Below are 288,358 nucleotides of genomic sequence, written 5' to 3' on the forward strand. Positions count from 1 at the left end.
AGACTTATCCAATCTCTTACTGATATGATTCATACTATAACGTAATTCTTTCACCCATTCAGGCTCGTGGTGCGACGGCAGCGCCACCACATTACAACTCTGTGTCCCTAAAATGGCTCCCTCAGGGGAAGAGCTCCCTGCCTCAGACATGTCACACACGTGCACAATCACACCACAGACACTCCGGGGCTTATAGGGGACAGACCCACAATAAATCTGTCAGAAGGACACAGAAGGGACTTGCCAGTTCACAACTCTGCGCCAATGTAAAAAATCACTGTGTATCTACAGAGACCTTTAGCGCTTGTATATGCCAATTTAAGGGGTGGTCTTCTGTATGCCAATTTAAGCACCACTTTTCACTCTGTCCCCCCTAATATACACCCTGATACTTGATTCAGACGTGGAGGAGGGCCAGCGTGTCCTCTCCCTGCAGCTTGCCTAGAGAAAATGGCGCTGAGCAGTGCTGGCTGACTGAGGAGAAAAGCCCCGCTCCATGCAATGGCGCGTTTCCCCTCAGCAAACATGAGGTAATATTTATACTGGCGGGGGTGTAGGATTGTGCCACGGCCCAACATCCTACCTTTTTGCCAGTCAGAGTAGGTTTTCATGCTGCCCAGGGCGCCCCCCCCCCCCCCCCGCGCGCCCTGCACCCTGCTGTGCGCTGTGTATGGATAGCATGCCCGCGCAGCATTCCCGCTCGCTGCGCGGTACCTTGAGCCGTCAGGATGACCGTAGGTCCCTCTTGCAGATCCCTGGTAATAATACTCACGAGTCTTCTGACTTCTGGCTCTGTTAGGGGGGTGACGGCGTGCTGTGGGAGTGAGCGCACAGCCGCAGCTAGTGTTCAGTACCCTTCAGGAGCTAATGGTGTCCTGTCAGCAAGAAGTAGAGCCATGAAACTCTTTAGGAAGTTGGTTCCTACTTCTTCCCCCTAACTACCATGAAGCAGGGAGACTGTTGCCAGCAGTCTCCCTGAAAATAAAAAACCTAACATAAAGTCTTTTATTGAAACTCAGTAGAGCACCACTAGAGTGCGACCAGTCGGCACATTTTCTAAACTGAGGTCTGGAGGAGGGGCATAGAGGGAGGAGCCAGTTCACACTCTGAAAAAGTCTTAAAGTGCCCATGGCTCCTGCAGAACCGTCTATACTCCATGGTACTGAAGTGGACCCCAGCATCCTCTAGGACGTATGAGAAAATGGCGCTGGAACGCTGCTGGGTCTGCGCTGAGAAGCTCCGCCCCCTTAATGGTGCTGTCTTCCCGCTCTTCATAGATTATACTGGCCTAAGGTAAAACTTGCTGGCTGAGATCCGCGGACCCAGACAGACTTGTGGACCAGTGTGGGGGTAAGCGCTGGCTCAAGGCGCCCCTCACAGCGCCGCACCATGTGCCTCTGAACCTTCACAGGAGCGCAGTTAATACTGCTCTCCCTCCCTGTTGCCGCCATCATCACACCGGCCCCCACTTGCTAGTGGGGGCCGGTGTCTCACTCACCACTTCTTCAGCTCTGTAAGGGGTTGGAGGCATGCTGCTGGGGCGAGCAGTCCCCTGTGGCGGAGAACGATCCGACCCCTCTGGAGCTCAGTGTCCAGTCAGCGGAGACAGTGGCTCAGACCCCGCAGGGCGGACACTGCTCCCCCCCTTAGTCCCTCATTGCAGGCAGGCTGTTGCCAACAGCATCCTGTAAAAAAATAAACTCTAAAAATAACTTTAACCAGAAAAGTTCTGTAGAGCTCGCCTAGCTGTGACCGGCTCTTCCGGGCACATTTTCTAAACTGAGTCTGGTGGGAGGGGCATAGAGGTAGACAGTGGCGTAAGTTCGTCCCAGTTGCCTGGAGGCAAGATAAATATTGGTGCCCCCCTATTTCCTATATTAAGATAAATACATGTATGTGAGCGTGTGTTCTGAAAAAAATGTATATACTGTATTTATACATTTAATTGTCTTTTATTTTAAATCACACATTTCTTAGCAGTCATACCCAGGATTAGAACCCATGACCTGTTACACTAACAGCAGACCCTTTACTGATGGAGTTAAGAGAATTCTAACTATATGAAGTAGAAGTTACATGTAATTGTCAGAGAAGTATCTTCATATTGTTAAAATTCTCATATTTCCTATACAGGAGCAAACAGCTTCATCAGTAAGGTGTCTGCTTCCAGTGTAATAGGTTGTGGTTTCTAATCCTGGGTGTGATACTTGTAAAATGTGTATATTCAGTATAATAAAAAGGGTGTGATTTGTAAGGTGCAGGGAACAGTGAGGAAGTTGGCCATTGAAGAGATAGCGGCAGCTATCAATTAACTTAATTCAATGGTGTCACAGAATGGGCGGAGAGGTGCCCCCCTTCAGAGCAGGAGCCCGGCGGCAGATGACTCCGTTGCCTCCCAGAGTTCTGCCTCTGGAGGGAGAAGCCAGCCCACACTCTCAAACTCTTAAAGTGCCAATGGCTCCTGGTGGACCCGTCTATACCCCATGGTACTAATGTGGACCCCAGCATCCTCTAGGACGTAAGAGAAATATAATTTTGGTTGGCAGGCTGGGCCACCTAGAGGTGATGATGGCAAACATCTATGCTCCCAACACGGGCCAACAATGATTCTTTATAACCTTCTTCAATGGCTTACATAAACATAGAGCGTGTTATGTATTTCTGGGAGGTGACTTTAACACAGTACTAGATCCTTCTCTTTACAAATCCGCTCCCCAAAAAGGCTCCCGCCCTTGCCCTATCTCCCTTGCTTTTTCTAAACAGATCAAAGAGGCCTCTTTGTTTGATACATGGCGCGCCCTTAACACGTCCTCCAAGGACTACACTTTTTTTTTCTGCACCACATCGCTTGTATTCCAGAATTGACTATCTGTTCTGCAGTCTTCTGGCCTCCAAACACATCCAATCCTCATCCATCATTCCTAGTGTTTGGTCAGATCACTCCTCAGTAACTGTCGCTTTTGACCTTTTAGACGTACCAAACTCCCGCCCCTCCTGGCGTCTAAATGAAAACCTTCTCAAGATCCCATCTTTTAAATCTAAGATTGAGGATGTAATAACCGACTACTTTTGCCTAAATAACCCTCACACGGGCTGTTCTCCTCTAGTCTGGGAAGCCCGCAAAGCTGTCCTTCGAGGTCACATTATCAGTTTTGCTTCACACACACACAAATTATTTCTCAAATCTCTCACTGGCCAAGTCCACACCTTAGACTCTCTTCATAAAAAAGACCCCACGGATGCGAATTATAAACAGCTTTTCACCGCTAAAGCAGCTCTCGATGCTCTCCTAACAGAAAAAATGGAGAAATCCCTACGTTGGCTTAATCAGCGCTTCTACGAAAAGAGTAATAAGGCTGATTCACTCCTTGCCGACAGATTGAAAGCTCGTAAAGCTCTCTCCTCTATAGCATCGATTAAAGACTCCAATGGCACTACTCACTATAATCCTTCGGACATTAACTCTATCTTTAAAGAATACTACGCACGCCTATACAATTCCCCAGACATTGCATCCGCTACTTCTGACGCACGCATACCCACACCAGAATATTTAGCTTCATGCTCTGCCAAAACTTGACTGCCCCACTTCCGAGGCATTATGCCTGCCTATCTCAGAGGAGGAGGTATCCGCAGCCCTTAAGTTACAAAAACCATCCAAAGCCCCGGGTCCAGATGGCTTACCTTTCGCATATTACAAAACATTTGGAAGCTCTCTTATTCCCCACTTAACTTCACTTTTCAATAAAGTTCTTACTGGCGATTATTCCGTAGCAAAACCACTAAAGCACTGATTACTGTCATCGCCTTGCCAGGCAAAGATTGACATCTACACTCTGGCCGTACCTTTTTCATTAATCATACATTAACATGCAGCTCACGGTTTGTTGTCTACCAGATTTTGTGTCCCTGTGGGCTGTCATACGTTGGTAAGACAGAGCGGATGTTTAAGGAGCGTATGGCAGCTCACAGGTCAGCGATCAAGTTGGCCCTTGCTAAGGGAACTAGTGAGCAACCTGTTGCAAGACACTTCTTGAATGCCCGTCACTCATTATTATCTGTCAGATAACACATGATCGACCATGTACCCCCACCTATTAGAGGGCTAAATTGCTCCAACTTGAAACAAGATGGATCCACAGGTTAGGTACGCTACAACCTAGGGGTCTTAATGACCACTAAGGACTTAGTAATTTGTTATAAATAGGTTTACTACCACTACTTCCCATTAGTAAACCCATGGTGGGAATTATAATATGGCCACTATAATATGCACCAGATATGTGGTGCATTGTACGTGTATACACCTCATACAATTATATTTCTTTTCTCTGTAATTGTGGCTATATTAGAATCAGTGTAGTCATGTCCAGCCTAGGTTTCATATTGATTTGTTTTGGCTATGTATGTTATTGTAACTCTATTGCTGTAATTGTAACCACTGCTAAGGGTATGGGTCCACCATGAGAGATACAATGTATTTGTATATTCTGCAGCCGTTTATGTGATCTAGTTGCTATGGTGACAGGTCCTGCACTGATGACGCATGCTGGGTGTGCGACGCCAGAGCTGAGCGGGAGCACTGATTTCCGGACGCCGTGATGCACTAGGTGATGGTTATTTAAGGTAGGACACTGTGATTTACTATTGTTCACTGACGAAAAAATAAGATTTTACTCACCGGTAAATCTATTTCTCGTAGTCCGTAGTGGATGCTGGGACTCCGTAAGGACCATGGGGGGAATAGCGGCTCCGCAGGAGACTGGGCACAACTAAAGAAAGCTTTAGGACTACCTGGTGTGCACTGGCTCCTCCCACTATGACCCTCCTCCAGACCTCAGTTAGGATACTGTGCCCGGAAGAGCTGACACAATAAGGAAAGGATTTGGAATCCCGGGTAAGACTCATACCAGCCACACCAATCACACCGTATAACTCGTGATACTATACCCAGTTAACAGTATGAAATATAACTGAGCCTCTCAACAGATGGCTCAACAATAACCCTTTAGTTAGGCAATAACTATAAACAAGTATTGCAGACAATCCGCACTTGGGATGGGCGCCCAGCATCCACTACGGACTACGAGAAATAGATTTACCGGTGAGTAAAATCTTATTTTCTCTGACGTCCTAAGTGGATGCTGGGACTCCGTAAGGACCATGGCAGTGGCGTAACTACTGCCCCCGCAGTCCTCGCGGTGGCTTGGGGGCGAGGGGCTGCGGGGGCGCCACTGATTTACAGCAGACTGACATGCGGACGAGCGTCCGCATGTCAGTCTGCTTTCTACTTCCCTCCGCCACTTGTTGGAGGGACACAGAGGGCACAGCGTGTGCGTCTCCTGTGTCCCTCCTGCATCATCTCCGGCGGCCGCGGGTCTAATAGGGGGAAGTGCCGTCCGTGAGCTCTAATTGGCTCACGAACCGGCACTTCCCCCTATTAGACCCGCGGCCGCCGGAGATGATGCAGGAGGGACACAGGAGACGCTGTGCCCTCCGTGTCCCTCCAACAAGCGGCAGCAGCGGCGGCGGGCATTATCTGGCACTGGGGGGGAATATCTGGCACTGGGGGGGGGAGAATATCTGGCACTGGGGGGGGGGGAATCTGGCACTGGGGGCATATATGGCACTGGGGGGGGGATATCTGGCACTGGGGGAATATCTGGCACGGGGGGGGGAATATCTGGCACTGGGGCATATATGGCAGGGGGGGGATATCTGGCACTGGGGGGGAATATCTGGCACTGGGGGGGGGATATCTGGCACTGGGGGCATATATGGCACTGGGGGGGAATATCTGGCACTGGGGGGGAATATCTGGCACTGGGGGAATATCTGGCACTGGGGGAATATCTGGCACTGGGGGCATATATGGCACTGGGGGCATATATGGCACTGGGGGGGAATATCTGGCACTGGGGGGGAATATCTGGCACTGGGGGGGGATATCTGGCACTGGGGGCATATATGGCACTGGGGGGGATATCTGGCACTGGGGGCATATCTGGCACTGGGGGGGAATATATGGCACTGGGGGCATATATGGCACGGGGGGGAATATCTGGCACTGGGGGGGAATATCTGGCACTGGGGGCATATGTGGCACTGGGGGGGAATATCCGGCACTGGGGGCATATGTGGCACTGGGGGGGAATATATGGCACTGGGGGCATATGTGGCACTGGGGACATATGTGGCACTGGGAGCACAGCCCTAGCAACAAGGACTACCTCGTAGCAACGAGCATGACACCCAGTGCATGAAACACCTGACAACGAGCATGACACCCAGTGCATGAAACACCTGGCAACAAGCATGACACCCAGTGCATGAAACCCCTGGCAACGAGCATGACACCCAGTGCATGAAACCCCTGGCAACGAGCATGACACCCTGAGCATGAAAACCCCTGGCACCGTGCATGGAACCAAGAGCATGAAACCCCTGGCAACGAGCATGACACCCAGTGCATGAAACCCCTGACAACGAGCAGGTAATTGAAAAGTAATTAGAAGCCTTACTGTAGGACTTAATGTGTAATGGGCATTACGGTGTGTGGCATAATGTATCACGGACATTGCGGTGTGTGTCATAATGTGTCACAGGCATTACGGTGTATGGTATACTATATCGCGGGCATTGTGATATGTGGTATAATGTCTCAGGGTCATTGCAGTGTGGCATAATACATAACGGGCATTGCGGTGTGTGGCATAGGGTATAACGGGCAGGGCATTGCGGTATGTGTCACAGGCATTACGGTGTATGGTATACTATATCACGGGCATTGTGGTATAATGTCTCAAGGTCATTGCAGTGTGTGGCATAATGTGTCACAGGCATTGTATGTGCTATAATGTATCGGGCATTGCAGTGTGTGGCATAATGTATCACGGACATTGCGGTGTGTGTCATAATGTGTCACAGGCATTGTATGTGCTATAATGTATCAGGGGCATTGCAGTGTGTAGCATAATGTATAACGGGCATTGCGATTCCTGTCATAATGTGTCACAGGCATTACAGTGTGTGGCATATGTCTGGGGCATTACGGTGTGTGCATATTGTGTCATGTGCATTATTGTGTGTGGCATAATGTCTAAGGGCCATTGCAGTATGTGGAATAATGTATACTGGGCATTACTATAAGGAGGAAAAATGACAAATAATGTAAGGGGCATGAATCAGGATTATTTTTCTTTCCTGTGGTGGCTAATGTCTGGGCGTGCAGGTTGCAAAACTGGGGTATAAGGTAGTCTTTTCCTGCAATGCCACGCCCCTTTATGAGAAACCACGCCCATTCCAACGAAACCACGCCTCTTTTTTTGCGACGCGCGCCTTCGGCGCGCGCATATTTAGCCCTTTCTTGCTCCCAATTATGGGGCATGGGGGGGGGGGGGGGCGCTGGAGAATTTTTTGGCTTGGGGGAGAAAAATTTCTAGTTACGCCACTGGACCATGGGGATTATGCCAAAGTTCCCAAACGGGCGGGAGAGTGCGGATGACTCTGCAGCACCGAATGAGCAAACTCTAGGTCCTCCTCAGCCAGGGTATCAAACTTGTAGACTCTTGCAAAAATGTTTGAACCCGACCAAGTAACAGCTCGGCAAAGTTGTAAAGCCGAGACCCCTCGGGCAGCCGCCCAAGAAGAGCCCACTTTCCTTGTGGAATGGGCTTTTACAGATTTAGGGTGCGGCAGTCCAGCCGCAGAATGTGCAAGTTGAATCGTGCTACAGATCTAGCGAGCAATAGTCTGCTTAGAAGCAGGAGCACCCAGCTTGTTGGGTGCATACAGGATAGATAGCGAGTCAGTTTTCCTGACTCCAGCCGTCCTGAAAACATATACATTTCAGGGCCCTGACTACGTCCAGTAACTTGGAATCCTCCAAGTCCCAAGTAGCCGCAGGCACCACAATAGGTTGGTTCACATGAAAAACTGATACCACCTTAGGAAGGAATTGGGAACGAGTCCTCAATTCCGCCTTATCCATATAAAATACAGATAAGGGCTTTTGTATGACAAAGCCGCCAATTCTGATACACGCCTGGCCGACGCCAAGGCCCACAGCATGACCACTTTCCACGTGAGGTATTGTAGCTCCACGGATTTAAGTGGCTCAACCCAATGCGACTTCAGGAAATCCAACACCACGTTGAGATCCCACGGTGCCACTGGAGGCACAAACGGGGGCTGACTATGCAGCACTCCCTTAACAAAAGTCTGAACTTCAGGCAGTGAAGCCAGTTCTATTTTGGAAGAAAATCGATAGAGCCGAAATGTGGACCTTAATGGAACCCAATTTTAGGCCCATAGTCACCTCTGACTGTAGGAAGTGCAGAAATCGACCTAGCTGAAATTCCTCCTTTGGGGCCTTACTGGCCTCACAGCACGCAACATATTTCCGCCATATGCGGTGATAATGGTTTGCGTTCACTTCTTTCCTAGCTTTAAATAGCGTAGGGATAACTTCCTCCGGAATGCCCTTTTCCTTCATGATCCGGCGTTCAAACGCCATGCCGTCAAACGCAGCCGCGGTACGTCTTGGAACAGACAGGCCCCTGCTGCAGCAGGTCCTGTCTGAGCGGCAGAGGCCATGGGTCCTCTGAGATCATATCTTGGAGTTCTGGGTACCAAGCTCTTCTTGGCCAACCCGGAACAATGAGTATAGTTCTTACTCCTCTCTTTCTTATTATTCTCATTACCCTGGGTAAGAGAGGCAGAGAAGGGAACACATACACAGACTGGTACACCCACGGTGTTACCAGAGCGTCCACAGCTATCGCCTGAGGGTCCCTTGACCTGGCGCAATATCTTTGTAGCTTTTTGTTAAGGGCGGGACGCCATCATGTCCACCTGTGGCCTTTCCCAACGGTGTACAATCATTTGGAAGACTTCTGGATGAAGTCCCCACTCTCCCGGGTGGAGGTCGTGTCTTCTGAGAAAGTCTGCTTCTCAGTTGTCCACTCCGGGAATGAACACTGCTGACAGTGCTAACACATGATTTTCCGCCCATCGGAGAATCCTTGTGGCTTCTGCCATCGCCATCCTGCTTCTTGTGCCGCCCTGTCGGTTTACATGAGCGACCGCCGTGATGTTGTCTGACTGGATCAGCACCGGCCGGTGTTGGAGCAGGGGTCTAGCCTGACTTAGGGCATTGTAAATGGCCCCTAGTTCCAGAATATTTATGTGTAGGGAAGTCTCCTGACTTTTCCATAGCCTTGGAAGTTTCTTCCCTGTGTGACTGCCCCCCAGCCTCGAAGGCTGGCATCCGTGGTCACCAGGACCCAGTCCTGTATGCCGAATCTGCAGCCCCCTAGAAGATGAGCACTCTGCAGCCACCACAACAGCGACACCCTGGCCCTTGGAGACAGGGTTATCCGCCGATGCATCTGAAGATGCGACCCGGACCACTTGTCCAACAGATCCCACTGGAAGATCCTTGCATGGGACCTGGCGAATGGAATTTCTTCGTAAGAAGCTACCATCTTTCCCAGGGCTCACGTGCATTGATGCACCGACACCTGGATTTGTATTAGGAGGTCTCTGTCTAGAGACGACAACTCCTTGGACTTCTCCTCCGGGAGAAACACTTTTCATCCTGTTCTGTGTCCAGAACCATACCCAGGAACAGTAGACGCGTCGTAGGAACCAGCTGCGACTTTGGAATATTCAGAATCCAGCCGTGCTGTTGTAGCACTTCCCGAGATAGTGCTACTCCGACGAACAACTGCTCCCTGGACCTTGCCTTTATAAGGAGATCGTTCAAGTACGGGATAATTATTTCGGCCATTACCTTGGTAAATACCTCGGTGCCGGGGACAGACCAACGGCAACGTCTGGAATTGGTAATGACAATCCTGTACCACAAATTTGAGGTACTCCTGGTGAAGAGGGTAAATAGGGACATGCAGGTAAGCATCCTTGATGTCCAGTGATACCATGAAATTCTCCAGGCTTGTAATAATCGCCCTGAGCGATTCCATTTTGAACTTGAACCTTCGTATATAAGTGTTCAAGGATTTCAATTTTAGAATGAGTCTCACCGAACCGTCTGGTTTCGGTACCACAACATTTTGGAATAGTAACCCCGGCCTTGTTGAAGGAGGGGTACCTTGATTTCACCTGCTGGAAGTACAGCTTATGAATTGCCGCCAGTACTACCTTTCTCCGAGGGCAGCAGGCAAGGCTGATGTGAGGTAACGGCGAGGGGGAGTCGCCTCGAACTCCAGCCTGTATCCCTGCGATACTACTTGCAGAACCTAGGGATCCACCTGTGGGCAAGCCCACTGGTCCCTGAAGTTCCCGAGACGCGCCCCCACCGCACCTGTCTCCACCTGCGGAGCCCCAGCGTCCCTTGTCTCTGTGCAGAAAGGAAGCGCCTTTGACCCGCTTGCTTTTCTGAAGCCGAAAGGACTGTACCTGAAAATACGGTGCTTTCTTAGGCTGTGAGGAAACCTGAGGTAAAAAATTTTCTTCCCAGCTGTTGCTGTGGATACGAGGTCCCAGAGACCATCCCCAAACAATTCCTCACCCTTATAAGGCAGAATCTCCATGTGCCTTTTAAAGGCAGCATCACCTGTCCACTGCCGGGTTTCTAATACCCTCCTGGCAGAATGGACATTGCATTAATTCTGGATGCCAGCCGGCAAATATCCCTCTGTGCATCCTTCATATATAAGACGACGTCTTTAATATGCTCTATGTTAGCAAAATATTATCCCTGTCTAGGGTATTAATATTATCTGACAGGGTATCAGACCACGCTGCAGCAGCACTATTTATGCTGAGGCAATTGCAGGTCTCAGTATAGAACCTGAGTGTGTATTTACAGACTTCAGGATAGCCTCCTGCTTTTTATCAGCAGGCTCCTTCAAGGTGGCCGTATCCTAAGACGGCAGTGCCACCTTTTTTGACAAACGTGTGAGCGCCTTATCCACCCTAGGGGATATCTCCCAACGTGACCTATCCTCTGGCGGGAAAGGGTACGCCATCAGTAACTTTTTAGAAATTATCAGTTTCTTATAGGGGGAACCCACGCTTCTTTACACACTTCATTCACTCATCTGATGGGGGAACAAAACACTGGCTGCTTTTTCTCCCCAAAAATAAAACCCCTTTTATGTGGTACTTGGGTTCATGTCAGAAATGTGTAACACATTTTTCATTGCCGGGATCATGTAACGGATGTTCCTAGTGGATTGTGTATATATCTCAACCTCGTCGACACTGGAGTCAGACTCCGTGTCGACATCTGTGTCTGCCATCTGAGGTAACGGACGTTTTTTGAGCCCCTGATGGCCTTTGAGACGCCTGGGCAGGCGCGGGCTGAGAAGCCGGCTGTCCCACAGCTGTTACGTCATCCAGCCTTTTATGTAAGGAGTTGACATTGTCGGTTAATACCTTCCACCTATCCATCCACTCTGGTGTCGGCCCCACAGGGGGCGACATCCCATTTATCGGCCTCTGCTCCGCCTCCACGTAACCTTCCTCATCCAACATGTCGACACAGCCGTACCGACACACCGCACACACACAGGGAATGCTCTGACTGAGGACAGGACCCCACAAAGTCCTTTGGGGAGACAGAGAGAGAGTATGCCAGCACACACCAGAGCGCTATATAATGCAGGGATTAACACTATAACTGAGTGATTTTTCCCCCCAATAGCTGCTTGTATACATATATTGCGCCTAAATTTAGTGCCCCCCTCTCTTTTTAACCCTTTGAGCCTGAAAACTACAGGGGAGAGCCTGGGGAGCTGTCTTCCAGCTGCACCGTGAAGAAAAAATGGCGCCAGTGTGCTGAGGGAGATAGCCCCGCCCCTTTTTCGGCGGACTTTTCTCACGCTTTTTTATGGATTCTGGCAGGGGTAATTTATCACATATATAGCCCTGGGACTATATATTGTGATGATTTGCCAGCCAAGGTGTCTTATATTGCCCTCAGGGCGCCCCCCACCAGCGCCCTGCACCCATCAGTGACCGGAGTGTGAGGTGTGCATGAGGAGCAATGGCTACCTTGTTGAAGACAGAAGTCTTCTGACGCCGATTTTCCGGAACACTTCTTGCTTCTGGCTCTGTAAGGGGGCCGGTGGCGCGGCTCCGGGAACGAACACCAAGGTCGGGTCCTGCGGTCGATCCCTCTGGAGCTAATGGTGTCCAGTAGCCTAAGAAGCCCAAACTACCACCTGTTAGGTAGGTTCGCTTCTTCTCCCTTTAGTCCCTCGCTGCAGTGAGTCTGTTGCCAGCAGATCTCACTGTAAAATAAAAAACCTAAATATACTTTCTAGGAGCTCAGGAGAGCCCCTAGTGTGCATCCAGCTCAGCCGGGCACAAGATTCTAACTGAGGTCTGGAGGAGAGTCATAGTGGGAGGAGCCAGTGCACACCAGGTAGTCCTAAAGCTTTCTTTAGTTGTGCCCAGTCTCCTGCGGAGCCGCTATTCCCCCCATGGTCCTTACGGAGTCCCAGCATCCACTTAAGACATCAGAGAAAATGCTGTGATTAAAGCATTGAAACGTTGTGATCTGACATGGTGCTGTAACGTCTCTTTGCGCAGAGCCGCCAGGAGTGCCGCATCTCTCCCAGGTTGTATATGCTCACGCTGCTGTGAAGGCACCTGGCGCAGTAAGGACCCTGCAAGTTGGTTTTATATAATTATTATCCTTTATTTATATGGCGACACAAGGAATCCGCAGCACCCAATTACAGAGTACATATGCACATAATCAAAACAGGAAAACAGTGACTTACAGTTGAAGACAAGTACAGGGTAGCTAAGCATAACTACATCAGTAGACAACACTGATATGAGTATCAAGGTGGCCGAAAACGGCAGGATTTGGTCAGTTGAGGATTATTAAAGTAAGAAAAGGATAAGCACATGAGGGAAGAGGGCCCTACTCGTGAGAGCTTACATTCTAAAGGGGAGGGGCGACAGACAGGGGTGACACAGATGGGGTAGACCGAGCGTGGAACAGAGGGTTAGGATGAGATTTGATTGAGTTTGGTAAAGAAGTGGGTCTTGAGAGCCAGTTTGATATTCTGTAGAGAGGTGGAGAGTCTGAGGGTGAGAGGTAGAGAATTCCAGAGTAATGGAGCAGCACGTTAAAAATCTTGGAGGTAGGAGTGGGAGAAAGTAATCAGTAGGCAGGAGAGGCGGCGTGCATTAGCAGAGCGAAGAGGATGGGTGGGAGAGTAAAGGGAGATAAGGTCAGAGATGTAGATGGGAGAGGAGTGGGTGAGGGCTTTGTAAGTGAGTGTGAGAAGTTTGAATTGGATCTGAAAGGGAAGGGGAGCCAGTGAAGGGCTTGTAGGAGAGGGGAGGTGGACGTAGTGCGTTTGGTGAGGAAGATGAGCCGGGCTGCAGCTAGGGATGCCACCTCATGCATCATCGATTCCTGGAGATCCAACCCCCAATCCAAACACCGAGCAAGGATCATGTAAATAAAATGATGTACCATATTTATAAAATAGTAAATATGTATTTTATTAGAAATACACCAAATTTGCCTAAGCATCACATTTATAAGCAACATGGCTAGGATGGGGACAAAGTTTAGGGTGCAGCCGAGCAAGCGACAATTGTCAAGGGAAAAAAATAATTTTTGAAGCAGGTCACTGACAGGGCAGCAGATGTCATTGCTGATTGTCCACCAGCAATTACATCCGGACTGCTGCCAACTGTCCTGTCACTGTGTCCCCTGTCCTGCGGCTGTCACTGTGCCCCCGTTCTGTCCTGTCCCTGTACCCCGTCCTGTCACTGCATCCCTGCACCCCTGTCCTGTCCCTGTACCCCCTGTCCTGTCACTGTGCCCCCCTCTTCTGTCCAGTCCCTGTATCCCCTGTCCTGTCACTGTATCCCCCTCCTGCCTTGTCACTGTGTCCCTGCACCCCTGTCCTGTCCCTGTACCCCTGTCCTGTCACTGTGTCCCTGTTCTGTCCTGTCCCTGTACCCCCTTTGCTGTCACTGTGTCCCTCTCCTGCCTTGTCACTGTGTCCCTGCACCCCTGTCCTGTCACTGTGTCCCTGCACCCCTGTCCTGTCCCTGCACCCCTGTCCTGTCACTGTGTCCCTGCACCCCTGTCCTGTCCCTGTACCCCCTGTCCTGTCACTGTGTCCCTGCACCCCTGTCCTGTCCCTGTACCCCCTGTCCTGTCACTGTGCCCCTGTTCTGTCCTGTCCCTGTACCCCCTGTGCTGTCACTGTGTCCCTCTCCTGCCTTGTCACTGTGTCCCTGCACCCCTGTCCTGTCACTGTGTCCCTGCACCCCTGTCCTGTCCCTGCACCCCTGTCCTGTCACTGTGTCCCTGCACCCCTGTCCTGTCCCTGTACCCCCTGTCCTGTCACTGTGTCCCTGAACCCCTGTCCTGTCCCTGTACCCCCTGTCCTGTCACTGTGCCCCTGTTCTGTCCTGTCCCTGTACCCCCTGTGCTGTCACTGTGTCCCTCTCCTGCCTTGTCACTGTGTCCCTGCACCCCTGTCCTGTCACTGTGCCCCTGTTCTGTCCTGTCCCTGTACCCCCTGTGCTGTCACTGTGTCCCTGCACCCCTGTCCTGTTCCTGTACCCCCTGTCCTGTCACTGTGCCCCCCTCTTCTGTCCTGTCCCTGTACCCCCTGTGCTGTCACTGTGTCCCTCTCCTGCCTTGTCACTGTGTCCCTGCACCCCTGTCCTGTCACTGTGCCCCTGTTCTGTCCTGTCCCTGTACCCCCTGCGCTGTCACTGTGTCCCTGCACCCCTGTCCTGTCCCTGTACCCCCTGTCCTGTCACTGTGCCCCTGTTCTGTCCAGTCCCTGTACCCCCTGTGCTGTCACTGTGTCCCTCTCCTGCCTTGTCACTGTGTCCCTCCGCCCCTGTCCTGTCCCTGTACCCCCTGTCCTGTCACTGTGCCCCCCTCTTCTGTCCTGTCACTGTGCCCCCCTCTTCTGTCCTGTAACTGTGCCCCCCTGTATTGTGCCCACCGTTGCTGTGTAACCCTTCTTATTATAGGTAACAACACAATGTAGTATGTAGCCCTGGAAGAGACGGGTTCACTACGGCTGGCCGGCGGTCGGGCTCCCGGCGACCAGCATCCCGGCGCCGGGAGCCCGACCGCCGGCTTACCGACAGCTTTGCGAGCGCAAATGAGCCCCTTGCGGGCTCGCTGTGCTCGCCACGCTACGGGCACGGTGGCGCGCTACTCGCGCCACACTATTTTATTCTCCCTCTATGGGGGTCGTGGACCCCCACGAGGGAAAATAATTGTCGGTATGCCGGCTGTCGGGCTCCCGGCGCCGGTATACTGAGCGCCGGGAGCCCGACCGCCGGCAAACAGAAGACCACCCGGAAGAGACACAGGGAATTATACCACATTCCCGGTGCACACACCCTCCTCCTAGAGCAGCACTGTATAGGAAGTTTCCCTCTGCCCCTTATAGTGATGTGCCAGTAGTACTGCAGCCAGCAGATAGGCATGGTACAGATGCACAATCATTAGGTGGGCGTTCACCTGTCACAGCCGGCGGGCAGACACCCCGCTCCCCAGTGCTGAGTCTGTGCTGCAGCCAGGGAGTGTGCTTACTGTAGGCTTCATGTTCCCTGCCCGACCCCTTCTGCCACCAGTCTCAGCGATCTCCACCCCTCTCCTCCTCCCGCCGCCAGGCTGCTGTATCCCCGGTTGCTCACTCACAAGTCTCACCAACCCACTCCATTCCTAGGCCTGACTCACTGCCTCCTCTCCAGCCGCCCCCGCCCAGCAGCTATAAGCAGCGGCTATAAGCAGCGGCTATCAGCAGCGGATGTGAGCAGGGACTCCGAGAGAGGAAGGTGCAGGGAGGAGTCAGTGTTTTTGAGATGAAAATGACAGGTTTGTGAGAGGTGCTGGATGTGTGGTTTGAAGGAGAGGGAGGAGTCAAGGATTACGCCAAGACAGCGCACTTGGGGGCTAGGGGAGACAGTCGTGCCGTCAATGGATAATGAGATTGTGGGAGGTGAGATTGTGCAGGAGGGTGGGAAGTTGATCAGCTCAGTTTGTTATACAGGTGGATGTGGGGCCCCAGGGTCAGGCCTAGCTTACCCCCCTTGCGTGCAAACACACAGGAACCAGACGGCACTCTCTGGATTTTTCAAAAAAGTTTTTAGTGTAATCTAAATTTACATATTAAAGTGCAAGGTGCATGTCCGGTACCAATGTTTCAACGCCGCGCTGGTTGTTTTTGTCAAGGTACAAATGATACAGATAACAAAACATTCAAAGTGTCAAGCTTACCTTTAAATAAGCATACAGTGGTTACGATCTACAAGCCGTCCTCCCGCTGCCACGAGCGAAAAACCCGGAGGTCGCGGTCCGGCTGGTCACATGAGCAGGCCTGATGACGTCACTCCGTTACCAGGCAACATCAGCACAATCACCGGTCCTCGTTCGGGGTCAGGGGGGAAGGATGCAGAAAATAAGAATTTACTTACCGATAATTCTATTTCTCGTAGTCCGTAGTGGATGCTGGGAACTCCGTAAGGACCATGGGGAATAGCGGCTCCGCAGGAGACTGGGCACAAAAAGAAAAGCTTTAGGACTACCTGGTGTGCACTGGCTCCTCCCCCTATGACCCTCCTCCAAGCCTCAGTTAGGATACTGTGCCCGGACGAGCGTACACAATAAGGAAGGATTTTGAATCCCGGGTAAGACTCATACCAGCCACACCAATCACACCGTACAACTTGTGATATGAACCCAGTTAACAGCATGATAACAGAGGAGCCTCTGGATAGATGGCTCACAACAATAACCCGATTTGTTAACAATAACTATGTACAAGTATTGCAGATAATCCGCACTTGGGATCGGCGCCCAGCATCCACTACGGACTACGAGAAATAGAATTATCGGTAAGTAAATTCTTATTTTCTCTGACGTCCTAGTGGATGCTGGGAACTCCGTAAGGACCATGGGGATTATACCAAAGCTCCCAAACGGGCGGGAGAGTGCGGATGACTCTGCAGCACCGAGTGAGAAAACTCCAGGTCCTCCTCAGCCAGAGTGTCAAATTTGTAAAATTTTACAAAAGTATTTGACCCTGACCAAGTAGCAGCTCGGCAGAGTTGTAAAGCCGAGACCCCTCGGGCAGCCGCCCAAGATGAGCCCACCTTCCTTGTGGAGTGGGCTTTTACATGAAAAATCAAGTAAGGGCTTTTACAGGATAAAGCCGCCAATTCGGACACACGCCTGGCTGAAGCCAGGGCCAACAACATGACCACTTTCCATGTGAGATATTTTAATTCCACAGTGTTGAGTGGTTCAAACTAATGTGATTTTAGGAAATCCAAAACAACATTCAGATCCCAGGGTGCCACTGGAGGCACAAAAGGAGGCTGTATATGTAGCACTCCCTTAACAAACGTCTGGACTTCAGGCACTGAAGCCAGTTCTCTCTGAAAGAAAATCGACAGGGCCGAAATCTGGACCTTAATGGATCCTAATTTTAGGCCCATAGACACTCCTGCTTGCAGGAAATGCAGGAATCGACCCAATTGAAATTCCTCCGTCGGGGCCTTTTTGGCCTCGCACCACGCAACATATTTCCGCCAGATGCGGTGATAATGCTTTGCGGTTACATCCTTTCTGGCTTTTATCAAAGTAGGGATGACTTCGTCTGGAATGCCTTTTTCCTTTAGGATCCGGCGTTCAACCGCCATGCCGTCAAACGCAGTCGCGGTAAGTCTTGGAACAGACAGGGTCCCTGCTGGAGCAGGTCCCTTCTCAGAGGTAGAGGCCACGGGTCCTCTGTGAGCATCTCTTGAAGTTCCGGGTACCAAGTCCTTCTTGGCCAATCCGGAGCCACGAGAATAGATCTTACTCCTCCCCGCCGTATAATTCTCAGCACCTTGGGTATGAGAGGCAGAGGAGGGAACACATACACTGACTGGTACACCCACGGTGTTACCAGAGCGTCCACAGCTATTGCTTGAGGGTCCCTTGACCTGGCGCAATACCTGTCCACTTTTTTGTTGAGGCGGGACGCCATCATGTCCACCTTTGGTTTTTCCCAACGGTTTATCATCATGTGGAAGACTTCTGGGTGAAGTCCCCACTCTCCCGGGTGGAGGTCGTGCCTGCTGAGGAAGTCTGCTTCCCAGTTGTCCACTCCCGGAATGAACACTGCCGACAGTGCTATCACATGATTTTCCGCCCAGCGAAGAATCCTTGCAGCTTCTGCCATTGCCCTCCTGCTTCTTGTGCCGCCCTGCCTGTTTACGTGGGCGACTGCCGTGATGTTGTCCGACTGGATCAGCACCGGCTGACCTTGAAGCAGAGGTCTTGCTTGGCTTAGAGCATTGTAAATGGCTCTTAACTCCAGGATATTTATGTGAAGTGATGTCTCCAGGCTTGACCACAAGCCCTGGAAGTTTCTTCCCTGTGTGACTGCTCCCCAGCCTCGCAGGCTGGCATCCGTGGTCACCAGAACCCAGTCCTGAATGCCAAATCTGCGGCCCTCTAGAAGATGAGCACTCTGCAACCACCACAGGAGAGACACCCTTGTCCTTGGGGACAGGGTTATTCGCTGATGCATCTGAAGATGCGATCCGGACCATTTGTCCAGCAGGTACCACTGGAATGTTCTTGCGTGGAATCTGCCGAATGGGATTGCTTCGTAGGAAGCTACCATTTTTCCCAGGACCCTCGTGCATTGGTGCACTGATACTTGGCCTGGTTTTAGGAGGTTTCTGACTAGCTCGGATAACTCTCTGGCTTTCTCTTCCGGGGGAGAAACACCTTTTTCTGGACTGTGTCCAGGATCATCCCTAGGAACAGAAGACGTGTCGTCGGGATCAGCTGCGATTTTGGGATATTGAGAATCCACCCGTGCTGCCGCAGCACTACTTGAGATAGTGCCACTCCGACTACCAACTGTTCCTTGGATCTTGCCCTTATCAGGAGATCGTCCAAGTAAGGGATAATTAAAACTCCCTTCCTTCGAAGGAGTATCATAATTTCGGCCATTACTTTGGTAAAGACCCGGGGCGCCGTGGACAATCCAAACGGCAGCGTCTGAAACTGATATCCTCTGGCGGGAAGGGGTATGATGCCAATAACTTTTTAGGAATTATCAGTTTTTTATCGGGAGAAACCCACGCTTCATCACACACTTCATTTAATTCCTCAGATGCAGGAAAAACTACAGGTAGTTTTTTCTCACCAAACATAATACCATTTTTAGTGGTACTTGTACTATCAGAAATGTGTAAAACATTTTTCATTGCCTCAATCATGTAACGTGTGGCCCTACTGGAAGTCACATTCGTCTCTTCATCGTCGACACTGGAGTCAGTATCCGTGTCGGCGTCTGTATCTGCCATCTGAGGTAGCGGGCGTTTTAGAGCCCCTGATGGTCTTTGAGACGCCTGGACAGGCACTAGCTGAGTAGCCGGTTGTCTCATGTCATCAACCGTCTTTTAAATACCTGGGGGTATGTGTTACCAACCGGTCCTCGCAATTTATTGATCTGAATATACGTCCACAAATAGACTATCTACGGTCTCGTGTCAGGGTGTGGAGTAAACTGCCACTTACTGTTACGGGTAGGATAAATCTAATTAAAATGGTTGTATTACCTAAAATGCTGTATGTCCTCCAACATTCCCCTGTCTATCTCCCCCAGAGATTATTTGGTATCCTAGATGGTCTCTTGTCCTCACTGGTTTGGTCCAACCGTAGAGCTCGGATTAAACTAGATACTCTAACTAGACCTCGGGACTCGGGTGGTCTGGCCCTCCCTAAACTTAGATTCTATTACTTAGCGGCTCAGTTATTCCATCTAATTCCTTGGGTCTCCGACTCGTCTGGGGATTTATTAAACTCTACTGCAGGCTTGTCCAACCCGCGGCCCGCGGGCCGCATGCGGCCCAAGTCAGCTAGTAATGCGGCCCAGGAGCAGCGCTGCAGCAGAGGTTTTTTTTTTTTTTTTTTTCCGAGTACGGACACCACATGTGAGGCTGAGCCAGCCCCAGCAGGCTGTCAGCACATCCTGATTGGATTGCTGCTGCTGGGACCAGCACCAGCTCACGCCCTCTCCGCTGTCAGTCACAGTGTAGCCCTCCTCCGCTGCATAGCGGCACACGTGATTGAGCAGCGCGAGAGTAGAGGAGCCCAGCGGAGAAGTTGGTTGTACAAGAACACGTAAGTGAGCCGGGGGTGGGTGTCTGTCCGTGGCCGCGCCGCTGTACAGTGTCCCGGGGGGGGGGGGGATCAAGATCTGAAGTCCTGCGCCGCTGTACAGTGGTGTCCGGGGAAGGGGGGGGGGGGGGGGGGGGAGAAATCAAGATCTGAAGTCCGTGGTCCGTGGCCGCGGCCTGCGCCGCTGTACAGTGTCCTGTACAGACGTCCCTCCCGTAGTACAGCAGAGAGGAGCGGCGGACGGAGACGGTAAGTATGTGTCTGTGTGTGTGTTTTTTTTTACAGCTACAAGGGGCACAGTACAAGGGCGCAGCTACAAGGGGCACAGTACAAGGCGGCAGCTACAGGGCCACAACTACAAGGGGCACAGTACCAGGGGGCAGCTACAAGGGGCACAGTACAAGGGGGCAGCTACAGGGCCACAACTACAAGGGGCACAGTACAAGGGGGCAACTACAGGGCCACAACTACAAGGGGCACAGTACAAGGGGGCAGCTACAAGGGGCACAATACAAGGGGGCAGCTACAGGGACACAACTACAAGGGGCACAGTACAAGGGGGCAGCTACAAGGGACACAGTACAAGGGGGCAGCTACAGGGCCACAACTACAAGGGGCACAGTACAAGGGGGCAGCTACAGGGCCACAACTACAAGGGGCACAGTACAAGGGGGCAGCTACAAGGGGCACAGTACAAGGGGGCAGCTACAGGACCACAACTACAAGGGGCACAGTACAAGGGGGCAGCTACAAGGGGCACAGTACAAGGGGGCAGCTACAGGGCCACAACTACAAGGGGCACAGTACAAGGGGCACAGTACAAGGGGGCAGCTACAGGGCCACAACTACAAGGGGCACAGTACAAGGGGCACAGTACAAGGGGGCAGCTACAGGGCCACAACTACAAGGGGCACAGTACAAGGGGGCAGCTACAGGGCCACAACTACAAGGGGCACAGTACAAGGGGGCAGCTACAGGGCCACAACTACAAGGGGCACAGTACAAGGGGGCAGCTAGTGCTACAGGGCCACAACTACAAGGGGCACAGTACAAGGGGGCAGCTACAGGGGCACAACTACAAGGGGCACAGTACAAGGGGCGCAGCTACAGGGGCACAACCACAAGGGGCGCAGCTACAGGGGCACAACTACAAGGGGCACAGTACAAGGGGCGCAGCTACAGGGGCACAACTACAAGGGGCGCAGCTACAGGGGCACAACTACAAGGGGCACAACTACAAGGGGTGCAGTACAAGGGGGCAGCTAGTGCTACAGGGCCACAACTACAAGGGGCACAGTACAAGGGGGCAGCTACAGGGGCACAACTACAAGGGGCACAGTACAAGGGGCGCAGCTACAGGGGCACAACCACAAGGGGCGCAGCTACAGGGGCACAGCTACAAGGGGCGCAGCTACAAGGGGCGCAGCTACAGGGGCACAACTACAAGGGGCACAACTGCAAGGGGCACAACTACAAGGGGCACAGTACAAGGGGCGCAGCTACAGGGGCACAACTACAAGGGGCGAACGTCTTCCCGCGTCAATGAGGGCATAATATTCATTCATTCGTTTGTAAGTATAATTTTCATTTTTATAGGTACCGACCCTTTTGGATTCTACTGGACAAGTGGACGTGACCGGCGTGGGATGTAGGTAAGTAATCTGTCTCTCATTCAGGTATCGTTACTGTTATTTTATTTTATGTGCGGCCCAAACCAAATTTTCATCTTCTAATGTGGCCCAGGGAAGGTGAAAGGTTGGACACCCCTGCTCTACTGTATTACTAGCATCTAAAATCAATTTGTCACCCCTCCAGCTCCTACTTAGTGATAATGTTGCACTCCTTAAGATGCCGTTGGTTAAACAAGCGATTATAGTTTGGAGGCAGACACATTCTATGTTGGGGGGGGGGGGGGAGGGATGGGATCCTGACACCCCATTGATGCACACTCGTGCTCTCACTCATTTCACGTCCCTACAAATGGGATCGGTGTGGGGACGCTGGGGTGTTTGTTCCCTCAATCAATTGTACTCCTCGGGCACGTTTATTTCTTTTGAACAAATGCAGACTGAGTTTAATATACCCGCATCCTATAATTATAGATATATTCAGCTTCGCCACGCATGCGCGTCTCAGTTTAGTGCTGCTCCACCTCTCCTTCGGAAGTCACCGGTTCACCTGCTCCTGACTGATACTCTAGGCTCCGGGACTGTCTCTGCTCTCTACTCCGCTCTGCTCGGTGCCCATCATTCTGACAGTCTCTCACACCTTAAATCTAAATGGGAGGCTGATTTGGGACCGGTTTCCCTAGATGTATGGGAGGAGGCCTTGGGGACTTCACGTACCGCTACCACCTCGGCTCGTTTTCAACAGATACACTTGTTTATATTACACCGAGTCTACATCACTCCCATCCGTCTTGTCAACATAGGGGGACGGAGTGACTCTAGGTGCCCGAAGTGTGCCTCTCTGGACGGTACCTTCTGGCATCTATTGTGGGCCTGTCCGGTGGTGCAGGACTTTTGGCAGGCGGGGATACGGATAATAGCCTCTACGGGAATCCCCTTTGACGTGTTTACCCCCCTTGTGTGTATCCTTGGGGTCATAGATGAGGAGATATTAGATGCTCACTCTAGAAGATATATTCTTAATTTATGCGCTTTGGCCAAAGTTCTGATAGCATGCTCATGGATGGCGACTGCGGGCCCTGATATTAATAAATGGATCCCGTTAGTGAACTCGGTTGTGTCCCATGAAAAGTTTGTTTATATTTCTAGGAAAGCCCCGGATAAATTTTACAAGATATGGGATAGGTGGTTATCGTCTCCACTATACCAGTGTACCCGTGCTTATGCCTCGCATTGATATCTGGTCACTTCATGTACCACCATTGTATGAACAAATGAAAATAAATCACAACACTCGTTATGTATAACTTGTAGCTGTTTGCAACTTTATTTATGTTGTTCTGTTGATGCATACAACATTCGTTGGTTTTTCTATGTGTACACATAGGCCCTCATTCCGAGTTGCACACGCTAAGCCGCCGCCTACTGGGAGTGAATCTTAGCATAGTAAAATTGCGAACGAAAGATTAGCAAAATTGCGAATAGACACTTCTTAGCAGTTTCTGAGTAGCTCCACACTTACTCGGCAACTGCGATCAGTTCAGTCAGTTTCGTTCCTGGTTTGACGTCACAAACACACCCAGCGTTCGCCCAGACACTCCCCCGTTTCTTCAGCCACTCCCGCGTTTTTCCCAGAAACGGCAGCGTTTTTTCACACACACCCATAAAACGGCCAGTTTCCGCCCAGAAACACCCACTTCCTGTCAATCACATTACGATCACCAGAACAAAGAAAAAACCTCGTAATGCCGTGAGTAAAATTCCTAACTGCATAGCAAATTTACTTGGCGCAGTCGCATTGCGGACATTGCGCATGCGCATTAGCGACTAATCGCTCCGTTGCGAAAAAAAAATAACGAGCGAACAACTCGGAATGACCCCCATAGTGCATACTTTTTTATTCAATGTTATGGTTTGTCTGTTTGTCTGGAAAAATCAATAAAAACATATTGAATTAAAAAAAAAAAAAAAAGAATGTCTCCTTTGAAGGGGAGTACCTCCAGGGTTTTCTTAGAGTCCATGTCCACAGACCAGGACCTTAACCAGAGAATTTGGCGAGTCAAAATGGACGTAGTAGAAGCCTTGGCCACCAGAATACCAGCATCAGAAGCCGCCTCTTTAATGTAATGAGAAGCTGTAACAATATATGATAGGCACTGTCTAGCATGGTCAGAAGCATTGGAAGGCAACTCCGCCTTTAGCTCCTGAGCCCACGCTTCCACAGCCCATGTTGCTGCAATAGTGGGCCTATGCACCGCACCGTTTAGGGTGTAGATTGCCTTCAAACAACCCTCCACACACTTGTCCGTGGCTCTCTCAAAGACGTGACAGTAGTTACAGGTAGAGCAGAGGAAACTACCAGCCGCGCCACTTGCGAATCCACTGGCAGTGGAGTTTCCCAATTTTTACTAAGCTTCGCAGCGGGGGGGTAGCGAGCCAGCATCTTCTTGTGAGGTGTAAATTTCTTTCCTGGATTTTCCCAGGACTCCTGACGTATGTCAACTAAATGGTCAGAGTGAGGTAAAACTTGTTTAACCACTTTCTGACGTTTAATCCTGCCCAGTTTCTTAGGGGCAGTGACAGGCTCCTGTTCATCATCAACCTGAAGAATGAGCCTGATAGCCTCTAGCAAGTCAGGAACATCCATCTGCGAAACAACTTCCCCATCAAAAGCATCAGGATCAGAATCTGTGGGGTCCGTATAAGCGCCATCCTCATCAGACGAGGTGTCTGGGATATAGGTGGATTGTGAGGAAGTAATTGCCCGCTTAGAGGACCCCTTGGTCTTAGGCGGGCCAGGGTTAGACTTTTGAGTAGTCAGTGATTGGTTCAATTGCTGTAACTGATTGGACAGTTGATCTGCCCATGGCGGATTAACCGCGGGGACCATAAGCGATTGTACAGGCACAGGGGGTCCCATAGGGGGGGCGTTAGTCTAGTTACCAGCGTATTCAATAGCGTGGAGAAGGTAGCCCAAGGTGGGTCATTATGCACCCCCGTTGCTACAGTTCCATTGGGGGGCAAGGAACCCCCAGAACCTGAACCCTCAGCTGCTATGTTATCCTCAAATGTGTCTGCAGCGTCAACACCACGCAGTGTGGGATCAGCCCCAGCTCCGTTGCCCTTTGTAGCTGACATAATCAAAAGCTCAATGCAAGGGAACACAGTACAATGGTGGTCATTCCGAGTTGTTCGCTCGTTGACGTTTTTTCGCAACGCAGCGATTAGGTGGAAAATGCGCATGCGCATGGTATGCAGCGCGCATGTGCTAAGTTATTTAACACAAAACTTAGTAGATTTGCTGGTGTTCGTGCGGCGCTTTTCAGTCGCACTGCTGATCGGTGAGTGATTGACAGGAAAGGGGCGTTTCTGGGAGGTAACTGGCCGTTTTCAGGGAGTGTGCTAAAAAACGCAGGCGTGCCAGGGAAAAACGCAGGAGTGGCTGGAGAAACAGGGGAGTGGCTGGCCAAACGCAGGGCGTGTTTGTGACGTCAAACCAGGAACTAAACTGACTGAGGTGATCGCAATCTAAGAGTAGGTCTGGAGCTACTCAGAAACTGCATGAAAATTTTTAGTAGCAGTTCTGCTAATCTTTCGTTCGCTATTCTGCTAAGCTAAGATACACTCCCAGAGGGCGGCGGCCTAGCATTTGCAATGCTGCTAAAAGCAGCTAGCGAGCGAACAACTCGGAATGAGGGCCAATATCAGCAGCAAAACACCTGACAAGAACCCCCTTTGTAGTGTATCAGCACAAACAGGGGATTCAAGAGGTATATTGTGACTAAAAATCACAGAGAAAAATACACACTGAGCATATCCTGTGAACTGCCTAAATTATGGTAAACCTGACACACTTAGCCCCCTCAGGTTATAGAATATAGGGATAGCAATCTGAGTGAGAGACACGAAATGGAGTTCACACAGCAGCTATATGCACACACACACAGAGTCACAGATTGTACAATGCAGAAATTATGACATGCAATAAAACTGCACTGGACTAGCAATACAGAGTAGTACTATATATAGCTATACACTGAATTAGATATAACAATGCACAGTAAAGACTGGATGTATATCACAGGGAACTTGTACTAAATAACCCTGATTAAATGCACTTTTTCTTAACTAACACTGTCAGCAGACATATAGAATACTTAAGTGTCCTGTAAAATGCACAGCGCTGACAGGCAGGCGGCTTTACAGCGGAGGATTTGCCCAAACAGTCCCAGGAACAGTGTTGCTCTGTGTAATGGCGCCCAAACACTGACTGGGAGTGAGGAGAGATATGCAGCTTCAGGGCGGGAACATTTACTCTAAATGGCGCCCAGTGGCTGGGGGAGGGGCTACAGGTCAAAGCCTTATCTCCCTGCTGGACTTAAGCACCGGGTACTGGGGGCTTAAGAAAACGTGTTTTGAGAGAAAACCGACCTGTGCCCATGGCCTGGTGGTCTAGTGGGGTCCCTGTACTGCCACAGTGTCCATGCCAGCGCGCGTGGCCCGCCTCCCACTGGCCGCGTGGGATCGCGATTTACAGCGGGTCCCGTTGTGGGGACCCACTTACCTCCTCCCTGTAGTGCGGCCACGCGATCCGAGAGAACAGCAGCCGTGTGACTAACTTCAGAAGAAAACCGGAGCCTTCGCTGTAGGTACCTGGCAACCAGGGCGCGGGAGTGTACAGCGCCGCTGGGAGAGGTGATGGAGCTGCAGCAGGAGATGTCTCATTGACATCTAACACTGTCAGTGTCTCTGCTGCAGCTCTTGAAGTCTTCAATTTTCTTAAAAAGCTTCTTTTAGGGCTGCTGGAGCAGCCCCCCTGTTAAGTCCCTGCTTACTGCAAGGCACCAACTACAAAACTGAGCTCCTGTGCACGGAGGCGGGGTTATAGAGGAGGCGGCGCTATGCATCTTGGGAAGAAGGTCAAAGCTTTGAGCCTGTTGGTACGGTAGATGCTAGAATCAAGTGGGCTAAGGGACCTCTTCCGTCAGGATGAGGAGCCACGACACAAGGGGGAGGAGCTATGCCAGCGGGATAGTTCCTCTACTATCCACGCCACAAACTATTACCTTTAGTAATCAGGAGGTGAGCGAAGCGAGCCACCGAGCCCGAAGTGTGGCGAGCGAAGCAAGCCCGCGAGGGTACTTTTCGGGTACCCTGTTCGCCCGTAGCTCCTCCCTCTGGTGACGTGTTTCCTCCCCTAGGTACGTCAGAAGGTCCCTTCTCCCACTCCGATATAGAATCAACCCTGTTGGTGCCTCGGATCAAGATCCTACTCTACACCCCAGTGTCATTCCCTGTGGAGCCCAGTTTACCCCGCAGCAGAAACTGTGTTGCTATAATAAGCAAACTGCGAATACACATATATAGTCTGTATCACTGATTCTGCATGTAGGAAATAGATAAATAGTATCATGTTATCAAAGCTGGACATATTGGCCCTCATTCCGAGTTGATCGCTCGTTATTTTTCATCGCATCGCAGTGAAATTTTGCTTAGTGCGCATGCGCAATAGTCGCACTGCGACTGCGCCAAGTAACTTTGCTATGAAGATAGGATTTTTACTCACGGCTTTTTCTTCGCTCCGGCGATCGTAGTGTGATTGACAGGAAATGGGTGTTACTGGGCGGAAACACGGCGTTTTAGGGGCGTGTGGATGAAAACGCTACCGTTTCCGGAAAAAACGCAGGAGTGGCCGGAGAAACGGGGGAGTGTCTGAGCGAACGCTGGGTGTGTTTCTGACGTCAATCCAGGAACGACAAGCACTGAACTGATCGCACAGGCAGAGTAAGTGTGGAGCTACTCTAAAACTGCTAAGTAGTTTGTGATCGCAATAATGCGAATACATCGGTCGCAATTTTAGGATGCTAAGATACACTCCCAGTAGGCGTAGGCTTAGCGTGTGTAACTCTGCTAAATTCGCCTTGCGACCGATCAACTCGGAATGAGGGCCATATTATCTTAATTCCTATATGGATACTAGACCAACATCAAAGAAATATATTCATCAGTAGTTGTGTATTTAAACCATATGGAGCCACTGGGCGGGATTCAATTCTTTTCACCCCTTTCCACACTCGTTCTGTTTCTGCCCTCAGGGATGTTGTATCATTATTTCAGCTCGCTACCCCCGGAGTAGCGAGGCACCCAACCCTTTACACTGTAAACCTGATTACTATGGGTGCAGTATGTGCGATAACGGAGATCATTTTAGAAAGGAAATTGGGCGTGATATATCATTTGAATTTCACCCAGTGAATTTAAAATAAGAATTTACTTACCGATAATTCTATTTCTCGGAGTCCGTAGTGGATGCTGGGGTTCCTGAAAGGACCATGGGGAATAGCGGCTCCGCAGGAGACAGGGCACAAAAGTAAAGCTTTTACAGGTCAGGTGGTGTGTACTGGCTCCTCCCCCCATGACCCTCCTCCAGACTCCAGTTAGGTACTGTGCCCGGACGAGCGTACACAATAAGGGAGGATTTTGAATCCCGGGTAAGACTCATACCAGCCACACCAATCACACCGTACAACTTGTGATCTAAACCCAGTTAACAGTATGATAACAGAGGAGCCTCTGAAAGATGGCTTCCTAAACAATAACCCGAATTAGTTAACAATAACTATGTACAAGTATTGCAGATAATCCGCACTTGGGATGGGCGCCCAGCATCCACTACGGACTCCGAGAAATAGAATTATCGGTAAGTAAATTCTTATTTTCTCTATCGTCCTAAGTGGATGCTGGGGTTCCTGAAAGGACCATGGGGATTATACCAAAGCTCCCAAACGGGCGGGAGAGTGCGGATGACTCTGCAGCACCGAATGAGAGAACTCCAGGTCCTCCTTTGCCAGGGTATCAATTTTGTAAAAATTTACAAACGTGTTCTCCCCTGACCACGTAGCTGCTCGGCAGAGTTGTAATGCCGAGACCCCTCGGGCAGCCGCCCAAGATGAGCCCACCTTCCTTGCGGAATGGGCCTTAACAGATTTAGGCTGTGGCAGGCCTGCCACAGAATGTGCAAGTTGAATTTTGTTACAAATCCAACGAGCAATCGACTGCTTAGAAGCAGGTGCACCCAACTTGTTGGGTGCATACAGTATAAACAGCGAGTCAGATTTTCTGACTCCAGCCGTCCTTTAAATGTATATTTTTAAGGCTCTGACAACGTCCAACAACTTGGAGTCCTTCAAGTCGTCTGTAGCCGCAGGCACTACAATAGGCTGGTTCAGGTGAAACGCTGATACCACCTTAGGGAGAAAATGCGGACGCGTCCGCAGCTCTGCCCTATGTCGAATGGAAAATTAAATAAGGGCTTTTATAAAACAAAGCCGCCAGTTCAGATACTCTCCCGGCCGAAGCCAGGGCCAGTAACATAGTCACTTTCCATGTGAGATATTTCAAATCCACATTCTTTAGTGGTTCAAACCAATTGGATTTGAGGAAATCTAAAACTACATTTAGATCCCACGGTGCCACCTTAGGCACCACAGGAGGCTGTATATGCAGTACTCCTTTGATAAAATCTGGACCTCAGGGACTGAGGCCAATTCTTTTTGGAAGAATATTGATAGGGCCGAAATTTGAACCTTAATAGATCCCAATTTGAGACCCATAGACAATCCTGATTGCAGGAAATGTAGGAAAACGACCCAGTTGAAATTCCTCCATCGGAGCACTCCGCTGCTCGCACCACGCAACATATTTTCGCCAAATACGGCGATAATGCTTCGCGGTGACTTCCTTCCTTGCCTTTATCAAGGTAGGAATGACTTCTTCTGGAATGCCTTTTCCTTTTAGGATCTGGCATTCAAACGCCATGCCGTCAAACGCAGCCGCGGTAAGTCTTAAAAAAAAAGACAAGGACCCTGCTGAAGCAGGTCCCTTCTCAGAAGTAGAGGCCACGGATCGTCCGTGACCATCTCTTGAAGTTCCGGGTACCAAGTCCTTCTTGGCCAATCCGGAGCCACTAGTCTTACTCCTCTTTGCCGTATAATCCTCAATACCTTTGGTATGAGAGGCAGAGGAGGAAACACATATACCGACTGGTACACCCAAGGTGTTACCAGCGCGTCCACAGCTATTGCCTGCGGATCTCTTGACCTGGCGCAATACCTGTCCAGTGTTTTGTTGAGGCGAGACGCCATCATGTCCACCATTGGTTTTACCCAACGGTTTAATAGCATGTGGAAAACTTCTGGATGAAGTCCCCACTCTCCCGGGTGAAAGTCGTGTCTGCTGAGGAAGTCTGCTTCCCAGTTGTCCACGTCCGGGATGAATACTGCTGACAGTGCTATCACGTGATTCTCCGCCCAGCGAAGGATCCTGGCAGCTTCTGCCATTGCCCTCCTGCTTCTTGTGCCGCCCTGTCTGTTTACATGGGCGACTGCCGTGATGTTGTCCGACTGGATCAACACCGGTCTTCCTTGAAGCAGAGGTTCCGCCTGGCTTAGAGCATTGTAGATTGCTCTTAGTTCCAGAATGCTTATGTGAAGAGACTTTTTCAGGCTCGACCACACTCCCTGGAAATTTCTTCCCTGTGTGACTGCTCCCCAGCCTCTCAGGCTGGCATCCGTGGTCACCAGGATCCAATCCTGCATGCCGAATCTGCGGCCCTCCAATAGATGAGCCTCCTGCAACCACCACAGAAGGGATACCCTTGTCCTCGGCGACAGGGTTATCCGCAGGTGCATCTGAAGATGCGACCCTGACCATTTGTCCAACAGATCCCTTTGCATGGAATCTGCCGAAAGGGATTGCTTCGTAAGAAGCTACCATTTTTTCCCAGGACTCTTGTGCATTGATGTACAGACACCTTTCCTGGTTTTAGGAGGTTCCTGACCAGGTCAGATAACTCCTTGGCTTTTTCTTCGGAAAGAAAAACCTTTTTCTGAACTGTGTCCAGAATCATCCCCAGGAACAGCAGACGAGTTGTCGGCATTAATTGGGATTTTGGAATATTCAGAATCCATCCGTGCTGCTTTAGCACCTCTTGAGATAGTGCTAAACCCATCTCTAGCTGTTCTCTGGACCTTGCCCTTATTAGGAGATCGTCCAAGTATGGGATAATTAATACGCCTTTTCTTCGAAGAAGAAATATTATCTCGGCCATTACCTTTGTAAAGACCCGAGGTGCCGTGGACAAACCAAACGGCAGCGTCTGAAACTGATAGTGACAGTTTTGTACAACGAACCTGAGGTACCCCTGTGTGAGGGGTAATTGGAACGTGGAGATACGCATCCTTGATGTCCAAGGATACCATAAAGTCCCCTTCTTCCAGGTTCGCTATCACTGCTCTGAGTGACTCCATCTTGAACTTGAACTTCTTTATGTACAAGTTCAAGGACTTCAGATTTAGAATAGGCCTTACCGAGCCATCCGGCTTCGGTACCACAAAAAGAGTGGAATAATACCCCTTCCCTTGTTGTAGAAGAGGTACCTTGACTATCACCTGCTGAGAATACAGCTTGTGAATGGCTTCCAAAACCGTCTCCCTTCCTGAGGGGGACGTTGGTAAAGCAGACTTCAGGAAACGGCGAGGTGGCTCTGTCTCTAATTTCAACCTGTACCCCTGAGATATTATCTGCAGGATCCAGGGATTTACCTGCGAGTGAGCCCACTGCGCGCTGTAATTCTTGAGACGACCGCCTACCGCCCCCGAGTCCGCTTGCGAAGCCCCAGCGTCATGCTGAGGCTTTTGTAGAAGCCGGGGAGGGCTTCTGTTCCTGGGAAGGAGCTGCCTGTTGCTGTCTCTTCCCTCGTCCTCTGCCTCGTGGCAGATATGAATAGCCCTTTGCTCTCTTATTTTTAAAGGAACGAAAGGGCTGCGGTTGAAAAGTCGGTGCCTTTTTCTGTTGGGGAGTGACTTGAGGTAGAAAAGTGGATTTCCCGGCCGTAGCCGTGGCCACCAAATCCGATAGACCGACCCCAAATAACTCCTCTACGCATCGCCTGTCCACTGTCGTGTCCATAAAGCTCTTCTAGCCGAAATGGACATAGCACTTACCCGTGATGCCAGTGTGCAGATATCTCTCTGTGCATCACGCATATAAAGAAATGCATCCTTTATTTGTTCTAACGACAGTAAAATATTGTCCCTGTCCAGGGTATCAATATTTTCGATCAGGGACTCTGACCAAACTACCCCAGCACTGCACATCCAGGCAGTCGCAATAGCTGGTCGTAGTATAACACCTGCATGTGTGTATATACCTTTTTGGATATTTTCCATCCTCCTATCTGATGGATCTTTAAGTGCGGCCGTCTCAGGAGAGGGTAACGCCACTTGTTTTGATAAGCGTGTTAGCGCTTTGTCCACCCTAGGAGGTGTTTCCCAGCGCTCCCTAACCTCTGGCGGGAAAGGGTATAAAGCCAATAACTTCTTTGAAATTAGCAGTTTTTTATCGGGGCACCCCACGCTTCATCACACACGTCATTTAATTCTTCTGATTCGGTAAAAACTACTGGTAGTTTTTTCACACCCCACATAATACCCTGTTTAGTGGTACCTGTAGTATCAGCTAAATGTAACATCTCCTTTATTGCCAAAATCATATAACGTGTGGCCCTACTGGAAAATACGGTTGATTCGTCACCTTCACCACCGGAATCAGTGCCTGTGTCTGGGTCTGTGTCGACCGACTGAGGCAAGGGGCGTTTTACAGCCCCTGACGGTGTTTGAGGCGCCTGGACAGGCACTAATTGAGTGTCCGGCCGCCTCATGTCGGCAAACGACTGCTTAAGCGAGTTGACGCTATCCCGTAATTCCACAAATAAAGGCATCCATTCTGGTGTCGACCCCCTAGGAGGTGACATCCTCATATTTGGCAATTGCTCCGCCTCCACACCAATAACGTCCTCATACATGTCGACACACACGTACCGACACACAGCAGACACACAGGGAATGCTCTATACGAAGACAGGACCCACTAGCCCTTTGGGGAGACAGAGGGAGAGTCTGCCAGCACACACCAAAAAGCGCTATATATGACAGGGATAGCCTTATGATTAAGTGCTCCCTTATAGCTGCTTTTATATTAATATATTGCCATTTATTTTGCCCCCCCCTCTCTGTTATACCCTGTTTCTGTAGTGCAGTGCAGGGGAGAGACCTGGGAGCCTTCCTGACCAGCGGAGCTGTGACAGAAAATGGCGCCGTGTGCTGAGGAGATAGGCCCCGCCCCTTTTTCGGCGGGCTCGTCTCCCGCTATTTAGTACATTTAGGCAGGGGTAAATATCTCCATATAGCCTCTGGGGCTATATGTGAGGTATTTTTAGCCTTTTTAAAGGTTTTCATTTGCCTCCCAGGGCGCCCCCCCCCAGCGCCCTGCACCCTCAGTGACTGCCGTGTGAAGTGTGCTGAGAGGAAAATGGCGCACAGCTGCAGTGCTGTGCGCTACCTTAAGAAGACTGCAGGAGTCTTCAGCCGCCGATTCTGGACCTCTTCTTGCTTCAGCATCTGTGAGGGGGCCGGCGGCGTGGCTCCGGTGACCATCCAGGCTGTACCTGTGATCGTCCCTCTGGAGCTTCATGTCCAGTAGCCAAGAAGCCAATCCATCCTGCACGCAGGTGAGTTCACTTCTTCTCCCCTCTGTCCCTCGTTGCAGTGATCCTGTTGCCAGCAGGAATCACTGTAAAATAAAAAACCTAAGCTAAACTCTCTAAGCAGCTCTTTATGAGAGCCACCTAGAATTGCACCCTTCTCGGCCGGGCACAAAAATCTAACTGGAGTCTGGAGGAGGGTCATGGGGGGAGGAGCCAGTACACACCACCTGACCTGTAAAAGCTTTACTTTTGTGCCCTGTCTCCTGCGGAGCCGCTATTCCCCATGGTCCTTTCAGGAACCCCAGCATCCACTTAGGACGATAGAGAAATTAGAAATCCCCTGACCTCCCTTTGGGCTAAAACCCTCGCACAGTCACCTCCACAAACCATCAGGGGAATGTGATCCACAATCATGTATTTAAGATCTGACAGAGAACGTTTGTCATTTTTAAAATGCCGGGCAACCGGCTGATCATTTTGTCTGTCCATCAAAGCTGCCCGGATAGCCGAGTGATCAGCTCGCGGAAGGTGCGGATCGTTTGTCCCACATAAAGTAAATTGCATGGGCACCAAATCACATAAACCACAAATTGTGTGGTACACGATAGATAATGTTGGATCTTATTCTTTTTTGTGACTGGGTGTAGAAAAAAAAGTTCCAGATGTTAAATAGTTACAAGTTTCGCAGGATTGGCATTTAAAACAGCCATTCTTCTGAATAATAGACGGTCCCCCGTGACATCTGTCTTTACCAATATATCTCACAAATTTCGTCCCCACTTGTAGAGCATTATAGATTTCCCTTTGAAACGTGGCAATTTACTATCACTTGTCACTATCGGCCACAAAGCTTTAGTGGCCCTTGAAATAACCATGCTTGCTGTAGTAAACTGTGTTACAAGGGGGATTTTTCCTTTGCTGTCCGACTTGGCTTGTGATGATAGCAAATCTGTGCTGGGTATCAAATGAACCTCTTCCTTTAATTGTATTAATTTCCGTTTATTATAGCCCCGTTGCATAAATCTATCTACAACCGAGTCAAGAGCTGGTTCTAACTAAGCCGATTTACTGGTAATTTGCACCACCCTCAATAATTGGGATTTTGGTAGCCCCTGCTTAAGGTAGGGTTACCTAAATCTACCAAAATCCCAATTTTGATACTAATAGTATTTAGATACTACTTAATGTAGATACTACTAGTATTATTATCCGCCAGAGTGTGCTATGCTCCCTCTGCTGCTCGGATCCCGCTACTACATGTCACACACGCACTGCAGCGGTGCTGCCGCCTCACAGGACACCGGAAGTTGCCGTTAGGATCCATGTTGCAGTGAGCCGAAAGTGCTGTGGAGCGGAGGGTGTGTGACAGAATACATTGCAGAGCGGCGGCCGGTGACTCGGTAAGTGTATACATGTCACATACTACGGTAGAGATTACCGATGTCGCAGAAAGTAAGTGATGTCGTGAACGTGACACATCGCCCCTTCATATCACTGGCAGCGGCAGCCTGGTCTGGGTGGTGTGACAGCTCAAGTCAAGTACCAGAGCGAAGTTATAAATAAATGTCAAGGATTCTAAAATGTCTGCTGGCAGATGTTTGATGGAGGCGGCCATTTTCCCGTAGACCGCGATTGCGGCCTACGCAGCGAACAGACCCTGGTTTTTGTTTGTTTGTTTTTTAAAGTTGGTAAGCATAATTATAATGCTGTGTCCTTGGGAGTTTTGTAATATCGGATTGATATGTGAATTATGGGGGTAATTCCAAGTTGATCGCAGCAGGATTTTTGATAGCAATTGGGCAAAACCATGTGCACTGCAGATGGGGCAGATATAACATGTGCAGAGAGAGATATATTTGGGTGTGGTTTGTTCAATCTGCAATCTAATTTGCAGTGTAAAAATGAAGCAGCCAGTATTTACCCTGCACAGAAATAATATAACCCACCCAAATCTAACTCTCTCTGCTCATGTTATATCTGCCCCCCCCTGCAGTGCACATGGTTTTGCCCAACTGCTAAAAAAATTCCTGCTGCGATCAACTTGGAATTACCCCCTATATACAATTGTTTGCACACACACGTTTCATTCATTTATAGTAGTAGAGGATTCTGAGTGTACATTTAAGCAAATACGGTATAGCATACCTCCCAACATGACCCTCTCCAGGAGGGACAGAATGCTCTGCTCCTGGACTTCCCTTGTAATTTATGATTGCCATCACCTGTGCTGAAACACCTTTCTTATTCATTAACCTGTGCAAAACAGGTGCTGTCAATTAAAATTAAGAAAAAAGTCCAGAAGCAGAGCATTTTGTCCCTCCTGGAGAGGGTCATGTTGGGAGGTATGGGTATAGGCTAATCATATGGCAACGTAATCCTTAATATTACAGGGATAATGCAGAGTTGTGTTGAACGCAAGTAGACTGTGTATTTCCATGCTGTGTGTGTTCTGGAATGGAGTGCATGCAGCTATGGAGTTGAGTCACACGCAACTCCAGTGCATTTCCACTGGCAGGTGAAGAGGTGTAACTGGGTGATTACGACTTGTTTGCAAGCCAGCTAAGTTGTTGACAGAATTGTTGGCTCAGTCAGGGATGTGCGTATGTGTAGACATATGTCTCCAGGGATTGGGCACAATTGGTCGACAGTTATACTAAAATGGTTGAACTGTCGAGAAGCAGCATGTCTATTGAATGACCATGTCTACGTGGTTGATATGTCAGCATGATGAACTGTCGACAAACAGTCCCTGGTAGTTTAGCGGTGTCTAACCTTCATCCGGCGGCTGCAGCAGTTCCAGTGGTCACGTGAGGATCAGTTCCAGTGGCGATGTCTCGGCCGCAGCGTTCTGATGAGTTTTGTACCGCTTATCCCTTCTACTAACCCTCCGCCCAGTGTTTAATCTCAACCCCTCCCCGGGAGGTTAACCCTCCCATTTGTGCCCAATCAAAACCGTCTGTATCTTCAGGCTGTTCAGTTTTTACGTGGCGACATTGTGAACATGTCAGCATTCAGAAGATGTCGACATGGTGCCTTTTGACAGTTTGAACCATGCTGACAAGGTTACTACTGACTTTGTGACCTGATACAGTGGCAGATTTATTAAGCCTGGTGACGTGATAAAGTGGAAGGTGGTAAAGAACCAGCCAATCAGCTCCTAGCTTCCATGTTGCAGGCTGGGTTTGAAAAATGACAGTTAGGAGCTGACTGGCTGGTGCTTTATCACCTTCCACTTTTATCACTTCACAGAGCTTAATAAATCTGTCCCACAGTTTCAGATGGATCGTGTACACCATGGAATAAGGTGCAAGTCACACTGATACTATGAATCCATTCATATGATTACCTAGGGCTTTGGCTGCAGAGAGCCATACAACTCTGCATGTAGGCCAATATCTGCATTTAGGGGGTAATTCCAAGTTGATTGCAGAAGGAATTTTTTTAGCAGTTGGGCAAAACCATGTGCACTGCAGGGGGGGGCAGATATAACATTTGCAGAGAGCGTTAGATTTGGGTGGGTTATTTTGTTTCTGTGCAGGGTAAATACTGGCTGCTTTATTTTTACACTGCAATTTAGATTGCAGATTGAACTCACCACACTTAAATCTATCTCTCTCTGCACATGTTATATCTGCCTCCCCTGCAGTGCACATGGTTTTGCCCAACTGCAAACAAAGTTCCTGCTGCGATCAACTCAGAATTATCCCATACTTGCCTACCCTCCCGGAATTGCCGGGAGGCTCCCGAAAATCGGGTGACCCTCCCGGCCCCCCGGAAAGGTGGGCAAGCCTCCCGCTTTCCCCCTCAGCCGCCCGCAGCAGAGAACAAGCGGGCGGCCCGAGGGGGTCCGATGACGCGATTCGCGCTGAATCGCGTCATCGTAGCTCCGCCCCCCGCTATGCAGCGGCTTGTTTCTCAGCACAGCGGGGGGCGGAGTCACGATGACGCGACCCTGATGTAACGCCCCCGTACCGCCCATCCTGCTGCCGGCCACGCCCCCGGGCCGCCTATCCTGTGCCGGCCACGCCCCCCATACACCTACAACGCTGCCTCCTCCCGGAGGAGGAGGCAGCAAAGTAGGTAACTATGAATTACCCCCTTAGTTCTGTCTTCACAATGCTGCAGCAATTATATCTTACTTGTGTTCAACTGTGCATCTGCCCCAATTGGTTATAATGTAGTAGTTATTGGCGGCTGACCTTCTGAGTTAGACGGCACAGCCTCGTTTTTCAAGCACTGTCCTGCCATCTCATCCCCAGGCCACAGTGCCTTGTGGTTGGGAAAGTTTGTGAGGACTCCTTTAACCAGCAGTGAATGGATGCCACGCACATGAGGCTGTGGTCTGCCCAGCAGCCCGAACTCCCCCCCCCCCCCCTCCCCCCCGTGCAGTGAGAAATGGAGGCGTGAATCGTGGCCACGCCCCCAAAATGTGACATCAACACCCTTTTCATGCGTGCACCTTCAGTGCACACATGAAAATATAAAATACCGTCTGGGATGTATGGTATGAAGGTATGGTTGGTTCTAAATCGGAGTGGGAGAAGGGACCTTCTGACGTCACTAGGAGAGGAGACACGTCACCAGGGGGAGGAGCTATAGCCGAACAGGGTACTCGAAAAATACCCTTGCGTGCTCGCTTTGCTCGCCACGCTTTGGGCTCGCTCCGCTTCACTCGCCACCTGATTACTAAAGGTAATAGTTGGTGGCGTGGATAGTAGAGGAACTATCCCGCTGGCCTAGCTCCTCCCCCTTGTGTCGTGTCTTCTCCCCTTGGCGTAAAAGGTTCCTTAGGCCACTTGAATCTAGCATCTACCAAGAAGATATGTCACCCTGGTCCATGTGAAAGCTTCTTTTTACAGCCAGCGAAGTGCATGAACAAATGTTTTCTCTAACGTCCTAGAGGATGCTGGGGACTCCGTAAGGACCATGGGGATAGACGGGCTCCGCGGCAAACATGGGCACTTTAAGAAAGACTTTGACTCTGGGTGTGCACTGGCTCCTCCCTCTATGCCCCTCCTCCAGACCTCAGTTTGATACTGTGCCCAGTGGAGACTGGGTGCATTTCAGGAGCTCTCCTGAGTTTCCTGTAAAGAAAGCATTTTAGTTAGGTTTTTTATGTTCAGGGAGCCTGCTGGCAACAGACTCCCTGCATCGAGGGACTGAGGAGAGAGAAACAGACCCACTTCTCTGAATTTCAGGGCTCTGTTTTTTAGGCTACTGGACACCATTAGCTCCAGAGGGATCGGTACGCAGGTCTCACCCTAGCCGTCCGTCCCAGAGCCGCGCCGCCGTCCTCCTCGCAGAGCCGGAAGATTGAAGCCGGGTGAGTATTGAGGAAAAGAACATCAGAGGCGGCAGAAGACACGATCTTCATAGAGGTAACGCACAGCACTGCAGCTGTGCGCCATTGCTCCCATTCACCTCGGTCATTGTAAGGGTGCAGGGGGGGGGGGGGGGCGCCCTGGGTAGCAATATAAACCTCTCCTGTGGCATATATATATATATATATATATATACACACACACACATGTACAGCTGGGCACTGTACATGTATATAAAGAGTCCCCGCCATGTTATTGAGAAATTTGAGCGGGACAGAAGCCTGCCGCCGAGGGGGCGGGGCTTCTCCCTCAGCACTCACCAGCACCATTTTTCTCCACAGCACCGCTGAGAGAAAGCTCCCCGGACTCTCCCCTGCTTAACACACGGTGAAAGAAGGGTTTTAAAGTAGAGGGGGGGGGGGCACATAATTGGCGCATATACATTACAAAAGCGCTACTGGGTAAACATACTGTGTTTTTTCCTGGGTCATATAGCGCTGGGGTGTGTGCTGGCATACTCTCTCTGTCTCTCCAAAGGGCCTGGTGGGGAACCTATCTTCAGAAAAGAGCTTCCCTGTGTGTGTGTGTGTGTGGTGTGTTGGTACGCGTGTGTCGACATGTCTGAGGTTGAAGGCTCACCTAAGGAGGAGGGGGAGTGTATGAATGTTAGGTCTCCGTCGACAGTGCCGACACCTGACTGGATGGATATGTGGAATGTTTTAAGTGCTAATGTTAATTTCTCTGACGTCCTAGTGGGTGCTGGGTACTCCGTAAGGACCATGGGGAATAGACGGGCTCCGCAGGAGACTGGGCACTCTTTAAAGAAAGATTAGGTACTACATCTGGTGTGCACTGGCTCCTCCCTCTATGCCCCTCCTCCAGACCTCAGTTAGAATCTGTGCCCGGCCAGAGCTGGATGCACTTAGTGGGCTCTCCTGAGTTCACTAAAAAGAAAGTATTTGTTAGGTTTTTTATTGTCACAACTGAGGGTTTAAGCTGACAGGAGGAAGCCTCAGTTGTAGGGGCTGGAATGAAGTTAAACTTAGATGGTTTAATCAGACCCCTGGACATGTAAGTGTGGAAGAAAACCCGAAGGTGTGACCATGACAAGCAAGTTAAAAGTCAAATGAAAGTTTATTAAACAGACTCCGTATAATCACAACAGTGTTCACAGTCAGTATTAGCAGTGGCAGATAATACAGTTCCTGGATCACTAAACCATAGAAGGTATAACAGAGCACTGGTAGGTTGCAGAACAGATGTTATAGTCCTTGGGTAGAATAACCTTACCAGGCCAGGCTGTAGTAGTGGAGACAACCGAGGAACACGCCAGTAGGTGTATGAGATGATGCTGGTAACTGGAATGCACTGAAGGAGTCACTGGACGGAACCAGCCAGATGGTGGAGATACGGAGTTAAAACTGAAAGATGCTAGGGTGCGTGGAAACAGATGAAATGAAGAGTGGTTACCGGTGGTAGTGGATACTGCTGGTAAGTAGAAATCCGCTGGGAGAACACCGGCTCTTTAAGGAGGTTGAATTCTGTTGGAAGCAGGTTGCTGGAAACAGATGGGTTAATAGCTGAAAGCTTGGAAGCTGGAGGAAGTAATAGCTGAAAGCTGGAGCAGTCACAGAGGATTGCAGAGTCAGGCTGCACCGCAGGATGGAAAGCAGGTGCGGGTCTCTTTGTGGATGCTGGAGACAGGAGCTGGAACCTGGAGAAACAAACCACAGGAGAGAGAGAGACTGGAACAAGGTATGACATTCAAATCACTGACATCTATCTGGCCTAGACACAGGATACTTATACCTGCTGCTATGCAGGCATTGGCTAGGCAATTATGCAGATTCCAGAGATGGTGGATTGGAGGAATTGGAGCATGTGATCAAATCCAACATGGCTGCGCCCATGCTGGAACCTGGAGGGAAAACTGGTTTGTAATGAAATGTGCAAACATAGTGATAATGGCGGCGGAGGACAGGAGACGCCAGACGACAGCTACATGCTGAGACACCTGGAGGGCAGCAGAGGCCGCGGCAGGCATGATACATGATTCTGAGAACCTGCAGCAATAACACAGTAACGGCGGCAGAGGACGGGAGACGCCATGTTGGATTCAAACATGGCGCCGCTGTGGTAGTGTCTCAGAATGACAGGAGGGATGTGCAGAGTGTTGACACAGATGAGGTCCGGATTTGGAACGCTGGGCCAGTCTCGGAAGACACCTAAACGGCAGGTAATGGCGTCCAGATACCCGGATCGTGACATTTATTTTCAGTGAGATCTGCTGGCAACAGACTCACTGCTACGTGGGACTGAGGGGAGAGATGCAAACCTACCTGCTTGCAGCTAGCTTGTGCTTCTAAGGCTACTGGACACCATTAGCTCCAGAGGGATCGAACACAGGGCCCGACCTCGATCGTCCGGACCCGCGCCGCCGTCCCCCTTGCAGAGCCAGAAGACGGAAGATTACGGAGAAAATCGGCGGCTGAAGACTACGGTCTTCAATAAGGTAGCGCACAGCACTGCAGCTGTGCGCCATTGCTCCCACAGCACACCACACGCTCCGGTTACTGGTGGGTGCAGGGCGCTGGGGGGGGGGCGCCCTGGGCTGCAATTAGTATACCTTAAGTGGCAAAATGCACATAATACAGTTCTAAACTGTATATGTGCCTAATCCCCCGCCATAATTATTATTAAAGCGGGAGAAGCCCGCCGCTGAAGGGGCGGGGCTATCTTCCTCAGCACAGCCAGCGCCATTTTCTCTTCACAGCTCCGCTGGAAGGACGCTCCCCAGGCTCTCCCCTGCAGTATACACTACGGAAAGGGTAAAAAAGAGAGGGGGGGCACATAAATTTAGGCGCAAATTGTGATATAAGCAGCTATTGGGGGAAAAATTCACTTTGTACTAGTGTAAATCCCTCTGTTATATAGCGCTCTGGTGTGTGCTGGCATACTCTCTCTCTGTCTCCCCAAAGGACTTTGTGGGGTCCTGTCCTCAGTCAGAGCATTCCCTGTGTGTGTGTGCGGTGTGTCGGTACGGCTGTGTCGACATGTTTGATGAGGACGCTTACGTGGAGGCGGAGCAGGTGCCGATAAGTGTGATGTCGCCCCCTGCGGGGCCGACACCAGAGTGGATGGATATGTGGAAGGTATTAACCGACAGTGTCAACTCCTTGCATAAAAGGTTTGATGACGCAGCTTTGGGACAGCCGGCATCTCAGCCCGCGCCTGCCCAGGCATCTCAGAGGCCATCAGGGGCTCAAAAACGCCCGCTACCTCAGATGGCAGACACAGATGTCGACACGGAGTCTGACTCCAGTGTCGACGAGGATGAGACAAATGTACAATCCACAAGGGCCATCCGATGCATGATTACGGCAATGAAAAATGTGTTGCACATTTCTGACATTAACCCGGTTACCACAAAAAAGGGTATTATGTTTGGGGAGAAAAAGCACCCAGTGACTTTTCCCCCATCTGATGAGTTAAATGAATTGTGTGAAGAAGCGTGGTGTTCCCCAGATAAGAAACTAGTGATTTCTAAGCGGTTACTAATGGCGTACCCTTTTCCGCCAACGGATAGGTTACGCTGGGAGACATCCCCTAGGGTGGACAAGGCGCTCACACGCTTATCAAAAAAGGTGGCACTGCCGTCTCAGGATATGGCCGCCTTAAAGGAGCCTGCAGATAGGAAGCAGGAGGCTATCCTGAAGTCTGTGTATACACACTCAGGTACTATACTGCGACCTGCTATTGCTTCAGCATGGATGTGTAGTGCTGCAGCAGCATGGTCTGATTCCCTGTCAGATAACATTGATTCCCTCGACAGGGATACTATTTTGCTAACCATAGAGCATATTAAAGACGTAGTCTTATATATGAGGGATGCACAGAGGGACATTTGCCGGCTGGCATCTAGAATTAATGCAATGTCCATTTCTGCCAGGAGAGTATTATGGATTCGGCAGTGGACAGGTGATGCTGATTCTAAAAGGCACATGGAGGTTTTGCCTTATAAGGGTGAGGAATTGTTTGGGGACGGTCTCTCGGACCTCGTGTCCTCAGCAACAGCTGGGAAGTCGACCTTTTTACCTCAGGTTCCCTCACTGCCTAAGAAAGCACCGTATTATCAAGTACAGTCCTTTCGGCCCCAGAAAGGGAAGCGGGTCAGAGGTGCGTCCTTTCTGCCCAGAGGCAGGGGTAGAGGGAAAAAGCTGCACCAGACAGCCAGTTCCCAGGAACAAAAATCCTCCCCTGCTTCTACTAAGTCCACCGCATGACGCTGGGGCTCCATAGGTGGAGCCAGGTGCGGTGGGGGCCCGTCTCCGGAATTTCAGCGACCAGTGGGTTCGCTCACAGGTGGATCTCTGGGTTCTACAAGTGGTATCTCAGGGATACAAACTGGAGTTCGAGGCGTCTCCCCCTCGCCGTTACCTCAAATCAGCCTTGCCAGCTGCTCCCAAGGAAAGGGAGGTAGTACTGGCGGCAATTCACAAGCTGTACCTTCAGCAGGTGATAATAAAAGTTCCCCTCCTTCAACAGGGTCGGGGTTACTATTCCACAATGTTTGTGGTACCGAAACCAGACGGTTCGGTGAGACCCATTCTAAATTTGAAATCCTTGAACACTTATATAAGGAAGTTCAAGTTCAAAATGGAATCGCTCAGGGCGGTTATTGCAAGCCTGGAAGAGGGGGATTATATGGTATCACTGGACATCAAGGATGCTTACCTACATGTCCCCATTTACCCACCTCACCAGGAGTACCTCCGATTTGTGGTACAGGACTGCCATTACCAATTCCAGACGTTGCCGTTTGGTCTGTCCACGGCACCGAGGGTATTTACCAAGGTAATGGCCGAAATGATGATACTCCTTCGAAAGAAGGGAGTTATAATTATCCCGTACTTGGACAATCTCCTTATAAAGGCGAGGTCCATGGAGCAGTTGTTGGTCGGAGTAGCACTATCTCAGGAAGTGCTACAACAGCACGGCTGGATTCTGAATATCCCAAAGTCGCAGCTGGTTCCTACAACGCGTCTGCTGTTCTTGGGTATGATTCTGGACACAGAACAGAAGAAGGTGTTTCTCCCGGAGGAGAAGGCCAAGGAGTTGTCATCTCTGGTCAGAGACCTCCTGAGACCAAAACAGGTGTCGGTGCATCACTGCATGCGAGTCCTGGGAAAGATGGTAGCTTCTTACGAAGCAATTCCCTTCGGCAGGTTCCATGCAAGGATCTTTCAGTGGGATCTGTTAGACAAGTGGTCCGGATCGCATCTTCAGATGCATTGGTTGATCACCCTGTCCCCGAGGGCCAGGGTGTCTCTGCTGTGGTGGCTGCAGAGTGCTCATCTTCTCGAGGGCCGCAGATTCGGCATTCAGGACTGGGTCATGGTGACCACGGATGCAAGCCTCCGAGGTTGGGGGGCAGTCACTCAGGGAAGAAACTTCCAAGGACAATGGTCGAGTCAGGAGACTTCCCTACACATAAATATTCTGGAACTAAGGGCCATTTACAATGCCCTAAGTCAAGCAAAACCTCTGCTTCAAAACCAGCCGGTGCTGATTCAGTCAGACAACATCACGGCGGTCGCCCATGTAAACAGACAGGGCGGCACAAGAAGCAGGATGGCTATGGCAGAAGCCACAAAGATTCTCCGATGGGCAGAGAATCACGTGATAGCACTGTCAGCAGTGTTCATTCCGGGGGTGGACAACTGGGAAGCAGACTTCCTCAGCAGGCACGACCTCCACCCAGGAGAGTAGGAACTTCATCCAGAAATCTTCCAGCTGATTGTCAATCGTTGGGAAAGGCCACAGGTGGACATGATGGCGTCCCGCCTCAACAAAAAGATATTTCGCCAGGTCAAGGGACCCTCAGGCGATAGCTGTGGACGCTCTAGTGACACCGTGGGTGTACCAGTCGGTTTATGTGTTCCCTCCTCTTCCTCTAATACCAAAGGTACTGAGGATAATAAGAAAGAGAGGAGTAAGAACTATACTCGTCGTTCCGGATTGGCCAAGAAGAACTTGGTACCCGGAACTACAAGAAATGATCTCAGAGGACCCTTGGCCTCTGCTGCTCCGACAGGACCTGCTACAGCAGGGGCCCTGTCTGTTCCAAGACTTACCGCGGCTGCGTTTGACGGCATGGCGGTTGAACGCTGGATCCTGATGGAAAAGGGCATTCCGGTGGAAGTCATTCCTACGCTGATAAAAGCTAGGAAGGACGTGACGGCAAAACATTATCACCGCATATGGCGAAAATATGTTGCTTGGTGTGAGGCTATGAAGGCCTCAACAGATGAATTTCAGCTGGGTCGATTTCTGCACTTCCTACAGTCAGGAGTGACTATGGGCCTAAAATTGGGATCCATAAAAGTCCAGATTTCGGCCCTGTCTATTTTCTTTCAAAAAGAACTGGCTTCACTGCCTGAAGTTCAGACGTTTGTTAAGGGAGTGCTGCATATTCAGCCCCCTTTTGTGCCTCCAGTGGCACCTTGGGATCTCAACGTAGTGTTGGATTTCCTAAAATCACATTGATTTGAGCCACTTCAGACCGTGGAGTTGAAGTATCTCACGTGGAAAGTGGTCATGGTTTTGGCCTTGGCTTCGGCTAGGCGTGTGTCAGAATTGGCGGCTTTGTCATGTAAAAGCCCTTATCTGATCTTCCATATGGACAGGGCAGAATTGAGGACTCGTCCACAATTTCTCCCTAAGGTGGTATCAGCGTTTCATTTAAACCAACCTATTGTGGTGCCTGCGGCTACTCGGGACTTGGAGGATTCCAAGTTGCTGGACGTAGTCCGGGCCCTGAAAATCTATGTTTCCAGGACGGCTAGAGTCAGAAAAACTGACTCGCTGTTTATCCTGCATGCACCGAACAAACTGGGTGCTCCTGCTTCTAAGCAGACTATTGCTCGCTGGATCTGTAGCACGATTCAACTTGCACATTCTGCGGCTGGACTGCCGCATCTTACATCAGTAAAAGCTCATTCCACGAGGAAGGTGGGCTCTTCTTGGGCGGCTGCCCGAGGGGTCTCGGCTTTACAACTTTGCCGAGCTGCTGCCTGGTCGGGATCAAACACGTTTGCAAAATTCTACAAGTTTGATACCCTGGCTGAGGAGGACCTTGAGTTTGCTCATTCAGTGCTGCAGAGTCATCCGCACTCTCCCGCCCGTTTGGGAGCTTTGGTATAATCCCCATGGTCCTTACGGAGTACCCAGCATCCACTAGGACGTCAGAGAAAATAAGAATTTACTCACCGGTAATTCTATTTCTCGTAGTCCGTAGTGGATGCTGGGAGCCCGTCCCAAGTGCGGACTTCTGCAATACTTGTATATAGTTATTGCTTAACTATAGGGTTATTGTTCTGAGCCATCTGTTGAATGAGGCTCAGCTATTGTTCATACTGTTAACTGGGTATAGTTATCACAAGTTGTACGGTGTGATTGGTGTGGCTGGTATGAGTCTTACCCTGGATTCCAAATCCTTTCCTAGTAATGTCAGCTCTTCCGGGCACAGTTTCCCTAACTGAGGTCTGGAGGAGGGGCATAGAGGGAGGAGCCAGTGCACACCAGATGTAGTACCTAATCTTTCTTTAAAGAGTGCCCAGTCTCCTGCGGAGCCCGTCTATTCCCCATGGTCCTTACGGAGTACCCAGCATCCACTACGGACTACGAGAAATAGAATTACCGGTGAGTAAATTCTTATTTTACTGCACAAAAGATTAGACAAAGCTGAAGCTGGGGTACAGTCAGGGAGTCAACCCATGCCTGTCCAAATGTCGCCTGGACCTTCGGGGTCTCAGAAGCGCCCACTATCCCAAATAGTTGACACAGATACCGACACGGATTCAGACTCCAGTGTCGACTACGATGATGCAAAATTACAGCCAAAGGTGGCTAAAGGTATTCGATATATGATTATCGCAATAAAGATGTTTTGCATATCACTGAGGAACCCCCTGTCCCTGACACGAGGGTACACATGTATAAGGGAAAAAAACCTGAGGTCACCTTTCCCGCATCACATGAGCTGAACAAATTATTCGAAAAAGCGTGGGAAACTCCAGACAAAAAACTGCAGATTCCCAAAAGGATTCTAATAGCGTATCCTTTCCCGTCGCAGGACAGAATCCGGTGGGAATCCTCCCCTAGGGTAGACAAAGCTTTGACGCGCTTATCAAAAAAGATAGTGCTCCCATCCCAAGATACGGCTACCCTCAAGGATCCTGCTGACCGCAAGCAGGAGGTTACCTTGAAGTCCATTTACACACATTCTGGTACGTTACTCAGACCGGCTATTGCGTCGGCCTGGGTTTGTAGTCCTGTAGCAGCATGGACAGATTCCTTATCAGCGGATATTGAGACCCTTGATAAGGATACCATTTTAATGACCCTAGGGCATATAAAAGATGCTGTCTTATATATGAGGGATGCTCAAAGAGACATTAGTTTACTGGGTTCCAGGATAAACGCTATGTCTATTTCGGCTAGGCGTGTCTTATGGACCCGACAGTGGTCAGGTGATGCCGACTCCAAGAGACATATGGAGTTGTTGCCTTACAAGGGTGGGGAATTGTTTGGAGAGGGCCTCTCGGACCTCGTCTCCACGGCTACGGCAGGTAAATCGAATTTTTTGCCATATATTCCCTCACAATCTAAGAAAGCGCCTCATTATCAAATGCAGTCCTTTCGTTCCAATAAAAGCAAGAGAGTACGTGGATCGTCCTTTCTTGCCAGAGGTAAGGGCAGAGGGAAAAAGCTGCACAACACAGCTAGTTCCCAGGAACAGAAGTCCTCCCCGGCCTCTGCAAAATCCACTGCATGACGCTGGGGCTCCCCTGAGGGAGTCCGCCCCAGTGGGGGCACGTCTTCGACTGTTCAGCCATATCTGGGTTCACTCACAGGTGGATCCCTGGGCAATAGAAATTGTTTCCCAGGGTTACAAGCTGGAATTCGAAGAGGTGCCTCCTCGCCGGTTTTTCAAATCGGCCCTACCGACTTCCCCCCTGGAAAGGGAGATCGTGTTACATGCGATTCGCAAATTGTGTCTTCAACAAGTGGTGGTAGAGGTACTACTCAACTCTGTTTGTGGTCCCGAAACCGGACGGTTCGGTCAGACCCATTTTGAATTTAAAATCCCTGAACCTTTACTTAAAACGGTTCAAGTTCAAGATGGAATCGCTCAGAGCGGTCATCACCAGCCTGGAAGGTGGAGATTTTATGGTATCTCTGGACATAAAGGATGCATACCTGCATGTTCCCATATATCCTCCTCATCAGGCGTACCTGAGATTTGCGGTACAGGATTGTCATTACCAATTTCAGACGTTGCCGTTTGGGCTTTCCACGGCCCCGAGAATTTTCACCAAGGTAATGGCGGAAATGATGGTGCTCCTGCGCAAACAGGGTGTCACAATTATCCCGTACTTGGACGATCTCCTCATAAAAGCGAGATCACGGGAGAAGTTGCTGAACAGCATATCACTTTCACTGACTGTGTTAAAGCGACACGGCTGGATTATCAATATTCCAAAGTCGCAGCTGAATCATACAACTCGTCTGCCCTTCTTGGGCATGATTCTGGACACAGACCAGAAGAGGGTTTTTCTTCCGACAGAAAAAGCGCAGGAACTCATGACTCTAGTCATGAACCTGTTGAAGCCAAAACAAGTGTCAATACGTCATTGCACTTAAGTCCTGGGAAAAATGGTGGCGACATACGAAGCCATTCCCTACGGCAGATTCCATGCAAGACCTTCCAATGGGACCTATTGGACAAATGGTCCGGGTCACATCTGCAAATGCATCAGCGAATCACCCTGTCCCCCAGGGCCAGAGTATCTCTCCTGTGGTGGCTGAAAAGTGCTCACCTTCTAGAGGGCCGCAGGTTCGGCATTCAGGACTGGATCCTGGTGACCACGGACGCGAGCCTCCGAGGTTGGGGAGCAGTCACACAGGGAAGAAATTTCCAAGGCCTTTGGTCAAGTCAAGAGACTTGTCTTCACATCAACATCCTGGAACTAAGGGCCATATACAACGCCCTACGTCAAGCGGAGATCTTACTTCGCGATCGACCAGTTCTGATCCAGTCAGACAACGTCACCGCAGTAGCTCATGTAAACCGCCAAGGCGGCACAAGGAGCAGAGTGGCAATGGCGGAAGCCACCAGATTTCTTTTCTGGGCGGAGAATCATGTAAGCGCTCTGTCAGCAGTGTTCATTCCGGGAGTGGACAACTGGGAAGCAGACTTCCTCAGCAGACACGACCTGCATCCAGGAGAGTGGGGACTTCATCAAGAAGTCTTCGCGCAGATTGCAAGTCGGTGGGGACTGCCCCAAATAGACATGATGGCGTCCCGTCTCAACAAAAAGCTACAAAGGTATTGCGCCAGGTCAAGAGACCCTCAGGCGGTAGCTGTGGACGCCCTAGTGACACCGTGGGTGTTCCAGTCGGTCTATGTGTTTCCTCCTCTTCCTCTCATACCCAAGGTGTTGAGGATAATAAGAAAAAGAGGAGTGAGAACAATACTCATTGTTCCGGATTGGCCACGAAGGACCTGGTATCCGGATCTGCAGGAAATGCTCACAGAAGATCCGTGGCCTCTTCCTCTAAGGCAGGACCTGTTACAACAAGGTCCCTGTCTGTTCCAAGACTTACCACGGCTGCGTTTGACGGCATGGCGGTTGAACGCCGGATCCTAGCGGAAAAAGGTATTCCGGATGAGGTAATTCCTACGCTAATAAAGGCTAGGAACGACGTGACATCTAAACATTATCAAAAGGAATTGGCCTCTTTACCTGAGGTACAGACTTTTGTGAAGGGAGTACTGCATATTTAGCCTCCTTTTGTACCTCCGGTGGCACCTTGGGACCTTAACGTGGTGTTAAGTTTCCTTAAGTCACATTGGTTTAAACCACTTAAAACAGTAGAGTTGAAATATCTCACTTGGAAGGTGGTCATGTTGTTAGCCTTGGCTTCGGCTAGGCGAGTTTCGAAATTGGCGGCTTTATCACATAAAAGCCCCTATCTGGTTTTCCATATGGATAGAGTGGAATTGCGGACCCGTCCTCAATTCCTACCTAAGGTGGTCTCATCCTTTCATATGAACCAACCTATTGTCGTGCCTGTGGCTACACGTGACTTGGAGGATTCCGAGACCCTGGATGTGGTCAGGGCTTTGAAAATTTACGTGGCCAGAACGGCTAGGATCAGAAAAACAGAAGCACTGTTTGTCCTGTATGCAGCCAACAAGGTTGGCGGCCCTGCTTCAAAGCAGACTATTGCTCGCTGTATCTGTAACACGATTCAGCAGGCGAATTCTACGGCAGGATTGCCGTTACCGAAATCGGTTAAGGCCCATTCCACTAGGAAGGTGGGCTCGTCATGGGCGGCTGCCCGAAGGGTCTCGGTACTACAGCTGTGCCGAGCTGCTACTTGGTCGGGGTCAAACACCTTTGCAAAGTTCTATATGTTTGATACCCTGGCTGAGGAGGACCTCCTGTTTGCTCAATCGGTGCTGCAGAGTCATCCGCACTCTCCCGCCCGTTTGGGAGCTTTGGTATAATCCCCATGGTCCTTACGGAGTCCCCAGCATCCTCTAGGACGTTAGAGAAAATAAGATTTTAAACCTACCTGTAAATCTTTTTCTCGTAGTCCGTAGAGGATGCTGGGCGCCCGTCCCTAGTGCGGACTACTTCTGCAAGACTTGTATATAGTTATTACTTACATAAGGGTTATGTTATAGTTTCATCGGTTTTGGACCGATGATATTTTGTTTTTTCATACTGTTAACTAGATAGTATATCACAAGTTATACGGTGTGATTGGTGTGGCTGGTATGAATCTTGGCCTTGTATTAACTAAAATCCTTTCCTCGTACTGTCCGTCTCCTCTGGGCACAGTTTCTCTAACTGAGGTCTGGAGGAGGGGCATAGAGGGAGGAGCCAGTGCACACCCAGAGTCAAAGTCTTTCTTAAAGTGCCCATATCTCCTGCGGAGCCCGTCTATCCCCATGGTCCTTACGGAGTCCCCAGCATCCTCTACGGACTACGAGAAAAAGATTTACCTTTAGGTTTAAAATTTTATTATCATAAAGAGTTTTTATATATATATATATATATATATATATATATATATATATATTGCCCGGTTATACTGTATGCTAGAAATCTTTAAAACAACTTAGATCAGAATTTCATCTCCCAAATAATTTATTCTATAGTTGGCATGTAGTTAATATCCCGGCGGTCAGAATACTGACGCCGGGCTCCAGACCGCCGAGAATGCTGACAGCTGCGCTGGGGCTATTCCCACTCGTGGGTGTCCACGACACCCATAGAGTGGGAATAGAACCTGTTGCAAACGCAGCCCACACTGCCGGTATTCTAACCCCTATAGAAACCATGCTTAATAATGTCCCACTTTGACCACATGGGCTCCCACAAACTAATGTAGTCCCTATTTCAGGCCTGGCCAACCTCTTACTCACTTTTCCGCTCTTACAACTGCTTAGTAAATGTCCCCCTTTGTGACCCCTGAGGTTCTGCAAGGCAGCCGCCGCAGCTCCTACCAAGAGGCCAAGAAATGTCCCAAAACGGAGGCCATCGCCGATCCCTTAGTGCCCCTAAATGGCTGTAGACTGTCAATCTATTGATGCCTGCAGCCGTAGTGTTTCCAATGACACAGGACTCGTACCAGCCATCAGTACTTTGTGTCTCATGTCACAGATCAGTCGGGACATGAATCAGGCCCTGAGTCGTATTAGCGTTTGGTCCATAGATTCTTGACCTCTGTGAGTTCATCCATAGGACACGAGTAGATCCAGAGTATGTCTAACAGGACAGGATTAGATCTACAGTTTGTCTAACAGAGCAGAAATACACTGCTCAAAAAAATAAAGGGAACACTAAAATAACACATCCTAGATCTGAATGAATGGAATATTCTTATTAAATACTTTGTTCTTTACATAGTTGAATGTGCTGACAACAAAATCGCACAAAAATGATCAATGGAAATCAAATTTATTAACCCATGGAGGTCTGGATTTGGAGTCACACTCAAAATTAAAGTGGAAAGACACACTACAGGCTGATCCAACTTTGATGTAATGTCCTTAAAACAAGTCAAAATGAGGCTCAGTAGTGTGTGTGGCCTCCACGTGCCTGTATGACCTCCCTACAACCCACATAAGTGGCTCAGGTAGTGCAGCTCATCCAGGATGGCACATCAATGTGAGCTGTGCCAAGAAGGTTTGCTGTGTCTGTCAGCGTATTGTCCAGAGCATGGAGGCGCTACCAGGAGACAGGCCAGTGCATCAGGAGACGTGGAGGAGGCTGTAGGAGGGCAACAACCCAGCAGCAGAACCGCTACCTCTGCCTTTGTGCAAGGAGGAACAGGAGGAGCACTGCCAGAGCCCTGCAAAATGACCTCCAGCAAGCCACAAATGTGCAGGTGTCTACTCAAACGATCATAAACAGACTCCATGAGGGTGGTATGAGGGCCCGACGTCCACAGGTGGGGGTTATGCTTACAGCCCAACACCGTGCAGGATGTTTGGCATTTGCCAGAGAACACCAAGATTGGCAAATTCGCCACTGGCGCCCTCTGCTCTTCACAGATGAAAGCAGGTTCTCACTGAGCACATGTGACAGACGTGACAGAGTCTGGAGATGCCAAGGAGAACGTTCTGCTGCCTGCAACATCCTCCAGCATGACCGGTTTGGCAGTGGGTCAGTAATGGTGTGGGGTGGCATTTCTTTGGGGAGCCGCACAGCCCTCCATGTGCTCGCCAGAGGTAGCCTGACTGCCATTAGGTACCGAGATGAGATCCTCAGACCCCTTGTGAGACCATATGCTGGTGCGGTTGGCCCTGGGTTCCTCCTAATGCAAGACAATGCTAGACCTCATGTGGCTGGAGTGTGTCAGCAGTTCCTGCAAGATGAAGGCATTGATGCTATGGACTGGCCCGCCTGTTCCCCAGACCTGAATCCAATTGAGCACATCTGGGACATCATGTCTCGCTCCATCCACCAACTCTTGTTGCACCACAGACTGTCCAGGAGTTGGCGGATGCTTTAGTCCAGGTCTGGGAGGAGATCCCTCAGGAGACCATCCGCCACCTCATCAGGAGCATGACCAGGCGTTGTAGGGAGGTCATACAGGCATGTGGTGGCCACACACACTACTGAGCCTCATTTTGACTTGTTTTAAGGACATTACATCAAAGTTGGATCAGCCTGTAGTGTGTTTTTCCACTTTAATTTTGAGTGTTACTCCAAATCCAGACCTCCATGAGTTAATAAATTTGATTTCCATTGATCATTTTTTGTGTGATTTTGTTGTCAGCACATTCAACTATGTAAAGAACAAAGTATTTAATAAGAATATTTCATTCATTCAGATCTAGGATGTGTTATTTAAGTGTTCCCTTTATTTTTTTGAGCAGTGTAGATCTAGAGTATGTCTAAGAGGACAGGAGTTAGACATTTTGGGATATCATTAGACGAGGTTCTAGTTAAACCAGAGCATCCTGGGGTGCCCCTGGAAACTTGCAGGAGTGCCTTGGATTGGTAGTCCAGGACCAACTGAAATTATTTATGGTCAATGTAATGAGAAAACCAGTGCTGGTGGCTGTCAGTCATAAAATTTGTGGACAAACATAAGAAAATCTTGTCCTTCCCCACACAATTTACCCAAAAGGATGACATGACATATAAACACAATTGAATGTGTAAATCCGTATAACCACATAGAGTGGGAATAGGACCTGTGGCGAGCGCAAGAGGCTTGTTGCGCTTGCCCTCCCTTGCCGGCATTCCGCTGCCGGGATACCGGCATCCGTATGCTGACCGGCAGTCACACATACCCAGCCCTATGACAATGTGTGCATTAAAAAGTATCAATACCTGTGATGATATATCCGGCCTTCCCCAGGGTGCTGTTAGTTTAATGTCAACAACTGCTTCTATAAGGCAAGTATATTTTTAAAAAATCTTGGCAGCTTTCTCCTTCATCAGCTTCAGTGTAAACCCCACTGATGCATTCCAGTAGGGTGTAGTATGTGATGGCGGCGGTCGGGCTCCCGGCGGCCAGCATACCGGCGCCGGAATCCCGACCGCTGGCATACCGACAGCTGGGCGAGCGCAAATGAGCCCCTTGCGGGCACGGTATGCGCGCCACACTATCTATTCTCCCTCCAGGGGGGTCGTGGACCCCCAAGAGGGAGAAAAGATGTCGGTATGCCGGCGCCGGTATGCTGGTTGTCAGGAGCCGGGCAGCAGGCAACCTGAAAACCACCCATTCCAGTATGGTCTGTCTTCCCACTGATTCACTTGGGTACAGGGGAAAAGATGTAAAAATATTCTGAATTACTAGTTATCAGCCCGTGAAAATGATGGTACAACATAACAGTAATATCAGCGCCGGCGGCTGTGCACCACCAAACGGAGTAACAATTGAATTACTTTGTCGAGCGCCACTTAAATCCCCCCAGTAGAGATGAGGAGCAGTGTTAGCCTTTTGTTATGTAGGATCAGAAGTGCAGAAGAAATAGGTGCAATAATTTTTTGCTACCAATGAAATTCTGCTTTTGCTAGTACTGTACTATAGAAAATAAAAATAAGAATAAATAAGAAAAATAGTAATAGTAGTCCTACTAAATGACCCCTATTGTCTCTAATCATTATGGACTTTCATTAGCTCAACACTAATTAATGGCCGTCGGATGGAGCAAATAAATTGTTTTGGGTGTCCATTAATTATCGCGCTTTTCACACACATAGATGGGGTTTAGCCTTGTAAAGCGGTTAAACTGTCTAAAGTTCCGGCTTGTGAGCCCAAACCACGTTTTTTTTGCACATTTCTGCCTGCCACCTCAGGAGCAGAAATGTGGGCACCCGAGCCCAATAAGAGAAACAAAAGAATTGCTCTGCCGGGTGCTCATTAATTAGCGCAGTGCGTTAAACAATTGAATTTCCCCCTTTGAGTGTTGTTCATCCTCCTATATTAAATTACCATGGCTAGTAGTTTGTTAACATATATCTTAGTGGGGGCACTAATAAAACCTCATTTTGTACTCATTCTAAAAGCCAGACAGGACATCCCAACACTTACCTCAGTGGAAAGTGGACTCATTTCAACACGAAGCTGCAGATCAATTTTTATTTTACTTACATTATGGGGTATATGCAATAGCGGGCGAAATCGCGGCAATTATCGCCGTTTTTTCAATTCGACCAAATTCGCCAGGTGAATTCCGGAAGGTGGCTTCCGGAATTCACCATATGCAATGAAAAACGGATTCGCCAGAGTCGCGGGCGAAAATCGGCCGATTTGGCGGATTTTGCCGCGATTTTTAAAAACGGGAAAAAACGGGGAAAAACCCGAAAAAAAAATGGCGTGGGGTCCCCCCTCCAAAGCATAACCAGCCTCGGGCTCATCGAGCTGGTCCTGGTTCTAAAAATGCAGGGGAAAAATCGGGCAGGGATCCCCCGTATTTTTAAAACCAGCACCGGGCTCTGCGCCTGATGCTGGTGCCAAAAATACGGGGGACAAAACGAGTAGGGGTCCCCCGTATTTTTAACACCAGCATCGGGCTCCACTAGCTGGACAGATAATGCCACAGCCGGGGGTCACTTTTATGCCGTGCCCTGCGGCCGTGGCATCAAATATCCAACTAGTCACCCCTGGCCGGGGTACCCTGGGGGAGTGGGGACCCCTTCAATCAAGGGGTCCCCCCCCCCCCAGCCACCCAAGGGCCAGGGGTGAAGCCCGAGGCTGTCCCCCCCCATCCAATGGGCTGCGGATGGGGGGGCTGATAGCCTTTGTGATAAAAAAAAAGATATTGTTTTTTCCATTAGTACTACAAGTCCCAGCAAGCCTCCCCCGCAAGCTGGTACTTGGAGAACCACAAGTACCAGCATGCGGGAGAAAAACGGGCCCGCTGGTACCTGTAGTACTACTGGGGAAAAAATACCCAAATAAAAACAGGACACACACACCTTGATAGTAAAACTTTATTTCATACACCGACACACACATACTTACCTGTGTTGACACGCCGACTGCAACGATCTCCGACGATCCGAGGGTACCTGTCAAAAAATTATACTCACCTTCCAGCGTCCAGAGGTCCAGAGGTAAATCCACGTACTTTGTAAAAAAACAAACCGAACACCCGCTCCACCGGACTAATGAAAGGGGTCCAATGTTTTCACATTAGAATCCTTTCCCCGAATGCCGGGACATCACGTGACTCCTGTCACTGATGTCCCTTCAGCCAATCAGGAAGCGCTACTGCCGTGGCGCTCATCTGATTGGCTGGACGCCGTCTGTACTCTGACAGCGCCTCGCACAGCTCCCTCCATTACTTTCAATGGTGGGAACTTAGCGGCTAGCGGTGGGGTCACCCGCCGGTCACCGCTGACCGGCGGGTGACCTCACCGCTAGCCGCTAAGTTCCCACCATTGAATATAATGGAGGGAGCTGTGCGATGCGCTGTCACAGCGATCAGCCAATCAGGTTAGCGCAACGAAGTTGCGCTTCCTGATTGGCTTAGAGACCTGTCAGTGACAACTGTCACTGACAGATCTTAATCGTGGATAGGTGTCCCATGTGTCAGCATGGGACACCTTTCAGTCCGTTTTTGGTGCGGGTAAATGCGCTTTCTTTTTTTGCCAAGTCCGTGGATTTATCTCTGGAGCCTGTTGAGGTGAGTATAATTGATCTTTTATTTTCAGGTACCCCGGGATTCTACATGGAGAAGAGGACCGATGTCGGCGTGTGAACATAGGTAAGTATGTGTGTGTCGGCAGTGTGTAATAAAGTTTTACTGTCGACGGTGTCTGTGTCCTGTTTTTATTTGGGTATTTTTTTTCCATTAGAACTACAGGTACCAGCGGGCCCGTTTTTCTCCCGCATGCTGGTACTTGTGGTTCTCCAAGTACCAGCTTGCAGGGGAGGCTTGCTGGGACTTGTAGTACTAATGGAAAAAACAATATCTTTTTTTTTGAACACAAAGGCTATCAGCCCCCCCATCCGCAGCCCATTGGATGGGGGGGGACAGCCTCGGGCTTCACCCCTGGCCCTTGGGTGGCTGGGGGGGGGGACCCCTTGATTGAAGGGGTCCCCATTCCCCCAGGGTTCCCCGGCCAGGGGTGACTAGTTGGATATTTGATGCCACGGCCGCAGGGCACTGTATAAAAGTGACCCCCGGCTGTGGCATTATCTGTCCAGCTAGTGGAGCCCGATGCTGGTGTTAAAAATACGGGGGACCCCTACTCGTTTTGTCCCCCGTATTTTTGGCACCAGCATCAGGCGCAGAGCCCGGTGCTGGTTTTAAAAATACGGGGGATCCCCTGTCAATTTTTTCCCCGCATTTTTAGAACCAGGACCAGCTCAATGAGCCCGAGGCTGGTTATGCTTTGGAGGGGGGACCCCACGCCATTTTTTTCCCGGATTTTACCGTTCCAGCAATAAAAAAAATAAAAAAATAAAAATATTATTTTAAAAAATATATAAATAATATTTGTGCCTCCCCCAAAAAAAAAAAAAAAACCTAATCCCTTCTAATATAAATAGATCTGCTATTCCTAAAAAAAAAAACACAAAAAAAAACATGTTTAAAATTTTTTTATTTGTTTTCACCCTCCAAAGTGTGGCGGAGTGAAAATCGCGAATTTGCTGTCTAAAAGCACTGCAGGCGAATTTCCAAACTTGAATTGAATATGCTGGAGGCGAATTGCAGCATCTGTACCATTGCAGAAAAGGCGAATTCGGAAAAAGGCGAATTGAGAAAAGGCGAATTTTGACGGGCCGTTTTTTTGCGAAAAATGACTGCACTGCATAGGCGAATTGATTTTTGGAGGCGAAAACGGCCCGGAATTCGCCTATTTTGCCAATTCGCCCGCTATTGCATATACCCCTATGAATGCTGATGGGAAATCATTGTGCACAGAAACTGTGTGGAGGTTTTGTTTATTTTCTATTTATTTTATTTATTATAGTAGCAATAATGATCATTAGTCTCTCTGTCTCCACAGGAGTCCTCACTATGGCTAACGAGCTTGATGTGTTTGTGGGAAATACCACCCTGATTGATGAAGAGGTATATCAGCTCTGGCTGGATGGATACACAGGTATATAGATCCGCATTCATACACGTTCCTGCAGGATTATTAGTAACAGTTATCTGTGGGAACAAACTATAATAGAACAAGACTGTATACCTGGACAAACCATCTTGCAGTGCAAGGGGTGCAATGCATACATTTTAATGCACGCAGGGTGAATACTGACTCCTTTTGCATGTAGTCCATGAATACTGGGCAGCTTTATTTTTAGACTGCAATTTAGATTTCAGTTTATGCCTATCTCAAATCGAAATCTCTGCACATTTTTAATCTGCCCAACCTGCAGGGCAACATGGTTTTGCCCAGGTGCACAGTAACTTGCACTGTCTTACTTTATTCCCAAATCAGAATCGGATCCCTTGTTCTGTCTTTTGGGGCTTTGTAAGAAATCTACTTAAGTCTCTGGCAGCCAGTGGCAGTTGTCAAAGTCAAAAATATTACATAAAGAGAACATACAAACTACACACATTTAAGTCGCTATACTTGCAAATACGCGCAGCGAGCACAGCCATATATGGTAACACACGCATTTACAAGGACATGCCACAGAGATGGATTCGACACTTATTTCATACAGTACATAATTATAATAATATCAAGCGTCAGACATCATGATTATTTAAAATCACCTAATGAATTAATGTCATGAATGTGTATTATTTGAACGGAACCAGATACACCTGTCATGTTTACTATTAAAACAAGCAGATTGGTGTGTAGATTAATTTGATACTTGTTATTAAGTTGTGGGACATTGCAGCGGATAATTATGATTGAATGTATAAAAGCTAAAATCACTTTGTTAGAACAATGAATGATACAGTGCACAGGGAACTCAGGCCAGCCCTTTGGCAGTCTTCAAAGCTGAACCTGATCAGCATATACAAAGAGAATAGTGACTCAATCATGAATGAGAGAGAGACCCCTCCCCCAGAAACTAGTTAACACATTTTGCTGGTCACACAGGAAGGTAGTTCCTTTTTGGTCTCAGAGGGAGATGGAGGTCTTGCATGATTTTACAGAGGAAAGAGAGAGAGAGAGAGAGTCATATGGAGGGACAAACTTATATGAGAAAGATATGGTATTGTATCGCTGGCATGTAACTGAAACTGCATATAACTGTATGTAATTGTATGTTCTAACTGTTTACTGTGTGAGTTGTATTCATGTAACTATAGGTATACTGTACTTTGTAATATATATTGAATCCATATCCTTTTAACAACAAATATATACATCAATGAGCTTTGGAACTCAGATAACGTGTGGGTGTATTGTTTTCTCTTATGGGATGCAGTGCAGGGACGCCTGGACCTTTCATTCTCATGCTCATTTGTCTGCCCATTTTTGAGTAGACCACTCACCGGGATGAATACGTGAGGTATCCAGTGTGGGTTGTACCCCCCCAAAAATATCACATGCCGTTTTGTCTACCTAAAACGTAGACCACTCCAAAGGGTAGGAGTCCTCATTTATCCACATTGCACTAACATAGAAGAATTGGATATATTGCCCTATGAGGTGTTATTTTTCTCTGACGTCCTAGTGGATGCTGGGGACTCCGAAAGGACCATGGGGAATAGCGGCTCCGCAGGAGACTGGGCACAAAAGTAAAGCTTTAGAACTACCTGGTGTGCACTGGCTCCTCCCCCTATGACCCTCCTCCAAGCCTCAGTTAGATTTTTGTGCCCGAACGAGAAGGGTGCAGTCTAGGTGGCTCTCCTGAGCTGCTTAGAAAAAAGTTTAGTTTTAGGTTTTTTATTTTCAGTGAGACCTGCTGGCAACAGGCTCACTGCATCGAGGGACTAAGGGGAGAAGAAGCGAACTCACCTGCGTGCAGAGTGGATTGGGCTTCTTAGGCTACTGGACATTAGCTCCAGAGGGACGATCACAGGCCCAGCCATGGATGGGTCCCAGAGCCGCGCCGCCGTCCCCCTTACAGAGCCAGAAGAGCAGAAGAGGTCCGGAAAAATCGGCGGCAGAAGACGTCCTGTCTTCAATAAGGTAGCGCACAGCACCGCAGCTGTGCGCCATTGCTCTCAGCACACTTCACACTCCGGTCACTGAGGGTGCAGGGTGCTGGGTGGGGGCGCCCTGAGACGCAATATAAACACCTTAGGGGGCAAAAAATGCATCACATATAGCTCCTGGGCTATATGGATGCATTTAACTCATGCCTGTTTTTCCATAAAAAAGCGGGAGAACGGCCGCCGAGAAGGGGGCGGAGCCTATCTCCTCAGCCCACTGGCGCCATTTTTCCTCACAGCTCCGTTGGAGGGAAGCTCCCTGACTCTCCCCTGCAGTCCTGCACTACAGAAACAGGGTAAAACAAGAGAGGGGGGGCACTAATTTGGCAGATAAATCTATACAGCAGCTATATAAGGGAAAAACACATATATAAGGTTATCCCTGTATATATATATAGCGCTCTGGTGTGTGCTGGCAAACTCTCCCTCTGTCTCCCCAAAGGGCTAGTGGGGTCCTGTCCTCTATCAGAGCATTCCCTGTGTGTGTGTGCTGTGTGTCGGTACGTTGTGTCGACATGTATGAGGAGGAAAATGGTATGGAGGCGGAGCAATTGCCTGTATTAGTGATGTCACCCCCTAGGGAGTCGACACCTGACTGGATGGTCTTATGGAAGGAATTACGTGATAGTGTCAGCACTTTACAAAAGACTGTTGACGACATGAGACAGCCGGCAAATCAGTTAATACCTGTACAGGCGTCTCAAACACCGTCAGGGGCTCTAAAGCGCCCGTTACCTCAGGTGGTCGACACAGACACGGACACTGACTCCAGTGTCGACGGTGAGGAAAAAAACGTATTTTCTCTAACGTCCTAGTGGATGCTGGGGACTCCGTCAGGACCATGGGGATTAGCGGCTCCGCAGGAGACAGGGCACAAAAATAAAGCTTTAGGATCAGGTGGTGTGCACTGGCTCCTCCCCCTATGACCCTCCTCCAAGCCTCAGTTAGGTTTTTGTGCCCGTCCGAGCAGGGTGCAATCTAGGTGGCTCTCCTAAAGAGCTGCTTAGAAAAAGTTTTTAGGTTTTTTATTTTCAGTGAGTCCTGCTGGCAACAGGCTCACTGCATCGAGGGACTTAGGGGAGAGAAGTCAACTCACCTGCGTGCAGGATGGATTGGCTTCTTAGGCTACTGGACACCATTAGCTCCAGAGGGATCGAACACAGGCCCAGCCATGGAGTCCGGTCCCGGAGCCGCGCCGCCGACCCCCCTTGCAGATGCCGAAGATGGAAGAGGTCCAGAAGCAGGCGGCAGAAGACTTTTCAGTCTTCCTGAGGTAGCGCACAGCACTGCAGCTGTGCGCCATTGTTGTCAGCACACTTCACACAGCGGTCACGGAGGGTGCAGGGCGCTGGGGGGGCGCCCTGGGCAGCAATGTATAATACCTTTTTATGGCTAAAAAATACATCACATATAGCCCTTGAGGCTATATGGATGTATTTAACCCCTGCCAGATCTCACAAACTCCGGAGAAGAGCCCGCCGAAATAGGGGGCGGGGCTTATTCTCCTCAGCACACAGCGCCATTTTCCTGCTCAGCTCCGCTGTGAGGAAGGCTCCCAGGACTCTCCCCTGCACTGCACTACAGAAACAGGGTAAAACAGAGAGGGGGGGCACTTTTTTTGGCGATATTACTATATTTAAGCTGCTATAAGGATACAACACTTATATAGGGTTGTTCCCATATATATTATAGCGCTTGGGTGTGTGCTGGCAAACTCTCCCTCTGTCTCCCCAAAGGGCTAGTGGGGTCCTGTCTTCAATAGAGCATTCCCTGTGTGTCTGCTGTGTGTCGGTACGTGTGTGTCGACATGTATGAGGACGATGTTGGTGTGGAGGCAGAGCAATTGCCGGTAATGGTGATGTCACCCCCCAGGGAGTCGACACCGGAATGGATGGCTTTGTTTATGGAATTACGTGATAATGTCAGCACATTACAAAAATCAGTTGACGACATGAGACGGCCGGAAAACCAGTTAGTACCTGCCCAGGCGTCTCAGACACCGTCAGGGGCTGTAAAACGCCCTTTACCTCAGTCGGTCGACACAGACCCAGACACGGACACTGAATCTAGTGTCGACGGTGAAGAAACAAATGTATTTTCCAGTAGGGCCACACGTTATATGATCACGGCAATGAAGGAGGCTTTGCATATCTCTGATACTACAAGTACCACAAAAAGGGGTATTATGTGGGGGGTGAAAAAAAAACTACCTGTAGTTTTTCCTGAATCAGAGGAATTGAATGATGTATGTGATGAAGCGTGGGTTAACCCAGATAGAAAAGTGCTAATTTCAAAAAAGTTATTGGCATTATACCCTTTCCCGCCAGAGGTTAGGGCGCGCTGGGAAACACCCCCTAAGGTGGATAAGGCGCTCACACGCTTATCAAAACAAGTGGCGTTACCGTCTCCTGATACGACCGCCCTCAAGGATCCAGCTGATAGGAGGCTGGAAACTACCCTAAAAAGTATATACACACATACTGGTGTTATACTGCGACCAGCCATCGCCTCAGCCTGGATGTGCAGTGCTGGGGTGGTCTGGTCGGATTCCCTGACTGAAAATATTGATACCCTGGATAGGGACAGTATTTTACAGACTTTAGAGCAATTAAAGGATGCTTTTCTTTATATGCGAGATGCTCAGAGGGATATTTGCACTCTGGCATCGAGAGTAAGTGCGATGTCCATATCTGCCAGAAGAAGTTTATGGACACGACAGTGGTCAGGTGATGCGGATTCCAAACGGCATATGGAAGTATTGCCGTATAAAGGGGAGGAATTATTTGGCGTCGGTCTATCGGATTTGGTGGCTACGGCAACTGCTGGGAAATCCACCTTTTTACCTCAGACCCCCTCCCAACAGAAAAAGACACCGTCTTTTCAGCCGCAGTCCTTTCGGTCCTATAAGAAGCGGGCAAAAGGACAGTCATATCTGCCCCGAGGCAGAGGAAAGGGTAAGAGAGGGCAGCAAGCAGCTCCTTCCCAGGAACAGAAGCCCTCCGCGGGTTCTGCAAAGCACTCAGCATGACGCTGGGGCTTTACAAGCGGACTCAGGAACGATGGGGGGTCGACTCAAGAATTTCAGCGCGCAGTGGGCATGCTCACAGGTGGACCCCTGGATCCTGCAGGTAGTATCTCAGGGTTACAGGTTGGAATTCGAGAAGTCTCCCCCTCGCCGGTTCCTAAAGTCTGCTTTGCCAACGTCTCCCTCAGACAGGGCGACGGTATTGGAAGCCATTCACAAGCTGTTTTCTCAGCAGGTGATAGTCAGGGTACCCCTCCTACAACAGGAAAAGGGGTATTACTCCACGCTATTTGTGGTACCGAAGCCGGACGGCTCGGTAAGACCTATTCTAAATCTAAAATCTTTGAACCTGTACATACAAAAATTCAAGTTCAAGATGGAATCACTCAGAGCAGTGATAGCGAATCTGGAAGAAGGGGACTTTATGGTGTCCCTGGACATAAAAGATGCTTACCTGCATGTCCCAATTTGCCCTTCACATCAAGGGTACCTCAGGTTCGTGGTGCAAAACTGTCATTATCAGTTTCAGACGCTGCCGTTTGGATTGTCCACGGCACCTCGGGTCTTTACCAAGGTAATGGCCGAAATGATGATTCTTCTGCGAAGAAGAGGCGTATTAATTATCCCTTACTTGGACGATCTCCTGATAAGGGCAAGGTCCAGAGAACAGCTGGAGGACGGAGTAGCACTAACCCAAGTAGTGCTGCAACAACATGGGTGGATTCTGAATTTTCCAAAATCTCAGTTGACCCCGACAACACGTCTGCTGTTCCTGGGAATGATTCTGGACACGGTTCAGAAAAAGGTGTTTCTTCCGGAGGAGAAAGCCAAGGAGTTATCCGAACTTGTCAGGAACCTCCTAAAACCAGGAAAAGTGTCTGTGCATCAATGCACAAGAGTCCTGGGAAAGATGGTGGCTTCTTACGAAGCAATCCCATTCGGCAGATTCCACGCACGAACTTTTCAGTGGGATCTGCTGGACAAATGGTCCGGATCGCATCTGCAGATGCATCAGCGGATAACCTTATCGCCACGGACAAGGGTGTCTCTTCTGTGGTGGTTGCAGAGTGCTCATCTGTTAGAAGGCCGCAGATTCGGCATACAGGACTGGGTCCTGGTGACCACGGATGCCAGTCTGAGAGGCTGGGGAGCGGTCACACAGGGAAGAAACTTCCAGGGAGTATGGTCAAGCCTGGAGATGTCTCTTCACATAAATATATTGGAGCTAAGAGCGATTTACAATGCTCTAAGCCTGGCAAAACCCCTGCTTCAGGGTCAGCCGGTGTTGATCCAGTCGGACAACATCACGGCAGTCGCCCACGTAAACAGACAGGGCGGCACAAGAAGCAGGAGAGCAATGGCAGAAGCTGCAAGGATTCTTCGCTGGGCGGAAGATCATGTGATAGCACTGTCAGCAGTGTTCATTCCGGGAGTGGACAACTGGGAAGCAGACTTCCTCAGCAGACACGATCTACACCCGGGAGAGTGGGGACTTCATCCAGAAGTCTTCCACATGATTGTGAACCGTTGGGAAAAACCAAAGGTGGATATGATGGCGTCTCGCCTCAACAAAAAACTGGACAGGTATTGCGCCAGGTCAAGAGACCCTCAGGCAATAGCTGTGGACGCTCTGGTAACACCGTGGGTGTTCCAGTCAGTGTATGTGTTTCCTCCTCTGCCTCTCATACCCAAAGTACTGAGAATTATACGGCAAAGGGGAGTAAGAACGATACTCGTGGCTCCGGATTGGCCAAGAAGAACTTGGTACCCGGAACTTCAGGAGATGCTCACGGAAAATCCGTGGCCTCTACCTCTAAGACGGGACCTGATTCAGCAGGGACCGTGTCTATTCCAAGACTTACCGCGGCTGCGTTTGACGGCGTGGCGGTTGAACGCCGACTTCTAAGGGAAAAAGGCATTCCAGAAGAGGTCATTCCTACACTGGTTAAAGCCAGGAAGGAGGTGACTGCACAACATTATCACCGCATTTGGAGAAAATATGTTGCGTGGTGTGAGGCCAGGAAGGCCCCCACGGAGGAATTTCAATTGGGTCGATTCCTACATTTCCTGCAAACAGGATTGTCTATGGGCCTCAAGTTGGGGTCCATTAAGGTTCAAATTTCGGCCCTGTCGATTTTCTTCCAGAAAGAATTGGCTTCAGTTCCTGAAGTCCAGACTTTTGTAAAAGGAGTACTACATATACAGCCCCCGGTTGTGCCCCCAGTGGCTCCGTGGGACCTTAATGTAGTTTTGGATTTTCTCAAATCCCATTGGTTTGAGCCACTCAAATCGGCGGATTTGAAATATCTTACATGGAAAGTAACCATGCTACTGGCCCTGGCTTCAGCCAGGAGAGTGTCAGAATTGGCGGCTTTATCGTATAAAAGCCCATATCTGATTTTCCATTCGGACAGGGCAGAACTGCTGACGCGTCCTCATTTTCTGCCTAAGGTGGTGTCAGCGTTTCACCTGAACCAGCCTATTGTGGTGCCTGCGGCTACTAGCGATTTGGAGGATTCCAAGTTGCTGGACGTTGTCAGGGCATTGAAAATATATATTTCAAGGACGGCTGGAGTCAGAAAATCTGACTCGCTGTTTATACTGTATGCACCCAACAAGCTGGGTGCTCCTGCTTCTAAGCAGACGATTGCTCGTTGGATTTGTAGCACAATTCAACTTGCACATTCTGTGGCAGGCCTGCCACAGCCTAAATCTGTCAAGGCCCATTCCACAAGGAAGGTGGGCTCATCCTGGGCGGCTGCCCGAGGGGTCTCGGCATTACAACTCTGCCGAGCAGCTACGTGGTCGGGGGAGAACACGTTTGTAAAATTCTACAAATTTGATACCCTGGCTAAAGAGGACCTGGAGTTCTCTCATTCGGTGCTGCAGAGTCATCCGCACTCTCCCGCCCGTTTGGGAGCTTTGGTATAATCCCCATGGTCCTGACGGAGTCCCCAGCATCCACTAGGACGTCAGAGAAAATAAGAATTTACTTACCAATAATTCTATTTCTCATAGTCCGTAGTGGATGCTGGGCGCCCATCCCAAGTGCGGATTGTCTGCAATACTTGTACATAGTTATTGTTACAAAAAATCGGGTTATTATTGTTGTGAGCCATCTTTTCAGAGGCTCCTCTGTTATCATGCTGTTAACTGGGTTCAGATCACAAGTGGTACGGTGTGATTGGTGTGGCTGGTATGAGTCTTACCCGGGATTCAAAATCCTTCCTTATTGTGTACGCTCGTCCGGGCACAGTATCCTAACTGAGGCTTGGAGGAGGGTCATAGGGGGAGGAGCCAGTGCACACCAGGTAGTTCTAAAGCTTTACTTTTGTGCCCAGTCTCCTGCGGAGCCGCTGTTCCCCATGGTCCTTTCGGAGTCCCCAGCATCCACTACGGACTATGAGAAATAGAATTATCGGTAAGTAAATTCTTATTTTATGTTTCTCTAACGTCCTAGTGGATGCTGGGAACTCCGTAAGGACCATGGGGAATAGCGGGCTCCGAAGGAGGCTGGGCACTCTAGAAAGATTTATGACTACCTGGTGTGCACTGGCTCCTCCCACTATGACCCTCCTCCAAGCCTCAGTTAGATTTCGTGCCCGGCCGAGGTTGGATGCACACTAGGGGCTCTCCTGAGCCCTTAGAAAGAAAGTATAGTTTAGGTTTTTTATTTTCAGTGAGACCTGCTGGCAACAGGCTCACTGCAGCGAGGGACTAAGGGGAGAAGAAGCGAACTCGCCTGCTTGCAGCCGGATTGGGCTTCTTAGGCTACTGGACACCATTAGCTCCAGAGGGATCGACCGCAGGCCCAGTCCTTGGTGTTCGGTCCCGGAGCCGCGCCGCCGTCCCCCTTACAGAGCCAGAAGCAAGAAGAGGTCCGGAAAAACGGCGGCAGAAGACATCAGTCTTCACCAAGGTAGCGCACAGCACTGCAGCTGTGCGCCATTGCTCCTCATGCACACTTCACACTCCGGTGACTGAGGGTGCAGGGCGCTTGGGGGGGGGGCGCCCTGAGCAGCAATAAAAACACCTTGGCTGGCAAAAATACCACAATTTATAGCCCCAGAGGCTATATATGTGGTAAATACCCCTGCCAGAATCCAGGAAAAAGCGGGAGAATAGGCCGCGGAAAAGGGGCGGAGCTATCTCCCTCAGACACACTGGCGCCATTTCTCCTTCACAGATCCGCTGGAAGGAAGCTCCCTGGCTCTCCCCTGCAGTCTACACTACAGAACAGGGTAAAAACAGAGAGGGGGGCACTAAATTTAGGCGCAATATATATATATATAATATAAAAAGCAGCTATAGGGGACATAACTCAGTTAGTCCCTGCATTATATAGCGCTCTGGTGTGTGCTGGCATACTCTCACTCTGTCCCCCCAAAGGGCTTTTGTGGGTCCTGTCCTCATTCGGAGCATTCCTTGTGTGTGCGGTGTGTCGGTACGGCTGTGTCGACATGTTTGATGAGGATAATGATGTTGAGGCGGAGCAGATGCCTTTAGAAGGGATGTCACCCCCTGCGGGGCAGACACCTGAGTGGATGGGCTTATGGAAAATAATGAGTGCACGTATAGACTCCTTATATAAGAAAATCGACGACATGCCAAATGTGGGACAGCCGACTTCTCAGCTCGTGCCTGCCCAGGCGTCGCATGGGTCGTCAGGGGCTCTAAAACGCCCGCTACCTCAAGCAGACCCAGATGTCGACACTGATACTGACACCAGTGTCGACGACGATGAGTCTAACCTGATGCCCACTAAGGCCATTCACTGCATGATTGAGGCAATGAAAGAGGTGTTACACATTTCTGATATAAATACAGGTACCACTAAAAAGGGTATTATGTTTGGGGAGAAAAAACTACCCGTAGTTTTTCCCCCATCAGATGAATTAAATGAAGTGTGTGAAGAAGCGTGGGCTTTCCCTGATAAAAAAATTGGTAATTCCTAAGAAGGTACTAATGGCGTTCCCTTTCCCGCCAGAGGATAGGTCACGTTGGGAAACACCTCCTAGGGTGGATAAAGCGCTCACACGTTTGTCTAAAAAGGTGGCACTACCGTCTCCGGATACGGCCGCCCTCAAGGAACCTGCTGATAGAAAGCAGGAGGCGATCCTGAAGTCTGTATATACACACACAGGCATTATACTTAGGCCAGCTATTGCGTCAGCTTGGATGTGCAGTGCTGCCGCTGCGTGGTCAGATAAACTGTCGGAAAATATTGACACATTAGACAGAGACACGATCCTGTTAACCATAGACCATATAAAAGACTCAGTCTTATATATGAGAGATGCACAAAGGGAAATCTGCCGACTGGCATCTAAAGTAAGTGCATTGTCCATTTCTGCTAGGAGAGGCTTATGGACTCGCCAGTGGACAGGAGATGCAGATTCAAAAAAGCACATGGAAGTGTTACCATATAAGGGTGAGGAATTATTTGGGGATGGTCTCTCGGACCTAGTTTCCACAGCAACGTCTGGGAAGTCAGCATTTTTACCCCATGTCCCCTCACAGCCTAAGAAGGCGCCGTTTTATCAGGTTCAGTCCTTTCGGACCCAGAAAAACAGGCGTGGAAAAGGCGGGTCCTTTCTGTCCAGAGGCAGAGGTAGGGGAAAAAGGCTGCAACAAACAGCAGGTTCCCAGGAGCAAAAGTCCTCCCCCGCTTCTTCTTCCAAGTCCGCCGCATGACGGTGGGGCTCCACAGGCGGAGCCAGGTACGGTGGGGGGTCGCCTCAAAAATTTCAGCGATCAGTGGGTTCGCTCACAGGTGGATCCCTGGATCCTGCAAATAGTATCTCAGGGGTACAAGATGGAATTCGAGGCGTCCCCACCCCACCGGTTCCTAAAATCTGCCTTGCCGATTGCTGCCTCAGACAGGGAGGCGGTGCTAGCGGCAATTCACAAGCTGTATTCCCAGCAGGTGATAATCAAGGTACCCCTACTTCAACAAGGCCGGGGTTATTATTCCACACTATTTGTGGTACCGAAACCGGACGGTTCGGTGAGACCCATTCTAAATTTGAAATCCTTGAACACGTACATAAAGAAATTCAAGTTCAAGATGGAATCGCTCAGGGCGGTTATTGCAAGCCTGGACGAGGGGGATTACATGGTATCCCTGGACATCAAGGATGCTTACTTGCATGTCCCCATTTACCATCCTCACCAGGAGTACCTCAGATTTGTGGTACAGGATTGCCATTACTAATTCCAGACGCTGCCGTTTGGACTGTCCACGGCACCGAGGGTATTTACCAAGGTTATGGCGGAAATGATGATACTCCTTCGAAGAAAGGGAGTTTTAATTATCCCGTACTTGGACGATCTCCTAATAAAAGCGAGGTCCAAGGAACAGTTGTTGGTGGGAGTAGCACTATCTCAGGAGGTGCTGCACCAGCACGGCTGGATTCTAAATATCCCAAAGTCACAGCTGGTTCCGACGACACGGCTACTGTTCCTGGGTATGATTTTGGATACAGTCCAGAAGAAAGTGTTTCTCCCGGAGGAGAAAGCCAGGGAGTTGTCATCTCTAGTCAGAGACCTCCTGAAATCAAAACAGGTATCAGTGCATCGCTGCACACGGGTCCTGGGAAAGATGGTAGCTTCTTACGAAGCAATTCCCTTCGGCAGGTTCCATGCCAGAATCTTTCAGTGGGACCTGTTGGACCAGTGGTCCGGATCGCATCTTCAGATGCATCGCTTAATAACCCTGTCTCCAAGAACCAGGGTGTCTCTACTGTGGTGGCTGCAGAGTGCCCATCTTCTAGAGGGCCGCAGGTTCGGAATACAGGACTGGGTCCTGGTGACCACGGATGCCAGCCTTCGAGGCTGGGGGGCAGTCATACAGGGAAGAAACTTCCAAGGACTATGGTCGAGTCAGGAGACTTCCCTTCACATAAATATTCTGGAACTAAGGGCCATCTACAATGCCCTAAGTCGAGCAAAAGCCCTGCTCCTACACCAGCCGGTGCTGATCCAGTCAGACAACATCACGGCAGTCGCCCATGTAAATCGACAGGGCGGCACAAGAAGCAGGATGGCGATGGCAGAAGCCACAAAAATTCTCCGATGGGCGGAGAATCATGTACTAGCACTGTCAGCAGTGTTCATTCCGGGAGTGGACAACTGGGAAGCAGACTTCCTCAGCAGACACGACCTCCACCCGGGGGAGTGGGGACTTCACCCAGAAGTCTTCCAGATGCTGGTAAACCGTTGGGAAAAACCACAGGTGGACATGATGGCGTCCCGTCTCAACAAAAAGTTAAAAAGATATTGCGCCAGGTCAAGGGACCCTCAGGCGATAGCTGTGGACGCTCTAGTGACACCGTGGGTGTACCAGTCGGTTTATGTGTTCCCTCCTCTGCCTCTCATTCCAAAGGTATTGAGAATAATAAGAAAGCGAGGAGTAAACACAATTCTCGTGGTTCCGGATTGGCCAAGACGAGCGTGGTACCCGGAACTTCAAGAGATGCTCTCAGAGGACCCGTGGCCTCTACCGCTCAGACAGGACCTGATACAGCAGGGGCCCTGTCTGTTCCAAGACTTACCGCGGCTGCGTTTGGCGGCATTGCGGTTGAACACCGGATCCTAAAGGAAAAGGGTATTCCGGAAGAAGTCATTCCTACGCTTATTAAGGCCAGGAAAGATGTTACGGCAACGCATTATCACCGCATATGGCGAAAATATGTTGCATGGTGCGAGGCCAATAAGGCCCCAACAGAGGAATTTCAACTAGGTCGATTTCTGCATTTCCTGCAAGCAGGAGTGGATATGGGCCTAAAACTAGGCTCCATTAAAGTACAGATCTCGGCTCTGTCGATTTTCTTTCAAAAAGAACTAGCTTCAGTACCTGAAGTTCAGACTTTTGTAAAAGGAGTGCTGCATATTCAGCCCCCGTTTGTGCCTCCAGTGGCACCTTGGGATCTCAACGTGATGTTGAGTTTCTTAAAATCACATTGGTTTGAGCCACTAAAAACCGTGGATCTGAAATATCTCACGTGGAAAGTGGTCATGTTATTAGCCTTGGCTTCAGCCAGGCGAGTGTCAGAATTGGCGGCTTTATCATATAAAAGCCCTTATCTGATTTTCCATATGGATAGTGCAGAGTTGAGGACTCGTCCCCAATTTCTCCCTAAAGGTGGTGTCAGCGTTTCACCTGAACCAGCCTATTGTGGTGCCGGCGGCTACTAGTGAATTGGAGGACTCCAAGTTGCTAGACGTTGTCAGGGCCCTGAAAATATATGTTTCCAGGACGGCTGGAGTCAGAAAATCTGACTCGCTGTTTATCCTGTATGCACCCAACAAGCTGGGTGCTCCTGCTTCTAAGCAGTCTATTGCTCGCTGGATTTGTAGTACAATTCAGCTTGCACATTCTGTGGCAGGCATACCACAGCCAAAATCTGTAAATGCCCATTCCACAAGGAAGGTGGGCTCATCTTGGGCGGCTGCCCGAGGGGTCTCGGCTTTACAACTTTGCCGAGCAGCTACTTGGTCAGGGGCAAACACGTTTGCAAAATTCTACAAATTTGATACCCTGGCTGAGGAGGACCTGGAGTTCTCTCATTCGGTGCTACAGAGTCATCCGCACTCTCCCGCCCGTTTGGGAGCTTTGGTATAATCCCCATGGTCCTTACGGAGTTCCCAGCATCCACTAGGACGTTAGAGAAAATAAGAATTTACTCACCGGTAATTCTATTTCTCGTAGTCCGTAGTGGATGCTGGGCGCCCATCCCAAGTGCGGATTGTCTGCAATACTTGTAAATAGTTATTGTTAACTAAAGGGTTATTGTTAAGCCATCTGTTGAGAGGCTCAGTTGTTTTCATACTGTCAAACTGGATATAGTATCACGAGTTGTACGGTGTGATTGGTGTGGCTGGTAAGAGTCTTACCCGGGATTCTAAATCCTTCCTTATTATGTCTGCTCGTCCGGGCACAGTGTCCTAACTGAGGCTTGGAGGAGGGTCATAGTGGGAGGAGCCAGTGCACACCAGGTAGTCATAAATCTTTCTAGAGTGCCCAGCCTCCTTCGGAGCCCGCTATTCCCCATGGTCTATACGGAGTTCCCAGCATCCACTACGGACTACGAGAAATAGAATTACCGGTGAGTAAATTCTTATTTTTTCTCTGACGTCCTAGTGGATGCTGGGAACTCCGTAAGGACCATGGGGAATAGCGGCTCCGCAGGAGACTGGGCACAAAAGTAAAGCTTTAGGACTACCTGGTGTGCACTGGCTCCTCCCCCTATGACCCTCCTCCAAGCCTGTTAGATTTTTGTGCCCGGCCGAGAAGGGTGCATTCTAGGACTCTCCTGAGTTTCTAAGAAAAAGTTTAGTTTTAGGTTTTTTATTTTCAGTGAGACCTGCTGGCAACAGGCTCACTGCATCGAGGGACTAAGGGGAGAAGAAGCGAACCTGCCTGCTTGCAGCCAGCTTGGGCTTCTTGGCTACTGGACACCATTAGCTCCAGAGGGACCGAACACAGGCCCAGCCTCGGAGTCCGGTCCCAGAGCCGCGCCGCCGGCCCCCTTACAGAGCCAGAAGCAAGAAGAGGTCCGGAAAATCGGCGGCAGAAGACATCAGTCTTCACCAGGGTAGCGCACAGCACTGCAGCTGTGCGCCATTGCTCCTCAGGCACACTTCACACTCCGGTCACTGAGGGTGCAGGGCGCTGGGGGGGGGCGCCCTGAGCAGCAATAAAAACACCTTGGCTGGCGAAAATACCTCACATATAGCCCCCAGGGCTATATAGATGTATTTTAACCCCTGCCAGAATACAGCAAAAAGCGGGAGAAAAGTCAGCCGAGAAGGGGGTGGAGCCTATCTCCTCAGCACACAGGCGCCATTTTCCCTCACAGCTCCGCTGGAAGGACGTCTCCCTGACTCTCCCCTGCAGTCCTGCACTACAGAAAAGGGTAAAACAAGAGAGGGGGGCACTAATTGGGCGCAGTATTAACATAACAGCAGCTATAAGGGGAAAAACACTTATATAAGGTTATCCCTATATATATATATATATATATAGCGCTCTGGTGTGTGCTGGCATACTCTCCCTCTGTCTCCCCAAAGGGCTAGTGGGGTCCTGTCCTCTATCAGAGCATTCCCTGTGTGTGGGCTGTGTGTCGATACGATTGTGTCGACATGTATGAGGAGGAAAATGATGTGGAGGCGGAGCAATTGCCGGTAATGGTGATGTCACCCCCTAGGGAGTCGACACCTGAGTGGATGAACTTATGGAAGGACTTACGTGATAGTGTCAGCTCTTTACAAAAGACAGTTGATGACATGAGACAGCCGGCTACTCAGCTTGTGCCTGTCCAGGCGTCTCAAAGGCCATCAGGGGCTCTAAAACTCCCGTTACCTCAGATGGCAGATACAGACGCCGACACGGATACTGACTCCAGTGTCGACGGTGAAGAGACAAATGTGACTTCCAGTAGGGCCACACGTTACATGATTGAGCCAATGAAAGATGTTTTACACATTTCTGATAGTACAAGTACCACTAAAAAGGGTATTATGTTTGGTGAGAAAAAACTACCCGTAGTTTTTCCTGCATCTGATGAATTAAATGAAGTGTGTGATGAAGCGTGGGTTTCCCCCGATAAAAAACTGATAATTCCTAAAAAGTTATTGGCATCATACCCTTTCCCGCCAGAGGATAGGGCACGTTGGGAAACACCCCCTAGGGTGGATAAAGCGCTCACACGCTTGTCAAAACAAGTGGCACTACCGTCTCCTGATACGGCCGCCCTTAAGGAACCTGCTGACAGAAAGCAGGAGTGACAGAAAGCAGGAGAATATCCTAAAATGTATATACACACATACTGGTGTTATACTGCGACCAGCAATCGCCTCAGCCTGGATGTGCAGTGCTGGGGTGGCTTGGTCGGATTCCCTGACTGACAATATTGATACCCTGGATAGGGATAGTATATTACTGACTATAGAGCATTTAAAAGATGCATTTTTATATATGCGTGAAGCACAGAGGGATATTTGCCGACTGGCATCAAGAGTAAGTGCGCTGTCCATTTCTGCCAGAAGGGGGTTATGGACGCGGCAGTGGTCAGGTGATGCGGATTCCAAAAGGCATATGGAAGTATTACCTTATAAAGGGGAGGAGTTATTTGGGGTAGGTCTATCAGACCTGGTGGCCACGGCGACTGCTGGGAAATCCACATTTTTACTCCAGGTAGCCTCTCAACATAAGAAGACGCCGTATTATCAGGCGCAGTCCTTTCGGCCCCATAAGGGTAAGAGGGCAAAAGGCTCCTCTTTTCTGCCCCGTGGCAGAGGAAGAGGAAAAAGGCGGCTGCAGCAGACAGCCAGTTCCCAGGAACAGAAGCCCTCTCCCGCTTCTGCCAAGTCCTCAGCATGACGCTGGGGCTTTACAAGCGGACTCGGGTACGGTAGGGGCCCGTCTCAAGAATTTCAGCGCGCAGTGGGCTCACTCACAAGTGGACCCCTGGATCCCTTAGGTGGTATCTCAGGGGTACAAATTGGAATTCGAGACGTCTCCCCCTCGCCGTTTCCTAAAGTCTGCTTTACCGACGTCTCCCTCCGACAGGGAGGCGGTATTGGAAGCCATTCACAAGCTGTATTCCCAGCGGGTGATAATCAAGGTACCCCTCCTGCAACAGGGAAAGGGGTATTATTCCACACTGTTTGTGGTACCGAAGCCGGACGGCTCGGTGAGACCTATTTTAAATCTAAAATCTTTGAACACTTACATACAGAGGTTCAAATTCAAGATGGAGTCACTCAGAGCAGTGATCGCGAACCTGGAAGAAGGGGATTATATGGTGTCTCTGGACATCAAGGATGCTTACCTCCATGTCCCAATTTACCCTTCTCATCAAGGGTACCTCAGGTTTGTGGTACAGAACTGCCACTATCAGTTTCAGATGCTGCCGTTTGGATTGTCCACGGCGCCCCGGGTCTTTACCAAAGTAATGGCCGAAATGATGATACTCCTTCGAAAGAAAGGAGTTTTGATTATCCCTTACTTGGACGATCTCCTGATAAGGGCAAGATCCAGGCAACAATTGGTAGTCGGAGTAGCACTATCTCAAGTAGTGCTGCGGCAGCACGGTTGGATTCTCAATATCCCAAAATCGCAGCTGATCCCGACGACACGTCTTCTATTCCTTGGAATGATCCTGGACACAGTCCAGAAAAAGGTGTTTCTCCCGGAAGAGAAAGCCAGGGAGTTATCCGAGCTAGTCAGAAACCTACTAAAACCAGGCCAAGTATCAGTGCATCAATGCACAAGGGTCCTGGGAAAAATGGTGGCTTCCTACGAAGCAATCCCGTTCGGCAGATTCCACGCAAGAACATTCCAGTGGGACCTGCTGGACAAATGGTCCGGATCGCATCTTCAGATGCATCAGCGGATATCCCTGTCTCCAAGGACAAGGGTGTCTCTCCTGTGGTGGTTGCAGAGTGCTCATCTTCTCGAGGGCCGCAGATTCGGCATTCAGGACTGGGTCCTGGTGACCACAGATGCCAGCCTGCGAGGCTGGGGAGCAGTCACACAGGGAAGAAATTTCCAGGGCTTGTGGTCAAGCCTGGAGACATCACTTCACATAAATATTCTGGAGTTGAGGGCCATTTACAATGCTCTAAGCCAAGCAAGACCTCTGCTTCAAGGTCTGCCGATACTGATCCAGTCGGACAACATCACGGCAGTCGCCCACGTAAACAGACAGGGCGGCACAAGAAGCAGGAGGGCAATGGCAGAAGTTGCAAGGATTCTTCGCTGGGCGGAAAATCATGTGATAGCACTGTCAGCAGTGTTCATTACGGGAGTGGACAACTGGGAAGCAGACTTCCTCAGCAGGCACGACCTCCACCCGGGAGAGTGGGGACTTCACCCAGAAGTCTTCCACATGATTGTAAACCGTTGGGAAAAACCAAAGGTGGACATGATGGCGTCCCGCCTCAACAAAAAACTGGACAGGTATTGCGCCAGGTCAAGGGACCCTCAGGCAATAGCTGTGGACGCTCTGGTAACACCGTGGGTGTACCAGTCAGTGTATGTGTTCCCTCCTCTGCCTCTCATACCCAAGGTACTGAGAATTATAAGACGGAGAGGAGTGAGAACTATACTCGTGGCTCCGGATTGGCCAAGAAGGACTTGGTACCCGGAACTTCAAGAGATGCTCACAGAGGACCCATGGCCTCTACCTCTAAGAAGGGACCTGCTCCAGCAAGGACCCTGTCTGTTCCAAGACTTACCGCGGCTGCGTTTGACGGCATGGCGGTTGAACGCCGGATCCTGAAAGAGAAAGGCATTCCGGAGGAAGTCATCCCTACCCTGATCAAAGCCAGGAAGGATGTAACCATAAAGCATTATCACCGCATTTGGCGGAAATACGTTGCTTGGTGCGAGGCCAGGAAGGCCCCTACGGAGGAATTTCAACTGGGTCGATTCCTACATTTCCTGCAAACAGGAGTGTCTATGGGCCTCAAATTGGGATCCATAAAGGTTCAGATTTCGGCCCTGTCGATTTTCTTCCAGAAAGAACTGGCTTCAGTGCCTGAAGTTCAGACGTTTGTCAAGGGGGTGCTGCATATACAGCCTCCTTTTGTGCCTCCAGTGGCACCTTGGGATCTCAATGTAGTTTTGGGGTTCCTAAAATCACATTGGTTTGAACCGCTTAAATCTGTGGATTTAAAATATCTCACGTGGAAAGTGGTCATGTTGTTGGCCTTGGCTACGGCCAGGCGCGTGTCAGAATTGGCGGCTTTATCCTGTAAAAGCCCTTACCTGATTTTTCATACGGACAGGGCAGAATTGAGGACTCGTCCTCAATTTCTCCCTAAGGTGGTTTCAGCGTTTCACCTGAACCAGCCTATTGTGGTACCTGCGGCTACTAGGGACTTGGAGGACTCCAAGTTGCTGGACGTAGTCAGGGCCCTGAAAATATATGTTTCCAGGACGGCTGGAGTCAGAAAATCTGACTCGCTGTTTATTCTGTATGCACCCAACAAGCTGGGTGCTCCTGCTTCTAAGCAGACTATTGCTCGTTGGATTTGTAGTACAATTCAGCTTGCACATTCTGTGGCAGGCCTGCCACAGCCAAAATCTGTAAAAGCCCATTCCACACGGAAGGTGGGCTCTTCTTGGGCGGCTGCCCGAGGGGTCTCGGCTCTACAACTTTGCCGAGCAGCTACTTGGTCAGGGGCAAATACGTTTGCTAAATTCTACAAATTTGATACCCTGGCTGAGGAGGACCTGGAGTTCTCTCATTCGGTGCTGCAGAGTCATCCGCACTCTCCCGCCCGTTTGGGAGCTTTGGTATAATCCCCATGGTCCTTACGGAGTTCCCAGCATCCACTAGGACGTCAGAGAAAATAAGAATTTACTTACCGATAATTCTATTTCTCGTAGTCCGTAGTGGATGCTGGGCGCCCATCCCAAGTGCGGATTGTCTGCAATACTTGTACATAGTTATTGTTAACTAATTCGGGTTATTGTTGTTGTTAGCCATCTTTCCAGAGGCTCCTCTGTTATCATGCTGTTAACTGGGTTCATATCACAAGTTGTACGGTGTGATTGGTGTGGCTGGTATGAGTCTTACCCGGGATTCATGAATCCTTCCTTATTGTGTACGCTCGTCCGGGCACAGTATCCTAACTGAGGCTTGGAGGAGGGTCATAGGGGGAGGAGCCAGTGCACACCAGGTAGTCCTAAAGCTTTACTTTTGTGCCCAGTCTCCTGCGGAGCCGCTATTCCCCATGGTCCTTACGGAGTTCACAGCATCCACTACGGACTACGAGAAATAGAATTATCGGTAAGTAAATTCTTATTTTTAAGGTTCTAAGTGGACGATTTACATCTACTCTGAGTCAGCTTTATCAGAGGATTTTTGGATTGTAGCCCTGAGCGCCAAGGGAATCGAGGTTGATGGTCTTGTGGTGCTGTGTTATGAAATTGGAGTGTTGGTGACGCTCCACATCAACCGATTCACACAGGCAGCTATTTGCGCACTGGTCAGGTTTTCCAACTTGGTTTCTGTATTTACAATATATATTAGAGCGGGCATTTTAAATATTTGTGAGAAATCAATTTGGCATTCTTACAGTATACAGGAAAAGAGCCTGGAGCTGAGCTTTTGCTGGTAAATGTAAATTGCCCATGCTCCTGCCTCTGCATTCTGCAACCAGCATAATGTATTCACAAAAGAAGATTTTACCTAAGTACAAATTTCCTGTATTTCTTAAGCCTGTCACCTGTACATCCTACAGTTACAGAGACGCCTTTTGTACCTATCACTGTGTTCTGACTCTGCAGTGAGCGATGCTGTCAATATTCGGCTGAAGAGTGGGATCCTAGATCAGACTGGAGCAGGCCCTGATGTCCTGGAGAGTGACACAATGGACCATTACCGTACATTTCAGATGATTGAAAGGCTCCTTCATTACCCCCCAAAACTGGTGCAGCAGCTGCTCTTCCAGATACCGCCTTACAAGCAGAGCATGTTGATTGAGAGGTAGTAAATTAGAGTTAATAATCTGAAAGCATCAAATCTATTTAATTAATAAAAAAAGAAAAAAAGAATGTATCTATATAAGGGGCACTCTTCCAGCGGCTGGCTCATCTTCTAAACCAGGGGTAGGTAACTTGTTGCACTCCATCTGCTGTGAAACTACAAATACCAGCATGCCCTGCCACAGTTTTGCTGTTAGGGCATGCTAAAACTGTGGCGGGGCATGCTGCGATCTGTAGTTCCACAGTACCTGGAGTACCCCTGTTTTAAACAATGGGGCCCTCATGCTGTTTATAATTTTGTCCCATAATCCCCCCTTTTTTTTCTTATAAAACTTGTGTACTGCAAGCTAAATATAAATAACCTGCACATTTAATAACCATGATATTATTATAAAAGGTTAATAACAAGATAGTACACTTCTGACTGAACCTTGGGTTAGGATATTCTGGGTTCTGTGGTGAAAACTGAGGTGTATATACTGTACAGATCCTGGCTACGTCATAGATGAACTATATAGTACAGTCTAGGACAGTGATGGCTAACCTTGACACTCCAGCTGTTGTTGAACTACACATCCCAGCATGCCCTGCATCAGTTTTAGCATGGCCAAATAAAACTGTAGCAGGGCATGCTGGGATATGTAGTTCAACAACAGCTGGAGTGTCAAGGTTAGCCATCACTGGTCTAGGAGTTACCCATTAAATGTAAGCATTTATGTTCCATATCTGGAATGACAAACATAATGAATTAAATAAAGTAACCCAAATTGGTGAATTCTGTTTGCTATATTCACAAAGCGGCAGCTTTTGTAAGCCGCCACCTTTTGGTGGGTTTCACATGAACATTTAAAGCAGTACTGTCATTAAGTGTAAAGCCTTATGTGCGTTATTCTTAATGTTAGTGCTGCTTTAAATTTTATAAATATAGCCCTATGTGTTTACTGGAATGTGAGGCCACATGATATCCTATAATACACCTATCGCCACTCGCATAAGTCTATAGGATCTTATGTCAATCCATTACTTTAAATACAGCAGACACATAGGGGTAAATTTACTAAAGCTTCTAAAACAGAGAATTGGTGGTGTTGTCCATAGCAACCAATCAGATGCTGTCTATCATTTGCTAAAAGGCAATAGAGTAAATGATAGACAACATCCGATTGGTTGCTATGGGCAACATCACCAATTCTCTGTTAAGAAGCTTACGTAAATGTACCCCATAGGGCCTGCTCTGAATTAGACACAAAGCGGCTGCAAGTGCGTACATCCGCAGCAGCCAGATTTACTACCTTATGCTACAGCGAGTACCTAGTCCATCCAAATACATAGCCTTGAGCTTTAATTATCGGTGATATTCGGTTAAAGCCCCTTTTTCTTGCCTGTGAAATTAATCGTTTTATCCCTTATAAGTTCCCAGACCTATGTGTTAACATGGTCGTGGCGCCTGCAGACAGGCTATCAGGATTTCTTTTCAGGTCTGCTCAGACCCAATAAGAAATCCTTGTTAAGTGCAGGCTGCCTTCGGAGCTGATTGAATAGTCCCTGGAATCAGTTAGCCTGTGGTAAATTACTGTGACTAATTGAATAATTTTTGAGGGTTACGTAACTTGAGGCATATTGGGCAGAGCAAACCTACATAATCCCTAGCTCCATTGTGTTATTGAGTGAATGGGGAAAGATTTGCTAACCGATCAAGTTATATTTGTATTGCTGTAACTGACACCTCTAGGTACTATGCTTTTGATGAGGCTTTCGTCCGGGAAGTTCTTGGAAAGAAGCTCTCTAAAGGGACTAAGAAAGATCTAGATGACATAAGTGCAAAGACTGGGGTGACCCTGAAAAGCTGCAGGAGACAGGTAATCTGTTTGAGGGTGCTCCGTTTACCTATTCTTATAATAACCTATCCTCCTAATACAGCATTGCATATTAACTACTTTAATGCATCTTCTCTTTATTTCTCCTTTTTCTTGCAGTTCGATAATTTTAAGCGAGTGTTTAAGGTAGTAGAAGAGATGAGGGGCGCCCTTGTTGAAAACATTCAGCAGAATTTCCTGTTGTCCGACAGACTGGCCAGGTGTGTCCACCACACTTCTATGCCTGTATTTTCTACGCATACTATGTTTTCCAACATAGGGCCTAATTCAGAGATGTACGCAACCCAATGTATATGTACATCGCCAGTGTTTTTGAATCTGCGCATGCGTTGAAACCCCCCTACCTATGTGCACATCTGAGGTTGTGATGCCGCTCGCAGTACCCCAAATGCTGCAGCATGGATGACAGGTTGCTGGTGTTTGGGGGCTGCAAACACTAGCAGCATGTCAGTGAAGCCAGGGTCTGTCCCCTTGAACGCCGCTTCACTCGTTTCAGCAGCATGAATTTCCTGGTCATCCTGAGTGCTGCTCAGATGACAAATTGTCACGCAGAGCGAATAGAAGCTGCGTCTTCAGATGCAGCAGCCGATCATAGAAGCCGGCAGGATGTGTCTATTTACACAAGACTCCTCCTGTGGCACCAGCTTATTATCGCACAGCCACTGTGTACAAAGACACAGCAGCCTGTGTGATCTGCATCCATCACTGAGTCAGGCCCATTGTCTATTAAAGATAAGTGATAAAATCCATTGCATCACATTGCTCACTGTAATTGTGTGCTTAGTAATCATATTGATTACCTGTTGTATTCTTTTTGTGGCTTTAACCACTCTCAGTTCAGCAAACCATTTTAAATCAAAATGCTTGTTCTTCTATGGATGCGGGAATGCCAGTACATTAGCCTGCAGGGCACTTTGGGGGAGCTCTATCAGACCATCTAAAGAGGACAACAGAAGAAGTTGCCTATAACAACTAATCAACTTGTTGCTGTCTTTATAGTGTTAGCTAGAAGTTAATTGGTTGATATGGGGAACTTCTCCAACTCTCCATCTGATGCAGCTCCCCCTTTATGTGATGGAATGTTGTATCTGTGTTCTTGTTCTACAGTACAGATGATATGAAATCATATAGTGATGGGATGCCATATAGGCACCTGGCCTGTAGCCGGCACAGAGACCTCTGCTTTACCTTTAATGCAGTTACATATGAGGCATTTCTCTAACGTCCTAAGTGGATGCTGGGACTCCGTAAGGACCATGGGGAATAGCGGCTCCGCAGGAGACAGGGCACAAAATAAAAGCTTGAGATATCAGGTGGTGTGCACTGGCTCCTCCCCCTATGACCCTCCTCCAAGCCAGTTAGATTTTTGTGCCCGGCCGAGAAGGGTGCAAACTAGGTAGCTCTCCAGAGCTGCTTAGAATAAAAGTTTAGTTAGGTTTTTTTTATTTTCAGTGAGTCCTGCTGGCAACAGGCTCACTGCATCGTGGGACTAAGGGGAGAAGAAGCGAACTCACCTGAGTGCAGAGTGGATTGGGCTTCTTAGGCTACTGGACGTTAGCTCCAGAGGGACGATCACAGGTTCAGCCTGGATGGGTCACCGGAGCCGCGCCGCCGTCCCCCTTACAGAGCCAGAAGAGACGAAGGTCCGGTGAAAGCGGCGGCAGAAGACATCCTGTCTTCAAGACTAAGGTAGCGCACAGCACCGCAGCTGTGCGCCATTGCTCTCAGCACACTTCACACTCCGGTCACTGAGGGTGCAGGGCGCTGGGGGGGAGCGCCCTGAGACGCAATATAACACACATATACCTTAGCTGGCAAAAGGAATACATCACATATAGCTCCAGGGCTATATGGATGTATTTTTTCCCCTGCCATTTTACACAAAAAAGCGGGAGTTAAGGACGTCGTGAAGGGGCGGGGCCTATCTCCTCAGCACACTGGCGCCATTATTCCCTCACAGCTTCGCTGGAAGGACGGCTCCCTGATTCTCCCCTGCAGTACTGCATCTGATTCAGGGTAAAAAAGAGAAGGGGGGGCATTTTGGCAGCAAATAACTAGATTAACAGCAGCTATAAGGGATTAACACTTATATAAGGTTATCCCTGTATATATATATAGCGCTGGGTGTGTGCTGGCAGACTCTCCCTCTGTCTCTCCAAAGGGCTAAGTAGGGTCCTGTCCTCTATCAGAGCATTCCCGGTGTGTGTGCTGTGTGTCGGTACGCGTGTGTCGACATGTATGAGGAGGAAAATGAGGTGGAGGCGGAGCAGTTGCCTGTGTTAGTGATGTCACCCCTTAGGGAGTCGACACCTGACTGGATGATTGTGTTTAAGCAATTAAGTGATAATGTCAGCAATTTACAAAAAACTGTTGACGACATGAGAAAGCCGGCAAATCAATTAGTGCCTGTTCAGGCGTCTCAGACACCCTCAGGGGCCCTAAAACGGCCGCTACCTCAGTGGGTCGACACGGATCCAGATACAGATACTGAATCTAGTGTCGACGGTGACGAGACAAACGTAATGTCCAGTAGGGCCACACGTTACATGATCACGGCAATGAAAGAGGCATTGAACCTTTCTGACACTACAAATACCTCAAAGGCGGGTATTATGTGGGGTGTGAAAAAACTGCCAATAGTTTTTCCTGAGTCTGAGGAAATAAATGAGGTGTGTGATAAAGCGTGGGTTTCCCCCGATAAAAAACAGCTAATTTCTAATAAGTTATTAGCACTATACCCTTTCCCGCCAGAGGTTAGGGCACGGTGGGAAACACCCCCTAGGGTAGATAAGGCGCTCACACGTTTATCTAAACAAGTAGCGTTACCGTCCCCTGATACGGCCACCCTCAAAGAACCAGCTGATAGGAGGCTGGAAAATATCCTGAAAAGTATATACACACATACTGGTGTTATACTGCGACCAGCAATCGCATCAGCCTGGATGTGCAGTGCTGGAGTCGCATGGGCGGATTCCCTGACTGAGAATATTGATACCCTGGATAGGGACAATATTCTGTTAACTATAGAACATTTAAAGGATGCATTGCTATATATGCGTGATGCGCAGAGGGATATTTGTACCCTGGCATCAAGAGTAAGCGCAATGTCCATCTCTGCCAGAAGAGCATTATGGACCAGACAGTGGTCAGGGGACGCAGATTCCAAACGGCACATGGAAGTATTGCCGTATAAGGGGGAGGAGTTATTTGGGGCTGGTCTAACAGACCTGGTGGCCACGGCAACGGCTGGAAAATCCACCTTTTTACCCCAGGTTACTTCACATCAACAGAAAAAGACACAGTCTTTTCAAACTCAGTCCTTTCGTTCCCATAAGTACAAGCGAGCAAAAGGTCACTCTTTTCTGCCCAAGGGCAGAGGAAGAGGAAAACGGCAGCACCATGCAGCCGCTTCCCAGGAGCAGAAGCCCTCCCCTGCTTCTGCCAAGTCTTCAGCATGACGCTGGGGCTTTACAAGCAGACTCAGACACGGTGGGGGCCCGTCTCAAGAATTTCAACGCGCAGTGGGCTCACTCGCAAGTGGATCCCTGGATTCTACAGGTAGTATCACAGGGGTACAAACTGGAATTCGAGGCGTTTCCTCCTCATCGGTTCCTGAAGTCTGCTTTACCAAAGTCTCCCTCCGACAGGGAGGCAGTTCTGGAAGCCATTCACAAGCTGTACTCCCAGCAGGTGATAATCAAGGTACCCCTCTTACAACAGGGGAAGGGGTATTATTCCACACTATTTGTGGTACCGAAGCCGGACGGCTCGGTGAGACCAATATTAAATCTAAAATCTTTGAACACTTACATAAAAAGGTTCAAATTCAAGATGGAGTCACTCAGAGCGGTGATAGCGAACCTGGAAGAGGGGGACTATATGGTGTCGCTGGACATCAAGGATGCTTATCTCCACGTCCCAATATATCCTTCTCACCAAGGGTACCTCAGGTTTGTAGTACAAAACTGTCATTATCAGTTTCAGACGCTGCCGTTTGGATTGTCCACGGCGCCTCGGGTCTTTACCAAGGTAATGGCCGAAATGATGATTCTTCTACGAAGAAAAGGCATCTTAATTATCCCTTACTTGGACGATCTCCTGATAAGGGCAAGAACCAAGGAACAGTTAGAAGTCGGAGTGGCACTATCTCAGGTAGTGCTAAGTCAGCACGGATGGATTCTAAATATTCCAAAATCGCAGCTGATTCCAACGACACGTCTACTGTTCTTAGGAATGATTCTGGACACAGTCCAGAAGAAGGTGTTTCTCCCGGAGGAGAAGGCCAGGGAGTTATCCGAGCTAGTCAGGAACCTCCTAAAACCAGGACAGGTCTCAGTGCATCAGTGCACAAGAGTCCTGGGAAAAATGGTGGCTTCTTACGAAGCGATTCCATTCGGAAGATTCCATGCAAGAACTTTTCAGTGGGATCTACTGGGAAAATGGTCCGGATCGCATCTTCAGATGCATCAACGGATAACCCTGTCGCCAAGGACAAGGGTGTCTCTCCTGTGGTGGCTTCAGAGGGCTCATCTACTAGAGGGCCGCAGATTTGGCATTCAGGATTGGATCCTGGTAACCACGGATGCCAGCCTGAGAGGCTGGGGAGCAGTCACACAGGGAAGGAATTTCCAGGGCTTGTGGTCAAGCATGGAAACATCTCTTCATATAAACATTCTAGAACTAAGGGCCATTTACAATGCCTTAATTCAAGTGGACAACTGGGAAGCAGACTTCCTCAGCAGACACGACCTTCACCCGGGAGAGTGGGGACTTCACCCAGAAGTCTTCCACCAAATTGTAAACCGTTGGGAAAGACCAAAGGTGGACATGATGGCGTCACGTCTAAACAAAAAACTGGACAGATATTGCGCCAGGTCAAGGGACCCTCAGGCAATAGCAGTGGACGCTCTGGTAACGCCATGGGTGTACCAGTCAGTGTATGTATTCCCTCCTCTGCCCCTCATACCGAAAGTATTGAGAATCATAAGAAGGAGAGGAGTAAGAACTATACTCGTGGTTCCGGATTGGCCAAGAAGGTCTTGGTACCCGGAACTTCAAGAGATGCTCACGGACGAACCGTGGCCTCTACCTCTAAGACAGGACCTGCTACTGCAGGGGCCTTGTCGGTTCCAAGACTTACCGCGGCTGCGTTTGACGGCATGGCGGTTGAACGCCGGATCCTGAAGGACAAGGGCATTCCAGAAGAAGTCATCCCTACTCTGGTAAAAGCCAGAAAGGAAGTAACCGCAAAACATTATCACCGCATTTGGCGTAAATATGTTGCGTGGTGTGAGGCCAAGAAGGCCCCTACACAGGAATTTCAACTGGGTCGTTTCTTGCATTTCCTGCAAACAGGACTGTCTATGGGCCTAACATTAAGGTTCAAATTTCGGCCCTGTCGATATTCTTCCAGAAAGAACTGGCTTCAGTACCTGAAGTTCAGACATTTGTGAAAGGGGTGCTGCACATACAGCCTCCTTTTGTGCCTCCAGTGGCACCTTGGGATCTCAATGTTGTGTTGAGATTTCTAAAATCACACTGGTTTGAACCATTGTCTACGGTAGATTTGAAATATCTCACGTGGAAGGTGTCGATGCTGTTGGCCTTGGCTTCAGCTAGGCGTGTGTCAGAATTGGCGGCTTTATCATGTAAAAGCCCTTACCTAAAATTTCATTCTGACAGGGCGGAATTGAGGACTCGTCCTCAATTTCTACCTAAGGTGGTTTCTGCATTTCACATGAACCAACCTATTGTGGTACCTGCGGCTACTAGGGACTTAGAGGACTCTAAGTTGCTGGACGTTGTCAGGGCCTTGAAAATATATGTTTCCAGGACGGCTGGAGTCAGGAAAACTGACTCGCTGTTTATCCTGTATGCACCCAACAAGCTGGGTGCTCCTGCTTCAAAGCAGACGATTGCTCGTTGGATTTGTAGTACAATTCAGCTTGCACATTCCGTGGCAGGATTGCCACAGCCAAAATCAGTAAAAGCCCATTCCACAAGGAAAGTGGGCTCATCTTGGGCGGCTGCCCGAGGGGTCTCGGCTTTACAACTTTGCCGAGCAGCTACTTGGTCAGGGGCAAACACGTTTGCTAAATTCTACAAATTTGATACCCTGGCTGAGGAGGACCTGGAGTTCTCTCATTCGGTGCTGCAGAGTCATCCGCACTCTCCCGCCCGTTTGGGAGCTTTGGTATAATCCCCATGGTCCTTACGGAGTCCCAGCATCCACTTAGGACGTTAGAGAAAATAAGATTTTACTTACCGATAAATCTATTTCTCGTAGTCCGTAGTGGATGCTGGGCGCCCATCCCTAGTGCGGATTGTCTGCAATACTTGTATATAGTTATTGTTACAAAAAATTCGGGTTATTATTGTTGAGCCATCTTTTCAGAGGCTCCTTTAAATTTATCATACTGTTAACTGGGTTCAGATCACGAGTTGTACGGTGTGATTGGTGTGGCTGGTATGAGTCTTACCCGGGATTCAATATCCTTCCTTATTATGTACGCTCGTCCGGGCACAGTATCCTAACTGGCTTGGAGGAGGGTCATAGGGGGAGGAGCCAGTGCACACCACCTGATATCTCAAGCTTTTATTTTGTGCCCTGTCTCCTGCGGAGCCGCTATTCCCCATGGTCCTTACGGAGTCCCAGCATCCACTACGGACTACGAGAAATAGATTTATCGGTAAGTAAAATCTTATTTTTGCCCTGGTCTGGCCCTATTCTGCCATGGGGTGAGAGACACAAATGGTTACCATTTCTCTCTCTGAGCAAGCATATGTACATTTTATTACACTGTTTTCCAGTATTGTATTTGCTGTATCACATGTTTGTAAGAGTATTGTTCTTTTCTCTAACATCCTAGTGGATGCTGGGGACTCCGTAAGGACCATGGGGAATAGACGGGCTCCGCAGGAGACTGGGCACTCTAAGAAAGAATTAGTACTACTGGTGTGCACTGGCTCCTCCCTCTATGCCCCTCCTCCAGACCTCAGTTAGAATCTGTGCCCGGAAGGAGCTGGGTGCATTTTAGTGAGCTCTCCTGAGCTTGCTAGTAAGAAAGTATTTTAGTTAGGTTTTTTATTTTCAGAGAGCTTCTGCTGGCAACAGACTCTTTGCTACGTGGGACTGAGGGGAGAGAAGCAAACCTACTAACTGCGGCTAGGTTGCGCTTCTTAGGCTACTGGACACCATTAGCTCCAGAGGGATCGAACACAGGAACTTAATCTTGGTCGTCCGTTCCCGGAGCCGAGCCGCCGTCCCCCTCGCAGAGCCAGAAGACAGAACCTGGCGGGTGAAGCAAGAAGACGTCAAAATCGGAGGCAGAAGACTCCTGTCTTCATATGAGGTAGCGCACAGCACTGCAGCTGTGCGCCATTGCTCCCACACTGACCCACACACTCCGGTCACTGTAGGGTGCAGGGCGCAGGGGGGGGCACCCTGGGCAGCAATTGAGTACCTCCTGGCAAAAAGCAGCATATATACAGCTGGGCACTGTATATATGCATGAGCCCCCGCCATTTTTTACACCAAATCGTGGGACAGAAGCCTGCCGCTGAGGGGGCGGGGCTTCTTCCTCAGCACTCACCAGCGCCATTTTCTCTCCACAGCTCCGCTGAGAGGAAGCTCCCCAGGCTCTCCCCTGCAGACTCACGGTAGAAAGAGGGTAAAAAGAGAGGGGGGCACATAAATTTAGCGCATTAATCATATATACAGCAGCTACTGGGTAAACACTAAGTTACTGTGTAATTCCTGGGTTATATAGTGCTGGGGTGTGTGCTGGCATACTCTCTCTCTGTCTCTCCAAAAGGCCTTGTGGGGGTCCTGTCCTCATATAGAGCATCCCCTGTGTGTGTGGTGTGTCGGCACGCGTGTGTCGACATGTTTGACGAGGAGGGCTATGTGGAGGCAGAGCAGGTGCAGATGAATGTGGGGTCTCCGCCGACGGCGCCGACACCTGATTGGATGGATATGTGGAAGGTGTTAAATGACAATGTAAACTCCTTGCATAAGAGGTTGGATAAAGCTGAAGCCTTGGGACAGTCGGGGTCTCAGCCCATGCCTGATCCTACAGCGCAGAGGCCGTCAGGGTCTCAGAAGCGCCCACTATCCCAAATTGTTGACACAGATATCGACACGGATTCTGACTCCAGTGTCGATGGCGATGATGCAAAATTGCAGCCTAAAATGGCTAAAGCCATCCGCTACATGATTATAGCAATGAAGGATGTATTGCACATATCAGAGGTAAACCCGGTCCCTGACAAGAGGGTTTATATGTTTGGGGAGAAAAAGCAAGAGGTGACTTTTCCCCCTTCACATGAGTTAAATGAGTTATGTGAAAAAGTGTGGGATTCTCCTGATAGGAAAGTGCTGATTTCCAAAAGGTTACTTATGGTGTACCCTTTCCCGCCAACGGACAGGATGCGCTGGGAAATCCTCCCCTAGGGTGGACAAAGCTCTGGCACGCTTATCTAAGAAGGTGGCCCTGCCGTCACAGGATACGGCCTCCCTAAAGGATCCTGCGGATAGGAAGCAGGAAGGTATCCTGAAGTCTGTTTATACACATTCAGGTACTCTACTGAGGCCGGCAATTGCGTCGGCCTGGATGTGTAGTGCTGTAGCAGCATGGACAGATACTCTGTCGGAGGATCTGGATACCTTGGACAAGGATACTATTTTACTGACCCTGGGGCATATAAAAGACTCTGTCCTATATATGAGGGATGTCCAGAGGGACATTTGCCTACTGGGCTCTAGAATAAATGCAATGTCTGTTTCTGCCAGAAGGGTCCTGTGGACTCGGCAATGGACAGGTGATGCCGACTCTAAAAAGCACATGGAGGTTTTACCTTATAAGGGTGAGGAATTGTTTGGGGACGGTCTCTCGGACCTAGTTTCCACAGCTACGGCTGGGAAGTCAAATTTTTGCCATATATTCCCTCACAGCCTAAGACAGCACCGTATTACCAAATGCAGTCCTTTCGATCACAAAAAAGCAAGAAAGTCAGAGGTGCATCCTTTCTTGCCAGAGGCAGGGGTAGAGGAAAGAAGCTGCACCATACAGCTAGTTCCCAGGAACAGAAGTCCTCCCTGGCTTCCACTAAATCCACCGCATGACGCTGAGGCTCCACAGGTGGAGCCGGGAGCGGTGGGGGCGCGTCTCCGAAATTTCAGCCACCAATGGGGTTCGCTCACAGGTGGATCCCTGGGCTATACAGATTGTGTCTCAGGGATACAAGCTGGAATTCGAAGTGATGCCCCCTCACCGTTACCTCAAATCGGCCCTGCCAGCTTCCCCCATGGAAAGGGAGGTAGTGTTAGCGGCAATTCACAAGTTATATCTCCAGCAGGTGGTGGTAAAGGTTCCCCTCCTTCAACAGGGAAGGGGTTACTATTCCATAATGTTTGTGGTACCGAAACCGGACGGTTCGGTCAGACCCATATTGAATTTAAAGTCCCTGAACATTTATCTGAAAAGATTCAAGTTCAAAATGGAATCGCTCACAGCGGTCATTGCAAGCCTGGAGGAGGGGGATTTTATGGTGTCTCTGGACATCAAGGATGCTTACTTGCATGTCCCCATTTATCCACCTCATCAGGAGTACCTCAGATTTGTGGTACAGGACTGTCATTACCAATTCCAGACGTTGCCGTTTTGGTCTGTCCACGGCACCGAGAATATTTACCAAGGTATTGGCGGAAATGATGGTGCTCCTTCGAAAGCAAGGAGTCACAATTATCCCATACTTGGACGATCTCCTCATAAAGGCGAGGTCCAGAGAGCAGTTGCTGATCAGCGTAGCACACTCTCAGGAAATGTTGCAACAGCACGGCTGGATTCTGAATATCCCAAAGTCGCAGCTGATTCCTACGACGCGTCTGCCCTTTCTGGGCATGATTCTGGACACAGACCAGAAGAAGGTGTTTCTCCCGGCGGAGAAGGCTCAGGAGCTCGTGACTCTAGTCAGAGACCTCTTAAAGCCAAAACAGGTGTCGGTGCATCACTGCACGCGAGTCCTGGGAAAGATGGTGGCGTCATACGAAGCCATTCCCTTCGGCAGGTTCCATGCGAGGATCTTTCAGTGGGATCTGTTGGACAAGTGGTCCGGATCGCATCTTCAGATGCATCGGCTGATCACTCTATCCCCCAGGGCCAGGGTGTCTCTTCTGTGGTGGCTGCAGAGTGCTCACCTTCTCGAGGGCCGCAGGTTCGGCATACAGGACTGAGTCCTGGTGACCACGGATGCAAGCCTCCGAGGATGGGGGGCAGTCACTCAGGGAAGAAACTTCCAAGGGTTGTGGTCAAGTCAGGAGGCTTGTCTGCACATCAATATCCTAGAACTAAGGGCCATATACAACGCCCTGAGTCAAGCGGAGCCTCTGCTTCGCAAACAACCGGTGCTGATTCAGTCAGACAACATCACCGCAGTGGCTCATGTAAACCGCCAGGGCGGCACAAGAAGCAGGGTGGCGATGGCGGAAGCCACCAGGATTCTTCGTTGGGCGGAGAATCACGTACAAGCACTGTCAGCAGTGTTCATTCCGGGAGTGGACAACTGGGAAGCAGACTTCCTCAGCAGGCACGACCTCCACCCGGGAGAGTGGGGACTTCATCAAGAAGTCTTCACGCAGATTACAAATCGATGGGAACTGCCACAGGTGGACATGATGGCATCCCGCCTCAACAAAAAGCTAAAAAGTTATTGCGCCAGGTCAAGGGACCCTCAGGCGATAGCTGTGGACGCACTAGTGACACCGTGGGTGTTCCAGTCGGTCTATGTATTTCCTCCTCTTCCTCTCATACCCAAGGTGCTGAGAATCGTAAGAAAAAGAGGAGTGAGAACAATACTCATTGTTCCGGATTGGCCAAGCAGGACTTGGTACCCGGAACTGCAAGAACTGCTCACAGAGGACCCATGGCCTCTGCCTCTCAGACAGGACCTGTTGCAACAGGGGCCCTGTCTGTTCCAAGACTTACCGCGGCTGCGTTTGACGGCATGGCGGTTGAACGCCGGATCCTAGCGGAAAAAGGCATTCCGGATGAAGTTATTCCTACACTAATAAAGGCTAGGAAGGACGTGACAGCAAAACACTATCACCGTATATGGCGAAAATATGTTGCTTGGTGTGAGGCCAGGAAGGCCCCTACAGAGGAATTCCAGCTGGGCCGGTTCCTGCACTTCCTACAGTCAGGAGTGACTATGGTCTTGAAATTGGGGTCCATAAAGGTCCAGATTTCAGCCCTATCCATTTTCTTTCAAAAAGAACTGGCTTTTCTTCCTGAGGTTCAGACGTTTGTTAAGGGAGTGCTGCATATTCAGCCACCAGTGGCACCTTGGGATCTCAACGTGGTGTTGGGTTTCCTGAAATCCCACTGATTTGAGCCACTTAAGACCGTGGAGCTAAAGTATCTCACGTGGAAAGTGGTCATGCTATTGGCCTTAGCTTCGGCTAGGCGGGTGTCAGAATTGGCGGCTTTGTCATGTAAAAGCCCCTATCTGGTTTTCCATATGGACAGGGCAGAATTACGGACTTGTCCGCAATTTCTGCCGAAGGTGGTGTCATCTTTTCATTTGAACCAACCTATTGTGGTGCCTGCGGCTACTCGTGACTTGGAGGATTCCAAGTTGCTTGATGTAGTCAGGGCTTTAAAGATTTATGTGGCCAGAACGGCTGGAGTCAGGAAAACTGACTCGTTGTTTATCCTGTATGCATCCAACAAGCTGGGTGCTCCTGCTTCAAAGCAAACTATTGCTCGCTGGATCTGTAACACGATTCAGCAGGCTCATTCTGCGGCGGGATTGCCGCATCCAAAATCAGTAAAAGCCCATTCCACAAGGAAAGTGGGCTCTTCTTGGGCGGCTGCCCGAGGGGTCTCGGCATTACAGCTTTGCCGAGCAGCTACTTGGTCGGGTTCAAACACCTTTGCAAAATTCTACAAGTTTGATACCCTGGCTGAGGAGGACCTTGTGTTTGCCCATTCGGTGCTGCAGAGTCATCCGCACTCTCCCGCCCGTTTGGGAGCTTTGGTATAATCCCCATGGTCCTTACGGAGTCCCCAGCATCCACTAGGACGTTAGAGAAAATAAGAATTTACTCACCGGTAATTCTATTTCTCGTAGTCCGTAGTGGATGCTGGGCGTCCGTCCCAAGTGCGGACTTTCTGCAATACGTGTATATAGTTATTGCTTAATAAGGGGTTATGTTATGTTGGCATCCGTTGTTTGATGCTCTGTTGTTGTTCATACTGTTAACTGGGTAAGTTTATCACAAGTTATACGGTGTGATTGGTGTGGCTGGTATGAGTCTTACCCTGGATTCCAAAATCCTTTCCTTGTAATGTCAGCTCTTCCGGGCACAGTTTCCTTAACTGAGGTCTGGAGGAGGGGCATAGAGGTAGGAGCCAGTGCACACCAGTAGTACTAATTCTTTCTTAGAGTGCCCAGTCTCCTGCGGAGCCCGTCTATTCCCCATGGTCCTTACGGAGTCCCCAGCATCCACTACGGACTACGAGAAATAGATTTACCGGTGAGTAAAATCTTATTTTTTTCTTCCTCAGAGATTATGCTGCCATAGTTTTTTTCGCAAACAGTCGCTTTGAAACAGGCAAGCGGAAGCTCCAGTACCTCACATTTGAGGATTTTGCCTCCTGTGCCGAGCATCTTATCCAGAGCTGGACTCTGGGAGCAGTAGGTGCGTAAGTATGCCATGTATATGTACAGCTGTGAAAGCCTTGGTAGTGCCATCAGCAAGAATGATGTGATTGACTCATGCTTTCTTTCCCATTCTTTCTAAATAATAATGATCATATATTGATATTGTAGCTACAGGAGTGGTACAGGGGCTATCCAGCTAAAAAGGTCTCTGCCCACCACTTGCTCTGTCCTGGATCTTTGTCTAGGGGCATATAAATACAGAAGAAATGTAGCTTGGCTGGCCGAGACGTTGTGAAAGGTTACAAGAAAGAAGAAAGAATTGGTTTTATATGGGTGCACTCCATCCCCTTTTAAAGGGGATGGAGTGCACCCATATAAAACCAATTCTTCTTTCTTGTAACCTTTCATATTGTGATAATTGGTGGGTTGCACCCAATAGGGACATTTGGATAACATATGGAAATATAATTATCCCAATTATTGAGTCCTAAATTCCTCAACAATAACTGTCTACACCCTGGTGCGGAACATTTCTTTGTTCTCTCGACCCCTGGCCGAGACGTTATAGCTGTATTCTGTGCTATAAGTATGCATACTTACGCCCAATGGTAACCTAGATGTAACTTGGTTTGCCTGGACATATCTCTATTCCATGCTATAAATATGCATGCTTACGACCCACAGTAACAGAAATGTAGCCTGGCTGGCCAGAACGATACAGCTGTAGTCAGTGCTACAAGTATGCATACTTACGCCCCGCGGTAACCGAGATGTAGTTTGGCTGGCCGGGACATTATAGCGGTGTTCCGTGCTATACATATGCATACTTGCACCCCACGGTAACAGAGATGTAACTTGGTTCGCCAGGACATTATAGTTGTATTCAGTACTATAAGTATACATACTTACACCCCACAGTAACAGAAATGTAGCTTGGCTGGCCGGGACATTATAGCTTTATTCCATGCTATAAGTATGCATACTTACACCCCACAGTAACAGAAATGTAGCTTGGCTGGCCGGGACATTATAGCTTTATTCCATGCTATAAGTATGCATACTTACACCCCACAGTAACAGAGATGTACACCCCACAGTAACAGAGATGTAACTTGACATTGCTAGTAGCATATGCTAATGCAATGATTTTCAACCTTTTTTTACTCGCGGCACACCGAACAATATTTTAAAATTCCCAAGTCACACCATCAGTTCCCCACAGAAAAAAAAAAAAAAAAACACACATTGGCCCTCACAGTAAAAAAATAAAAAATCCACACATACATTGGCCTACACAGAAAAAACAATCACATTGCTCCCCACATAAATCATGTTGCTCCCTACATAAATCCTATTGCTCCCCACATAAATCAATCACATTGCTCCCCACATAAATCCTATTGCTCCCCACATGAATTATTCTCATTGTTCCCCCCCATAAATCCATAAATCTTTATTCTCCCCACATAAATTCTTTTGAAATCCTACTGTTGCCCACAGGAGAAATAAAATAAAAATTTTTAGCCCCTACCGGTCAGCTGTCCTCCTCCCTGTTCTTCAGTGGTGGGGGTTGTTCATAGTTGAGTGCTGCAAATACTGAGCAGCGGGCGGTCGGGCAGGTGTGGATATGGGTCGGCAAGGATAGCTGTGTATGCAGGCGGGTGGGCTGGCTGGGTGGTGATACGCGGCGGCTGTGACCTGTGATATCACACCGCCGCATCTTCAAGGCATAGGTCACAGCCAGAGCACGACTGATCCTCTAAGAAGAGCCCGGGACAACAGTTCACTCTGAAGGTGCATGAAGCTGCTCTGGCTCCGCGGCACACCTTGCAACTGGTCGCGGCACACTAGTGTGCCACGGCACACTGGTCGAAAAAGCCTGTGCTAATGTCACATTGCCTTATTTGTACACAATAGAATATAATAATGTGTCATAAAAGTAGATAATGGATAAATCAATGAAGTTATGTGAATAGTTGGCCATGTTTTAATATAATAAAGCATCCATGTGTAAGGTGATACACAAATATGTATGCACAAACATTCAGTGACTTGCAGCATTATTCAGTTCCCTAAAAAGTCCACAGATTTGCCTTAATTAAAAATGACACTTACATGATTGTTCCAGACAGTAAAAATTAAGACAAAACAGCATTCTAAGAACGTTAGACATGCACAAAATAGGAAACGTCTACAAATAATATTCAAGTGCTTGGATATCCCAAAGAGCACTATTGGATCATTTGTGATGAATTGGAAGCTGAATCGTACCACCTAGGTCAGGCCTGGCCAACCTGCGGCTGTCCAGCTATTTGGAAACTACATTTCCCAGCATGCCATGCCACAGTTTTGCTATTAGGGAAAGTTAAAACTCTCTCCGGGCATGCTGGGATGTGTAGTTTCACAACAGCTGGTGAGCCACAGATTGGCCAGACCTGACCTACAGTAGGTACAACCTAAACAAGGCCGCCCTGCAAAACTCAGCTTCCGTGCAAGAAGGAGACTGATGAGGGAAGCTACAGAGAGGTCAGCTATCACTTTGATGAAGAAACAGAGTTCAGTGGCTGAGGCTGAAGTCAGGCTGCACCAGTCATCCATACCAATGGCTCTGAATACAACAGGCCTGTATGGGTAGGTGGCTAGAAGGAAGCCATTACTGAAGAAAAACCACATCAATGGAAGCCTGGAGTTTTCCAGAAAATTTCTGAGTGAGTGATGCTAAAATGTGGGATATGGGGCCCAATTCAGACCTAATCACAGCAGCAACATTTTTCTGTAATGGGCAAAACCATGTGCAGTGCAGGTGGGGCAGATATAAGATGTGCAGAAAGAGTTAGATTTGGGTGGGGTGTGTATAAACTGAAATCTAAATTGCAGTGTAAAAATAAAGCAGCCAGTATTTACCCTGCACAGAAACAAAATAACCCACCCAAATCTAACTCTCTCTGCACATGTTACATCTGCCCCACCTGCAGTGCACATGGTTTTGTCCATTACAGAAAAATGTTGCTGCTGCAATCAGAATCCAAAACAATGTGTATTGCGAATCAAGCACTGGCATTCCTCAGCAAGGACTGAGCATCTTGTTAAAATTGAAGGACAGGTGATTGGGGCAGAGCACAGGGAAATACTGCAAGACAACTTGGTTCAATCTGCTAGAAAGGTTTGATAGAAAGTTCAACTTCCAGCAGGACAATGATCCCAAGCACAAGGTCAAAGCAACAATGGCGTGGTTGAACAACAAATAGGTGAATGTGTTGAGTCTTCTCTGGAATAACTCGTTCCCCCCACCCCTTTTCTTCCCACATCTTAGTCGGTATCCGTTCACATGGTCGACCATGTTATGGTCGACAGTCATTAGGTCGACCACTATTGGTCGACATTGACATGGACACATGGTCGACACATGAAAATGGTCGACACGTGAAAGGTCGACACATGAAAAGGTCGACATGAGTTTTTTTTTTTCTTTTGGGGAACTTTTCCATACTTTACGATCCACGTGGACTACGATTGGAACGGTAATCTGTGCCGAGCGAAGCGGTAGCGGAGCGAAGGCACCATGCCCGAAGCATGGCACTAATTGGGGTTCCCAGTCACTTTACGAAAAAAACGACACCAAAAAAAGTTAAAAAAACTCATGTCGACATTTTTATGTGTCGACCTTTCATGTGTCGACCATTTTCATGTGTCGACCATGTGTCCATGTCGACCATGTCAATGTCGACCAATAGTGGTCGACCTAATGACTGTCGACCATAACAACATGGTCGACCATTCATACCGGAACCATCTTAGTCTTCCCCACTGCTTTCTTTTTTTTTTTTTTTTTTTTTTAACCATGATTTACAAATCAGTAATTTCTATACTTTCAATTCATTATTTTTTGCTCTCTGACCCATCCAATCACACTAGAATCTCTCTGCCATAGTCAGACTGACTCGAGAGGCCTTATCTCTGCGATATATCATGCTGTTCTTATACAGTATATCAGGGGTGTCAAAGACAAGGCCCGCGGGCCAAATCCGGCCCGCCAGACCTCGTCTGATGGCCCGCGGTGCCGCCGCCATGAAACCCCCTTCTCCCGAGTGCCCAGCTCGGGGGGGGCGGGGTTTCGCGGAATGACGCGATTGCGTCGTGACGTCACGGCGCAAACGCGTCATTCAACGAAACCCCGTCGGAGGAGGGAGAAGGGAGCCGCGCAGACGAGGAGGGAGAGGCGGCTGAAGAGCGGCGAGAACCGCTTCAAATGTAAGTCAGCCCCTCTCCCTTCCTCTCTTTCTCTCTCTCTCCCTCCTTCCACCACCTGCCGCAATGTGTAAAATGGGGACCTGTGCCTGCCACAATGTGTAAAATGGGGACCTGTGCCTTCCACAATGTGTAAAATGGGGACCTGTGCCTGCCACAATGTGTAAAATGGGGACCTGTACGTGTAAAATGGGGACCTGTGCCTGCCACAATGTGTAAAATGGGGACCTGTGCCTGCCACAATGTGTAAAATGGGGACCTGTGCCTGCCACAATGTGTAAAATGGGGACCTGTACCTGCCGCTATGTGTAAAATGGGGACCTGTACCTGCCGCTATGTGTAAAATGGGGACCTGTGCCTGCCACAATGTGTAAAATGGGGACCTGTGCCTGCCACAATGTGTAAAATGGGGACCTGTGCCTGCCACAATGTGTAAAATGGGGACCTGTGCCTGCCACAATGTGTAAAATGGGGACCTGTGCCTGCCACAATGTGTAAAATGGGGACCTGTGCCTGCCACAATGTGTAAAATGGGGACCTGTGCCTGCCACAATGTGTAAAATGGGGACCTGTGCCTGCCACAATGTGTAAAATGGGGACCTGTGCCTGCCACAATGTGTAAAATGGGGACCTGTACCTGCCGCTATGTGTAAAATGGGGACCTGTGCCTGCCGCAATGTGTAAAATGGGGACCTGTGCCTGCCGCAATGTGTAAAATGGGGACCTGTGCACTATAAAAGGGGGCACATGGCTGGGCACTATAAAAGGGGGCACATGGCTGGGCACTTTAAAAGGGGGCAGATGGCTGGGCACATATAAGGCAGGTGGAGCGGTAAATTTTGGATAGACCTACAGATACAACCGGCCCTTTGATGGGGACCAAACTGCTGATGCGGCCCCCGATGAATTTGAGTTTGACACCCCTGCAGTATATAATCAAAGACTACCATAAGCTTAAGTGGGTGGAGGACAGTGGGGACTATTGACATGGAGGAATGGAAGAGAATCTGCAAACTGCACCCAAAATCATCAGTTTGTGCTAGGGTCAAAGAAGGGGCTTGTAAACTTTTTTATCAGTGATATCCAGTCATGTCGCATCTTCATGTAATTTTTCTGATTGCTTCGGGTGCATCATTTTGACTCTCATCTGTAAGACTCAAAACGTCCCACAAATAGTCAAGCTTGCACCTTCCTCCCTGATAAATCATCCCACCACCTAACATTCCCTTTCCTTTCCTACTATACCTATACTGCCAGTCTCACACCTAGATAATGTTATCACTTACTGTATCTAATTTGGTTGTTCCAGCTCATTTTACTTAATATACTGTGACGCCAAGTTATTGCCTCCACAATTTCAAAGTTTACCTTTCAGGATTTCTCTGCGGTTCCTACCACTTCCTCTAGTCCCTCTCTTTTTAAATTTCTGTACCATTGTTCTCCCAAAATGTTGGTAAAAATATAAAATAAAAACAAAAAGATGACTGGGAAAGCAAAATCACAACTTTATCTACTGCTGTTAGATCACAAATACACGGCTCATTGTCTAATACTGTATGGTAGATGTCCCGAATGGTGGAGGGTGATATTCCTATTGCCTTTATAGTTTTCTCCTCTTCGATTTGATGTAGAGTTTTTGGGGGGAGGGGAAGACGAGCACAAAAGTGTTTTTTTTTTTATTAGTAATTATAGCTGTATTATTGAATTTACAGTATCACATTATGGTTTTTGTTCAAACTGCTTTTTTTTTAGTGTATCAGTGTATTATATTGTAATAAATGCCTCGTGAGATGATGACATTGTACAACTACTTTCTTTTTCATCCACTAGGGGTCACTGGAGTACTCTTGGGATATGGACAGTGCGTTAGCAGGGATTTATTGTATTTAAATATTTAAATTAGTAACCCTCCATTCCCTCCATACTCCCAAGGTGCCTCAGTGTTTTTTTGTGCCTCGCCGGGATGGCACACGTTGGAGATTCTCCATGCTTTACTTCTATTTTTTAAACAAGATTTTTTTCTTTTTGCACTCAATCCCTTCCCAGCTTATTAAGAAGCTTGGGTCTGGGATTGTGGGGGGCATTGACTTGTCGGCGCTCAGGAGAGGAGCCCCGCCATAGACCAGAATCAGTGCGGCTAATTTCAGTATAGGGCTGCACACAAGGAGCTGGGCAGTGCTTACAGGAGAAGCCCCGTCATAGCCTCCACTGTATTCAGGTACTGAGCGGCCAGGCAGCTCACACTGCCGCTGCTCCTTTGCACATTGTCTTGCTGGGGGAGTGGGGCGGACAGCTCATGCTGCCGCCCCCGCCATATAGGGACTTTAGGTTTGATAGTTAACTGTGCTCCCGCTGCCCGCTCACCAGCCACAGCCAGCCAAGCTACCGCCGCTGGGTGCCCACCACCGCTCCCTGGCTAACCGCTAGCCTCCAGGTCCACACTGCCTGGAAGCTGTCTGTGGCTCACCCCTCACTCACTGACCGCGGACAACTCTCACTGCTGCCGCGATCCGCCAGCACAGCCCACACTAAGCTGTGACGCTGAAGGGGGGAGATTGCGGGGGGTGGATTCCACACGCAGCAGCAATGCGGCTCATGGGAGACTCACACAGATGAATAAGCTGTGTCTTACTCAATTTCAGCACATGTAGGGTCCCTGCTATCAGGCTATTAAGCCTGGAATACATGTACAATTTGCTCAGGTTTTAACCTGACAACGTTGCTTTATTATACATAGGGATTTAATGTATAAGGTGAAAGAACATGGCTGGACGCCATTTTAACACAACTTCCTGGTTCTTCTTGCAGGAAGTTTGGTGCCGGTCCTACAAAACACAGCCACTGGAGGGGGCAGGGGTGTTAGTAGGAATTCTGTGAAGCACATATTTAACTGGTTTTTAATGTGTTCCACGTGCACTGCACTTCTGGGTTATACACACTTTAGTTAAATTTTTTACTGAGTTGTGGGCCTTGCCTCTCACTGTATACCTGTCTGTGTACATAATGAGTAAAGCTAATGCAAAATAAAAAAAGCAGCTTGTCTGCAATGTCTGTGAGAGTGGGTTACCTGATGGAACTACCATTTCCACAGTGTGTCTTGCAAATAAGGGTCCAAGTACGAACCTCTACCCTGATCCTCCTTGGGCGATGATGGCGGGTGTGATGTCTGAGTTAAAATCGGAGCTGCCAGTGTGGGCTCAGGATATGTCAAGGACCTTGCAGAGCTTACAAGTCCAGGAAAGTTTTGGTTGAGGGCTGCGCTTTACCACCAAATCAAAGAAAATAGCTGCTCTGAGCAACAGTGAGGTAGATCCACACTCCCTCTCAATATATAGGAAAAAAGAAATATCTCACTGTGCTTATCTCTTTCTGCAGCGGGGTACACTGGTATTCCACAGGGAATAACATCGGGGTGTAGTGTTGGATCTTGATCCGAGGCACCAACAGGCTAAAGCTTTGACTGTTTCCAAGATGCACTGCACCGCCTCCTCTATATCCCCGCCTCCAGGCACTGGAGCTCAGATTGTAAATTGGTGCCTTCAGTGCAGGCAGCTAACAGGGAGGGCTGCACTAGACAGCCCTGAAAAGAGCTTTTCTGACGAGAAAGAAGACTTCAAGGGCCGCAGCATAGCCATTTGGTGCTATATGTCATACTGACATATCATGCTGCAGCTCCCTCACCTCCCCCAGCGGCGCTGTATACTCCCGCGCCCTGGTTGCTGGGTACTTACAGCGGAAGCGCTCCGGTCTCATCAGGCACACATTCTGCCGCTGCTCTCCAGGATCGCGTGGCCGCACGATAGGGACGAGGTAAGAGGGTCCCCCAGGCAGGACCCGCCGAAATTGCGATATGGTCGCGGTCTCCGGAGATGGACCACGCCACTGGTGTGGACACTGTGGCCGTGCAGGGACCCCACTATATCACCAGGGCAAGGAGCACAGGTCTGATTTACTAAAATCCATTTAGTATAGGCTCCATAGTACCCGGTGGTGAAGTCCAGCAGAGGGGATAAGGCTCTGACCTGTAGCCCAGCCCCAGGCACCATCTACAGCAGATGTTCCTGCCCTGGAGCTGCATCTCTCTCTCTCTCTCTCTCTCTCTCTCTCTCTCTCTCTCTCTCCCTGTCAGCGTTTGGGTGCCATTACACACAGCTGCGCTGATTCTGGTACTGCTGGGCACTGTCTCCTCTGTAAAGCCGCCTGCCTCATCGGCGCTGTGCATTTACAGGACACTTAAGTATTCTACATGTTGTTTAGACAGTGTTAGTTAAGAACAAGTGCATAAGTACAGGGATATTTAGTACAAGTATCCTGTGATATACATCCAGTATTTACTGTGCATTGTTATATCTGTATACATACATAACTTTACTTAGTATTGCTAGTCCAGTGCAGTTTTATTGTTGTTTGCAATAATTTCTGCATTGTATATGTGACTGTGTGTGCCAATAGCTGCTGTGTGGTTCCTATTCCGTGTATCTCACACACATAACTGATGGGGGCTAAGTGCATCAGGGATAGATAGATAGATATATATATATATATATATATATTTGTATGTATATATATATATATATATATATATATATATATATACTTATAAATATATATATATATATTGCCAGTGGATACAGCAGTGGCCCTCATTGCCTAGATGCTGTTTGTGACACAAGAAAGTTTTATGCAGTGGAATATTTATGCCGGTATACTGCACCTGTTCTGCCATATCTGCATGCATGTGATGATTTATGTGGACTGTGGACTATGAGTTTAGTGTCACATTCCTGGTTTTTGGCAATAATCCCAGATACAGCTGTGGCCGCAATTGTCTAGAGGCTGTATTTGTGACAAGAGGATACATTTTTCTCAGCTGGCAATAGCTCATTAAGTGAATAATATGGCTAATGAGAGTGGTGAAGGAGTACACCTGAGAATAGTGTTGGATCCTGGAGCTGTGTTTAGCTTTTCTGACTCTGAGGCAGAGGCTATATTGTATTCTGAGGAATTTAATAATAAATTAGCTGTGGAGTCAGTCAGTGATCTGTTCTATGACCTATTACGCCTTAAGAAGAAAGAGACTGATTTTTTTATACCACGGCATCACTCTGTCAAACTACTATAAGGATAAAAGGACCCCACGTGGTTTTAGGATCAGAAACTCGCCTACAATCGGGAGATTTAATGTTGAGTTTTGCAAGAAATGGACAGCAATACTAAATAAGTGTTCATTTGACTTTTATTAGTAATTGAATAGTCCAAATGTGAGATGTCGTGTATTAGGGATAAAATCAGTGCTTTTGAAGTTAGTAATTTGGGTGTATTGTCTGCGGATAAGCAAAATTATTGGATCACTAAGCTTAACACACAGCTTGAAACATATAAAAATGACCTCATTAAGTTTAAAGCCGACAAAAGGAGAAAGGTTGATCTTGATTACAGTCAGCAGCGTGTTTATCCCTGGCTAACTGGTGCATATCCCAGCAATGATAGACGCCCATTGTTTAGGCGTACGTTCAACAGAGGTCGGATGGATAGGTCTGATGATACTGGCACCACTGAGAGTGACAATGACTCTAGCCATAGTAGAGGAGGAGGAGCGAGGAGCTCGCCAGTGGGACCACGCACAAGGGCTCGTTTTCTCTGACGTCCTAGTGGATGCTGGGAACTCCGTAAGGACCATGGGGAATAGACGGGCTCCGCAGGAGACTGGGCACTCTAAGAAAGAATTAGGACTACTGGTGTGCACTGGCTCCTCCCTCTATGCCCCTCCTCCAGACCTCAGTTAGAATCTGTGCCTGGCTCGAGCTGGTTGCACACTAGGGGCTCTCCTGAGCTTCTAGTAAAGAAAGTATTTATTAGGTTTTTTTATTTTCAGTGAGATCTGCTGGCAACAGACTCACTGCTACGAGGGACTTAGGGGAGAAGAAGCGAACCTACCTGCTTGCAGCTAGCTTGGGCTTCTAGGCTACTGGACACCATTAGCTCCAGAGGGATCGAACACAGGCCCAGCCTCGATCGTCCGGTCCCAGAGCCGCGCCGCCGTCCCCCTTACAGAGCCAGAAGCAAGAAGAACGTCCTGGAAATCGGCGGCTGAAGACTCCGGTCTTCCTTAAGGTAGCGCACAGCACTGCACCTGTGCGCCATTGCTCCCTATGCACACCACATACTCCGGTCACTGATGGGTGCAGGGCGCTGGGGGGGGGGGGGGGGCGCCCTGGGCTGCAATTAGAGTGCCTTAAAATTGGCAAAAAGCACATAATATAGTCTAATAAACTATATATGTGCAAAAATCCCCTGCCATAATATTTATATAAGAGCGGGAGAAGCCCGCCGAAAAAGGGGCAGGGCAATCTCCCTCAGCACTCTGGCGCCATTTCCTCTTCACAGCTCCGCTGGAAGACAGCTCCCCAGGCTCTTCCCTGCAGTTTCCAGGCTCAAAGGGTAAAAAAGAGAGGGGGGGCACTAAATTTAGGCGCAAAACTGTATTGTATAGCTGCTATAGGGAAAATCACTTTCTGTAATAGTGTAAATCCCTATTTAAATAGCGCTGTGGTGTGTGCTGGCATACTCTCTCTCTCTGTCTCCCCAAAGGACTTTGTGGGGTCCTGTCCTCAGTCAGAGCATTCCCTGTGTGTGTGCGGTGTGTCGGTACGGCTGTGTCGACATGTTTGATGAGGAGGCTTATGTGGAGGCGGAGCAGGTGCCGATAAATGTGATGTCACCCCCTGCGGGGTCGACACCAGAGTGGATGGATATGTGGAAGGTTTTACACGACAGTGTCAACTGCTTACATAAAAGGTTCGATGACATAACAGCTGTGGGACAGCCGGCTTCTCAGCCAGTGCCTGCCCAGGCGTCTCAAAGGCCATCAGGGGCTCAAAAACGCCCGCTACCTCAGATGGCAGACACAGATGTCGACACGGAGTCCGACTCCAGTGTCGACGATGACGAGACTAATGTACATTCCACTAGGGCCATCCGTTGCATGATTACGGCAATGAAAAATGTGTTGCACATTTTTGATATTAACCCAGGTACCACTAAAAAGGGTATTATGTTTGGGGAGAAAAAGCAACCAGTGGTTTTTCCCCCATCAGATGAGTTGAATGAAGTGTGTGAAGAAGCGTGGGCTTCCCCCGATAAGAAACTAGTGATTTCTAAAAAGTTACTGATGGCGTACCCTTTCCCACCAGAGGACAGGTTACGTTGGGAGACATCCCCGAGGGTGGATAAAGCGATCACACGCTTGTCAAAAAAGGTGGCACTGCCGTCTCAGGATACGTCCGCCTTAAAGGAGCCTGCGGATAGAAAGCAGGAGGCTATCCTGAAGTCTGTATATACACACTCAGGTACTATACTGAGACCTGCTATTGCTTCAGCATGGATGTGCAGTGCTGCAGCAGCGTGGTCTGATTCCCTGTCTGATAACATTGATTCCCTTGACAGGGACACTATATTGCTATCCATAGAGCATATTAAAGACGTAGTCTTATATATGAGAGATGCACAGAGGGATATTTGCCGGCTGGCATCTAGAATTAATGCAATGTCCATTTCTGCCAGGAGAGTATTAGGGACTCGGCAGTGGACAGGTGATGCGGATTCTAAAAGGCACATGGAGGTTTTGCCTTACAAGGGTGAGGAATTGTTTGGGGATGGTCTCTCGGACCTCGTTTCCACAGCAACAGCTGGGAAGTCGACATTTTTACCTCAGGTTCCCTCACAGCCTAAGAAAGCACCGTACTATCAGGTACAGTCCTTTCGGCCCCAGAAAGGCAAGCGGGTTAAAGGCGCGTCCTTTCTGCCCAGAGGCAGGGGTAGAGGGAAAAAGCTGCACCATACAGCCAGTTCCCAAGAACAAAAATCCTCCCCTGCTTCCACTAAATCCACCGCATGACGCTGGGGCTCCACTGGTGGAGCCAGGTGCGGTGGGGGCCCGTCTCCGGAACTTCAGCGACTGGTGGGTTCGCTCACAGGTGGATCCCTGGGTTCTACAAGTGGTATCTCAGGGATACAAGCTGGAATTCGAGACGTCTCCCCCTCGCCGTTACCTCAAATCAGCCTTGCCAGCTACTCCCCAGGACAGGGAGGGTAGTGCTGGCGGCAATTCACAAGCTGTACCTCCAGCAGGTGATAATAAAAGTTCCCCTCCTTCAACAGGGACGGGGTTACTATTCCACAATGTTTGTGGTACCGAAACCAGACGGTTCGGTGAGACCCATTTTAAATTTGAAATCCTTGAACACTTATATAAGGAAGTTCAAGTTCAAAATGGAATCGCTCAGGGCGGTTATTGCAAGCCTGGAAGAGGGGGATTACATGGTATCACTGGACATCAAGGATGCTTACCTAAATGTCCCCATTTACCCACCTCACCAGGTGTACCTCCGTTTTGTGGTACAGGACTGCCATTACCAATTCCAGACGTTGCCGTTTGGTCTGTCCACGGCACCGAGGGTGTTTACCAAAGTAATGGCCGAAATGATGATACTCCTTCGAAAGAAGGGAGTTCTAATTATCCCGTACTTGGACGATCTCCTTATAAAGGCGAGGTCCATGGAGCAGTTGTTGGTCGGAGTAGCACTATCTCAGGAAGTGCTACAACAGCACGTCTGGATTCTGAATATCCCAAAGTTGCAGCTGGTTCCTACGACGCGTCTGCTGTTCTTGGGTATGATTCTGGACACAGAACAGAAGAAGGTGTTTCTCCCGGAGGAGAAGGCCAAGGAGTTGTCATCTCTGGTCAGAGACCTCCTGAAACCAAAACAGGTGTCGGTGCATCACTGCACGCGAGTCCTGGGAAAGATGGTAGCTTCTTACGAAGCGATTCCCTTCGGCAGGTTCCATGCAAGGATCTTTCAGTGGGATCTGTTAGACAAGTGGTCCGGATCGCATCTTCAGATGCATCGGCTGATCACCCTGTCCCCGAGGGCCAGGGTGTCTCTGCTGTGGTGGCTGCAGAGTGCTCATCTTCTCGAGGGCCGCAGATTCGGCATACAGGACTGGGTCCTGGTGACCACGGATGCAAGCCTCCGAGGTTGGGGGGCAGTCACTCAGGGAAGAAACTTCCAAGGACAATGGTCGAGTCAGGAGGCTTCCCTACACATAAATATTCTGGAACTAAGGGCCATTTACAATGCCCTAAGTCAAGCAAAACCCCTGCTTCAAAACCAGCCGGTGCTGATTCAGTCAGACAACATCACGGCGGTCGCCCATGTAAACCAACAGGGCGGCACAAGAAGCAGGATGGCGATGGCAGAAGCCACAAGGATTCTCCGATGGGCGGAAAATCACGTGATAGCACTGTCAGCAGTGTTCATTCCGGGAGTGGACAACTGGGAAGTAGACTTCCTCAGCAGGCACGACCTCCACCCGGGAGAGTGCGGACTTCATCCAGAAGTCTTCCAGCTGATTGTAAATCGTTGGGAAAGGCCACAGGTGGACATGATGGCGTCCCGCCTCAACAAAAAGCTAAAAAGATATTGCGCCAGGTCAAGGGACCCTCAGGCGATAGCTGTGGACGCTCTAGTGACACCGTGGGTGTACCAGTCGGTTTATGTGTTCCCTCCTCTTCCTCTAATACCAAAGGTGCTGAGGATAATAAGAAAGAGAGGAGTAAGAACTATACTCATCGTTCCGGATTGGCCAAGAAGGTCTTGGTACCCGGAACTACAAGAAATGACCTCAGAGGACCCTTGGCCTCTGCCTCTCAGACAGGACCTGCTACAGCAAGGGCCCTGTCTGTTCCAAGACTTACCGCGGCTGCGTTTGACGGCATGGCGGTTGAACGCCGATCTTGATGGAAAAGGGCATTCCGGTTGAAGTCATTCCTACGCTGATAAAAGCTAGGAAGGATGTGACAGCAAAACATTATCACCGCATATGGCGAAAATATGTTGCTTGGTGTGAGGCTATGAAGGCCCCCACAGAAGAATTTCAGCTGGGTCGATTTCTGCACTTCCTACAGTCAGGAGTGACTATGGGCCTAAAATTGGGATCCATTAAAGTCCAGATTTCGGCCCTGTCTATTTTCTTTAAAAAAGAACTGGCTTCACTGCCTGAAGTTCAGACGTTTGTTAAGGGAGTGCTGCACATTCAGCCCCCTTTTGTGCCCCCAGTGGCACCTTGGGATCTCAACGTTGTGTTGGATTTCCTAAAATCACATTGGTTTGAGCCACTTCAGACCGTGGAATTAAAATATCTCACGTGGAAAGTGGTCATGCTTTTGGCCTTGGCTTCGGCTAGGCGGGTGTCAGAATTGGCGGCTTTGTCCTGTAAAAGCCCCTATCTGATCTTCCATATGGACAGGGCAGAATTGAGGACTCATCCCCAATTTCTCCCTAAGGTGGTATCAGCGTTTCATTTGAACCAACCTATTGTGGTGCCTGCGGCTACTCGGGACTTGGAGGCTTCCAAGTTGTTGGACGTAGTCCGGGCCCTGAAAATCTATGTTTCCAGGACGGCTAGAGTCAGAAAGACTGACTCGCTGTTTATCCTGCATGCACCCAACAAGCTGGGTGCTCCTGCTTCTAAGCAGACTATTGCTCGCTGGATCTGCTCCACGATTCAACTTGCACATTCTGCGGCTGGACTGCCGCATCCTAAATCAGTAAAAGCCCATTCCACGAGGAAGGTGGGCTCTTCTTGGGCGGCTGCCCGAGGGGTCTCGGCTTTACAACTTTGCCGAGCTGCTACCTGGTCGGGATCAAACACCTTTGCAAAATTCTACAAGTTTGATACCCTGGCTGAGGAGGACATGGAGTTTGCTCATTCGGTGCTGCAGAGTCATCCGCACTCTCCTGCCCGTTTGGGAGCTTTGGTATAATCCCCATGGTCCTTACGGAGTTCCCAGCATCCACTAGGACGTCAGAGAAAATAAGAATTTACTCACCGGTAATTCTATTTCTCGTAGTCCGTAGTGGATGCTGGGCGCCCGTCCCAAGTGCGGATTGTCTGCAATACTTGCATATAGTTATTGCTTAACTAAAGTGTTATTGTTCTGAGCCATCTGTTCAGTGAGGCTCAGTTGTTATTCATACTGTTAACTGGGTATAGTTATCACGACTTGTACGGTGTGATTGGTGTGGCTGGTATGAGTCTTACCCGGGATTCCAAATCCTTTCCTTGTAGTGTCAGCTCTTCCGGGCACAGTTTCCCTAACTGAGGTCTGGAGGAGGGGCATAGAGGGAGGAGCCAGTGCACACCAGTAGTCCTAATTCTTTCTTAGAGTGCCCAGTCTCCTGCGGAGCCCGTCTATTCCCCATGGTCCTTACGGAGTTCCCAGCATCCACTACGGACTACGAGAAATTGAATTACCGGTGAGTAAATTCTTATTTTTTAGACCAAAATCCAGATAAACCCGCCGTGGTGGACAAAGTAAAAGGAAAGGCAAACACCAAAAAGCTGCCCAAAGCGAGGAAGACCTAGGGGTAAATTTACTAAGATGGGAGTTCTATTTAAGATGTGATGTTGCCCATAGCAACCAATCAGATTCCAGGTATTATCTTCAAGAAGGTTCTAGATAAATGAGAAGTAGAATCTGATTGGTTGCTATGGGCAACATCCCATCTTAAATAGAACTCCCATCTTAGTAAATTTACCCCCTAGTGTACAATTTGCCTGATAGAACTTTGACCGAGAGTGAACTGTGTGTTTTGCGTAAGGGACTGTCATTCGTCCCCACTGTTCCATTTGATCGGGTACAGTGGAAAATTGAGTTATATCATCTGAACCGCAGTTTGAAATTGAAAGAATTTTTTGGCACTAAGTCCGCTAGTCTATCTGTTTTACCTCCTTCATTGTTGAAATTACAAGGTTGTTCAAAATTTGATCCGGCAAGTAACAATGCTTCCATCAAGACATATACTAGAATGTTGGACAGGGCGGCATGTGATTCTCCGTTGGCTAAGAAACCACAATTTTGGAATCTTACCAGGGAGGAGCGCATCGCTTTGGGCAACCTTCGTGGTTATGATGATATACTATTCAGACAGGCGGATAAAGGAGGTGCGTTGGAGGTTTTGAACCTTTGTGATTAAAAGATTGAAGTTGAGCAGCTTAAAGGTACGAATACATATCGTTTGTTATACAGCGATCCTACCTCTGTGTTTAAGAATGAATTAGATAATTTGTTGAGTGAGGTTTGCACACATGGTTGGATATCATTGGAGATCAAAAGTGCGCTTATGGTTCAACAACCCATTACACCTTTATTATACATGATCCCTAAGATTCATAAAAGATTACAACAACCTCCAGGGCAGCCCATCATAGCCGCTAGGGGCTCTCTGTATCAGCCCATTTCGACTTATTTGGACACCTTGGGGTAAATTTACTAAGATTCGTGTTTTCCCGTTTGAGGTCAAAGTTCAATCACGAATGACATCGAAAGTGGAAATATGCAACTTTTTGAATTGATTACGACTAATTTACTAAGCTGCCGTATTCTGCATTTTCGGGTTTTCCGATGTCGATGTCATTCGTTTTTTTAGGCAGTGTTTTACATGAGTGACTTGTAAAACACTGCCGACTTTAATACAATGAATCTCGGCCGGATCTGAGAGATCCGTGCTGGGCTTCATTGTGCACTTTGTTAAACAAAAAAATAAAGTTTAAATGTAAAAAAAAAATTGCGTGGGGTCCCCCCTCCTAAGGCAAACCAGCCTCGGGCTCTTTGAGCCGATCCTGGTTGCAGAAATATGGGGAAAAAATGGACAGGGGTTCCCCCATATTTAAGCAACCAGCATCGGGCTCTGCGCCTGGTCCTGGTTCCAAAAATACGGGGGACAAAAAGAGTAGGGGTCCCCCGTATTTTTGAAACCAGCACCGGGCTCCACTAGCTGGACAGATAATGCCACAGCCGGGGGTCACTTTTATACAGTGCCTTGCGGCCGTGGCATCAAATATCCAACTAGTCATCCCTGGCCGGGGTACCCTGGGGGAGTGGGTGAGGTCAGCGGTGAGGTCACTTTCGGTCAACCGCTGACCTGAAAGTTCCCACCATTGGTTACAATGGAGCGCATAGGCGCTACATTGTAACACTGCCGTGTGCCGCCTGTCATACAGTACAGGAGCACACAGCCGATCAGGAGGGTGCTACAACGTGGCGCTCCCTGATTGGCTGAAGAAACCCACTTAGACATCAGTCAGAGTGGGTTTCTGGCATTCGGGGAAAGGGGGCCCATGTGAAAACATGGGTCCCCTTTCAGTTCGTGGTCGGGTATCCGTTTTTTTATTTTTTCAAGTACGTGGATTACAAAAGGATTTACAGAGGAGCCAAAAACACTGGATTATGTGAGTATAATTTTTTCTACAGGTACACCATGGATTCTACTGGAGAAGAGGACCGACCTGCGTGGGAACATAAGGTAAGTATGTGTATATGGAGGTGTGGATGGATGTATTAAAGTTATACTTTCAAGGTGTGTGTGTGTTGTCTTTATTGGGGTATTTTTTTAGTAGTAGTACTACAGGTACCAGCGGGCCCGTTTTTCCGCCGCATGCTGGTACTTATGGTTCTCCAAGTACCAGCTTGCGGGGGAGGCTTGCTGGGCCTTGTAGTACTGCTACTAAAAACAATATCAATCACTTTTCACAAAGGCTATCAGCCCCCCATCCGCAGCCTATTGGATGGGGGGGACAGCCTCGGGCTTCACCCCTGGCCCTTGGGTGGCTGGGGGGGGGGACCCCTTGATTGAAGGGGTCCCCACTCCCCCAGGGTACCCCGGCCAGGGGTGACTAGTTGGATATGTGATGCCACGGCCGCAAGGCACTGTATAAAAGTGACCCCCGGCTGTGGCATTATCTGTCCAGCTAGTGGAGCCCGGTGCTGGTTTCAAAAATACGGGGGACCCCTACTCTTTTTGTCCCCCGTATTTTTGGAACCAGGACCAGGCGCAGAGCCCGATGCTGGTTGCTTGAATATGGGGGAACCCCTGTCCATTTTTTCCCCATATTTCTGCAACCAGGATCGGCTCAAAGAGCCCGAGGCTGGTTTGCCTTAGGAGGGGGGACCCCACGCATTTTTTTTCTGTAAATTTAGAACATTTCAACCCCCTTCCCACTGAAAAACATGCACAGATCTCATGGATCCTTGCATGCCTATACAAACACGGGATAAAAAAGCAGGTCTGTTTTTTTTTAGCACTTTTTCACGATTTGTATTTTATCACGGCAGTGTTTGGCTATTGTCGGCAGTGTTTGTGTTTTGCACTTTTTAGTAAATTCCCGATTTCTAGCAAATTGCAGGCGTATTTGACCGATGGTGTATTGATTCGTGATTTTTTCCTAGGACTTCCAAAATATTACGAATGCCCTCATCACTGCCGTGATTTTTGCTTAGTAAATTACCGAGATGACACTTTGATGAAGAAACGGCATCTCGGTCAAAATCGGGACCTTAGTAAATATACCCCCTTGTTACAACCATGTGTGCAGGCCAAACCAACTTATTTGAAAGACACCAACACACTGTTATTGTCTTTAAAATCTTTACCTATGTTGCCCGCATCATGTTTGCTGTGCTCTGTGGATGTGAGCAGCCTGTATACCTGCATCCCACACGGTGTGGGTTTGCAGGCTGTATGCAATCTTATTACTGACAATCCTCTATTTAAGGGTCCACCTGTAGATCTATTTATGAGATTGTTAGAGTTAATACTAACGAGAAACTACTTTTTGTATGACAATAAGATCTACCTGCAGACGTATGGTTGTGCGATGGGGTCCAATGTGGCCCCATCGTACACCAATACGTTTATGTTTCTGATTGAACATGAATTGTTCTTTTCAAATACCACCATCAGTGACAACATCTTAGCGTTCTATAGAGATAGACGATCTACTGATTATATGGGGTGGTACAGAAGATGAATTTACATCTCTTATGTCAACCCATAATGCTAGTGACAGTCCAGTCAAATTCACCTATACGCTTGATGCGAGTAGTGTGAATTTCCTGGATGTTGCTTTAACTAAGTGTGATGGTTCGCTTTGCCCTGCGTTATATACTAAACCAAGTGACAGGAACAGTTTATTATTAGCCACCAGTGCCCATCCAGAATCCCTTAAAAATGCCCTCCCATACTCCCAGTTTCTGAGAGCATTACGCATTTCTACTAACAGGGAGATGGGTGAGAAACAACTAGATTCTATGTTGTTAAAATTCCAACAAAGGTTACAGAGTTGAGGATCTGTTAAAAGCCAAATCCAAGGCCATGGCTGTACCTCCTGATGATTTATTGGTGTCGCACAAGAAAGATCAGTGCTCTAATCGACATATGTGGAGCAATCGCTACACACGAGTCCTTTTATTAGTAGAAAAGCCAAAGCACTATGGCCGTTAGTACAGACTGACAAAGATCTTCCAGCATTGCATCAGAAATCATTAATGACTTGCTATAGAAGAGGGAAGAATTTGAGGGATTATCTTGTACGGAGCGATGTGTCGGGCATGGGCAAACTTGAGAGCGGCAGTTTCTTGGGGAAACCAAGAAACGGTTGCTTCAAGTGTCCAAATTGCACTACGTGTGGGTATCTACAGACAGGACCTAGTTTCCATCATCCTTTTACAGGTCAGAAATTTGACATCCGTCATCGATAAACTTGCACCAGCCGTTTTGTTGTCTATTCGATCACTTGCCCTTGTGCAATGATGTACATAGGCAAAACTGAAGTTACCTTTCGTGAACGTATGGCACAGCATCGTGCAGCTATACGGGCAGCGTTGAACACGGAGACCAGTATACAGACTGTTGCACGCCACTTTGCGGTGGCGAGACATAATCTTTCCACCCTCAGATATCGGATTATAGATCATGTGCCACCTCTGAATAGGGGCGGTGACAAATCTGGCAAACTATTACAGCGTGAATGCGAGTGGATAATGCGACTCGATACGTTGGCTCCCCGAGGTCTAAATGAGACCTTGGGTCTACATGTCTTTAGCTGAATTTTGCAGAATACGTATTAAGGCAAAGTAATTCCATCTGTATCGGATAGGTGTCACTCTTAATAGTTAATTTGTATTAGAAACTGTGATAGTTCATTTCGTAGAATGTTACATCAATTTAAATCTTTTTGATTTATACTGGATCTGCATGTGCTGATCAATTGTTTTTAACTATGTCTTTGTATGTTTTTATGTATTTGTTTGTACAGCTTCATTGAACACTTGTGGTGTTTGATCAGTTGCTATGGTAACCGTCCTCCTTTCCGGGCCGGTCTGCATGGTGACCAGGGAACGGAAGTGGGCAGGTGACCTCTGGCGTGGTGATGGGAGCACTTATAACCTGGTATGTGTAAGCTATCTTGTTAAAGGCTTGATAAAAGCGCTGCAGGACGCTAAAACGTTGCCACACAACAGCCGACTAGTGTCTTTATTTTAGTATTCAAAGCCTGTGAGTGCCGCCACTGGAGGAGTGAATAGCGTGCAGCCACGGAGGCTGTAACGAGGAAGGTACCGGGCACAGTGTTCTTATAAAAAGTCATGTGAGTGCCGGAATTGGAGACATATATATATATATGTGTGTGTGTGTGTGTGTGTGTGTGTGTTCACAGGATATGCTGTTTGGTATTTTTCTCTGTATTTCAGTCACCATATACCTCTTCATTTCTCTGTTTGTGATCTGCATTTGCAATCACACTTCACAGGCGTTATTTGTCAGGTACGGTGTCTGGCTATATTGTACTGTTACGCCCTAGAGCTACATTCTTCGATAATGTCTGCATCACAGGGCGGGAGATCCGTGGCTGATCCTGCGTCATGCAGTGCTGACGCTGCAGATTTATCTGAGGAAAATATTCCAGCTGAGGGTCCAGGTATTGGGGGTTCTGTACCCCTCGGTCAGCCTGCAGCACCGGTGGCACACCAAGACCCACCTTGGGCTCCTGTTTCTAATTTACTGACTACACTAGTAACGAGACTTGCGCCCCCTGTGAGACGACCTGTGCCTGTACAATCACATATTGTCCCTGTTGTAAATCCACCATGGGTGGATTCTCTGTCGACTCAGTTACAGCAGTTAAATCAGTCCTTGGTTAAACAAAAGCCTGACCCTTGCCCCACTAGGACCAAAGGGTCATCTAAGTGGGCCATTTCTTCCTCACAATCCACGCATGTTTCAGATACTTCATCCGATGAAGATGGCGTATATACTGACCCATCAGACACTGATGCAGATGCTTCTGATTGGAAATCTAAAACACAGGTGGATGTTCCTGACCTCTTGAAGGCTATCAAACTGATTCTTCAGATCGATTATGAAACTGAACCTCCAGAAACCTGATAAGTTCAAACGTCAGAAGGTTACTAAATTAGTTTTGCCACATTCTGACCATTTAGTTGACATACGTCAGGAATCCTGGGAGTCTCCAGGAAAGACATTGTCCCTGTCTAAAAAGATGCTAGCTTGTTATCCCCTCGCTGCAGAGTTAAGTAAAAATTGGGAAACCACCTCCAGTGGACTCGCATGTTGCACGTTTGGTGGTGTCTTCTACTCTGCCTGTCACTACCGTCACCTCTCTGAAGGAACCGACTGATTAGCGTGTGGAGGGTTGCTTGAAGTCTATTTACAGTCTTGTGGGGTCTGTAATAGACAGAAGCGGCTTCTTGGGCTGCAAAAGCTATCGAAGCCTGGGTTCAAGAAGAAGAGCTACCTTCTAATTTTTCTTATAATGCCAGACAGTGTCTTTCATATAGTACCACAGCCTCTCATTACATACAGGAGGCGGCCTCTGATGCCGGTGTGCTGGCAGCCAGTGTCTACTACGTCCATTCTGGCTCACCAGATTCTGTGGTTGAGGTCCTGGTCTGTGGATCTGGACTCTAAAAAGACCTTGGAGGTGATCCCTTTTAAAGGGAAACATCTTTTTTGGGGAAGATCTGAACAAGATTGTTGCTGACTTAGCGTCTGCTAAAACTGCATGTCTGCCTAGTACTAATCCTTCGGCTCCGAAGGCTAAAAGTACCATCTTTCGTTCCTTTCGACCTCCATGTAAAGCAAAGGATCAGGCGTACCCGAAACAGCCTTGCACTTCCAAAACCTCTAAGCCCAAACCTAAACATTTCTAGGCTGACGGGCAGCCTGCTTCCTACCAGATAAGCGTGCTGCATGACGGGACGGGCCTCCCCCTTGGGGGACCCCAGGGTGGGAGGCCGACTTCCGGGGTTTGCCCAGGTATGGTTACAGACCACTTCAGACGCCTGGGTGCGGATACGCCATCTCTTTCAAGAAACGTCCCCCTCGCCAGTTTTGCTCAACAAATATCCCTTCGGATCCGTTAAAAGCAAAAACTTTACATTTGGTGGTACAATCCATCCTGGAAACAGGAGTGATAGTGCCGGTGCCTCTGGCTCAGAGAGGAAGGGGGTACTATTCAACGCTGTTCCTAGTTCCGAAACTGAATGGAACCTCACGGCCCATTCTCAACCTCAAGTCTGAACAAATTTGTGAAGGTTTCCAAATTCCGTATGGAAACTCTTTGCTCAATTGTTCTGGCCTTGGAGCCCAAGGACTGTATGGTATCCATGGACATTCAGGATGCTTACCTACATATACCTATTGCCATGTCGCATCAGCAATATCTGTGGTTTGCTATTGGCAACCTACATTATCAATTCCAGGCCTTGCTTTTTGGACTGACCATGGCTCTGCGAATCTTCACCAAGGTCATGATGGCCCTTCTACGCCGTCAGGGTATCAGGAGGATCCTGCTGTATCTGGACGACTTGTTGATCCTGGCGAACTCCCTAGAGGTTTTCCTCCGTCATCTGGAACTGACGGTCCAATTCCTGCAAGCCCACTGGTGGCTCATCAACTGGAAGAAATCCTCGCTGGTTCCTGCTCAGAGCATGGTACACCTGGGGGCGTAACTGGACACACACAACCAACGGTTGTTCTTGTCTCCGGAGAAGGCACTGAAACTTCAGGACAGAATACAATGCTTCCTCTCTCGCCCTCGTGTATCCATACACTCAGCGATGCAAGTACTAGGCCTCATGGTGTCGGCTTTTGACATGGTAGAGTACGCTCAATTTCATTCTCGCCCTCTGCAGAGGTTAATCCTCTCCAAGTGGGACGGCCTGTCTCACCGGATCAGGTCTCCCATGATTTCCTTGACTCCGGAAGTTTGTCTGTCTCTGAGCTGGTGGCTCCAGGACCAACGATTGAGCAGTGGTCGTCCCTTCTACTGGGTCCTCCTAACGATGGATGCCAGTCTGCGGGGTTGGTTGGCGCGGTGTTGGAGCAACACTCTCTTCAGGGTCGGTGGACCAGGGAGGAATCTCTCCTTCCGATTAAACATTCTGGAGTAGCGGGCAGTGTTCAATGCTCTGAAACTGGCCCTGCCTCTGGTACAGAACAGGCCTGTTCAAGTACAGTCGGACAACGCCACCACGGAGGCGTACATAAATCATCAAGGCGGCACTCAGAGCCGCATGGCAATGATGGAAGTGTCAGAGATTCTTTTATGGGCGGAACGCCATCTGCCAGCCATATCGGCAGTGTTCATTCCAGGGGTCGTCAACTGGGAAGCGGACTTCCTCAGTTGTCAGGACATACACGCTGGAGACTGGAGCCTTCATCCGGAAGTCTTTCAACTCCTAGTGGACAACTAGGGCCTACCAGATGTAGACCTGATGGCGTCTCGACACAATCACAAGGTTCCGGTCTTCGGATCAAGGACCAGGGATCCTCAAGCAGCGTTCGTGGATTCACTGGCAATTCCATGGAACTTTCAGCTGCCATACGTGTTCCCTCCCGTGTCACTCCTACCCAGTGTAATAAGGAAGTTCAAGCAAGAAGGAGGATTACTACTTCTAATCGCTCCAGCGTGGCCCAGACGGCATTGGTTCTCAGACCTGCATCCTCTTCTACTTTCGCAAAAACACCCAGACCTCCTCGTTCAGGGCCCTTGTGTCTACCCAGGATCTGGCCCAACTGGCTTTGACGGCGTGGCTTTTGAAGCTTCAGTTCTGAGGGCCAAAGGTCTTTCTGAGGCGGTCATTCAAACTATGTTGAAAGCCCGTAAACCGGCTTTGGCTCGGATTTATTATATGGTCTGGACTTCTTACTTCACCAGGAGTGCGGCTAAGAATTATGATGCATACAAGTTCAGTACTGCCAAACTTTTGGCTTTTCTGCAACAGGGCCTGAACTTAGGCCTTCGTCTGGCCTCTCTTTCAAGGTTCATATTTCAGCCTTGTCGGTATGGTTTCAGAGTAAAAAAATTGCAACTTTGCCTGACGTTCAAACTTTCACTCAGGGTGTTTTACGGATTCAACTTCCCTATGGGGGTAATTCCAAGTTGATCGCAGCAGGAAATTTTTTAGCAGTTGGGCAAAACCATGTGCACTGGAGGGGAGGCAGATATAACATTTGCAGAGAGAGTTAGATTTGGGTGGGTTATTTTGTTTCTGTGTAGGGCAAATACTGGCTGCTTTATTTTTACACTGCAATTTAGATTGCAGATTGAACACACCACACCCAAATCTAACTCTCTCTGCACATGTTATATCTGCCCCCCCTGCAGTGCAAATGGTTTTGCTGAATTGCTAACAAAATTGCTGCTGCGATCAACTCAGAATTAGGCCCAATGTTCCTCCTGTGGCTCCTTAGGATTTGTTGGTTGTTCTGGATGACCTACAAGAGTCTCTCCGTTTGAACCTCTTGAGTCTGTGGACCTTAAATGGCTTACGCTTAAGGTGTTTTTTTTTTTTTTTTTTTTTTGCTGGCTATTGCCTCTGCTAGAAGTGTTTCAGACTTGGGTGCCTTATCCTGTCGGTCACTCTTTCTGAATTTTCACCGTGACTGTGCGGTTCTTAGAACTCGCACTGGTTTTCTTCCTAAGGTGGTGTCGTCTTTCCACCTTGACCAAGAGATTGTGGTTCCGGCCTTTATCTCTCCTGGTTTGTCCTCCAAAGAACAGTGTTTGGATGTGGTACGGGCTCTCCGTATATATGTGAAGAGAACCTCCTCTCTTAGGAGATCTGATTCTCTCTTTTTTTCCTTTTTGGTTTTCACAAATGTAGCTGGCCTGCAAAGCAGACCTTGGCCAGATGGATTAGAATGGTGATTGCACATGCTTATGTACAGGATGGCCTTCCACTCCTGCTACTATCAAGGTCCATTCTACTCTGTCTGTTGGACCTTCTTGGGCGGCCCGCTGTGGCGCGTCCCTAGAACAATTGTGCAAGGCGGCTACGTGGTCCTCAGTGAACACGTTCATCAGGTTCTATGCCTTTGATACTTCCGCCTCCTAGGATGCATCCTTCTGGACGCCGGGTTCTTGTGCCCGCTACAGTGCGTCTTCTCCCATGAGGAACTGCTTTAGGACATCCCCGATGTTATTCCCTGTGGAATACCAGTGTACCCCGCTACAGAAAAGGAGATTTATGGTAAGACTTACCATGTTAAATCTCTTTCTGCGAGGTACACTGGATTCCACATGGCGCCCACCCTGACGCACTTAGCTTCTTTGGGTTTGTATGGCATTAGCCGCTGGTACCTTCTCCTGTCATGAGAATTTGGTTATATGTGGCTACTAACAACTGTCGTCTCTTTTACCTGCTACTGCATTGGACTGGTTAACAAAACTGAGCTCCAGTGCCTGGAGGCGGGGATATAAAGGAGGCGGTGCAATGCATCTTGGGAACAGTCAAAGCCTGTTGGTGCCTCGGATCAAGATCCAACTCTATTCCCCGATGTTATTTCCTGTGGAATCCAGTGTACCTCGCAGAAAGAGATTTAACAATGGTAAATCTTCCCATAAATCTCCTTATATTTATGGTGATTTAAATCTATTGTCTTTCCCAGTATTTTATAGAAATATCCATAAATTGCTCAATAGGTATCGGTAAAAAGATTTTTTTCTCTGACGTCCTAGTGGATGCTGGGAACTCCGAAAGGACCATGGGGAATAGCGGCTCCGCAGGAGACTGGACACAACTAAAGAAAGCTTTTAGGTCACCTGGTGTGCACTGGCTCCTCCCACTATGACCCTCCTCCAAGCCTCAGTTAGATTTTGTGCCCGGCCGAGGTTGGATGCACACTAGGGGCTCTCCTGAGCTGCTAAAAAGAAAGTATATAATTAGGTTTTTTATTTTACAGTGAGACCTGCTGGCAACAGGCTCACTGCAGCGAGGGACTAAGGGGAGAAGAAGCGAACCTACCTGCTTGCAGCTAGCTTGGGCTTCTTAGGCTACTGGACACCATTAGCTCCAGAGGGATCGACCGCATGGAACTGGCCTTGGTGTTCGGTCCCGGAGCCGCGCCGCCATCCCCCTTACAGAGCCAGAAGCAAGAAGAGGTCCGGAAAATCGGCGGCAGAAGACATCAGTCTTCACCAAGGTAGCGCACAGCACTGCAGCTGTGCGCCATTGCTCCTCATACACACTTCACACTCCGGTCACTGAGGGTGCAGGACGCTAGGGGGGAGCGCCCTGAGCAGCAATAAAAACACCTTGGCTGGCAAAAATACCACAATATATAGCCCCAGAGGCTATATATGTGATAATTACCCCTGCCAGAATCCATAAAAAAGCGGGAGAATAGTCCGCGAAAAAGGGGCGGAGCTATCTCCTTCAGCACACTGGCGCCATTTCTCCCTCACAGCTCCGCTGGAAGGAAGCTCGATGGCTCTCCCCTGCAGTCTACACTACAGAAAAGGGTAAAAAAGAGAGGGGGGGCACTAAATTTAGGCGCAGTATATATAACAGCAGCTATAGGGGACATAATTCAGTTAGTCCCTGCATTATATAGCGCTCTGGTGTGTGCTGGCATACTCTCACCCGGTCTCCCCAAAGGGCTTTTGTGGGTCCTGTCCTCTGTTAGAGCATTCCCTGTGTGTGTGCGGTGTGTCGGTACGGCTGTGTCGACATGTTTGATGAGGATAATGATGTGGAGGCGGAGCAGATGCCTATAGAAGGGATGTCACCCCCTGCGGGGCAGACACCTGAGTGGATGGACTTATGGAAGGAATTGCGTCCAAATGCGTGACAGCCGGCTTCTCAGCTCGTGCCTGTCCAGGCGTCCCAAAGGCCATCGGGGGCTCTAAAACGCCCCCTAGACAGGGACACTATTCTGCTAACCATAGAGCATATAAAAGACTCACGCTACCTCAGATGGCAGACGCGGATGTCGACACGGATACTGACACCAGTGTCGACGACGATGAGTCTAGTCTAATGTCCACTAAGGCCATTCGTTGCATGATTGAAGCAATGAAAGAGGTGTTACAAATTTCTGATATAAACCCAGGTACCACTAAAAAGGGTATTATGTTTGGGGAGAAAAAACTACCTGTAGTTTTTCCCCCATCAGAAGAATTAAATGAAGTGTGTGAAGAAGCGTGGGCTTTCCCTGATAAAAGATTGGTAATCTCTAAGAAGTTACTAATGGCGTTCCCTTTCCCGCCAGAGGATAGGTCACGTTGGGAGACACCCCCTAGGGTGGATAAAGCGCTCACACGTTTGTCTAAAAAGGTGGCACTACCGTCTCCGGATACGGCCGCCCTCAAGGAACCTGCTGATAGAAAGCAGGAGGCGATCCTGAAGTCTGTATATACACACTCAGGCATTATACTTAGACCAGCTATTGCGTCAGCATGGATGTGCAGTGCTGCCGCTGCGTGGTCAGATTCCCTGTCAGAAAATATTGACAGGGGATGCAGATTCAAAAAGGCACATGGAAGTTTTGCCTTATAAGGGTGAGGAGTTATTTGGGGATGGTCTCTCGGACCTAGTTTCCACAGCAACTGCTGGGAAGTCAGCATTTTTACCCCATGTTCCCTCACAGCCTAAAAAGGCGCCGTTTTATCAGGTACAGTCCTTTCGGACTCAGAAAAACAGGCGTGGAAAAGGCGGGTCCTTTCTGTCCAGAGGCAGAGGTAGGGGAAAAAGGCTGCAACAAACAGCAGGTTCCCTGGAGCAAAAGTCCTCCCCCGCTTCTTCCAAGTCCGCCGCATGACGGTGGGGCTCCACAGGCGGAGCCAGGTACGGTGGGGGGCCGCCTCAAAAATTTCAGCGATCAGTGGGCTCGCTCACAGGTGGATCCCTGGATCCTGCAAATAGTATCTCAAGGGTACAAACTGGAATTCGAGGCGTCTCCACCCCACCGGTTCCTAAAATCTGCCTTGCCGATTACTCCTTCAGACAGGGAGGCTGTGCTAGCGGCAATTCACAAGCTGTATTCCCAGCAGGTGATAATCAAGGTGCCCCTACTTCAACAAGGACGGGGTTACTATTCCACACTGTTTGTGGTACCGAAACCGGACGGTTCGGTGAGACCCATTTTAAATTTGAAATCCTTGAACACATACATAAAAAAATTCAAGTTCAAGATGGAATCGCTCAGGGCGGTTATTGCAAGCCTGGACGAGGGGGATTACATGGTATCCCTGGACATCAAGGATGCTTACCTGCATGTCCCCATTTACTATCCTCACCAGGAGTACCTCAGATTTGTGGTACAGGATTGCCATTACCAATTCCAGACGCTGCCGTTTGGACTCTCCACGGCACCGAGGGTGTTTACCAAGGTAATGGCGGAAATGATGATACTCCTTCGCAGAAAGGGAGTTTTAATTATCCCGTACTTGGACGATCTCCTAATAAAGGCGAGGTCCAAGGAGCAGTTATTGGTGGGAGTAGCACTATCTCAGGAGGTGCTACACCAGCACGGTTGGATTCTGAATATTCCAAAATCACAGCTGGTTCCGACGACACGTCTACTGTTCCTGGGTATGATTCTGGATACAGTCCAGAAAAAAGTGTTTCTCCCGGAGGAGAAAGCCAAGGAGCTGTCATCTCTAGTCAGAGACCTCCTGAAACCAAAACAGGTATCGGTGCATCACTGCACGCGGGTCCTGGGAAAGATGGTGGCTTCTTACGAAGCAATTCCTTTCGGCAGGTTCCATGCCAGAATCTTTCAGTGGGACCTGTTGGACCAATGGTCCGGATCGCATCTTCAGATGCATCGCCTAATAACCCTGTCTCCAAGAACCAGGGTGTCTCTGCTGTGGTGGCTGCAGAGTGCTCATCTTCTAGAGGGCCGCAGATTCAGCATACAGGACTGGGTCCTGGTGACCACGGATGCCAGCCTTCGAGGCTGGGGGGCAGTCACACAGGGAAGAAACTTCCAAGGACTATGGTCGAGTCAGGAGACTTCCCTACACATAAATATTCTGGAACTAAGGGCCATTTACAATGCCCTAAGTCAGGCAAAATCCCTGCTTCTACACCAGCCGGTACTGATCAAGTCAGACAACATCACGGCAGTCGCCCATGTAAATCGACAGGGCGGCACAAGAAGCAGGATGGCAATGGCAGAAGCCACAAGGATTCTCCGATGGGCGGAAAATCACGTACTAGCACTGTCAGCAGTGTTCATTCCGGGAGTGGACAACTGGGAAGCAGACTTTCTCAGCAGGCACGACCTCCACCCGGGAGAGTGGGGACTTCATCCAGAAGTCTTCACGCTGATTGTAAATCGATGGGAACGACCACAGGTGGACATGATGGCGTCCCGCCTAAACAAAAAACTAGAGAGATATTGCGCCAGGTCAAGGGACCCTCAGGCGATAGCTGTGGACGCTCTAGTGACACCGTGGGTGTACCAGTCAGTTTATGTGTTCCCTCCTCTGCCTCTCATACCAAGGGTACTGAGAATAATAAGAAAACGAGGAGTAAGAACAATACTCGTGGTTCCGGATTGGCCAAGACGAGCATGGTACCCGGAACTTCAAGAGATGATCTCAGAGGACCCATGGCCTCTGCCGCTCAGACAGGACCTGCTGCAGCAGGGGCCCTGTCTGTTCCAAGACTTACCGCGGCTGCGTTTGACGGCATGGCGGTTGAACGCCGGATCCTGAAGGAAAAGGGCATTCCGGAGGAAGTCATTCCTACGCTGATTAAAGCCAGGAAAGATGTAACTGCAAAGCATTATCACCGCATATGGCTGAAATATGTTGCTTGGTGTGAGGCCAAAAAGGCCCCAACAGAGGAATTTCAACTAGGTCGATTTCTGCATTTCCTACAAGCAGGAGTGACTATGGGCCTGAAATTAGGCTTCATTAAGGTACAGATCTCGGCTCTGTCGATTTTCTTCCAGAAAGAACTAGCTTCACTACCTGAAGTTCAGACGTTTGTGAAAGGAGTGCTGCATATTTAGCCCCCGTTTGTGCCTCCAGTGGCACCTTGGGATCTCAACGTGGTGTTGAGTTTCTTAAAATCACATTGGTTTGAGCCACTTAAAACCGTGGATCTAAAATATCTCACGTGGAAAGTGGTCATGTTATTGGCCTTGGCTTCAGCCAGGCGTGTGTCAGAATTGGCAGCTTTGTCATGTAAAAGCCGTTATCTGATTTTCCATATGGATAGGGCGGAATTGAGGACTCGTCCTCAGTTTCTCCCTAAGGTGGTATCAGCTTTTCACTTGAACCAACCTATTGTGGTGCCTGCGGCTACTAGGGACTTGGAGGATTCCAAGTTACTGGACGTAGTCAGGGCCTTGAAAATGTATGTTTCCAGGACGGCTAGAGTCAGGAAAACTGACTCGCTATTTATCCTGTATGCACCCAACAAACTGGGTGCTCCTGCTTCTAAGCAGACTATTGCTTGCTGGATTTGTAGCACAATTCAGCTGGCGCATTCTGCGGCTGGACTGCCGCATCCTAAATCAGTAAAAGCCCATTCCACAAGGAAGGTGGGCTCATCTTGGGCGGCTGCCCGAGGGGTCTCGGCTTTACAACTTTGCCGAGCTGCTACTTGGTCAGGGGCAAACACGTTTGCAAAATTCTACAAATTTGATACCCTGGCTGAGGAGGACCTTGAGTTCTCTCATTCGGTGCTGCAGAGTCATCCGCACTCTCCCGCCCGTTTGGGAGCTTTGGTATAATCCCCATGGTCCTTTCGGAGTTCCCAGCATCCACTAGGACGTCAGAGAAAATAAGATTTTACTCACCGGTAAATCTATTTCTCGTAGTCCGTAGTGGATGCTGGGCGCTCATCCCAAGTGCGGATTGTCTGCAATACTTGTACATAGTTATTGTTAACTAAAGGGTTATTGTTGAGCCATCTGTTGAGAGGCTCAGTTGTTTTCATACTGTTAAACTGGGTATAGTATCACGAGTTATACGGTGTGATTGGTGTGGCTGGTAGGAGCCTTACCCGGGATTCAAAATCCTTCCTTATTATGTCAGCTCGTCCGGGCACAGTGTCCTAACTGAGGCTTGGAGGAGGGTCATAGTGGGAGGAGCCAGTGCACACCAGGTGACCTAAAAGCTTTCTTTAGTTGTGCCCAGTCTCCTGCGGAGCCGCTATTCCCCATGGTCCTTTCGGAGTTCCCAGCATCCACTACGGACTACGAGAAATAGATTTACCGGTGAGTAAAATCTTATTTTATACAATACAAAGAAGAATGGGGCAGATGTATTAACCTGGAGAAGACATAAGGAAGCGATAAACCAGTGATATGTGCAAGGTGATAAAGGCACCAGCCAGTCAGCTCCAGTATGTAAATTAACAGTTAGGATCTGATTGGCTGGTGCCTTTATCACCTTGCACATATCACTGGTTTATCACTTCCTTATGCCTTCTCCAGGTTAATACATCTGCCCCAATGTTAGATATAAAAGTTATAAAATAATAGGCCTAATACTGGTATACAACACATACACAATAAGACAATACACACACCAAACACAATTGTGTATATGTTGTGGGGATAGATACACATAAAAGCGGATTACTCATCCCCATACAGAGTGCAATTGCAATTTCCAATAACAGGTAAAGTTCAGGTACAACAGTGTAACACAGGTGTTTTTAGTCTTTGTTGGAACCCTTTGTTCAGTAGTTAATGTGCTTTCACTACAAAGTCCAATATGTTAAGGTATATTGCCTTATATGATTTACTCACGGTACTGGCATGTATCCAAAACTTTAGAAAAGTCAGGGTGCAGGGATTCCAGGAGTCTGCCGGCAGACTTGACCACTTGTGATGGAATCTGGAATCGACCGGTTTCGCCTGCTCACAGGCTTCATCAGGACGTCCGATTAGCGTGATCCCCCTGGTCTTTATTCCCTGCTGCTCTGTTACTTCCGCCCTATTTGGTGCATCACATCTGCCCTCACTCCGGTAATTGCGTTACATCACTTCCACCTGATCCTGTGCGTCACATCCGCCCTCATTCTGGTGGTCTCGCTACATCACTTCCGCCCGGTCTGGTGCGTCACATCTGCCCTCTTTATGATGGTCACTGTACATTATTTCTAACCGGTGTGGTGCATCACATCCGTCCTTATTAGTCTAGCTTACTTCTAAAAGTAGTCATAGTTTGGCTCATACTTTACCAGTTTCAGCTGTGTTGCATTCTGACGATTCCATGCCAGACCTCCTATCTCAGTAGGAACAAGAGGAAGGTGAATTGGGCCAGGAGACGGGTAGTGAGGTCACTGATAGCCCGGCCATTGATAATCTCATCAGTTCGGTATGCCAGGTTCTAAATTTTACTGAGACTGAGGAACCGCTTTCAAATGATGAACTTTTATTTGCTAAAAACCAGAGGGCTGCTGTGTGTTTTCCTTATTCAGAGTCTGTTAATAAGCAGTTTACGGAAGCATGGAAGAATCCAGATAAACTGTTTGCTATGCCTAAGCGGTTTCCGTCTAACTACCCGTTCCCAGAGTCTATGACAACTAGATGGGAAAATCCACCAACAGTGGATTCCTCTGTTTGAAAACTTTCAAAGAAGTTAACCATTCCAGTCCCCGCTGCAACTTAAAGACCCATCAGAGCGTAAGCTAGAAGCTATGCTAAAGTCTATGTATACAGTAGTAGGGGTGTTGGTTAGACCTGCTTTAGTTGGAGTTTGGGTTAACAAGGCTGTAGTTGCATGGGCAACACAGCTCAAGTTGGGCCTACAACAGGATCTTCCCTTAGAACAGCTTATACTTCTTGCTGATCACATTTGTGAATCGGCTGAGTATTTAGGTATGGCTTCTATGGATGTCAGCCAGGTTAGTTCTCGTCTTTCAGCTTCACTAGTTGCGGCCCGACTGGTGATTTGGCTGCGTTCTTTGCAGGCAGAGGCAGAGTCAAAACGAGGAATAGAAGCATTGCCTTACACTGGTGATATTTTATTTGGTCCTGAATTGGACAAATGGATTTCTCAGGCTACTGGGGGGGAAGTCTGTTTTCCTGCCATTGCCCGCAACCAGTTCCTAAAAGGAAATACGCTGGACCAGCGTTCAAATCTTTTAGACCTCAGTCCTTTTGACGCCGTGCTAGAGGAACAACCAGAGTAGATGTGGTAGAGGACGCGTTTTTCAACAAACCATTAACCGTCGTCAGGACACAAAGTCCACTGACAAGCCAGTGGTATGACGGGCTTCCAGCCCATCTCGGATATTTAGTTGTGGGAGCACACCTTCAAACGTTTCAGACATCCACAGATGGCAATTTAGTGTTCAAAGGTTGCAAAATAGAGTTTGGTTGTTTACCACCAATGCGGTTTTTCAAGACACTGCTACCTGTGTCAGGAGACAAAAAGGCGGTTCTGTAGACCGCGATTCAATCTCTCAGCAGTTTTGATTCAGGTTCCACTTCACCAACAGGGTCAAGGTATTATTCCAATCTTTTTGTAGTACAAAAGCCGGACGGCTCTGTCAGACCGATACTGACCCTGAAGGGGCTCAATCAGTACGTCACTTACTACAGATTCAAGATGGAATCCCTGCGTTCAGTGATTGCAGGTTTGGAACCACGGAATTCATGATTTTGCTGGATCTCAAGGATGCGTACTTACACATTCCTATCTGGCTGCTGTATCAGGCGTACTTAGGGGGTCATTCCGAGTTGATCGCACGTAGCAACTTTTTGCTCCGCGTGCAGTCAACTAGACGCCGCCTATGGGGGAGTGTTTTTTTGCATAGCAAGGCTGCGATCGCTTGTGCAGCCCTGCTATGCAAAAAATGTTTTGTGCAAAACAAGACCAGGGTAAGACACTTACCCTGTGCGATGAATCCAGCTTTGCAGGTCCCGGAATTGACGTCAGACATTTGCCCTCCAAACGCCTCGACACACCTGCGTTCGGATCTTCACGGCCAGAAAACGGTGCATTGACGCCCCGGAACGCCTTCCTCCTGTCAATCTTCTTGCGGTCGCTGCTGTGACCGCTTTCTTCGCTAGCAGCGTCTCTGCCCGGCAACGGCCGGGCAACGACGCACCTGCGCAGTTCCGACCTGATCACACGGCTGCCACGAAGTGCAGCGTGCGATTGGGTCGGAATGACCCCCTTAAGGTTTGCAGTACATCAAAACCATTATTAATTTTAGGGACTACTGTTTGGCCTCTCATCAGCACCTCGGGTAGTCACAAAGGTGATGTCTGTGATGATAGCTCATCTCAGAACCCTGGGAGTGATGACAGTTCCGTACCTGGACGACCTTCTCATCAAGGATCCGTCTCAACAAATACTCCTTCAACGTGCCTTACTAACGTACAATGGGGCAAATGTATTAACCTGGAAATGGCATAAGAAAGTGATAAACCAGTGATAAATGCAAGGTGATACACGCACCAGCCAATCAGCTCCAAACTGTGAATTTACATATTGGAGCTGATTGGCTTGCATTTATCACTGGTTTATCACTTCCTTATGCCTTATCCAGGTTAATACATCTGCCCCTCAGATAGTACTAGTTCAGCATCGTTGGATTGTCAACTTCAAGAAATCAAGCCTGGTTCCGTGTCAAAGAATTCAATTTCTAGGAATAATTCTGAATACGGTGGATCAACAAATTTACCTGCCAGAACAGAAAGCACAAAGTATTCGTCATCTGGTACAGTTAGTGCTCAAACCACGGACAGTCTCGGTGCATTTGTACATTCGACTGTTAGGAAAGGTGGTGACGTCTTTCGAACCACTCCAGTTTGGAAGATTTCACTCACGTCCTTTTCAACTGGATCTTCTCGCACAGTGGTCAGGCTGTCATCTACAAGTTCATAAGATTGTGCGATTGTCTCCAAGGGCCAGAGTATCACTACTCTGGTGGCTCCACATGCACAATCTCACCATGGGCAAATGGTTCAGAGTCTGGAATTGGATAATTCTGACGACGGGCGCAAGTCTCAGAGGTTTGTGGAGCAGTGGTCCTACATTGACAGCTTCAGGGTCTATGGTCAGACCGAGAAAGATTACTGTCAATAAATGTCCTGGAACTCAGGGCAATTTACAATGTGCTGCGACAGGCAGTTCACTTGCTCCAGTCTCAGACTGTACAGGTTCAGTCAGACAACACGACGGCAATCGCATACATCAACAAACAAGGAGGGACTCGAAGTCGCATGGCCATACGAGAAGTTGCTTGAATACTGAATTGGGCCGAGCATCACCAAGTGATATTGTCGGCAGTATTCATTCCAGGAGTGGACAACTGGGAAGCAGATTATCTCAGCCGTCGGGATTTTCATCCAGGAGAATGGGCTTTGAATCCAGAGGTGTTCCAGATGTTAGTCCAGCGGTGGGGTTACCCACATGTGGATCTAATGGCATCTTGCCCAAATCATCAAACACCCCAGTATGTGTCCAGAACAAAAGATCCAAAGGCAGTGGCAGTGGATGATCTCACAATAGCGTGGCCGTACAGCCTTGTGTATCTATTTCCACCATTTCCGCTGCTTCCTCGGTTGCTAAAGTGGATCAAAAGAGAGTCCACAACCGTCATACTAGTGGCGCCTCTTTGGCCTTGAAGAGCGTGGTTCTCGGCTCTCCGTGGTCTACTCGCAGACGATCCGTGGCAACTTCTGCTACGTCCAGACCTTCTGCAACAGGGTCCGTTCCTTTACCCCGATTTAGCACGACTGCGTTTAACGGTGTGGCTGTTGAAACTGCTTTTTTAAGACGAGAGGGCATTCAAGAGTCAGTTACGTGCTGGGAAGCCAGTTACAGCCGCTCATTATCACAGGATTTGGCGAGCTTATATAGGTTGGTGTGAAGCTCGGAAGTTTCCGACATCTTCTTTCAAGTTATCCCGTCTTTTGCTATTTTTACAGGCGGGGTTAAATGGAGGACTAGGTTTAGCTACACTAAAGGTGCAGGTCTCTGCCTTGTCAATTTTCTTTCAAAGGCGTTTGGCTCTGAATTAGGTGCGTTGTCATGCAAAGCACTGTGGGCCTAATTCTGAGTTGATCGCAGCAGCAATTTTGTTAGCAGTTGGGCAAAACCATGTGCACTGCAGGAAGGGCAGATATAACATGTGCAGAGAGAGTTAGATTTGGGTGGGGTGTATTCAAACTGAAATCTAAATTGCAGTGTAAAAATAAAGCAGCCAGTATTTACCCTGCACAGAAACAAAATAACCCACCCAAATCTAACTCTCTCTGCACGTTATATCTGCCCCCCCTGCAATGCACATGGTTTTGCCCAATTGCTAACAAACTTGCTGCTGCGATCAACTCAGATTTACCCCCTGTATCTGGTGTTTCATGATAACAGAGCGGAACTTCGGACGAATCCCCTTTTCTACCAAAGGTAGTATCCTCTTTTCACATCAATCAGCCAATTGTGGTACCTGTTTTCTCAGAAGTTTCGGGAACTACAGCTACTTTGGATGTGGTACACGCACTTCACGTTTATGTAGCCCGAACATCAACAATACGTAAAAAGGAAACATTGTTTTCTATAATGCAGTCAAGATAGGTTGGCCAGCAACCAAACAGACATTGGCTAGATGTATTAAGCTGACCATTCGTCAGGCTTTCTTTCATGCTTGTCTACAACCGCCTGCATCCGTTTCAGCCCATTCCACGCGTTCTGTGGGAATGTCATTGGCAGCAGGTCATGGAGCTTCTATGACGCAACTTTGCCGTGCACCTACTTAGTCATCAGTGCACACGTTTGTGTGCTTTTACAAGTTTGAGACGTTTGCTGCATCAGCATCTAGCTTTGGCTGTCTAGTGTAACAGGTGCCAACCAGCTCACCCGCCCAAGAGGGAAACTTTGGTACGTCCCAAGAGTACTCCAGTGACCCCTAGTGGATGAAAAAGAAAATAGTATTTTGGTACTTACCAGATAAATCCTTTTCTTTGACTCCACAGGGGACACTGGATGCCCACCCAAAGCAGTTTCACCTGGCTTATGGTAAGTTCAGTAGATCTTATGGTAACACATTCTCACCGACTAGTTGAAATGTTAAGGTGCTTGTTATCTATTGTTGTGTCAACTTTCTAGTTGTCCGTTATGTTATGTTTCAACTTTATAGTTGTCCATTATGATTATAATGTTATATGTAATTCTCCATTGTTCATCTCTCTTTCTCTCCTGTTCAGCTCAGTAAAAAAACACTGAGGCATCTTGGGAGTATGGAGGGAGTGGAGGGTTACTAATTTAAATATTTAAATGTGCCTATCCCTGCTAACGTCCCGTCCATATCCCAAGAAAACTCCAGTGCCCCCTGTGGATTCAAAGAAAAGTATTTATCTGGTAAGTACCAAAATCCTATTTTGGTTTTATTCTGTTTTGAAGATGTGACACACTTGTCATATATCTGTCATATAATACTGTAAAGTGGGGTACACACAGAGTGATCCGTGTTTAAAATCTAAGCAATCTGACTAGATTGCTTAGATTTTAAGCACGGATCTGTCATGTGTTTGCCCCCAAGCGATAGCAATGCACGGCCCTGTGCATGCAGGCTCAATCTAGTGGGTCGCTCACTTTAGCGCTGTGTGAAGTGAGCGCCCCCCTCGCTCAGCACACATTGCGCTGTGCTGAGCGGGTGGAGAGATGTGTACTGAGCGGTCTGTGTTAAGATCGCTCAGCACACATCTCTCCCGTCAGTACTGGCCTTAACACTCATTGCTTCAATGAAAACAAGATGACTGTTCTACAGTGGTCAAAAACAAGGTGTCTTATTGACTAAGAATTGGGTTCTGTGTCCGGAATTTAAAAGCTTTTACTAGCTGTGTTTTGCTATTCAAAATCATTGTCATTTAAAATGTTGGGCTTGAACTTGCCAGGTTTTAGAACCCAACGCTTAGTAAATAAACCCTCAGATCTCAATCTAACTGAGAATATGCGGCATTATTTAAAAAGTAAATTTTCAAACTCATAATTCGTTATTTGTCTGTTTCTTCAATAAGCACACCTCTGTAGATTAGTACTTTGTAGTACCATCTTTTGCAGCAATAACAGCTGTAAAAAAAATTCAGATTGTTCAGGTTGGCCGGATGGTGCAATTTAAGAGCCTACTAGTTTTAAATAAAAATACTGTCTGGATCAATCTGTTCAAAGTTGCGTACACACTGATCGATATAGCAGCTGTTCTGTTAAACAGCCAATATACCGCTGGTCCATCGGCCAGTGTGTACCAACGATATGTCTGTGAATGCTGTCGTTCACAGACGTATAGCGTTGGCCCTGTAGCCCACACGATATTGGTGCATCGTTCTGTGTGGTACACTTTATGCTCAAGCCGTCAGTGATTGACGGCTCCACTGGATAGGTGCATGTAAGTGCCCGCCCAGGTCATGATGTCAGTCACGGCGGATCGGGCAGTGTGTATGCACAACACAGTGCCCGATCCACCTATAGCTATATCTGCAGATTCATTGATCTGCAGATATAGCTATCAGTGTGTTCCTTATGCAAATTATGGAATAGGGGGTTAAATACTTTTGTATGCAACTGTATATTTGGTTCACATGCAACCTATGGCATCTTACTTCAATAAATTGACAGACACTCAACTCTAAATGAACCTCTTGGTGTAAGTTTTGGCAACTACCGTACAAGGGTTAAAAGTCATCAAGCACAGCTTCCGTAACCATTTAACTGATGATTTTCCCCCCGAAAAAGATATTGCCTCTTTTTTGTTTTTGTACTTTATAAAGTTCAGAAAAACTATACCTAGGCCCCCCCCCCCCATCTACATGCATCTATAGGCCCCCACTGTAAAATCACTTTCTATCCCCCAGCATTTCCCCCCCTCCCCTCTCAGTGGTAATAGATCCTAGTGGTCCCCACTATATTTGTGCATCCCCATATGACACTGTGTATGCAATTGTATATTTTTTATGAAATCCCTCCACCCCCCACCCGCCAAAAGATGCTCCGCCATTATACCCTTCCTTTCCCCTGTGGCATGGCCCCACCTCCTCATGGTTTTTCAGAGTGCAGGGCAGGGTTGTCGTAAGTCCACCCTGTTGTCATCAGTCACATGCAGAGATCTGCATATTTACTTGGGAACTATGTTTAATCTCTGAGGACTCTTGGTTTAGACACATGCACCCCAGAGTGTCATTTGCACAGCATTCTGGAACGCAATATCGGGAGTGATGTCAGCTGTCACAGATCGTAACATCACTCCCAGGGTCCCGGAGCAGGAGGAGGAGATGCGTTCTGCCCCTGTGCAGAATAGATTTCCTCCATACAGACAGGGATGTAGCAAGTTAGCACTGTTGCATGGTATGCGGCCGTGTCAGGTAAAGCCCAGCTGACTGCGGTGTCCGGTGTATTAAGGGGGGTACACAAGTAGAGATGTGTGCTGAGCGATCTATCATAAATGGCTCTGCACACATCTCTCTTCCCGCTCAGCACGATTCACACAGCTGTGAATTGAGCGACCTGACTAGATTGTGCCTGCATGCAGGCACAATCTAGAACCAGCGATAGCTATCGCTGTGGGCATACACACGGAGAGATCCGTGCTTAATTTCTAAGCAATCTAGTCAGTTTACTTAGAAATTAAGCACGGACCTCTCTGTGTGTACCCCCCTTTAAGCCTGGAGAAGGGATAAAGCAGTGATAAGTGCAAGGTGATAACGCACCAGCAATCAGCTCCTGTCATTTTTCAAATCTGTAATGATTGGCTGGTGCGTTATCACCTTGCGCTTATCACTGGTTTATCACTTCTTTATCCCTTCTCCAGGTAAAAACATCTGCTCCATTGTTGGGTATACACCATTATAGTAAGTCATTTTGCTAGTCTGGGAGAGTGAGCGCTCAGCACGTATTTATAGAAGATGAGCCTGGCTTATACATAAAACCGTGTAGCTGCACCTCATTTTGTAGACTGCTAGACAAAAATAAATAATATGGCGCATAAGATCTTCATAACGCTTAGTAGGAGCATAATAGTTCCTTGCTAACATGATTCATTCATGCTCTGCAGATAGTGAGTGCTCTAGAGTTCATTATTGCTTTGCCTGGTATGAGTTATTATATTCCTTGTCTAGCTGCATATACACACGATAACATCCTTGTCACTATTTAAATCAAAATGAACCTTGGAAGAGTTCATTATGCTACTGTAAGAGCGCCATGTGTGTTCGCAGCCACATGTTGATGTGTCTGTAGAGAAGACGTGACAGCTGCTACAACAGGCCAGCCTTGTGTGTCTCTGGCTGCTGCCAAACAGCTACAGCTGACTTTGTGCACAAAGAATGTGCTGAGCTGTAGTTTAGTACTTTTTTTATTATTTTTAATGACACGGCAAATGTTTATGTCTGTATAAATATTCTACTGGTGCTAGAGCTGTCATCCGCTGCCACAATTCTGATTTAAGGAATGTTTTATCCAAGGTGGTGTTTTTTCTTTGTCATACAGATGTAGCAGAAGACATGGATATGGATTTGGATAAGGAATTTCTCCAGGATCTGAAGGACCTGAAGATCTTAATAACAGATAAAGACCTTCTGGATCAACACAAGAGGTGACAAATTAGGAAAAGAAGTCATCACTTAAACTTACACTTGACTGATGTAGAATGGCGAAGATCGTATAGACGTACAGGTTGTAGCGTTCTATGTAACTGATCATAAAATTAATGGTCATTATCTGTTTGTCTAAGAGGTGGCTGCCAGTTTACCATTGGCTACATACACATTGTTTGGCCATATAGGAGTGGATGTGCATGATTATTGCATTTGTCATGTTTCAGTGTAACCAGCACATCCAAACAGTAATGTGGACACAGGCTAAATACCAGGGACGTGCAGTCGGGAGGCAGGGGAGGCAGTGCCTCCCCTGTCATTTTCCCCTGTCATTAATGATTACAATAATATAAAGAAAATACTTATGACACATATTCTGTGTCCTAAGTATATGCTTTATATTATTGTAATGATTTGTACATTTTAAAACAGGTTGAAATTTGTTTTGGAGGCACCGAGAGCGGTGCCTCCTGCGGATAATGTTAAAGGGCCGGAAGTGGGGGGCGGGCAGGGGTGGCGGCCAAGGAGAGGGCTGTAAAAGCCCATTACAAAAAGCATGATAAGCGGCACCAGTGTGAGTGCCTCAGTGACAGGGACGTGCTTTCAGCACATATGAAAGCACGCCCCTGTCACTGCTGCAAATATGATTGGGCACCAGAATTTAGGCCCACCCCGTGGACCAGCCTACCGATCATCCCCGGCCTGCGGTTTTCTCCCAACTCTCCATTCCTCCGGCCAGCCAGACCCTCTGCACTTGTCGATGTGAGACCATGGTGGCTTCTGCTCCCCTGACCTCCCTGACTACGCGGCTGCTGAATTCACACACACACCCCACCCCCCTGCTCAGCGCCGCTCATCACTCCCCGCCAGCCCCGCTCATCAGCGCCGCCCGCTACTCATCACCCCCCGCTCATCACCCTCTTCTCGCCGCTTATCACCACCAGCCCCGCCCCCCCCGCTCACCAGCACCGCTCGCTGATCATCACCCCCTCCCCGCTCATCACCCTCATTTCACTACTCATCATCCCCAGCCCCCGTCCCTGCCGCTCATCACATCACCTCCCTCATCACCCCCAGCCCACCCCTGCTCACCGCTGCTCATAACAGCTGCTCACTGCTCCCCCCCCCTCCTCATCACCCCCAGCCCCCCACTCCTCACAGCTGCTCATTGCCATTGCTCATCACCCCCAGCCCCTCCCGCTCACCGCTGCTCATAACAGCTGCTCACTGCTCCCCCCCTCCTCATCACCCCCAGCCCCCCCGCTCATCACAGCTGCTCATTGCCATTGCTCATCACCCCCAGCTCACCGCTCATCACCCCAAGCCCCCCCGCTCACCGCTGCTCATAACATCTGCTTACTAATCATCACCCCCAGTCCCACCCGCTTACCGCCGATCACTGCTCATCACCCCCCCCCCGCTCATCACCCCCAGCTCAGCGCCGCTCACTGCTCGCTCCCCCCCCATCCCCTCCCCACCCACTGCCGCCCGCCGTTCACCTGTCAGCTGGAGCGAATGCAGGAGAAGTTGTAGAGTCTTGGCCGCAACATCTGGCATCTTGGCCGCAACAAATGTGAGAGACCACAGCCGCTATTGATAGGTGAGTAGCTTGTAAACTCCCAAACTCCCCCCCACCCTGTGGTTCCGATCTATCTTTTTGCCGATGGGTGCCGTGACGTAATTACGTCGCCACGGCTGCACACGCAACAGACCAGGAGGCTGTGAGCTGGGGGAGGAACCGCGGGCCGAGGAATTTACGGCCCGTTGCTCCACCCCCAGCTCACAGTCAGCTTCCTAGTCTCTAGGTCATTGGGCGGCCAGGGAAGCTGTAGTGCCGGGCCGTGCCCGGGGCTTCACTGACACTATCCTGTGCTCACCCCCCGCTGGCGGCTCATTGAGTGTCGGCTGAGGAAAGCTGCAGTTCTGTGCCTGAGGAGCCGCTGAGACTGCTGCGCTCACCCCCGCTGGCGGCTCATGTGATGTATGTATACACCACATGAGTCGCCAGCGGGGGTGAGCGCAGCATAGTCGTACACTAGATGCGCCGTCAGCAGGGGTGAGCGGGTGACTATAAGGACCTGCACATGGCCAGGTGACCCCGTGGGTGCTCATCATAGGCGCTGATTCCGTGGGTGCTCCCGAGCCTGAACACCCACGGAAGCAGCGCCTATGCCCCCACCCCCATCCCATCGGCAGAACCTCCCCATACTACTATTTTGCCTTCTCTCCCCTCAGCTCCATCCCTCCCCCCAAGCGTCTCTTCCGTAGTGTAACGTGTATAAGGGTCTCTCCTGTGGTGTAATGTGTGTAAGCGTCTCTTCTGTGGTGTGACTTGTATAAGCTTCTTTTCTGTGGTGTAACGTGTATAAGCGGCTCTCCTGTGGTGCAATGTGTATAAGCGTCTCTTCTGTGGTGTAATGTGTATAAGCGTCTTTTCTGTGGTGTAACGTGTATAAGCGGCTCTCCTGTGGTGTAATGTGTATAAGCGTCTCTTCTGTGGTGTAATGTGTATAAGCGTCTTTTCTGTGGTGTAACGTGTATAAGCGTCTTTTCTGTGGTGTAACGTGTATAAGCGGCTCTCCTGTGGTGTAATGTGTATAAGCGTCTCTTCTGTGGTGTAATGTGTATAAGCGTCTTTTCTGTGGTGTAACGTGTATAAGCGGCTCTCCTGTGGTGTAATGTGTATAAGCGTCTCTTCTGTGGTGTAATGTGTATAAGCGTCTTTTCTGTGGTGTAACGTGTATAAGCGTCTTTTCTGTGGTGTAACGTGTATAAGCGGCTCTCCTGTGGTGTAATGTGTATAAGCGTCTCTTCTGTGGTGTACCACTCCTGATAGGGTGCCGGTCCACAGCAGATTTGAAATAGTAGCGCCGCAGTCATAGGAGCTGCAGTGCCGCCGACCACAGCCTCCTCCTTGCACCGCCGCCGCCCTCTGCCTCCTCCTCGCTACACCTCAGCCATGTTGCCGCCGCACTCAGTCCTTCTCTGTACCTCTGCCTCCTCCGCACCATGCCGACCACAGCCTCCTCATCCACTGCACCGCAGACCACAGCATCCTTAGCACCACCGCTACTAAAGAGGTAATCTTACCCTGCTGCCTTTCTCTCTCCCTAGTCCCTACTGTATGCCCTTGCTGTTCCTCCCTCTGTCACTCTCCCTGTGCCTATGTCCCTGCTGTCACTTTCCCTGTCCCTCTGTCACTCTCCCTGTCCCTGCTGTCACTTTCCCTGTCCCTCTGTCACCCTCCCTGTCCCTACTGTCACTTTCCCTCTCTCTGTCACTTTCCCTGTCCCTATGTCCCTGCTGTCACTTTCCCTGAATATTTTCTCACTCCATGTGGCATAACGTGAATTTCGGCTCATTCAGTGTGCTATAATGTGAATGTCGGCTCATTCAGTGTGCTATAATGTGAATGTCGGCTCATTCAGTGTGCTATAATGTGAATTTCGGCTCATTCAGTGTGCTATAATGTGAATTTCGGCTCATTCAGTGTGCTATAATGTGAATTTCGGCTCATTCAGTGTGCTACAATGTGAATTTCGGCTCATTCAGTGTGCTGCAAGGTGAATTTCGGCTCTTACCGTGTGCTACAAGGTGAATTTCGGCTCACTCAGTGTGCTATAATGTGAATTTCGGCTCATTCAGTGTGGTATAATGTGAAATGGGCACCAGTACTAGACCGTACTATTGTGGTGTCTAAGGGGTATATGGTGTGGTAAACTACACTGAAGGACACGCCCCCTTATCCAGAGCGCGAGCGCCTTTGGCGCGCACATAATTACAACCTTCACTCTTCCATATCCACACTTCAAAATTCCACTTCTTTCACTGTGAGAGATGGTATCAAAATCCTGGCGCTTGAGAGGACAACGGTCAGAATACCGATAGCGTCATCCCGATGTGCAGGATCCCGACAACTGTTAGGGTATTGCCCTAACTCTAATCTCCAACCCCACCCTGGTACTGCTGGCCAGGGATGACTCTGCTTGTTTCCAGCCTCCACCACAAGCAGCAGTTGTCCCGGCAGACCTGCTGCTGCTGGCGGAGAATGGAGGTGAGCAGATTCTGTCCCCATGCTGCACAAAAGGAGGCTCCAGAATCTGCCCTCTACTGCTGTAGTGCTGGTAGGAGACACAAGCACAGCAGGCACAGCCAGGGGCGGTGATGACATGGTATAGTGCTATGGATTGTATGAGGAAGGGGGCCCCAAATCGGTGTGTTGCTTAGGGCCCCATGAGGTCTAAACTCACCTCTGGCAGCGGCCATAACGGCGGCTTTAGTGGGCATGCCTCACCAGCCACTGACCTCACCGCACGCCACTGCTAAATACAAGTACATGCATATGTACTTAGGGCCTAATTCGGAGATGACTGCAATGGCGGTTGCAGTGCCCGCTAAGCCACAACATGATTGACATGCTGCTGCCGTTTGGGGGTGGAGAAGGGGCGTCGATGGCCAGTGTTACAGAAAGCTGGCTCGTGTCAGCCCTGTTTTCTGGGCATGCTGAGGCAATTGGCTTCACTGGCCATGGCAGCCTGAAAACGCCGGCAATCCTGAGTACCCTGGGGGTTACTCAGATGACCAATGTTCGTGCAGTTGATCTGATGCTGTGTCTTCGGAACGCAGTAGTGGATCAGAGAAGCTGGCAGGAGGCATCTATTTACACAAGACACCTCGTGCTGCATTAGCATATTATCGCACATCAGCTTCGTCCAAAGATGCAGCTGCTGTATGAACCTCGTCCGTCTCTGTATCAGTTATTTATTGGTTCATGTTCTGAAAAAATGTAGATTCAAACTGCCCATTATAAAATGTTTGTTTTGCCCTACCAATCTATTTTGATCACTTTGACTGTTTCTGCACGATTTAGGGATTCACCAATGAGCCCTTGTACTATTACAGTTGTAGTCTCTGAAACATGCAGTACCAGTGATTGTCCTCCGATAGTGATTGACTATTATGAAAGCACAGACTCTGCTGGTCAGATCAAAAGCAGCCTCTTAATGTTTATTTGTAATTACCAGATCTAATGTTCATTTGTAATAATCAGATCTTGAAGTGTATACTGCCTTGCAGATTAGCAGGAGTGAGCTCTTAAATCTTGTGTCCGAAGAGATAATCCAGTGACTTTAGTTGTTACTATTTATTTATTAACAGTTTTATATAATGCACACATATTCTAAATGTATGAATGCATTTTACAGAGACTATTTATAGGCCCCACACACGAAGCGACAGAGCATTTGACTGCCGAGGGCCGATACATCGGGTGGTCCCCACACACGTGAAGATCTGGTGCCCGACTGCCCACTATGCCGGCCCTCCTACACAAAGTGCTGCATGGGATTGTCCACCTGCATCGCTGATCTTTTGAACAGGCTGAAAGATCAGTGATGCAGGCGGACGACGCCACGGGTGAGCGCAGTGGACGAAAACATGCCCACACACGGAATGATATATAGCTATATCGTGCCGTGTGTGGGACCCCTCAGTTAATCACATCAGTCCCTGCCCCAGTGGAGCAATCTGTATTCCCTACCAAGTTTACACATATAGAGGCCATTTAACATACCAGTATGTTTTTGGATTGTAAAGAGGGATCAATTTGTATGTAGTTTGTATGTTCTCCCTGTGTTTACATTGTACTCTGGATTCTTCCCACATCCAAATAAAGATACTGGTAGGTTAATTGGTTGCTGGATTGAATCTACCTTAGAGGGTGCTTGTACAGTATGCTTATGTATTAGTACATTTAGACTAGAAGCTCTAATTGGCCAGGACTGATGTGAATGAGAAATATTTTCTGTACAGTGCTGCATAATTGGTTGCACACTTGAAATAAATGATGACGGTAATATTAATTCTCCAAAGAAGACCAACTGAAGGACTGAGGCAGTTGTGAGTCTTATAGTGTAGGAGGAACCCTTCTCTCCAACCATCTGAGGGTTCTCTGCCTAAATCTGTAGTGTTTTCTAATCTACTACTGTGTAGATTATTTATACAGCATATTATAAATTCTTAATTGGTTTCTGTGGTGTATAAAATTATTACCCACCTTATTATACCTTAAAATTGTGCCGCAGGGGATGTAGTCAAAATCTCGGCAGACGGGATCCCAACAGTCAGAAGACGAACAGTGGAATCCTGATGGAACCCGACGATAAATACTGGGGTTAGGGTTAGGCTTTACTGGGCGTAAGGGAGGTAAGGATTAGGCTGTGGGAGGGGGAGGTTAGGGTTAGACTGCAGGAGGGGTGGGCTAGTGTTAGGATTAGGGTGAAAATACTACGATCAGTCAGGATTCTGGCCATCTGGATTCTGCAGTTGGCCTTCTGACTGTTGGGATCCTGGCGGCTGGGATTTCATACCCAACCCCTCAGGAGAGAGACTGTAATGCCACAGCGTGCTAACCTGAGTTTTAAAAAGATCTATAGTCAACCTAGGCGCTAAAAGTAACCTTGACAACACTTCCCTTGTAGCTTCATCTCTGCCAGTGAGTCCTCCTTACCCATTTCAGTCATGAATGAGCGGTAAATATAAGGAGGAAACATAAACACAAAAAGATTTTGTGTAAGTAGATTTTTAGAGATGGACACTGTTCTAAAAACACCATATGGGGTACCCACATCCACCCCTGAGTTTGCAGCACCCAATTACAGAGTACATAAACAATCAAAACAGTAAAACAGCAACTTACAGTTGAAGACAATATAGGACAAGTACAGGGTAAATAAACATGGCTACATCAGCAGATAACACTGAAATAAGGATCAGGTGGCAGAAGACTGCTGGGGTTGATGCAGTTGAAGATTATTAAAGTAAGAGAAAGGATAAGCACATGAGGGAAGGATTGTGTGGCGGGGATACCCCCTCTACAGAACACTCACTAGTCTATGTATTCAAATTAGCAAATCACCATCCAATGTACTGTGATGATATTGGTACTGTCACCACAAAACAGATAAGCGGGGATGCCTCCTCAACAGTACACTCACAAGTGTGAACTAGTAACCAGACACATCAGGTGGGTCTTTGTTTTGCTGGTGTAGAACTCCTTTTCTGCTGCGGGGTACACTGGGCTCCACAAGGATAGACATTGGGGTGTAGAGTAGGATCTTGATCCGAGGCACCAACAGGCTCAAAAGCTTTGACTGTTCCCAAGATGCATAGCGCCGCCTCCTCTATAACCCCGCCTCCCTGCACAGGAGCTCAGTTTTGTAGTTGGTGCCTCAGATAGCAGGCACATAACAGAGGGGCTGCTCTGGCAGCCCTAAGAAGAGCTTTTTTGAGAAGAAAAGGGAAGACTTCAAGGGCTGCAGCAGTGTGTACATGTCTAGTGACATTCACTGCTGCAGCTCCATCTCTCCCCAGCGGAGCTGTACACTCCTGCGCCCTGGTTGCCGGGTACCTACAGCAGGAGGCTCCGGTTTTCTTCTGGTCAGGCACACACGACGGGGGCTCTCCGAGATCGCTTGGCCGTGCTTCGGGAGGTGGTGAGTGGGTCCCGTTCGCGGAACCCGTACTTTATCGCAATCCGGCGCGGTCGGTGGGAGGCGGGCCGCGCGCGCTAGCGGTGGACACTTGCAGTACCGGCGATCCCACTAGATCACCAGGGCATGGGTGCAGGTCAGGTTTTCCCTTAAAACCTTTTTGTGTGTAGCCCGCAGTACCTGGTGGTTTTGCCAGCAGAGGGGATAAGGCTTAGACCTGGAGCCCCTCCCCCAGCCCCAGGGCGCCATTTCCAGCAAATGTTCCTGCCCTGGAGCTGCATATCTGTCTCTCCCTCACTCCCTGTCAGTGTTTGGGCGCCAATTCTCTCAGCTACACTGTTCCTGGGACTGCTTGGGTAAATCCTCCTTTGTAAAGCCGCCTGGTTGTCAGCGCTGTGACTTTACATGACACTTAAGTATTCTACATGTCAATTAGACAGTGTTAGTTAAGAGAGAGTGCATTTAGTCAGGGTTCTCTGGTACAAGTATCCTGTGATCTACATCCAGTTCTTACTGTGCAGTGTTATATCTATTGACTACCTAGATAGATATATATATATATATATATATATATATATATATATATAAGCTGGTCCAGTGCAGTATTATTGTTGGTAATAACCTCTGCATTGTATAACTGTGACTATATGTGTGTGCATTAGCTTGCTGAGTGGTTTCCATTTCGTGTCTCTCACTCAACTTGCTATCCCTATATTTATAACCTTAGGGGGCTTGGTGTGTCAGGATTTATAATTATATAGGATTTTCACAAGATATACTTTAATACGGATTTTTCTCTGTGATTTTAGTCACCATATCTCTCCTGTATCTTTGCTTGTGCTGACTACACTGCGCAGGGGTTTGGGCAAGAGGTATTGTGCTGCTGACAATTGTATTGTGTTACCTGATACTGCAAGTTATATCATGTCTGCTTCTGAAGGTAACGGTTTTGGGGCTGAACACACTGCCGGTGTTGCTGAAGCCACAGATCCCTATGAGGAGACTATAGCAGCTGTGGGCTCTGGTTCTGGGGGCATCTTGCCCCCCAGTGGGACTGTGGCAACGGGGGTACATAATGACCCACCGTGGGCTACTTTCTCCATGCTTCTACATACGCTAGTTACTAAACTAACACCCCCTATGGGACCTCCTATGCCGGTGCAACCGTATGTGGTCCCCGCAGCTAACCCGCAGTGGGCGGATAATTTGTCTGCTCAGTTGAAGAAGTTGAACCAGTCCTTGACTACTAAAAAGTCTGACCCTCGCTCGCGTAAGACCAAGGTGTCCTCTAAGCGAGCTCTAATCTCCTCACAATCCACTGCTGTCACAGACACCTCGTCTGATGAAGATGGCGCTTACACTGACCCCACAGATTCTGACACAGATACTGCTGATGGGGAGGGTAGTTCACATGTGGATGTTCCTGATCTTTTGGAGGCTATTAAGTTGATTTTACAGATTACGGATGATCCCGAGCCATCCGCCCCTCCTAAGAAACCAGTTTTACCTCACTCTGACCACCTAGTGCAGGCCTGGCCAACCTGTAGCTCTCCAGCTGTTGTAAAACTACAAGTCCCATCATGCCTTTCCACAGTTTTGCTATTAGGGAATGCTAAAACTGTGGCAGGGCATGCTGGGATGTGTAGTTTCACAACATCTGGAGAGCCACAGGTTGGCCAGGCCTGCCCTAGTGGATATACGTCAGGAACACTGGGGAAACCCGGGAAAATGTTTGTGCCTCAAAAGAAGATGCTGGCTCGCTATCCCCTCGTGCCAGAGCTGTCTAAAAATTGGGAAACGCCTCCTCCAGTAGACTCGTATGTGGCTAGGATGGTGGTTTCCTCAGCTCTACCTGTCACTACCGTCACATCTCTAAAAGAGCCTACGGATAAACGTGTGGAGGGTTGTCTGAAAGCGATTTACACCCTCATGGGTGCTGCACAAAGGCCCCCTATTGCAGCAACATGGGCTGCAGAGGCTATTGAAGCATGGGCCCTAGAGTTGGAAGCTGAAATCTCTTCTGACCATGCTAGACAAGGCTTGTCATATATTGTCACAGCTTCTCACTATATTAAAGAGGCGGCTTCTGATACCGGTATTCTAGCAGCCAAGGCCTCTACTACATCAGTCCTGGCTGGCCGGATATTGTGGCTGAGATCCTGGTCTGTGGATCTGGACTCTAGAAAAACCCTGGAGGTACTCCCTTTCAAGGGAGATATTCTGTTTGGGGAGGACTTAAATAAAATAGTGGCTGACTTGGCTACTGCCAAAACTGCCTGTCTGCCAAGTACCGCTCCTTCTGTGTCGAAGGCTACAGGTACGTCCTTTTGCCCCTTTCATCCTTCAGGTAAAGCAAAAGGTCAGGCGTACAACAAGCAGGCCCGCACTTCCAAACCTGGTAAGCCGAAGCCCAAAAGAGCCTGGGCTGCCCGTCAGCCAGCTTCCAAGACGGATAAGCCTGCCGCATGACGGGGCGGGCCTCCCCCTGGGGGATCCCAGGGTGTGGGGCTGGCTTCTAGGATATACCCAGGAATGGTTGAAGACCACTTCAGATGCCTGGGTACAGGAAGTAGTCACTCGAGGTTACGCCATAGCCTTCAAAAACCGCCCCCCTTATCGATTTTGCCTGACAGACAAAGGCAAACACTCTACATTCGGTGGTACAGACCCTCCTGGATACAGGAGTCGTAGTACAGGTGCCTCTTGTTCAGAGGGACCGGGGGTACTATTCTCCGCTGTTTCTAGTCCCGAAACCGAATGGGTCCTCCCGGCCCATTCTCAACCTCAAGGCATTGAACAGGTTTGTTAAAGATTCCAAGTTCCGTATGGAAACCCTTCACTCTATAGTTCTGGTCTTGGAACCTGGGGACTACATGGTCTCCCTGGACATACAGGATGCTTACCTGCATATTCTTATAGCATTGTCACATCAGCAATATCTGAGGTTTGCGATTGGCAATCTCCATTACCAGTTTCGGGCGTTACCTTTTGGTTTAACTACGGCTCCACGAGTCTTTACCAAAGTTATGGTGGTGATGACCGTGGTACTCCGCCGTCAAGGGGTCAGGATACTGCCGTATCTGGACGACTTGTTAATCCTGGCAAATTCCCCAGAACTTCTCCTACGTCATCTGGATATGACTGTCCGGTTTCTACAAGCCCACGGGTGGCTCATCAACTGGAAGAAATCCTCCCTGGTCCCTGCTCAGAGCATGGTGCACCTGGGAGCGCTATTGGGCTCTCACAACCAGCAGTTGTTCTTGTCTCAGGAGAAAGTCCTGAAGCCTCAGGACAGCATTCGTTGCTTCCTTTCTCGTCCACAAGTGTCGATACATTCGGCGATGCAGGTGCTGGGCCTCATGGTATCAGCATTCAACATGGTGGAGTATGCTCAATTCCATTCTCGCCCCCTCCAGAGGCTGATTCTAGCCAAGTGGGACGGCCTTCCTCACCGGATCAGGTCTCACATGATCTCATTGACTCCGGAGGTCCGTCTGTCGCTGCACTGGTGGCTCCAGGACCAACGATTGTGCAGGGGCCGTCCCTTCTGGATATCCGACTGGGTCCTGTTGACGACAGATGCCAGTCTAAGAGGTTGGGGAGCAGTGCTGGAGCAACACTTCCTTCAGGGCCGGTAGACCAAGGAGGAATCTCTCCTCTCGATTAACATTCTGGAATTGCGAGCGGTCTTCAATGCGTTGAACCTGGCCCAGCATTTAATTCAGAACCGTCCTGTTCAAGTACAGTCGGACAACGCCACCACAGTGGCTTACATAAATCATCAAGGCGGCACTCAAAGCCGTTTGGCAATGAAGGAAGTCTAACGGATTCTACATTGGCCGGAACGACATCTACCGGCCATATCGGCAATATTCATTCCGGGAGTCCTGAGTTGGGAAGTGGACTTTCTCAGTCATCAGGGCGTACACGCCGGAGAGTGGGGCCTCCATCCAGAAGTGTTTCAACTCCTAGTGGAAAAGTGAGGCCTTCCAGACGTAGATCTGATGGCGTCTCGACACAATTACAAGGTTCCGGTCTTCGGAGCAAGGACTAGGGATCCTCAAGTGCATTCGTAGATGCGCTGGTGGTACCGTGGAGGTTTTGGCTGCCGTACATGTTCCCTCTGGTGTCACTCCTGCCCAGGGTAATTCGTAAGTTCAAGCAAGAAAGGAATTCTGCTTCTCATAGCTCCAGCGTGGCCTAGACGGCACTGGTTCTCAGACCTGCAGGGTCTATCGTCAGAGCGTCCAATTCTACTTCCACAACGCCCAGACCTCCTCGTTCAGGGCCCCTGTGTCTACCAGGACCTAGCTCGGCTGTCTTTGACGGCGTGGCTCTTGAAGCTTCCGTCTTGAGGGCTAAAGGGTTTTCTGAGGCGGTCATTCAAACTATGTTGCGGGCCCGGAAACCGGCTTCGGCTCGGATTTACTATAGGTTCTGGCATTCTTACTTTGTTTGGTGCGCATCTAACAATTATGACGCTTCCAAGTTTAGTATAGCCAAGTTGTTGGCCTTTCTTCAGCAGGGCCTGGACTTAGGCCTGCGTCTGGCCTCCTTCAAGGTTCAAATTTCTGCCTTGTCGGTGTGGTTTCAGAGAAATATTGCAACCTTACCTGATGTGCATACCTTTACTCAGGGTGTGTTGCGTATCCAACCTCCCTATGTCCCGCCTGTGGCTCCTTGGGACTTGTCGGTGGTTTTGGAGGCGTTACAAGTCTCTCTGTTTGAACCTCTTGGTTCAGCTGGTCTTAAGTGGCTTTCCCTGAAGGTGGTGTTTCTGCTGGCTATTGCTTCAGCTAGAAGAGTGTCTGATTTGGGTGCCTTGTCTTGTAGTTCCCCATATCTGATATTTCACCGTGACCGGACGGTTCTTAGGAGTCGTCCCGGTTATTTGCCTAAGGTGGTTTCTTCGTTCCACCTTAATCAGGAGATTGTGGTACCGGCCTTTGTCTCTCCTGATCTGTCTACCAAAGAGCGGCCTTTGGATGTGGTACGTGCTCTCCATATCTGTGTGAAGAGAACTGCTTCTGTTAGGAAATCTGATTCTCTCTTTATTCTGTTTGGGTTTCACAAACGGGGCTGGCCTGCTCACAAGCAGACTTTGGCCAGATGGATTAGAATGGTGATTGCACATGCTTATGTGAGGGCTGGTCTGTCAGCTCCTGCTCACATTACGGCCCATTCTACTCGGGCTGTTGGACCTTCTTGGGCGGCCCGCAGTGGTGCGACCCTTGAACAATTGTGCAAGGCGGCTACGTGGTCCTCCGTGAACACGTTCATAAGGTTCTATGCCTTCGATACTGCCGCTTCCCATGATGCTTGCTTTGTACGCCGTGTTCTTGTGCCCGCTACAGTGCATCCCCTCCCATAAGGAACTGCTTTAGGACATCCCCAATGTCTATCCTTGTGGAGCCCAGTGTACCCCGCAGCAGAAAACGAGTTTTATGGTAAGAACTTACCTTGGTTAAAACTCTTTCTGCGAGGTACACTGGGCTCCACAAGGCGCCCACCCTGACGCACTTAGCTTCTTTTGGTTGGTATGGCATTAGCCGGTGACACTTCTCCTGTCGTGAGAGTGTGGTGTATGTGGCTCGTTTTCTCCCTTTATCTCTGCATGGATAATAGACCTTTATTCCCCTTGATATGTGCCCTCAGGGTAAGAAAGGCATATATGGCGGGGAGAAGTTTTATAGGTGAAAACTTAGTTTTCTGCAGTAGTTTACATTGGTTTCCACAGGAAACACTGGGGTGTAGAGTGGATCTTGATCCAGGGGCACCAACAGGCTAAAGCTTTAGGCTGTCCCAGGATGCATTGGGGCCTCCTCTATAACTCCGCCTCCAGGCACTGTGAGCTCAGTTTCAGTTGGTGTCTGCAGCAGCAGGTCTGCACTGGGCAGCCCTCAAAAGGCTTTTTCTGACAATTTTTTTTTTCAAAACTGGGCTGTCAGTGCTGTATGTCATGGTGACACTACAGCACTGCAGCTCCATCACCTCCCAAGTGGTGTTGCATACTCCTGCTGGCTCAGTTCCCAGGTACTTGCGGCGGAGATGCTCCGGCTTTAGGCACACTGTCGCAGTCGCTCTCCTGGTTCGCGTGGCTGCTACGGGGAGGAGGTATGGGGGTCCCCCAGGCGGGACCCACCATTAAATCGCGTTCTCTCTAGCATAGGGGCGTCGGCGCTTGACCTGTCGCCCCTCCCCCAGCCCAGGACGCCATCTACTGCAGATTTTCCCACCCTGGAGCTGCCTCACACTCTCCCTCACTCCCTGACTGAGACACTGGGCGCCATCTTATAAGCATAGTTGCGGCTACTCTCTGGGACTGCAGGGCAAAGTCTCCCTTGTAAAGCTGCCTGTATAGAGCGCTGTGTCTTTACAAACACTTGAGTATTCTACATCTCTTTATACAGACGGCATTAGTTAAGAAAAAGTGTACCTATTACAGGATATATTGTAAGAGTATTCTGATATATACCTCCGGTCTAGGATCGTGTTCTGTTTATATGTATATCTGTAAATATACTAGTCCAGTGCAGTTTTATTGTCATAATAATTATCTGCATTGCCTGTGACTGTGTGTGCCTGTATCTGCTGTGTGGTTTCACTTTCAATGTTTCCCAGATATATCTATCACTATATTCTGTACCCTAAGGGACAAGGTGCATCAGGGTCATATATATAGTGCGTCACAGTATTTACCTATTACGTATATTCTACTGTGTACTCCGTCATATAATACCGGATTTATTTGCTGGTGTTGTGTACTTTGTCTACAGTCACTTACTAATGGATTTATTAGCAGGTATTGTACTCTGTCTGGCTTTATCGTACTAATTCGCTCTCTTGTTGCATTTGTGTACAATGTCTAACAAGAAGGACAGTAAGTCTGTGGACGCTCCTGCATCATGCAGAGTATGCGCCAAAGATTTACCAGAGGGGAAAGCTGTGTATGATGGTCTTTGTACTATGTATCATACATCTCCCAGTCAGTCCGCAGCTCCTGTAACCAATCAGGAGCCACCCTGGGCTGTGTTCACAAACCTACTGGGTACTCTGGTGGAACGCCTTACGCCCCCTATGGGACCACCTGTGCCATTACAGCCACAAATTGTCCCTATGGTTAATCCACCTTGGGTGGAAAATTTGTCTAACCAGTTGCAGCAATTAAATCGTTCCATGGTCAGACAAAAGTCTACTCCAGGTCACTCTAGTGTCTCTGGGTCGTCTAAGCGGGCTGCTTCCTCCTCACAATCCACAAATCTCTCAGATGTTTCATCTGAAGAGGAGGGGGGAGCATACTGTCCTGTCAGACACTGAATCAGGTGTTTCTGATGAGGATTCTCCATTGCAAATTGATGTCCCTGCACTTATGGTTGCTATTAAGCAGATCCTACAAATCACTGATAATGAGGATTCCATTGCCGTGGCTAAGAAAACTGACATGTTTAAATGGCAGAAAGTGGTTAAAAATCTATTACCCCATTCTGACCATTTAGTGGACATCAGTCAGGAGTCCTGATCTAATCCAGGGAAGAAATTCCCTCTTCTCTAAACGGGCCTTGGCTTGCTATCCTCTCCCTGCAGAGTTATGTAACAAGTGGGAAAATTCACCGCTGGTGGATTTTCATGTCACCCGCCTAGTGTTGTCATCCACTCTGCCTGTTACCACTGTCACTTCACTTAAGGAACCGACAGATAAGCGTGTGGAGAGATGCCTGAAATCTATTTACTCCCTTACAGGTGCTGTACATAGACCTACTATTGCGGCCTCTTGGGCTGCAAAAGGAATTGAAGCATGGGTTCAGGCATTAGAGGAAGAGCTGCCCAAGGATATATCTGACAATACCAGACAATACCTGTCTCACATTACCACTGTTGCCTATTACATTCAGGAGGCGTCCTCTGAGGCGGATGTGTTGGTTTCCAAGGCGTCGACTACGTCTGTCCTGGCTCGCCGTATTCTGTGGTTGAAGTCATGGAAGGTGGACCTAGACTCCAAAAAGACTTTGGAGGTACTCCCCTTTAAGGGGGACATTTTGTTTGGGGAAGACCTAAATAAAATTATGTCTGAATTGGCGGCTGCTTAGACTGCCTTTCTCCCAAATACTAATCCTTCTGCACAGAAGGCTAAAGGTACCACTTTTCGTTCCTTTTATCCTCAAGGGAAAGCAAAATGTCAGGCATACCTGAGACAATTTAGTACTCCCAAAACCACTAAGCTCAAGGCAAAGCAGTCCTGGGCGGCCCGTCAGTCTGCTTCTAAACAAGACAAGCCTGCTGATGATGGGGCAGGCCTCCCCTTGGGGGACCCCAGGGTGGGAGGCTGACTTCTGCAGTTCACCCAAGTTTGGTTTATGACCACTTCAGACGCATGGGTGCGAGAAGTTGTCTCTCACAGGTACGCAGTCTCCTTCAAGAGACGTCCCACTCGCCAGTTTTGCACCATGGTTATGCCTTCGGATCTGTTAAAGGCGCAAGCTCTGCAAAAGGGTTTGCGTTGTCTCCTGAATACAGGAGTGGTAGTGCCGGTACCTCTGGCCCAGAGAGGCAGAGGTTACTACTCGACCCTGTTTCTAGTTCCGAAACTCAATGGGACTTTCCGGGCTAAACTCCATGTCAAATCACTGAACAAGTTTGTGAGAGTGCCAAAGTTCCGTATGGAAACACTACGCTCAATTAAACTGGCTATGGAACCCGGAGACTGTATGGTATCCCAGGATATACAGGATAAGTACCTGCATATACCTATTGCCATGTCGCATCAGCAGTATCTGCGGTTTGCTATTGGCAACCTCCACTTATCAGTTCCAGGGTCTGCCACTGGCTACGGCTCCTCGGATCTTCATCTAGGTCATGGCCATAATGACAGCCCATATCCGTCGCCGGGGAGTCAGGATCCTGCCGTATCTGGACGACTTGCTGATTCTAGCAAACTTCCATGATGTCCTCCTGTCAACTGCAACTGATGGTACGCTTCCTACAAGCCCATGGGTGGCTCATCAATTGGAAGAAATCCTCGCTGGTCCCAGCTCAGAGCATGGTGCACCTGGGGGGACTCTTGGACACACACAGTCACCGACTGTTTCTGTCTCCAGAAAAAGTCCTGAGACTTCAAGACAGGATGAGATGCTTCCTTTGTCGCCCCAAAGTGTCGATACACTCGGCGATGCAAGTACTTGGCCTGGTGGTGTTGGCATTCGATATTGCAGAGTACGTTCAATTTCATTCTCGCCCTCTGCAGAGGTTAATCCTTTCCAAGTGGGACGGCCTACCTCATTGGATCAGATCTCACATGATCACTTTGACTCCGGAGGTTCATCTGTCACTGACCTGGTGGCTACAGGACTAGCAATTGAGCAGGGGCCGTCCCTTCTGGATCCCTGACTGGGTCCTGCTGACAACGGACGCCAGTCTGCGGGGATGGGGTGCGGTGTTGTAGCAATACTCTTTTCAGGGTCGCTGGACCATAGAGGAGTCACTCCTCCCAATAAACATTCTGGAGTTGCGGGCGGTGTTCAATGCATCGACTCTCATCCTGCCTCTGGTACAGAACACGCCGGTTCAAGTACGGTCAGACAATGCAACTACGGTGGCATACATAAACTGACAAGGCAGCACTTGAAGCCGCATGGCTATGATGGAAGTGTCAAAAATCCTTTGTTGGGCGGAACGGGTTCACTACGGCTGGCCGGCGGTCGGGCTCCCGGCGACCAGCATCCCGGCGCCGGGAGCCCGACCGCCGGCTTACCGACAGCGTGGCGAGCGCAAATGAGCCCCTTGCGGGCTCGCTGCGCTCGCCACGCTACGGGCACGGTGGCGCGCTACGCGCGCCACACTATTTTATTCTCCCTCTATGGGGGTCGTGGACCCCCACGAGGGAAAATAAGTGTCGGTATGCCGGTTGTCGGGCTCCCGGCGCCGGTATACTGAGCGCCGGGAGCCCGACCGCCGGCATACAGAAGACCACCCGGCGGAACGCCATCTGCCAGCAATATCGGCAGTGTTCATTCCGGGAGTCCTTGTAGTACTACTAGAGAAAACAATATTCTTTAAATTTTCTCAAGGCTATCAGCCCCCCATCCGCAGCCCTTGGATGGGGGGGACAGCCTTGGGCTTCACCCCTGGCCCTTGGGTGGCTGGGGGGGGACCCCTTGATTGAAGGGGTCCCCACTCCCCCAGTACCCCGGCCAGGGGTGACTAGTTGGATATTTAATGCCACGGCCGCAGGGCGCTGTATAAAAGTGACCCCCGGCTGTGGCATTATCTGTCCAGCTAGTGGAGCCTGATGCTGGTGTAAAAAATACGGGGGACCCCTACTCTTTTTGTCCCCCGTATTTTTTGCACCAGCGCAGAGCCCGGAGCTGGTTTTAAAAATACGGGGGATCCCCTGTCCGTTTTTTCCCCGGATTTTTAGAACCAGGACCTGCTCGAAGAGCCCGAGGCTGGTTATGCTTAGTAGGGGGGACCCCATGCAATTTTTTTTCTGATTTTTACCATTCCATTTAAAAAAAAAAATAATAATAATAATAATATTTTTAAAAAATATATAAATAATACTTGTGCCTCCAAAATAGACAAACCAAGTACCGAATCCCTTCTAATATAAATAGATATGCTATTACCAATAAAAAAAACACCAAAACAAACATGTTTTAAAAATTTTTCATTAGATTCCGCCACCAAAGTGTGGCGGATTGAAAATGACGAATTTACTGTCTAAAAGCACTGTTGTCGAATTTCCAAACTTCAATTGAATATACTTTTGTCGAATTGCCGCATTTGTACCATTGCAGAAATGTCGAATTTGACAAATGTCGAATTTCAAAAAGTCGAATTTGGAAAGTCCGTTTTTTTGACGAAAAGTACTGAATTGCATTGTCGAATTTTATTTTTTTGGGCGAAAATGTCCCGTTTTTCAACATTTTCGGGAATTCGACCGCAATTGCATATACCCCCCTGTCTGTATGACTTGGTCATTAATTGCATCATGAAATATTTGCTCTGCTCAAACGGTTTCCCTGTAGATCATATCTGTACGGCCTGTCGGACTAATAAATGTAACTTTAATGATGAGCATGCTAAAACTGTGGCAGGGCATGCTGGGATGTGTTGTTTCACAGCAGCTGGAGGGTTGCATGTTGAATACCCCTGCTATTGGCAATACCTGCCTCCTGCACCACCTGTCTGCACTTGATATTGCTCAGAGCACTGCTGTATTCTAATATGGGTAACCATGCACATACTGTATGTAGGCTGTGTAAACGTAAAAACAAACTTGTACCTGTACCGAGTATTCTTGCCTGCTCAGTAGTAACCAAAGCACTCTCACTTACAGAATATCCCATTCTGTCTGACTCTGGGAGTGGTAGTCTGTGTGTGTATGGTAACAATCGACATGGGACTGCAAGTCTGATTGCCACCTGGTGTTGCCAAAGTCAATTTATACAAGTGTTCTTCTGTTCTTTCTTAGTTTGGTGTGTACATCACTCAGAGGAAAAATTGGGATATTTCATGAAATGGAGGCAAATTTTAAGGTAAGAAAGATTCCATCTTATATGATCCATTGTGTGTCCTTGGTGTGTGTTCTGATCAGCTAGTGGGGGAACCGTGGCTGCAGCACCTTTTTCTTCTTCACAGATCTAAATAGTATGTTTGCTCCTTCTTTTGCTTATGGTATGCTCAAAGGGGGTTTCTCGGTAACACAACATTTAGCCTTATGTTGTGGAACTGATTAATGTTTGAGGACAGCTCCCATATAGGAGCTTCTTTATATTAATCTTAGTTTCTCTTACGTCCTAGAGGATACTGGGGTCCATTTAGTACCATAGGGTATAGACTGGTCCACTCGGAGCCATGGGCACTTTAAGAATTTGATAGTGTGGGCTGGCTCCTCCCTCTATGCCCCTCCTACCAGACTCAGTTTAGAAAATGTGCCCAGAGGAGCCGGTCGAGCTCCTGAAGAGTTTTATGCATTTATTTTATGTTTGTTGTTTTCAGGCAAGGCTGGATGGCACCAGCCTGCCTGTTTCGTGGGACTTAGGGAGTGGGGAGAGGGTGGGGGGGGGGGGGGGACGCCACACACAACCTCTATAAGGGTTAATGGTCCCGTTCCCCGCTGACAGGACAGCCCATCACGGCGAGCGTACAGTCCCGCTGCACACCGCCACCCCTAACAGAGCCTGAAGAATGAAGAGTGGTGAGTACTGAGCCGGCGTCCCGGCTAGTTGGGCGCCAGCCATTATGGCGGCATGAGGGTACGAAGACGCACGCCTTCTAAACGGGGCGGAATGCGTCTCCGGACACAGTACACAACTGCGTCCCCGTACACTGTACACAGTACCCATACTTACGCAACAGCCTTAAAACAGTTTTCTGCATTTTAAGCACCAGATTCCTCAGCCAGTATAAAAAAAAGTGGGAACACTGCATGCTATTGAAGGGGCGGGGCTTCACTATGAGAGGATCCAGAAGCTCACCGCGCCATTTTCCCTCTGCAGTAGACACAGACGCTGACAAGACAGGGACGCGCAGCTCCTCTAGTGTGACTCCAAATACCTCAGCCGTACCAGGGGGTCATAGCAGGGGGGGAGCGATTTACTAGTGTACTAAGTCCCGTATCAGGGTACTTAGTCTGCGACCCGGCTATGCTTGGCATTAGCGATAAGGGCGCGGTGGGGGCTGTTTCCAGACATCTCTCTGTCTCCCTGAAGGGCTCTTTGTGGATTAATTGTGCTTAACCTTTCCTGTGTGTGTGTGTGTGTGTGTGTGTGTGTGTGTGTGTGTGTGCTGTCACATTACATTATGTCAGGCGAAGAGTGTGTGTCTTGTACCGCAGAGTGTTCCTCTTCACCAGGGGGCTCACTACTGGGTACTCGTGGTTCACAGACCAGCGGGGCTGAACCGGAATGGGTTAATTCTCTTAAGGGAATGATTTCAACTCTTACTACAAAATTGTCCCGCAATGAGAAAGAGACGCAATACTTAAAACAGACTGTGGATGAGTTTATGAACAGAGACTCAGTCCCCAAGACAGCGTCTCAGTCCCCTCCCATTTGTCTGCAAAAGCGATCTCTGGCCAATATCCTACAGGCTGACTCTGACGCCGACAGGTCAGACATGGAGGAGGAGGAAGTGGACTCAGAGGGCCCCCCCCCTCCCTCCCCCTTGGAGTCAGAGTCAGTGCTAGACTTGTGCTAGATTGGCCATGCAGGCTCAATCTAGCAGGTCGCTCATTTCACCCGCACGCACGCTCGGCACACATCGCTCCCCACATCTGCCCGTGAATACGGTCCCTTAGTTTAATGTAAAAAACAAGTCCTCAGTCACTTTTCCTGCGTCAAAAGAATTGAATACCCTTTTTGAAGAACCTTGGGTTAATCCTGATAAGTTTCAGATCCCTAAAAGATTACTCTCTTCTTTTCCTTTTCCTATGGAGGATAGGAAAAAATGGGAAAATCCGCCGATAGTGGATGCATCATTCTCTAGGCTGTCATGAAAAATTGTATTGCCTGTTCCTGGTGCAGCCTCCCTTAAAGACACGGCTGACCGTAAAATTGAGACTACACTCAAATCATTGTACACAACTGCTGGGGTGGCCCAAAGACCCACTATTGCATGTGCGTGGATCACTAAAGCCATTGCTAAATGGTCAGGTAACCTAATTGAGGGGTTAGATTCCTTATCTTGGGGGGATGTTGCCTTACTCCTGCAGCATATACGGGATTCTGCGACCTTTATGGTGGAAGCCATAAAGGAAATAGGCGTGCTTAACGCACGCGCCACCACTATGGCAGTGTCGGCACGCAGAGGCTTGTGACTACGCCAGTGGACTGCTGACTCGGATTCTAGGAAAGGCCTACCATTCACAGGAGAGGCCTTGGTCGGAGATAAATTAGACAAATGGGTCTCCACAGCTACTGCGGGTAAGTCTACATATCTTCCTTCCGCAGCCCTCCCAACCAAGAAGACTTATTCAGCGTCTAAGTTACAGTCCTTTCGGACGGCCAAATTCAAGGGCAAATCCAGAGGTGCTTCTACATCCTCCAGAGGCGCAAGAGGTAAACCACGCAAACCAGCAACAGCAGGTGCTCAGGAACAGAGCTCAGGGTCTGCTTCCTCAAAGACTTCAGCATGACGGTGGACCGCAATGCCTGGAAGTCTGTGACGTGGTAGCTCGCCTACAATTCTTCAGTCAAATCTGGTCAAATTCGTGCCAGGATTCCTGGGTCAGAAATCTTGTTTCCCAGGGCGGGTTACGGTCGTTAGGTCGACCACTGAAGGTCGACATGCATTTGGTCGACATGGCCGTTAGGTAGGCATGTACTAGGTCGACAGGTCAAAAGGTCGACATGAGTTTTTCACATTTTATTTTTTTCTTTTAAGTTTTTGGATTTTTTCATACTTAACAATCCACGTGGACTATGATTGGAACGGTAATCTGTGCGACGGGACACGGTGCACTAATTTGATTTCCCCATCACCTTACTCAGAAAACGACACCAAAAACAGTCAAAAACCTCATGTCGGCCTTTTGACCTGTCGACCTATTACATGTCGACCTAAGTTGGGTCGACCAAACGACCCATACCCCCCAGGGCTACAGATTGGAGTTCCAAGAGCTCCCACCTCACAGATTCTTCAAATCAGGCTTGCCAGTTTCACAAGAGGCAAGTATAACCTTACAACATGCCATCTAAAAACTGGTACAGACTCACGTCATTGTTCCAGTTCCACCTCATCAGCTAAACAAGGGGTACTATTTCAACTTGTTTGTAGTACCGAAACCGGATGGTTTGGTAAGACCAATTTTGAACCTCAAGTCGTTGAACCCGTACTTACGAGTGTTCAAATTCAAGATGGAGTCTCTGAGAGCGGTGATCTCTGGTCTGGAGGAGGGGGAATTCCTAGTGTCTTTGGATATCAAGGATGCGTACCTCCACATTCCGATCTGGCCGCCTCATCAGGCTTACCTACGGTTTTCACTGCAGGACTGTCAATACCAGTTCCAGGTCCTGCCATTTGGTCTCTCCACGGCACCGAGGGTGTTCACCAAGGTGATGCCAGAGATGATGTTTCTACTCCCCAAACAGAGAGTGAACATAATTCTGTACCTGGACGATCTCCTGATAAAAACACCGTCTAGGGAAAGGTTGCTGGACAGCATTGCTCTCTCAACCAAACTTCTCCAGGATCATGGGTGGATTCTGAACCTTCCGAAATCTCACCTAGAGCGAACACGGAGGCTCCCATTCCTGTGAATGCTACTGGATACGGAGTCGCAGAAGGTGCTCCTTCAGTTGGAAAAGGCATTAGTGATCCAGTTGATGGTTCGGGATGTCCTGAAGCCAACCCGGATATCTGTGCATTTGCCTTCTGGGGAAAATGGTGGCCTCTTACGAGGCTCTTCAATACGGAAGGTTTCACGCAAGACCCTTCCAGCTCGATCTGTTGGACAATTGGTCCAGATCGCATCTTCATGTGCATCAGAGGATCCGTCTGTCGCCAAAAGCCAGGATCTCCCTTCTGTTGTGGCTACAGACTTCTCACCTTGTCGAGGGTCGGAGGTTCGGAATTTAAAATTGGATTCTGTTAACCACAGACGCAAGCCTCAGAGGTTTGGGAGCAGTCACTCAGGGTCTGCAGTTCAAAGGAAGATGGTCCAGTCTTGAAGTCGTCCTTCCAATCAACTGTCTGGAACTCAGGGCCATATACAACGTCCTTCTGCAGGCCTCGCATCTTCAAGATCAGGCCATACAGGTCCAGTCGGACAATGTGACGGCAGTAACGTACATAAACCGACAGGGTGGAATGAAAAGCAGAGCAGCAATGTCAAAGGTGTCTCCTCTGGGCAGAGATAAACGCTGTGGCATTGTCAGCGGTCTTCATTCCGGGAGTAGACAACTGGGAAGCAGACTTCCTCAGCAGACGCGACCTGCACCCGGGGGAGTGGGGCCTTCACCCGGAAGTGTTCAGGTGCTTGACAAGTCGATGGGGATATCCACAGATCGACATGATGGACTCTCGTCTCAACAGGAAGCTCAAGCGGTATTGTTCCAGGTCGAGAGACCCACAGTCGGTGGCGGTAGATGCCCTGATGACTCCATGGGTCTATCCGATGGTGTACGTTTTTCCTCCACTTCCTCTGATCCCAAGAATTCTAAAGAGAATAAAAAGGGAAAAGGTTCAAGCAATCTGCTTTTTCTACAAGCAGGAGTGGATGTGGGCCTACGTCTGGGCTTTATAAAAGTCCAGATTTCGGCCTTGTCCATTTTCTTTCAGAAACAATTGGCTTCTCTCCCTGAGGTCCAGACGTTCTTGAAAGGTATTCTGCACATCCAACCTCCTTGTGCCTCCCACGGCACCTTGGGATCTCGATATGGTGCTGCATTTCCTCCAATCGGACTGGTTGGAACTGTTACAGGAGGTGGACGTAAAATATCTTAGGTGGAAGACCATCACACTGTTGGCCTTGGCTTCAGCAAGACGTGTGTCGGAGCTGGGGACTTTGTCTCACAAAAGTCCCTATTTAATTTTCCATGAGGATAGAGCTGAACTCAGAACTCGTCAGCAATTTATTCCTAAGGTGGTGTCAGCGTTTCACATCAACCAACCTATTGTGGTTCCGGTTGTCACCGACACCTCTGCTACTTCAAAGTCTTTGGATGTCGTGAGGGCTTTGAAGGTGTATGTGAATAGAACAGCTCGTCGCTGAAAGACAGACTCGCTGTTTGTTCTTTATGATCCCAATAAGATTAGGTGTCCTGCTTCAAAGCAGACATTTGCACGCTGGGTCAGACTTACTATCCAGCATGCTTATTCCACGGCAAGTTTGCCATGTCCAAAATCTGTACAGGCCCACTCTACTAAGTCGGAGGGTTCTTCTTGGGCGGCTGCCTGGGGCGTCTCGGCTTTACAGCTCTGCCGAGCAGCTACTTGGTCGGGCTCGAACACGTTTTCAAAGTTTTACAAGTTTGATACTTTGGGACCTTCAGTTTGGTCAGTCAGTTATGCAGGAACCTCAGCGCACTCCCATCTGGTTTGGGAGCTTTGGTACATCCCCATGGTACTAAATGGATCCCAGTATCCTCTAGGACGTAAGAGAAAATCGGAATTTAATTACCTACCGGTAAATCCTTTTCTCGTAGTCCGTAGAGGATACTGGGCGCCCGCCCAGTGCTTCGTTCTTCCTGTACTGTTACTTGGTTAAGTAATGTTGGTTCAGCCGTTGCTGTTCCTGTTTCAAGTTTGGTTAGCATGGCTTTCCTCTTGTTGTGGGTGCTGGTTCGGAATCTCACCACTATCCTTATCTATCCTTCTCTTGAAGTATGTCAGTCACCTCTGGCACAGATTCCTAGACTGAGTCTGGTAGCAGGCAATATCAAATTCTTAAAGTGCCCATGGCTCCTAGTGGACCCATCTATACCCCATGGTACTAAATGGACCCCAGTATCCTCTACGGACTACGAGAAACGGATTTACCGGTAGGTAATTAAAATCCTATTTTCTGTCGAACATTATGTTACCTTCTCTAACGTCCTAGTGGATACTGGGGAACTGTACTTTAGTACCATGGGGTATAGATCGGGTCCACTGGAGCCTGGCACTTTAAAAACCTTTAGTATGTGTATGTATGTGCTGGCTCCTCCCCTCTATGCCCCTCCTACCAGACTCAGTTTAGAAAATGTGTCCAAGGAATCGGGTGCATTTCTGGTGCTCCAGAGAGTTTCCTTTAATATTTTATTTTAGTTATTTAGTGCCAGGTAGTACTGGTTGGGAACCAGTCATCCTGCTTTGTGGGTTTGTCAGTCAGAAGTTTCCAACCTAGTTTGTAAAGATATTTCCTCTCGAGCTCGCACCTTGAAAAAGGTGAGAGAGTATCTAGAGTTAAGACTATACAACAAACATACTGGTTGTCTTTTACTGACATTACTGACATTATTTTTAACAAAAACACATTCTTGTGAACATTACATGATGAACGTTGTGTAAAATTGCATTTGTTCAAGTGTATGTTATTAAAACAAATTTTTACTAATTGGCCTTGGGCCTCTTGTTTGGGTGACCATTTGGTGAGGGGTGTCCGTTACAGGTTCCCAGATACAAACCTTCCCCAGTATTCCATTCGTTCCTACAGAAACAACACTGGAAGAATCATTGTAGATACGTTTATTTAGCGCACTTGGGAAATCGTTTATATTAATATAATATAATATAATAATTCAATGCAATTTTGTCATGAAAATAATTATCTGCATTCCAAACGTGACTGCGTGCGTGTATCTGCTATGATTAAACTGTGGTGTATTCCAGATATATCTATAACTGTATACTGTACCCTAGGGGGCTAGGTGCGTCTGGGTCAATGTATAGTGCGTCACAGTATTTACCTATTACGTTTATTCTACTGTGTACTCAGTCACATAATACCGGATTTATTCGCAGGTGTTGTGTACTGGGTACTCAGTCACATGCTAACGGATTTATTCGCAGGTATTGTACTCTGTCTGGCTTCATCGTACTAAACCGCTCTCTGTTGCTTTTGTGTATAATGTTTAACATGTAGGGCAGTAAATCTGGGGACGCTCCTGCATCCTGCAGAGCAAACGCAACGGATTTACCTGAGGGGGAAGTTTGTGTGATGGTCTGTGTACTGTGTCTCATACATCTCCCAGTCAGTCCGCAGCTCCTGTAGTCAATCGGGAGACAACCTGGGCTGCGTTCTCAAACCTACTGGCTACTCTGGTTGAACTCTTTATTCCCCCTATGGGACCACCTGTAACATTACAGTCACTGATGTCCCCATGGTTACTCCGCTTTGGGCTGGAAAATTTTGCCTCGCGGGTTGTAGTGTATGACAAATCCCTATTCCAGGTCACTCTCATGTCTCTGGGTCATCTAAGCGGGCTGCTTCCTCCTCCCTATCCAATAATCTCTCTGATATTTTATCTGAAGAGAGGGGGATCATGCTCTCCTGTCAGTCGCTATATTAGGTGTTTCTGACCAGGATTTTCCATTGCTAAATGAGACCATTGCCCTTGTGGTTACTGGGAAGCAAATCCTACAAATCACTTATGATAAGAGGATTCCCCTACCGTGGTTAAGCAAACTGATATGTTCACACGTCAGAGGGTAAATAAAACTCTGTTACCACAATATGACCATTAAGTGTACATCAGACAAGACCCCTGGTCTAATCCAGGGAAGACATTCCCCTAGTCTACAACGGGCATTAGCTCAATATCCTCCCCCTGCAGAGTTATAAAACAAGTAGGCAATTCACTGCTAGTGAACTCATGTGTCACCCAGGTGTCGTCCATTCTGCCTCTCACCACTGTCCCCTCACGGTAGGAACCGACAGATAAGCGTGTGGAGGGATGCCTGAAGTCTATTACTCCCTTACGGGTGTTGTACATAGACCACGATTGCGTCCTCTTGCGGCTGCAAAATAGATTGATGACTGGATCAGGCATTAGAGGAAGAGCTGCCGAGGATATATCTGACAATGCCAGACATTCCCTGTCTCACAATACCACCGCCACCTTTTTCTATATCAGGAGGCGTCCCCTGAGGCGGGTGTGTTGGCTGCCAATGCATCGAATACGTCTGTCCTGGCTCGCCGTATTCTGTGGTTTGAGGTCATGGAAGGTGGACCTGGACTTCAAAATTCCTTGGAGGTATTCCCTTTTACTAAGGACATCTTATTTGGGGAAGACCTAATTAAAAATTGGATCTGAATCGGCGGCTACTATGATTGCCTTCCTCCCAAATGCTGCTACTTCTGCACAGAAGGCAAAAGGTACTTTTCCCTGCTTTCGGCTTAAGGGAAAGTGAAGGTCAGGCATACCCGAGATTGTCTCGTGTGCCCAACAACCACTAAGCCCAAGGCCTAACAATCCTGGCCTGCTCATCAGCCTGCTTCTCATGACAAGCCTGCTGCATGACAGGACAGGCCTCCCTCTGGGGGATCCCAGGGTGGGGGGCCGACTTCTACGATTCATCCAGGTCTGGTTAATGACCACTTCAGACGCATGGATGCGACAAGTTGTCTCTCACGGGTACGCAGTCTCTTTCAAGAGACGTCTCCCCCCTTCCAGTTCTTTCAAGAGACGCCCCCCCTTGCCAGTTCTGCAAGTTCCGTTAAAGTCGCAAGCTTTACAGATAGTTCTGCGTTCCCTCCTGGATACAGGAGTGGTAGTGCCGGTACCTCTGTCCAAGAGAGGCAGAGGATACTACTCGACCCGGTTTCTAGTCCCGAAACCTGATGGGTCTTTCCGGCCTATTCTCAACCTCACATCACTGAACAAGTTTGTGAGAGTGTCCACGTTCCGTATGAAAACACTGCGCTCAATTGTACTGGCCATGGAACACAGAAACTATATGGTATCCCTGGATATACAAGATGCTTATCTGCATATACCTATTGCGATATTGCATCAGCAATATCTGCGGTTTGTTATTGGCAACCTTCATTATCAGTTCCAGGCTCTGCCGTTTGGACTGGCCACGGCCCCTCGGATCTTCACCAAAGTTATGGCCGTAATGACAACTCCTCTGCATCGTCGGGGAATCGGGATCCTGCCGTATCTGTACGACTTGCTGATCCTGGCGAACTCCCAAGTAGTGCTCCTCAGTCATCTGCAACTGACGGTACGCTTCCTACAAGCACGCGGGTGGCTCGTCAACTAGAAGAAGTCCTCGCTGGTCCCTGCTCGGAGCATGGAGCACCTGGGGGCACTGCTGGACACACACAGCCAAAGACTGTTACTGTCTCCAGAGAAAGTCCTGAAATTTCAGGACAGGATCAGATACTTCCTTTCTCGCCCAAGAGTATCGATACACTCGGCGATGCAAGTACTAGGCCTCATTGTGTCGGCTTTCAACATGGTAGAGTACGCTCCATTTCATTCCCGCCCTCTACAGAGGTTAATCCTTTCCAAGTGGGATGGCGTGCCTCATCGGATCAGGTCTCAAATTATCTCTTTGACTCCAGAGGTTCGTCTGTCACTGAGCTGGTGGCTACAGGACCAGCAGTTGAGCTGGGGCCGTCCCTTCTGGATCCCCAACTTGGTCCTACTGACTACGGACGCCAGTCTGCGGGGTTGGGGCGCGGTGCTGGAGCAACACTCTCTCCAGGGTCGGTGGACCAAGGAGGAATCTCTCCTCCCGATAAACATTCTGGAATTGCGGGCAGTGTTCAATGCTTTGACTCTTGCCCTGCCTCTGATACAGAGCAGGCCTGTTCATCAGCCAATGCCACCATGGTGGCATACATAAACCATCAAGGCAGCACTCGAAGCCGCATGTCAATGATGGAAGTGTCAAATATCCTTCATTGGGCGGAACGCCATCTGCCAGCAATATCGGCAGTGTTCATTCCGGGAGTCCTCAACTGGGAAGCGTATTTCCTCAGTCGTCAGGATGTACACGCCGGAGAGTGGAGTCTTCATCAGGAAGTCTTTCAAGTCCTAGTGGACAAGTGGGGTCTACCATATGTAGACCTGATGTCGTCACGACACAATCACAACGTTCCGTTCTTCGGATCAAGAACAAGGGATCCTCAAGCAGCGTTCGTGGATGCACTGGCAATTCCATGGAACTTTCAGCTGCCCTACGTGTTCCCTCTAGTGTCACTCCTGCCCTGGGTCCTGCGGAAGTACAAACAAGAAGGAGGATTTCTACTTCTAGTCGCTCCAGCGTGGCCCAGACGGCATTGGTTCTCAGACCTGCAGGGTCTATCGACAGAGCATCCTTTTCTACTTCCTCAGCGCCCAGACCTCCTTGTACAGGGCCCTTGTCTTTATCCGGACGTGGCCAGGCTGGCTTTGATGGCGTGGCATTTGAAGCATCACTCCTGAGAGCCAAAGGATTCTCTGAGGCGGTCATCCAAACTATGTTAAAAGCCTGTAAACCGGCTTCTGCTCGGAATTCTTACTTTACCTGGTGTGCTGATAAGAATTATGATGCATACAGATTCAAAGCTTCCAGAATTCTGGCTTCTCTGCAAAGAGGCCTGGACTTAGGCCTTTGTCTGGCCTCCCTCAAGGTTCACATATCTGCCTTGCCGATTTGTTGTCAGAGAAAAATTGCGTCTATAACTGATGTTCATACATTCACTCAGGGTGTCTTAAGGACTCGGCCTCCCTATGTCCCTCCTGTGGCTCCATGGGATCTGGCTGTTGTCTTGAATGCCCTGCAAGAATCTCCATTTGAACCTCTTGAGACTGTGGACCTTAAATGACTCAGAGCCAAGGTCTTGTTTTTACTGGCTATTGCCTCTGCTAGAAGGGTGTTCGTTTTAGGTGCATTGTCCTGTCGTCCACCCTTTCTAATATTTCATCGTGACTGGGCAGTTTTTAGAACTCGCCCAGGTTGTTTACCTAAGGTGGTGTCATCTTTTTACCTTAACCAAGAGATTGTGGTTCCAGCCTTTATCTCTTCTTATTTGTCCTCCAAAGAGCTGTCTTTGGATGTGGTACGGGCTCTCCGTATATATGTGGAGAGGACTGCCTCTATCAGGAGGTCAGACTCCCTTTTTGCCTTGTTTTGGTTTTCACAAACGTGGCTGGCCTGCGAGTAAGCAAACCTTGGCCAGAATAGAATGGTGATTGCACAAGCTTATGCGCAGGCTGGTCTCCCAGCTCCTGCTGCTATTAATGCCCATTCTACTCGGTCTGTTGGACCTTCTTGGGTGGCTCACCGTGGCGTGTCCGTAAAACAGTTGTGCAAGGCGGCTACGTGGTCCTCTGTGAACACGTTTATAAGGTTCTATGCCTTTGATACTTCCGCCTCCCAGGATGCTTCCTTTGGATGCCGGGTTCTCATACCCACTAAGGCGAGTCCCCTCTCTTGAGGAACAGCTTTAGGACATTACCGATGTTTCCCTGTGGAAACCAATGTAACCTGCTGCAGAAAAGGAGAGTTATGGTAGACTTACCATTGTTAACTTTCGTTCTGCGAGGTTCATTGGGTTCCACAGGGCATCCACCCTGACGCACCTAGCTTTTATGGGTTTGTATGGCATTAGCCGCTGGTCCCTTCTCTTGTCGTGAGAATGTGGTTCTATGTGACTAACATCTACCTTCTCTCTTACCTGCTCCTGCATTGGACTGGTTAACGAAACTGAGCTCACAGTGCCTGGAGGCGGGGTTATAGAGGAGGCCCCAATGCATCCTGGGACAGCCTAAAGCTTTAGCCTGTTGGTGCCTCTGGATCAAGATCCACTCTACACCCCGATGTTTCCCTGTTGAACCCAGTCTACCTCGCAGATAGAGAGTTAACAGTGGTAAGTCTACCATAACTCCTTTTATGTACTATAAAACCCTATGTACCAATTTTGAGATCATTTAACTGTACCTGATTATTGTTTGTTGGCGACAGCCATTTAGGAGCTATTGTATCTTCATTTCTGTCCATCAGAATGTAACTTTTTGAGGTCTCTTCACCTTTGCGTGTGAGATAAGAGATGCTTCTACTGTAGCTTTCATAAACTTTTAACTCTTTTTTGCAAAACAGAGACAGATTTTTCTCTATGTATCATATACATGTAGTAAGTTGGAATAAAATGTGGTTGTTTAGGTTCCATCTTTCACAGACTAACACTAACACCCACTATTATACTGTAACATGCATACATAACACTCATTGGCGTATTTATAATGGGTGCAGTGTATGCAGTCCAGGGAGGCCCACACCACACACCCCACACTTATTTTTTTCAATAGCTACCCTCCCGATCGCAGCAGCAGCCCTGCAGAAATAACTGGGAAATGGCGTGCTGGATTTTTTTCCCGGTGTTTTGCACAGTCAGAAAATCACTGGGAAAATGGCCGCCTGCGCGTTAGTGACCCTAGTGCCCAGAGTTAAGAGCGCTGCCGGCTAGAGAGGAGGGAGCCCAGGAGGAGACTGCACATGGGCCTCCTCCTCTCCGAAGATGCCTCTGACCATGCTAGTATCAGCAACATTAGAACACACATCATTGCTATATACAAGAACCTGTTACACAGTGCCAGCCTTCCTCGTCAAACTATCTCTTTTTTTTCAGACACTCTCTAGGGCTTTGGTAAACATTGGAACCAGCCTGACCCATAATAAAGACGTAAGAGATTTCTTCATTGACCTCGTGGAAAAGGTATTGTACATAGTTTTAAGTAGAAACATTTGACAGCAGAATCACTTTGCCCATCTAGTCTGCCCTAGACACTTGTATACGTGCACACCCTAGGGTTAATTTTGGTTTGTCAAGAGCCATTTATACTACCAGTATATCTTTGGAATGTGGGAGGAAACTGGGGTACTCAAAATTATGGGGAGAATATACAAACTCCACACAGTCAGGTACATGGTGGGAATCAAACCCATGATCTCAGTACTGTGAGGCAGTAATGCTAACCATTACACCATCCGTGCTGCGAGGAGCTATGTATATGAGTGATTATTGTATTTATACAATAAATAAATAATACATGCTCAGTATGCTTTGTAACTAGAATAAAGTCCATTCATTTAGGCAAAAACAATTCAGGGTTCCTGACTTAGCCAAAATCCATTATTCTCTTTTTATCTATATTATGCTCTATGTTATAAAATTAGGTATCTTTGATAACATATGTTTACCTAATAATAACAACTTATGTAACTGGTAGTTTATGGAAGTTTCACGAAAAGCAAATAGCGGTAACCCACAGAAAGGACATGGGGATGATACAATAAGAACTACTGCATAGTGTCCCTTTGTGGCCACACAACGTTATCTCTGCATTTCTTTAAAATTACAAGCATGCATGAGGAATATCCCATTAACATAAATGGGACTGAGCAGCATTCGCCTTAGAAGTATATTCTATGTAGAGGTTTAGCAGACATTTTATAGATATCCATAGAAAGCTCTGACAGCCATTAAGGATGAAGAGATGACTTGCATTGGGCGGGGGGGCTCAGACAATGACGTGCCATTTAGGAATGCTGCTTGTCACTCCCATTGCTGGGAGTCCAAGGCAGACACCAAGGATACCTGAAGCCTACACCCGGCTTACTGAACAAGATCCATACTCCTTCATGTACAGTAAGTGGTGTAGATCTTTTCCAAAAGTCACCAAATATTGCATCATATGATAGAAGGATACTAATAAACAATGAATAAAATACCTGAAAACAAGCAGACATTTACTGATGGAATGATATAATAAGTAACAGGCCGCTTCCTTCCTTTGTTCAGTTTATAGAACCCTGTAAAGCTGCTAACTGGTCTTTCTCGGACGTCCAGCTGTTTCTCACTCAGTACACAGCATCTGCTCGCGCTCTTGATGCCTTCAAGTGAGTGTTTTATTGGTCTTGTTACTGTCACTCCATCACATCCTGTTATTTCCTAAATCCCTATGCTCCCCACCCTGTTTTCATTTCCAATTTGTATTTTTCCTTCCTAATATTTTATCCATGACTTTCCTACCTCTCTTTTAGGCTACCAACAGTCTGTCATGTTCTTTCTGCTCCGTAGGTCCTGTTAGTCAGATAATGATTCCCCCACTGCTTTGTCACAGAAGTATTGTCAAATGGCTATTGTATTATGAGGCAGCAAAAGTCTGCCAGGCTGAATACGTGTCAGCAATGCCAGCTGCTTACGTCAGTAGTATATATGAATTACTTAAAGATCTCAGTGTTACTTTACCTCCTTTGCCATTAATTGAAGATCATAAATGATTTGCAAATCAATACACACATATACACACACACAATTAATATAAACCGTCACCAGAGCAGCCCCTCTGCCGCAGGTATGGTGGATGGAGTGTGAAACGTTGGCATGCAGAATGTCAACATTAACATTAGACTGTCCAGTAATATGTAAGCGTGTTCAGAATGTGTATTTTTATCATGTTGACACCAGAATGTCAATATAGTTGTTTTTACATTTTAGCCTAATCCCTAATTATAACACAAAAAAATCCTGTTGATATTCTGTGAATATCAACATTTGTCTTGTCGACCTAATCAGGTAGATAATCTGACTGTCAACATGCTGGTGTTTACATTCTGACCATAATGTTATGGTAATCTGGTATCCAGAGATGACAGCACAATGTAATTGGCTACCTAGGCTCTTGGGAAGGAACAGAGGACAGGTATATGAATGCCAACAGTAAAGTTGCTGGTGGAGTACTGTACTTCTAAAAGACAAGTAGTAATATATAATTGTTTGCAATTTATGGGATCCAGTCGGGATCCTGGCTGTCAGAATACAGACTCCAGAATACCGACACTATTCAGAATGCCGACACCGGCATCCCGAATAAGTTCACTATCCCGGCACCGGAAACCCAACAGCTGGGATGCCAAAAGAGCCGACACGGCGCGCAGGAGGGGTAAGCAACGTGGGGGTTTGGGGGGGGGATTAGGTTTAGGCTGCGAAGGGAGGGTTAGGTTTAGGCTGCGAGGGAAGGGTTAGGTTTAGGCTGCGAGGGGAGGGTTAGGTTTAGGCTGCGAGGGGAGGGTTAGGTTTAGGCTGCGAGGGGAGGGTTAGGTTTAGGCTGCGAAGGGAGGGTTAGGTTTAGGCTGCGAGGGAAGGGTTAGGTTTAGGCTGCGAGGGGAGGGTTAGGTTTAGGCTGCGAGGGGAGGGTTAGGTTTAGGCTGCGAGGGGAGGGTTGGGTTTAGGCTGCGGGCGGAGGGTTAGGTTTAGGCTGCGGGCGGATGGTTAGATTTAGGCTGCGGGGGGAGGGTTAGGTTTAGGCTGCGAGGGGAGGGTTGGGTTTAGGCTGCGGTCGGAGGGTTAGGTTTAGGCTGCGGGGGGAGGGTTAGGTTTAGGCTGCGGGGGGAGGGTTAGGTTTAGGCTGCGAGGGGAGGTTTGGCTGCATGGAGAGGAGGCAAAGGTTTAGTCTGCGGGGGGGGGGGGGTTACAGTAGGTTTAGGCTGCGGGGAGGATGGGTTAGGGGGCAGGTAAGTATACTTACCTTTCCCTGTCGGGATTACGAACATCGGGATGCCACAGTCGGTGTTCTGAACACCGGCATCCCAAACGCCGGCAAATCAAACCCAACCCGCAATTTATGGAGTGATGTGAGTATAAAGAACAATGTGTGGAGTAAGTATACTCTACAGTTGGTTGCTGCATTGAATTTAATTTCCTTTGATATTATGCCATTTTCTGCTGCCAACGTTTGTTTAATCTGCTTTTCTGTTTTGCAGGCAGCTGGCTCTCTGGGAGAGGTACATGGGCACCTTACGGAGCTGTCTGTTGAAAATGTATCACAATTAATCGCTACCCTGATTTAATGCATGACCATAAGGTAGTTCAAAGTCTATTTCTGCTAAAAACAATATTTACTATTTAAGGGAAAAATCAGGTGAATCAGTCACTACCAGGCTGCTTCCCTCCAAGCGCATGTGTCCTGTCCTGAAGACATTCCTGATTATATGTCCCTTATTTTTGTAGTATGCTATGTATATATGTAAATATGTACTGTATATCAATCCTGCACCTTTTTTTGATAAATAAAAAAAAACATGTAAAACGGTTTGTGTTGCATTTGTAAATCGTCATACAGGGCCTTATTCAGGTTGGATCGCAAAACGCAAGCCAACCGCAAAAATTGGTAAAAAGATGCGGAAGCATGCGCAGCACCAGTCCTGCGCATGCACCCGCATTTTCTGCGGGTTGGCACTAATTGACAGGCAGAAGCGGGCGAGGTGGGGGTGGGGCCCTGCAATGCTCCTTTTCCTAGGTGGATATGGAGTGTTTCTGTGGCGGTCGCAATTTCTTGATAAAGGGGGGAAGACAGTGGTCAGCATGCTGGGTGGCATTGCCCTGCGATGGGCAGCCCTCAGCATGCAAACAAATGGCTTGCAAATTCTGTTAATTAGCAGAATTTGCAATCCTTACTGAATTAAGCCCATAGTCCCAATATGTCTTCATTACTCCAATGATAACTGCCTTCTTTCTACTGTCACGGTCATATTACAGCTGCTTACCTCTGGAACTCTGTCCCTCTTGATTTACCTCAAACTAGATGCAGGTCTGTAGATCTGATAGAATTACCTTTTTTCCAGACTGCTTTCTATAATCACATACACATGGCCATACTTATCTTTTCATTTGGCATTTAAGAATAGTTAATTTAATTTTTATGTATTTAACCGGGGTTATGGGCCTGATTCAGGGGTGCATGCAAATCCCATTGATATTGCAATTGTGTGCATAGTGTATCTGTGAAAATACAGCCACCGGGATTTGCCCACTGATGGTGTCTCAGTACCGCCATTTGCGTACAAAGACGCAGCATCACTTACACTATGGTTACTCAGGCTCGCCACCGGAGCCTGTACAGCTGGGTATGGTGATGTAGTCACAAGCTGTGACATGCCCACAAAACGGTTGTGAAAAGCCCGCGTTTTAGTAGCCACCCCCTGTTACTTCACACAAATGTTACAAACCCTCACTATGTACGTCGTCACAAGACCGTGGAGGCACATGTGTGTCGGGTGCATGTGCAGTATAAAAATTATCACTCAAATGCACAAACCTCAATATTGCGTCCACCGCTGAATCAGGCCCTGTGTATAGCAAGCATGTCTTCTGTGCATATCGTTCATAGCTATATGTGAGATCTGCTTTAGTCATGGCCACTTTTCCTGTAGGAAAGCATTGTAAGCAGCCATATGTATTGTTACCATCCTCTCTCCGTACTGTACCGTACATTGCTTATCACCAAGAGCTGCCCTTTATAATGTCCCTGCAGATAATGCATGCAGTAATCAATCTCTGCTTCTATATCAGCTAGGGTGAGAGTGACTATGTGGAATTCTGCCCCTTCCCACAGAGGGTGACAGACAAATGGGTGATAAGGCGAGATCTGGGGATGAGTGTGGCTTCTCGCCGGCCTTTGTTTATGTCAATCCTATGTTTTTCTCTCTACACTCCTAATGTAGATAACAGATTATCATGTTTCTTGCTCTTCTCTAGCACAAGGAATGTAATGGTGGACTTTATAGAGAGACAGCTGTCCCTTTCCCAGGCCACCCAGCCTGCATACACATTAACTTATAATTACCTGCTTACAGCAGCCATGTGGTTACTATCCCTATATCAATATTTTGTTTGATGTCTGTTTATCTTCAGTTATATTGGGATTCCTTAGTAAGTGATCCCAAATGCCTAGGATTCTGTCCGATCTCTTCTCCTACAGTGTAATTATGTACATATGTATTTTAATGGGTTCTCAACCCAAAACTGTTTTCAATATTCTGTATAATATTTTATGTGATGGGATATGTGTAAAATAAAATAAGTGTCTGCCAACAGCTGATGTGGTCCGCAGGCTATTGCAGATATGCACTTGTGTCCTGATGCCATATCCACACACTTTGTTACCAACACGTAGCCGGATAGGACAGTCTGTAGTAAACTGATATACTTTGCAGGTAATACATCTTACAAGCTGGGTTGTAAGCAATAGATAGGCTATTTTATTTTCCTCTTAATTTATATGGAGCCGCAGAATATTGCATACAGTCAGGGGTGGATTGGCCATAGGCTTCACCAGGAAGATTCCTGGTAGGCCGACAAGTCTGTGGGGCCTGTTCTGTGTGTTGTCATGTGGTCCCACCCGCCACATGACAGGCAGCCTACCGCACTCAGTACACTGCATTGTCCGCATTCATTATTATTCCATTTCTGCAGTACAGCAACAATCAGGCCCTATGAGGAGGGAACTCACCCCCTGAACAGACCCAACCCCTGCATCAGACAGCACCCCCATTAGGGCTGCTTCCATAAATTTCCTGGGCTGGTTTTCCATCCCAATCCGCCCCTGCATACAGTGGTGAAATAGGGCATAACACACGGATGTAGAATAACACAGGAAAACTACAGGACATTCAAGAACCATATATGCAACAAAACAAGCTGCATACTAATGTATATAAATCTTAATAGGCAACATATATTACTAAAGTGTCATATAGAACAGGCAAGAAGCATGATACAAGCAGCATTACTGCCTCACAGCACTGAGGTCATGGGTTCGATTTCCACCATGACCCTAACTGTGTGCAGTTTGTATATTCTCTCTGTGCTTATGTGGGAATCTTCCGGGTACTCTCCAGTTTCCTCCCACACTCCAAAAATTATACTGGTAGGTCTACTGGCTCCCAATGTCAAATTCTATGTTGTTCTATGTTCTATGCTCAGATGGAGAAAGGGGCTCTGCTTGTTGGAGCTTACAATTCAATGCAGAGAGTACACCTGGGACAAGGGATTCGGAGGGCACAACATGGAGTCAGAATTTGGGCAGACGCAGGGCTGGAGAGGCTGATGATGGGAATAAATGGGAGACTGCTAAGTTTTAATGAACAGGTGGGTTTTTCAGGAGCGTATAAAACTTTTGTAGCTGTAGAAAGCCGGATTGGGTATTGAAGTGTATTACACACGTGGGGTATTGAAGTGTATTACATACGTGGGGTATTGAAGTGTATTACATACGTGGGGTATTGAAGTGTATTACATACGTGGGGTATTGAAGTGTATTACATACGTGGGGTATTGAAGTGTATTACATACGTGGGGAGTGGCACTGCAGAAGCTTTGGATACAGAAGTGGGATGTGGCTGATGGTGTTTAGTTGTACAACATGATCTATTTGTCTTATTGACACATTGATCCATTTTCCTTTGGAGGCATATACTGTTAAGTCTGAGGTGGCCAACCTGACACGTTAATTCTATTGTGGAGCTGCAGGTCCCAGAATGTCCTGCTCACCTTTCTGCTCCGGCAAGTTCCTTAGCAATTTGTGAGGCATATGTTGGCTGAAGCTGTTGTAGATGATGATTGATAAACAACGGTGTTCCAGCTAGTGTTAAAATCTAATTACCAGCATGGTTTACCACACCCCACATGTTGTCTACCTATCTGTAAACGTTGAGAATTGAAGGTACAATACAAGTTTTACTGTACTATCAGATAAACAACAAAAAAAAAACGTAAGTCATGAAAATGACAAGTATATATGTGATGTGTGACCGCTCACAGCAGCCACGCCTGAAGACACTGGGGACAGAGAACTGGAACAAACACCTTTTAACACATTCTTGGCAAGATCAAATTTAACTTAGACCAGCAGAATGTCAGGAGGAAGTGGAGTGTGTAACTGAAAGATAAGCGAGATGGCGACACATAATTACAAGAGGTCGGCCTGATGTGAAATGAGCAGTGGTAGACTAAACATCTGGCGTTATAGTGAGATAGAAAAGCTTAGAAATGATAGCTGAAAGAGAACAGGAGAACCTGCTGCTGCAGCAGCTTTGTTTAGGGTTATTTAATTGATTTAATGAATATGGTATCAGCATATGCTGAAGCACTGTACAAAGAGTTCATTTATATATGTAGGCTGGAAGCAATCAATGTTAATATCAGTGGGACACACTCCATACATACAGAGCCCAGGGGCTGTCTGATCTGATACATCTGTGTGGCACAGAAAGTGGTGGAGCTGACTGGCATGTGTTTCCGATATAAAACCCACCAGGTCATTATACGTAGATTTGCAGCCAGGTGTGCTTGGCATTATTTTCACAAAAGCCAGTGCGGTGACTGCGGTACAGTGTGTGCACTGTGAGGCATGAGGTATTTCTACATGAGGAGAGTGTCACTAGCTAGGGTGACTGATGGGTGACACTCTGGCTTGCATGATATGGGTATTGTAAACAAGGTACCACAGATGCTCTCGATTTCAGGAGTACCAAGGGAGCTTTTTAGAAATGTTTCCAAGGTTTGGGGCCTCTTACTGTGAAAAGTAATTTGACCTGTGTGGCTAGGTGACTAGTAACAAACACCATCCACCTTTCACATAACCACACAGGTCATTGACTTTTCACATGTGGTACTGGTAATATGTGTAAGAGGGGAGGAGCATAGATCTCATCGAATTCAGCGGCTCTGGCTAAGGAAGAATCTTTTAATAATAAGAGTTCTGGGGATAGAATTGTGATATCGGTCTCTGGGGGTGTGTAAGGGGTGGGGACCCAGATGGGGGTGAACAGCTGGACATGAAAGGGCTGTGTGTCTGTATTTAAGTAAAACCAGGTGTGGGGGGAATTTTACTGGAAAGTAGGGAGGGATTGGCAGGAACTCAGGAATTTGGAGAGAGAGAGAGAGATGGAAGTAGTGAGAGACTGAAAGAGTGGGAGGTGGTCACTAGATCACAGGATAGGGAGTGTGTGAGACCGAGAAAGAGGGCCAGAGAGAAAGAGACAGCTACAGTACTGGCATATTGTTGGAGAAGGACGGGAGAGAGGCACACAAAGACGTAGTGAACAAGGGAGACATTTAGTGCAGGGAGAAAAAGACACAAAGTGGGAGTGTGACTATAAAGGAGATCTGGGGAATGAAAGGGAACCAGCTGTTTTTAATTCATCTAAAAGTCAGAACCGTGAGTAAACTGATTTATCTATGTATATTTCTAGAACATGCTGCATGGATCGCTGTACTACTGGTATGTCTATCTCAGCTCATCTCTTCAACTCCAATGAATGAGCGTAAAGGCGACGGGCTGGGGTTTGCATTTACCACAACTGAAATAGTAGGTTTAACGCAAATGTGTTATGTAGTAAAGTGTGTCTGTGATTTACAGCAGAGGGAGAAAAGAAGTAGTCATACTTTCATCAACCTGGTGATATCTCATGTGGTGTCCTGGCATGGATAGTGCAAACATAGCAATCTGCAGTGCTTACTCTCTCCTGTGCCCCAACTGATATCTATGGGTAACTGGTAGCAATCTGCAGTGCTCACACTCTCCTGTGCCCCAACTGATATCTATGGGTAACTGGTAGCTATCTGCAGTGCTCACACTCTCCTGTGCCCCAACTGATATCTATGGGTAACTGGTAGCTATCTGCAGTGCTCACACTCTCCTGTGCCCCAACTGATATCTATGGGTAACTGGTAGCAATCTGCAGTGCTTACTCTCTCCTGTGCCCCAACTGATATCTATGGGTAACTGGTAGCAATCTGCAGTGCTCACACTCTCCTGTGCCCCAACTGATATCTATGGGTAACTGGTAGCAATCTGCAGTGCTTACTCTCTCCTGTGCCCCAACTGATATCTATGGGTAACTGGTAGCAATCTGCAGTGCTCACTTTCTCCTGTGCCCCAACTGATATCTATGGGTAACTGGTAGCAATCTGCAGTGCTCACTTTCTCCTGTGCCCCAACTGATATCGATAGGAAACTGGTAGCAATCTGCAGTGCTCACACTCTCCTGTTCCCCAACTGATATCTATGGGTAACTGGTAGCAATATGCAGTGCTCAAACTCTCCTGTGCCCCAACTGATATCTATGGGTAACTGGTAGCAATCTGCAGTGCTCACACTCTCCTGTGCCCCAACTGATATCTATGGCTAACTGGAGCAATATGCAGTGCTCACACTCTCCTGTTCCCCAACTGATATCTATGGGTAACTGGTAGCAATATGCAGTGCTCACACTCTCCTGTGCCCCAACTGATATCTATGGGTAACTGGTAGCAATATGCAGTGCTCACACTCTCCTGTTCCCCAACTGATATCTATGGCTAACTGGAGCAATATGCAGTGCTCACACTCTCCTGTTTCCCCAACTGATATCTATGGGTAACTGGCAGCAATATGCAGTGCTTACACTCTCCTGTTCCCCAACTGATATCTATGGCTAACTGGAGCAATATGCAGTGCTCACACTCTCCTGTTTCCCCAACTGATATCTATGGGTAACTGGCAGCAATATGCAGTGCTCACACTCTCCTGTTTCCCCAACTGATATCTATGGCTAACTGGAGCAATATGCAGTGCTCACACTCTCCTGTTTCCCCAACTGATATCTATGGGTAACTGGTAGCAATATGCAGTGCTCACACTCTCCTGTTCCCCAACTGATATCTATGGCTAACTGGAGCAATATGCAGTGCTCACACTCTCCTGTTTCCCCAACTGATATCTATGGGTAACTGGCAGCAATATGCAGTGCTCACACTCTCCTGTGCCCCAACTGATATCTATGGGTAACTGGTAGCAATCTGCAGTGCTCACACTCTCCTGTTCCCCAACTGATATCTATGGGTAACTGGTAGCAATCTGCAGTGCTCACACTCTCCTGTTCCCCAACTGATATCTATGGGTAACTGGTAGCAATCTGTAGTGCTCACACTCTCCTGTGCCCCAACTGATATCTATGGGTAACTGGTAGCAATCTGCAGTGCTCACACTCTCCTGTTCCCCAACTGATATCTATGGGTAACTGGTAGCAATCTGCAGTGCTCACTCTCTCCTGTTCCCCAACTGATATCTATGGGTAACTGGTAGCAATATGCAGTGCTCACACTCTCCTGTGCCCCAACTGATATCTATGGGTAACTGGTAGCAATCTGCAGTGCTCACACTCTCCTGTGCCCCAGCTGATATCTATGGGTAACTGGAGCAATATGCAGTGCTCACACTCTCCTGTGCCCCAGCTGATATCTATGGGTAACTGGTAGCAATCTGCAGTGCTCACTCTCTCCTGTTCCCCAACTGATATCTATGGGTAACTGGTATCAATCTGCAGTGCTCACACTTTCCTGTTCCCCAACTGATATCTATGGGTAACTGGTAGCAATATGCAGTGCTCACACTCTCCTGTGCCCCAACTGATATCTATGGGTAACTGGTAGCAATCTGCAGTGCTCACTCTCTCCTGTTCCCCAACTGATATCTATGGGTAACTGGTAGCAATCTGCAGTACTCACACTCTCCTGTTCCCCAACTGATATCTATGGGTAACTGGAGCAATATGCAGTGCTCACACTCTCCTGTTCCCCAACTGATATCTATGGGTAACTGGAGCAATCTGCAGTGCTCACACTCTCCTGTGCCCCAACTGATATCTATGGGTAACTGGAGCAATATGCAGTGCTCACACTCTCCTGTTCCCCAACTGATATCTATGGGTAACTGGTAGCAATCTGCAGTGCTCACACTTTCCTGTTCCCCAATTGATATCTATGGAAAACTGGTATCAATCTGCAGTGCTCACACTTTCCTGTTCCCCAATTGATATCTATGGGTAACTCGTATCAATCTGCAGTGCTCACTTTCTCCTGTTCCCCAACTGATATGTATGGGAAACTGGATTATGTATCATTAAGAAGTATCTGCCAAATTCAGGAATATTAGGTTATGTTTCACTCCTATTGTACTTTCACATGACACTTTCCTCACACAGGGGTATATTCAATTGGCGTCGGATCCATTCCGACATGCATTTGTCGGAATGGATCCGAGCGACAAACCCCTATTCAAATCTCAGCTCAATTCGACTTTTTCAAGTCGAATTGAGATGAGGGACCCAGAGGAGGGAAGGGGGGGTAGCCGCGGGGAGACCAGCGTGGGACAGCCGCCGGCAGACGGAGGAGATCAGCACTACAGTAGCGCTGCAGAAGGATGTCACATAGCCGCCCGACCTCACGGCAGTGTCCACCCGGCTCCAGCAAGCCTGACCTCACTTTCTGGAGCCGGGTGGAAGATGCCGTGAGCGTTGCGGCTGTGAGACATCCTGCTGCAGTGCTGTGCTGTAGCGCTGATCTCCCTTGGCTGCCCGCGGCTGTTCCCCGTCTCCCTGCGGCTCACCCCCCTCTCCTCCTCTGGGTCCACATCTCAGTCCGACATTTTTTTATGTCGGTTTTGGCCCCGTTTTCGACACAAGCACGTGGATTGGCAGCTATTCCGCCAATCCACGTGCTTTTTGACAAGTTAAATTCCTCAACTTGTCGAATATATTGAATAGGTTGGAACCCCTTCCGACCTAAAAAAAGTCGAAAGCTGCCGTCATTTCTCTATTGCATGCTAGAAAATTATATACATAATCTGATTGGTTGCTATGAGCAACACCTCCACTTTTTATGTTTAGAAGCTTTAGTAAATCTACCCCTGAGTATTAACAGACAGAGGTAACAGAGCTTACAGTCTAAACGTAAATAGGTGTTTGATACATGAGTTTAACAGTTCTGTTCATTCAAGGGAGAAATAAGGGTGTTTTGCCAGAGATCGGGCATAGCTCTATATGTCAGTGAGTACGGCTAATGCCACAGTAATCTCTATCACCAATAGAATGTACCCATAGGCAAACGCCGGAGGGGGTTTCCGGTTCCCCAGAAACCCTCCTCCCCTTGGCAAGGGGCTCAAATTATGACAATAGCAATGCGATTACTAGATCTGCAGCCACATTATGCAGTGTAAGGGACAGAGCAGAGCTGCAGTGGTAGCAGCTTCATCTACCAAGTTAATTGTGTGTGTGGATCTGAGTCCTCAATCAGTGCATTGGACCAGAGATCAGTTACCAGGAAGAAGAGACAGTAGCCTTACCATGAGGTGGGAGAAGGTGTGCTTAGAAAGTGAAGTAATGGTTCTATTACAGATGTAGCCGCACTAATCTAGTGCTGCTCCAACGCAGGCGTGCACTCACGGCGGGACTAGGCGATCCTGCACTTAGCCCCGCCACAGGAGAGCACAGAGATGCTTCCAATCTAGTGAATAGGGTGCGTACGTGTCAGAGACGCGGTGATAGGCGCGGACACCCTGGTGGGCGCGCCCAGGCACAGACTGAGCCACGATTAGCGTGGCTCCATCTGTATGTTTGTGTGTTATTATGGTATGTTTAGCCTTTTTCTAGCCACTTATTTATATTAATTACTGTATATTTGATACAGCCTATAGTATTAAATATTAATACTGTATTATATACAGTATCCAGTGTATAAAATTATCAATGCTCAGGGTCGTTACTATGTTCTTCTACCTCTCCCCTAGACTCCGGCACTTGGTGCAATGTTCCGCAGAGTGGGAGATTGTGGATTACATTTGGAGACCCCCCTCTAGAAATCCTGTATTTGTCACTGGTACCAGGTCTCAGTGGCGATTGCTTCCCATGCAAAGTGTAGAAGTACCAATGAAATCCTTCTGTTATCACCATCATAGGATAGAGACAACAAGAAAATGAATGTAAAAGAATGCTTTATTTTTAGAACAAAGTTTTTGTTTTGTTTTTGTCCATAAGCTATATTATATATCATTTACAATTAAATATTTAATAGCTGGGCTTTCAGTTCAGCTGCACGTGGGTAAATCTGCTAGATGGGTCACAGGTGCACCTATCCCCAGATATTGGCTCAGGCAGACAGTAAGTTCTCTTATTCAGTGGGGGTGATTTTGCAAATCTTGGAAAGAGATAAAGGGGGTCATTCAGACCTGATCGCTCGCTAGCTATTTTTTTGCAGCGCTGCGATCAGATAGGTGCTGCCTACAGGAGAGTGTGTTTTAGCTTGGCAAGTGTGCGATTGCATGGTACAAAAAGAGTTTGTGCAGTTTCTGAGTAGCTCAGGACTTACTTAGCCACTGCGATCACTTCCGCCTGTTCAGGACCGGAATTGATGTCAGACACCCGCCCTGCAAACGCTTGGACACGCCTGCGTTTTTCCTACCACTCCAGAAAACAGTCAGTTGACACACACAAACGCCTTCTTCCTATCAATCTCCTTTCGATCGGCTGTGCGAATGGATTCTTCGTACAATCCATCGCCCAGCAACGATCCGCTTTGTAGCCGTACAACGCGCCTGCGCATTGCGGTGCATGCGCTGTTCTGATCTGATCGCAGCACAGCGAAAAAAGCTAGCGTGCGATCAGGTCTGAATGACCCCCAAAGTACCAGCCAACCTTCTTCTGTCATGTTACAGGCTGTGTTTGAAAAATTACAGTTAGAAGCTATTTGATTGAAACTTTGGGGCAGAAGTCTTGGAGGATGATAAAGTGACAGAGATAAAGTGCCAGCCAATCAGCTCTTAACGGTCATGTTTCAAACACAGCATATAACATGGCAGTTAGAAGCTGATAGACTGGTACTTTAGCTCTCCCCACGGCTTAGTATACCTCCCCCATAGTCTCTGGTCAACTGACTTGACTGGATTTTAATAATAATAATTAATAGGTGATTAATTAATAATAGGTGATTTTCTATCACCATAAGTGGTAACAGAAAATAAGTCCTCGCCATATCTATCTATTTATCTATCTATCTATCTATCTATCTATCTATCTATCTATCTATCTATCTATCTATCTATCTATCTATCCTGTCAGATGATTAATAAATTAGAAGAGGCCTCTAGCAGTAGTAACAATAAAGGTGGTCATTCCGAGTTGATCGCTAGCTGCATTCGTTCGCTGTGCAACGATGAGGCTAAAAAATGGCACTTCTGCGCAAGCATACGCGGCGCAATGCGCATGCGCGACGTACTTTTACAACGAACGATGTAGTTTCACACAGAGTCTAGCGATGCTTTTCAGACGCACTGCCTGCCGCAGAGTGATTGACATGAAGTGGGTGTTTCTGGGTGTCATCTGACTGTTTTCAGTGAGTGTTCAAAAAACGCAGTTGTGCCTGGAAAAACGCAGGCGTGGCTGGGCGAACGCAGGGCGTGTTTGTGACGTCAAATCCGGAACTGAATGGTCTGAAGTGATCGCAAGCGCTGAGTAGGTTTGAAGCTACTCTGAAACTGCACAAAATTATTTTGTAGCCGCTCTGCGATCCTTTCGTTCGCACTTCTGCTAAGCTAAAATACACTCCCAGGGGGCGACGGCTTAGCGTTTGCACGGCTGCTAAAAACTGCTAGCAAGCGATCAACTCGGAATGACCACCAAAGTACACCATGGGGGTCATTCCGAGTTGATCGCTCGCTAGCAGTTTTTAGCAGTCGTGCAAACGCTATGCCGCCGCCCTCAGGGAGTGTATTTTAGCTTAGCAGAAGTGCGAACGAAAGGATCGCAGAGCGACTACAAAAAAAAATTGTGCAGTTTTAGAGTAGCTCCAGACCTACTCCTAGCTTGCGATCACTTCAGACTGTTCAGTTCCGGATTTGACGTCACAAACACGCCCTGCGTTCTCCCAGCCACGCCTGCGTTTTTCTTGGCACGCCTGCGTTTTTTTGAACACTCCCTGAAAACAGTCAGTTGACACCCAGATACTCCCACTTCATGTCAATTACTCTGCGGCCAGCAGTGCGACTTAAAAGCTTCACTAGACCTTGTGTGAAACTGCATCGGCCGTTGTGAAAGTACGGTGCGCGTGAGCATTGCGCTGCATACGCATGCGCAGCAAACATTTTCAGCTAGCGATCAACTTGGAATGACCACCAATATAGGGAAAACACATGGTGCTACTAGAGGCCAATTTAAGAAAGCCATAAGTGTTCATTCATAGATGAATTTGTAGCTCTTAATCTGCTTAATCTACTTCTTGCTTTAGAGATTGACTTTTCTACAGGAAACTGGGCCAACACAGATCGAAGTCAGGAGATAAATAATAGTAATTAGCTATGTCAAATATGAGATTTTCTTTGCTATACTATATATTACTCAAATAAATACGGTACTTATTGAAGCTGTTGTGCTTTGACAATATATCAGGGATCTTCAGAATTTCTTCGTCACATTACGTTCCACTAAATCTAAAACACATTTAGGCTTATGCTGGGTACACACTAGGCCAGCGGTGGCCAACCCGTGGCTCTTGAGCCGCATGCGGCTCTTTCTTTATTCAAATGTGGCTCCCGCCACTCGAAGTCACGTGACCACAACAAATCCGGAAACGCTGCACTCCAGCCAGACAGGCAGCAGCACTATGGTGACTGAGAACTGAGGGAGCCAGATACTAGGGGTGAGACATCCACTGGCAAACGGGTATGGGTCATTAGGTCAACAAGACTTATGTCGACAGTCATTAGGTTGACCACTATTGTTGGTCGACATGTACTAGGTCGACATGAAAAAAGGTCGACATGAGTTTTTGGTGTCGTTTTGTTCGTAAAGTGATGGGGAACCCCAATTAGTGCACCGTGTCCCCTCACTTCGCTCGCCATGCTTTGGGCACAGGTTACTATTCCTAATCGTAGTCCACGTGGATCGTAAGGGATGAAAAAGTTAAAAAAATGAAAGAAAATTTGAAAAACTCATGTCGACCATTTTCCATGTCGACCTAGTGACCATGTCGACCTAATGACAGTATCCCGTGGCAAACAGAGGACACAAAAGGGGCTGCTGCAATGGCACGAGGTGTGTGTGTGTGTGTGGGGGCTGTAGTGACACATGAGGGTGCTGGCTGGAATGGCACAGAAGGGGACTGGCTGGAGTGACCCATGGGGGAGCTGAAGTGTATTATGTGAATCTGGCTTTTTCAGTATATTTTATGTGGATCTTTCTGTCTCAATTATTTTATGTGGAAGTGGCTTTTCAAATATATGAAAATAAGGAAAATTGTAGGTAAAGCACAAACTCCTATGGGGGTGCAATGAAATATCTGGATTCAATGTGGTGGAGATATTCTTCACATTCAAATGTATGTGGTTTCAGGATGATTATATGAAATTCAAATGTCCATGATGAATGTTCTTTCTTTCAGAATAAGCCCAAAAAATTATTTAATATCCTTAATCAACAGACTGTATAACTTTTCCTCCCTCTGTTTCACTTATCTCTGGGAATATGTATCTCAGATAGGAAAAACAGAAAGGGGCAAAATAGTGTCATACAGTTTTATTGAGGATAAAATAAAAACATAACTATAGCAGCGTACCTCAGGCTAAGGTGTATAATGCACACCAATTCTCATATGTAGTAAAGGGTTCTTTTCTGGTACCTCCCGGGAACAGGAATCCACCCTCAGAGTCCTAGGTAGGCAGCAGTCAGTGTTCCTCACCAACGCGTTTCGGCTCCTTGGAGCCTTTATCAAGGTATATGTTAGGTATATGTTATGTTGGATCTAGCTTTTAAAATGTCTTATGTGGATCTGGCTTTTTAAATGTATTTATTACCAGGGGTGTGGCCTAGCAGGCACCAGGCCACACCCCATTTTGCAAGTGCGCTTTCGGCTCGATGTCAGCTCTTTGACGTGCCTAACAAGATTTTTTGGCTCTTTGACTCTGACTGGTTGACCACCCCTGCACTAGGCGATATACAGTAGCGGCCGTTTGAGCTGATATATTGCTAGCATGTTAGAAACATATAGGGGTATATGCAGTTGCGGTCGAATTCCGGCTGGAATTCGACCGTTTTTAAATTCGACACATTCGACAGTCAGACACCCTCCCGCCGGGACCCGAATTTGACATATTCAATAAGAAAACGGATTCGACAGTCCCGCTGTCGAAAAAAAACGGACCAATTGACGATAGTGTGCGTCCTGGATTCGACTTCATGGACGTCACAAAACTGAGTAAAAAATCGTGAAAAAAAATGCGTGGGGTCCCCCCTCCTAAGCATAACCAGCCTCGGGCTCTTTGAGCCGGTCCTGGTTGTAAATATACGGGGGGGAAATGACACGGGATCCCCCGTATTTTCACGACCAGCACCGGACTCTGCGTCCGGTCCTGGTGCCAAAAATATGGGGGACAAAAACGTAGGGGTCCCCCGTATTTTTAACACCAGCACCGGGCTCCACTAGTCAGAGAGATAATGCCACAGCCGGGGGACACATTTATATCGGTCCCTGCGGCCGTGGCATTAAATCACTAACTAGTCACCCCTGGCAGGGGTACCCTGGAGGAGTGGGGACCCCTTAAATCAAGGGGTCCCCCCCCCTCCAGCCACCCAAGGGCCAGGGGTGAAGCCCGAGGCTGTCCCCCCCCCCATCCAACGGCTGTGGATGGGGGGCTGATAGCCAAGTGACATAAATAAAGAATATTGTTTTTTGTAGCAGAACTACAAATCCCAACAAGCCTCCCCCGCAAGCTGGTACTTGGAGAACCACAAGTACCAGCATGCGGGGGGGAAACAGGCCCGCTGGTACCTGTAGTTCTACTGCAAAAAAATACCCAAATAAAAACAGTACACGCACACCGTGAAAGTAAAACTTTATTACATACATGCATGCCGACACACACTTACCTATGTTAACACGTCGACTCTGTCCACTTCTCCAAGTAGAATCCACGGGGTACCTGAAAATAAAATTATACTCCCCATAATCCAGTGTAGATCTGTCCTCTTCTTTTTTGTAATCCACGTACTTGGCAAAAAAACAAACCGGAAAACCCGATCCACGCACTGAAAGGGGTCCCATAATTACACATGGGACCCCTTTCCCCAACTGCTGAGACCCCCCGTGACTCCTGTCACAGAGGGTCCCTTCAGCCAATCAGGGTCCCTTCAGCCAATCACCGCTGACCGCAAAGTTCCCACCATTGAAGATAATGGAGCGGCATAGTGCTATGCGCCGTCTGACAGCTCAGACGCGCACAGCCAATCAGGAGAGTGCCACGACATAGCGCTCCCTGATTGGCTGAAGGGACCCTCTGTGACAGGAGTCACGGGGGGTCCCGGCATTCGGGGAAAGGGGTCCCATGTGTAAACATGGGACCCCTTTCAGTGCGTGGTCCGGCTTTTGTGTTTTATTTTTTTGCCAAGTACGTGGATTACAAAAAAGAAGAGGACAGATCTACACTGGATTATGGTGAGTATAATTTTAATTTTCAGGTACCCCGTGGATTCTACTTGGAGAAGTGGACAGAGTCGGCGTGTGAACATAGGTAAGTATGTGTGTGTCGGCATGCATGTACGTGATAAGGTTTTACTTTCACGGTGTGCGTGTACTGTTTTTATTTGGGTATTTTTTTTGCAGTAGAACTACAGGTACCAGCGGGCCGTTTCCCCCCCGAATGCTGGTACTTGTGGTTCTCCAAGTACCAGCTTGCGGGGGGAGGCTTGCTGGGACTTGTAGTTCTGCTACAAAAAACAATATTCTTTATTTTTGTCACTTGGCTATCAGCCCCCCATCCGCAGCCCTTGGATGGGGGGGGGCAGCCTCGGGCTTCACCCCTGGCCCTTGGGTGGCTGGAGGGGTGGGACCCCTTGATTTAAGGGGTCCCCACTCCTCCAGGGTACCCCGGCCAGGGGTGACTAGTTGGGGATTTAATACCACGGCCACAGGGACCGGTATAAAAGTGTCCCCCGGCTGTGGCATTATCTCTCCAGCTAGTGGAGCCTGTTGCTGGTGTGAAAAATACGGGGGACCCCTACGTCTTTTGTTCCCCGTATTTTTTGCACCAGGACCGGACGCAGAGCCCGATGCTGGTTGTGAAAATACGGGAGATCCCTTGTCATTTATTTTCCCATATTTTTACAACCAGGACCGGCTCAAAGAGCCCGAGGCTGGTTATGCTTAGGAGGGGGGACCCCACGCATTTTTTTCACGATTTTTAACCCATTCCCATCCCTTCCCACTGAAAAACATGCTCTGATCTCTCCATATTATTTTAGTCAGTAAAAAAAATATATATATTCTTTAAAAAAATATATAAATAATACTTGTGGCTCCTAATAGACAAACCAAGTACATAATCCCTTCTAATATAAATAGATAAGCTATTAGCAATAAAAAAAACCACAAAAAAACATGTTTTTAAAAAAAATTATTAGATTCCGCCAGCAAAATGAGGCGGACTGAAATTGACGAAATGACTGTCGAAAAGCACGGTTGTCGAATCGACATTCTTCAATTGAATATACTTTTGTTGAAAAGCTGCATTTTTACCATTGCAGACATGTCGAATTTGAGTAAATGTCGAATTGCAAAAAGTCAAATCTGAAACGGCAGGTTTTTTGTCGAAAAGTGCTGTATTGCATTGTCGAATTTTTCTTTGTGTCGAAAATGTCCCGTTTTTCAACATTTGTGGCAATTCGACCGCAATTGCATATACCCCATAGAATTTGACGGCAGATAAGAACCACTCGGCCCATCTAGTCTGCCACTTTTGTAACCATATTGTTACCTAAAATCCTATTTGATTCTTATTTCTTGTAAGGATATCCTTATGTCTATCCCATGCATGATTAAATTGCTCTACTGTATTAGCCTCAACCCCTTCTGACGGGAGGCTATTCCACTTGTACACTACTCTTTCTGTGAAATCATTTTTCCTCAAGTTTCCCCGAAACCTACTTCCCTCCAACTTTAGTGCATGTCCTCGTGTGCTATTACTTCTCTTCCTTTGAAGAATGTCTCCCTCCTGTACCTTGTTAAAATATTTGATATATTTGAAAGTTTCTATCATGTCCCCCCTTTCCCTTCTCGGCTCCAAACTACACGTTAAGATCTTTTAGTCTTTCCAGTTAAGGTTTGAGATGTAGGCCATGCACCATTTCAGTTGCCCTTCTTTGTACAGTATCTAATGTATAAATATCCTTGAGAAGCTATGGCCTCCAGAATTGAACACAGTATTCTAGATGAGGCTGTAGCAATGACCTATACAATAGCATTATTACTTAGTTCCGCTGCTGATTCCTCTCCCTATGCAACCAAGCATCTGACTTGCCTTCCTCATTGCTTTGTTACATTGCTTACCTGACTTTAAGTCCCCTGAAATAGTGACACCTAGACCCCTTTCCTCCTCAATAGTGTCCTGTATAGTGCCTTTAATATCATATTTAGCTTTTGGGTTTTTGAGACCCAAGTGCATTTATTGCAGTTTTTTTGGCATTTAACTCTAATTGCCACACTTTTGAATATTCTTCTAGTCTACCTAGATACTCAGGGGGTCATTCCGACCCGATCGCTCGCTGCAGTTTCTAGCAGCGCAGTTATAGGGTCAGAACTGCGCATGCATCAGCGCCGCAGTGCGCCGGTGCAAGGCAGCCGTTGTTGCCTAGCGATCGCCTCTGAGGCAGAGGCGGTCGCTGGGAGGGAGGGGTCTGGACGGCGGCGTTAAGCCGCCATTTAGGGGGCGCGGTCCGTCCAACGCAGGCATGGCCGGACCGTTGGTGGGTGCGGGCCGCGCGGCGGCTGCGTGACATCACACACAGCCGCTGCGGACCGAGGAGCGACTAGTAGCTAAAGCTGCGCTGGTCGGGAGCTACTCTTGAAGTGCAAAGGCATAGCCACTGTGCGAAGCCTTTGCACTTCTGCGGGGAGGGGGGGTGGCACTGACATGCGGGGCGGGCTAGCCCTGTGCTGGGCGTCCGCCCGCATGTCAGTGTGAATGATCGTAGCTGTTCTAAATTTAGCACAGCTACGATCAACTCAGAATGACCCCCATAATCATTTCTTTTATCCCTCCTGGTGTGTCTACCCTGTTGCATACCTTTGTGTTATCTGCAAAAAGGCATACTTTCCTTTTAATACCATTTGCAGGAATACATACTTTTTACCGGCGGCCGGGGTTCTGGCTGTCATGATCCCGACAGCAGAGCTCACTGCGCTCGCCACAGGCAGTGGTGCAAGTAGAAATATTTTCTTACTGGTACTGAGTGTGCCGAAAAATTAGCGTGGTCACTTGTCACGAGTGGGCATGAGCACATGACACTAGGGGTGTGGCCACACAGTATAGTCCCTTTCTCCGGCAGGGTCCAAAAGGTTATCCACAGGATAACATTGGGATATGCTGGAGCAACAGCAGATTGGCACCAAACGATCACGAGCTTTCTGGCCTCCCAGGATGCACCGGGCTCGTCCATATAATCCCGCCCACCGACTCAGTCAAATCAGTTTTTTGTTTGGTGCGGCAGGAGCAGGACCATGGTCACAGGGCTGCTGTGTTTTTGGCAGCCCTGAGCTTTATTTCATTTATTTTTATAGTCTTACTATGTTTTCTGAGTGATCTTTCCTAACAGCATCTTACACGCATATTGGAAAGAGTCGCTCCAACAACTCTCTGCCGGGTCACAACAACGCTTACCCACGGTACAAGTGCTGTCTTGACGGGCGTCTGTGTCAGATGTTACTAGCAGGTCCAGCAGACGTTACCAGGCTGTGGCCGGAGCACGGGGAGAAGGTAAGGCATCGGTTCCACTTAGAAGGAGAATACGGACACAGCCGCACTGTTTTGGGAGGAGACTACCAAACAGTAGCTGGCGCGCCGCCACCACGGGTGCTCTAGCGCTAGGCTTTAGGTATCATAAGGCGCCAGGATTAGTTTGAGGCTGCAATCCCTAGGGTTGATGTCAGCAGTGGGGAGTCAGACGCTCTTCTGGTCGCCCCTCCCCCCAGTTCATGACCAGTTTCCGTGCGTCTCTTTCCTTGAACTGATTGCCTCACTTCCGTCTCAGACGCTACCACGAGGGGACTCGGTCGCAGCATAGGCCGCTGCGTCTGTATACACTAAGGTTTACCGCTAAGAGACTGGGTCGCAGACATGAGCGTCTGCATGCACTAACGTTCACTGAGCGTCTGTGTCCATTAAAAAATACCGGCGCGGCAGTGTACACTAGTAGCGTCTGGATCCACTCAGCGGTTGGCTAACGTATTGATCGATCCTGGAAGTGGGGTGAGTCTCCCTGTATCCCACTCTACAGAGTAAGGGTTATACAGCACTAAATTTCTATCTACTGTTGTTAGTATGAATAGTTAAGTTTAGTGCCTATTGCATATGAGTTTTGTACAATACTGTGGTTTTCTCCGCAATTGCGTCTGAATACATTGAAATAACTGTATAGTACAGATAACCGTAAAAGTACGCCTACATACTTGAAATGTGTTTGTAGTTAAGCGGTGGCCAACCTGTGGCTCTTGAGCCACATGTGGCTCTTTCTTTCTTCAAATGTGGCTCCTAACACACAAAGTCACATGACCACAACAGAGGCGGTAACCACTGCTCTCCAGAAAAACATGCAGCAGCATTACGGGGACTTAGAACTGCAGGAGTCAGATACTAGAGATGAGACACCCACCAGCAAACAGAGGACAAATAGGGGGCTGCTACAGTGGCATGAATTGAGGGAAACTGAAGTGACACAGGAAGGTGCTGGCCGAAGTGACAGGAGGGCAGTGGCAAACTCAGGATTTACTATGGGGGGTTTCCGTGTGTGTGTAGTGTGTGCGTATATATATATATATATATATATATATATATATATATACACAGATGAAGAATAAGAGGCGGCACTCAGAAGACTTGTGAAAACTTCAATGCAGTGTAATCGATACGGCCAACGTTTCGGGGACCACCTAGAATCTGTGTATATATTAGCTGACTTACCCTTGGCCAATTCACACGCTCTGGTTAAGGCGACCAGCTCAGCAACTTGTACTGAGTGCGGTGGGTCCAGGGGATCAGCTTCTATGATACCTCTGTCGTCTACAACTGCGTATCCAGTGCACAGGTCTCCCGAGTCCGTCTGTCTGTAGCAACTACCGTCAGTGTAAAAGGTAAAATCTACGCCTTCCAATGGGTTGTCACTAATGTCAGGTCTCGCAGTGAAAGTCTGATTCAGGTATTCCATACAATCATGCGTATCAGTGTCTGCACTAAATCCTCCTTCACCATCATTCTCATCCTCCACCCTTTGTGCCTGTCCAGGCACACTTGGCAGATAAGTTGCAGGATTTAGTGCGCTGCATCTCTTTATGGTGATGTTTACAGGGGCCATTAGTGCTAATTCCCACCTTGTAAACCTCGCGGATGAGACATGTCTGGTTTGGGCAGAGTTCAGTAAGGCTGATACAGCATGAGGTGTATGGATGGTCAGGTTGTGTCCTAACACTACATCTTCGCTTTTACTTACTAGCAAAGCTATCGCTGCAACACTTCGCAAGCATGTGGGGAGAGACCGCGCTACGGTGTCCAACTGTGCACTGTAGTAAGCTACCGGCCTGCTGGCATCACCATGTCTCTGGGTTAGGACACCTGCCGCACACCCAGCACTTTCCGTACCGTACAATTCAAAGGGTTTCCCATAATCTGGCATACCTAATGCAGGTGCCTGTGATAGGCACTGTTTGAGTCTCTCAAATGCCAATTCGGACTCATCTGTGTGCGAGATCCGATCTGGTTTGTTCGAAGAGACCATCTCTTGCAAAGGTAAAGCCAGTATGGAGAACCCTGGGATCCAGTTTCGGCAGTACCCACACATTCCAAGAAAAGTACGAATCTGTTGCTAGGTTTGTGGCAGTCATGTCGCGAATCGCCTGTATTCTATCAGCGGTGAGGTGTCTAAGTCCTTGCGTCAAGCAATGTCCCAAATATTTTACCCTGGTCTGGCACAACTGTAACTTATCCTTTGAAACCTTGTGTTCCGTTTGGGAAAGATGAAACAGAAGCTGTTTCGTGTCTTTCAAGGACGATTCGAGTGAGTCAGAACACAACAATAAGTCATCGACATACTGTATTAGTACTGATCCACTCTCAGGTTGAAAGGATTGTAAACAGTCATGCAAGGCCTGGGAGAAAATACTCCGGCTGTCAATGAAACCTTGGGGGAGACGAGTCCAGGTGTACTGTACTCCTCTGTATGTAAATGCAAAGAGGTATTGGCTGTCAGGGTGCAGAGGGACAGAAAAGAAAGCAGAACAGAGGTCAATAACAGTGAAAAATTTCGCAGTAGAGGGAATTTGCATGAGGATGACAGCAGGATTGGGCACTACGGGGAATTGGCTCTCAACTATCTTGTTTATCCCCCTTAGATCCTGCACTAGCCTGTAACCCCTCCCCCCACTATTTTTCACAGGGAAGATGGGACTATTGGCCGTGCTGGACGTCCTGACTAGTATGCCCTGTTGTAGCAACCGCTCTATGACGGGGTACACTCCTAATTCTACCTCTGGCTTCAGAGGATACTGGGGGATTTTTGGAGCTATCCTACCGTCATTTACTTGCACTACTACTGGAGATACATTCACCATCAATCCAGTGTCTTGTCCATCTTTGGTCCAAAGGGAACCTGGTATTTGTGAGATCATTTCCTCTACCTTTGATGGACACTTGTCTATAACAGCAGAGTGCGACATTAGCCTTTGAGGGGTGTCTAATATATCTTGCACTTCTTGAACGTGATTCTCGGGTATATCCAAGAGACACCCTCAGGAGTACAATATATGACACACCGCATTTTACACAATAAATCTCTTCCAAGCAGGTTAGTTGGAGCCGATGCAGCCAACAGGAAAGAATGTTTGGTTTGCAAGGGCCCTATCGTAATCTCTGCAGGCCTACTCAAAGGGTATTGTTGCACCGTTCCTGTTACTCCCATTGCTGAAATTGTTTTACCCGTGGTTTTTATACCTACAGTCGACTTTAACACTGACCTGGCCGCCCCTGTATCTACAAGAAAAGGTAATGGTACACCAGCTACATCAATCATGACCTCAGGTTCACTACCAAGGCTAGCAATCAACTTCACTGGCTGCAGACTACAGGTGTGGCCCAACCCCTATGGTGTGGTGAGACCCTCCCGCAGCGCATTGGCAGCTACGATATGTGGGGGAGGTAGCTGAGAATTTCCGGAGGTCTGCCCATCTCTCACTGGTGGGTACCTCCTTGTTTCCCCTGCATGTGGCTCGGAACTTCTCCTATGTGATCCCTGATCCCAATTATGTGAGTAGTAGTGTGGTTCGGATTCTCTGTCTAGGGGTCTATCTTGGCTATGCGCTCTACTACTCTTACAGTCTTTGGCAAAATGCCCTTCCTTCCTACAAATAAAACATGTTCTAGGTCTGTCCCAAACAACAGTGGTCCGGGTTTTCGGCTGATGGGGTTTTGCCGTAAGGTCCTGTATACTTGCCGTCATAAGTTTTTCCCCCTGTGACTCCCTGTGTTTAATGATGTTCCTATCATGCTCGACAGCGGACTCTCTCAATGCAGCCACTGAGATACCTCTCCAGTTTGGTAGAGAGGTCTGTACCCTTGTTCTGAGTGCCTCCTTCAACCGTCCATTAATACTGAAACAGCTACCTCCCTGTGATGTACATTGTCTCTAATGTCCTCGATTCCAGTGTATCTAGCCATTTCCTGCAGTGCTCGATGGAAATATTCGGATGCCGTTTCACCTTCCTTTTGTCTTATGGAAAAGATTTTATTCCATTTGACAACAGTAGGGAAATGTATTCCTAATTGCAGATTGATTTGTCGTACGTTCTCCTGAGTGTACTCATCAGTGAGAGGTACTTCTGCGTCTAAGTTGCAATCAGTTATAAATTTTGCGGGGTCAATATTGGAGGGTAAACATACCCGTAGCACTGTTCGCCAATCTTTGTTTGTAGGTTCGGTAGCGTTACCTAACTCTTTAATGAACCTCTGGCATGCGTCTAGATCTTTTCTGGGATCGGGAAATTCTGACATAATTGACCTTAATTCTGTCCGGGACCAGGGACAATGCATGGCAATGTTCCTGACGGGAGTTATTACCTGAGCGTCAGTCTTCCCATTGGGGACTGCGATTACCCTGACAGGATTTAATTCAATTACATCATTTTGATTTGACTCTACAATGTGAGGTGCTATTGTCTCTGCATAATATATGGTACCGTACTTACCTGTGGACACGACCTCACTTATCCCTCCACTAGGGGGCCTTACTACTGCTCTTGTTGGTTGGGCCGTGCCCACCTGAGTGTCTTGTATGGTGGCTGCTAGAGAGAGTGCCGATATCGTGCTGGGCTCATCTTCTTGTTCGCAGTCCTGGGGAAAATGTAAAACTGGGTACAACTGGCAAGGGTTAGCGTTAGTACATTTTGCAATTACACTCCTTTTCTGTACCAATGTATCATTGCCTGTAGCCACTTTCTCCTCAACAATATATGGTCGCCATTGTTTTCCCGCTATGTTTGGAACCTGCTGCGCGAGCTAATTCTCTTTGCATATCCCCCTCCTGTTGCCACAAATTTAAACAATCTGTATGTTCAATCCTTCGTTTCTTGGATTTTATCAGACAAATCCTCAACCTTAAGTTCTGTAATACCTCTGGTTCAAAGCTGCCCACTCTAGGGAATGGTACCCTATCATTGTTAGTCATACATACCCACTCATTGCATAAAACTTCTGTGTGTGAACCATATTTTTCACACATGATAAACCTTGCTGAGCCTTTTGGCCACAATTCTGCCTGAACCCTGTCTAAACGTCTCTTACTTGAGCAACTGGCTCCCATATTTGTGGGTCTCTTCCAATATCTTTAAAAAATTCCCACAAACACCAAAATACTCAATATAGGGGGCGTGGCTTGGCCGGCATCAGGGAAAGCTGTGATCCCATGGAGCTCCAGCTTTGATTCCCTCTGTAAAGTGCCTGGGCCCACGTTTTTCAATATTACCTGGCTGTATAGTGCCTACCTGGGCCTACTGACTAACCTGGTGCTGGGGGGTGAGCGCTGCGGAGTCAGGGGGGCCCTGTTTTGCCCCCTGCGGATTGCGGCCTACCTCCGGTGCTGAGGCCGGGACCTGGATTTTGTATACGAGCCGCCGGAGGAACCAGTCAGCCGGACTCGGGAGGGCCAGCCCTGCTCCGCGGATCTTCTCCCCCGTACTGACGGCACACCGCTCTAACAGACATCAGGAGACTCCAGCAGGGGACTGAGGACCGCCGAGGAAGCCCGAGGTAAGGGCCGCGACGGGCGGCGGCGGCGGCCATCTTGCGGTTGGCGCCGCTGAACACTCGGCCTTAGTGGCTGCGGACGGAGCTCACCTGTGAGGGGGATAATACAGGATACAACCTCCCGGTACCCCTGCTGAACTGGCCCCTGTAATTAGGTCCTGGAGGAAGAAGCAGTGAGCTGAAGCTGCTTTAGAGATCAGCCGGCGGCCATCTTGGGACTGGCAACAATACTGTAACCCATAGCAGAGACAGCATACAGGGATTTTCTGGCCCCTGTCACCTCTGCTCTACTCAGCTCCTTCCTCACAGTCCACATGCATGCTCCCTGTCTCCCCAGGTCCATGTGATGAGCCACATGAAAAGTGGACATACCTGCAGTCACCCCTGCCATTTCAGCGCCCGGCACCCACTGTGTCACCCAGCGGCTATCGCTTTGCCATAGAGGATCTAGGATTTTCTCTCAACCCATGGCCCAGCGGCCGGTCTGTTTCTTTTCTGCAAGTTTACTCCTATACTGATGGCCGGCTAGCCACCTAGATTCTGGGGTGGCATGCTGGCGCTGACCCTGACGGGATGATGCTCTAATCACACAACGTTACTTCTGATGTTCTCCTGACGTACCCAAGGGCCCCATGGTGAGAGGAAAGAAAGGATCGCAAGGGAGAGGAAAGAAGTCACATACAATCACCCCGACGCGTGCAATGGATACTCCAATCTCGAGTGATATGAGGCAATTTCTTCTCCCCCAGGGCTCCGCCCCTACGGTGGATGCCTCCCTACCCTCGACCCCACGTCTTTCGCCTGTCTCAGACTCGGCTTCCCAAGTGGGATCACAGGCGGCAGCCCCACACGCCACGACGGACCCGGGAAGTCTCGCCCAGATTCTGAATCTGCTTCAGGCCCTTCCAACTAAGCAGGACTTTGAGCACCTGGAGGGGAGAGTCCGGGAGACGGTCCGCTCAGAGATTGCTGCGGTTCAGGCAGAAATAACACACATCGGCTCCCGCCTGTCTACGCTGGAAGGCTTCTCCTCAGATACAGCAGCTGCTCATAATGCCCTCAGGGCCACCGTTATTAAACAAGCGTCCTGCCTTCAACAGCTCCAAGACCGCGTAGAAGATTTAGATAACCGCGGAAGGAGAAATAACCTGAGGGTCAGGGGGGTATCGGAGGATATTACACCGGCCTGCCTCACTGACTTCCTCACGACGGTTTTCAATGAAATTCTGGGCCGGGATCCCGCTTCCATAATTGAGTTCGACAGGGCCCACCGAGCTTTGAGACCCAGGAGCGCACCGTCTGATCGTCCTCGCGACATTATCTGTCTGCTCCATTACTACACGGAAAAAGAGGAGATCCTCCGTAAAACCCGCCGCATGGATGTGATAGAGACTGCCTCTCATAAACTCCAGATCTTTCAGGACCTATCGTGGACGACCCTTCAGAAGCGCAGAGCCTTACACCCGCTCACTACAGAACTTCGGAAGCTGGGCGTTAAATATAGATGGAGCTTCCCTTTTGGTCTTCAGACCTCGCACAACGGGACTCTATATACCTTTAAAGACCCCTCCGACCTGCCCCTTTTCTGTCAAGCGTTGGGAATACTGAGAAAAAGTACCAAATAAGAGAAATGGAAAAAGAAGTAGACTCTTGTTTGGGAGCACTCTAACTCAGAGGAACTAGGTTGTATACATGTTTTAAACTGGTAAAATCATGATTTTAATAGATTCTTGTTAAAAATATATAGAATTATCGGAGTTCAAAGCTTATTCTATGTGATTCAAGACTATTGTGTAAGAATGATTTTGTTATCTATATACAATTGACTGGTGTATAGTACAATACAAATAAGGAAGGATTCACTTTGATTGGATATTTATGGCCTTGATACTTGTTTGCCATACAATTGTTATATCCAATCTGCACTTTTTGAGCCTGCCGTTCACATGTGTGTCTGTCCTTCTTTCATTTTTCTTGTTGAAAATATGAACGATTCCATTTCCAATATAAAGTGACAAATGAAAGGGCTAGCTTAAGAAATTGCGGACATACCCCACTGGAGATGCCCAATCTCTTCCGATCTTGGAAGCTAAGCAGTGGAGGGCCGGACCAGTACTCGGATGGGAGACCACCTTGGAACATCCTGGTACTGCAAATAAATTTTGCTGCCCAATTCTAAGTCACAGATGGGTACTCGGATTCATATGACCTATGATTTAATTCCCTGCAACTACTTTTTCCATTTGGGATTTTTGCAGTATGAATGATGGTCATATATTCACTTGACAGACACCATTGAGACTAGTAGGTGTTTCCCCCCCCCCTTTTTTGTGAATTCTAAAGCTTTTCCGGCTTACATTATATTATAGCAATTTTCGCTAATTATTTACTAAATTGATATAGATATTTTTTGCACAATAGTCTTGAATCACATAGAATAAGCTTTGAACTCCGATAATTCTATATATTTTTAACAAGAATCTATTAAAATCATGATTTTACCAGTTTAAAACACGTATACAACCTAGTTCCTCTGAGTTAGAGTGCTCCCAAACAAGAGTCTACTCTTTTTCCATTTCTCTTATTTGGTACTTTTTCTCAATATATTTCTGACTCATGGGAGCACCACTGAATGGTAACTATATTTAGTGCTCCTTAAAAGACATACTATCTTTCTATATGCACAGTTACCTTAATCTGAAGCAATTCTATAACATAAAAATTTCAGTTTCTCAGAGGACATTACTCAGATTGCTTTTCGTACAAAAATTGTTGCTAGACCGGTGCGGCTCCCACAAACCCCTTTCTTGAAGCGTTGGGAATACCACAAATCTCTCTTCCAGAATGGCAGGGGCCCCTGACCGACGGCGCCCCACCTGAACTCTCCCACCCTGACAACGACTGGCACCTTGTACACCGAAATTCGAGACCCCCTAGGGAGCAGCGTTCCTCCACGCAGTCGACAAAGAGATGAAGGCCGCAGCCTGGTTTGGAACATTCACTTGCGAAATTTCGGATGGTCTTTCCTTAGCTTAAAAGAATTATTGCCGACTCGGGGGATCTCCTTGCCGTACGGCACACTCTCCCTGACAGGAGGTGGTCGGGGCATCGAGATCGTACTCGACTCAATGAATGTCCACCAATCCTGTACGGATTGGAAATACCTGTTCCTGGTTAAACTCCATTTCTTTTCAGTGGTTGTTCTTCTTAGTTGTGTGATCAAACTGTTCAGATATATTACTGATTGTGATGTTATAATCCCTGTTGGGGTCGGGGCTGGCACTGACCCCCCAGTTTGCCCCTGCACCGCCCGAGTATTCTTGGTCTCCGATGCGATTAGCGCGTCCGAGCTCCCAGGAGGCGGTAGAGTTGTCATTTATTCAGTTTATTTTTTCAGCTGATATTTGCATATGTTAGGTCTATCGACCTACTTCCTTTATGTTTTCTTTGTTTTTGTTTCTTTTTCCCCCTCTCCTTCCCCCCTCCCCTTACTGTGTGTCTTTCTGCTGTGCGAGTTGCCGTGTCTTCCTGGTCGAACTAAACATTCCCTCTATGTTTCTGAACGATGGCGGTGGACTCTAAACTGACAAACATAAAATTGATCTCCCTTAATGTGAAGGGCCTCAATGTCCCGGAGAAACGCTCGAGGTTGCTTAGAGACCTATTTGCATTCAGAGCCGATGTGGCTTTTTTACAGGAAACCCACTTCAAGGTGGGAGTCGCCCCGGGTCTCAAGGACCGTAACTACCCACATTCCTTCTACAATAACAACAGCAAAGGTAAATCTCTAGGAGTTTCTATTCTGCTATCTAAGTGTTTGCCCTTCCGAGATATAACGTCCGAATCCTTGGGGGAGGGCAGGATACTCCTAGTGAAATGTACACTGTTCGATCAGCTGTATACATTTATTAACCTATACACTCCCAATCAATCACAACCCAGTTTCTTGGCAAAGGCTCTCAATCGCGTTGCCCCCTTGATAGCAGGTATCCCAGTTATTGGAGGCGATCTTAATTGGACCCTCCGACCAGAGGTGGACATCTCTGGGACGCTGGCAAGACCCTCCCTAGCATCGCACCGTAGGGTCCGGCGGTCTCTCCACGACCACCAGCTGATTGACACCTGGCGGCTCCAACACCCCGGGGACAGGGACTATACGTTCTATTCCAGACCCCACGACATTTACTCTAGATTAGACTACCTCCTCCTACCTCACAGATTCCTACATTTAGTTAGGGAAACAACTATTGGACTAATCACTTGGTCGGACCACGCTCCTGTCAGCCTGACCCTGGGGACATCCCATCCACACTCCAAGCAATGTACCTGGCGGTTGAATGAACAACTTCTAATGGATACGAGGTTCCAACCCCAGCTGCTTGAGACTATGGAGAACTATTTTCTAGATAATGAGACACCAGATGTTTCCCGGGTCACGGTGTGGGAGGCCCACAAGTGTGTCCTAAGGGGGAAGCTCATACAGCTAGGCTCCATGCTGAAAAAAGAGAGACTTGGGGAAAAGTCTACTTTACTCCAGCGGCTTAAGGATTTGGAAACATCACACAAAACGAACCCCTCCCCATCGGTGCTGACCGCCCTGACCGAGACGAGATCTGCTCTCAACAAATTGTTGCGCCCGAGTATTCAGACATTAAGTTTGCAGACATTAAGAGGGACTACAGGCTCTGTAGAAACCGCTTCTATCAATGGGGCAACAAGCCAGGGAAGCTACTGGCTAGGGCGCTCCGCGCGCAGAGGGCCACGCTATTTATACAGTCAGTACAGGATGCGGCGGGGACCCGCCGCACCCTTACGAAGGACATCGTTGAAACCTTCCACACTTATTACACCAAACTATATAATCTCCGGACACCAGGAACCCCGACATCCCTGACGACAACTCGAGACCTGGTGGAGGGATGCCTTGGTGACGTGGGACTCCCTAGAATATCAGCAGATGAGAGTGCTTGGCTAGACTCCCCCTTTTCCCTTCCGGAACTGGAACAAGCCCTTAAGGAAGCTCCTTCCGGGAAGAGCCCAGGCCCAGATGGCTATACGGTTTCTTATTACAAGCTCTTTAAGAGCGCTCTCCTGCCCAAAATGTTACTGGCATTCAATGAGATCTCTGACGACCGGGGTTTCTCCCCTCAATCATTAGAGGCATTCATTACGGTTATACCAAAGGATGGGAAAGACCCGGCTCAATGTGCTAGTTACCGACCCATATCCCTCCTCAACACAGACGTCAACCTGTTTGCTAAACTTATAGCAAACAGATTGAAGCTGTTACTCCCCAACATTGTACATTCGGATCAGGTGGGTTTCATACCCGGAAGAGAGGCGCGCGATAACACCACCAAGATCATTGATTTGATGCACTTGGCCTCGAGCAAACATGAACCGATGGTGGTGCTCTCTACCGATGCCGAAAAGGCTTTCGACAGAATAGATTGGATGTTCATGGAGGGGGTCCTACGTCACTTGGGGTTGGGACCGGTCTGTTTGAGGCGCATTTTAGCACTTTATAACTCCCCCTCTGCAAGGATTAGAATTAATGGGGACCTGTCCCGCCCGGTTCCAATAAGGAATGGCACTAGACAAGGATGCCCCCTCTCACCACTAATTTTTGTCCTCTGTATGGAGGCCTTGGCGGGAGCCATTAGATTGAATCCGAACATCTCGGGACTCACGGCTGGGGGTAGAGAATTCAAACTCGCACTGTTCGCAGATGATTTGTTAGCTATCTTGTCGAACCCGGTGGTGTCTGTCCCCAACCTGATGAACGAGCTTGATAGATTTGGATCCATGTCAAACTTCAAGATCAACCTCTCTAAGTCAGTGGCAGTGAACGTGTCAAAGCCCTCCCAAGCTCTTGATAACCTTAAACAGTCCTTCCCCTTCCACTGGCATCCCTCTAGCTTCAAATACCTGGGGATCACACTCCATAAAGACCTATCACGCCTTTTTGACGAAAACTTAAAAAAACTACTGACCTCACTCCGTTCTGAGTTCCGGGACTGGGGTAACAGAAGGCTGTCCTGGTTGGGGAGGCTTAGTGTCATCAAGATGAATGTTCTGCCGAGAGTCCTTTATCTCCTCCAGGCGCTCCCGATATCCATTCCCAAAGCATGGTTCAGAGATTTACATAATTTGGTGAGGGACTTCGTCTGGGGAGATAAACGGCCTCGTTTCCGGCACGACATCCTTTTCCGTCCTAAACATAAGGGGGGTCTTCAGCTACCGCACTTTACTCTGTACTATGAGGCCATTATCCTCCACCGAATTATGGAATGGTCGCGCCCACATGACATAAAACAGTGGGTCCATATCGAGGGAGCGGCGATGCCTGCCCCCATTGCATACTACCCCTGGCGCTCGAGGCTGCCACATATAGACCATCCTACTATTGGCCCTACACTTACACGCTGGGGTAGACTTAGGGTACTACCACATATATCTTCTAAATACTCCCTTCTGACCCCACTGTTCAATAACCCAGATTTCCCACCGGCTGCCTCAGGCCGGGGATTCGACTCCTGGAAAAGGGCGGGGGTGACACGTGTTGGTGGGCTGGTGGAGCGTGGAGAGATGGTCCCTTTCCCCTTAATGCAATCCAAATGGAACCTGTCGCCCTCAGAGATCTGGAAATATCTCCAATTAAAACACTTTGCCATGGGGAGCGCTATACGCTCGAGCCTGAGTAGACCATTAACAGCTTTTGAGAGCCTCTGCCTGGAGCCTTCTCGCCCACCACACTTCCTCTCACGGTGCTATAAAATACTGATTGAGAATAAATTCACAGATCTACCCAAATATGCTAGAGACTGGGGCCATGATGTGCAGATAGACTTGTCGGAGGAGGATTGGGAGAAGAGCTTTCAGGCCACCTTTGCCAGCTCCTCTAGTTACTCGGTCCTCGAGACGCATTTTAAAGTCCTTTCTCGTTGGTATAGGTGTCCCCAAACATTAGCCAAAATGTTTCCCAACGTACCAGATGCATGCTGGAGATGTAACAACCATCCGGGCTCCCCGATGCATATCTGGTGGAGCTGCCCCGAACTTCGTCTCTTTTGGGACAAGGTTATAGAAATTTCAAAATTGTTAGTGGATCCAGGGGTTCCCTCGGAGCCTACTTTCTGGCTACTCAACTGTACTTCATGGCCCTTGTCAACATATAAAAAATCTCTATTAAAGTTTCTTAATAGCGCAGCCAAGGCGGTCATTCCGGTTCACTGGCGATCGACTAACCCTCCTACCATGGGGGAGTGGGTCGCCAGAGTAGATTGGTATATGACTATGGAGGAATTGCGGGCGACACCGGAGACGAACCAAGGGTTTACAACTACTTGGTCCCCTTGGCTCGAATTTAAGGCCTCACAAGCTTACTCGACATTGCTGTAATGACCTAGACCATCTACCTTGGTTCCCTACCTGGGCTCCTCCGCTGTCCCTCTTGGGAACGACTGAAGCTGAAAACACACACCTCAGACCCCCGACCAGACTAGACACGGAAGATTCGCTGTGACCCCCCCCCTTTTTTTTTTTTTTTCCCTCCTCTTCTCTGATTTTTATCTTCCTTTTCACCCTATGCTCTTCTGTTTGTTTTCTTGAACTGTTTTAAAATTTAGAAATGTTTTACTGAGACAGCTACCACCTAGAATGGCCGGAAGTGACCTTGAATTTCAGATAAGGCTTTAGTTGGGGTGCTCCCCAACAGCAGGCCATGTTAAGCTCGTAAACAGTCATTGTTTGTATCAAATGGACTTATTGATATTTGAATTGTAAACGCTGTCTTCTATTACTCGCTATAACATGTTCTTACCTTTAATCAATAAACATTTATTGAAAAAAATAAAATAAATACTCAATATAAGTAGACGGTGGAAGTATACCTGAGCGCCTTCCACTCGCTCGCGCCCACGCTGGCCAGTACTACCATACACTGTTGATAGCGAAGGCAATGTACCCAACTTAGGGCTCCTATCAGACCTTACAACACCGTAATTTATTTCGGTGGAAGTTCTGTTTGGAATATTTTCCTGAGAGAGGCAGCGAAAAATTCCTTTTCGGTATCTTTCAACTGGAATTGTTTGTAGGGTGAAAAACAGAGAAATTAGATAACTATCCTTCACCCTTTCCAGTGAAGCCCACCAGGGAGATTTCCCGAAGTTATCAAAGAAAAACCCCTTTGTCTATACAATCACGTCTGCGTATGCTCTTCCACAGTGCATATGACACAATAATATCACGTTGCTCTGTGCAGAACAAACGGACATGTGATGCAATAGCACAGCCTATAGATACTAGCTATCTATATGCCCTACGATTGCTGTAGACCACCTAGCAGACCACCTAGCGTTGTATGGGATACCACTCAGTCCACCAAGACCACCTAATTAATAACGCAGGGTTGCGAACCTTACGCCACCGGGCCTCTACTAACCCAGTGTGTCCACCTAGACCACCTAGCTTCGACCACCTAGTTATTGCGTAGTGATGTGCACCTGAAATTTTTCGGGTTTTGGTTTTGGGTTCGGTTCCGTGGCCGTGTTTTGGGTTCGAACGCGTTTTGGCAAAACCTCACCGAATTTTTTTGTCGGATTCGGGTGTGTTTTGGATTCGGGTGTTTTTTTCAAAAAACCCTAAAAAACAGCTTAAATCATAGAATTTGGGGGTCATTTTGATCCCATAGTATTATTAACCTCAATAACCATAATTTCCACTCATTTTTAGTCTTTTCTGAACACCTCACACCTCACAATATTATTTTTAGTCCTAAAATTTGCACCGAGGTCGCTGGATGGCTAAGCTAAGCGACACAAGTGGCCGACACAAACACCTGGTCCATCTAGGAGTGGCACTGCAGTGTCAGGCAGGATGGCACTTAAAAAAATAGTCCCCAAACAGCACATGATGCAAAGAAAAAAAGAGCTGCACCAAAGTCGTTGTGTGACTAAGCTAAGCGACCCAAGTGGCCGACACAAACACCTGGCCCATCTAGGAGTGGCACTGCAGTGTCACGCAGGATGGCCCTTCCAAAAAATACTCCCCAAACAGCACATGACGCAAAGAAAAAAAGAGGCGCAATGAGGTAGCTGTGTGACGACTAAGCTAAGCGACCCTAGTGGCCGACACAAACACCTGGCCCATCTAGGAGTGGCACTGCAGTGTCAGACAGGATGGCACTTAAAAAAATAGTCCCCAAACAGCACATGATGCAAAGAAAAAAAGAGCTGCACCAAAGTCGTTGTGTGACTAAGCTAAGCGACCCAAGTGGCCGACACCAACACCTGGCCCATCTAGGAGTGGCACTGCAGTGTCACGCAGGATGGCCCTTCCAAAAAATACTCCCCAAACAGCACATGACGCAAAGAAAAAAAGAGGCGCAAGCTCTTCCCGTCCAGTGTTGGGAAGGTCAGGCATCGCAACCGACACAATTGGACTCTCCTTTGGGATTTGTGATTTCGAAGAACGCACAGTTCTTTGCTGTGCTTTTGCCGCAAGTCTTTTCTTTTTTCTAGCGAGAGGATGAGTGCTTCCATCCTCATGTGAAGCTGAACCACTAGCCATGAACATAGGCCAGGGCCTCAGCCGTTCCTTGCTACTCCGTGTCGTAAATGGCATATTGGCAAGTTTACGCTTCTCCTCAGACGCTTTTAATTTTGATTTTTGGGTCATTTTTTTACTGATCTTTTGTGTTTTGGATTTTACATGCTCTGTACTATGACATTGGGCATCGGCCTTGGCAGACGACGTTGATGGCATTTCATCGTCTCGGCCATGACAAGTGGCAGCAGCTTCAGCACGAGGTGGAAGTGGATCTTGATCTTTCCCTATTTTTTTAACCTCCACATTTTTGTTCTCCATATTTTAATGCGCACAACTAAAAGCCACCACAGGTATACAATGTAGATGGATGGATAGTATAGTATTATATTACTTATGGAGGACGAGTGCACTGACGACACAGAGGTAGGTACAGCCGTGGCCTACCGTACTGCTTATATATATAATATACTGTATATAACGGACCTGGTGGACACTGTCAGCAGACTGCTAAACTAGTATGAAGGAAAAAAAAACACCACAGGTAGGTATACAATACAATGTAGATGGATGGATAGTAAGTATAGTATTATATTACTTATGGACGACGAGTGCACTGACGACACAGAGGTAGGTACAGCCGTGGCCTACCGTACTGCTTATATATATAATATACTGTATATAACGGACCTGGTGGACACTGTCAGCAGACTGCTAAACTAGTATGAAGAAGAAAAAAAACCACCACAGGTAGGTATACAATAATGTAGATGGATGGATGGATAGTATAGTATTATATTACTTATGGAGGACGAGTGCACTGACGACACAGAGCTAGGTACAGCCGTGGCCTACCGTACTGCTTATATATATATATATATAATATACTGTATATAACGGACCTGGTGGACACTGTCAGCAGACTGCTAAACTAGTATGAAGAAAAAAAAACCCACCACAGGTAGGTATACAAAACAATGTAGATGGCTGGATAGTAAGTATAGTATTATATTACTTATGGAGGACGAGTGCACTGACGACACAGAGGTAGGTACAGCCGTGGCCTACCGTACTGCTTATATATATAATATACTGTATATAACGGACCTGGTGGACACTGTCAGCAGACTGCTAAACTAGTATGAAGGAAAAAAAAACACCACAGGTAGGTATACAATACAATGTAGATGGATGGATAGTAAGTATAGTATTATATTACTTATGGACGACGAGTGCACTGACGACACAGAGGTAGGTACAGCCGTGGCCTACCGTACTGCTTATATATATAATATACTGTATATAACGGACCTGGTGGACACTGTCAGCAGACTGCTAAACTAGTATGAAGAAGAAAAAAAACCACCACAGGTAGGTATACAATAATGTAGATGGATGGATGGATAGTATAGTATTATATTACTTATGGAGGACGAGTGCACTGACGACACAGAGCTAGGTACAGCCGTGGCCTACCGTACTGCTTATATATATATATATATATAATATACTGTATATAACGGACCTGGTGGACACTGTCAGCAGACTGCTAAACTAGTATGAAGAAAAAAAAAACCACCACAGGTAGGTATACAAAACAATGTAGATGGCTGGATAGTAAGTATAGTATTATATTACTTATGGAGGACGAGTGCACTGACGACACAGAGGTAGGTACAGCCGTGGCCTACCGTACTGCTTATATATATAATATACTGTATATAACGGACCTGATGGACACTGTCAGCAGACTGCTAAACTAGTATGAAGGGAAAAAAACCACCACAGGTAGGTATACAATACAATGTAGATGGATGGATAGTAAGTATAGTATTATATTACTTATGGAGGACGAGTACACTGACGACACAGAGGTAGAAACAGCCGTGGCCTACCGTACTGCTTATATATATAATATACTGTATATAACGGACCTGGTGGACACTGTCAGCAGACTGCTAAACTAGTATGAAGAAAAAAAAAAACACAGGTAGGTATACAATACAATGTAGATGGATGGATAGTAAGTATAGTATTATATTACTTATGGACGACGAGTGTACTGACGACACAGAGGTAGGTACAGCCGTGGCCTACCGTACTGCTTATATATATAATATACTGTATATAACGGACCTGGTGGACACTGTCAGCAGACTGCTAAACTAGTATGAAGAAGAAAAAAAACACCACAGGTAGGTATACAATAATGTAGATGGATGGATGGATAGTATAGTATTATATTACTTATGGAGGACAAGTGCACTGACGACACAGAGGTAGGTACAGCCGTGGCCTACCGTACTGCTTATATATATAATATACTGTATATAACGGACCTGGTGGACACTGTCAGCAGACTGCTAAACTAGTATGAAGAGAAAAAAAAAACACCACAGGTAGGTATACAATACAATGTAGATGGATGGATAGTAAGTATAGTATTATATTACTTATGGACGACGAGTGCACTGACGACACAGAGGTAGGTACAGCCGTGGCCTACCATACTGCTTATATATATAATATACTGTATATAACGGACCTGGTGGACACTGTCAGCAGACTGTTAAACTAGTATGAAGAAAAAAAAACCCACCACAGGTAGGTATACAATAATGTAGATGGATGGATAGTATAGTATTATATTACTTATGGAGGACGAGTGCACTGACGACACAGAGGTAGGTACAGCCGTGGCCTACCGTACTGCTTATATATATAATATACTGTATATAACGGACCTGGTGGACACTGTCAGCAGACTGCTAAACTAGTATGAAGAAGAAAAAAAAGCCACCACAGGAGTGTTTTTCAGGCAGACAAACGTATACTGGACTGGTGGTCACTGTCAGCAAAACTGTGCACTGTACTCCTGCTATAACTGCTCCCCAGTCCCCACAATTAGGCAGTGTGAGCAGTGCACTCAGCACAGATATATCATGCAGCAGTGCAGCACACTGAGCACAGATATGGTGGAGCATTTTTTTTAAGGCAGAGAAAAAAAGGATTAAACTAACTCACTGGTGGTAAACCCTGCACTGTACTCCCTAACAGCTGCTCCCCGTCCCCAATCCTCCCCACATAACTAAGTCACTCAGTTTACTCTGTTCTTTTCTAATATAATGGAGAGGACGCCAGCCACGTCCTCTCCCTATCAATCTCAATGCACGTGTGAAAATGGCGGCGACGCGCGGCTCCTTATATAGAATCCGAATCTCGCGAGAATCCGACAGCGGGATGATGACGTTCGGGCGCGCTCGGGTTAACCGAGCAAGGCGGGAGGATCCGAGTCGCTCGGACCCGTGTAAAAAAAAAAGGTGAAGTTCGGGCGGGTCGGATCCCGAGGATCCGAACCCGCTCATCACTACTTATTGGGTTCAGTATCCACTCAGTCCTGCATTCGCTCACTCAAATACACTTTATTTTTCTTTTCTGTACAGAAAATTAGGATTCATTCAAGTTGGCAGCTTTACCCCCAGAGGCAATTTAAAAAAATTATTTATACTAAATTTTGTTTTTATACTAAATTTCTTTAGAAACCGGGTAGTTTGGTGCTATTGTAGCGTGGCTACTGGCCCACCTTTAAACTAAACGAACTATTGTGTAATATGTACTTAGCGAGCGTACTTCTTACGCAATTTGCGTAAACACGCGATTGTGCATGTCTCTTACGCAGTCTTGTACTTTGTCCGAGACACGTGTACAAAACCGTACGTCCGCAATAGCACAAATCACACAATTCTATCAATGTGAGCAATATTAACTATGATCGCTCACTTAACACAACACACAGTTTCTACTGTATAAACCTTTACAACTAGGCCAGGCTGCGTGTGTGTCTTACACTTACTTCGTTAAATATTTATTTTATTTTTAACTATATAGCACCAAATATATCCGGTTTTCACATAAGTTTAAATGATTCTAGCAATTTGAATGTTATGGCAACAATGTTAGAGAGTATGCAAAGAGTATGGGTGCTGTGTACGGTTTTGGCGCCAAAAAAAACTTTCACAGATTTTAAATAGCTTTTTACCTCTTTACCTTATGAGTTCTACCAGCAACTCTACAAACCATACAGAGCAGACACCATCTAATCAGCTATTAAGTAGGGTTTTCAGTGCATCCACCGACCAAGAAAATGATACGTAGGATACTTTCTGTCCACCCTTATGCTGATAGATTAAGTCTGCTGTGACTTGTTAGGCAGTAAGAATGTGGCAGACCGGAGAGCCCCCAATTGATAATGTTGATTATCTTACAGGAATGAAAGCTATACCTTACACACTCTTAGAATACACTTTACCATGGAGCCGCCGCGGCCGCTAACCTTAGTACACACGCTACGTACTTTATACACTGTTTGCGTACGGAGTCCCGTATCACTGTACGAACTTTGCGTACAAACGCCGCGCTGGGGGTACAAAGTACACGCAGCGCGCGCACACCCAGAGATACACTTTAACCCTTTAAAGTAATGCAATGCAATGATAAAACACTTTAAACCTTAGCAGTAATGTAATGCAATGATAAAACACTTTAAACCTTAGCAGTAATGTAATGCAATGATAAAACACTTTAAACCTTAGCAGGGCAATGAGGACACGACACCAATTGTGATTTTACCGCTGGGTTCCGACACCACAGTGGATTATTGCTGAAAGGGGGTTTACAATACAAATAATACACTACAATATAACAGAGTAAATGGCTACAGTCAATGAAGATACGTGAGTATATTCGCGTGCGCTTCCCGGTCCGGTCCTCCGTCATCTAATAGATAACGTTGTGAGTCTTGTGCCGTGCCAGGCTGCAGCAGGCTTTATTTATACAATTCTTCCAAAAGCAATACAATGGATACTGTAATCCCTTTGTCCATTGGACACAGGAATGCACTTTTACAGTACAGGAGAGGTCATAGGTCGATTTGAAAAGGTAGGCGATGTCTTTCCCAACTGCTCTTGTGGGTGGTCTCCTCTGGATTCCCGCCGCATACATAATATACAGTAATTACAGTTTATATCTATATTCTGCTTCTGCACATAACTCTCCGCACGAACATGCGATCTTCCGCAGACCAACACCGGAATGTTACCCTTAAAATACCCTACAGCTGGATACCAAATACCACCTTATAACCTTAGTCTGTCCCTCTTATCCTGTAAAGGTGAATCCCTTTGTTCTGGAATCATTTAAACTGTTGTTACTTTCTGATGTGGTGCAGGGGGACTATGTGTACAATGTGCACTATTTGGATTAAATATGTAATGTTTTGATAGCTCTCCATGCGTTCACAAACTCTACCGTAAATACCCATACCACGCGCAGGGCCGCGGGAGCGACCATACGCAAATTGCGAGTATGTGCACGCACAACAGAACAAGTACACGCGCAGAGGCCATCTGTGTGTACTTTGTACGTGATGTGTGTACTGCAATATTTTTCGACTTTGACAATATATAGCGCCAATAACTAACCCATTACTCACCCCCTTATTAGAAAAGGGCTCATGGGGAGCTCAGTACAATACCATTAACATTTGAGGGTAGTGGTAACCTTCCACGACACACTGAACATCGTGCTAAGCGCAGATCCAGCGTGCTGCTGTTTCAGCATTCCAGCTGGAATGCAACCACGTCACTTCCGGTCTCAGCGCAACTTCCGTGTTCCAGCTGGAACGCAGAGTCCGCGATCTGGCACACAGTATGCAATTGCCTAAGCAGTACTAGATACAAGCCATTGTATATGTTTACAAAAAGAGCAAACTTTAAAAAGGAAAATCACACTAATAGTATACATCATAAGCTTGAACGGTTCAACCAGGGCATCATAGAATTAAACAACGAGCATGCCTTCTACTCCATGAAAAATATAAAATACACAGAACCGGTATGCATAAGGACCCAGCAAGAAATGACAGTTTTAGCTACCATTACTAGAACACTGAAATATTACATACAGTTAAGAACAAACAATACAAATCTAGATGCATGCATATAATGTGTGTGTATATATATATATATATATATATATATATATATACACACACACACACATACAAGAGGTGCAGTGGTCATAAATACAAAAAATAGATCAGTGCAAAATAATATTAAAAGCAATCACACACATTAATACATGCACATACAAGCACACACACAAACATACATGCATACATCCACAAACTTACAGTACATACAGTTCCAGTTCTACATTTCCAGTTCACAAACTTACATACAGTTCCAGGCCAGGAGCGTAGAGTAGACCAGACCAGCAGCACTAAGAAGGAGGGAGCATGTGCAGCTAGCATCTCACTCCGGGCATTCTTTCTGTATGCAGAGAGCTACGGAGATCGCGTCGCGGCTTTTGCTGAGGCGGAGACACAGCTGTCTCCGTCTCTCAAATTAAAAAAAGGGTCTTCAGTGGGGGGGTTTCCAGGTACTCGGAATCCCCCCCTGCGTGCGCCACTGGAGGGTGCTGGCTGGAGTGACACATGGGGGAGCTGAAGTGTATTATGTGAATCTGAATTTTTCAATATATTTTATGTGAATCTGGCTTTTTCAATGTATTTTATGTTGGATCTGGCTTTTTAATGTATTTTATACCAGGGGCGTGGCTTATAAGGCACAAGGCCACACCCCATTTTTTCATGTGCGCCTTCGGCTCGATGTCGGCTCTTTGACGTACCTAATACATTTTTTGGGGCTCTTTGTCTCTGACTGGTTGGCCACACCTGTTGTAGTTGATAACATGCTCATATGACTAATATATAACATGTGGCTGACTGCTAGTGGGATTGCTGACTTTATATATGTTTGTCAGTGTTTTTTCTGAACCTCAATGCTGGTGCTTGGGTTGGAGTCAGATTGATCTCACTTTTATGCATATAAAGAGTTTTCAGTCACAGATTGTGTAGTAAACTGTGGAAAAGTTGATTGTTTATCATGTCTAAGAGCGGCAAAGGTGACGAGGTTACATTACCAGTAACACCAACACTCAAAACATGTTTATCCTGCAAGGTGGGGTTAATAACTCTATCATTGGCAAATGATGGGTTATGTGCAAATTGTTTTTCGTTTCAGCAGATTACAAGGCAGATCCCTTTTCAACAAAAAAATAGATCCACCTTGGGCCATATTTGCACAAACTCTATCTAGTATAGCTGACAGGTTGGTCCCTGCAGCTCCAACCGCAGGAATAGGGTACACTATTAACCCATACATGCAGCTCTCATCTTATGGTATAGCCCCTACAGCTTCTACACGTCAACAAGCTGATAAACCAAGGGTAAATATATCATCAAATTCACAGGCTACACAGGATGATGTAACAGATGATGACTCCATATACTCTACTTCACCATAACAAATGGAGGGTTTCAGCTCAGAAGATATAGCTCTATTAATTGGAGCAATGAAGGCTATTCTGTCTCTAGAAGATTCAGCTGAGCCAATAGTTAAAACTAAAGCACCTGTGTTTAAACGTCCCAAAAAAGTTAGGGTTGAGTTTCCAGGGTCAGAGGAACTGACGGAAATCATGGAGGAGCCTTGGGCTACGCCCAATAGGAGATATAGAATTCCCAAAAAATTGGATTCTTACTACCCTTTTCCAACTGGGGACTGTTTAAAAAGAGAAGTGCCTCCTAAGGTAGATACGCACGTCATTAGACTAGTGTGAAAATCTATTTTACCTTTGCCATCTACGTCATTAAATGATGTCACAGACAGAAGAGTGGATTTTAAAAAAAAACATTTTCTCTGTCAGGAGCAGTCATAAGGCCTGCTATGGCCTCAGCCTGGATGGCAAAAGCGGTTGTTGAATGGGCTGAAGAATTGGAAAATGGGCTCTCAGCACCTACTAGGGAGCAGGAGTCTCATATAGCCCATATGAAACAGACTGCGCTATTCCTAGAAGAAGCAGCAATGGATATGGGTGCAATTACTTCTAAAGCATCAGCCTTAACGGTAGCTGCTCGCAGAGCAATTTGGATACGTACATGGAAAGCTGATTCAGAATCCAAAAAGGTTCTGGAAGCTTTACCTTTTTTTGTTGGGAACATCCTGTTTGGTAAGGAATTGACAGATATTCTGGAGTCAGAAGCTGAATCCAAGAAGGTCAGGTTTCCTGCCAGCTATAATCCTAATCCTAAAGTCTTGGGATTTCGGTGGCAGGGTAAAACAAAAGGTAAAAATTATTTGAAACAAACCCAGTACAATAAGTCTGGTAAAAAAAGGAAGCAGTGGGCCACTAGAGGGCCAGCTTCCAAATCAGAACAGAAACCATCAGCCTGATGGTGCGGGCCTCCACTTGGGGGACTCCAAGGTAGGGGGCCATCTTCTTCAGTTTGCACACATATTGCAGCAGTCGACAACAGACGCTTGGGTGCAAGAAGTGGTATCTCTGGGTTATGTTTTCCCTTTCAAGAAGCAGCCTCCTCGAAGGTTTTTTTGTACCAGCCCGTCTCACAGAGAGGTGAAGGCCAGGGCCCTGCAATAAGCAGTTCAGGAATTGCTTCAGTCCGGGGTAATTATTCCAGTACCCCAGGCACAATGAGGGAGGGGTTTTTACTCCAACCTATTTTTGGTCCAGAAGCCAAATGGGTCGTTTCGGCCCATCCTCAATCTCAAAATGTTAAACAAATACATTTGGGTCCCAAGGTTCCACTTGGAGACATTACGCTCCATAGTTTTGGCCATGGAACCAGGGGATTACATGGTATCTCTGGATATACAGGATGCTTATCTGCATGTGCCGACAGCATTGTCCCATCAGTGTTACCTCAGGTTCGCTATCCTCCAGCAACATTTTCAGTTCCAGGCCTTACCCTTTGGGTTAGCCACAGCCCCCAGAGTATTTACCAAGATCATGGTGGTTATGGCAGCTTATCTCCACAAGCAGGGGATAAGAATCTTTCCATACCTCGACGATCTTTTAATCCTGGCACAATCCCAGGAATTGCTCTTGAGCCATCTCCAACAGACAATAACTTGTCTACAGAAGCACGGATGGCTCATAAATTGGGCAAAGTCGTCTCTGATTCCGTCACAACGGATGATTCACTTAGGGGCTGTATTGGATTCAAGACTGCAGAAAATATCTTTACCTGTGGAAAAGATATCCAAGGTGCAGTTAATGACTCGGGATTTGTTGCACAGTTAAACAATATCAGTTCACACGGCAATGCGAGTGATGGGATTGATGGTGTCAACATTCGACATGGTGGAATATGCACAATTCCACTCAAGACCTTTGCAACATTTGATTCTGACCAAATGGAATGGAGTGCATCAGACAATAAAGAAACAAATGATGGTACTCCCGGTAAAGGTAAAAAGGTCATTAGCCTGGTGGCTACAGATATCCCATCTAGACAAGGGGAGACACTTTTGGATATCAGATTGGGAGATCCTGACAACAGATGCCAGTCGTCAGGGCTGGGGAGCAGTGTCCGGGAAATCATGGTTCCAGGGACAATGGACCCCAGAAAAAAGTTGCCTGCCAATAAATCTGTTGGAACTCCGGGCCATATACATGCCACTGATTCAGGCAAATCACATTCTGCAAGGAAAACCAGTCCAGATCCGCTCGGACAATGCAACGGCAGTAGCGTACCTCAACCATCAGGGAGGAACTCGCAGGCAAAGAGCAATGAAGGAGGTAAGTCACATACTAAAGTGGGCAGAACTCCATCTTCCAGCATTATCCGCAGTGTTCATTCCAGGAGTCCTAAACTGGGAAGCGGACTTTCTCAGTCGACACACCATTCGAGCAACCGAATGGGCTCTACACCCGGAAGTATTTCAGACTCTAGTAGACAAGTGGAGGTTGATAGAGATAGATCTCATGGCGTCCCGTCTGAACAACAAAGTACCGTTATACGGGTCAAGAACAAAAAACCCTGGAGCAATCCTGGTGGATGCTCTGTCGGTGAAATGGGAATTTCATCTGGCTTATCTGTTTCCTCCAATCGTTCTGATACCCAGGGTGGTGAGGAAAATAAAACGAGCAAAGGGTGCAGTGATTCTAATAGTTCCGGCTTGGCCCAGAAGGCATTGGTACATAGATCTGCAGAGGATGTCGATGGATGCTCCAATTCTGCTCCCTCAACGTCCAGATCTACTGATGCAGGGTCCTTGTTATCACAAGCATCTGGATCGGCTGTCTTTGACGGCGTGGGTGTTGAAACCTCTATCCTGAAGTCAAGAGGTTTTTCACAACAGGTAATTCAAACAATGCTTAGAGCAAGGAAAGCCTCCTCAGCTCGCATTTATCACCGAATATGGCAAGCCTATATTCATTGGCGCAGTGAAAGAAAGATGGATCCAAAATCTTTCAGAGTATACAGAATCTTAGATTTCGTTCAGGCAGGAATGGATAAGGGTTTGAAGGTGGCTTCCTTGAGAGTTCAAGTTTCAGCATTGACTGTATGGTTTCAAAAGGAAATTGCTACTTTACAAGATGTGTGTACTTTTTTCCAGGGAATGCTGCGCATTCAACCACCTTTTGTTCCTCCTGCAGTACCTTGGGATTTAAGTCTGGTCCTCAAAGCCCTTCAAGGGGCTCTGTTTGAACCACTTAAGAAAGTGGATCTTAAATAGTTAACAGCTAAAGTACTATTTCTACTGACTATGGCATCAGCTAGAAGAGTATCAGATTTAGGAGCACTGTCGTGTAAGTCTCCTTTTCTGATATTTTATCCAGATAAAGCAGTTCTCAGAACTAAGTCTGGTTATCTTCTGAAGGTGGTATCTAAATTCCACCTTAATGAAGAAATTGTAATCCCGGCTTTCCAGGTATCGGGACTGTCTGCGGGAGAAGCGTCGCTGGACGTAGTCCTTGCATTAAGAATCTACGTAGATCATACCAGTGCCATCAGAAAGACAGATTTTCTCTTCATTCTATACGGATTTCACAAGAGGGGATGGCCTGCTACTAAACAGACGCTAGCAAGATGGCTTCGAATGACGATTTCAGAAGCATATTCTCGAGCTGATCTCCCTGTTCCGGCTAATGTCTCTGCTCACTCTACATGTAAGGTAGGTCCTTCATGGGCAGCACAACATGGTGCTTCAGCAGAACAGATATGTAAGGCAGCCACATGGTCTTCCAGTAACACATTCATTAGACATTATGCCTTGGATACCTTTGCCTCTCATGACGCTGAATTCGGGCGAAAGGTTCTCCTGTCTAATCGGGAGCGTCCCCACCACTAAAAATTGCTTTGGGAAGTCCCAATGTTATCCTGTGGATAACCTGTGGACCCTGCCGGAGAAATATACGTTATGGTAAGAACTTACTGTTGATAACGGTATTTCTCCTATGTCAACAGGTTTCCTCAGGGATCCCACCCTGACGCACCTGATTTGAGAATCTTTATACTCACTAACCTCTTCCCTCTTGCGTGGAAGGGTGAGCATGTGTGTTCTTCTCCCCTGAATATGGTTCTACATAATGCTCCTGCCTAAATGCTTTGGAAACAACTGATTTGACTGAGTCGGTGGGCGGGATTATATGGATGAGCCTGGTGCATCCTGGGAGGCCATAAAGCTTGTGATCGTTTGGTGCCAATCCACTGTCGCTCCAGCATATCCCAATGTTATCCTGTGGAAACCTGTGTACATAGGAGAAATATCGTTATCAACGGTAAGTTCTTACCATAACGTATATTTTCTTTTCACTCTGGAGGCAAGGCTAAAAATATATAGTAATAACCCCAGTGTAACAGAAATATATTGTAATGCCCCCAATTTAATAAAAATACATATTAATGCCTCCCATTATAACAGGAATATATATTAAAGTAGTATCCCCGGTATAACAGAAATATATAGTAGTGCCCCACATTACAATATAAATATATAGTAATGCCCCATAATAATAGACATATATAGTGGTGTCCCATATTACAAAAGAAATATATAGTAATGCCCCCATAATAATAGACATATATAGTAGTGTCCCACATTACAATAGAAATACATAGTAATGCCCCCATAATAATAGACATATATATAGTAGTGTGCCACATTACAATAGAAATACATAGTAATGCCCCCATAATAATAGACATATATATAGTAGTGTCCACATTACAAAATAAATATATAGTAATGCTCCCATAATAATAGAAATATATAGTAGTGTACCACATTACAATAGAAATACATAGTAATGCCCCCCATAATAATAGACATATATAGTAGTGTCCACATTACAAAAGAAATATATAGTAATGCCCCATAATAATAGAAATATATAGTAGTGTACCACATTACAATAGAAATACATAGTAATGCCCCTATAATAATAGACATATATAGTAGTGTACCACATTACAATAGAAATACATAGTAATGCCCTCATAATAATAGACATATATAGTAGTGTCCACATTACAAAGGAATTATAAAGTAATGCTCCCATAATAAAAGACATATATAGTAGTGTCCCACATTACAATAGAAATGCATAGTAATGCCCCCATAATAATAGACATATATAGTAGCAGTGTCGGACTGAGGCATGGAGGGCCCACCGGGGGAATGCAGTGGCAAAGGCCCATGCTTAGGGGTGTGGCCAGCTGCCACAGAGGCTTGGCTAACAAGGTATGGGCCCCATGATAAATATATATAGTAAATACTGCTAGTGCATGCATGAAAATGTACCAGATTAATAACTGCAATGTACTGTAGATAATATGTATAATGTACAATTCAAGTGCACAGTCGGGACCTGATCCATAGAGGAGGAGGTGGGGCCTGAGGCAGTGGGGCCCACCGGTGGTTTCCCCTGTACCCCTGTGGGCCAGTCCAACCCTGTATAGTAGTGTCCCACATTACAATAGAAATACATAGTAATCCTTCAGGTGCATTTTGACAAACTCCAGGCGGGTTGCCATGTGCTTTTTACTAAGGAGTGGGTTCTGTCTGGCCACTCTTCTATACAGGCCTGTTTAGTGGATTGCTGCAGAAATGTTTATCCTTCTGGAAGGTTCTCCTCTCGCCACAGAGGAATGCTGTAGCTCTGACAGAGTGACCATCGGGTTCTTGGTCCCTTCCCTGACTAGGGCCCTTCTCCCCTGATCGCTCAGTTTAGACGGCCGGCCAGCTCTAGGAAGAGTCCCGGTGGTTCCGAACTTCTTCCATTTACAGATGATGGAGGCCACTGTGCTCATTGGGACCTTCAAAGCAGCAGATATTTTTTTGTACCCTTGCCCAGATTTGTGCCTCGAGACAATCCTGTCTTGGATGTCTACAGACAATTCCTTTGACATCATGCTTGGTTTGTGCTCAGACGTGCACTGTCAAGTGTGGGACATTATATAGACAGGTGTGTGCCTTTCCAAATAATGTCCAATCAACTGAATTTACCACAGGTGGACTCCAATTAAGCTGTAGGAACATCTCAAGGATGATCAATGGAAACAGGATGCACCTGAGCTAAATTTTGAGCTTCATGGCAGAGACTGTGAATACTTATGTACATGTGATTTTAGTTTTTCATTTTTAATAAATTTGCAAAAATATAAAAAAAACTTTTTTCACATTGTCATTATGGGATATTGTGTGTAGAATTTTGAGGGAAAAAATAATTTATTCCATTTCGGAATAAGGCTGTAACATAATAAAAAAGTTAACTGCTGTGAATACTTTCCGGATGCAGTGTGTGTGTGTGTGTGTGTGTGTGTGTGTGTGTGTGTGTGTGTGTGTGTGTGTGTGTGTGTGTGTATATATATATATATATATATATGTATATATATAAAATATACTGTAGTATAGTAGTCTGTATATTAGGTATTTTGTGCTGCAAAATAGAGATAAACATATAAAGCAAAAAGAGTAATTTAATATCTGAGAACGTTTTGTGCCAATTTGCAAGCATTACAATACAGCAAATAAAATCCATCTACGACCGTTTCTCACATGTAGTTTGTAACTTTTTCCTTGTCCTTTATAGATGCTGTCTGTCTGCTGCCTCCTACTCTCTATCCTTCTGGTTCCCAGCATGCAGCAAGAAAGTGAGGATCCAAACACATTCACGGTAATCCACACATACTGTATTTTACAAGCATTACACTGTAAGTAAGGGTATAAGGAGTTTATCATAATGGGGTTTGTGTGGCGGTTTAAAGCTGCAGCACATCACCAGGGGCCCGGGTACTGAAGAAAAAATAGTGGCAAATACTATGTGCTGCATCAGGAAGTGATGCCACTTGCATCAGCAGCTGGACATTAGTTACTCCCCAAAAGGCGCAGACCTGAGTAATCAGTACCCTCTTAACCACCTCTCAGTGCCACTGCACACCACTGGTAATTTACCGCACAAGGAAAATAGACTATAATTGAATAGCCAAATGTTAAAGCCTGAGGCTACCACCCTTTTCTCTAATTGTATCCAACCCTATGTCACTATAAATGGTTTCCACATAATAAAATATGTATTAAACTATGGAACAAAAATGTTTATCCTTGGGTAGTAAATGGTGTTTCTTAATTGCTTATGTCTCAAAAGTATGGAAAATGAACATATAAAGCTGCACAAACATGATCACAAAAAAATTAGAAGCGAGTAGCATTTTGAGATTTACGATTATACACTACATCACTTTCACGAATCAGCCCCCAGATGTTGTCTCCTATCATGTTCTTGTTATACTGTCATTGGTAGCAGCGTTCAGACTGCAGTATATCCTGGTGGAACCACTCGCCTTGCTCATCCAAGCTTGCTTCCATGGTCTCCTTGAATTTCTCAAGATGAGCATCAAGAATATGGACTTTGAGGGACATCCTGCACTCCATTTTGCCGAAGTTCTTCACCAAATTCCCAAACAACTGCACATAGTTTTTGGTAGTTGGTTGATATTTTGAAGCCTCGAACCATTGAGATAAAGCTGGTCTCATTCTGAGCAAGCATCTTTGTGAATTGCTTGCACTGCAGGACCTTCTTAATCTGTGGTTAAACAAAAACACCACGTTTTACCTTTACCTCAGACAGCTTAGGGAAGAAGCCTTGAAGATATTTGAAGGCTGCTGAATCCTTATCTAGAGATCTAACTTTTTTTTCCATAAGTCCCAACTTGATGTGTAGTGGAGACATCGGCACCTTCCTTGAGTGATCCAGTAGCTCCCCACTTGAGGTTATATCTCCCCACACAGAACTCTGCGTGCTGTGGCCAGTGTCCTCTGTTGTAGTGCGCCTTGGTGTCCCTGCTGTCTCAAAGTCAGAAAACTTGGTAAAACCACGGATGTGGATGAATGCTATGTCCAGGCGGCGGCTGTTGATATACACTCAGCTGATCCCCAGTGAGTTTACCATTCCCCCAGACTCCCAACAGTATGAAGCAGCATTTGGAGGTACAGTCAGTGTTATTGGGTTTCCTTCTGGCAGAGTGAGACTGCTCTGCAGCCCCTGCATTGCAGTCCTACTGACATATCAGAAATGTCCTGGAGAATAAGAACATTTCAGAATATCTCTGTCCAGGTCACAAAAGCATAGTTTGTGGGGATTAACTGGAATTTTCTATAGTCTTGGGGCATAGCTAATTAGGAAATAACACTTTAAACACAAGGACAAATACAAATATAACATTTGCTACACAGTGTTATTTACCAGTTCTAAATACATTTGTTACACAGTGTTATTTACCAGTTATAAATACATTTTTACGCTATAACTGACATTTGTATTCATGCTTGGTAGAATTCATCTACATCGCTAATATGGTCAATGTACCTGGTGATAATGTCAAATATTACCTTTAAACATAAGCTATTTACTATTACGGACTAAGTACGCTATTTGCGTACTGAGTACCGTAGGGGTACGCACTTAGCGTAACAGACGCTAAGCCGTGGGCGCGACGCACGAGCAATGCGTACGCTCACGGTTTCACGCTTTGTACCAAGCACGCTATAGGCATACCGAGTACCGTACTGCTACGCTATTGGTGTAGCGGACGCTGCGCTGTGAGAGTGAGACACGAGCGGCGCAGACGCTCACAGAATGATACACAGTAAACCTTATTAATAAAACACAGTATGAATATGCTTATACTCTAAACCTTAGTAGTCAAATACTACAATGATGTAACGCTTAAAAACCTTAACTATGTGTATGCTGTTTGAGCGATTGAGACGCTAAGAAAAGCCCTTTGTGGAGAAGTGAAAACACAAGACCTGGTTTGGATTTAAAAACCACAGCGGTTCTAACACCGCCGTGGATGGTTTAGAGAAAAGGGGAAAAAACACAATACAAGTTATACACTACAAACTAACATCAAAATCTAACACAATAACAGAGAATAATATGAACAATAACAAACAAGAGTGAACAAATTGAAACGAATGGCGAACAGAATGGATAACAAAATGGCTACAGAGAACAATACATACGTGGGGATGATTCGCAAGCGCGTCCTGGATCCAGCCCTCAGCATTCAGAGAGCCTTCAGAGAGAGTGAGTGTCTGGCCAGGCAATGGTGATCTTTATATACACAACATACATTCACAATACAATGGTCCCTATAATCTCATTGTTCATTGGACACAGGAATGTGTCTCCACATTATAGCAAAGGTCATAGGTGGATTTGAACAGGTGGGCTGTGTCTTTCCCCAACTGCTCAGGTGGGAGGTATCCTCTGGATTCCCGCCGCATGTGTAATTTACAGCAAATACAATATATGTTCATAAACTACTTTTGCACATAACTATACGCAGGAGCGAGCGATCCTTTCCTAACCAACACCGAAATGTTATCCTAAAAATATCCTACAGCTGGATACTAGACACCACCTTTCAACCTTTATCTGACCCTTCCTATCATGCAAAGAGGAATCTCTCTGTCCAGGAACCGTTTAAACTAAACATACTCGCTGACATTGTCTAGGGGAATATAAGCTATAAAACACACTATATGGGTTAAATATGCTACGATCGAGCCGCACGCTAGATGCTCACAAACTCTGCAGTAAATACACATCTCATGCGCACGAGACGCTGTAGCGTCCCCTACGCAACTTGCGGGTATGTGCACTGATAAAGCTAAATATTTATCTTATTAAAAACCCTTTAAGAGGTCTAAGAACATTGTACGCTATTGACGTATGGAGTACCGTAAGGGTACGCACGTTGCGTAACAATCGCTTAGCCGTGGTCGAGATGCTCAAGCGTCACGTTCGCTCACGGCCAAGAGATCACAGGCAGGCACGCTATTGGCTGCTGACTAACGTAATGGTTCGCTATAGCGTAGCGGACGCTCGGGACCACGAGGAGATCACCAGCGGCGCAGACGCTCACAATGTTAAACCTTTATATCTAAACCATAAACAATGTAATATGCAGTAAAACCTTAGTGTAGAGATAGGGTGTAGATGCAACACAGTGTAACCTTATTAACTTAAAAGCTGTTCGAGCGTCACCGACGCTCTGAGAATACTTAACACTATAAGAAATACACAACTACCGGGCTTAGGGTCTAACGCCTTATATGAATGTTATACTTGCAAAAAGAATAATACAATACAAGTCATACACTACAATATAACACAGACTAACTAACCAGATAACTACACAGGAAATACAATACAATTACGTTTAAGGGAAAATGAGAGAGAAAGAGGAGGAGAGGGAGAGAGAGAGATATGGCTCACAATAACAAGAAAAACAATATGATTGCAGAGAAAACTTACGCACAAAGGGAACGATCGCATGCGCCTCGATATCCAGCTCCCGATTATCAGCAATGAGAACCGTTGAAGAGAGTGAGCTGGATATGGTCGGCTTGTCTATTTATGCCCCACACACAATACAATTCAATGGTCCCTACAATCTCATTGTTCATTGGACACAGGAATTCGTCTTCGCATTATAACAAGAGGTCATAGGTCGATTCATACAGGTGGGCTGTGACTACTTCCAACTGCTCAGGTGGGTGGGAAACTAGGTTTCCCGCCGCATGGATAAGTAAGTGCAAATAATAGTAAATGGACATAAACTTCTTATGTCCATAACTATTCGCACGAGCGATTAATTCGCTTCAAACCAACACCGGAATATTGCTAATTAAATACTCTTCCGATGGATACTAAACACCACTGTATAATCCTTGTCTGACCCTTTGTATCAGACAAAGAGGGATCTCTCTGTCCATGAACATGCTACATTAACTAAACTTTCAGAATCTAATAAAAGGGACCATGATCTACAAAATACATTATATAGTGAAAATATGTAACGATTGAGTCGCACGCTACGAACACATAAACTCTACCGTAAATGCGCATACCGTGCGCCTGCGGGTGCACGTAACAGCGGGTATGCGCACGCACGGGAGAGCGCACACATGCGCAGCGCGGACCTGAATGAGGTGCAAATATGGTAGTGTGCATCGTGATATTTTTCTGACTTTGACAGTCCACCCTTTGGCAGTCAACAATATCTGCCACTTCCTAAAACATTTCAAAACGAGAAAAATATATGTCAGGTGTAAATACATTTCCATGGTTGGGAAAGGGAGGAGGGAAGAAGGTTTGAAAAGGATATGACCTAGTGAGATAGCAGAAGCATGTGTGTATGAATCCATGTTTGGGGGGGTCATGTATCATCGTGCCGTACGTGTTGTAAATCAAGCTTCGAGGTATTGCGAAGTATACATTTGAATTCCTTCTTATCCCGTGGTACGGGTCTGTGGATGGGCTGTCAAACTTTACCGAGCTCTTTTCGGAGTTTGGTTGCAACAAAAATGGGGGAGCACATTTTAGTTGATGATACATGAATGGGGAAATATGTGATTGCTGATATCTGTGCCTGTATTCCCTATCGACTATGTGTTCATTACCTGAAGGTTGTAGAGATGAAGATAAAGAACACTTATGGTAAATGCAGTGGTATTCTATGTCAGGTAAATGAACATTTGTCGGTTGAAGTCTTGTTCGGTGTCTGTTGAATGCCGTCTTCTTTGTGCTTTTGCCCAAAAGGTGCAAGCAAAAAGCTTTGTCAATGTCCATAGACTTACAAAAGTGTTGGGCTAGCGTAAATTTAAAATTTCTAGGGAGACTGGGGGTCTATGGCATAGTTCATCAAATATCTGTGTATAAGGTTGTCAAAACTTCTTCTTTAATCCATCCGTTGTCTGTATACAGGATCATCAAATTCCTCGTCCAAGTGGGTCTTTTTACCTTGGAGAAAACGGAAAAACAGGTGAAAGAAACGGACCGTATAATCGCATTTTCATCACATCATTGTTTCTACCGTTGGGTCATAAATCAAATCCATTGGAATTACAATTTCCTCACTCCTTAGACTCATTACCCTGGTACTACGTTTGCACTTCATTAAAGCCTGACCGCATCTAAATATCAAGCCAATGGATATGACAACACCTAAGATACATAGAAGAAACTTCCCAACATCCATTATGACTCCTTGAGCCCATTCTCCTAAACCAGAGAACCAATTTCGCGGGTTCAACCATGACACCCAACCAGTCAGCTCATTACCCACAGCAGCAAGAGTGAGATTGTGTCTCCTGCGAAATTCCCACTTTAATTGGAGAATATCGTCCATCTTTTGGTCTATGACCTCGACCGGGTCCTCGGTACTATTCGTAATATATGTGCAGCATTTCACGCCGTACTGCGTTGCCAGTGTGACACAATATCCGCCTGTCACTGCCGTGAGATAATTGAGAATCATTCTATGCTGAACCAGTTCTGTTTTATAAGCTTGAAGTTCTCTTCCAGTATACCTAAACGTGTCATCATACATTTCTGTGATATTGTCTAACAAATTTGCGAGCGCAGATATGTATTTATAATTCAACACTCCTCTGGCGGTGCGAGTGATGTCTAACGCAAGTAGAAACTGAATCCCAGTGGATTCATGGATCATGTCAGAGGCCGGATGCTCTGTTCTTTCTATCAGGTGCCGTTTAACTACGTGCTCGTAATGAGTATGAGTATAAGGAGCTTGGGCAACACGGTGTATATCTTTCATTTTGGCATGTGATACAGTCATTACCTCAGGCAGTACTTTTCCAATATAACACAATCCTTCAGCGTTTGGGGCAAGCCACTTATACGCCTTCCTCCCGCATATGAAATATGCATCATCGGGGAGAACATATGGGACGGAGTAGGACATAACCATATTACACATTTTCCATGTGAAATCTCCTAACCCTAATTCTCCCATCTGTCTAGTACACGTACCAGTTTGTACGATATGTGCACAGTATCCTGGTGATACCTCTCCAACTCTCATAATCCTACTTCCTAGGGCAGGCATTCCCAACCGCGGTCCTCAAGGCACACCAACAGTGCAGGTTTTACTGATATCCAGGCTTCAGCACAGATGGTTAAATCAAAATAACTAAGGTACTAATTAAGTCACCTGTGTTCAAGCCTGGATATCACTAAAACCAGGACTGTTAGTGTGCCTTGAGGACCGCGGTTGGGAAACACTGTCCTAGGGTATACCTATATCGGAAATATTTTCCACTACCAGCTATGTGGCGTATAAGTTCTGTATCTGTCGGCATTCTATCTGCTCTATATGAAAAGGTCATGGTTTGGTTACTCCATGACACTTCCCAATTTCCCGGCTTTCGGGGATTGGAAATGTTAAAACATATTAGGGATCTATCCACATGATATTGGTGGAGCTTCAAACTAGGAGGACTGGAGATATTAAACCTCCTGTCCACCGGTCTCCCACCCTTTAGCTCAAGTACCTCCCCTACCGTCAAAGGAAATGGTACTAGTCCTGATTTGCTATGACCTTGAGGTACTTGAGAGCATACCCAACAATCTGTTTGATTTAACACACTATCCACTAACGAGTGATAGTCACTCAATGGATGCCGGTCCATGTGGATATTAAAACTGGATTGGCATTTCTTAATGCACCCATCCTCAACTACATTGTCACAGAGCCTACAGATACAGTTTTCTTCAGCTAACAATCCTTCACAATTCCTTCTATTGTCAATGCTATCGGATCGTTTTCTGATACTCGCCTTTACTTGTTGGTTAAGTTGTTCTTGGAAAACTACGCCTCCATCTTTGTCATCAGAACCCATTCCAGAACCTCTCTCGACCTCCATGGTACTCTCGCCGGAACAGACTGCTCTGGTCAACATCATGGTCAACAGGAAAATCCGGATCACAGTCTCTTGGGGCAAGTCCATCTTATAGGAAGAAACGGAGAAGAATGAGAAGGGGAAAAAAAATAATTGAGGGAGAGGGGATGGGAAGTGGAGAAAAACAATAAAAGGGAACAGGGAATCGACAACTGCTTTTGATCTTATGATTTTCAATGCTCAGGTGCCGCCTCAGTCCTCTTGGAACAGACACTCCAGTGATACAATTTCCTCTACCGTCTGTTCCTTATCACGGGACCTCTCTGGATCAGCAACCTTCTTACAGTGGGACGAATGAACCCAAGTCTCTCTCTCGGCAACCTTCAATGCTGTAGTGCTAGTCAATAAGACTTGGTATGGTCCTTCCCATCTGTCAATAAGGCAACCTGAGCGTAGAAAATTCCGTATCATTACATAATCCCCAGGTTCAATGTCATGACAATTACTATCTGGTAAATCAGGAATCACCAACTTCAAATAATCATTTTGATTCCTTAGCTGTTTACTCATGTTAACCAGGTACTTTACAGTCACTTCATTGTTACACTTCAAATCATCCTGAGGGTTAATCATAACATGTGGTTGTCGACCAAACAAGATTTCAAAGAGAGACAGATTAAGAGGGGACCTGGGAGTGGTTCTGATGCTGTACAGTACAATGGGTAAAGCTTCTGGCCATGTCAATCCTGTCTCTGCCATAACTTTGCTCAGTTTATTTTTAATAGTGCTGTTCACTCTTTCCACCTTCGCACTCGCCTGTGGACGGTATGGAGTGTGCAGCTTGCTATCAATTCCCATCAACTTACACATTCCTTGAAAGACATCACCTGTAAAATGGGTACCCCTATCACTTTCGATTATTCCAGGGATACCATATCTACATACAAATTCCTGCACAATTTTCTTAGCAGTAAACATAGCGGTATTTGTGGCCGCAGGAAATGCTTCGACCCAATTTGAGAATACATCTATACAAACAAGTACATATTTCAAATTTCGACAAGGGGGTAATTGAATAAAGTCAATCTGTATTACCTGAAAAGGACCGCCTGTAGGTGGGATATGAGATGGTTCTGTTGGTATTGCCTTTCCGATATTCTTTCTCAGGCAGGTAAGGCATGACATTGCTCTCTTACTCGCATGAGATGAAAATCCTGGGGCGCACCAATATGCTCTTACCAACTTGCACATTCCTTCCTTGCCCAGATGAGTCAGCCCGTGTGCTGCCTCAGCTAAACATGGAAGATATGCTCTGGGGGCCACTGGTTTACCTTGTCCATCCGTCCAGAGTCCTGAGGACTCCTGGCCATATCCCTTTGCCTTCCAGACTGCCTTTTCCTGTGTGGAACACAAATTTTGCATTTCACACAACTTCTGTGTGTTGATGGTATTAAATACCATCAATTGTGTGGTGTCTGTCTGTCTGGGGGTACCAGCTGCTAACTTAGCTGCTTCGTCTGCTCGGCTGTTACCAAGTGATACTGGGTCCTGGCTATATGTGTGTGCTTTACACTTGATAACAGCCACTCTGTCGGGTTCCTGTATCGCTGTTAGAAGCCTTTTAATATGAGCTGCATGCGCTACCGGTGTACCAGCTGCCGTCATGAAATTTCTGAGGCGCCATAGGGCTCCGAAATCATGGACTACCCCGAATGCGTATCTAGAGTCGGTGTAGATATTGGCTGATTTGCCCTTTGCCAATTCACATGCTCTGGTTAGGGCGACCAGTTCAGCAACCTGGGCTGAGTGAGGTGGGCCTAGCGGTTCTGCTTCTATGGTGCCTTGGTCATCTACGACTGCGTATCCAGTACACAAGTCTCCCGAGTCTGACTGTCTGTGACAACTACCGTCCGTGTAGAAAGTTAGATCTACATCTTCCAGTGGGTTGTCACTGATGTCAGGCCTTGCGGTGAAATTTTGGGTCAAATATTCCATACAATCATGTGTGTCCTCCTTTGTATTAAATCCTCCTTCCCCACCACTCTCATCCTCCACCCTTTGTGCCTGTCCAGGCACACCTGGGAGATATGTTGCAGGATTTAATGCACTGCATCTCCTTATGGTGATGTTTACGGGGGCCATTAGTGCCAATTCCCATCTTGTAAACCGCGCTGATGAGACGTGCCTGGTTTGGGCAGAATTTAGCAAGGCTGACACTGCATGTGGTGTATGAATTGTGAGGTTGTGACCTAGCACTACATCTTCGCTTTTCGTTACTAGCAATGCTACCGCAGCAACGCTTCGCAAGCATGTGGGGAGGGATCACGCTACCGTGTCTAGCTGAGCGCTGTAGTATGCTACTGGCCTGCTGGCATCACCGTGCTTTTGGGTTAGGACGCCTGCCGCGCAACTAGCACTTTCTGTTCCGTACAGCTCAAAGGGTTTCCCATAGTCTGGCATACCTAATGCTGGTGCCTGCGTTAGGCACTGTTTAAGTCTCTTAAATGCCATTTCGGACTCGTCTGTATGCGAAATCCGATCAGGCTTGTTTGAGGAGACCATCTCCTGCAAAGGTAACGCTAGAATGGAAAATCCTGGGATCCAGTTACGGCAATACCCACACATTCCTAAAAACGTTCTGATCTGTTGCTGGGTTTGTGGCAGAGTCATGTCTCTAATTGCTTGAATTCTATCAGCGGTCAGGTGTCTCAGTCCTTGTGTTAGACAGTGTCCCAAATATTTTACTTTAGTTTGGCATAATTGTAACTTGTCTTTGGAAACCTTGTGTCCTGTGTCTGAAAGATGAAACAGGAGCTGTTTCGTATCCTTCAGGGATGCTTCCAATGAATCTGAACACAGGAGTTCACACGTACTGTATCAATATTGATCCACTCCCTGGTTGGAAAGACTGTAAACAATCATGCAAAGCCTGAGAAAATATACTTGGACTATCTATGAAACCTTGTGGTAATCGGGTCCATGTGTATTGGACTCCTCTGTATGTAAATGCGAACAAATATTGGCTGTCAGGGTGCAGAGGTACCGAAAAGAAAGCGGAGCAGAGGTCAATAACAGTGAAAAATTTTGCAGTGGGAGGGATTTGCATAAGGATGACAGCTGGATTTGGCACTACGGGGAACTGACTCTCAACTATTTTGTTAATCCCCCTTAGATCCTGCACTAGCCTGTAACCCCTCCCCCCACTCTTTTTCACAGGGAAGATGGGACTATTGGCAGTGCTGGATGTTCTTACCAGAATGCCCTGTTGTAGCAAGCACTCTATTACGGGATATACTCCTAGTTCCACCTCTGGCTTCAGAGGGTATTGTGGGATTTTTGGAGCTATCCTACCATCTTTTACTTGTACAACTACCGGAGCTACGTTTGCCATTAATCCAGTGTCTTGTCCATCTTTAGTCCAAAGTGACTCTGGTATCTGGGATGTCATTTCTTCTACTTGGGATGGAGTCCTATTTGTCATAATGGTATGTGACATTAATTTTGATGGGGAGTCTAACATGTCTTGCACTTCCTGAGCGTGATTCTCAGGTATGTCCAAGAATACACCTTCAGGGGTACAATAAATGACGCACCCCATTTTACACAATAAGTCTCTTCCCAGGAGATTAGTCGGTGCCGATGCAGCCAGCAAAAAGGAATGCTTGGTATGTAAAGGCCCTATTGTAATCTCGGCTGGTTTGCTAACAGGGTAGTGCTGGACTACTCCCGTTACTCCTATGGCTGGAATTGTCTTACCAGTGGTTCTCATGCCCACTGTCGAATTTATCACTGATTTGGCCGCCCCCGTATCTACAAGATAGTTTAATGATTTACCAGCTACATTAATTGCAATTTCGGGTTCACTTCCAAGACTTGCAATCCGTTTTACTGGCTGCAGATTACAGGTATGGCCACACCCCTATTGGGTATGGTGACCTCCCTGAATCCCGCTGGCAGCAACTACTTGTGAAGGAATTAAATGGGAACTACCAGAGGCTTGCCAGTCTCTGTTCGGGGGGTATCTTTTTGTTTCCCCTGCATGTGGCTCATAACTCCGTTTCTGCGGACCCTGATCCCAATGTCGTGTGTCGTGTCGTTGTCTAGGGGGTTGGTATGAGTTTTGTGAATTTTTCACTCTACAGTCTCGTGCCATGTGTCCCTGTCTATGACAAGAATAACAAGTTACCACATTTGACTTACCCACAGGGTTTGGTGATTTATACAAAGGCTGCCTTGTGGTCAGGGCCTGTATACTTACGGCCATTAATTTATCACCTTGTAGTTCCCTGTGTCTGGTGATATTCCGGTCGTGATCAATAGCAGCCTCTCTCAAAGTAGCCACCGACAGACCTCGCCAACATGGTTGCGTGGTCTGTACCCTTGTCTTTAATGCTTCTTTTAAACCATCCATTAGTACAGATACTGCTACTTCTCGATGGTTTATGTTTGTTTTAATGTCCTCTATGCCTGTGTATTTTGCCATCTCTAATAATGCCCTGTGAAAATATTCTGCAGCTGTTTCTGACTCCTTTTGTTTAATGGAGAATATCTTGTTCCATTTAACTACAGCTGGGAAATACTCCTTTAACTGTAAACTTATTCTTTTTACATTATCTTTGTTATACACATCTGTAAGAGGTACATCCTGATCTAATCCACAGTCAGCTAAAAATTGAGCTGCGTCGACATTAGAAGGTAAACATGCCCTCAGCAATATCTGCCAGTCTTTGTTATTTGGCTCTAAAGTGTTCCCTAGGTCTCTGATGTATTTTTGGCTAGCAACTAGATCTTTCCTAGGGTCAGGGAATTCAGACACTATGGTTCTTAATTCCATTCGGGAAAACGGGCTGTACATGGCAATGTTCCTAACAGGAGTGACTCCTGAAGTGTCCGTTTTCCCATTTGGCACTGCTATTACCCTAACAGGATTAAGTCTAACAACATCATTCTGTGTAGATTCTACCGCCTGTGGTGAAACAGTTTCAGCATAGTGTATGGTGCCGTACTTACCCGTTGATACGACCTCACCTATCCCTCCACTAGGGGCCTTTGTTACTAATCTCGGGGGTGGAGCCGTGCCTACTGTTGTCTCTGCTATGGTGGCTGCTAGAGAGAGCGCTGATATTGTTGCCGATTCGTCCTCTTGATCACACTCCTGGGGAAAGTTCAAAACAGGGTACAACTTGCACGGGTTAATACTTGCATTGGTTAACTTATTAACATTTACACAGTTGCTAAGTGTTTGTTTGTTACACCCTAGTGCGTCATTCTCCGCAACCAATTTCTCTCCTGATATGTATGGTGGCGGCGGGGCCGTGGCTATCAGTTTCTTGATAGGGTTAGATCCCGCCGCCTGAGCCAATCCTCTCTGTATTTCACCCTCCTGTTGCCATAACTGCAAATAATCATAATGTTTGATTCGTCTCTTTGTTGATTTAATGAGACATATCCTCCTCCTTAGATTTTGTAACACTTCTGGGCTAAAGCTACCTACTCTTGGGAATTTCTCCCCGTCATGTACAGTCATTCTCTCCCATTCATCACATAAAACCTCTGTGTGTGAACCGTATTTTTCACACATTACGTACCTTGCCGACCCGACTGGTCGGTTCACTGAATCAACCCGAACCGAGGTTGATCGCCCCCTACCTGAACAATTGGCCCCCATACCTGTAGGCGTTGCTTTCACCACCTCTGACCTTCAATCAGGGTCTTCAGCGAACCCTTACAAAACCAAAATGTTCAAGATAGGCTGACGGTGGCGGTTTACCGAGTACCCCACTCACTCGCCCACGCCGACCAATACGACCTACACACTGCTCTAGTGCTGGCGTACTCGACCCAGGGCCCCTGCGACCTGAACCTCTATTTACTGGAACATGCGAGGGTTATCCGCAGAACACTTACTCTTTCCAGTAACTATTGGTTGCTGGATAGTTCCTGAGTGACCAGCGAACTTCCCTTAAAATAAAAAATTTACACAAATCACGTTAGAATGTACAAATAGTGTTTATGACCAGTTTGTACACAAATGGCACTGGTCAGACTAACTAATGCACACAATTACGTGCGGTACAATCGTTCAGTACATAAGCAACTAATCTTATGTACGGAGCGACCAACGGAATCGAAAATTTCGGCTGCGAATTCCTTCAGCCAGAGCTTTATGGCCTATATGGGTTCCGCACCAACCCTTCCTGGTGTTGTGCTACTCGTCTCTATAGCGGACTTCTTAGTCTGCTGTAACTGGACCTCCTGGTCTTGTTATAAGACCTCCTGGTCTGCTGCTACAGTGTGACCTCCTGGTCTGCTACACTCTAATGCTCAAATTTTATGTTTAACCAAGGGATGCCTCCCTAGCCACCATGTACGTCACTTACATGCATGTACCTCACGAGAACTCGACTTCTTTGTGGTTCAACCTCAAAATTGTATAAACTTATATGTAAAACACTCACTCACCACATGTACACTTTTGTTTCTATTTCTATTTCTGCGCAGAAATTTTTTCTTTAGACCAGATGTGTTGTAAATTTGGAGAAGGATCTGTTAGTCTAAATTTCGGACACTAAAAATAGACTTGCGCTATTTATCGCGTTGCCACCTCTTCGCCTGCTAAAATATAACACTAGCGTGTGATTTGAGTTACGTGGGCGTACCCGGACGCTCCGTTGCGTAATTTACGCTGCGTGCGTCGGCCTTTGCGCACGCGAGTCTCAGCCCTTTGTTAGAGACACGTGTACACAAAGCCAATGTCCACCGTAACACAACTAACACGTTTATCAATGTAGATGATCCTCGATCATCTACCGAGCACCACACCAATCTCTCCTTGTACCTTTAGGTAGAGCTGCGTGTGTGCTTTACAATTTATCCCTTAATATATTACTTTTACACTAACTATGAAATAGCGACAAATCTCTTTTAGCACGTTTATCAATTATAAAATGGCAAACAGGAGAGTGATATATGAAAATACACGAAGAAAAGAAAAAAGAAAAGAAATGCAGATATGCGTGTGTGCGTTCGCAAGACAGAAATAAACAGTTTTAAAAGACACTAGCGTGTTGTTCTTATCTCCGGTTCCGGATTCCCTCAGCACCCTTTACTAAGCGAAGCAGACGCTTATCCAGACAGCACTACGATGAATATGATTTCCCGCCCTTTGCTGATGGATAATGTCTGCTGAAATTACTTAGCAGAGATATGTGAAGGACGGACGAGCCGCCAATTGATAAAGCTAAATATTTATCTTATTAAAAACCCTTTAAGAGGTCTAAGAACATTGTACGCTATTGACGTATGGAGTACCGTAAGGGTACGCACGTTGCGTAACAATCGCTTAGCCGTGGTCGAGACGCTCAAGCGTCACGTTCGCTCACGGCCAAGAGATCACAGGCAGGCACGCTACTGGCTGCTGACTAACGTAATGGTTCGCTATAGCGTAGCGGACGCTTGGGACCACGAGGAGATCACCAGCGGCGCAGACGCTCACAATGTTAAACCTTTATATCTAAACCATAAACAATGTAATATGCAGTAAAACCTTAGTGTAGAGATAGGGTGTAGATGCAACACAGTGTAACCTTATTAACTTAAAAGCTGTTCGAGCGTCACCGACGCTCTGAGAATACTTAACACTATAAGAAATACACAACTACCGGGCTTAGGGTCTAACGCCTTATATGAATGTTATACTTGCAAAAAGAATAATACAATACAAGTCATACACTACAATATAACACAGACTAACTAACCAGATAACTACACAGGAAATACAATACAATTACGTTTAAGGGAAAATGAGAGAGAAAGAGGAGGAGAGAGAGAGAGAGAGAGAGATATGGCTCACAATAACAAGAAAAACAATATGATTGCGGAGAAAACTTACGCACAAAGGGAACGATCGCATGCGCCTCGATATCCAGCTCCCGATTATCAGCAATGAGAACCGTTGAAGAGAGTGAGCTGGATATGGTCGGCTTGTCTATTTATGCCCCACACACAATACAATTCAATGGTCCCTACAATCTCATTGTTCATTGGACACAGGAATTCGTCTTCGCATTATAACAAGAGGTCATAGGTCGATTCATACAGGTGGGCTGTGACTACTTCCAACTGCTCAGGTGGGTGGGAAACTAGGTTTCCCGCCACATGGATAAGTAAGTGCAAATAATAGTAAATGGACATAAACTTCTTATGTCCATAACTATTCGCACGAGCGATTAATTCGCTTCAAACCAACACCGGAATATTGCTAATTAAATACTCTTCCGATGGATACTAAACACCACTGTATAATCCTTGTCTGACCCTTTGTATCAGACAAAGAGGGATCTCTCTGTCCATGAACATGCTACATTAACTAAACTTTCAGAATCTATCAAAGGGACCATGATCTACAAAATACATTATATAGTGAAAATATGTAACGATTGAGTCGCACGCTACGAACACAAACTCTACCGTAAATGCGCATACCGTGCGCCTGCGGGTGCACGTAACAGCGGGTATGCGCACGCACGGGAGAGCGCACGCATGCGCAGCGCGGACCTGAATGAGGTGCAAATATGGTAGTGTGCATCGTGATATTTTTCTGACTTTGACAGCACGTACGGGGGAGTGGGTGCACGAGCAGCGCGCGTGTGCATGAGGGGTTAGTACAAGGCATATGCATCATGATATTTTTCGACTTTGACACTGGTACAGCCCATGGTTGTCAGTCACTCCCAACGGGCCAGTCATGGTGCAAGGGGAGAGGCGGGCCCTCGGAGGACTAGTTGGGCCCCATAGCAGCTTCACCCCTTGCACCTATAATATCTACACCTATGCTCAGAATAATTCTTTCAGAATGAGTACTTTGCAGCTTGCATCAATAATCAAGTGAAGAAGACCAATGTCCTGATGAACTACTGGGAATATACCATAAAATATTCAATAATATTTTGACCCCTTCTTATTATCCCAGTATTATACTAAAATAAATAAATCATGGGGCCTAATAAAGATCTGTTCGCAGCAGCAAATTTGTTAGCTAATGGGCAAAACCATGTGCACTGCAGGGGGAGCAGATATAACATGTGCAGAGAGAGTTAAATTTAGGTGGGTTATATTGTTTCTGTGCAGGGTAAATAATGGCTGCTTTATTTTTACACTGCAAATTAGATTTCAAATCTAACTCTCTCTGCACACGTTATATCTGCCCCACCTGCAGTGCACATGGTTTTGTCCATTAGCTAACAAATTTGCTGCTGCAGTCAGATCTGAATTAGGCCCATGGTTGTCAGAGGTGGGATGTAAAATGCTAAATCTTCCTCTGTGTAATTGTTAAACAAGAAGTTGGAAGTATCTTGGGCCTAATTCATCATTACACGCAATACCGATGTTCATGCAATGGAGTGATTATCGCCAGACTGCACATCAGCTGCGATCGCAATGTGCATGCACCAAGGGGACGTTGTGAGCCAGCTCGCACTGAGGATTTCATGGAAAAGTGATTGACAGGATGTGACCGAATGGAGGTGTTAATGAGGAGTTTATGTGGAGTGGTTGTGAAAACACAGACATGTCATGGACGTTTTTGTGGCAAATATCTGCCGTGCTCGTATGTGCAAAAACACACTACTGCTGTGTCCAGTCGGCATAGTCATAGAGCTACCCTTAGCCTTGATGTTCCTTATTTTTGCCTATAGGCTGCAAATCTGTACGCAATTGCGAATGAGTTTGCGATGGCTCCGGTGGACGTCCATTTCATTTCTGGATGGCAGCGTCACTTGCTACCATTAGCAGCTTGGTAGTCTGGAGAATTGCGATTGCGTACAAAAATAAATGAGGCCCCTTTTTTCATACAGGGTGAGATACACGACGCACAATGTGATTCATCCCGCCACTCATCGCATGCATATCAGCGTTTACTAACACCGTATAGATGAATATTTCCACAAAGGACAGCTATCCTGATGAGAGCTGTCCTTAGCTATGTGGGGACTTCTGGTTTTAGAATGCGAGAGGTGCTTGGAGGGATCCCAATAAGATCCCTCTTAGGGTGCAACGCGATAGAAGTCCTCAAGCTTCTATAGGATAACGCCATATAAGATGGTGTTAATCACTGCATATAGAACAATTGTTATACACATGTCGTGTGCGACTGGTCCAAAATGAGTACTTTATTGCCTACCGCATCCGAGCTCCATATTGTATTGTATTGTGGATCTTGGTGCATTTGTGGTAAGCAGCCAAAGCACTGAAAACACCATTTTCGGAGGTTTGCCTGCATTTTAGTGATGCATCCTGCCCGCAGTGTGTTTCTGAATCAACAATCTTCAAGCATTAGTTTGACTAAGCTACTCTGGTTGGGTGTCCAGTCACTTGCCTCCCCATATTCTAAAACTGTTCCCATCACGTGAAGACCTTTCCTCTGTGACATAATCACACAAGTGGATGGGTCACTACCTTGCACAAGACCATTACATTTTTCTACTTAATGCTGCTCTGAACATTCCAATGATCTGATTTTTTTGTAGCACCATCCCTGGCTACTTCAGAATGATACACATGGATGACTATAAACTGACGCATGACCCTAGCCTAAGAAGGAAACTAGAAGAGGTATAGAGTATAAGGCCTGAGTGACAGACTGACTGCAAAATGTTATAGTGGCTGAAAGTGCATAATTAGCAGTCATCACACCATACTTGTATATTTTTCCAAAATTTTGTGAGTTCTCACAGACTCCTGGGAGAGAAGTCAGGGTTCCAATGTACAGATAGACAGTCAATAGGTCAACATCATATGGTCAGCAGTCAAAAGGTCAACAGACAAAAGTAAGACAGGGTCAAAAGTTTGACAGGGTCAAACAGTCAACAGGGTCAAAAGGTCCTACGAGCCAATCAGAGATCGCCGACCGGCAGCCAGTCAGAAAGCAAACGCTGCAGTCTCTCCTGATTGGCTGGCGGTTTGTGAGCTCCAGTTGGCTTGCAGCAAATGCCGAATTTTAAATTTCACTGCGCTGTCAGTGTCCATGCCTGCTGCTCCAGTGCCCGGTGCTGATCCACATCGCTACTACCCGGGCATCCACACTGTCAGGGCCCCAGAGTCCATGATGAGGGGCCAGAGCCTATCTGACGCGATTCTATGAGAACTCTGTTACTTCAGTCCCGCCCATTCTTCACAGACCCATAATTTGCGGCATTATGCTGCAAAGGGGACAAAACCTAATGACATGAAGTGCCAGTCACAACCCTATCAGTGGTTCCTGTATCCTTCCTTCCAGGATTCCCCCACAGGAAATTAATGGAAAGTAGGTAAGTATGTACCAATCAGTGTCTGGTAGTGCCAATATAAAATCAAATTATATTATGCCTGCATAATAAAAATTAATACTGAAAGCAATCATATAAAAGTCTGTCATATAAATATGATAACTGCAAATAGATGGTCTTAAATATCTAAACAAGCTGTGCTGAAGCTGTACAGACAAAACTAGATGATCATCTTATAGTTTTCTCCAAGTATAAAGTGCTCTCTAGTTGTATTAAGATGCAAATAACATGTTTTCCCTTTGTGGCACATCCATGCGCTTCTAGCATCTCAGTGTGGGATAATCAGCTGCACATTTCTGTTCATCCTGTTCCTACTAGAATTACAGCATTGCTGACATTGGCTGGTGTGATGTTAGTATATTAGAATGCTTAATATTTGTAGACACTCCCTTACTAACATGTGTAAGCCTGAATCTTCAGTGATGGTCCCTAGGACCAGGGGGATGCTGGGAAGTGGGTGGTCCAGTGTGCAGTGTGCCTGGAGTTGGTGAGGGAATAAACAGCACAGCAGTGAACTCTCATGTCTCTGTGTCCTGATGACTGGATTTACAAACGTATGAACAAAACATGGTGTCAGAAGAAGTTTAACTTGGACTGCTAGTGCTCTCAGAGTGTGAAATAATCTTGCAGAAGTCTGTGGCTGTGATACTCGGTGTCTGCAAAGCCTGCCGTGTGCTCTTATCTTCAAACAGTGAGTAACCATGGATAAACTAGCTCCTCCAACCGGCATGCTGATGTCTGGTAACTTGTCTGAAAACTGGAAAAGATTTAAGCAAAGGTTTAATATATATCTTGCTGCATGTGGAGCTGATACAGAGGCTGACAAAACGAAGGCATCCATTTTCCTCCATGTGATAGGAGAGGATGTGCTGGACATTTATAATAGTTTTCAGTTTGATGAGGGGCAGAATATGGTGCTATCTTCTATAATGCAAAAGTTTGAAGATTACTTTGTGCCAAGGAAAAATGTGACATATGAAAGATATAAGTTTTTCACATGTGATCAGAAGTCTGTAGATGGATTTGATCAGAATGTTACAGAGCTGCAATCACTCAGTAAAACCTGTGAGTTTGGTGAATTAAAGAATTCACTGATTAGAGATCGTATTGTCTGTGGAATACCTGATAATGGACTCAGAGAGAGATTGCTGAGAGAGCAAGACCTAACACTAGACAAGGCAGTGACTATGTATAGATCTACAGAAATAACTAGATTTCAAGCCAAAAAGTTACACAAGGAAGCTGATGTGCATGTACTGCAGAAAACAGAGCCATGCAAACCTCCATTCTCAAGAATGAAGCAGTCTAAGCCACAGTCTAATAAGGAAATGTGTAGTCGATGTGGAAATGCTCACAATCCTAAAATGTGCCCTGCTTATGGTAAAACCTGCATGAAATGTGGTAGACTTAATCACTTTGCCAAATTCTGTAAAATTAAAAGTAAAACAACCAAAGTGCATGCTGTTAAACAAACAGATGAATTCTTTGTGGGTTGCATTGAACTTTGCAGTGCAGATAAGAAAGAATGGATTGTCCCTTTAACTGTGAACGAGATTGTCATTCCCTTTAAGCTTGATACTGGTGTGCAGGTGAATTTAATATCATTTCAAGACTATAAGACTTTTAGAGTAAAACCTAAAATTCACCCAGCCAAAGTGAAAGTTACAGGGTACACTGGTGAGGAAATTCCTGTGAAAGGTACATGCTTAGTGACACTGAAATATAGGGGACAACAGTTTAAAACATCTCTACTGATTGTGGATAAAAATGTGCAACCGATTCTAGGATTAAGTTCCTGCGAGAAACTAAGCTTGCTAAAGAAAGTTTTTATGGTGACATCACAAGTAGAAGATGACTGCAAATCGATGTTTACAGAATACAGAGACTTGTTTGAAGGTCTAGGTTGTTTGCCTGGAGAGCATAAAATAAATACAGACACGCAAGTTTCTTCAGTGATACACACCTGTAGAAAAGTGCCGTTTGCGCTGAGAGAAAAATTGAAACAAGAGTTAAATCGCATGGAAGCCTTGGGTGTGATACAGAAAGTTGATGAGCCTACTGAATGGGTAAGCTCCTTAGTAATTGTTGAAAAGAAAAATGGACAACTCTGAATATGTCTAGACCCCAGAGATTTAAACAAAGCTAGTAAACGAGAACATTTCAAACTACCAACCAGAGATGAAATCATGTCGCAATTTGCGGGAGCAAAATGGTTCAGTAAATTGGGCGCATCTTCGGGATTCTGGCAAATGAAGCTAGATGAGGCCAGCTCAAAGCTTAATACACCAGAAGGTCGATACAGATTTCTTCGACTACCATATGGAATATTGTCTACTCCAGAAGTATATCACAAAAAGATACACATGATTTTTTAACATATTCCAGGTGTTGAAACAATGATGGATGGCATTATTGTCTGGGGATCTACAAAGGAAGAACATGATTCTAGATTGAGACAAGTAATGGAACTTGTCAAGAAAGTGAATCTAAAGCTAAACAAGGACAAATGTGAATTTGGCGTGAATACACTTACCTTTATGGGCGACGTGGTCTCGGATCAAGGTGTAAAACCAGACCCAAGGAAAATATCAGCCATAGTGAACATGGAACGTCCTAACAACAAAGACGACGTCAGAAGATTCCTAGGAATGATTACTTACTTAGGAAAGTTTATTTCTCAACTCTCTGAACGAACAGCCTCTCTTAGATGTTTGTTTGACAAAGATAACGAGTGGATGTGGTCACATGAACAAGAAGAAAGTTGGCAAAACTTGAAACAGATCATTACAGAGCAACCAGTGCTAAAATTCTTTGATCCTGCGAAAAGAATAAGAATTTCAGCAGATGCTTCACAATTTGGCCTAGGCTCAGTGCTGTTACAAGAACATGAGGATACATGGCAACCAGTAATCTATGCATCAAGAGCACTGACAAGTGCTGAAACAAGGTATGCTCAGATAGAAAAAGAACTTCTAGCGATCACATATGCATGTGAGCGATTTCATCAGTTTGTGTATGGTCAAACATTTACAGTGGAAACTGACCACAAGCCATTGATAGCTATCATGACTAAATCATTACATGACTGTCCCATGAGAATTCAACGAATGCTTATCAGACTACAGAAATATGATGTACACTTGCTGTACTGTCCCGGCAAATACATGTACATTGCTGATACACTTTCTCGTGCTGTGGACAAAAGTGAAGATTCCAAAAGTCTGATAGATGAAGAGATAGAAGCCTATGTTAATTTGATCGTAGCTTCTCTACCAGTGTCTCTTGCAAGACAAGAACAGATTAGGAAAGAAACTGAGACAGATGACACAATGAAAGTGTTGAAAGATATCATTCTGAAAGGTTGGCCAGCAGAAAAACATGCGTGCCCGCTGTCTATCCATGATTATTGGATATACCGCAGTGACCTTACAGTTGTCGATGGTATTATTTACAAAGGCAATAGGTTTGTCATACCTGCACGTCTAAGAAAAACTATGCTGTGCAAGATACATGAAGGCCACTTAGGAGAAGAAAAATGTAAGCGGAGAGCACATGAAGTTATGTATTGGCCAAGAATGAAGACATAGCACAGACTACAGCTACATGTGAATTATGTCTTGCGTATAGACCGAAACAACAAGTCGAGCCACTGAGTCCTCACGCAGTGCCAGAGAGACCGTACCAGAAAGTTGGCGCAGATTTGTTTGATTGTAATGGGAAAACGTACATTGTCGTGACTGATTATTACTCTAACTACCCTGAGGTGAAGACACTACATACAACTACTAGTAAAGCTGTAATCAATTGCATGAAGTCAATCTTTGCAAGGCATGGTGTTCCTATGGAAGTGTTCACTGACAATGGTCCTCAGTTTTCCAGTGCTAAATTTAGACAATTTGCTGATGAGTGGGAATTTGTCCATACTATGTCAAGTCCCCACTATCCACGCTCAAATGGGTTGGTGGAAAGTTCAGTAAAAACTGTAAAGAGTCTTATGAAAAAGGTAAAGAAGATTTCTACAAAAGTCTTTTAATCTACTGCAGTACACCTTTACAGAATGGACTTTCTCCTGCACAAATGCTGATGGGAAGGAGGATTAGAGCAAATCTCCCGATACATGATGAACTGCTCAATACACATAACTCAGAGTTGGTCAGACTGAGTAAGGAACGTCAACAGGCGAAACAGAAACTGTTCCATGACAGACGAACAAAACGCTTATCTGATCTAAAATCGGGTGACCAAGTCTGTCTCAGAGATCACGAGAAAGGTATTTGGGTGCAGAAAGGTATTGTGCAAGCACAAGTAGCACCAAGATCTTATACTATACGTACAGAGCATGGAACGGAAGTAAGAAGAAATCGGGTGGATTTAAGATCTCAACCTAACCATAATGAAGACAACATGACTGAAGAATACCCTTCATCTGACATGTATGATGATCCTGATAATGGTGAACAAACCATGATTCTAGAAAGGTCCAACATGGTCGATGAAACACAGACTGTGTATGAAAGACCCAAAAGGGAAATACGCAGACCTGAGAGACTCATTGAAACGTGTTAGATGATGTTCTTAATATGATGTTGTTAATTGTTGCATTGAAGCATACAGGGCTTATCTTTAAAGAAAAGAGGATGTGATATTAGTGTATTAGAATGCTTAATATTTGTAGACACTCCCTTACTAACATGTGTAAGCCTGAATCTTCAGTGATGGTCCCTAGGACCAGGGGGATGCTGGGAAGTGGGTGGTCCAGTGTGCAGTGTGCCTAGAGTTGGTGAGGGAATAAACAGCACAGCAGTGAACTCACATGTATCTGTGTCCTGATGACTGGATTTACAAACGTATGAACAAAATAGCTGGTATATCAAATGCTTGTTTTCTTGTTGTTATGTTTAGCTAACTTACACATTGCTATTATACTTTATTTTCTGCAGCGGGGTACATTGGTTTCCACAGGGAAACATCGGGGTGTAGAGATGGATCTTGATCAAGGCACCAAAAGGCTAAAGCTTTAGACTGTCCCAGGATACATTGGGGCCTCCTCTATAACCACGCCTCCAGGCACTGTGAGCTCAGTTTCAGTTGGTGCCCTGCAGAACAGGTCACTTAACAGGGGGGCTGCACTGGGCAGCCCTAAAAAAGCTTCTAGAAGACTTCAAGGGCTGCAGCACTTACATGTCAGAGTGACATTCTGTGCTGCGGCTCCATCACCTCCCCAGCGGCGTCGAATACTCCTACTGGCTCTGTTCCCGGGTACTTGCTCCAGCATTGGGCACACGGTCGCAGCGCTCTCCTGGTTTGCATGGCTGCTACAGAAGGGAGGAGGTAAGAGGGTCCCCCAGGCAGGACCCGCCACTAAATCGCGTTCCGATTGCAGTCTAGGGAGACGGACTGCGATGCTGGCGTGAACTCTGTAACCGAGCAGGGACCCCACTATATCCACCAGGGCATAGAAGTACAGATCAGATATACTAATAGCCACTTTAATAAGACTCCATAGTACCAGGTGGTGAAGTCCAGCATAGGGGAACCGGCGCTTGACCTGTAGCCTCTCCCCCGGTCCAGGGCGCCATCTACTGCTGGTGTTCCTTCCCTGGAGCTGCCTCACACTCTCCCTCACTCCCTGACTGAGACGCTGGGTGCCATTTTCTAAAATAGATGCGACTGGTCTCCGGGACTGCAGGGCAAGGACTCCTTTGTAAACCCGCCTGTACATCAGCACTGTGGTTTTACAAGCACTTAAGTATTCTACATGTCGATATTAAGACAGCATTAGTTAAGAACAAGTGTACCTGTTCCAGAATATATTGTGCGAGTATTCTGATATATACATCCGGTCTCAGACAGTGCATTGTTATATATAATATACATATACTAGTCCAGTGCAGTTTTATTGTATTACTAAAATAATTATCTGCATTGTCACTGTGACTATGTGTGCCTGAATCTGCTGTGTGGATTTCACTTTCAGTGTATCACAGCTATATCTATCATTGTATTCTGTACCCTAAGGGACTAGGTGCGTCAGGGTCCATATATAGTGCTTCACAGTATTTACCGATTAAAGTGTACTCTACTGTGTACTCAGTCACATAATACTGGATTCATTCGCTGGTGTTGTGTACTGGGGACTCAGTCGCATAGTACCAGACTTATTTACTGGTGTTTGTGTACTGTGTATGCAGTCACATACTAGGGAATTTATTCGCAGGTATTGTAATCGCTCTGGCTGTATCGTACTAATATGCTCTGCGGTTGCATTCACTAATAATGTCTAAAACAAAGGGCGGGAAATCCGAGGATGCTCCTGCATCCAAGGATTTACCTGAGGGTGAAGTTTTGTATGACGGTCTGTGTACTGTGTGCCATACAGCTCCCAGTCAGTCCGCGGCTCCTGTAACCAATCAGGAGCCACCTTGGGCAGCGTTCTCAACTATGCTCAGTACGCTTGTGACATGCCTTACGTTTCTCCCTGTATGGGACCTCCTGTGCAATTACAGCCACATATTGTCTCTATTTTAATCCGCCTTGGGCGGATAATTTGTCTACCCAGTTGCAGCAATGGAGTCAATACTTGGTTAGACATAAAATTGCCCCAACTCACTCTCACATCATGGGGTCATCTAAGCGGGCTACTTCCTTCTCACAATCCACTAATCTCTAAGAATATTCTTCTAATGAGGATGGGGAGTATACTGTCTCGTCAGACACTGAAACAGCTGCTTCTGACGAGGAATCTACTACTCAGGTTGATGCTCCTGACCTAGTGGTTGCTATTAAGCAGATCCAACAAATCAGTGATGATGACGAGGATTCCACTACGGTGTCTAAGAAACCTGATAAGTTTAAACGCCAGAAGGTAACTAAAATGTTATTACCGCATTCTGACCATCTAGTGGACATACGACAAGAACCCTGGTCTTCTCCAGGAAAGAAATTCTCCCTGTCTAAAAGGATGGTAGCTTGCTATCTTCTTTATAGTAATGTGATATACCCTGCACCGAGACCAAATAATTTGTAAATATTACAAAACCAGCTACCCAATAATTTTCCCTTGATGATTCGGGATTATTCGGCTGGAGGTGCTCCAACAATCATGTTTAAACCTTATAAACAAACAGAGACCGGCAGCAGCCGGAGAAAGACAGGGATTGTCTTTTTTGGAGCACTCTTTTAGATAATTTAAATTCAAATTGATATGATTAGTATTTTAAAACGTAACTTTTACTATTACTCTTTAAAATAAAGTGTGTGAAAATTAATTCACAACTATCATAAATATTGTCTAGTATCCCCCCCAAAAATTATTATTAATTAATAAATCCATATATGGCTGTCTTGACAATTCAATAAATCCATATATGGCTGTCTTAACACTTCATATAATTAACATTATGGTGAAAAAAACTTTTTTTGGGTGTGAAAGAAATATTAATTCTACATATATTGAATGATTCCCATATCTTGATTGTCTCAATCAACAACCTAACATGACATAATCAAATTGTGTAATGCTCATTAATGCCACTAACGAATTGTATAAATCACAATGCTTCTTTCCATAGGGCTCAATATATCCAATTCTTTACTGAGTCCAACACATCATATATAAGTGCTACATAGACCTCTAATCCATTAACTTGTCTGTATGAAAAAACACGATATTATTAGCCACAATTCTTACATAAACATAACACTTGGTATCATATATGAATTAATAAATGTATTGAAATTTACCAGGCGCTCAGATGGTTAACGCAACGCCAGATAGTTCAACTTATATCTCTGAGTTCATATCTGTAAATAGCAAATTTGTTACCAATAATTTGATACTCTATCTATGGTTACAAATAATGCGACTGTTATCACTCCTCACTGTCTGTAAATATAACACCTTCTACACTTAATACAAATGCTACCAATCTTGTAGCGCTTATGGTGGATGACATAGGTGCAATCAGTTCTCACTGATTATAAGCACAACACTGTGCGCAGTTGTCAACCCCATCGCGCTGAGCCAATAATTGCACTGGAGTTTCACAGGTACCCAAATGACCAGCACAGCGCCTGTTAGGGTCTCCTGCTCTGTGCTGCCACGTCGTCATGGCAACAGGGAGACAAGTGCTAGCGGAGTAACCTGAGCGTAGCTGATACTCCGGTTCGGGTCTTTCGCTGTGCAGTGGTTACAGGCTCTGTGCACGGCAGGGGATCCGGTGCTGGTTTTTGTGCTCACAGTCTGTGAGGTCTGAGTGGGGCGTGGACAGCACCTGCTATATAAACCCTCTTCTCAGGTTAGGCAGATGCTGCTGAATCTTTGTTGGTTAGTCAGTTCCTGAAAGCTAGCTAGTACTGTGTAAACTTTGTATTTGTTTGTTGCTTACTGCAAATAGGCCTTGGGATTTGGTATTACACTCTGCCAATCCAGACTTAGCAGTAAGACTGGAGTCAGTCGTTTAACCTGCTGGGGTTCTTTTGCTACTCTGTGAACCTAGCAGGTTTGCGGCTGTATTCTCAGACTTGCCTGCCAAAATCCTTTCTCACTGTGCAAGATGTTCAGGTGTCAGTTTAGTGGCAGTAAGCTGAACCAGTGCACTGCAAGTGAGGACTAGGATTGTGGAGACTCTCCTTGTGTCTATTACTCCATCTCTGACCAAGGAGTTTACTGCCACACCCGTTGGTAACCCGTTAGGGTTTTGCTGTTGCCCTTAGCAACAGCATTTCGGGTTCTCTACGTATCAAATCACAACATCTCGCTTCTTTCCATCTGAGCATTTCTAATACAAGGGGGACACCCAGTTTCGTAGCCTTTGGGCTTCTCTGTTCACTTTGTGTTTATTTTGTTACCCTATCACCTTCTATGTATGTAATGTCATATTCCCCAGTCTGTCTGTGAGTTCATTTGTTTTGCATCCCTCTCCGTTCAGACACCAGTACATTCCTGCTGGCACTGGTGTGCATAACAGCGCCTGACAATTTGACCTATGTCTCTAAGTTCAAATCAGTGAGCAGCAAAATGTTATAAAACAATTCTTACATAAACACATTAATTGGTATCATACATGAATCAATAGATGTATTAAAATTTCACAGGCGCTCAGAAAATCAGCGTAACGCCGGACAACTTAACTTGTGTCTCTGAGTTCAGATTAGTGAACAACAAATTAGTTGTCAGCAACTCGATACTCTATTTATGGTTACAAATAATACATTTGTTATCACTCCTCACTGTCTGTGAATATGACACCTCTGACACCTGATACAAATGTTACCATTCTTGTAACGCTTATAGTAGACAATCTATAGGCAGTCCGTTCTCACTAATTATAAGCGCGGCACTGTGCATAATTGTTGATACCTATCGTGCTGAGCTAGTGAGTATATTAGAAGTTCACAAACGCTCTGATGATCAGCACGGCGCCGGACAGTTTAACCTATGTTTCTGGATTCAGATCAGTGAACAGCAGGGAATATTAGAGTATCACAGGCGCTTAGGTAATTAGCGCAGCGCCGTGCAATTGAAACCTTCGTTTCTGAGTTCAGATCAATGGGCAGAAAAGAGTGTGTTATCTATTGTCCGCTACAATTAGCTTAATCTAAATTTAATTCACCACTCTTACTTGCTATTATAGCTTGACTGAAAATCCTCAGAAAGTCAATACCGTGGCCAATAACAAAAATTTAACCATTCCTACTGTTTGTAAAAGTAGTACCAAATAATGTCAATCTCTGACGTATTTAAACAAGCTTGCTATCTTCTCCCTACAGAGTTGTGTAACAAGTGAGAAAATTCACCACCGGTGGATAACCATGTCACCCGTCTAGTGGTGTCGTCTACTCTGCCTGTCACCACTGTCACCTTACTGAAGTAACCAACAGATAAGCATGTGGAAGGATACCTGAAGTCTATTTACTTCCTTACAGGTGCTGTACATAGACCCACTATAGCAGCCTCTTGGGCTGCAAATGGAATTGAAGCATGGGTTCAGGCATTAGAGGAAGAGCTGCCTCAGGATATATCTGACATTGCCAAACAGTATCTGTCTCACATGACCACCGCCACCTATTACATTCAGGAGGCATCCTTTGAGGCAGGTGTGTTGCTGGCCAAGGCATCGACTACGTCCATAGTGGCTCACTGTATTCTGTGGTTGAGGTCATTGACCTGGACTCCAAAAAGACCTTGGAGGTACTCCTTTTGAAGGGAGACATCCTGTTTGGGGAAGACCTCAATAAAATTGTGGCTGACTTGGTGGCTGCTAAGACTGCCTTTCTCCCTAACACTACTCCTTCTGCACAGAAGGTAAAAGGTACCACTGCTCGCTCCTTTCAGCCTCAAGGGAAAGCAAAAGGTAAGGCATACCCGAGACATTCTCGTGCTTCCAAAACCACAAAGCCCAAGGCTAAACAATCCAGGGCAGCCAGTCAGCCTGCTTCTAAACATGACAAATCTGCTGCATGATGAGACAAGCCTCCCCATGGGATATCCCAAGGTGGAAGGCCGACTTCTGCGATTCGCCCAGGTCTAGTTAAAGACCACTTCAGATGCATGGGTGCAAGAAGTTATCTCTCACGGATATGCAATCTCTTTCAAAAGGCATCTCCCTCGCCAGTTCTGCACAACGGTTATCCCTACAGATCCGTTAAAGGCGCAAGCTCTACCAATGGTTGTGAGTTCCCTTCTGGATACAGGAGTGGTGGTGTTGGTTCCTCTTTCCCATAGAGAGGCAGAGGATACTACTCGACCCTGTTTCTAGTCCCGAAACCCAATGGGTCTTTCCTGCCTATACTCAACCTCAAATCATTGAACATGTTTGTGAGAGTATCCAAGTTCTGTATGGAAGCACTGCGCTCAATTGTACTGACCATGGAACCCGGAGATTCTATGGTATCCGTGGATATACAAGATGCTTACCTGCATATACCTTTTGCCATATTGCATCAGCAATATCTGCGGTTTGCTATTGGCAACCTTCGCTATAATTTCCAGGCTCTGCCGTTTGGACTGGCCCATGGCCCCTCGGATCTTCACCAAGGTTATGGCCGTGATGATGGCTCATCTCCGTCACCAGGGAGTAAGAACCCTGCCGTATATGGACGACTTGCTGATCCTGGCAAACTTCCATGATGTCCTCCAGTGTCATCAGCAACTGACGGTAAACTTCCTACAAGTGCATGGATGGCTCATCAACTGGAAGAAGTCCTCGCTGGTCCCTGCTCGGAGCATGGTGCACCTGGGGGCACTGCTGGACACACACAGCCAAAGACTGTTACTGTCTCCAGAGAAAGTCCTGAAATTTCAGGACAGGATCAGATACTTCCTTTCTCGCCCAAGAGTATCGATACATTTGGCGATGCAAGTACTAGGCCTGATGCTGTTGGCTTTCGACATGGTAGAGAACACTCAATTTCATTCCCGCCTTCTGCCCAAGAGTATCGATACATTTGGCGATGGATATACAAGATGCTTACCTGCATATACCTATTGCCATATTGCATCAGCAATATCTGCGGTTTGCTATTGGCAACCTTCGCTATAATTTCCAGGCTCTGCCGTTTGGACTGGCCCATGGCCCCTCGGATCTTCACCAAGGTTATGGCCGTGATGATGGCTCTTCAAATTTCGAAGAGGGTGATTCGTTGAGTGAAAATCTGGGAGTGGTTCCGAAGCTACATAATACTAGTGGCAGTATCTATGATCACAATCGTACAATTTCAAGCTTTGCTCCTACTTCTAGGGGTACCATTATCTACACACAAATTTCTGCGCAATTTTTCTTTGCGGTAAACACAGAAGCATCCGTGGCGGCAGGAAATGCCTCTACCCAGTTTGAGAAAACATCAGTGCACACCAATACATAACAATAATTCCTAAAGGGTGTTAACTGTACGAAGTCGATTTGTATTTCCTGAAAAGATCCGTCTGCAGGAGGGATATGGGATGGCTCTGTTGGTATTGCTTTACCAATATTCTTCCTCAAGCAAGCAAGACAGGTCATTGCTCTCTTACCTGCATTAGAATAGAATCCTGGCGCACACCAGTAGGCTCTCATCAGCCTGCACTTACCCTCTTTGCCTAGATGAGTCAGACCGTGTGCCACCTCAGCTAGACTTGGAAGGTATGCTCTGGGGGCTACTGGCTTACCATGTCCACCTGCCCACAGTCCTGAGGACTCCTGGCCATACACCTTTGTCCTCCAAACTGCCTCTTCCTGCAGGGAACACAAATTTTTGTATCTTAATTTAACTATCGTGTGTTTGCAATGTAGAGTACCATGAGCATAACTCAAAAAAGAAAAAGAAAAAAGAAACATCTCTAGAGGAGAGAAAGAAGAAGAAAATAAAAAAGAAAATGTCAGGTTTGCCATTCACCAACAGGCATATTAGTGTCTTTACAAAATTTCCCTTCATCAGTATTCCCATTCTCCACCCTTTGTGCATGACAAGGCACACTGCAGTAATACTGGTATCATCGTGCTGTTGAGATATACTGGCTTTGGGCAAAACTCTGAAGGACCTAGGCATGTGGAGTTTGAACTGTACTTGGGTCCATGTATTGTACCACCCTGTGTGAACGCAAAAGATGAAGAGGAAACTGTAGAGAAACAGAATAGAGGTTGGTGACAGATGAGTTTGTAGAGGTGAAGAAGATTTTATAAAAATTTGACAACTGGATTGGGCACTACGGGGAAGTGATTCTCTACTTGGTCTACTCCCCTTAAAAAAAATTCTGTGTGTCTTATCTCTACTGGGACTATCCCAGCCATCAATCCAGTGTCCTGTCCATCCTAAGTTCATAGGGAACCCGGTATCTGTGAGATAATTTCCTCTACCTGTGATGGACATGCATCTAGAACAGTGAAATGTAACATTAGTAAGTTGCATTTATTCTGTTCTTCCCATTAACCGAATCTGTGTTTTCTATATGGCTTATGATTCCTTACTATATGTCCCTTGGTTCCGTCTATGTGTTTAATAATGTGGCTTGTGTTTTCTGTCTAGGGGATCTATATTGACTATGTGTCCTACTACTCCTACAATCTCTGGCAAAATGCCCTTCCTTCCTACAAGTGTAACATATTATTGACCATTTGGGATCTGGGGTTTGGACTGATGGGTCTTTCCTGTATGTGCCAGTATACTTACCATCCTCAACCTCTCCACCTGTTGTTCTCTGCGCCTAGCACTATTCTTGTGATGTTCAATAGCACACTATCTAAGATTAGCTACTGTGACCTTTCCAATTTTGCAAAGAAGTCTGCACCCTGACACTCAATGCCTTATTGAGCCCGTCCATTTGCACAGAGACAGCCACCTCCCATTTGCCGAATTAGTGTTTACCAGTGGTCTTTTCCAGATGGAGAGTTTTCTATTACTGCAAGAGACAAAAACAAAAAAAAAGTTTAACAAGCTTCTAGGTCATGCAAAGTATTTCATTCAATCCTTCTCATCCCGTATATAGGGTCTGTACGTGGTCCAACAAACATTTCCAAGCTCATCTTTACTAGGGGCATTACTAGAAATGAATACTACTTATATGGTAACTGAAAGAAATACCCTGGGGTTACCTTGTCTCTGTCCGCTTTCCTACCGGCAAATACTAATGTGCGGACAGGTTTTTCTCCATTTCTGACGTTACTTTCTTGATTTTTTTTTTTTTGTTTTATTTATTTATTTATTTATTTTATTTTTACTATATATGTACACGAATGATACCATACTTACCTGTTCCACTGGTCTCAGCCACTTCCCCCACAGGTTACTGCTCTTCTTTTACCGGTTGGAGACTCCTCTGGGTGCATGAGAAATGGCTGAAAACGATCAGGTCACCTTCTCCTCCTAAATAAAACTTCAACATTCATTAGTACATATATAGGTTACAGTCATATTTTTCATATTTTTATTATTTTCTATAATTTGTATGCTGGCCGTAACTGCTTCCACATCTACATAAGGCGGTATACTTGCATTCTCTTTTTTTTTTTCTTCCTACTTATTTATTGTTGCTACAAGTTCAAACAGTTCTTATATTTCCATTCTTGTCTTATATGACTTTAAACATACCACCTGCAATACCTTAGGATCAAACTCACCAGCCCCTCTTGCTGTCACAGGTTTAAACAATTTGTATGTCTGACCCTTTGTTTTCGGGATTTTATCAGACATATTCTTATCCTTAAGTTCTGCAATGCCTCTGGTTCAAAGCTGCTCACCTTAGGGAATGGTACCCTATCTTTGTCAGTCATACATTCCCATTCAGACAAAAAGTCTTCAGCGTGTGGAGCATATTTCCCACACATAATACTTTTTCCTTTAAACTTCGCTGACCCCCTGGGCCGCGGCTCTTCAGACTGAACCCTGGTTAAACGTCCCTTACTTGAGCAATTGGCTCCCATAATTGTGGGCCTTTTCCCACAAACACCAAAATACTCAATATAAGGCGATGGTGAAAGTTCTCCGAGCGCTTCCACCCGCTCACCGCCCACGTTGGCCAGTACTACCATACACTGTCGATAGCGAAGGCAATGTACCCAACCTAGGGCCCCTATCAGACCTCACAACACCGTAATTTCTTTCGGCGGAAGTTCTGTTTGGAATATTTTCCTAAGAGAGGCAGCGAAAAATTCCTTTTCGGTATCTTTCAACTGGAATTGTTTGCAGGGTGAAAAACAGAGAAATTAGATAACTATCCTTCACCCTTTCCAGTGAAGCCCACCAGGGAGATTTCCAGACGTTGTCAAAGAAAATCCCCCTTTGTCTATGCAATCACGTCTGCGTATGCTCTCCCACAGCGCATATGACACAATGGTATCACGTTGTGCTGTGCAGAACACACGGACATGCGATGCAATAGCACAGCCTATAGATACTAGTTATCTATATGCCCTACGATTGCTGTAGACCACCTAGCCTAGACCACTCCAGACCACTTTAGTTGTATGGGATACCACTTCAGACCACTACAGTTCCTAATAACACAGGGTAGCGAACCCTACGCCTCCGGGCCTCTGCTAACCCAGTGTTACCACTTCAGACCACTTCAGCTTCTGGGTTCAGTTCCACTCTGCCCGCTTTCACTCACACAAATACACTTTGGTTTTTCTGTACAGAAAATATTTTCATTCAGATAGGCAGCTTTACCCCAGAGGCAATACAGTTTTTTAAACTAAATTTAGAGTAACCTGCTTTTGAAATCTGATAGTTATGTGCTATTGTATTAAATGTCTACTATCCCACCTTTGAACTAAATGACACTATTGTATAATTTGTACTTAGCGCCCGCGAGCAGCACGTGCAAAATCTTGGAGGTAGAAGTGGGAGGAGGGAATCAGAAGACAGGAGAGTCGGTGTGCATTAGCAGAGCGAAGAGGACGGGCGGGAGTGTAAAGGGAGATAAGGTCAGAGATGTAACTGGGAGAGGAGTGGGTGAGGGCTTTGTAAGTGAGTGTGAGAAGCTTGAAATGGATTCTGAAGGGGAAGGGGAGCAAGTGAAGGTCTAGTAAGAGAGGAGAGGTGGATGTAGTGCGTTTGGTGAGGAAGATGATCCGGCCGGCAGCAGCCCTGAGGATAGATTGGAGTGGAGAGATGTATGTGTTAGGGATGCCTGTCAGGAGGAGATTACAGTAGTCCAGTCTGGATATGACCAGTGAGTGGATAAGGGTCATAGTGGCATCCAGGGTGAGAAAGGGTCTGATCCGGGAAATATTTTTGAGATGAAAATGGCAGGTTTGTGATAGGTGCCGAATGTGTGGTTTGAAGGAGAGGGAGGAGTCAAGGATTACTCCAAGACAGCGCACTTGGGGGCTAGAGGAGATAGTAGTGCCATATATAGATAGTGGTATTGAGGGGAGGTGAGGTTGTGGGGAGGGAGGGAAGATGATCAGCTGAGTCTTAGAAATGTAAAGTTTAAGAAAACGCTGGGACATCCAGGAAGAGATAGCAGAGAAATAGTTGGATACACGGGTGAGGAGAGCAGGAAAGAGGTCAGGGGAGGAAAGGTGGATTTTAATATCTATAGATACACACAGGGTCGGACTGGCCCACAGGGGAACAGGGGAAACCACCGGTGGGCCCTTCTCCTCCTCTAGGGATCAAGTTCCAGACTATCCTAGTGCACTGGATTTATGCATTATACATATGTTACATTATACTTCACAATAATTTGGTTTATGATATATTTACCAAGGGGCACACAACATAGAATGGTTAGTCAAACCTCTGTGGTGGCTGGCCATGCCCCCACTGAAACCTGGCTATACCTTTAAGCATGGGCCCCTATAGCAGCATTCCCCCGGTGGGCCCTTCATGCCCCAGTCCGACACTGGTTACACAGACATGAGGACAGAGACCTCCCACCTCTTCCTAATACACAGACATGAGGACAGAGACCTCCCACCTCCTCCTAATACACAGACATGAGGACAGAGACCTCCCACCTCCTCCTAATACACAGACATAAGGACAGAGACCTCCAACCTCTTCCTGTCACAGACATGAGGACAAAGCCCTCCCGCCTCCTCCTAACACACAGACATGAGGACAGAGACCTCCCGCCTCCTCCTAATACACAGACATGAAGACAGAGACCTCCCTCCTCCTAATACACAGACATGAGGATACAGACCTCCCGCCTCCTCCTAATACACAAACATGAGGACAGAGACCTCCCGCCTCCTCCTAATACACAGGCATGGGGACAGAGACCTCCTGCCTCCTCCTTATACACAGGCATGAGGACACACTCACAGACCTCCCTCCTCCTAATACACAGACATGAGGATACAGACCTCCCGCCTCCTCCTAATACACAAACATGAGGACAGAGACCTCCCGCCTCCTCCTAATACACAGGCATGGGGACAGAGACCTCCTGCCTCCTCCTTATACACAGGCATGAGGACACACTCACAGACCTCCCTCCTCCTAATACACAGACACGAGGACACAGATCTCCCGTCTCCTTCTAATACACAGGCATGAGGACACAGTCACAGACCTCCCACCTCCTCCTAATAGTATGAACACATTATGCGATCTCATACAATACGATATCGTATGATATTGTATAAGATATCATATCGGATTGGATTGTGTGTACACACTACAAACTATGTCAAACGATGTCTTGAAACAAAGGGGGTAATTCAGACCTGATCGTAGCAGAAAATTTGTTAGCAGTTGGGCAAAACCATGTGCCCTGCAGGTGTGGCAGATATAACATGTGCAGAGAGAGTTAGATTTGGGTGGGTTATTTTGTTTCTCTACAGGGTAAATACTGGCTGCTTTATTTTTACACTGCAATTTAGGTTTCAGTTTGAACACACCCCACCCAAATCTAACTCTCTGCACATGTTATATCTGCCCCCCGCCGTGCTCATGGCTTTGCCCAACTGCTAACAAATTTGCTGCTACGATCAGGTCTGAATTACCCCCACAGTCATCACTGAAGTACAAAACCACACAATATCACCTCATCAAGACTGCATGCAGTCTGACGTACAACATCATATGCGACCTGCGGGAGCTGGAATCGTACGTCGGATCATGCATACACATTGGTGGTCATTCCGAGTTGTTCGCTCGCTAGCAGTTTGTAGCAGTCGTGCAAACGCTAAGCCGCCGCCCTCTGGGAGTGTATGTTAGCTTAGCAGAAGTACGAACGAAAGGATCGCAGAACGGCTTCAAAAAAAAATTGTGCAGTTTCAGAGCAGCTCAAGGCCTACTCAGCGCTTGCGATCACTTCAGACTATTCAGTTCCTGTTTTGACGTCACAAACATGCCCTGCGTTCAACCAGCGATGCCTGCGTTTTTCCTGGCACGCCTGCGTTTTTTGAACACTTCCTGAAAACGGTCAGTTTACACCCAGAAACACCCACTTCATGTCAATCACTCTGCGGCCAGCAGTGCGACTGAAATGCTTCGCTAGACCTTGTGTAAAACTACATCGGCTGTTGTGAAAGTACGTCACGCGTGCGCATTCCGCCGCATACGCATGTGCAGAAGTGCTGCTTTTTTGCCTGATCGCTGCGCAGTGACCGAAAACAGCTAGCGAACAACTCGGAAGGACCACCATTATGCAATGTCATTTAGGACTGAACAATATCGTTCAGATTGTGAACGATATTGCATAGTGTGTACGAAGCATAACACACAGGCAAAGACCTCTCTCCTCCTGCTCATTCACAGATATTAGGACAGAAACTCTCACGCTCATTCTGATATACAAACTTAGGGACTCAAGCCTCTCGCTTATTTCATGTTATACTCTTATTACACAGAAATATGTACACACGCTGTACCCCTGATCTAATCTTTCTCTGTATATTTCAGGAATGTACAGATGGATATGAGTGGGACTCAGAAAGACAGCATTGTAAAGGTACTGTGTAATAATCCACATATAGTATAATTCTGCTTCATCTTTTGCAATGTATTAACATTTATTATTTTCTATAACGGATACCCCATCATTATTAATAATTTCCTGTCTTTTATCACATCTATTCTAGATATCAATGAGTGCCAGACAATCCCTGATGCCTGCAAGGGTGAAATGAAGTGCATCAATCATTACGGAGGCTATTTGTGCCTCCCTCGTTCTGCCTCTGTAATCAGTGACTCCAGCCCTGACCCTGACACGGCTGGAGCCCCTCTTCCAGGTCCTGGAATTGATCAGAGAAACAACCCATGTCCAAATGGCTACCAACCAGACTCACAAGGATTGGGCACCTGCGTAGGTGAGTGAGGTGTAACCACACCCCCTGGCTGCAGTCATTTGCAGTGAGCTGTTTGTTCTCCTTTGCCTTAAATCTCTGTTCGATATGTGCTGCCATCTTCCCCTTCCCACCTTTACTGGCTCTATAACAAGAACAAATATATTGGCAAATACTGTTTATATAGAGACCTCTCGTGAATTACATTTACAATGTATTTGCAGAAACGTGTTGTCTTACTGTCTGAGAAGCTAAAGATGAGTAGTGTTAGGTGAGTGTGACAGCCTCCTGAAAACATACCAGTAGTGGGATGTAAAATCAGCATATTTTCACAATTACAGTATAAATTCTCTTTATCTACAAATTTTGATAGCATATATGAAAGAATATACAGTATGCCGTTTTCTTTCCTGAGCTTCTCGATACTCAACAGGCATGCAGTAATGTATGTCAGTATATGCAGGGAAATCATGGTCTACGGAAAAGGGGGAGAGAGCAATGACATGGACTAGAGCAGAAGTGACTGTTTTTTACACCAGTTTGACAATACAGGTTGAGTATCCCATATCCAAATATCCGAAATACGGAATATTCCGAAATACGGACTTTTTTGAGTGAGAGTGAGATAGTGAAACTTTTGTTTTCTGATGGCTCAACGTACACAAACTTTGTTTAATACACACAGTTATTAAAAATATTGTATTAAATGACCTTCAGGCTGTGTGTATAAGGTGTATATGAAACATAAATGAATTGTGTGAATGTAGACACACTTTGTTTAATGCACAAAATTATAAAAAATATTGGCTAAAATTACCTTCAGGCTGTGTGTATAAGGTGCATATAAAATAAATGCATTCTGTGCTTAGATTTAGGTCCCATTGCCATGATATCTCATTATGGTATGCAATTATTCCAAAATACGGAAAAATTCGATATCCAAAATACCTCTGGTCCCAAGCATTTTGGATAAGGGATACTCAACCTGTAATAGAAAATAACTGGTCAATAAAAATGTACTGCCTCATCATGGTCATTTACACTCGTTTGTGCTGTTTTTCCAGATGTAGATGAGTGTGAATATGAGATGGACGACTGTCTGCCCAGTCAGGAGTGTGTAAATATAGCAGGCAGCTTTCACTGTAAGTGCCCAGAGGGCTACAGGAAGATTGGAAATGAGTGTGTAGGTGAGTAGAAGCTCATACATTGCTCTTATTATCATCTCTTACTTTCCACTACTAATTCATTTCGGTCCAATTCTCAAAAACTGATATTTTGTTCACAATTATATTTGAAACCTGAGGTTGATGCATCAAAAAAGCCTGCCTTCTGGACTAAACCTATATTGCCCCGGATTACTGAGGATCAAGTCACCTTGTTATTGGCCCCTATCTCCACAGAGGAGATGCGTTTAATTTGCCGGCTGTTGGGATCTCGGTGGTCAGGATACTGACGCTGGAATCCTGACAGCTGGCAATGCCGCCAGCCGGAACCCCCGTGCAGCAGGGTTATGTGCTCGCCGCCAATCCCGCAGCATGGTGAGCGCAGCGAGCCTGCAAGGGGATTCTTAGCGCTGACCGCTAAGGGATATGGACAGCCAGCATCCTGCTTGCCGGTAAAGCATACTTAATCCCCACAGAGGAGAGAGCAGCAGCAATTACCTTTCTAAAATCTAATAAAGCATTGGGCCCGGATGAACCCCCCAATGATTCTTACAAGATTCTGTCTTCTAGACTCTGTGAGCCTCTGACACCAGTGTATAATGCTATGCTTTCTGGTCAAAGTCCGACACAGTATTTTAACTCTGCAATTATTAGAGTCTTGCCCAAACCGGGACGTGACCCTAAACTTCCTATTTCATACCATCCTATTTTGCTACTGAATACCGATTATACGATGTTATCAGGTTGAAATTAATTTTACCATGTATTGTCCATACTGATCACTTGGGGGTTTATTTGGGGGACATCAATCTGTTGTGAATCTTAGGAAAGTTCTTTCTGTCATGCAATAGTTGATATCTTCCGGGTGCTCCGATAGTAACATTACATTATCACTGGATGCTGAAAAGGAGTTTCATCTAGTTACATGGGATCATGTATTTGAGACACTACGTGGGTTTGGAGTTCAGGTGGGTTTCAGAAATCTCCTAATGTTACTTTATAATAATCCAGCTACTATAGGAAATGGGTATCTTTCGCCTTCATTCTTTTTTTTTTTTAATTGTGTAATTTTTAGTGAAAATGTAAAGTTACACCCAGACATTAAAGAGGCATATGATTGGTAAGGCAAACATGAGGAATAATACAGGAGAGCATAAACAGTGTATAAATGACAAAATAAAGATCAGCCACCAAGCCATCGGACATGAGAAATGGAAAAATAGCAGGATTTATTAAAAACAATGACATACAGAATACCCCAAACCAAACACTGATAGCTTAATTGCCACCTGAAGGCGCCATTCGGGTGTACACATGAGAGAACCAGATTTATAATGGGGCATATTGGTGACATACCATAAATGAAAATATAAAAAAAAACTCATCCATCAGAATATCAAAACAAAAAGCCTCACATTCCCTCCCACCCAATATGCCCTAACCTACAAACCAAACAAATACACAAAATAAAATAGACACCCAAAGCAAACCTCCCAAGAACCCCCCACCCTGTATAACCTAACCCCAAGCTAGGCATACCTGGATCCCCATAAGAACCCCATCCCTAACTACACTACACCTAAATGCCTAACATCCCTCCACCCCCCCACCCCCCCAACCCCATAACACAGGATAAGTATACCATATAATTGACAGGGGCAGCTAAAATAAATGGCCATAAACTAAGTGGAGCAGGTTATACCCGCAGAATAGTAAAGTAGTATGCAAATACTGAGGTAGCTGAGCTTAAAGACAGAATATAAATATAAATGGCTGTGGAACTAAAACAAGCGACCACAGACTAAATATGGCAAGCTTCTCCCACAAAATGGTAAAGTGCACACGTTCTTAGATACAAGCAGCTGGTAAACAGAATAATATCGATGTAACACTAAATAAATGGCCATACACCAGTTAGAACAGGATTCTCTCGGAAAGTACGGTAAGTGTTACACGCAAATATTTAGCTATAATGAGCACGAGTACAGCAGAACAACAAAACTGTAGCTACAGGATAAGCACACGATATACTGTAAACGACAGGGGCAATTAAATAAAAGACCATAAACTAAATAGAGCAGGTTATACCCATAGAATAGTAAAGTATTCTGCAAATACCAAGATAACTAATTGTAAAGAACAGACATAATATAAATAGAAGTGGCTGCGGCATTAAAATAAATGACCACAGCCTATATATGGGAAGTTGCTCCTGCAAAATAGTGAAAAATGCACATACAGTAGGTTTAGATGCACTGAGCCGGAAAACAGACGAATATCTATATAAGTGACAATAACACTAAATAAATGGTCTTAAACATTATAGCAGAATTCTCCTGGAAAATAATTAGTTGTATGCAAATAATTATCTAGAATGAGCACAAGAATAGCAGTATAATACAACTGGAGCTTTGAAAGGATGTACAAACAATATGAAATTACGCAGTAGCTAACGAGAATCAGTATACAGAACAGAGCATAGTAAGGGTCTCAGCAGCCAATGAAATAGTTCCCAGTCCCAAGGTGAACAAAATCAGTCTGGAGGATGAGTCCACCCTGGAACAAAGTAATCCAGCCCAATGACAGTCCCTCGAGAGTGGGCAGAAGGATAAACTGGGCCGTCAGCCGTCACACACAGCTGTGTCAAAATAAACGTATAGGGACAAGTGGCAGCTAAAGAAAACCGGATTAGGGACAAAAACCTCCATCCGCGGGTTACACCGAACCACTGTTCCAAATAAATATTAGAGTGGAAAGCCATTCCCTCTCGCGGACTGCCAGCAAACTGGAGGATGTTACGTCGCCATTCTCCCTCTTCATCGGATAAGTGACTCTGTGTGACTGCAGATTGAATCTTCATGCGGGACCATGGAATCACCACTAAAGAAACAGAGACCACTGGAGGATCCACACGTGCCATCACCAGCCGTAGTTCACGGTGAATATGCGTAAGGTCATCCCTCAGCTCCTCCAATCTATTAGTAATTAGTTGCTCGGAAGAACCCACAGCGGTAAGCACCTTCTGTAGTGTAATAGTAAGTGGTGCAGATAAAGTCTCACTAAGGGGCCCTGAGAGCTGCTGCACCGAATCAGGATAAAAGGACATAGAAGCAAAGCCATCCTGCTCACCAGCTACAGAGTTGTGGTAGATTTCGCACATTATGACAAAGCTGGAGACAGGGCACAAAAAATCCACAGGATACTGCCACCAAAACCTCTGCAGAGCACACTGGCCCCAGCAGCTGAGTGAGGACAGAGCTGCAGCAGGAGCACCAGCCACACTGAGAGCAGAGTCTGCCTCAGGATCTAGTCACAGACTTTACCAGCCAGTAAGTTAGGACTCTTGGCACCGCGGATCCCCAAATTCACACTGCAGGAGCAGAGGGGGGGTACTGCACTCCCGCAGAAATTTTCAGCCACAGAACACCAGGAAAACAGGAGATAGATCAGGATATTAGCAGGAGCTCTGGCAGGAAGCTGCCTATACCATGCTGTGTCAAGCCACGCCCCCCCTTTCACCTTCATTCTCTATAAAAAGGGTACTCGCCCGGGGTGTCCATTGTCCCCACCGTTGCATTGGCATTGGACCCTCTGGCGATAGCTCTTGTGATTCAGCTCTTTTTACTGGGATAGTTGTTGGTAAGTTAGAAGCTAAACTCGCTTTATTCACTGACAACATGTTATCCATCCCAGCTGTAACCTTCTACATTAATAATTTTGGCTCTTTTGTGGGCTATAAAGTTACTTTTCTAAGTCGGAATTATTACCTCACTCAGGAGATGTTTCTCCATTTAGTCGCCACCCAAAACTATCACAATTTCCTATTATTAAAACATCTCTTAAGTATCTAGGTATTCTGATTCCTAATTCTCTTGACAAATTTTATACTGCAAACTTTAATCCAGTGTCTGCGTTCTTTCTAAACTCCTAACTGGTTGGATGAACTTTCCCTTATCATTACTGGGCAGAACTACAGTTACTAAAAGTATTGCACTTCCAAAACTTTCCTACCTACTTCCAATTGGGCTTTCAAAAAAGGATCTTATTTGTGTAGATACTATCTTTTCAAAATGTTGTGGACTGGGAAGAAGCCAAGGATAGCGTACGCTTAATGTAAGTCACCATGTTCCAATGGTGGTCTAGACATCCCGGCCTGGGTGCATTTAGCAGAGCTGCATTTTTCAGATACATTACAGATTGGTTTTGGAAACGTTCGGTCTTTACAAATTATGATTTAGGGGGATATCCAGTTAGCCCTGGTAATTTACTGGGGCTTATTGTCCCGCCGTTGGCTATCTAATTAGCCCCGATAAGCGAGCACGAGACTCGTCTTATCAGGGATTTTGTTTCAACTGCCTCATGCAGGCGAAGCAATGTACCCGGAAACAGCCCCGTTTTTGTGCAAAAACGGGGCTGTTTCATCCGAAAACACACAGGTTTCACTAGACCTGTGTGCTTTCGGGAGATCAGCTTTTTTTTTCTCTGACGTCCTAGTGGATGCTGGGAACTCCGTAAGGACCATGGGGAATAGACGGGCTCCGCAGGAGACTGGGCACTCTAAAAGAAAGATTAGGTACTATCTGGTGTGCACTGGCTCCTCCCTCTATGCCCCTCCTCCAGACCTCAGTTAGATTTCTGTGCCCGGCCGAGCTGGATGCACACTAGGGGCTCTCCTGAGCTCCTAGAAAGAAAGTATATGTTAGGTTTTTTATTTTACAGTGAGACCTGCTGGCAACAGGCTCACTGCAACGAGGGACTAAGGGGAGAAGAAGCGAACCTACCTGCTTGCAGCTAGCTTGGGCTTCTTAGGCTACTGGACACCATTAGCTCCAGAGGGATCGACCGCAGGACCCGTCCTTGGTGTTCGTTCCCGGAGCCGCGCCGCCGTCCCCCTTACAGAGCCAGAAGCATGAAGATGGTCCGGAAAATCGGCGGCAGAAGACTTCAGTCTTCACCAAGGTAGCGCACAGCACTGCAGCTGTGCGCCATTGCTCCTCATACACACTTCACACTCCGGTCACTGAGGGTGCAGGGCGCTGGGGGGGGGGGCGCCCTGAGCAGCAATAAAAACACCTTGGCTGGCAAAATAATCACAATATATAGCCCCAGAGGCTATATATGTGATAATTACCCCTGCCAGAATCCATAAAAAAGCGGGAGAAAAGTCAGCGAAAAAGGGGCGGAGCTATCTCCCTCGGCACACTGGCGCCATTTTCTCTTCACAGTGTAGCTGGAAGACAGCTCCCCAGGCTCTCCCCTGTAGTTTTCAGGCTCAAAGGGTTAAAAAGAGAGAGGGGGGCACTAAATTTAGGCGCAATATTGTTTATACAAGCAGCTATTGGGGAAAATTCACTCAGTGATAGTGTTTATCCCTACATTATATAGCGCTCTGGTGTGTGCTGGCATACTCTCTCTCTGTCTCCCCAAAGGGCTGTGTGGGGTCCTGTCCTCAGTCAGAGCATTCCCTGTGTGTGTGCGGTGTGTCGGTACGGCTGTGTCGACATGTTTGATGAGGAGGCTTATGTGGAGGCGGAGCAGATGCCGATAAATGGGATGTCGCCCCCTGTGGGCCGACACCAGAGTGGATGGATAGGTGGAAGGTATTAACCGACAGTGTCAACTCCTTACATAAAAGGCTGGATGACGTAACAGCTATGGGACAGCCGGCTTCTCAGCCCGCGCCTGCCCAGGCGTCTCAAAGGCCATTAGGGGCTCAAAAACGCCCGCTCCCTCAGATGGCAGACACAGATGTCGACACGGAGTCTGACTCCAGTGTCGACGAGGTTGAGACATATACACAATCCACTAGAAACATCCGTTACATGATCCCGGCAATAAAAAATGTGTTACACATTTCTGACATTAACCCAAGTACCACTAAAAAAGGGTTTTATGTTTAGGGATAAAAAGCAGGCAGTGTTTTGTTCCCCCATCAAATGAGTGAATGAAGTGTGAAAAAGCGTGGGTTCCCCCGATAAGAAACTGGTAATTTCTAAAAAGTTACTGATGGCGTACCTTTTCCCGCCAGAAGATAAGTTACGCTGGGAGATATCCCCTAGGGTGGATAAGGCGCTCACACGTTTGTCAAAAAAGGTGGCACTGCCGTCTTAGGATACGGCCACTTTTAAGGTACCTGCTGATAAAAAGCAGGAGGCTATCCTGAAGTCTGTATTTACACACTCAGGTACTAGACTGAGACCTGCAGATAGTGCTGCTGCAGCGTGGTCTGTAACCCTGTCAAACAGGGATACTATTTTGCGAACATAAGACGTCGTCTTATATATGAGGGATGCACAGAGGGATATTTTGCCGGCTGGCATCCAGAATTAATGCAATGTCCATTCTGTCAGGAGGGTATTAGAGACCCGACACTGGACAGGTGATGCTGACTTTAAAAGGCACATAGAGCCTTATAGGGGTGAGGAATTGTTTGGGGATGGTCTCTGGGACCTCGTATCCACAGCAACAGCTGGGAAGAAATTTTTTTACCTCAGGTTTCCTCGCAGCCTAAGAAAGCACTGTATTATCAGGTACAGTCCTTTCGGCTTCAGAAAAGCAAGCGGGTCAAAGGCGCTTCCTTTCTGCACAGAGACGAGGGAAGAGGGAAAAAGCTGCACCAGTCAGCCAGTTCCCAGAATCAAAATTCTTTCCCCGCTTCCTCTGAGTCCACCGCATGACGCGGGGGCTCCACAGGCGTAGCCAGGTACGGTGGGGGGCCGCCTCAAAAATTTCAGCGATCAGTGGGCTCGCTCACAGGTGGATCCCTGGATCCTTCAAGTAGTATCTCAGGGGTACAGGCTGGAATTCGAGGCATCTCCCCCCCGCCATTTCCTCAAATCTGCCTTGCCGACATCTCCCTCAGGCAGGGAGGCTGTGCTAGAGGCAATTCACAAGCTGTATTCCCAGCAGGCGATAGTCAAGGTGCCCCTACTTCAACAAGGACGGGGTTACTATTCCACACTGTTTGTGGTACCGAAACCGGACGGTTCGGTGAGACCCATTTTAAATTTGAAGTCCTTGAACACATACATAAAAAAATTCAAGTTCAAGATGGAATCGCTCAGGGTGGTTATTGCAAGCCTGGAGGAGGGGGATTACATGGTATCCCTGGACATCAAGGATGCTTACCTACATGTCCCCATTTACCAACCTCACCAGGAGTACCTCAGATTTGTGGTACAGGATTGCCATTACCAATTCCAAACACTGCCGTTTGGACTGTCCACGGCACCGAGGGTCTTTACCAAGGTAATGACAGAAATGATGATACTCCTTCGAAAAAAGGGAGTTTTTAATTATCCCGTACTGGACGATCTCCTTATAAAGGCGAGGTCCATGGAGCAGTTGTTGGTCGGAGTAGCACTATCTCGGGAAGTGCTACAACAGCACGGATGGATTCTATACATTCCAAAGTCACAGCTGGTTCCTACCACACGCCTGCTGTTCCTGGGGATGGTTCTGGACACAGAACAGAAAAAAGTGTTTCTCCCGCAGGAGAAAGCCAAGGAGCTGTCATCTCTAGTCAGAGACCTCCTGAAACCAAAACAGGTATCGGTGCATCACTGCACACGAGTCCTGGGAAAAATGGTAGCTTCTTACGAAGCAAAATTCCATTCGGCAGCTTCCATGCAAGAACCTTTCAGTGGGACCTCTTGGACAAGTGGTCGGAATTGCATCTTCAGATGCATCGGCTGATAACCCTGTCTCCAAGGACCAGGGTATCTCTACTGTGGTGGCTGCAGAGTGCTCCTCTTCAAGAGGGCCGCAGATTCGGCATACAGGACTGGGTCCTGGTAACCACAGATGCCAGCCTTCGAGGCTGGGGGGCAGTCACACAGGGAAGAAATTTCCAAGGACTTTGGTCAAGTCAGGAGTCGTCCCTACACATAAATATTCTGGAACTGAGGGCCATTTACAATGCCCTAAGTCTGGCAAGGCCTCTGCTTCAAAACCAGCCGGTACTGATCCAATCAGACAACATCACGGCAGTCGCCCATGTAAACCGACAGGGCGGCACAAAAAGCAGGATGGCGATGGCAGAAGCCACAAGGATTCTCCGATGGGCGGAAAATCACGTCTTAGCACTGTCAGCAGTGTTCATTCCGGGAGTGGACAACTGGGAAGCAGACTTCCTCAGCAGACACGACCGACACCCGGGAGAGTGGGGACTTCATCCTGAAGTCTTCCAACTGTTGGTAAACCGTTGGGAAAGGCCACAGGTGGACATGATGGCGTCCCGCCTAAACAAAAAACTAGATATTGCGCCAGGTCAAGGGACCCTCAGGCAATAGCTGTGGACGCTCTAGTGACACCGTGGGTGTACCAGTCGGTTTATGTATTCCCTTCTCTGCCTCTCATACCAAAGGTACTGAGAATAATAAGAAAACGAGGAGTAAGAACGATACTCGTGGTTCCGGATGGGCCAAGAAGAGCTTGGTACCCAGAACTTCAAGAAATAATATCAGAGGACCCATGGCCTCTACCGCTCAGACAGGATCTGCTACAGCAGGGGCCCTGTCTGTTCCAAGACTTACCGCGGCTGCGTTGGACGGCATGGCGGTTGAATTCCGGATCCTAAAGCAAAAGGGCATTCCGGAGGAAGTCATTCCTACGCTGATAAAAGCCAGGAAAGAAGTAACCGCAAACCCTTATCACCGTATTTGGCGAAAATATGTTGCGTGGTGTGAGGCCAGGAAGGCCCCAACAGAGGAATTTCAGCTGGGTCGTTTTCTGCACTTCCTACAGTCAGGAGTGACTATGGGCCTAAATTTTGGTTCCATTAAGGTCCAGATTTCAGCTCTGTCGATTTTTTTCCAGAAAGAACTGGCTTCACTGCCTGGAGTTCAGACATTTGTAAAGGCAGTGCTACATATTAAGCCCCTTTTTTGTGCCTTCTGTGGCACCTTGGGATCTCAACGTGGTGTTGAGTTTCTTAAAATCACATTGGTTTGAGCCACTTAAAACTGTGGATTTGAAATATCTCACGTGGAAAGTGGTCATGTTATTGGCCTTGGCTTCGGCCCGGCGTGTGTCAGAATTGGCGGCTTTGTCATGTAAAAGCCCTTATCTGATTTTCCATATGGATAGGGCAGAATTGAGGACTCGTCCCCAGTTTCTCCCTAAGGTGGTATCAGCTTTTCACTTGAACCAACCTATTGTAGTGCCTGCGGCTACTAGGGACTTGGAAGATTCCAAGTTACTGGACGTAGTCAGGGCCTTAAAAATTTATGTTTCCAGGACGGCTGGAGTCAGGAAAACTGACTCGTTTTTTATCCTGTAGGCACCCAACAAAATAGGTGCTCCTGCTTCTAAGCAGACTATTGCTCGCTGAATTTGTAGCACAATTCAGCTGGAGCATTCTGCGGCTGGATTGCCGCATCTTAAATCAGTAACAGCCCATTCCACGAGGAAAGTGGGCTCATCTTGGGCGGCTGCCCGAGGAGTCTCGGCTTTACAACTTTGCCGAGCTGCAACTTGGTCAGGGGCAAACACGTTTGCTAAATTCTACAAATTTGATACCCTGGCTGAGGAGGACCTTGAGTTCTCTCATTCGGTGCTGCAGAGTTATCCGCACTCTCCCGCCCGTTTGGGAGCTTTGGTATAATCCCCATGGTCCTTACGGAGTTCCCAGCATCCACTAGGACGTCAGAGAAAATAAGATTTTACTCACCGGTAAATATATTTCTCGTAGTCCGTAGTGGATGCTGGGCGCCCATCCCAAGTGCGGATTGTCTGCAATACTTGTATATAGTTATTGCCTAACTAAAGGGTTATTGTTGAGCCATCTGTTGAGAGGCTCAGTTATATTTCATACTGTTAACTGGGTATAGTATCACGAGTTATACGGTGTGATTGGTGTGGCTGGTATGAGTCTTACCCGGGATTCAAAATCCTTCCTTATTGTGTCAGCTCTTCCGGGCACAGTATCCTAACTGAGGGAGGAGCCAGTGCACACCAGATAGTACCTAATCTTTCTTTTAGAGTGCCCAGTCTCCTGCGGAGCCCGTCTATTCCCCATGGTCCTTACGGAGTTCCCAGCATCCACTACGGACTACGAGAAATAGATTTACCGGTGAGTAAAATCTTATTTTTTCACGGGCGATCCATTTTGGAAAAAAGCAAATTTTGCAAAAAGTCTAAAAAACTTCAGTTTTTGGACTTTTTTGGGGGGATAATTGGATATCCCGCTTAGAGGAGGAATCATTTTCCTCTTTCTCCCCTAGTGCACTCTCCCAAGAACAAACGACCTCTGTTATCACTTTCTAACATTTTGTTTGCGGACACGTTTAAGGTTTGGCACTATACCAATAATACATTACAAACAAATCCTCAGGCTTCATCGTTCACTACATTTTGGGGTAATCCTCTTTTTAACCCTGGTTTAGACAATCCTGTGTATAAGGTGTGGAAAGAGGCAGGGATTTCATCTGTCTGCAACGTTTTTGATCCTGGGGGCTATGTATTATTTTTCTCAGAATTGAAAGAAAAGTTTTATCTATCCAATAAGCATTTCTTTATGTGGGTGGTCTTCGGTATGCTGACTGTCGGGATCCCGGCGCACAGTATACCGGCGCCGGAATCCCGACAGCTGGCATACCGACACTTTTCTCCTTCGTGGGGGTCCACGACCCCCCTGGTGGGAGAATAAAATCGCGCCACCGTGCCCGCAGCGAGCCCGCAAGGGGCTCATTTGCGCTCGCCACACTGTCAGTATGCCGGCAGTCGGGCTCCCGGCGCCGGTATGCTGGTCGCCGGGAGCCCGGCATACCACACTACACCCCTTTATGTATCTACAAATTCGCCATTTTGTTCATACGATGCCAAAGCCAATGCCCTCTGAGGGTGCTATAAATCCTATACAAGACCGGTTATCTTTCAGTCATACTAACGTTTATAAAATGCGATATTACTAGGCTGATCTTCAGGTGACTGGGAGCTATGGTGCCATTCAATTGAGAAATTGGTAACAGATATTCATGTACTCACCGCTACAGATACATTACTGAAACACTGTCACTTTTATTGAGTAGCCTTTCTCCGCGCCGTGGGGATTTTTGCTGGCAAATAGCCCCTGAATATCCCCCAAGTGTCTAAAGATCTTCAATAACTGATTTCCCTGTTCTGATTGTTCAGAGCTAAACACCTTCTCATAAATACTGCTGACCTCCTCTTAGTGCTCTTAACATGTAACCTCTGCGTAGCTTTTTCCCTAAATAATTTATAGTTTATTATTTATAATCAGTTCTTTATATAGCGCACACATATTCCACAGCGTTTTACAGAGAATATTTAGCCATTCACATCAGTCCCTGCCCCAGTGGAGCTTACAATCTATATAGTTCTTAGATATAGATCTAATGCAATGGTTCTTTTGTTTATTGCCCTACTTTATTACTTTCCAGTAATGACACCTCCTTACTAATGATGATTTTTCTTTATCATCTACCACTGAAGACATCGATGAGTGCCGATACAGGTACTGTCAGCATCGCTGTGTGAATTCTCCTGGATCGTTCACCTGTCAATGTGAGCCAGGATTCCAGCTTGCTTCCAACAACCGCTCCTGTGTAGGTAAGAAAGAAATTACTTATCTGTTTTTATGGTTGTCCAAGGAATAAGTGAACTTACCTATACTGTTGGAACTACTTTGAGCTTTGTACAGACAATAGTGGACCCAGGGCAAAGACCACTTTAAGGGGTCTATTCATGAAGCAGTAAAAAGATTGGAGTAGTGTGCCAGTGGAAAAGTTGCCATGGCAACCAATCAGCTGCTACGTATAATTTTATAGAATGCATTTGACAAATCTTACTTGAAAGCCGATTGGTTGTCATGGTCAACTTCTCCACTGGCTCACTTCTCCACTCTTTTCACTGCTTCGTGAATAGACCCCTAAGCCTTTGCAATATGCAAGAGTTACGTTACAGCAGTGTCTCAAAAGTAGAGTGTATGAAATAGCCAAGAGAGAGCGGGAATATTACTGCCTCCATGCTGGCAAGACTTACTCTGTAGAGCTCCACTGGTGTGCATCCAGTCTCCCGGGCACATTTTCTAAACTGAGGTCTGGAGGAGGGGCATAGAGGGAGGAGATAGTTCACACTGTTAAAAAGTCTTAAAGTGCCGAAGGCTCCTGCGGAACCGTCTATACCCCATGGTACTAAAATGGACCCCAGCATCCTCTAGGACATAAGAGAAATGAAGGGTTCTTACAGTTACAGAATGTGGGGTAAGTTCAGAGCTCTTTTAGGACTTTCAATAGGTTTAAAGTGTGAAGTAAGTTCATAGGGCCTGATTCAGAGGAGGACGCAGATGTTATTATGTACATGTGTCAGTGCTTATATCCTGATGGTCACCACCGGCAAATGCAGATTGGAACTGCATGGGGATCCATGTAGTTCCGATAGGCGTTCCTGAATGGGTATAGGAGGAAGGGTGCCTTGAGTTGGTGGGCGTATCAGGTGTGTGCCGGTGTCAGGGACTGCCTCGGATTATGCAGTTCCGCAGACATTGGAGCCAAATACCGTCAGACATTCTGAGCAACCATAGGCTGATGTCCACTCAGTGGTGCACCTTTGTGTCCTCCATGAACAGCTGCAGTTGGAGGGTGTCTCAATAGACAACCCATAGGCTGGAGCATTAACATCTTTCCACTGTAGCTACTGCTTAGCCTTAACCTCTGAATCCCCTCATAGTTATGACTACAGTTGTATTAAAGAAGAGCAGCTGAGAAGGATCTTGGTGTATGCTAGAAGAGTCATAGGGGCTGATTCTGATTTGTAAGGTATTGCACTGCCACAGAGTAGTCTTCTGTGCAATACTGTACAAGTAAAATGGAAATGCAGCAGGAGGCATCTGTAGGAGATAGACACCTCCTGTATGCATTTGCAATCTGATCATCAGATCACCATCGTGACCATCAGCCGCAGCACTCCACCAGTGAAGCTTACTCAGACTGACCGTTGGATCTAGTCAGTCAGGTCCAGGAAGTCTGTGTTCGACGATGCAGACCCTGGGCCCGATAACGCCAACAAAAAGTGGGCACATGTAAAATGGACCATGTCGCCCCTCAAATGCCACAGCATGTCAGTTATGCTGCAGCTAAAGGGGGGCTGCGAGCAATATTGCAGGACCGGTTCTGCACATGCGCTGAACGGGTTTTGCGCATGTGCAGACCCCCAAACATTGGATTTGTACGTAAACATCGCAATTGCATTCAAATCCGACGCAGGACCATAATGACTCCATGGGACTCCAAAGAAATTGTTAGTAAAGAATGGATTGTAATATGCTATAACTAATGTTATTGTCTATAGCCTAACTTCAACAATTTAACTACCTCCCTCAGAAATATTACATTCAGATACTGTTAAGTGTAGCTTGGATGGAAACTTATCTGTAACCATTTAACTGTACAGTGAGAGGTGTTGAGAAAAGATGCCTCAATTATCAGTCCAAGGTACACGCAGTGAGATGTTAGTAAACCTATTGTATATCTGATTACTTGCAGATGTTAATGAGTGTTCTATGGGTGCCCCATGCCAACAGCGCTGCTATAATACCTATGGCACCTTTCTCTGCCGCTGTAATCAGGGCTTTGAGTTGGACCATGATGGACATACCTGCAATGGTAAGTAACGGAACCGATTATAGTGAAACCAGGTAATAGGACTGTATTCTGCAACTGAAATGTTCTGTAGCAAGATCTAATCCATATTATACTGAAGAGGTTATTGTACAATATACCACACAATACTGTGTCATTCTAGAGTAAATTATACTTGAATTCAAACACCTTTACACGATCAAAAGGGAAACATTATACAGATACAGAAGTGTCCATAAGCCCCCCCCCCTTCTCCCCAAAAAAAATAAAATAAAATAAAAAATATTGCTGCTGTTCGAATTTTTTTCATACACATGTGATCACCAAGGGCCTTTCTTAGGGCGGAACGTAATCTGCATATGAGCACGGATGTGTCTGTATACTTGTTGTTCTGTGTCTCGCTGTATCTTCATCTTCAGACACGTACAGCCTTAAGTGTAGCACATAAATGCTGCCAGAGCAAAGAGGCAACAGTCATCATCATCATCAGTAGCAGAAGCTGCATCATCATGTTGTAGCTCAGCTATTTCCAGATGCCTGTAAGTCAAACTAAGATACCTCTCATAGGGCAGTGCATCTGTACCTCCTTACTATACTACAGTGCATGTTATTGCCCCTGATCTGCCATCCATGCACTACTGCTAGATAGATCCAACTTAATATTGCTCAAAGGTGCTCCTACACTTATGTGCAACGCTAACTCAGGCCCCTACAGTAACTAAGGGCCTATATATGTTGCCAGTGACATAACTAATAGCAGGGGCACCTCAGCACATGGCAGCGCATCGCTTCTTGATGGGGCACCTGACTGGAAATGGCCCGCCCACGTCCCTGTTTGACTCCAGTGTTTAGGAGGAGACACTGTACAATCAGGTCTGTGTGTGTGTTTGGGGGTGGGGGCATAGTGGACATTATGACAGAGCAGCAGCTGAGGTTATTGTTCTTATTATGGAACTTTCTGATAACCATAATGACTAACGTTCATACTGTATACTGGTTTCTGTTATTATCCATAACATATAGTGCTGTGGTCTATTCCAGAACACTGCTATTCCCTGCCTCCTCCATGCTGCACCACATAGACTATCCAGTGTAATATGTGTGCTGCTGTGTTTATATTTCACACTAGACGTTGATGAATGCAGCTACTCCAGCTATTTGTGCCAGCATCAGTGTGTGAACGAGCCGGGTCGCTTCTCCTGCAACTGTCCTGATGGTTACCAGTTGTTTGGCACCCGTCTGTGTCAAGGTGAGGTCATCGGTCACTTTATGATCTTAGGATGCCACACAATTTATGATTTACAGCTTTTATCCAGATGTTTCCATAATCCACATACCTGTAGTATACAGGTTGAGTATCCCTTATCCAAAATGCTTGGGACCAGAGGTATTTTGGATATCGGATTTTTCCGTATTTTGGAATAATTGCATACCATAATGAGATATCATGGTGATGGGACCTAAATCTAAGCACAGAATGCATTTATGTTACATATACACCTTATACACACAGCCTGAAGGTCATTTTAGCCAATATTTTTTATAACTTTGTGCATTAAACAAAGTGTGTCTACATTCACACAATTCATTTATGTTTCATATACACCTTATACACACAGCCTGAAGGTCATTTAATACAATATTTGGAATAATTTTCTGTATTAAACAAAGTTTGTGTACATTGAGCCATCAAAAAACAAAGGTTTCACTATCTCACTCTCACTCAAAAAAGTCCGTATTTCGGAATATTCCGTATTTCGGAATATTTGGATATGGGATACTCAACCTGTATATATTTTGCTTCACATCCATGATGTACAGATGTGTTCTCATTCATCTTTCCAGCAGTCACGCCAAACAGCCCTTCTTGGCACGCCAGGTCACGTGAGGATCTTCTAGCGTGGGGTGTCTTTTTTGCTGAAAATGCGTCATAGTTGCAGCACAGTCTGACTAGGATGCGCCAAAAGACTGCACTGATTAACTTTATATATGACACTTGTATATATGTGTGTGACTGAGTCTTGTGAATCTGTACATGAAGTGCTACAATGCAGCAGCCGCAGCTTTTTTCCAATACAAGTTCTGTTCTGCTTCGTATACAGACTCAGGGGTCTATTTACTAAGCCTTGGATGGAGATAAAGTCGCTGGAGATAAAGTACCAGCCAATCAGCTCCTAACTGGTGTGCCACAGGCTGTGTCTGAAAAATGACAGTTAGGAGCCGATTGGCTGGTACTTTATCTCCAGCGACTTTATCTCCATGCAAGGCTTAGTAAATAGACCCCTCAGTCACATACAATATACAAGTGTCATACAGTCTATCTAATGAATCAGCGCAGTCACCTCGTGTGTCCTAGTTGGATTGCGCTGCGACTAAGATGCATTTTCGCAAAAAAAGACGCCAGACATTACCAGAGTTGCTCGAGACCTGGCGGCTCACTCACGCCAGGCATCTACCGCATATTGTGGTGATACACAAAGGACCTTGTTTCTGAAGTGCAGACTGTCCAAGGCACAGTGCTAACTCCTTGTAGTTTCCATACAGTTTGTTTATCAAATTAGCTTAGATTAGGGTAGAGGCATACATAGCAAGATGGCAGCCTTGTCCAGTCGCGGAAGTATGTACCAGCTGAGGAGTAGGTAGGGTTACCTCCTCATCCCTTTAATTCTGGACACATATTAATTACACAGGTTCTGTGGCTGATTAAAACCAGGTGAAATGGAGTCTTGAAGTCAGCCAGCCACAGAATCTGTGCAATTAATATGTGTCCAGAATTAAAGGGATGAGGAGGTAACCCTAGGAGTAGGCGAGGCAGAGTACAAAGGACAGAGAGTAGGTACGTTAGTGCACATATTTCTCTATGGGCCAGTGATGTAGCCAGAGAGGATGCATGTTAGGGACATTCCTTGATGTTTTGTGGTTTACATCTATACCAGTGACAATGATTTAGGCATATTGCAAGGTACTGCCTACCTTTTACATGTCCCTTCAGGAAGAGATGTGGGAGGAGGCATCCAGGTGGGGGTGTGGTGCCACAAATCTGGTCATTATGGCTCCACCTACCCCTAAAAGGCCATCCACTGCACTGGGAAAGTGGATGGGGTTAAGGAGTCTAGGGCTGGGCTACTCTTCTGGGAGTCCACAAGAGCTCCTAGTAATTCTAGAATCTCCCACACATTATTGCCGTGGGTAGTGGCGTAACTAGAAATTTTTCTCCCCCAAGCCAAAAAATTCTCCGGCGCTTCATACGTTTGGTGTCAAGCTCGTTGCCAGGGGTTTCATGCACTGGGTGTCATTCTCTTTGCTAGGGGTAATGCTTGTTGCCAGGGATTTCATAAGCTGGGTGTCATGTTTGTTTCAAGGTGGTAAAGCTTGTTGCTAGTGGTGTGTAATGCTCGCTGCCAAGGGGTTTTCATGCTTGCTGCCAGGGTGCAAGGGTGCCGCGGCCACCAGAGCTATGCGCTCCTGGGTCCTGGCCGGCACCACTTACCGTCAGGTATGACCTCTAGCATATCTCCTCTGTGGCGGTGGCCATTGTGGGAGGGGCATGTAGCAGATTGACATGTGGACAATCACAAGTTTATTAGGGGTGGTCTCAGGGAGCCACCTCCACTGCATTGAAAGCACACCCACAGGAAGTGCAACATATCACAATCATAGTGGGCTTACATTCAAATGGAGTGCAATGTAAATCTCAAGTATCATATTACCTTACCTTAAGGCTAAAATCATCAGCAGTGACATCGGCTCACTTCCTCTATCAGTGGGAAGACACGGGGCCTAATTCAGACCTGATTGCTCCTCTGCAGAGGTCTGCGATCAGATAGCCGCTGCCCATAGAGAGTGAAAACCTGCCCCCTGCAAGTGTGCGAATGCATGTGTACGCCGTGCGAAAACTTTACCAGACAGCAGTCATCTGCAAATCCGTTCACAACTCACTCACCATCGAATGAGTCTGTGCGCAGCCCAGCACTTACTCCTACAGTGCAATACAAACAGACTAATCGGGGCCGGAGCTGACGTCACACACCCGCCCTGAAAACGCTTGGGAACGTCTGCGTTTTTCCTGACACTCCCAGAAAACAGCCAGTTACCACCACCAAACGCCCGCTTCCTGTCAATCAACCTGCGTTCGCCTAGCGATAAAAAAAAACACAGGCTTTTTTTGCTGTTTGGTGTCGCGTCTGTGCATTACGATCTGTACGCATGCGCAGTCAATCGATAATCGCCCGCTGTGCAAATTCACACAACAGCAATCAGGTCTGAATTAGGCCCACTATTCACAGCACAGAAGTGGGATGCAAACAAATCTAAATGTCGCCAAGCAACAAGCTGCACATGTGTGGTAACACATGAGCAAGTAATGCACGCCTAAACTCAAATCAATTTGCTGGGTGCTAAGTTATAAAAATTAAGAGCATGACCAGAATATCCAGAAATACACCATCACGCCATATTCTGCAAAATAAAAATCAGTCACATTAAAACGTGCAAATGTGTTGTGTATTCATGTCACAGGGTACAGCAATCATTAATCAGGTACAGCAGATGGCTGCACTGTACACAGTACAAACACTGGATGTCTCGGCACTCAGCTCACCTGTGTCCATTGCCGGCTCCACCTCAACGTCAATCTGGGTTTTGTGGCAGCACTCAGATCATAAGCTCAGTGAAATACAATTATTTAACGATATTCAATTGAGGAAAATGCAGAATTGAAACACTGAAACATTGATAAATTGATGACCAGTTGTTCAGTTCTTCCGAGCCCTGAGTGCTGCTGTGGTGAATATAGTTACATTAGACCAGACGAGTGGAGGGCAACGGAGTCCCGCACTTTGTTGGTGTGTGTTATATATATATATATATATATATATATATATATATATATATATATATGACCATTCTCTTTGTGTTCCCCATTCTGCTCCATCACTTACTTGATACGGGTCTCATTGCAATGGTAACTGGCACTTAACCACATGCCTGGCATTGTCACATGTGATGCGACCGGAGCCAGGTCTACATTACCTGGTCTCTATTACCAATGGGGGGTAGGAAGTTATTTTATAACATGGTCCTATAGAAAACACCCCCTAGATATATATATTTTTTAAATAACAGTTTTTTAAATATTTTATTAAAAATACTTTTTAAACTGGAATAAGTAATTTAAAAAACCCTTACATTTCTGAGTGGTTTTGTGGGGAAAAAATAATCCGGTAAGTGGTTAAGTTCCTGTAATCACGCCCTAGGACCCTGATAACCCCAACAAATAGTGGTGATGGAACAGGAAGAGGATGTTCTGCATCTATAATTGACAAGAAGAGTTTTTTTGTGGAAGGGTGAATTACAAGAAACAGGAACGTGTAAAAGATAAAGAGTGTGGACTGTTAACTCTAATTATAACCAGCATTGCCTGAGTAGGAAATGGGCGTCTGCGTCGTGTGCATAAGTGGTGGACACTTTTACCAGAAGGACACTAGTTTTTTATGGTGCAGTTAGGTAAAAACCTCCCAAACTCCTGCAAATCAGGACAAATGTGCGAGTCATGGGACAGCGGGATAGTTCCATCAAATCAGAACTTATCTGCTGAAATCCGTATGGTAGATGCTATGCCTGAATCAAGCTTAGTTGAATGTTCTGGAAACCTCCGTTTCCAACCACAGCCCTGATCATCAAATTTTTTTTGGGGGGGAATTGCCTTTATAATGTAGGTGAATTACCTTTACCTTTGCTCCAATTATGGGGGTCATTCCAAGTTGATCGCTCGCTAGCAGTTTTTAGCAGCCGTGCAAACTCTATGGCGCCGCCCACTGGGAGTGTATTTTAGCTTAGCAGAAGTGCGAACGGTTGTATCGCAGAGCGGCTCCAAATTTTTTTCGTGTAGTTGCAGAGTAGCTCAAAACCTACTCGGCGCTTGCGATCACTTCAGACTATTCAGTTCCGGATTTGACGTCACGAATCCCGCCCAGCGTTCACCCAGCCACGCCTGCGTTTTTCCTGGCATGCCTGCGTTTTTCCGCACACTCCCTGAAAACGGTCAGTTGCCACCCAGAAACGCCCACTTCATGTCAATCACTCTGCGGCAAGCAGTGCGACTGAAATGCATCGCTAGACCCTGTGAAAAACAACATCGTTCATTGTGCCCGTACGTTGCGCGTGCGCATTGCGCCGCATACGCAGAACTGCCTTTGTTTGTCTGATCACTGCGCTGCGAACAAATGCAGCTAGCGATCAACTCGGAATGACCCCCTATGTTTGCATTTGTCTTCCCCCCTAGAATGTCAGAAATAATCCAGTGGAAATTGTGCTATGGGGCCCCCAAAGGTGTAGCTACACCCCTGTGTGACACCCCATGTCTGAAAGTGGTATAAGTGAGATACTATATTTGTAGATTGTAGTTGCTTTTTTTTGGGTCCCATAGCAACATATTGAAGTGACCCCTATTCCCAATGATTCTTGAGAGACACTTGTCCACAGCAGATATTAATTTTATGCCCCACCATAATAGTGCCCTAGTTCATTTTCTGAACCATAGTTGTTCCCTAGTTAATATTATGTCCCATACTTGTGCCCTAGTTCATTTTATGAACCATAGTTGTGACCTAGTTAATATTATGTCCCATAGTAGTGCCCTAGTTTATTTTATGAACCATCATAGTTCCCCAGTGTACAAGATGTCACATTGTAGGGCTACCAGTACACATTATGCCATACAGTATCCCCAATTCACATGACATACAGTGTTCCCAGTTAATATTATGCCACATTACAGTGCCCCCTGTTCATACTGTGCCACATTAGAGTACTTAACCTGGTACGGTGGGTTCAGCTGCTCTAGCGATGTCTTCCAGGTTCGGCGGTCAGATGATGATGATTACTTCCAGCGGTATGACTAACCCTGTCCTTTCCCCTAGTGGCTAAATCTGGGTGCACACTGTAATGATGACGGACAATTTGGCGTTTCATAATGACAAATCGCCTACATTGCTCAGTGTGTATGGGTGACCGCGCTCCCGCGGTTGCTAGTGAAGGTCACTGGTTCAATATCGCTAGTGACCTTGTTTATGCTAATGAAGGACAGAACATGATCGTTCCATCCTTCAAGGACATTCATTCCGATGTCTGAACAAATGTCCGTCACTCCAGTGTGTACACAGCTTAACCCTCCGCTGCCAGTCTGTGCAGAATGTCGTCATTTCACATGTCAACATACCAATACATTCAATTCCAGCATTTTAACAATGTCAACATCATAACTGTCAACTTTATCACTGCATCCCATTTTATTTGCTTTTTCCTTTCCAAGTAAGAGTGAAACTTTGTGCCTGCCTTTGCATAAGGAATCCTATTTATCAAGTGGTCAGTATGCCTAACACAGTGGGCCATATTTAGAGATGTATGAAACATCAGAGATGCCTGATTTAGAGATGTATGAAACATCTGAGATGCCTGATTTAGACATGTATGAAACATCGGAGATGCCTGATTTTGAAATGTATGAAACATCAGAGATGCCTGATTTAGAGATGTATGAAACATCGGAGATGCCTGATTTAGAGATATATGTAATATTGGAGATTCCTGATTTAGAGATGTATGAAACATCGGAGATGCCTGATTTAGAGATATATGTAATATTGGAGATTCCTGATTTAGAGATGTATGAAACATCGGAGATGCCTGATTTAGAGATGTATGAAACATCGGAGAGTCCTGATTTAGAGATCTATGTAATATCGGAGATTCCTGATTTAGAGATGTATGAAACATCGGAGATTCCTGATTTAGAGATGTATGAAACATCGGAGATTCCTGATTTAGGAATGTATGAAACATCGGAGATTCCTGATTTAGGAATGTATGAAACATCGGAGATGCCTGATTTAGAGATGTATGATACATCGGAGATGCCTGATTTAGAGATGTATGAAACATCGGAGATGCCTGATTTAGAGATGTATGAAACATCGGAGATGCCTGATTTAGAGATGTATGAAACATCGGAGATGCCTGATTTAGAGATGTATGAAACATCGGAGATGCCTGATTTAGAGATGTTTGAAACATCGGAGAGTCCTGATTTAGAGATATCTGTAATATCGGAGATTCCTGATTTAGAGATGTATGAAACATCGGAGATTCCTGATTTAGGAATGTATGAAACATCAGAGATGCCTGATTTAGAGATGTATGAAACATCGGAGAGTCCTGATTTAGAGATATATGAAACATCGGAGATTCCTGATTTAGGAATGTATGAAACATCAGAGATGCCTGATTTAGAGATGTATGAAACATCGGAGAGTCCTGATTTAGAGATATATGAAACATCGGAGATGCCTGATTTAGAGATGTATGAAACATCGGAGAGTCCTGATTTAGAGATATATGAAACATCAGAGATGCCTGATTTAAAGATGTTTATTTATTTATTAACAGTTTCTTATATAGCGCAGCAAATTTCATTGCGCTTTACAATTGGAAACGACAGTGATAAAATAAAACAATTAGAAACAGAAGTGATAAAACAAAACTGGGTAATAAAAGACAGCTGAGTAGCTGGAGCCACTTCATCTAGGGCTATTTCTAGAGTCTGGTTCGGGTGTAATACAGCTGTCTCAGAATAAGTGAATGCAAGAAAAGGTGAGAGCAGTTGTTGCAGAGAGATGGGGTTTAATATTTCCGCAAGACTGAGGAGGAATGGAGGACTTCTGTGACACTGAGTATGAAGTAATGGAGGAGAGCATGCAGGCGAGTGTTAGTGAATACAGAAACTGGGCATAGTCTGGTGAATATAAATCAAGGCAGTGGCCCTCCTGATGAGTAGAGGAGTCATTCCATTGGGAGATGCCAAGAGAGGAGGTTAGAGAGAATAGTTTGGAGGCATGAGCAACAAATTTAAGACTATCAGTAGTGAAACTGAAATCATTAAGACTGTCAGTAGTGAAACTGAAATAATCCATTATGATGGGTGGGAAGTCAGAGGGAAAGAAGTGAGAGAGCCAGGCAGAAAGAGCTTCAAAAAATTGTTTGGGTTGCCCAGGTGGGCAATAGATAGCTACAACACACAGAGAGAAAGTCCTGATAGAATGTACTTTAAATGATGTGAGTGTGAGTGATGGAACCTGTGGTAGAACTGTGTATGTGAAAGATTGGGATAGTAATAATTCAACCCTACCTCCTTTATCAGTTACCAGGCCTGGAGGTGTGTGAGAATTGGAGGATGTGTCTGATTGTGTGAGCTATGTTTCTGTTATAGCCAGCAGGATGAAGTGGTTAGATATGAAGAGGTCATGGATGAATGTTAGAGAGCGTGGATTTCATAAAGCACATTTTAGTGATTTGGAGGGTGATGGGAGACATGTCATGAGGCACGAGATGTAGTAAACATTGCAGATGCCTGATTTAGAGATGTCGGTAACATCGGAGATGCCTGATGTAGAGATGTATATAACATCGGAGATGCCTGATTTTGAGCTGTATGTAACATCGGAAATGCCTGATTTACAGATGTATGTAACATCGGAGATGCCTGATTTACAGATGTATGTAACATCGGAGATGCCTAATTTACATATGTATGTAACATCGGAGATACCTAATTTACACTGATGTAGGTAACAGCGGAGATGCCTGATTTAGAGATGTATGAAACATCGGAGATGACTGATTTAGAGATGTAGGTAACATCGGATATGCATAATTTACAGATGTGGGTAACACCCAGTGGCGTGCGGTGAGGTCAGTGGCTGGGGAGGCACAAGCAGATAACATCCCCCCCCCCCATAGAGGGGAAGAAAAAAAAAAGTGTAGCCTTTATTCATAAAACCAGCACCAGGCAGAACCAGCCAGGGGGTGGGGGGGGGGGTAATGCCATAGCGGGGGAGACACTCGGTATGGGGTCCCCCTGCCATAGCATTAATCTACCCCCCCAAGCTAATCAGCCCAGGGCTGGAATTCCTCGGAAGTGGGGACCCCAAAAAATAAACATGGGGTCCCCCTCCCGAGCAATAACCAGCACTGGGCTGATAGCCCAGTGCTATGCCCCGCACCCCTGGTGGCGGTGGGTGCGGGGTTCATTGTTAAAATTGTTCTTTACAAATGGCCTACAGATCCCAGCAAGCCTGCCCCAGCATGCTGGCACTTGGAGAACCACAAGTGCCAGCATGCCCGGACATAATGGGCCCGCTGGCACCTGTAGTCCGCCTGTAAAGAATAGTAATATTGTTCTTTACAGGTGGCCTACAGGTCCCAGCAAGCCTGGACCAGCATGCTGGCACTTGGAGAACCACAAGTGCCAGCATGCCCGGACATAAATGGCCTGCTGGCACCTGTTGCCCACCTGTAAAGAAAATATTAAAATAAAAACACCACACAGTCTTAAAAAATAAGTTTTATTGCACAGGGTCTTCACCTGAGGGCGGCGGCCTTTAAGCTCTTTTGCATGGCCGCCGCTTCCCCAGGGCTTCAGGTGTCTTCACCTGGGGGGGCGCCACCTGCCCAGGGCTTCCAGCGTCTTCACCTGGGGGGGCGCCACCTCCCCAGGGCTTCCAGCGTCTTCCTCTGAAGTCTTCACCTGGGAGGCAGCGGCCTTAAAGCTCTTTTGCATGGCCGCCGCCTTCCCCAAGGCTTCCAACGTCTTCACCTGGTGGGCGGCGGCTGCTAAGCTCTTTTGCATAGCCGCCGCCCATCCAGGACTTCCGGCGTCTTCAACCTTCAGGAGCTCTTCTCAGCTCCTGCTCCGCCGTCGAACTGACAGCCGCTCCCTCGCGCTGACTTATATAAGTCAGCCTGAGGGGGCGGAGCGATGACTCGCGGCGGCCATCTTCAATTTCAAAAATGACGCTGAGGCGCCATTTTTGAAATGGGTTACCGCTCCGCTGCTCAAACTCTGCACCGCCGCCCGCACTCACGCCGCCCGCACCGCCGCCGCCCGCACCCCCGCCGCCCGCACCCACGTCGACGCCCGCACCTCCGCCGCACCCACAACAGTGATTGACAGCGGATCCAGTGACGGATCCGCTGGCCAATCACTGTGGCCTGACTGACAGGGGCTTTCCCATGTATTTTCAATGGGCTTTTAATGCCCATTTGCTAGGCCCCGCCCGCACCCGCCCCCCGCTCCCATATCTTTCCCTATCTGACAGGGAGGCACCACGATCGGTGCCTCCCAAACACTTTACAATGGACTGGGACGATTAGGATAATATAAAGCAAATACTTATGACACAGAATATGTGTCATAAGTATCTTCTTTATATTATTTTAATCAGTAATGACAGGGGAGGCACTGCCTCCCCTGCCTCCCCTAACTGCACGTCCCTGGTAACACCAGAGATGTCTGATTTAGAGATGTAGGTCTTACTCAGGGTTACTCTAGATGACCGATGGTTACGTAGTTGATCGGATATCCTCCGATGCAGCAGCAGGTTATGGAAGCCTGTAGTGGGCATTGTATACAGAGAGGTAGTGGCGGTGCAATTAGCGTCCATAAGCTAATGTCAGAATCCGCCGTAATGTGCAGAAAATCTGTGCAACTGAAAGTGCCGCCCATCCCGCATACTCGGTGTCGTCTGCAGACGGGTGTGGTATGTAAGGTCTACAGTAAGTATGTCGACAATGTTTGGGTCGACCACTGTTGGTCGATAGGGATGCTAGGTCGACAGGGTCTTTAGGTCGACATGGTCTAGGTCAAAAGGTCGACATGAGTTTTTGAAAAAAAAATTGGTGTCGTTCTCTCCGTACAGTGACCGGGATCCCCAATTGGTGCACGGTGTCCCCTCGCATGGCTCGCTTCGCTCGCCATGCTTCGGGCAAGGTGCCTCGCTCTGCTACCTCTGCTCTCAGCACAGGTTACCGTTCCCAATTGTAGTCTACGTGAATCATAAAGTATGAAAAAGTTCCAAATAATAAAAAATAAATAGGATTTTAATTACCTACCGGTAAATCCTTTTCTCGTAGTCCGTAGAGGATGCTGGGGTTCCCTTTAGGTACCACGGGATATAGATGGGTCCCTTGGGAGCCATGGGCTCTTTAAGAGTTTAATAGTGTGGGCTGGCTCCTCCCTCAATGCCCCTCTTACCAGACTCAGTCTAGAAACTGTGGCCGAGGAGACGGACATACTTCGAGAGAAGGAAATACACAGATAGTGGTGAGATTCACACCAGCTCACACCGAAACGAAAAACTATGCTGACCAGCATACAACATGGAGAAACCATGCAAACCAACATGCAACTTGAAGAAATCAAGCCAACCAGCATGAAACATGAAGAAACCATGCCAACCGGCATGCATCATGAAAGAAACCATGCCAACATGCATGCATCATGAAAGATACTATGCTAACCAACCGGAACATGGAGAAAGCATGTTAACCAGCATGCAACATGAAGAAAACATACTAAGCAGCACGCAACATGAAGACACCATGCTAACCAGCAGGAACTAGAAGAAACCATGCTAATCAGCAGGAAAGAGGAACAGCAACAGCTGAACCAATACTTAACCCAGTAACAACGCAGGAAATGAAGCGCTGGGTGCGCGCCCAACATCCTCTACGTACTGGGAGAAAAGGATTTACCGGTAGGTCATTAAAATCCTATTTTCTCTTACGTCCTAGAGGATGCTGGGGTTCCATTTAGTACCATGGGGATGTACCAAAGCTCCCAGTACGGGAGAGAGAGCGCGGAGGCTCCTGCAGAACAGATTGACCAAACTGAAGGTCCTCAGAGGCCAAGGTATCAAACTTGTAGAACTTAACAAACGTGTTCGACCCCGACCAAGTAGCCGCCCGGCAAAGCTGCAAATCCAAGACACCCGGGAACCGCCCAGGAAAAACCCACTTTACGGGAAGAGTGGTCCTTAACAGAATTTGGACATGGCAAGCCAGCTGTAGAATAAGCATGCTGGATAGTGAACCTAATCCAGCGAGAAATTGTCTGCTTAGAAGCAGGACACCTAACCCTGAGGGAAGCATAAAAAACAAACAGAGCGTCTGACTTCCTGTGACGAGAAGTCCTCTTCACATAAATCTTCAAAGCCCTCACAACATCCAAGGACTTTGATGTGATTGAGGAGTCAGTAGCCACTGGCACCACAATAGGCTGGTTGATATGAAAAGCCGACACAACCTTTGGAAGAAATTGCTGACGCGTTCTGAGCTCAGCCCTATCTTCATGGAAAATCAAGTAGGGGCTCTTGTAGGACAATGCCTCCAGTTCTGACACACGCCTAGCAAATGCCAATGCCAACAGTGTGACAGCCTTCCAAGTAACAAACTTGACCTCAACCTCCTGTAGAGGTTCGAACCAATCCGATTGTAGGAACTGCGGCACCACATTAAGATCCCACGGTGCCGTAGGAGGCACAAAAGGTGGTTGGATGTGCAGAATCCCTGTCAAGAAAGTCTGAACCACAGGGAGAGCAGCCAATTGTTTCTGGAAGAAAATGGACAGAAACTCCCAAGCTGCGACTACTTCCCAGTATGGGATATATTTAAGAAATATAAATCAATTTTTCTTTATAAAATACACCAGCTCCGGGACGTGGCCTGGACGTAGAAGGGAGAAGTTGTGCCACTGCTAGAGCTCCTGTTAAAGGAGACCCGAGAAGACGACTCTCCCAATTGAAAATCACCCGCACTGGGGCGTGGCCTGGCTGGCAATGGGAGAGGAAGCACTCCCTAGGAGCTCCTGCAAACTGGCCAACATAAATAAAAAAAACAACTCTATTTAGTATCCTGGTGCCCCCTGCACTTACCCCACTGCCTCTGCCTACATCAACCCGACCAGGGGAAGCGTGCTGCGGAGTCGGAGGGCGGCCTTGGCTGCCCTTGCGGATTGTGGCCTTCCCCCTCCTGTGAAACCGGGGCCTCGATTTCGCCGCCTCGCGGGGCCGGGCTCCGGAGCTACTCGCGGGACTTGGGACCCTCATCTCCTCCCCTCCGGACCGTTGGCAGCGGCTTGTGGTGGCCTCATCCCTCCTGCGGACCCCTCCGGCGGAGCTGTGCAGCAGCTGAAGCGGGCCTGCGGCCCCCCTGCTACCTCCGGCCGCCGCGGCCTAACACGCGCCCAGAAGCCGGGACCTCGAGTTCGGGGAAGACCCGGCCGTGAGCTCCGGGATCGGAACGCGGCCGCGACGGGCTCCCCGACACCCCGGATCACCCCCACATGCGAGGCTGGACACTCTTAAGCACCTCCAAAGAGCCTCTGTGCCACAAGCAGCCCCACAAGGGATAAAAGAGGGGAAAGGAGCAGCCCTATAAGTGCTGCGGTGGCCATCTTGGATTCCTGGAGATTTAGCTGGAGAAGGCTGAGCACACCTGCAGCTCTAGGAATCTCTACAGCACATCCAAAAAGGCTGCATTACCTTTAGCACCCAACCATCCTGGAATATTGTGAGTGCCTGCTGCTGCCACAGCACTCATTTCTCATTTGCACCCCTGCTCCATAGAAGCCCACGACAGGAACCCAGAGTCACCATTTTACTTTCTGGCACTCAGCCAGGGTAAAGATAACCCGCACTATACCACACACTCCTCACCCCCGCAGGAGTACAGATTCTATTTACACTACCGCCAGTATCGGCGAAGGCTATGGAAGTGCTTTAATACCACCCAAGTGCGCCCGGGCCACTGAATAGGGGATCGAACCGCGATCTGCCCCGACGTCGGAGTTGGCGCCTGGAAGAGTCATGGCCTCAGCGTTATGATATTCGGATCCGCACATCCCAGACCTAACCTTAAGATGACTCTCAAGATGATTTAACGCAAAATAATAAAATACTACATGTGCCATAGCCAAATGATCAGACCCCATATATAATACTCTGGCACCCTACCCCCCCAGCTCCGCGGTTGGAGGATCGGATCTGACCGGATTACCTGTTCATTAAACGGACTCGGGCCTGTGTCCCCCCAGCAATAATTTTTCCTTCCTTTTTCTTTTTTACCCCCACTCCTACCCTACCTCTTATGGATATAAGCCACTATGTCCAAAAACAAAAAAGCATCGCAAGCTCCGACTAACTTCTTTGGGTCAAAGTCCAAGGGCTCACAGAACCCCACCATGGCCGCAAGCTCCCCCCCCTCTCCATGTTCGTCGGAAGTGGGTATCGATCCCCAGATACAGGCGGTTATGTCGAGCCTATTGGAGGGAGTGCAGTCCGCGTTCAAGCAAGAACTCTCGAACGCTATAGCCGAATTTAAATCGGACCTTACAGATCTCGGTAACCGGACGGATGCACTGGAAACAAAGACGGACGATCTCTGCCGCTCCCAACACCGCATTGACAGTGAACTCGCTAGATTGCACGAGGAAATGGAGTCCCTCAAGGAGCGACAAGAGGACCAAGAAAATCGCTCGCGTAGAAATAATCTGCGCATACGTGGCGTTCCAGAAACGGTCCTCGGCCCATCACTACCAACATTCTTGAGAGAATTCTTCATACACTTGGTACCAGACCTCACAGTCGAAGAATGCCTTTGCGACAGGGCACATAGAGCACTCCGGGCAAAACCATCTCCCGCCCAACCGCCCAGGGATGTTATTGTCCGTTTCCATTATTTCCGTTCGAAGGAGAAAATCATGTCCTCCGTTCGAGACACATCGGAGATCCTGTTTAAAGGCACACAGCTGCAGATCTTTCAGGATCTTGCACCCTCCACCATCCAAAAACGGCGAGACCTCCAACCGGTCACCCGGATCCTACGACAACACCAGATCAGATACAGATGGGGATTCCCCTTCCACTTACATGTTTCGGTCAATAACTCTGTTCACTCGGTCAAGACCTTACCCCAAGGACAGGAACTGCTGGCAAAGCTAGATCTCCTCCCAACATCAGCAGTAGAAGACATGGCGGCCTCATCATCCCAACCGCCACATCCTCAGTCCCCTCTTCCCGACTGGACACGGGTGACCCGACAGCGCAATGTGGACAAGGACCCTCCCTGACCTGGGGAAACCCCCCGATGTGTATAGTGCATGAACTGTCGGTGCAACTTCTCCACGACTCGAAACGAGTGTGAACAGTGGAAGATTCGACCTCAGTTCAACTACCAGTATCGTAACTATCCTTGGTTAATGCTGTTATAAACAAGTTATAACTGTTTGAATCCCCCCCCCCCTCCTCCCTCCCTTTCTTCCAACCCCCCTCCTCCCCTTCCCTTCTTTCTCCCTCCCCAATTTTTATTTTTTTCTCTCTCTTTTTTGTTTTCATGCTTGCATTTTTGTTGTATGGACACAGTTCTCAATGTCCTATATTATATTATGTTTGCTATAAATGTAAAAAGGTCATAGCCATTCCCAGCCTTCATGGCCCGGGTGACGCTCACCCTCCCACATGGTAGCTCAGTTACCCCCCTACAATCCCTTACTGTTGTTTATAATGTTACTAACTCGATGCTTTTTCCTAGCGGCCCCTAAACGGGACCCACAACCTCAGGGATGTTTCCCCGTTTGGGGTACTTCTTCTTCTTCTTTTCTATGTTCTTTCTTTTCTCTCTTTTCTTGTGGCCTCTGCTTGACTTTCCTGCTCCTTCTCTTGCTTGGCCTGGAGGGGTGGCCTTTGCCTGGCACAAATTGTACCTCGCTGGACCATACCTGGCAATATGCCGTACTCCCCCACGTAAATAATCATGTCTCTTAAAATATTCTCGGTCAATGTAAATGGCCTGAATTCCCCTAGGAAGCGTACCGTGTTCCTGAGTGCTTGCAGACGTGAGAAAGTTGACATAGCATTCCTGCAGGAAACACATCTCACCGGTCCCCACACTCGGCTTACGGGCAAATGGTTCTCCCAGTCCTACTTTGCCTCAGCAGACTGCAAAAAACGGGGTGTGGCCATCTTAGTTCACCGTAATATCCCGTTTATTCACTCCAGGACGGTGACAGACCCAGACGGACGGTTCCTCATGGTAATGGGTACCCTCCGCTCTAAGGCTTTCACCCTGGTCTCCGTCTACGCCCCCAACCAAGACCAATCTTTGTTTTTTGATTCTCTCTCCAAACGCCTATCACGAGAAGCACAGGGAAGCATTATCATGGGTGGTGACTTTAATACCATAATAGACCCCTTGCTGGATAGATCTGGTCCTCCGCCTCATGCTTCCATGACGACCCTCCCTCGGGCTTCCCGCACACTTACCGCCACCATGAAACTCCACGGTCTCTGTGACACTTGGCGTTCCCAACACCCCCACACCAAAGATTTTACGCACTTCTCAGCTCCACATCAACACTATTCCAGGATTGACATGATCCACATCACCACTGCCCTAGTGCCACTGATCTCGGACACGGGCATTACACCACTGACTTGGACGGACCACGCTGGGGTCTACCTCCTCATAGATATATACCGCTCGCCTCATAGGAAATTTAAATGGCGTCTTGATGACTCGCTTCTACAACACCCCTCTGCACTAGAGGAAACTAGACTAGCGATTACACAATACTTCACTGAAAATATATCTCCCGATATTCCACTTAATATCCTTTGGGAAGCCCACAAAGCCACGATTCGCGGTACCTTATTAGCAAAATCGTCGGCAATCAAGAAAAAAGCCGCACAGGAAATAGCCTCCCTCGAATCAGAAATAGCCACCTTACTACCCAAACACAAAGCATCCCCCGACCCCTCTTTACTCACCCAGATAGACTCCCTCCGAGGACAACTCAACACTCTCCTATCCACCCGCGCGGCAACAATTCTTCGGAAGTTGCAACAACGCTTTTACGACAAAATGGATAAAATAGATACCCTACTAGCCAACAAACTACGTCGTAAGCAAGCGTTGGGTGCAATAGATAAACTGTACTCGCCACAAAGGGGAACCTATACATATGACCCTGAATTGATGGCTGAAGATTTCCGCCTGTTTTATAGCTCCCTCTATAACTTACCTGACTCGCCCCTGCTGTCTCCTGACGGATCCGGGGGAGTGCGCTCATATTTATCCGATACCCCCCTCCCAACCCTATCCGACAATCAATTGGAAGCCCTAAATAGTCGAATCTCGGAGGAGGAGACAATAGCTGCCATACGATCGATGCGCTCGTCGGCTGCCCCGGGTCCGGACGGTTTCACAGCCCAATATTATAAACTCTTCGCGAAGGAACTGGCCCCACACCTAGCCTCCCTATTTAACGGTATCCTCGAGGGAGCCTCCTTCCTGCCGGAGACGACTCGGGCCGATATAGTGGTAATACCAAAGCCTGACAAAGATCCGACTAGCTGCTTAAATTACAGACCAATCTCATTATTGAATGTTGACTTGAAAATATACGCGAAAATACTAGCTAACCGTCTGGGTCCCCTGATGCCCGGCCTGGTCCACCCGGATCAGGTCGGCTTCATTCCTGGACGCCAGGCGTCCGACAACACTAGAAGGGCAATAGATCTAATATACTCAATCCAAAAACGGAAACCTCCCTCTCTCATTTTGGCTCTTGACGCGGAGAAGGCCTTCGACCGCATATCGTGGTCTTTTGCCTTTGCAGTCCTTGACAAAATGGGATTCTCCGGAAACTTTCTAGAGGGAATTAAAGCACTCTACCACTCTCCGTCGGCCCAGGTTATGGTTAACGGTGTCTCCTCCTCCAGTTTCGGGATCACCAATGGTACCAGGCAGGGATGCCCCCTCTCCCCTTTAATCTTTGCCCTAGTCATGGAGCCCCTAGCAGCAAGGATCCGGAATAACAGTGCTATCCATGGAATATCCACAGGCCTATCTGAACACAAGATAGCGCTATATGCCGACGACGTCCTGATCTCCCTCACTGACCCAGCCCAATCTCTCCCCGCGCTTTTATCTGAGATTAGCTCATACTCACAGCTCTCAGGTTATAAAATAAACGTGAGCAAAACAGAGGTCCTTAACTTTTATATCCCGGCAGCTCTCAAACAAGAACTTCAAACTATTCTCCCCTGTAACTGGCAAACCAAGAAAATTAAATACCTTGGTGTGTACTTGACCCACCATCACCACCAACTTTTCCAAGCAAATTATCCCCGTTTATTACAGACAATTAAGGAGGACTTGGTGGACTGGTCCAGTTATTTTATATCATGGATAGGCAGAATTAACTCTGTCAAGATGAGCGTGCTCCCCCGACTCCTGTACTTATTTCAGACCCTCCCGATCTACGTCCCTACCTACGTCTTCAAGACCCTACAACGCCAATCTTCCCTCTTTATTTGGAATCACAAACGCCCTCGAGTCAGACTTAAACTGCTTCAACGCCCCTCCAGAGGCGGCGGTCTGGGTATCCCGGATTTTAAGAAATACTTTTATGCCGCGCAACTCGCTCAATGTGCACAATGGTGCAACGAAGGCGGGACGCGGAAGGTCTGGGTGGGGATAGAGGCGGAGGAGACGGGCCTAGCTACACTATCCTCCCTACTGTGGCTTCACCGGAACCAGCGTCCCCGTGCGGCCCTATTGCACCCTGTAGTAAGTCGCTCCCTGGCAACATGGGACCTGACAAATAGACGGTTCAGGTTGGCCCCATACCCATCCCCGCTAATTCCGTTATTTAACAACCCAGCCTTCCCACCAGGTATGAGCAGAGCCACGCACACATCTTGGCGCATGAGTGGTATTTTCTATGTTAATGATATCACCTCCACAGCTACGTTCCCACAATTCGCAGATATCCGTGAAGGAACAGTAATCCCCTCATCGGACTTCTTCCGCTATCTACAAATTAGACATTTCCACTCCACCATCACCACCACCCTTCTCCACAGACATTTATCCCCCTTTGAACACATTAGCTGGAAACGCACCAACACTAAAGGCCTCATATCAGACATCTACACCCTCCTGGACGACCTCCCCACAACATCCCGGGCCCCTCATGAAGTGGCATGGGAAAAGGAATTGGGATTCACTATAGACAATGAGGACTGGGTAGATATATGGGACAATGCGGCTTCCAGCTCCATATGTGTAAGAATTAAAGAAAATATTTATAAATTACTCTACCGATGGTACTATGTCCCGTCCCGTCTACATACTATGTTCCCCGATACTCCAGATAGATGCTGGAGGGGCTGTACGGACATCGGTTCATTCTTACACATATGGTGGGCCTGCCCTAAAATCTACACAATATGGGGTGAACTCATCACCATGCTTTCGCGTTTATTCGACACCTCCATCCCCTCCGACCCCCAATACTTTTTGCTCCCCATGACTCTTCCTACCCTCAACAGACATCAAAACAAACTATTCCGACATATAGTCTCGGCAA

At 47.2% G+C, this 288,358-nt stretch overlaps 2 protein-coding genes and 1 pseudogene across 4 annotated transcripts in view; all 3 read left to right on the forward strand.

Annotated features, from left to right (window-relative positions):
- Positions 1 to 34,531: 34,531 nt before the first annotated feature.
- Positions 34,532 to 168,830, forward strand: FIBP (FGF1 intracellular binding protein). Of its 3 annotated transcripts, none has more exons than XM_063945081.1 (11): positions 34,532 to 34,722; positions 57,696 to 57,791; positions 78,139 to 78,337; positions 80,069 to 80,195; positions 80,313 to 80,413; positions 92,780 to 92,913; positions 133,728 to 133,833; positions 152,795 to 152,858; positions 165,365 to 165,451; positions 166,538 to 166,635; positions 168,502 to 168,830. In XM_063945081.1, the coding sequence occupies exons 2-11, from the start codon at positions 57,707 to 57,709 to the stop codon at positions 168,569 to 168,571; spliced, it is 1,071 nt and encodes a 356-aa protein (XP_063801151.1). In that variant the 5' UTR covers positions 34,532 to 34,722; positions 57,696 to 57,706; the 3' UTR covers positions 168,572 to 168,830. The 3 variants fall into 3 exon arrangements, with proteins under 3 accessions (XP_063801151.1, XP_063801150.1, XP_063801152.1); XM_063945080.1 differs by lacking the exon at positions 34,532 to 34,722 and adding an exon at positions 34,801 to 35,010; XM_063945082.1 differs by lacking the exon at positions 34,532 to 34,722 and adding an exon at positions 38,556 to 38,700.
- Positions 168,831 to 173,485: 4,655 nt separating this feature from the next.
- EFEMP2 (EGF containing fibulin extracellular matrix protein 2) overlaps positions 173,486 to 288,358 on the forward strand; it is a 127,645-nt gene continuing 12,772 nt past the window's right edge. Inside the window, exons 1-8 of the mRNA XM_063945083.1 lie at positions 173,486 to 173,738; positions 216,171 to 216,254; positions 252,949 to 252,997; positions 253,128 to 253,355; positions 254,396 to 254,518; positions 265,949 to 266,065; positions 268,000 to 268,119; positions 269,225 to 269,344. Coding sequence (XP_063801153.1) covers positions 173,694 to 173,738; positions 216,171 to 216,254; positions 252,949 to 252,997; positions 253,128 to 253,355; positions 254,396 to 254,518; positions 265,949 to 266,065; positions 268,000 to 268,119; positions 269,225 to 269,344 — 886 coding nt within the window. The 5' untranslated portion in view covers positions 173,486 to 173,693. The remainder of the gene's footprint in view (positions 173,739 to 216,170; positions 216,255 to 252,948; positions 252,998 to 253,127; positions 253,356 to 254,395; positions 254,519 to 265,948; positions 266,066 to 267,999; positions 268,120 to 269,224; positions 269,345 to 288,358) is intronic.
- On the forward strand, positions 194,707 to 194,826 carry LOC134970804 (5S ribosomal RNA; annotated as a pseudogene).

Source organism: Pseudophryne corroboree, chromosome 11, assembly GCF_028390025.1.
Source record: "Pseudophryne corroboree isolate aPseCor3 chromosome 11, aPseCor3.hap2, whole genome shotgun sequence".
NCBI classification, from domain to species: Eukaryota; Metazoa; Chordata; class Amphibia; order Anura; family Myobatrachidae; genus Pseudophryne; species Pseudophryne corroboree.

Bases quoted from the DNA above. Each gene is read 5' to 3' on its own strand.
- FIBP (XM_063945080.1), top strand. From the start codon at position 34,917: ATGTTTGATGGAGGCGGCCATTTTCCCGTAGACCGCGATTGCGGCCTA. The intron at 92,914-133,727 runs GTGCGTAAGTAT...TTTGTCATACAG, and splicing joins CTGGACTCTGGGAGCAGTAG to ATGTAGCAGAAGACATGGAT. The intron at 133,834-152,794 runs GTGACAAATTAG...GTTCTTTCTTAG, and splicing joins CTTCTGGATCAACACAAGAG to TTTGGTGTGTACATCACTCA.